General features: G+C 43.8%; 2 protein-coding genes across 2 annotated transcripts in view; both read right to left on the bottom strand.

Moving 5' to 3' along the window:
• The window catches only part of LOC130284897 (carboxypeptidase O-like), a 239,466-nt gene extending 226,059 nt beyond the window's left edge, over positions 1–13,407 (bottom strand). Inside the window, exons 1-2 of the mRNA XM_056535811.1 lie at positions 13,289–13,407; positions 6,959–7,034 (exon numbers count right to left, since the gene is read on the bottom strand). Of these exons, the coding sequence (XP_056391786.1) occupies positions 6,959–7,034; positions 13,289–13,302 (90 nt within the window). The 5' untranslated portion in view covers positions 13,303–13,407. The remainder of the gene's footprint in view (positions 1–6,958; positions 7,035–13,288) is intronic.
• Positions 13,408–96,018: 82,611 nt separating this feature from the next.
• On the bottom strand, positions 96,019–244,316 carry LOC130284163 (carboxypeptidase O-like). Its single transcript, XM_056534245.1, has 9 exons — positions 244,264–244,316; positions 236,153–236,267; positions 234,410–234,511; positions 202,440–202,544; positions 201,983–202,093; positions 199,223–199,313; positions 138,354–138,556; positions 124,650–124,734; positions 96,019–96,320 (listed from the first exon to the last, which is right to left on the bottom strand). The coding sequence occupies exons 1-9, from the start codon at positions 244,299–244,301 to the stop codon at positions 96,019–96,021; spliced, it is 1,152 nt and encodes a 383-aa protein (XP_056390220.1). The 5' UTR covers positions 244,302–244,316.
• Positions 244,317–288,358: the final 44,042 nt, after the last annotated feature.

Genomic DNA, 288,358 nt, shown 5'->3' with positions numbered 1-288,358 from the left:
ATTTCCTGCTATTAACCCTTGCAAAAATGTGAAATTTGGGGGGAAACACACATTTTAGTGGAAATATTTTTTTTTTTTTTTTACATATGCAAAAGTCGTGAAACACCTGTGGGGGTAATAAGGCTCACTTTATTCCTTGTTACATTCCTCAAGGGGTCTAGTTTCCAAAATGGTATGCCATGTGTTTTTTTTTTTGCTGTTCTGGCACCATAGGGGCTTCCTAAATGCGACATGCCCCCCGAGCAAAATTTGCTCTCAAAAAGCCAAATATGACTCCTTCTCTTCTGAGCATTGTAGTTCGCCCATAGTGCACTTCAGGTCAACTTATGGGGTACCTCCAAACTCAGAAGAGAAGGGGTTACAAATATTCGGGGGCATTTCCTGCTATTAACCCTTGGAAAAATGTGAAATTTGGGGGGAAACACACATTTTAGTGAAAAAAATATTTTTTTTTTACATATGCAAAAGTCGTGAAACACCTGTGGGGTATTAAGGCTCACTTTATTCCTTGTTATGTTCCTCAAGGGGTCTAGTTTCCAAAATGGTATGCCATGTGAGGGTTTTTTGCTGTTCTGGCACCATAGGGGCTTCCTAAATGCAACATGCCCCCCAAAAACCATTTCAGAAAAACGTACTCTCCAAAATCCCCTTGTCGCTCTTTCCCTTCTGAGCCCTCTACTGCGCCCGCCGAACAATTTACATAGACATATGAGGTATGTGCTTACTCGAGAGAAATTGGGCTACAAATATAAGTATACATTTTCTCCTTTTACCCCTTGTAAAAATTCAAAAATTGGGTCTACAAGAACATGCGAGTGTAAAAAATGAAGATTGTGAATTTTCTCCTTCACTTTGCTTCTATTCCTGTGAAACACCTAAAGGGTTAAAATGATGACTGAATGTCATTTTGAATACTTTGGGGGGGTGCAGTTTTTATAATGGGGTCATTTGTGGGGTATTTCTAATATGAAGACCCTTCAAATCCATTTCAAACCTGAACTGGTCAGTGAAAAATTGTGAGTTTGAAAATGTTGTGAAAAATTGGAAAATTGCTGCTGAACTTTGAAGCCCTCTGGTGTCTTCCAAAAGTAAAAACTCGTCACTTTTATGATGCAAACATAAAGTAGACATATTGTATATGTGAATAAAAATTTTTTTTATTTGTAATATACATTTTCCTTACAAGCAGAGAGCTTCAAAGTTAGAAAAATGCTAAATTTTCAAATTTTTCATCAAATTTTAGGATTTTTCACAAGGAAAGGATGCAAGTTACCACAAAAATTTACCACCATGTTAAAGAAGAATATGTCACGAAAAAACAATCTCGGAATCAGAATGATATCTAAAAGCATTCCAGAGTTCTTAATGTTTAAAGTGACAGTGGTCAGATGTGCAAAAAACGCTCTGGTCCTCAAGGCCAAAATGGGCTTGGTCCTGAAGGGGTTAAATAGCTTATTATTAATTTTTTCCTGATATAAAAAGTGACCAAAAATATGCTATTTTGGACTTTGGAATTTGTTTGCACGTACACCATTGACCGTGGGGTTTAATTAATTATATATTTTTATAATTCCAACATTTCCGCATGTGGCAATACCACATATGTTTATTTTTATTTACACAGGTTTTTTTTTTTTATGGCAAAAGGGGGTGATTCAAACTTTTATTAGGGGAGGGGTTAAATGATCTTTATTAACTTTTTTTTTCACTTTTATTATGCAATGTTATATCCCCATAGGGGGCTATAACACTGCACACACTGATCTTTTACATTGGTCATTGTTATCCCATAGGGTAACATTGATCAATCAATGGTCGTCACGCCGCCCTCCCACGACACACAGGGGAGGAGTCATGACGTCATGATACTCTGACCCCGTGGTCACCACCCGGCTGTTTGTGAGCTGACAACGCGGTGTGCAGCCCAAACAGGTGGGTGGCAAATGCAAGATTGCGGGGCTCTCCAGCGGCGGGACCCCCGCAGTGAGACATATTATCCCTTATCATTTGGATAGGGGATAAGATGTCTCAGGGCCCGAGTACCTCCCCCCTCCCCCTTAAGAGGTTAAAATGGAAAATTAGCAAAAAAAAATTATTAAAAATTTTTGCCTCTACTTTGCTTTTATTTCTGTGAAACGTTTAAAGGGTTAATATGCTTCTTTAATGTCATTCTGAACTGAACTGGTCCCTGAAAAATCTGATTTAAAATTTTTCTTGAAAATTTGTAAATTTGCTGCTAAACTTATAAACTTTCTAACATTCTAAAAAAGTAAAAGATTGCTTATCAAATAATGGAAACATAGAGTAAACATATTGTAGATGATAATTAATTATTAATTTGGTGTGGCATGACTATTTGTCGTACGAGCAGAAAATGTAAAATCTAGAAATATTTAACAAAATTTTGAGTTTTTCACAAAAAACACTGAATATATCAATCAAAATTTATCACTAATGTACAATATGTCACGAAAAAACGTTCTCAAAATCTCTTTCAAAAGTAAAAGCCTTCCAATTGTATTTCCAAATAAGTGGACACATGTAAAATTTAAAACATTTGCAATGACCATTAAGGTCAAAACAGCCTAAGGGGTTAAACTAATAAAACAGAAACACTGGTAAAGAGCTAAAGAATTCAATAAAATGTTAGTTAAACATTTTTGCAAATGGATGAAATCGGAGGTTAGACATTTGCATTTGTGAACCGACCATTTTTTTTTAAGTTCTGCTTGCTGGGCTTTTTGAACTTTTGAAAAGTGGTTAATTCATGGCAAACTTTTTTAGGCAAACTGGCAATAAAATGCTTAGGTTGCACTGGTATACAGCACATCTTGCCTCATATTACCTGGATAGCACCGACTCTTACTCCTGAGACCCGCTGGGACCCTTAATTACATGCCGGGGAAGCAGGCAGCATTGCGCTGAGCTCCCCAGCTGATGCAATCAAAACAACTTTTGACATGTCTGATTGAAGTGTTCAAAGTTGTGTCTTACTGGGTTGAGCATAATGCATCAGTCCAGCAAGATAAGCGTTAATTAGCGCTGCTGAACGTTAATTAACTCTTTGCAGGGAGGGGGTTGTATACAGCCTTTGCTGTATACTGTATACAGAAGAAGATCCCTTCCCAACCTTCTTTTTGGTCTTTTGGTCTTCTTCTACAGCTCTGCCATTAATAACGGTGTCAGTAGAGACGGAGCTATAGAGGAAGAGCCCCAGACCAAGAGAAGGTTAGTAAGTATGTATCTGTTCACATTGTGTGTTATTGGCATGCACTTTTGTTTTAAAAAAGGCACGTTTAAAATGTATAACGTGAACAGTGTGTTCCAAAACAGGGAGCATCCAGCTATTATTAAACTACAACCTTAATTATTTCCAGACAGCCAAAGGTTGTCTGGAAATGATGGGAGTAGTAGTTTAGCAACAGGGAGCCTCCAGTTTCTAAACTGGAGGCTTGATGTTGCTGAACTACTACTCCCATCATTCTAAGACAGCCTTTGGCTGTCTGGGAATGATGGAGGTTGTATTGTAGCAACAGGTGGAGGCTCCCTGTTTAAGAACGCACTGGTTGATGGGCTCTCTCACATTTTTGGTGTTTTTCTTTTCTTCCCATTTCAGATCTCTGTATCCTGTGGACTATGTCGGATTCGGTGGACTACGTCAATGACCAGCAAATTTTTATTTTATTTAACCCCTTATGAACCAAGGGCATACATGTTCTCCCTTGTCCAGCTCATGAACTATAAAGCTTCCTAGCTGGTTGTTCACAACTGCTATCAGCAGCCAGGACCCATGACTGATGTCAGACATCGCCGATCAGGCTGATGCTGGGCATTTATCCTTTAGACAATGCGATCAAAGTTGATTGCACCATCTAAAATGCAAAAAGAACTAATCCCAGATAGCACAGCAGGCTGATCAGAACCAACGCTGGGAAATCACGATCAGTTGAGAGGATGGCTAAAGGGCCCATACCTGAAGATTATAGTTCCCTATGGGGACTAAAAAATAATGAAAAAAAATTGAAAAAATAAACATGAATTAACCCCTTCCCTAATAAAAGTTTGAATCAACCCCCTTTTCTTAGGCAAACATAAAGATATGTGGTATCGCTGCATGTGTAAATGTCCAAACTATTAAAATCCAATTAAATATTCAATGGCGTGCACGTAAAAAAATCCAATGTTAATGTTCAATGGTGTGCACGTAAAACAATACCAGAGCCCAAAAAAGAAAAAATTAATAAAAAGCTATCAAAAAGTCCCGATAAAAACTAATGATCATGGTGCAAAAAGTGAGCCCTTATACATCACTGTATACGGAAAAATTAAAAAGTTATAGGGGTTAGACTAGGACATACTAATTTTAGTACAGAAAGTTATAATTTTTTTTAGTAGTGAAATAATGAAATAAAATCTTTATAAGTTGGGTATTGCTGTAATCATATTGACTTACAGAATAAAGATATGGGGGGGGGGGGGGGGCATTTATCAATGTTTACTTATGTATTCCTTTTTTTAGTTATTTTTTTCTTACAATTTTTTTGCTTATGTGCAACTTATTTATCAACTGCTTTCAGCCTGTTGATAAATTTCTTTCATGTAAGCAATTCTTCTTTTTTTGCTTTGGTAGTGGCTTTTTCTGTCTGAGCTGGAGTAAATTTTGTAGGTTTTTTTTTCATGTAATGCGCCTTTTTTGCGACTTTCGCACTTGATAAATCTCTGACCACTGCAAGTCAAAAATCACTTTTTGCTTTGGTAAGCAAGATTATTTTTTTTGCTTAGGACACTGCACAATCAAAAAGTCGCAGAAAAAAGAGAGTAGTCCCAAGTGTGATTTTTTGCGACAATTTTAAGAAAAAAAAACCTACTAAATGCTTTCATAAATGTCCCCCATGGTGTCATTTTTTCGGAAAAGTGCACTGCATAAAAACAAAAGCCCCAAAAGCTACAAAATGGCATTTGCTTTTTTCAATTTTGCCCCACAAATAATTATATGTTTTGTCGTATATTTTGTTATGAAATGATTGATGTCATTATAAAGTAAAATTGGTGGCACAAAAGACAAGCTGTTTTATGGGTCTGTAGGTGGCAAATTGAAAGTGTTATGACTATTTGAAGGTGAGGAGGAAAAAACAAAAGTTCAAAAATGAAAATTGGCCTCGTCCTTAAGGGTTACATAAAATGGTTAATAAGGGCCAGTTTTTTTTTTTAATTGAGTTTACAGGCATAGTAGTGGAAGCCGTCTCATAGACGGAATCCATTACTAAGCTGGGGCTTAGTGTAAGCCCCAACAAAAGCTAGCACTAATTAATATTCTGTCTCCCACCCCCACTGAAGTGCTGGGTAGAAACAGTACCAACAGGCCTGAAGCATCAAAATTGGCACTCCTGGGCCTAGGCAGTAACAGGCTGGTGTTATTTAGGCTGGGGAGGTCTTGTAACAATGGTTGCTGCTGTTTGGTTGGTATCTGGCTTAGAATGAAAATAGGGGGAACCTTATGCATTTTTTAAATGTATTTGTTTATGAAAAAACACCAGATACCAACTAAGCAACAACAGCCTGATGTTACCAGGGTGGGTGAGGACCATTGTTACTGGCCCTCCCCAGCCTAAACAACATCAACCTGTTACCGCCTAAGCCCAGGAGCACCATTTTTGACACTTTGGGCTGTTGGCTCTTCCCTGCACCCCTTGTGGCGGTGCGTATCAGGGTAATAATTGGGAGTTAGCACTAGCTGTTTTTGGGCTAACACTTAGTCCCGACTTAGTAATGGATTCCATCTATGAGACAGCTTGCCTGTAAAATCAATTTAAAATAAAAAAACATGACACATTTTAAAAACTTTTATTACAAAGAACACTCCTTCACAAGCCCTAGTTAACCATTTTATTTATAGAAAAAACTAAAACAAAATGCTGGTCATCAATGTAGTCCAACAAATCTGACATAGTCATCTGCATGCAAAGATCTGAAACAAGAAGAAAAGAAAAACACAAAAAATGGGTTAGTACATGTAGGGCGCTCTCCCCTTGGGGAGAGCACACATGAACCAGTGCGTTCTCAAACCGGGAGTCTTAAGCTGTTGCTACAGCCCCATCATTTCTAGACAGCCAAAGGGTGTCTGGGAATGATGGGAGTTGTAGTTAAGCAACAGCTATAGGCTACCTGTTTGAGAACTGGCATAAAGGGTCTGTTCACATTATACATTTGTTACATGCCTTTTTAAAACAAAAAGGCATGCTAAAACACACGTATTTACCATACTTAAGATCCATACTTACCAACCTTCTTCTTTGTACATCTGTTCTCACTCCTGAGGCTCGCTGCGATCTTTAATTACAGTCCGGGAAGCAGGCAGAGATCTGCCGGCCAGGGAGCTGAGTGCAATGCACTTCCCCAGGGCACTGTGATTAAAGATTGTAGCTGGTCTCAGGACTGAGATCTGCTGCGATAAACAACTTTTGACATGTACGATTGACATGTCAAAAGTTGTTTTTTAATACCGCAGCTCTAACTCCTATGGAGCTAAAGCATGAGCTGTGCTCGCAGCGTTCTAGCTGCTGGTAAAGCTGAAACCCAACAGTGCCTGGTTCAGCCTAGATGAACCTGGCAATGTTCGAAAGTTCTGTGAGCCAAAAAACCCTGAAGTTCAGATCGAATCCGGGTTCAGGGAGCTTGGCTCGCTCTATTAGACATTATTACTAAAGAAGTTTCTGCATTGATTTTGTGCAGTCTTTTCCTGCAACATGTGGATCATAATTCTAAAATCCCATCAACTTTATTGTAAATGCTATTGATTAACTGCAAAGAAATGCTTTGTCGAAAATATGCTACGCTTAATCCCACCATTATAGAGCTTCCTGTAATTGTGATGCTCCACAAAATATCAATTTCATTGCAAATAATAAGTATTATTATATCTTAATTGCAAGTAATAAATCTTATTATATCCTATTACCTTCCATTGTCTTGACAGCTCCTGTATGTACTGAACTTGTAGTGCTGTTTGTGGTGTGACTTTTAGTACTTGATCACTAAAATAATTAAAATTTGCTGTTATTTTTATTATACCTTCTTGCTTGAACAGTGAATTAAGCACAAACAAGTCTAATAAACTTAGCATTTTACATTATGTTTACTGTATAACTCACATTCAGACTATTTACTTTTGTGCACAAACTGGCTTAGGAAAAAAATAATACGAAAATGATGACCAAAATAAGGCTCAAAGCACTTTGAGGGAGATTTATCAAAACCTGTGTAGAGGAATAGTTAACCAGTTGTCCATATCATATGACCGATTGGCATAGACTTGTTTACCTACCTGACTGTCTAACTACCTAACTGACAACCTGCCCGCCCGCCTGGCTGCCTACCTGCCTGCCCAACCGCCCACCTGCCTGACTGTCTACCTGCCTGCCCACCACTTGCTTGGCTTTCTACCTACCTACGTGAACCTTGCTGCCTGCCCGCCTGGCTGTCTAACTACCTGCCTGCCCACCTGGCTGTATAACTACCTGCCCGGCAGGGCTGGCCCAAGTCATTGTGGTACCTGGGTCCATGAGTGAAATATTTTTCCCCCTCCCCCCAAAAATAAAATACTATGCCATTGCATATCAGGAGGACATGATAAAAAAAAAAAAAAAAAAAAAAACGATTCTAGGGTTTTCTATATATATATATATATATATATATATATATATATATATATATATATATATATTTTTTTTTTTACTTATACGCCATTTACTGTATGGGATTAATGATGTTATATTTTAATAGTTTGGACAACTAAGCACACGGCGATACATAATGTATTTATTTTTATTATGTTTACATTTTTTTTTATAAGGAAAAGAGGAAGGGGGGGGGGCTGATTTGAACTTTTAACCCCTTAAGGACTTTTTTGCAAATCTGACCACTGTCACTTTAAGCATTAAGAACTCTGGGATGCTTTTACTTTTCATTCTGATTCCGAGATTATTTTTTCGTGACATATTCTACTTTATGTTAGTGGTAAAATTTCGTCGACACTTGCATCATTTCTTGGTGAAAATTCCAAAATTTGATGAAAAATTTGAAAATTTAGCATTTTTTTATATTTAAAACTCTCTGCTTATAAGGAAAATGGATATTCCAAATAAATTATATATTGATTCACATATACAATATGTCTACTTTATAATTGCATAATAAAGTTGAGATGTTTTTGCTTTTGGAAGACATCAGAGGGCTTCAGAGTATAGCAGCAATTTTCGAATTTTTCAAAAAATTTTCAAAATCAGAATTTTCAGGGACCAGTTAAGATTTGAAGTGGATTTGAAGAGCCTTCATATTAGAAATACCCCACAAATGACCCCATTATAAAATCTGCACCCCTCAAAGTATTCAAAATGACATTCAGTAAGTGTGTTAACCCTTTATGTGTTTCACAGGAATAGCAGCAAATTGGAGGAGAAAATTCAAAATCTTCATTTTTTACACTCGCATGTTCTTGTAGACCCAGTTTTTGAATTTTTACAAGGGGTAAAAGGAGAAAAATCTTCCTAAAATTTGTAACCCAATTTCTCTCGAATAAGGAAATATCTCATATGTTTATGTGAAGTGTTCTGTGGGTGCACTAGAGGGCTCAGAAGGGTAGGAGCGACAATGGGAGTTTGGAGAGTGAGTTTTTCTGAAATAGTTTTTGGGGGGCATGTCACATTTAGGAAGCCCCTATGGTGACAGAACAGCAAGAAAACCCCTACATGACATACTATTTTGGAAACTACACCCCTCAGGGAATGTAACAATGGGTCCAGTGAGCCTTAACACCCCACAGGTGTTTGACGACTTTTCGTTAAAGTTGGAAGTGTAAATGCATTTTTTTTCAATAAATGCTGTTTTTCCCAAAATTTTACATTTTTACAAGAAGTAATAGGTGGAAATGTCCCCCAAATTTGTAACCCCATCTCTTCTGAGTATAAAAATACCCCATGTGTGGACGTCAAATGCAATTTGTAACTCCATCTCTTCTGAGTATGGAAATACCCCATGTGTGGATGTCAAATCAAACAATGCTCAGAAGAGAAGGAGTCACATTTGGCTTTTGGAAAGAAAATTTTCCTGAAATGGTTTTTGGGGGCAATGTCACATTTAGGAAGCCCCTATGGTGCCAGAACAGCAAAAAAAATAATAAAAACAAACAAACACATGGCATACTATTTTGGAAACTACACCCCTACAACTTAACAAGGGGTACAGTGAACCTTAACACCCCACAGGTGTTTGACGACTTTTCGTTAAAGTTGGAGTGTAAATTTGTTTTTATTTTTTTCTCACTAAAATGCTGCTTTCCCCCAAATTTTACATTTCTACAAGGGGTAATAGGAGAAAATGCCCCCCAAAATTTGTAAGCCCATTTCTTCTGAGTATGGAAATACCCCATGTGTGGACATCAAGTGCTCTGCTGGCGCACTACAATGCTCAGAAGAAAAGGGGTGCCATTGAGCTTATGGAGAGAGAATTTGGTTGGAATAGAAGTTGGGGGACTTGTGCATGTACAAAGCCCCCCGTGGTGCCAGAACAGCGGAATTGAAGGCCACGTTTGTTAACAAAGCCCCCATGGTGCCAGAACAATGGACCCCCATGTGACCCCATTTTGGAAACTACACCCCCCATAGAATTTAATTAGGGGTGCAGTGAGCATTTACACCCCACTGGAATTTTACAGATCTTTGGAACAGTGGGCTGTGCAAATGAAAATTTTAATTTTTCATTTTCACGGACCACTGTTCCAAAAATCTGTCAGACACCTGTGGGGCGTAAATGCTCACTGCACCCCTTATTATATTCTGTGAGGGGTGTAGTTTTCAAAATGGGGTCACATGTGGGGGGGGGGTCCATTGTTCTGGCACTATGGGGGCTTTGTAAACACACGTGGCCTTCAATTCCGGACAAATTTCCTCCTCAAAATTCCAATGGCGATCCTTCTCTTCTGAGCATTGTAGTGCACCACCAGAGCACTTTACATCCACTTATGGGGTATGTTTTTACTCAGAAGAAATTGGGTTACATATTTTGGGGGGCTTTTTTTCCTATTTTTCCTTGTGAAAATGAAAAATCTAGGGTAACACGAGCATTTTAGTAAAAAATATTTTTTTTTTTTCATTTTCCCATCCAACTTTAACAAAAATTCGTCAAACACCTATGGGATGTTCAGGCTCCCTATACCCATTGTTACCTTCCGTGAGGGGTGTAGTTTCATAAAATGGGGTCACATGTGGGTATTCATTTTTTTGCATTTATGTCAGAACCGCTGTAAAATCAGCCACCCCTGTGCAAATCACCAATTTAGGCCTCAAACGTACATAGTGAACTCTCACTCCTGAGCCTTGTCATGCATCCTCAGAGCATTTTACACCGACATATGGGGTATTTCCATAATTGCGTTACACATTTTGGGAGTCTTTTTTTCCTTTTACATCTTGTGAAAATAAAAAGTATGGGGCAACACCAGCATGTTATTGTAGACCCCAACTTTTCCTTTTCATGGAGTAAAAGGAGAAAAAGCCCCCCAAAATGTGTAACTCAAAACTGTTTCCTTGAAATATGACAGGGCTCTGAAGTGAGAGAGCACCATCTGCATTTGAGGACTAAAATAGGGTTTGCATAGGGGTGGACAAAGGGATATTCTACGCCAGTGATTCCCAAACAGGGTGCCTCCAGCTGTTGCTAAACTCCCAGCATGCCTGGACAGTCAGTGGCTGTCCAGAAATGCTGGGAGTTGTTGTTTTGCAACAGCTGGAGGGTCCGTTTTGGAAACACTGCCGTACGATATGTTTTTAATTTTTATTGGGGGGGACAGTGTAAGGGGGTGTTTATGTAGGGATTTACCCTTTATTATGTGCTAGTTTAGTGTAGTGTTTTTAAGGTACATTCGCACTGGCGGGTTCTGCCGCAACTCAACTCTGCCGCAACTCAAACTTGATGCAGGAAACTTACTGTAAACCTGCCCGTGTGAATGTACCCTGTACATTCACATGGGGGGGGGGGGGGGCCCTCCAGCTGTTGCAAAACTACTTTTGCAACAGCTGTAGGCACACTGGTTGGAAAACCTTCAGTTTGGTTCTGTTACCTGACTCAGTATTTTCCAACCAGGGTACCTCCAACTGTTGCAAAACTACAACTCCCAGCATGTACTGATCGCCGAAGGGAATGCTGGGAGATGTGGTTATGCAACAGCTGGAGGTATGCAACTACAACTCCCAGCATGCCGAGACAGCTGTTTGCTGTTTGGGCATGCTGGGATTTGCAGTTTTGCAACATCTGGAGGGCTACAGTTTAGAGACCACTGCACAGTGATCTCCAAACTGTGGCCCTCCAGATGTTGCAAAACTACAAATCCCAGCATGCGCAGACAGCAAACTGCTGTATGGGCATGCTGGGATTTGTAGTTTTGTAAGATCTGGAGGGGCACAGTTTAGAGATGACTGCACAGTGATCTCCAAACTGTAGCCCTCTAAATCTTGCAAAACTACAAATACCAGCATGCCCAAACGGCTGTCTGGACATGCTTTGAGTTGTAGTTTTGCAACATCTGGAGGGCTACAGTTTAGAGACCACTGTATAGTGGTCTCCAAACTCTAGCCCCCCCCAGATGTTGCTAGGCAACTACTCACCAGCTTCCAAAGTCTTCACGAAGGAGCCACGAGGAAGCCGCACGTCATCGCTGCCTGCCGCCACCGATCAGGTAAGGGACCTCCACCGCCTCCGCCGCTGGTCACGCTACAGTTTCCCCGTTCTGCCCGGATTACCGTCGGTGGGCAGAACGGGGGAACCGAACTTTAACCCCCCCTGCCCCTGATCTGCTATTGGTCGTCGCATCTTGACGACCAATAGCAGGGATAGGAGGGGTGGCACACCTGCCACCTAACTCCTATCCCTTCAGGGGTCTTGGACACCCCTGATCCCCTGATTTTCTGGGTCACCGGACACCGGTATGACCCGGATCCGCGGAAAATCGCTGGTGTGAATTGACCGGCGATTTCCGGCGATCGCCGACATGGGGATATGCACGGGATGCCTGCTGATAGATATCAGCAGTCATCCTGGTCCGGTACCCTACCGGCTAGCGGAGGGGATCGGAATTCCTACTGGCGTATCCATACGCCCTACGTCCTTAAGGACTCAGGATGCAGGACGCATGAGGTTAATATGGAAGGGGTTAATGTAAGCTTTTTTTAAAACTTTATTAAACTTTTTTTCTTTTACACTTTATTGGTCCCTTGTAGATTCCTCAAACAGATCAATGAAGTTCCATAGATATTTAAGTACGCTGCGGTGCTGGACTGTGCTGGACTGTGCTAATCTATAATAAGCAGTTGTATGTCACAAATATACCATAGTTATATGAACAATAATTGCACAAGAAGGACTTTATATTCTGATTAGAATCTGCTCCTTCCATTCACTGATGTGAACTCATACCTACAATATATGAGAGTACTTTCCAGGAAGATATATGTCTATGGACAAAAGGAGCTGGTGTAAATGCACGCTTATATATTACGTGCGGTAGATATATGTGTGGCTCAGCCAAATACGGATTAAAGGTGCCGTGTAATATGTATGAAACATTTACCAGATGGCGGCCTGAACTATTTTTGCACATTCTAGCATAAATCATTTTGTGTGACTTTTTGCAATTTTTTGCATTTTTTTCTTTCACATATTTAAAAATCATTTTCACTGTTTTATCTTTATCGGATTAATAAAAGTGAAGTTTTAAATTACGTTGCTACGTCATCAGTGCGCAATACCTAGGTAGCCACATATCTGGCAACCAACCTACCTGGCAACCTACATAGCTACAAACCTACCTACCTGGCTGTCTACCTACCTAGCTCGCTACCTTCCTGGCTAGCTAACTAGCTACATATCAGCCTACCATTTCAGAAAAAAAAAGAAAACTAGCAACAATACGGTGCTGCACACCTATACATTATTTAATCAGTCTCATGTGCCATAGAAAAAACATCTTTATTTCAATATACAAAAAAGAAGAGAGTTTAAAGACATTTAAAAACAATTAAAAACATACATTCTGGATGGAGGAATGTAACCCTACTACACCCACCCCGTGCTGGGTAAATGACCCACTCTTCAGGGAGAGGACAATCCTGCCACAAAAATTGCTGAATAGAGAGTAACACCAGATTCAAATATATAATGCAGTTAGTACAAAACGTTCACAAAGGTAATAACATCAAGATGAAATCAATTCCACACTATCCAAATATGAGCATACCAACTAACGTGCATCTATTCAACTATCCTAATGGCTAGCAGGTCAAATCAAGGTAAATACCAGTCCTAGTAAAGTGCATGTATCATGAGAGAGATGACCGTCTCCAAAATCAAGCCTCACTATGGTCACAGTGGGGAAAGCTAAGCCTCGCTTTCATCCCATGTTATGCCAGCCAAGCCTCATTCTGGGTATGGCTTGGAGAGCCAAGCCTCGTTCTCAACACGGCTCTAATGCATTGAGAGCCTCGCTTGCACACAATATGGTATCCGAACGCAGCTCAAACATATTGGTCTGGGGAGCCAAGCCTCATTCTCATTACGGTGCACTCTGTGCTGCGTTGAGAGCCTCAATATCAAATCGTTGGATATACAGTGGCCTGACGAAGCGCGATCTTGCGTGAACAGGGTCCGTTTGCCCAACCCCCCATGCCAATCCTCTCTCCCGCACTGTGTTTGTAACCTGCTCCAACATTGAATAAAGCCTGAAGATTTTGTAAGCTTCTACTGGGTGAGTGCTCCCATTTTTTCTTCTGTACATGCTATTGCCTATGTTTTATATCAGCCCGTGTAGCACCACCAATAACTTCACACCAGGAGTCCAGGATATTCACAGCTGCCGCAGTGGGCATTCTAACTATGGAACTCCAGCGGTGCCAAGGTTCTTTTTCTCTCCCATGTTGCAAACCTACCTACATAGTTAACAACTTACCTAGTTACCTAGCTAACAACCTACCTGGCTACCTACCTACCATCATACTTATCAACTTGGGGGGTCAATCTACCTACCTAAGGATGTATTTAACTATTGGGGAGAGACTACCTCCTTGAGGACATACCTGCTAATGGGGGGGGGGGGGGGCTGCCTAATAAGGGAACTATCTAACTACTGTGGGACATACCTACGTAATGGTGTAACTACCTACCAATTGTGGGGGATATACCTTATTAACTGTAAACCTACTATCCTAACATCGTAACATAGTAACTAGAGATGAGCGAACTTTTCAAAAATTCGATTCGGCCGATTCGCCGAATTTTCCGAAAACGTTTGTTTCGATCCGAATTTGTTTGCGGCGAATCAATATTAAAAAAGGCTATTTCTAGCCTACATACAGCCTCTATAGGGGTACAGAACACTTTGCTGTGTCCTAAAACGCATATGGAGTGTGCTGTGGTAGTGAAATAATATTGTTATTCCGAATAGAATGCAGATTACCGGCATCGCTCTTAGAATCACTGCCGCACAGCAGCACAATGACAGAGCCTGGTGGTGGCATCAGTGTCAGGAGACCATATAGTGACTGAATGACATAGCGTGGAGGTGTTGGCAGCATGAGGAGACCATATAGTGGCTGAAAGGCACAGCGTGGAGGTGTTGGCAGCATGAGGACACCATATAGAAACCAATCTAATTTGCTTTTATGAAGAGGTGAGTAGAAGCCTTGACAGAGGAATGGCTGTGGATATAGTGTTTGTAGATTTTGCTAAAGCATTTGATACTGTCCCTCATAGACGTCTGACAGGTAAGTTAAGGTCTTTGGGTTTGGAAATGTTAGTTTGTAACTGGATTGAACACTGGCTCATGGATCGTACCCAGAGAGTGGTGGTCAATGATTCGTACTCTGATTGGTCCACGGTTATTAGTGGTGTACCCCAAGGTTCTGTACTGGGCCCGCTGTTGTTTAATTTATTTATCAATGATATAGAGGATGGTATTAACAGCTCTGTTTCTATCTTTGCAGATGACACCAAGCTTTGTAGCACGGTACAGTCTATAGAGGATGTGTATAAGTTACAAGATGACTTGGATAGACTAAGTGTCTGGGCATCCACTTGGCAAATGAGGTTCAATGTGGATAAATGTAAAGTTATGCATCTGGGTACTAAGAACATGCATGCATCGTATGTCTTAGGGGTGATTAAACTGGCAGAGTCACTGGTAGAGAAGGATCTGGGTGTACTTGTAGATCACAGACTACAGAATAGGGAGACAGGGACATAATACTCCCCCTTTATAAAGCATTGGTATGGCCTCACCTGGAATACGCTGTTCAGTTTTGGTCGCCTGTACATAAAAGGGACACTGTGGAGCTGGAAAGGGTGCAGAGACGCGCAACTAAACTAATATGGGGCATGGAACATCTTAGCTATGAGGAGCGATTAAAGGAGTTACAATTGTTTAGTCTTGAGAAGAGACGTTTAAGGGGGGATATGATAAATGTATATAAGTATATTAATGGCCCATACAAAAAATATGGAGAAAAACTGTTCCAGGTTAAACCCCCCCAAAGGACGAGGGGGCACTCCCTCCGTCTGGAGAAGAAAAAGTTTAGTCTCAAGGGGTGACACGCCTTCTTTACCATGAGAACTGTAAACTTATGGAACAGTCTACCTCAGGAACTGGTCACAGCAGGAAAAATTAACAGCTTTAAAACAGGATTAGATACATTCCTGGAACAAAATAACATTAATGCTTGTGAAGAAATATAAAATCCCATCCCTTCCAAAATATCGCGCCACACCCCTACCCCTTAATTCCCTGGTTGAACTTGATGGACATATGTCTTTTTTCGACCGTACTAACTATGTAACTATGTAACTATGTAAGGACACAGCGTGGAGGTGTGTGCAGCATGAGGACACCATATAGTGGGTGAATGGTACAGTGTGGAGGTGTTGGCAGCATGAGGACACCATATAGTGGCTGAATGGCACAGCGTGGAGGTGTTGGCAGCATGAGGACACCATATAGTGGGTGAATGGCACAGCGTGGAGGTGTTGGCAGCATGAGGACACCATATAGTGGCTGAATGGCACAGCGTGGAGGTGTTGGCAGCATGAGGACACCATATAGTGGGTGAATGGCACAGCGTGGAGGTGTTGGCAGCATGAGGACACCATATAGTGGGTGAATGGCACAGCGTGGAGGTGTTGGCAGCATGAGGACACCATATAGTGGCTGAATGGCACAGCGTGGAGTTGGCTGTTGCACGAGTACACTACACACCAGTGCTTCACAATCCCCCCCAAAAAACAACACAATATGAGAAATGTTTGACAAAGATTTCTCATAGGTAGCACCCACTATCCAAAAATTTTAAATTTCCAGACCCAGGCCCCACCTCTGTGGCATCAGGAACCCATTTATTGCCTGAAGGACACAGCCTGGAGTTGGCTGATGCACCAGTACACACAGGGCTTCACAATCCGCCCCAAAATCAACAAAATTATATAATTAAAAAAAAATAATGTATACCTTTGTGTAAGAACAAGCGCATATCCAACATTTCAGAAGACTCTATAAGGCAGGACGGTGGACCACCCAAAGACTTTCTTCTCAAAAATAATGAACCACACAATTTTTGAATTAAAAAAAATTTTTTTTTTAATTCCTAGACCCAGGCCCCACCTCTGCGGCATCAGTAACCCATAGATTGCCTGAAAGACACAGCCTGGAGTTGGCTGATGCACGGGTACACACCCGGGCTTCACAATCCACCCCAAAAAACAGCAACATTTTTTGAAATTGTCTGACGAAATACCTTTGTGTAAAAACAAGCGCATATACAGCAGTTCAGAAGACTCTATAATGCAGGACGGTGGACCACCCAAAGACTTTCTTCTCAAAAATAATAAACCACACAATGTTTGAAATTTGGTTAAAAAAATTATTACATATGTGTGTAAGCGCACCTGTCTCAAAAAGATCAGATCACCAAAGGATTTTTTTCCCTAAAAATGATTAAGCAGAGTTAATCCCAGAGTTAATTGGTTAGTGAGGTCCTCGGATCGGCCCAGGCGGGGTAGGAGAAGGCCCTGGCAGAGCGCCAAGAATTTAACGATTGTTACGCCGAGCGCTCCGGGTCCCCGCTCCTCCCCGGAGCGCTCGCTTCACTCTCCCCGCGGCAGCGCTCCGGTCACGTCCTCTGACCCGGGGCGCTGCGATTCCGCTGCCAGCCGGGATGCGATTCGCGATGCGGGTAGCGCCCGCTCGCGATGCGCACCCCGGCTCCCCTACCTGACTCGCTCTCCGTCTGTTCTGTCCCGGCGCGCGCGGCCCCGCTCCCTAGGGCGCGCGCGCGCCGGGTCTCTGCGATTTAAAGGGCCACTGCGCCGCTGATTGGCGCAGTGGTTCCAATCAGTGTGTTCACCTGTGCACTTCCCTATATCACCTCACTTCCCTTGCACTCCCTTGCCGGATCTTGTTGCCTTAGTGCCTAGTGAAAGCGTTCCCTTGTCTGTTCCTAGTCCGTGTTCCTGACCTCCTGCCGTTGCCCCTGACTACGATCCCTGCCGCCTGCCCCCGACCTTCTGCTACGTCCGACTTTGCTTCTGCCTACTCCCTTGTACCTCGCCTATCTTCAGCATCTTCAGCAGCCAGAGAGGTAAGCCGTTGCTAGTGGATACGACCTGGTCACTACCGCCGCAGCAAGACCATCCCGCTTTGCGGCGGGCTCTGGTGAAAACCTGTAGTGGCTTAGAACCGGTCCACTAGCGCGGTCCTCTCCATCCCTCTCTGGCACAGAGGATCCACTACCTGCCAGCCGGCATCGTGACAGTAGATCCGGCCATGGATCCCGCTGAAGTTCCTCTGTCAGTTGTCGCTGAGCTAACCACGGTGGCCGCCCAGCAAGCCCGACAGATCGCCCTTCTAACCCGTCAGCTGTCGGAAATGTCCACCATTTCGCACCAACTTCAGTCGCAACTTCTCCAGCAATCTTCTCCTCCGCCAGCTCCTGCACCTCCTCCGCAGCGAGTGGCCACTCCTAGCCTCTGCCTGTCCTTGCCGGACAAATTTGATGGGGACTCTAAGTATTGCCGTGGCTTTCTTTCGCAATGTTCCCAGCACTTGGAGATGATGTCGGACCAGTTTCCTACTGAAAGGTCTAAGGTGGCTTTCGTGTTCTGCCTTCTGTCTGGAAAAGCCCTGTCATGGGCCGCACCGCTCTGGGACCGCAATGACCCCGTCACTGCCTCTGTACACTCCTTCTTCTCGGAAATTCGAAGTGTCTTTGAGGAACCTGCCCGAGCTTCTTCAGCCGAGATTGCCCTGCTGAACCTGGCCCAGGGTGTTTCTTCCGTTGACGAGTACGCCATTCAGTTCCGTGCTCTTGCTTACGAGTTGTCCTGGAATAGTGAGGTTCTCTGCGCGACCTTTAAAAAAGGCCTATCCAGCAACATTAAAGATGTTCTGGCCGCACGAGAGACTCCTGCTGACCTACATGAACTCATTCATCTTGCCACTCGCATTGACATGCGTTCTTCCGGATGGCGTCTGGAGCTTCGCCTGGATATGGACTTTGTTCGCACGAAGCGTTTTTTCTCCCCGGCTCCTCTCTCCTCTGGTCCTCTGCAATCTGTTCCTGTGCTTCCCGCCGCGGAGGCTATGCAAGTTGACCGGTCTTGCTTGACACCTCAAGAGGGGACACGACGCCGCATGGAGAATCTTTGCCTGTACTATGCCGATACCGAACACTTCCTGAAGGATTGTCCTATCCGTCCTCCCCGCCTGGAAAGACGTACGCTGACTCCGCACAAAGGTGACACAGTTCTTGATGTCAACTCTGCTTCTCCACGCCTTACTGTGCCTGTGCGGATATCAGCCTCTACCTTCTCCTTCTCTACTATGCTCTTCTTGGATTCCGGATCTGCAGGAAAATTTTTTTTGGCCTCTCTCATCAACAGCTTCTACGTTCCTGTGACCAGTCTCGCCAGACCCCTCTACATCTATTGTTTTTACAATAAAAGATTGGACTGTCTCGTACGTTTCCACACAGAACCCCTCCTAATGTGCATCGGACCTCATCACGAAAAAATTGAATTTTTTTTCCTCAGGTTCTTTGGCCCCAAGAAGAGGGGGAGACCCAAGGGGGGGGGTACTGTTACGCCGAGCGCTCCGGGTCCCCGCTCCTCCCCGGAGCGCTCGCTTCACTCTCCCCGCGGCAGCGCTCCGGTCACGTCCTCTGACCCGGGGCGCTGCGATTCCGCTGCCAGCCGAGATGCGATTCGCGATGCGGGTAGCGCCCGCTCGCGATGCGCACCCCGGCTCCCCTACCTGACTCGCTCTCCGTCTGTTCTGTCCCGGCGCGCGCGGCCCCGCTCCCTAGGGCGCGCGCGCGCCGGGTCTCTGCGATTTAAAGGGCCACTGCGCCGCTGATTGGCGCAGTGGTTCCAATCAGTGTGTTCACCTGTGCACTTCCCTATATCACCTCACTTCCCTTGCACTCCCTTGCCGGATCTTGTTGCCTTAGTGCCTAGTGAAAGCGTTCCCTTGTCTGTTCCTAGTCCGTGTTCCTGACCTCCTGCCGTTGCCCCTGACTACGATCCCTGCCGCCTGCCCCCGACCTTCTGCTACGTCCGACTTTGCTTCTGCCTACTCCCTTGTACCTCGCCTATCTTCAGCATCTTCAGCAGCCAGAGAGGTAAGCCGTTGCTAGTGGATACGACCTGGTCACTACCGCCGCAGCAAGACCATCCCGCTTTGCGGCGGGCTCTGGTGAAAACCTGTAGTGGCTTAGAACCGGTCCACTAGCGCGGTCCTCTCCATCCCTCTCTGGCACAGAGGATCCACTACCTGCCAGCCGGCATCGTGACAACGATCATTGTTGAAATTTGCATTAAGCATGTATTTAGCTGCTGCTAAACATCCAAAAATTTAAGGCCCAAGGCCAGAGGCACCAGGGAGGCAAGTAGTTTGTGAAAGACACAGAATGAGTCTGTAGCAGTCATTCGCAATACACAAGAGGGTTTCATAACCCCTTACATTTAAAGATCAATGTTTACATATGCATTAAGCATGTATTTAGCTACTGCTAAACTTCAAAAAATTATAGGCCCAAGGTTAGAAGCATCAGTTTTCCCCATATTAGGAGCATAGTTGTCCCCCAGATTAGGAGCATAGATGTCCCCCAGATTAGGCAGCATAGATGTCCCCCAGATTAGGAGCATAATTGTCCCCCAAATTAGGCAGCATAGATGTCCCCCAGATTAGGAGCATAGTTGTCCCCCAGATTAGGAGCATAATTGTCCCCCAGATTAGGCAGCATAGATGTCCCCCAGATTAGGAGCATAGTTGTCCCCCAGATTAGGCAGCATAGATGTCCCCAAGATTAGGCAGCATAGATGTCCCCCAGATTAGGCAGCATAGATGTCCCCCAGATTAGGCAGCATAGATGTCCCCCAGATTAGGCAGCATAGATGTCCCCAGATTAGGCAGCATATATGTCCCCCAGATTAGGAGCATCCTTGTCCCCCAGATTAGGCAGTTTAGATGTCCCCCAGATTAGGCAGCATAGATGTCCCCCAGATTAGGCAGCATATATGTCCCCCAGATTAGGAGCATAATTGTCCCCCAGATTAGGCAGCATAGATGTCCCCCAGATTAGGCAGCATAGATGTCCCCCAGATTAGGCAGCATAGATGTCTCCCAGATTAGGCAGCATAGATATCCCCCAGATTAGGCAGCATAGATGTCCCCCAGATTAGGCAGCATAGATGTCCCCCAGATTAGGATCATACTTGTCCCCCAGATTAGGCAGCAAAGATGTCCCCCAGATTAGGAGCATAGTTGTCCCCCAGATTAGGAGCATAGTTGTTCCCCAGATTAGGAGCATACTTGTACCCCAGATTAGGCAGCATAGATGTCCCCCAGATTAGGAGCATAGATGTCCCCCAGATTAGGAGCATAGTTGTCCCCCAGATTAGGAGCATAGTTGTCCCCCAGATTAGGCAGCATAGTTGTCCCCCAGTCAGCGCGGGCCGGTCAGAACCAATTAAATGGCCGTATGTGGCAAGCGGGCCGTACAATGCCCAGGTCTGCCCCAGAGGGTTTCATAACCAACCATAATAGAGAAAATGTTGTTGTAGGAGCATGGTCAATCTACTCAGACCCATCTGTCATTGGTGGCTGGAAATCCTGGCTGATCCATCCCTGATTCATCTTGACAAACGTCAGTCTCTCCACATTTTTAGTGCTCCATGTCCACCTGCTGCTGATGAGTAGCTTCACTATGCGGCTGAAGGAAGCTAATCATCAGCGACTGTAGACTCAGGCTGCTGCTGATTGAGCCGGTACTGCTCCTGCCACCCCTCCCCTCCCCAGCAGCCGTGGCAGTGGAAGGTGAGCACAGAGGGCCCCTTGAGTCAGACCTGCGAGTGTATGGACCATGTGGCCGATAGGCATCGGCCAACCGACTACGTAGAAGCTCTCTGTAGTAGGTCAGTTTGTCCTCCCTCTCTGTGGGTGTAAAAAAGGCCCCCATTCTGGGCCAGTAGCGATGGTCTAATAAGGTGGAGATCCAGAAGTCATCGCGCTGACGAATTTTGAAAATTCGGGGGTTACTACACAAGCAACTCAGCATGCATCGTGCCATTTGTGACAGTGACTCGCTGGGACTACCTGCCTCCATCTCCACTGCATACTGCCACGGTGTGTCTGGGTCCTCTGTCTCGTCTCCCTCGTAATAACCCTCCAGCTCCTCTGGCTGCTCCTGCTCCTCCTCTCCTGTCCAATGACTAGAAACACCGGCCATCTCATCCAACATAAACTGTGCTCCGCTCAGCCCCTCATCCTCCTCCTCCTCCTCCAGTTCATCCCCCACAGGACTCATGTAGCCTTCTGATGTAGCGCAACGTCTCCATTGCCGTGACCAGCCATGTTTTCAATCATTTTTTGGAGTAAATGTAGGTGTGGAATTACGTCGTTCATGGCGTAATTCAAGCGACTAACATAAAATGTGGCTTCCTCAAAGGGCCTCAGCAAACGGCAGGTGTCACGTATGAGCTGCCACTCGTTCACATTGAAGTTACACAGGGGAGTACTCCTATGTGCTTGGATCATCAAAAAATCGGTGATGGCTTTTCTTTGTTCGTATAGTCTGTCCAACATATGGAGGGTGGAATTCCAATGTGTGGCAATGTCACAAATGAGACTATGTTGTGGGATACCGTTCTGACGCTGCAGCTCAAGTAAAGTGTGCTTGGCAGTGTACGAGTGGCTGAAGTGCATGCACAGTTTCCTTGCCATTGTCAGGATGTCTTGCAAATGGGGTGAAGACTTGATGAACTTGACAACCAGATTCAACACGTGTGCCATGCAGGGCGAATGGTTCACACTTCCTTGTCGCAGCCCCGCCACGATGTTCTTCCCATTGTCGGTCACCATGGTTCCCATTTCCAGATTTCGTAGAATAAGTCATATTCGGATTTCTTCACGAATGAACTTTAGCAGTTCCTCCCCTGTGTGACTCCGTTCGCCAAGGCAAACCATGTGAAGGACAGCTTGACACCGCTGTGCCCTACACACATGGTACGATGAAGGGCCACCGAGATTTGGACGTGCAATGGAGGCCGAGGACACGGGGGAGGAGGAGGCGCACACTGTAAAAGGACCAACTGCCTGGGAGCGAGAGCGTGGAGGAGGATGCGGTGTGACCTGTCGAAGTTGCTGTTGTGGCTGTGCAGGAACAACATTTACCCAGTGGGCCGTAAAAGACATGTATTGTCCCTGATCGTAGTTACAGATCCACACGTTGGCGCTGCCGTGCACTTTTGAACACACTGACAGGTTAAAGGACTGGCCCACCTTCTCTTGTACAAACTTATGCAGGGCTGGTACTGCCTTCTTCGAAAATAAATGACGGCTTGGGACTCTCCACCTGGGCTCGGCACAAGCCATCAATTCCCTAAAAGCTGCAGAGTCCACCAGTTGGAAAGGGAGGGACTGCAACACCAGCAACTTGGACAGGAGCACATTCAACTTCTGCGCCATTGGATGAGTGGGCGCATACTGTTGTCTCTTGGACATGGCTTCGCCTATCGATTGTTGGCAGAATGGCTGACTAAAAGCGGAAGAAGCAGGAGCGCCAGAAGGAGGGTTTGACACAATGCTCCCTTCGGCTGAGGTGGTGGAGCCATGGCTGGATGACGGAGGGAGCGGATGGCCACTGGGTGATGCGGCAGGCTGGACCACTACATCGGAGCCACAGTTATCCCAGGCCGTTTTATGGTGGCGAATCATGCGTTGATGCAGGGCCGTGGTGCCGAGATTGGGACCCTGGCCACGCTTCACCTTCTGCCTACAGATTTTGCATGTGGCTACGCTAAGGTCCTCCAGATTCTTTATGAAGAACAACCACACCGCAGAGTAGCTGATTTTCCCACCCGCAGTCCGCACTATTTGACTGCTATTGGTGCCGTCTCCAGGAACCCCTTTTCCACTACCACCCAGAATGGTAGCTTGCCGCGAAGCAGGTGGTCTCCCTCTGGCACGTTTGGCTCCTGAATTTCCACTACTGCCACCACCACGCTGATTGCCAACCGTGCTACCGCCTTGCTGCCTCATAGACAAAGAACAAATCTCTTCTCCTGATGATGATGAAGCCCCGGCTTCTGTACCCGGCTCCCAATTGCGATCGGCTTCATCATCATCAAAAGATGTGTGCACGTCACTGATGTCCTCCTCAGGTTCCACAACAGTTGCAACACCGCCTCCCACGTTACTCTCCGCATCACTACTTGGCCGCCTTGCGGAGCAAGCAATGCATATCTCCTCACATTCTTGGCTGCCCATTAGCTGCTGACTGTCCTCTATTACATCGTCCTCACTAAATAGTGGAGCTGAACCCAAAGCATGAGATACTTCTTTGGGAGAGGGAACCGCATAGGACAAAGGCAATGGGATTACGGGGACTGCTCCCGGGCCATGCCAACTGAGGGTTGTGTCTGAGGAACCCACCGACTCTTGACTGGGGTTGTCAGATGTCGCTTGTGATGATGGGGATGAGTGTGCCAAGCAATTGACGAGGAGAGATGGGTCGACAACACGACCGCTGGGTGTTAACGGGAGCTCAGGCCTATTGCTGCGACTCCTGCTGCCACTTGCCCCAAGTCTGCTGCCAACTCTGCCTGACGTATGTAGGCCTCTGCCCCTTCTCTGTGCACGTCCTGGCACTTCCCTGCCTGACATACTTAGTGCGTTTGTTTATTACAATTCGCCACACTACTCTTTAGACGGTATTTGTCTAGAACAGCAGCAGGCGATTACTTACGGCTGTCCTTTCACAGTATGTAGGCCCTAGACAGAATAACAGTTACTAAATAGTACACCCCTTTGTTGTATGTATGCCCTTTGCAATGATGAGCGCACTGGTATGCGTATTTCTACGCAGAAAAAACGTTTATTTTTTTTGTATACACCAGCCGGTGTATACTAATGTGTGGAATAGCACTGAATTTAGCACAGAGACAGAAATACAGGTACTAAATAGTACACTACTTTGTTGTATGTATGCCCTTTGCAATGATGAGCGCACTGTTAAGTGTATTTATACGCAGAATTTTTTTTTTTTCATACACCAGCAGGTTTATAATGTGTGGTATAGCACTGAATTTAGCACAGAGACAGAAAAAAAGGTAGTATATAGTACACTACTTGGTTGTATGTACACCCTTTGCAATGATGAGGGCACTGTTAAGCGTATTTATATGCAGAAAAAACTTTTTTTTCTTTAATACACCAGCAGGTGTATAACGTGTGGTATAACACTGAATTTAGCACAGAGACAGAAAAAAAGGTGGTATAGGGTACGCTATTTGCTTGTATGTAGGCCCTTTGCAATGATAAGGCCACTGTTAAGCGTATTTCTACGCAGGAAAAACTTTTATTTTCTTTAATACACCGGCAGGTGTATAACGTGTGGTATAACACTGAATTTAGCACAGAGACAGATTAACAGGTGAAAAATGGTAAAAAGACACTAAAGTCCACACTAATATGACTTATTTCTGAACAGCAGCAGGACCCAACTGGGCAGCACTACAGAATTATTTTTTTTTTTTACAGGGATTAAACCCTAAATTGCACTCCGTCACACAATTGTGAGAATCAGATTTGTGGACCAACAGAAAAAACTCAATTGGGCTGAAAAAAGAGGAGATTAGATGCTCCATACAGGCAGGGGCGGATCCAGAGTCGAGTCTCGGGAGGGGCACTATTAGAGTATTTTGTGTTGGCGGACAGAAAAAAAGATTACAGAACTTACAATATTATTAAATGTATCATACAGTCCTAACCTTGTTTAAGACTTTTTGGCCATGCTCATATGTCAGAATAATAATCAAATATACCAATTGCCACAGAATGGGAAAGTGCTAAAGAAATTTTTACCATTTAAAACTACAGCTCCCAGTATGACCTAAGCAGTGGTAAGGTTATGCTGGGAGTTGTTGTTTCACCCATCATAACTGCAGAACTTACAAGTAACTCCAGCTCTGATGGGACATAGTGAGGAGAATACACAATGATATCAGTGATTACAGATGACCTCTTCTCTATAGTGAGGAGAATACACAATGATATCAGTGATTACAGATGACCTCTTCTCTATAGTGAGGAGAATACACAATGATATCAGTGACTACAGGTGACGTCTTCTCTATAGTGAGGAGAATACACAGTGATATCAGTGATTACAGGTGACGTCTTCTCTATAGTGAGGAGAATACACAATGATATCAGTGACTACAGGTGACGTCTTCTCTATAGTGAGGAGAATACACAATGATATCAGTGACTACAGGTGACGTCTTCTCTATAGTGAGGGGAATACACAATGATATCAGTGACTAGAGGTGACGTCTTCTCTATAGTGAGGAGAATACACAATGATATCAGTGATTACAGATGACCTCTTCTCTATAGTGAGGAGAATACACAATGATATCAGTGACTACAGGTGACGTCTTCTCTATAGTGAGGAGAATACACAGTGATATCAGTGACTACAGGTAACGTCTTATCATTGTGTATTCTCCTCACTATAGAGAAGACGTCACCTGTAATCACTGATATCATTATGTATTCTCACTATATAGAAGACGTCACCTGTAGTCACTGATATCATTGTGTATTCTCCTCACTATAGAGAAGACGTCACCTGTAGTCACTGATATCATTGTGTATTCTCACTATAGAGAAGACGTCACCTGTAATCACTGATATCATTGTGTATTCTCCTCACTATAGAGAAGACGTCACCTGTAATCACTGATATCATTGTGTATTCTCACTATAGAGAAGACGTCACCTGTAATCACTGATATCATTGTGTATTCTCCTCACTATAGAGATCAGTGATTACAGATGACCTCTTCTCTATAGTGAGGAGAATACACAATGATATCAGTGATTACAGATGACCTCTTCTCTATAGTGAGGAGAATACACAATGATATCAGTGATTACAGATGACCTCTTCTCTATAGTGAGGAGAATACACAATGATATCAGTGATTATAGATGACCTCTTCTCTATAGTGAGGAGAATACACAATGATATCAGTGACTACAGGTGACGTCTTCTCTATAGTGAGGAGAATACACAGTGATATCAGTGATTACAGGTGACGACTTCTCTATAGTGAGGAGAATACACAATGATATCAGTGACTACAGGTGACGTCTTCTCTATAGTGAGGAGAATACACAATGATATCAGTGACTACAGGTGACGTCTTCTCTATAGTGAGGGGAATACACAATGATATCAGTGACTAGAGGTGACGTCTTCTCTATAGTGAGGAGAATACACAATGATATCAGTGATTACAGATGACCTCTTCTCTATAGTGAGGAGAATACACAATGATATCAGTGACTACAGGTGACGTCTTCTCTATAGTGAAGAGAATACACAGTGATATCAGTGACTACAGGTAACGTCTTATCATTGTGTATTCTCCTCACTATAGAGAAGACGTCACCTGTAATCACTGATATCATTATGTATTCTCACTATAGAGAAGACGTCACCTGTAGTCACTGATATCATTGTGTATTCTCCTCACTATAGAGAAGACGTCACCTGTAGTCACTGATATCATTGTGTATTCTCACTATAGAGAAGACGTCACCTGTAATCACTGATATCATTGTGTATTCTCCTCACTATAGAGAAGACGTCACCTGTAATCACTGATATCATTGTGTATTCTCACTATAGAGAAGACGTCACCTGTAATCACTGATATCATTGTGTATTCTCCTCACTATAGAGATCAGTGATTACAGATGACCTCTTCTCTATAGTGAGGAGAATACACAATTATATCAGTGATTACAGATGACCTCTTCTCTATAGTGAGGAGAATACACAATGATATCAGTGATTACAGATGACCTCTTCTCTATAGTGAGGAGAATACACAATGATATCAGTGATTACAGATGACCTCTTCTCTATAGTGAGGAGAATACACAATGATATCAGTGACTACAGGTGACGTCTTCTCTATAGTGAGGAGAATACACAGTGATATCAGTGATTACAGGTGACGTCTTCTCTATAGTGAGGAGAATACACAATGATATCAGTGACTACAGGTGACGTCTTCTCTATAGTGAGGAGAATACACAATGATATCAGTGACTAGAGGTGACGTCTTCTCTATAGTGAGGAGAATACACAATGATATCAGTGATTACAGATGACCTCTTCTCTATAGTGAGGAGAATACACAGTGATATCAGTGACTACAGGTAACGTCTTATCATTGTGTATTCTCCTCACTATAGAGAAGACATCACCTGTAATCACTGATATCATTATGTATTCTCACTATAGAGAAGACGTCACCTGTAGTCACTGATATCATTGTGTATTCTCCTCACTATAGAGAAGACGTCACCTGTAGTCACTGATATCATTGTGTATTCTCACTATAGAGAAGACGTCACCTGTAATCACTGATATCATTGTGTATTCTCCTCACTATAGAGAAGACGTCACCTGTAATCACTGATATCATTGTGTATTCTCACTATAGAGAAGACGTCACCTGTAATCACTGATATCATTGTGTATTCTCCTCACTATAGAGATCAGTGATTACAGATGACCTCTTCTCTATAGTGAGGAGAATACACAATGATATCAGTGATTACAGATGACCTCTTCTCTATAGTGAGGAGAATACACAATGATATCAGTGACTACAGGTGACGTCTTCTCTATAGTGAGGAGAATACACAGTGATATCAGTGATTACAGGTGACGTCTTCTCTATAGTGAAGAGAATACACAATGATATCAGTGACTACAGGTGACGTCTTGTCTATAGTGAGGAGAATACACAATGATATCAGTGACTACAGGTGACGTCTTCTCTATAGTGAGGAGAATACACAGTGATATCAGTGACTACAGGTAACGTCTTATCATTGTGTATTCTCCTCACTATAGAGAAGACGTCACCTGTAATCACTGATATCATTATGTATTCTCACTATAGAGAAGACGTCACCTGTAGTCACTGATATCATTGTGTATTCTCCTCACTATAGAGAAGACGTCACCTGTAGTCACTGATATCATTGTGTATTCTCACTATAGAGAAGACGTCACCTGTAATCACTGATATCATTGTGTATTCTCCTCACTATAGAGAAGACGTCACCTGTAATCACTGATATCATTGTGTATTCTCCTCACTATAGAGAAGACGTCACCTGTAATCACTGATATCATTGTGTATTCTCCTCACTATAGAGATCAGTGATTACAGGTGATGTCTTCTCTATAGTGAGGAGAATACACAATGATATCAGTGATTACAGGTGACGTCTTCTCTATAGTCTTTCCTTATCTAATTCAGCTGGTACATACCGCCAGGATTTGTTCCAGCTAAATCTTCTCTCTGCAGAACTTGATGCCCAGACGTCTCCTCACTATGTGAGCACATTCTGATCCTCTATATGAAAACAATAATTATTATAATACTGCCAAACACTGTATTCTTTGAATATAATACTGGCACACACCCTCTGAATATAATTCTGACACACTGTACCCCCTGAATATACAATACACTGTACCCTCTGAATATAATACCGCCATACACTGTACCCTCTGAATATAATACTATCACACACTGCACCCTCTGAATATAATACTATCACACACTGTGCCCTCTAAATATACTACCACACACTGCACTCTCTGAATATAATACTACCACACACTGCACCCTCTGAATATAATACTACCACACACTGTGCCCTCTAAATTTAATACTACCAAACACTGCACCCTCTGAATATAATACAATCACACACTGCACCCTCTAAATATAATACTATCACACACTGCACCCTCTAAATATAATACTATCACACACTGCACCCTCTAAATATAATACTATCACACACTGCACCCTCTAAATATAATACTATCACACACTGCACCCTCTAAATATAATACTATCACACACTGCACCCTCTAAATATAATACTATCACACACTGCACCCTCTAAATATAAAACTATCACACACTGCACCCTCTAAATAGAATACTATCACACACTTCTGAAAGGCAAAACACTCTGTGCCTTCACATATAGTAATAATGCCCCATCTTGTACCCCTACATATAATAATTATGACCCGTCCTGTTCCCCCCACATAATAATGCCCTCTGTGCTGTGCCCCTCACATATAATGCTCCTGTCATGTGCCCCACACATTTAATGCCCCCTGTGCTGTGCCCTTCACATATAATTCCCCCATTCTTTGCCCCTCACATATAATGCCTCCATCATGTGCCCCTCATATATAAACCCCCCATCATGCGTCCCACACATATAATGCCCCCATCATGCGTCCCGCACATATAATGCCCCCTGTGCTGTGCCCCTCACATATAATGCCCCCATCATACGCCCCTCACATATAATGCCCCCTGTGCTGTGCCCCACACATATAATGCCCCCTGTGCTGTTCCCCACACATATAATTTATATGTGTGGCACAGCACAGGGGGCATTATATGTGAGGGGCACAGGACAGGTGGGCATTATATCATATAATGCCCCCCTGTGCTGTGCCCCACACATATAATGCCCCCTGTGCTGTGTGCCCCTCACATATAATTTATATGTGTGGCACAGCACAGGGGGTATTATATGTGAGGAGCGCATGATGGGGGCATTATATGTGAAGGGCACAGCACAGGGGGCATTATATATGAGGGGCGCATGATGGGGGCATTATATGTGAGGGGCAATATATGTGAGGGGCACATGACAGGAGCATTATATGTGAGGGGCACAGCACAGAGGGCATTATATGTGAGGGGCGCATGATGGGGGCATTATATATGAGGGGCGCATGATGGGGAATTATATGTGAGGGGCACAGCACAGGGGGCATTATATGTGTGGGACACAGCACAGGGGGCAATATATGTGAGGGGAACAGCACAGGGGGCATTATAAGTGTGGGGCACAAAACAGGAGGCATTATATGATATAATGCCCCCCTGTCCTGTGCCCCACACATATAATGCCCCCTGTGCTGTGCCCCACACATATAATGCCCCCTGTGCTGTGCCCCACACATATAATGCCCCCTGTGCTGTGCCCCACACATATAATTTATATGTGTGGCACAACACAAGGGGCATTATGTGAGGGACACAGCATAGGGGACATTATATGTGAAGGGCACAGGACAGGGGGGCATTATAAGTGTGGGGCACAGAACAGAGGGCATTATATGATATAATGCCCCCCTGTCCTGTGCCCCACACATATAATGCCCCCTGTGCTGTGCCCCACACATATAATATATATGTGTGGCACAGCACAGGGGGCATTATATGTGAGGGGCACAGCACAGGGGGCATTATATGTAAGGGGCACAGGACAGGGGGGCATTATATCATATAATGCCCCCCTGTGCTGTGCCCCACACATATAATGACCCCTGTGCTGTGTGCCCCACACATATAATTTATATGTGTGGCACAGCACAGGGGGCATTATGTGAGGGGCACAGCACAGGGGGCATTATATGTGAAGGGCACAGGACAGGGGGCCCCCCTGTCATGTGCTCTTCACATATAATGCCCCCTATGCTTTGCCCTGCAGACCCTCATGAAATATTCCCTTTTCTCTGACCCCCCCCCCTCCTAACAATGGCGCATATCCTGTTTCCCTAATCCCTGAGCATACCTTTACTTCCAGTATGCAGGCCGCGGGGACGGGTCCTCCAGGCGCCGGCACGATGATGTGTCATCGCGCCGGCCTTTAGTGGATCTCGTCCCCGCAGCTCACACGCTGTGTACGCACAGCGTGTGTGTAAGGTTAGTGAATGGTGGAGCCGGAGCTTACAGCTTCGGCTCCACCATGCTAGGGAGCGGGCAGCAATCTCGGGGGGGCAATTGCCCCGTTGCCCCCCCCCCTGGATCCGCCACTGCATACAGGTAAAACAGCTGTGAGATCTATGATGCATTTGACTGCTATGCAGCACCTCTATGCCTGCTATATTGAGTAACAAGAATACGAGGTTTTGCAAGAATCGTTCTCGGTCAGAACAGCAGCAGAAACACTGTGCCATGTGTCTTTCCCTGATGATGATGTCACAGCGGATGCTGTAGAACGCCGTTGTATGCGATCAGCACACAGACGTGCAGTCACTTCCTTTCCCTATCTCGTGCATAGAAGAAATGACCAGAGGGAAGATGGCCGCCGATTTTATAGGGCTGTGACATCACAGGGGTCAGTGAACACTGATAGGCTGCATCTGACATGTGATTCAGGGTTAGCCCGCCTACCTTGATTCCCGCGCCAGCTTCCTGCCCTCCCATGGTGCCTTGCCCCATGTACTGACATGTGAAGCCGCCATCTTAGGTCTAAAACAGCCTAGAATGCAGGAAAATGGAGTTTAATAAATACGAATACGAAGTTCGTATTCGATCAGAATAGAATTTTTCCTGAAATTCGTAACGAATTCGGGTTAGTCAGATTCGATTCGCTCATCTCTAATAGTAACCATCGAGGTCAACCAAAACCCTACATGAGGCTGATGCCAATTGCCCCATGACAGAGGAAAAATTTCTTTCCGATCCCAATATGGCAATCAGAATACATTTCTTAACCCCTTAAGGACACAGGGCATATCCATACGCCCCCATTTCCAAGTCCTTAAGGACACAGGGCGTATGGATACGCCCTGCGCATTTCCAGCCCCAGCCGCTAGCTGGAGCGGAGCCGGATGCCTGCTGAAATCGTTCAACAGGCATCCCGGCAGAATCGCCCAGGGGGGTCATTATGTCCCCCAATGTCGGCGATGGCTGCAGATCGCTGGACAATTCAGTCCAGCGATCTGCAACGGATTCCGGGTCAATCGGGTCTCCAGTGACCTGGTGACCCGGAATTACTGGCTGATCGGGGCCGTCACAGACGCCCCCCAACAGCCATAGCCAGCTGGGGTGAGGTGGCACTGGTGCCACCTCACGATTGCCCTGATTCGTCGGCCGGTTTCCCGGCCGACCAATCAGGGCGCCTGCTGCGGGTGTCACTCCCGCAACCCGCTCCGGCCCTCTTCCGGAGGACGTGAGCGGGTGCGGGAAGAAGACCCCGGGAGCTGGGGACCCTGATCCCCGGTGCCCCTGTTGGGATCGGGGCCCCAGGAGCGACGGCGGCGGCGAGGGACTGACCTGTGCGGCGGCGGCGTGGATCTGCAGTTGGAAGTGAGTGACAGCCTCCTGCTGTTGCTTAGCAACAGCTCCCAGCATGCAAAAAGGGCATGCTGGGAGCTGTAGTTATGCAACAGCAGGAGGCAGACCACCACAACTCCCAGCATTCCCTTATGGGCATACTGGGACTTATAGTTTTGCAACAGCTGGAGGCACATTTTTTCTTTGGAAAAGTGTACCTTCAGCTGTTGTATAACTACAACTCCCAGCTTGCTAAAGTGCATGCTGGGAGTTGTAGTGGTGCATCTGCTGGTTGCATAACTACAACTCCCAGCATGCCCGTTGGCTGTCGGTGACTGCTGAGAGTTGTAGCTTTGCAACAGCTGAAGGCACACTGTGTTAAGTAGCAAACCAGTGTGTCTCCAGCTGTTGCATAACTACAATCCCCAGCATCCCCAGCCAAAGTAGTATGCCTCCGGCTGTTGCATAACTACAAGACCCAGCATGCCCTTCCGCTGTCCGTACATGCTGGGGGTTGTAGCTTTTGCAACAGCTGAAGGCACACTGGTTGCAAAACACTGAGTTTGTTACCAAATTTTCTGCCGCAGCTCAAACTGCCAGCGAGAAACTACTGTGAACCCCCGCCCGTGTGACTGTACCCTAAAAACACTACACTACACTAACAAAAAATAAAATAAAAAGTAAAAAAACACTGCATATACACAGCCCCCCTCCCTAATAAAAATGAAAAACATCTGGTACGCCACTGTTTCCAAAACGAAGCCTCCAGCGGTTGCAAAACTACAACTCCCAGCATGCACTGATAGACCGTACATGCTGGGAGTTGTAGTTACCCCTTGTTACGTTTCCCGAGGGGTCTAGTTTCCAAAATGGTATGCCATGTGTTTTTTTTTTGCTGTTCTGGTACCATAGGGGCTTCCTAAATGTGGCATGCCCCCAGAGCAAAATTTGCTTTCAAAAAGCCAAATGTGACTCCTTCTCTTCTGAGACCTGTAGTGCGCCAGCAGAGCACTTTTCACCCCCATATGGTGAATCTGAATCGGGAGAAATTGGGCTTCAAATTTTGGGGGGTATTTTCTGCTATTACCCTTTTTTAAAAATTTAACATTTTTGGGAAACCAAGCATTTTAGGTAAAAAACGCAAAAGTCGTGAATCACCTGTGGGGTATTAAAGTTCACTTTACCCCTTGCTACATTCCCCAAGGGGTCTAGTTTCCAAAATGGTATGCCATGTGTTTTTTTTGCTGTCCTGGCACCATAGGGGCTTCCTAAAGGTGACATGCCCCCCAAAAACCATTTGTCGCTCCTTCCCTTCTGTGTCCTCTACTGCGCCCGCTGAACAATAAACATAGACATATGAGGTATGTCCTTACTCGAGAGAAATTGGGTTTCAAATACAAGTAAAAATTTTCTCCTATTTACCCTTTGCAAAAATTCAAAAATTGGGTCTACAAGAACATGCGAGTGTAAAAAATGAAGATTTTGAATTTTCTCCTTCACTTTGCTGCTATTCCTGTGAAACACCTAAAGGATTAATGCACTTACTGAATGTCATTTTGAATACTTTGGGGGGTGTAGTTTTTATAATGGGGTCTTTTATGGGGTATTTCTAATATGAAGACCCTTCAAATCCACTTCAAAACTGAACTGGTCCCTGAATAATAGTGAGTTTGAAAATTTTGTGAAAAATTTCAAAATTCTGCTGAACTTTGAAGCCCTCTGGTGTCTTCCAAAAGTAAAAACTCATAAATTTTATGATGCAAACATAAAGTAGACATATTGCATATGTGAACCCAAAAAAAATTATTTTGAATATCCATTTTCCTTACAAGCAGAGAGCTTCAAAGTTAGAAAAATGCAAAATTTTCATTTTTTTCATCAAATTTGGGGATTTTTCACCAAGAAAGAATGCAAATTACCATAAAATTTTACCACTAAGTTAAAGTAGAATATGTCACGAAAAAACAATCTCGGAATCAGAATGATAACTAAAAGCATTCCAGAGTTATTAATGTTTAAAGTGACAGTGGTCAGATTTGCAAAAAACGCTCTGGTCCTTAAGGTGTAAAATGGCCTGGTCCTTAAGGGTTTAATCAACATTCTATCCATATAAATCTAGTATCCATAACCTGTAATATCTGCTTATGGGGAGGCTGCCTAATAAGGGAACTATTTAACTACTGTTGGACATACCTACGTAATGGTGTAACTACCTACCTATTGTGGGGGCTATACCTTATTAACTGTAGACCTACTATTCTAACATAGTAACCATCGAGTCCATCGAGGTTAACCAAAACCCTACATGAGGCTGATGCCAATTGCCCCATGACAGAGGAAAAATTTCTTCCCAATCCCAATATGTCAATCAGAATAAATCCCTGAATCAACATTCTATCCACATAAATCCAGTATCCATAACCTGTAATATTATTACTCTCTAGAAAAACATCCAGGCCCCACTTGAACTTGTTTATTGAGTCAGACATCACAACATCATGGGGCAGAGAGTTCCATAATCTCACTGCTCTTACAGTAAAGAATCTCTGTAATGGTGGTGAAACCTTCTTTCCTCTTCTTTCCTCTAGACCTTGTCATGGTTCTCGGCCTAGGTATAAAACGATCACTGCTGAGATCTCTGTACTGTCCATTCATATATTTGTACATTTTAATCAGATTGCCCTTAAAATGTCTTTTCTCTAAACTAAATAACCCCAAGCTTGATAACCTTTCTTGGTACTGTAATCCTCCCATGCTATTAATTATCTTTGTCGCCCTCCTCTGCACCCTCTCCAGTTCGGCCACATCCTTCTTATATACAGGTGACCAGAATTGGACACAACACTCCATATGTGGTCTGACTAGTGATTTATACAGGGGCAAAACTATGTTCCTGTCCCGAGCCTCTATGCCTCTCCTGATACATCCCATGACTTTATTAGCCTAGGCTGCCGCTGCCTGGCACTGATTGCTAATGTCGATTTTATTGTCCACCAGTACCCCCAAGTCTTTTTTGGTAGAAGTTTGACCTAGTGTCTTATTACAGTATTTAGCACAATGTGTGAGGTGGATAACCTTACATTTATCCACATTAAACTTAATATGCCATGTCTGTACCCAAGCCTCCAGCTTCCTCAGATCCCTCTGTAATATTATGTTATCATCCTCTGTGATAATCACCCTACCCAGTTTGGCATCATCTGCAAATATAGAAATTCTTCTTTGTAATCCCTCTACAAAGTAATTAATAAGCATATTGAAAAGAAGCAGACCCAGTACTGACCCCTGTGGTACCCCACTTGTAACTCTCACCCAAGCAGAGTAAGTTCCATTGATACTCACCCTCTGCTTCCTGTCAGCCAGTTGCTAACTTATTTACATATGTCCTCCCCCAGTCCCAGCATCCTCTTTTTATGTACTAACCTTTTGTGTGGCACGGTATCAAATGTTTTAGAAAAGTCCAGATATATAACATCCACAGCTTCACCCCGATCCGATCTATAACTGACGTCCTCATAGAAGCTGATCAGATTAGTCTGACAGGACCGATCCTGCATAAACCCATGTTGGTTCTCTGTTAGAAGGTTATTTTCATTAAGATATTCCAGAATAGCCTCTCTCAGAAAACCCTCAAAAATCTTACCCACTACAGATGTTATACTTACAGGCCTATAGTTCCCAGGATCCCTTTTTGACCCCTTTTTGAATATTGGCACCACATTTGCTAAGCCCCAGTCCTGTGGAACAATCCTTGTCATTATAGAATCTTTAAATATATAAGGAATAGGGGTCTGTCTAGCACGGTATTTAATAATTGCAAAACCCTGGGATAGTTGCCATCTAGGCCAGGTGATTTGTGTGTTTTTATGTTACTAAGGTGACACTTCACCTTTTCTTGGTTTAACCCCTTAACGACGGAGGACGTAAATGTACGTCCTGGTGATGCGGTATTTAACGCACAGGACGTACATTTACGTCCTAAGCATAACCGCGGGCATCGGAGCGATGCCCGGATCATGCCGGCAGGTCCCGGCTGTTGATCGCAGCCAGCGACCCGCCGGTAATGGCGGAAACCCGCGATCCAGCGGATGTCCGCCATTAACCCCTCAGATGCCGTGATCAATACCGATCACGGCATCTGCAGCATTGCGGTCACATAATTGGATGATCGGATCGCCCCCAGCGCTGCGGCGATCCGATCATCCAGCACGGCAGCCGGAGGTCTCCTCACCTGCCTCCGCTGTCTTCCGGAAGTCTTCTGCTCTGATCTGCCTTCCCGCAGACCAGAGCAGAAGATGACCGATAACTCTGATCAGTGCTATGTCCTATACATAGCACTGAACAGGATTAGCAATCGAATGATTGCTTTAAATAGTCCCCTATGGGAACTATTAAAGTGTAAAAATAAAAGTAAAAAAATAAAGTAAAAAAATGTGAAAAAAAACCCTCCCCCAATAAAAACGTAAATTGCCCTATTTTCTCAATTTCACCCCCAAAAAGTGTTAAAAAAATATGTTATATACATATTTGGTATCGCCGTGTGTGTAAATATCTGAAATATTAAAATAAAATGTTAATGATACCGTACGGTGAACGGCGTGAACGTAAAAAAAAAAAAAAAGTCCAAAATAGCTGCTTTTTTATAACATTTTATTCCAAAAAAAATTAATAAAAAATGTATTAAAAGTTTTATATAAGCAAATATGGTATCAATAAAAAGTACAGATCACGGCACAAAAAATTAGCCCCATACCGCCGCTTATATGGAAAAATGAAAAAAGTTAGAAGTCTTCAAAATAGGGGGATCTTACACACTAATTTGGCTAAAAAGTTTGTGATTTTTTTAAGAGCAACAGTAATAGAAAAGTATGTTATCATGGGTATCATTTTAATCGTATTGACCCAGAGAATAAAAAACACATGTCACTTTTACCATAAATTGTACGGCGTGAAAACGAAACCTTTCTTTTTAATTTCCCCACAAAAATAGTATTTGCTTGGTTGCGCCATACATTTTATGGTAAAGTGAGTGATGGCATTACAACGGACACCTGGTCGTGCAAAAAACAAGCCCTCATACTAGTCTGTGGATGAAAATATAATATGATTTTTTGAAGGCGAGGAGGAAAAAATGAAAACGTAAAAATAAAATTTTCTGCGTCCTTAAGGCCCAAATGGGCTGCGTCCTTAAGGGGTTAAACAGGTGAGATTTGCTGGATAATTTACTTTGTTCCCTCCCCTGTTATCTGGCATTGGATTTTCCTTTGTAAATACAGCAGAGAAGAAGTAATTCAGTAGATAAGCCTTTTTCTCATCCTTCTCCACCATTACCCCCATTTTATTTCTTAAGGGGTCAACATATTCAGCTTTAAATTTCTTATTATTTATATAGGTGAAGAATATTTGGCGGTTCTTCTTACTTTCTATGGCAATTCTTCTATCTGCTACAATTTTTGCTATTTTTCTTTCTTTTTTTTTACAGATTTTATTTCTCTCCTTTAAATTTTTTAAAGGGGTACTCTGGTAGAAAACTTTTTTTTTTTTTAAATCAACTGGTGCCAGTTGATTTATATTAATCCTTCCAGTACCGCTGAATACTACAGAGAAAATTCATTTATTTTTGGAACACAGTGCTCTCTGCTAACATCACAAGCACAGTGCTCTCTGCTGACATCTCTGTCCATTTTAGGAACTGTCCAGAGCAGCATATGTTTGCTATGGGGATTTTATTCTACTCTGGACAGTTCTTAAAATGGACAGAGATGTCAGCAGAGAGCACTGTGCTCGTGATGTCAGCAGAGAGCACTGTGTTCCAAAAAGAAAATAATTTCCTCTGTAGTATTCAGCAGCTAATAAGTTCTGAAAGGATTAAGATGTTTTAATAGAAGTAATTTACAAATCTGTTTAACTTTCTGGCACCAGTTGATAAAAAAAAAAAAAAAAAAAAAAAGATTTCCACCAGAGTACCCATTTATTGTTTCCCCACTAACTTCCTGTTTTAGTAGTCTAAATGCTTTCCTCTTGTTTATCGCTTCCTTAACTGTTTTGGTTAGCCAAATTGTTTTTCTCCTATTTCTAGCCCTTTTATTCCCATAGGGTATATGTCGTTCAAAATATCTATTTAGGAAACTCTTAAAAGTGTCCCATTTAACTTGTGCACTTTTATTACTAAGGGCAAGGTCCCGATCTATGTTACTGAGGTCCTCTCTTAGTTGTTGAAAATTGGCCTTCCTGAAGCTTAATGTTTTTGTAGCCCCACTAGTAGACATCCTCTTGTAGGATAAACAAAAACTTATTATGTTATTGTCACTAGTCAATAGCGGCAGGGGCCATATTCCAATTCGCGATATTTCGTGAATATATTGACGATTATTCATTCTTTGTTCGCGAAATTCGCACATTCGCTATGTTCATTCACTTTTTTTCCGGGTGAAAATTTGCATGAAATATTTGCATACAAATTGATTATTCATCATTACGAATATATAGCACTATATTCTAAATATTCATGAAATCACGAAGTGCTGATATTCACGATAAAAATTTGAATTACGAATATTTGTGCTCAACATTAATGGCCACAATTACAAAGATGACCCCCTACCTCTACCTCGGATACTTTGTATGGCCTATTGGTTATGATGAGGTCCAGAAGCGCCACACCTTTTGTTGGGTCCTGCCCTAGTTGAGAAAGGTAATTGTCCTTTATTATGGCCAAAAATCAGTTTCCCCTGCTGGACCTGCAGGTTTCAGCTCCCCAGTCGATGTCAAGATAGTTAAAGTCCCCCATAATAACGACCTCCCCCTTCTTTGCTGCCCTATTTTTTTTTGTCCTATGAGTATGTTTTCTGCTGTTTCTGTTATACTTGGTGTCTTATAACAAACCCCTATGAGTAATTTCTTGTTCTTGTCCCCACCCCTTATTTCCACCCACAGAGACTCCACATGATCATTTTCCTCACCAGAATGGGACCAAGACAGGATTTTACATATAAGCAAACCCCTCCCCCCTTCTTACTTGCATGGTAATTCCTGAACAGAATGTATCTCTGTATATTAACCGCCCAGTCTTAGCTTGCATCCAGCCATGTCTCACTTATCCCTATGTCATAGTCTTCCTCCAACATTTAAAAGGGTACTCCGGTGGAAAACGTTTTTTTTCTTTCTTTTTAAATCAACTGGTGCCAGAAAGTTAAACAGATTTGTAAATTACTTTTATTAAAAAAATCTTAATCCTTCCAGTACTTATTAGCTGCTGAATACTACAGAGGAAATTCATATCTTATCGGACATCTCTGTCCATTTTAAGAACTGTCCAGAGTAGGAGAAAATCCCCATAGCAAACATGCTGCTTTGGACAGTTCCTAAAATGGACAGAGATGTCAGCAGAGAGCACTGTGGTCATGATGTCAGCAGAGAGCTCTGTGTTCCAAAAAGAAAAAAATTTCCCCTGTAGTATTCAGCAGCTTATAAGTACTGGAAGTATTAAGATTTTTTAATAGAAATAAATTACAAATCTGTTTAACTTACTGGCACCAGTTGATTTAAGTTTTTCACTGGAGTACCCCTTTAATAGTTCCAGTTCCTCCATCTTATTATTGAGGCTTCTCGTTTCATGTTATCCTTCCTATCATCTTTCCTCTGATCACTTATGACTGTTCTAACCCCTTCCCCCACTCCACCCTCAGTTTTATTACCTATCCCCAGATCTCTATCTACACTATCTTGCCCTTCTATGTTGTAGGTGCCCTTCTCCCCAGTCCCTAGTTTAAACACTCCTCCACCCTTTTAGCCATTTTCTCCTCGAGCACAGCTGCACCCTCCCCACTGACTTACAGTCCTCCCTACAGTAAAGCCGGTATCCAACAGTGAAGTCGGCCTAGTTCTCCAGGAACCCAAACCCCTCCGTCCTACACCAGCTTCTGAGCCACTTGTTTACCTCCCTGATCTCCCGCTGCCTCTCTGGTGTGGATCATGGTACAGGTAATATTTCAGAAAATACTTCCTTGGAGGTCCTTGCCTTAAGCTTGCGGCCTAAGTCCCTGAAATCCTTTTTAAGGACACTCCACCTACCTCTTACTTTGTCATTGGTGCCAATGTGTACCATAACTGCTGGATCCTCTCCAGCCCCACCCCACCCACAACCCACTTTAACTGTACAAGTAACAAAAGGGGCATTACAACATGTGGCATTATAACCGTGGAAACAAATGGGGCATTATAACAGTCCGGGACCTATAGATGGGGAGATTGCGTAGAGATTGGGAGGATACTGTAAAAAGAGTCTAACATGCTTGTCCTGCAGATGCCAAAGAGACGAGTTTTGGCTGGAAGAGGTTACCATGGTGGTCTGAGCAGGATGGAGAAGAAAAGGAAAGAGGACACCGCTAATCAGAAAAGATGTCTCTTGTGAGATCCTGTGTACAGCTGGTATCTTCAGCTATATGAGCACTGTACCAGTCTATGTACGGTGGTTTAATGGTGCATTAGTGAGTCACTGTGTGATGTATAGTTGTGTGATGTAACAGTATGATGGTAATGCGTTTAGTGATAATATTCCTCTTTGTATTGCTTAGTACACAGGATTTGGAGTCACGCAGGGGCCCTTGCTTTATTTGTTCCATGGGCCCCAAGTGTTGCTAGTCTACAACCTGTTCCAAATTATTATGCAAATTCTATTTGAGTTTCACAAAGATTAAATATTTAGTATTTCTCATGGATGGCATTGTGTCTCAGGGTTCTTTTGATCACTGAAAACAGTCTCCGACACCTGTGATAATTAGATTGCCAGGTGAGCCCAATTTAAGGAAAAACTACTAAGGGTGGGTGTTCCACATTATTAACCTGTTGGGGACCATGGACACATGGGTAGGCCCTTGCGCCCTGGAACTTAAGGACCAAGGGCATACCTGTACGCCTGTGGGAATTTCGATCCCTGCCGCCAGCCCGACGGGGATCGGACCGGGATGCTTGCTGAAATCATTCAGCAGGCATCCCGTGCAAATGCCTGGAGGGGTCCTCAGTTCAGATGGGCGATTTGCAGCGATCCGGGCTGATCAGGTCTCTGATGACCCGATAGCCCGGAAAATAGGGATGATCGAGCTGTCAGAGACATCCCCAATCTTCCTGAAGGATAGGAGTGAGGTAGCAGGGGTGCCACCTCCTCCTATCCCCTGCGATTGGCCGATCAGAACTGACCGGCGAATCGCAGGGCAGGGGCGGGGGTGAACGTTCATTTCCCCCACTCTGCCCTGGATGTCGGGGAAGAGCGGGGGGAAAGATGTCGGCGATGGTGCAGTGAGGACCGGTGGCAGTTTCCTCCGGTGTGGGGACCAGGACCGGCGACTGACAGGAGGTGGGCGGCAGGCAAGTGGCGGCGATGTCAGATGCAGCTGTGAAGATCGCTGTAAAGTGATCTTCACAGCTGTATCTAGGAGTTTCAAAACTACCACTCCCAGCATGCCCAGACAGCCGTTGGCTGTCTGGGCATGCTGAGAGTTGTAGTTTTGCAACATCTGGAGGGCCACAGTTTGGAGACCACTGTCCTTCAAGATGTTGCAAAACTACAACTCTCAGCATGCCCAGACAGTCCAGGCATGCTGGGAGTTTAAGTTCTGTAACATCTGGCCCTTCAGATGTTGCAGAACTACAACTCCCAGCATGCCTGGACAGTCTCAGCATGCTGGGAGTTGTAGTTTTGCAACATCTGGAAGGGCACATTTTGGAAACCACTATACAGTGGTGTCCAAACTGTAGCACTCCAGATGTCAATTCAAAGCATGCCGAGACTGTCCAGGCATGCTGGAAGTTGTAGTTCAGCAACATCTGACCCTTCAGATGTTGCCGAACTACAACTCCCAGCATGCCTGGGCAGTCTGGGCATGCTTGGAGTTGACGTTTTGCAACATCTGGAGGGCTACAGTTTGGAGACCACAACACAGTGGTCTCCAAACTGTTCTCCCCCAGTTGTTGCATAACTACAACTCCCAGCATTCCTTTTGGCTGTCTTGGCATGCTGGAAGTTGTAGTATTGCAACAACTGGAGGCACACTGGTTGGGAAACATTGTCTGTTTCCTAACTCAGTGTTTCCCAACCTGTGTGCCTCCTGCTGTTGCAAAACTATACCTCCCAGCATGCACTGACAGACTATGCATGCTGGGAGTTGTAATTTTGCAACAGCTGGAGGCACATAGGTTGGGAAACACTGAGTTAGGAAACAGACAGTGGTGCAGAAACACTCCAATAGTCTGTTACCTAACTCAGTGTTTCCCAATCCCAACTAGTGTGTCTCTAGCTGTTGCATAACTACAACTCCCAGCATGCATCTGTCAGTGTATGATGGGAGTTGTAGTTTTGCCCCCCCCCCCCCCCATATGAATGTACAGGGTACATTCACATGGGCAGGGGTTTACAGCAAGTTTCCCGCTTCAAGTTTGAGATGCGGCAAATTTTCCGCTGCAGCGGGAAACTCACTGTAAACCCACGCCAATGTGAATGTACTCTAAAAACACTACACTACACTAACCCTAAATAAAGAGTAAAATGATACATATACACTACACCCTTACACTGTCGCCTCCCCCCCACCCAAATTTTTTTTAAATGTCTTGTAAGTCAGTTTTTCCAAAACGGAGCCTCCAGTTGTTGCAAGATAACAGTTGTTTTGCAACAGCTAGAGGCACCCTGTTTGGGGGGAAAACTGACGTACAGTATTTTTGGTGGAGCAGGCTAGTGTAACGCTTGCATCCAGGTACACCCTATGAAAACTCCTAACTTAGGCCTCAAATGCGCATGGCGCTCTCTCACTTCAGAGCCCTGCTGTAGTTCAAGGCAACAGTTTAGGGCCACACATGGGGTATTTCCGTACTTGGGAGAAATTACGCTACAAATTTTTCGTGGCTTTTTCTCCTTTTACCCCTTATGAAAAGGTAAAGTTGGGGTCTACACCAGCATTTTAGTGTAAATTTTTTATATCTTTTACACTAACATGCTGGTGTTGCTCCATACTTTTAATTTCATAAGAGGTAAAAGGAAAAAAAAGACCCCAAAATTTGTAACACAATTTCACCCAAGTACAGAAATGTGGATGTAAAATGCTCTGCGAGCCACACAATTCGCACTATGTACATTTGAGGCCTAAACTGGTGATTTGCACAGGGCTGGCTGCTGGTTTCAGTGGTTCTGACATAAACGCAAATAAATAAATACCCACATGTTACCCCATTTTGGAAACTACACCCCTCACGGAACATAATAAGGGGTATAATGAGCCTTAACACCCCACAGGTGACTGAAAGATTTTTGGAACAGTGGTCCGTGAAAATGAAAAATGTAATGTTTTCATTTGCACAGCCCACTGTTACAAAGATCTGTCAAGTGCCAGTGGGGTGTAAATGCTCTCTACATCCCTTGTTATGTTCCTTGAAGGGTTTAGTTTCTTAAATAGTGTGGGGTGTTTTTCGCTGTTCTGGCACCATTGGGGCTTCCTAAATGAGACATGGCTCCCAAAAACCATTTCAGCAAAATTCGCTTTCCAAAAGCCCAATGTTACTCCTTCCCTTCTGAGCCCTCTAGTGCATCCGCAGATCCCTTTACATCCACATATGAAGTATTTGCTTACTCAAGTGAAATGGGGTTTCAAAGTTTGGGGAAAATTTTCACCTATTACCCCTTGTGAAAATGAAAAATTTGAGGTAACATCAGCATTTTAGTGAAAAAATTACATTTTTCATTTTCACGTCCAACTTTATTGAAAATTCGTCAAACACTTGTGGGTTGTAAAGGCTTACTGTACCACTTGTTAAGTTCCTTGAGGGGTGTAGTTTCCCAAATAATATGCCATGTGGGGTGTTCTTCGCTGCTCTGGCACCATAGGGGCTTCCTAAATGTGACATGCACCCCAAAGACCATTTCAGCAAAAATTCGCTCTCCAAAATCCCATTGTCGCTCCTTCATCTTCTGAGCCCTCTAGTGTGCCCACAAAGCACTTTACATCCACATATGAGGTATTTCCTTACTCGAGAGAAAATTGGTTTGCAAATTTTGGGGAACATTTTCTCCTTTTACCCCTTGTAAAAATAAAAAATATGGGTCTACAAGAACATGTTAGTGTAAAAAATGAAGATTTTAAATTTTTGCCTCCAGTTTGCTTCCATTCCTGTGAAACACCTAAAGGGTTAACAACATTTCTGAATGTCATTTTGAATACGTTGAGGGGTGCAGTTTTCATAATGGGGTCCATTATGGGGTATTTCTAACATAAAGACCCTCAAATTCACTTCAAAACTGAACTGGCCAGATTTTGAAATTCACTTGAAAAATTGGAAAATTACTGCTATACATTGAAGCCCTATGATGTCTTAAAAAAGTAAAAACATATCAACTTTATGATGTCAACATAAAGTAGACATATTGTATATGTGAATCAATATATATTTTATTTGGTAGGTATATTTTCCTTACAAGCAGAGAGCTTCAAATTCATAAAAATGCAACATTTTTAAATTTTTCATGACATTTTGGAATTTTTCACCAAGAAATGATGCAGGTATCGAAGGAAATTTACCACTAACATAAAGTAGAATATATCATGAAAAAACAATCTCAGAATAAAATTCGTAAGTACAAGCATCCCAGAGTTATTAATGCTTTTATGTCTAAGTGCTCTCTGATGACACGTGTCTCGGGAACTGCCCAGTTTAGAAGCAAATCCCCATAGCAAACCTCTTCTAAACTGGGGTGGTTCCTGAGACATGTGTCATCATAGAGCACTCGGGAACCGCCCAGTTTAGAAGAGATTTGCTATGGGGATTTGCTTCAAAACTGGGGCGAGACACGTGTCATCAGAGAGCACTTTTACAGAAAAGAACAACCTTAACTTCAGAAGCTCATAAGTACTGAAAGGATTAAGATTTTTTAATAGAAGTAATATACAAATCTGTTTAACTTTCTGGAGCCAGTTGATATATATAAAAAACATTTTTTCCGGGATAACCCCTTTAAAGTGACAGTGGTCAGATGTGCAAAAATGCTCTGATCCTTGAGGTCAAAATGGGCTCTGTCCCCAAGGGATTAAGCAGAGAACCATTTTCAAGCAATATGGAGAAGAAAAAGGATCTCTCTGTTCAATGCCTTGGATGAGGTATGAAAACATTAGATAATTCACAAAATTATCACAGATGGGTTTGTGCAGATAAAGGCACATTGAGGAATATTTCTGCCAGCTCCATGCATCGGATCAAGAGAGCAGCTGCTAAAATATCATTACATAGCAGCAAACAGATATTTGAAGCTGCTGGTGCCTCTGGAGTCCCACAGACATCAAGGTGTAGAGTCCTCCAGAGTCTTGCAACTGAGCATAAACCTTCTTTTCGGCCACCACTAACCAATGCTCACAAGCAGAAACATCTGCATTGGGCAGAAAAATACATGAAGACTAATTTTCAAGCAGTCATGTTCACTGATGAATGCCATGCAACCCTGGATGGTCCAGATGGATGGAGTAGTGGATGGTTGGTGGACGGCAACCCTGTTCCAACAAGGCTGCGACGTCAGCAAGGCAGTAGTGGAGTCATGTTTTGGGCCGGAATCATGGAAAGAGAGCTGGTCATCCCCTTTAGGGTCCCCGAAGGTGTAAAGATGACCTCTGCAAAGTATGTGGAGTTTCTGACTGACCACTTTCTTCCATGGTACAGAAGGAAGAACTATGCTTTGCGTAATAAAATCATCTTCATGCATGACAATGTACCATCTCATGCTGCAAAGAATACCTCTGCATCACTGGCTGCTATGGGGTTAAAAGGAGAGAAAGTCATGGTGTAGCCTCCATTCTCCCCTGACCTCAATCCTATTGAGAACCTTTGGAGCATCCTCAAGTAAAAGATCTATAAGGGTGAGAGGCAGTTTACATCCAAACAGCAGCTCAGGGAGGCTTTTCTGACATCTTGCATCTTGCAGAAATCCAAGCAGAAACTGTCCAAGAACTTACAATGCATGCAAGACTTGTGAAGCTGCTATCAATTAAGAGGTCCTATGTTAAAATGTAACATGACCTGTTAAAATGTTTAAAAGTTAAAATGTTAAAAGTTTGATTGAAATAGATTTTGATTTCTGTAAATATGCTGCAAACACAATAAACAACAATGTTCAGTTCTTTATGAAGTGTTTTGAAACTTACTGTACGTAATAATTTGGAACAGTGCATTGTAAGTTTTCTATGTTTAAAAAAAAAAAAATACTATTATCATAAGGAAGGTTTTCTGGCTACATAACTTTAGCTACCTGGCTATATACCTACCTACCTAACTGGATATCTACCTAGCTACCTACCTAGTAAACAACCGAATTAGCTAGCTACCATACTAGTTAGCTAACAACCATCCTAGCTAGTTAGCTAGCTACTTACCTGGCTACCTACCTTTGTCGCATTAGCCCTGATTTACTAATGTCAACCCGATTCTTTTTGTCGGGTTGTGCGACCAATTCTGTTCCATGTTGAGGGTAGTAGTACAGGGGCTGAGGGATTGATTGCATCAATCAGAAGTGAGACCCGATCCGATCAAAAGTTATTAAGCAGGGGAGCGGGCGGGATGGTGCGCTCCCCAGTGATGTATAATGGCCCTCATTTACTTAGAAAATCGGGTTGTTAGTCTATGTTGCTTTATTACCCCATTGCTTTTTTCCCCTGGTATTTATTATTATGTCGCATCCTATTTGTGACACGTGCGTTTTTTTGGCTTGATTTCCAACTCCTCTGAGTTGTAGGGAAAAAATCCACAACAATTCAACAAATTGGGGTTGGAAAGCTTTATAAATACGTGGGAAAGCTCAGAAATGTCGGGTTACGCCCCTTTTTCGGGTTTGGGAGAATCCACATCGGATCCATCGGGAAAAATGTTGCATTGTGTCGCAGACTGGCGCACGATGTCTGCTGCATGTTGCAGACAAAGATGCAACAAAAAACCCGACAAAACAAATTCCCCGCCAGGATCCCTGAATGGCCAGTACTGAAAAGCCATCCAGGGATCCCTGTGGGGTTCTCAAATAGAGCTGCGATGGGGAAAGATATATAGAATTGCTGGGGGAATGTATATGTCTGGCTCCCCACAGCTTCTATATATCTTGACCCCTGCTGCGCTATATGTCTTGTCCCCCGCTGCGCTGTCATATACCCACCGCAGTGCATGTATATATATTTATCCCCCCCGCTATCTTATGCCCCCGCAGCGAATGTATATATATACAGTATATATTCCCCCCCGGCGCTATCATATATATATGCCGCCCGCAGCGCGATCATAAGCTCCCGGCAGCGCAATCATTGACAAGCATTCTATTAGCAGTGCATCTGGTTCGGGAAGCTGCTGCCCAATGCACTGCTAAAAGAATCCTTGTCATTCATAGCTTCAGAGGCATGTGTGTATAGATGCACTGTGGGGACCAGATAACGCTATATGTCTGGTCCCCACTTCGCTTCTATAAACATATGCCTCTGAAGCTATTAATGATAAGGATTCTTTTAGCAGCGCACACCGGCTTCCCAGCCAGATACGCTGCTAAAAGAATCCTTGTCAATGATAGCGCTTCAGAGGCATATGTGTATAGAAGCGAAGTGGGGACCCGACATATAGCGTTATCTGGTCCCCACAGCGCATCTATACACATATGCCTCTGAAGCGCTATCATTGACAAGGATTCTTTTAGCAGCGCATCGGGCAGCAGCTTCCCGATCAGACTCACTCCTAATAGAATGTCAATGATAGCGCTGCCAGGAGCTTATGATCGCAGACAAGACATATAGCGAAGCAGGGGGCAAGATATATAGAAGCTGTGGGGAGCCAGTCATATACATTCCCCCCCAGCAATTCTATATATCTTTCCCCACCACAGCTCTTCTATTTGAAAAAAAATTAAAGTAAAAGTACACTCTATATGGCTGGGGAGGAGCATGCCGCCTGCTCCCCTGCTTAATAACTCTGTGCGATACAAAAAAAACAGATAAGGGCGACAGATAACTTCCCTGCGACAGAAAAAAAATAGAGACGGGCGACAGATTAGTAAATCAGGGAGAAAAATACTTGGAATAAAACCTGAAATCACTCCAAGATAAATACTTCATTCTTAGTAAATCAGGGCTATTGTGTATTGTACTTTGTGACGCGTAATGTAAGCACTGCGACACAATTATCCGCTTTACCAGCTGTTGGGTCATGACCATTGTAGGCCTATTAAAATTCTCAGCACAGGCCCTTGATGCTCTTAAACCAGCCCTCAGTAGAGGAATTCATACAAACAATAGTTTCTTCAAATACCTTATCATTTATTGATATGTGTAAGTGAAAAAAATATTAATTGTTAAAGGGGTACTCCGCTGCCCCAGCGTTCGGAACATGTTGTTTCGAATGCTTGGAGCAGGCGTCGGGGCCCTGATGTCATGGCCACACCCCTTGTGATGTCATACCATGCCCACTTGATGCAAGTCTATGGGATGACGGTTGCCACTCCCCCTCACATGAACTTTCATTGAGGGGAGGTGGTGTGACATCATGAGGGGCATGGCAGTGTCATCACTGCCCCGCCACCTGCACCCAGTGTTCTAAACAAAGGCTGGGTGCTGCCAGGGATCAGATATCTTATCCTCTAGGGGTGGAGTACCCCTTTAAGTATCAGCACAAAATATCTGTGTGTGTAAGAGTGTTCTAACTCGAGTATCTGTACTTCTTTTCAAAAGTTAATCTGTACCAGGGAGATCAACAGGGTGAAGAACTGTTTATGAGTTTTTATTATTGATGTTTAACTATTCAGACAATAAGTTCATCTGTAGAAGTGTTTGTTGGCAGAATTTAGTAATATGACTCCAATGTAACCAATTGGAATTTATCCGTAATAACCCCTAACTTATAATTTACATGTAAAACCAATACATTTTCAACTCAAGTTATGGCTGACTATACACATACTTCTTTATGGAGTCATAAAGTAAATAAATATTTTGTTAATATGTAAGCACAATATTTGAAGATTAAGTTTAATATGGCCATAAAGGCATTATTACATTATAGACATATATTGGTTATATTGCATTTTATGAGTCTCCATTAGCCTTAAAATGCCCCAAGGTTCACAATGACGCATTTTTTTTTATTCCCATCAATTTAAAGGTTTGACTAGGAAAGACAATATACACTATGGTTCTGATTTACTAAGAGTGAAGTGTTTATTCTGGAGTGATTTCAATATCACTCGTCTTTTTTTCAGGCTTATTCGGACATGTCGGTTATTTTTCTGCTGCACTGTTTTTTGTGTCACACTAGTCAGAGGTGACCCAGCATAGCCATTGATCTCTGAGGAAGGAAAGCGTACTTTCTGAAGATCCTTTTTGGCCCTATGCGCTTGCAGTAGTGACATCATGCCGGAGACACAGAGAGACGCGCTATATCGGGACGCGAGGTGTCTATTGTTGACACAAAAGAACGGCATGTAGGAGAGTCTATAGAACTGGGAAGCACTAAATTTATGGGGAGGTTGAAGCCCTATTGTATTGGAGGTGATGCTAATGTATCAAATGGCATGTGCTGTACCAGAGGCATTTTAAATATATCACATCATCCTATGTGAATGGTATTATCCTGAGTTCCTTGAGAAACCCCGAAGCTGGGGAGAAACGCGTCGGAACATAAACTGTAATACCGTTTTTTCTTTGAAATATATGCACCTTTTCTCACGTAGTGTGGAGATTGGTTCCATTTATTAGGAGTGGCAATATCTAATAAGCATATGGTGTTACTATTCAAGACAATGGATATCAGTCATGTCTAGATGTAAGTGGCTATAAAACTAAGCTTAGCCCTAACTAATCTAAATTATTGCTGTTATTGGGGCACATTTATGAATTTGCCACTCCAATGGTGAGCCATCTTTTGTATAATAGAGTCACTTGGATGTCACTTATATTTATGTAGTTTTGTCAGAATTGATTTTAGTGTACATCAAGAAAATGTATAAGTTTTAGAATAGGGTCATCTAATAGACTGCTGTGATAATAGGATTACAATGACCTTGAGTTAATGAATTTTGCTGCTGTGACAGTAGTGACATCACTAGCAGTTTTATTGAGTCATGGCATAACATTGCACTACCAGGGAAGCTAGCTGGTGAGACGCTTCCGGCCGGGGCAGTTCTCCCGGCGTTTGGCTCCCTGTCATCACGGAACTCCGCACACGTTACAGGACTTCACCTAGGTTCTGCCAGTTATCAGGGACCACAGCAGAGAAATAGAAGTCAAAGAACCGCAAGCTTGAAGTGAAGCTGCGCTTTACCGGTGAACTCTGCATGAACTCTAAGTAAGCGCCATACAGTTTAGGTCCTTCCATAGCGCCGATGCACAATACAATTGTTTAAATATAACCCCCTTTCTAGAGTGAAAAAACAGGATTTTACTCTGGGGTTAGCTCTGGGATCATCCTTGACACAGCCACAGGACATGTTTCTACATACCGCCCCTCTGCTCAGACTACTAGGAAGGAGCACTTGACTTCAAAAGACACTCTGCTTACTTCTTCAGCCAATTCTTTATGCACCACTTCATTGGCACACCCTTCTTTCATTCACACTTTCACCAGCCCTTGAGCACAAGATTTTTGGTCACCTTTGACAAATCCCTTGTAGAAGTCTCCATTCATGTCACGCCTTTCCAATGCCAGGTTCATCATCTTGTTCTGCACAGTGCTCTGGACACTAGGGGCGGACAAGGCAGATTCTCCAAGCCTTTGTCTTTTTATGTCAATGGTATGACCACCGCCCGAACTTTGCTGGTGGCCAACCAAGCCTGTATCACCCATTTGCAGGACTTCTAAGACATCCTCCACAATTTCAGGAATCTTCCCTTTATTGGACATGTCCATCTTTTCCTTTAGAATTAATCTTCTCCAAATTCTACTTCTGCAGACTTTCTTCTGGTGTTTTCTGGAACAAATCCAGTGCTTTTCAGGACTTCTACCATGACCCAGTCTTCTATCACAGTGTCCTCTTTTTAAGGACTGTGCTTTCTCATTAGCCTTTTCTTTAGGGACACCAACCTTCACAGGCTCATCTGCAGGCTGAGAATTCTTGGCTTGTTCAGGCTTATCTTCACCCACACCTTCAGATGTGTCTGACTTACAGCTTATGCAGTTAACTCTGATTTAGCTTCTGCCTCAGAGAACTTCTCTGCTTCAACATTTTCACCATGAAATGCCAATATCTCTGCAGTTTCAGAGGACTTCTCATAGAGCTTTACCTCAGTCTCAGCTTCAAAGGACTTTTCATATGTCTTCTTCTCATGATCTTCAGACTCTACTTGAGTTTCTTGAGTCCATTGCTCTGATTCTGCCACTTTTAAAGTAGGCATTGCCGTTTCCAGCAGATTTTGCCCCAAAAGCAGTTTTTCTTCTTCAACACAGACGGCTGTGGCTTTGGCCTTAGTTTCCAACTGAGACACTTTTTACCTCTCTTTAGCCAATTCTACTACAGCTTGGCCTCTGCTTTCTTTTAGGACCTTCATGTCCTCTGCCAGCTTTACATTTTTTTGCTGCTCACTCTTGAGCTTAGCAGATTTCACCTTTTCTCTTTCCAGCAATTCTGTCACTTTCTTCTTCTTGAGCTCTTCCATAGCTACCAACCTAGCCTGGTGATCACTTCGAAGAGCCTGATATGTCTCACACAGAACATTCACTTCTTGATCCTTGAATGAGATCTACTTGGCCAGACTTTCCAATTTGCTCTCCTTGCTGGTAACAAGATCCTGGGAGCAGGACAGTTCATCCTGCAGAGCCGCAAGCTCACTTTTGTGGAGCTTCATATCTTTCTGCAGTTGAAGATTCGCTACTTGCTCTTTCTTCAAGTCTGCAAGCGTTATTTCTTTCTTCTCTGTCAGGTGATGAACCTCTTCTTCCTTTTGCACCAATTTGGCAGAAATAGTCTGTAAGGTTTCTTCAAGGTTCTGGATATGCCCCCTTTTCTTAACAAGACCAGCTTGTTTTTTCCGAGATCTTACAGCGGTCTCCTCACTCTCAATGCTGGACCTTGAGACATTATCTTGTCCTCTAAGATTCACCTGTCCTTGGTTTGTCTCTTCCTTTAAGCTGACTCGTTCCCACTCTTCTCCTCCTTTAGGAGTTGTCATCCCCTTTGCAGGGGTAGTGGCCCCTTGGGCCTCAGGGTAGTTCCCAGACAGTTTCTCATTGTCTCTCTGCTCACTCGCAGACTTCTCTTCCACTTCAACACCGTCTCTCCACTGCCCGGCAGAGACATATAGAGCTCCGGGGTCTGCAACAATATCTGGTTCAGTGGTTCGACCTTCCTGGTCCCGATCCATCTCTGGTCCAGATGTCACATCTCTTTCACTCAGGACTCTGTCTGTGACAGTAAGCGCAGCACCCAGCTCCACATGTACGCTCTTCAGTATTTCTGCATTATTCACATCCATTACTGTAGCTTCTTTTTCAGTCAACATCCCCTCTTCCAGATGACCACGCAATTTCAGCCCCCCTTGGTTTCATCTTTAACTGGCGGATGGAACCCATGTTCTTGCACCTGCTCCCCCAGCAGTCTGGCAGACCTCTATCTGACATATATCTAGTAACTAATATATAATAAATACAACATCGGCGCACTAGATGTATAATTAAGCAGCCTTGATGCAACAGAGGAAATTCCTTACATATATATATATATATATATATATATATATATATATATATAGTAAATTTGAGTTGCCGTATTTCTCCAGTGATGCAGATGCAAATCCAAAAAATGTTGCAGTATCTTGTAATACCTTTTTTATTGGACTAAAAGAGTTTTGTAGAGACAAGCTTTCGGGATTCCTCCCTTTATCAAGTCCACAGCAAATTATTTGCTTTGGACTTGATAAAGGGAGGAATCCCAATAGCTTGTCTCTAAAAAACTCTGTTAGTCCAATAAAAAAGGTATTACAAGATACTGCAAAATTTTTTGATTTGCATCTATATATATATATATCTATATATATATATATATGTATATATATACACATATATATTTATTTGTTCTCAGGGCTTCACTGGTACTTGAGGTTGGCATAGGGGGCGTTAAATACTCCAGCCCCATACACAATCTTATGAGCCCCGCCTATAGGTGTCGGTTGGTGTGGAAACACACACCACTCGCACAAATACAGCCTTAAAGGGGTATTCCAGGAATTTTTTTTATTTGACTATGCTACAGGGGATGTGAAGTTAGTGTACAAGGTGGTCCATTTACATAGATACACCTTAATAAAATGGGAATGGTTGGTGATATTAACTTCCTGTTTGTGGCACATTAGTATTTGTGAGGGGGGAAACTTTTCAAGATGGGTGGTGACCATGGTGGCCATTTTGAAGTCGGCCATTTTGAATCCAACTTTTGTTTTTTCAATAGGAAGAGGGTCATGTGACACATCAAACTTATTGGGAATTTCACAAGAAAAACAATGATGTGCTTGGTTTTAACATAACTTTATTCTTTCATGAGTTATTTACAAGTTTCTGACCACTTATAAAATGTGTTCAATGTGCTGCCCATTGTGTTGGATTGTCAATGCAAACCTCTTCTCCCACTCTTCACACACTGATAGCAACACCGCAGGAGAAATGCTAACACAGGCTTCCAGTAGCCATAGTTTCAGGTGCTGCACATCTCGTATCTTCACAGCATAGACAATTGCCTTCAGATGACCCCAAAGATAAAAGTCTAAGGGGGTCAGATCGGGAGACCTTAGGGCCCCCAACTGGCACACGACGACCAATCCACTTTCTAGGAAACTGTTCCTCCAGGAATGCTCGGACCTGACACCCATAATGTGGTGGTGCACCATCTTGCTGGAAAAACTCAGGGAATGTGCCAGCTTCAGTGCATAAAGAGGGAAACACATCATCGTCATCATCATCATGTAGCAATTTCGCATATCCAGTGGCCTTGAGATTTCCATTGATGGAGAATGGCCCCACTATCTTTGTACCCCATATACCACACCATACCATCAATTTTTGTGCTCCACCAGTCTTGGATGGATCTATCCAATGTGGGTTAATGTCAAACCAATAGTGGTGGCTTTGTTTGTTAACTTCACCATTCACATAAAAGTTTGCCTCATCACTGAACAAAATCTTCTGCGTAAACTGAGGGTCCTGTTCCAATTTTTGTTTTGCCCATTCTGCAGCACTTGAAACTACGGATACAAAAGTTGAATTAAAAAAAACAAAAGTTGGATTCAAAATGGCCGACCTCAAAATGGCCACCATGGTCACCACCCATCTTGAAAAGTTTCCCCCTCACATATACAAATGTGCCACAAACAGGAAGTTAATATCACCAACCATTCCAATTTCATTAAGGTGTATCCATATAAATGGCCCACCCTGTAGATTATACCATTATATGTATATTTGTAATATACATTGGTTAAAAAATTTGTATATTTTTGTCCCTACAGCTATTGTTTGTGTGTCTCTGTGAGGAGCACAAATACAGGAAATGTGGGTGGACAAGCAGGGCTCTGTGCAATGAGGCTCTATAACACGCCCCTGGCTAACACAGCAGGATGATTGACAAGCCAGGAGCCTGCACAGAGCCCTGCTTTTCCTGCCCTCACTTCCTGTATTTGGACTTCTCATAGACACACACACAGGGATTTAGCTGCATGGACAGCATTTTTTCACCCAAAAATATACACATCTTTTAATCAATGTATATTACAAATATACATATTATGGCATTATCTCCATTATATCAAAAGTTTTTGTTGGCGACAGGAACACTTTAACCCCCATGCTGTAAACATGATAGGTCTTGAGTAACCATCGTGCCTGTAGATGTGACAGGTATTCGTGTGACCATCGTGTCTGTAAACGTGACAAGTCTTACTTAACCCCCTTGCCTGTAGACGTGATAGGTCTTGAGTAATCATCATGCCTGTAGATGTGACAGGTATTTGCATGACCATCGTGCCTGTAAAATGAGACACGTTTTTAATTAACCCTCGAGCCTGTAGACATGACAGGTCTTAGAATTACCATCGCCAACCAACTGTAGACATGATAGGTTTATATGTAATCATTGATATTTTTTTTTTTATTCACCTGGTTCTAGCTCAACTACATCATAGCAAATGCATGATACCATTTAATCAGAACATGAGGATGATGCAAGTGTATAGTGGTGTATGTATAGTACAAACTAAAACACACCGTAACGGTCAAGGTGTATACCAGGTTCAAACTGAGTCATGATATATGCACGATAGAAACTGATGCAGTATATGCATGATCTAGAACTCTAACGTATCGTGTGCATACTCCAACCTTATTTAGAATGTTCTTGGTAAGAATTTGAGTGACATATGGATGGTATAAATAATTATGGGAATGCATGCATGGTGTAGAACTATACTTTAGTAACACTTTATTCACAACTAAGATTGTAGGCACAGTATAATGCTGTGAAGTATATATTGCATATATGCTATGAATACACTCTATGAAAATGCATTGTGTAAAATAAGAAAGTATACATAATGTAAGTGTTACTAAAGCCTGGACCGTAGTGCTGCGATTGTTTGCACAGTATGAATGCTACAAAAGTCTGAAAGTATGAAGCTAAGAAGATATACCAAGAATAGTACTATGAAAATGATACCATATAAACCTTATGAAAAAATGCCTAATATAATGACAGTAAAAACTTAAAATGAACGCACGGTGTAAATGCCATGAACGTATGCATGGTATAAATGCTACAAGGATGTGGACAATAACAATGTACGGAATACTACTATGAGTGAATGCACGGTATAAACGTTATGAGCAAATGCACAGTATAAATGCAATGTATGCTATGAATTATGCACAGTATAGATGCTATGAGTGAAAGCACCATAGAAATGTTTGTAACGCTAGGAATTACGTATGGTATAAATGCTAAACATGGTTTAAGTCCACAGTGTAAATGCTATGAATAAGTACAAGCAATGTATAATGCTATGAATACACGGTAAGAATGTTTTGAGTGAATGCACGGTATGAACACAATGTATAATGCTATGAATACACGATAAGAAAGTTTTGAGTGAATGCATGGTATGAACACAATGTATAATGCCATGAATACACGGTAAGAATGTTTTGAGTGAATGCACGGTATGAACACAATGTATAATGCCATGAATACACCGTAAGAATGTTTTGAGTGAATGCACGGTATGAACACAATGTATAATGCTAAGAATTATGTTTAATATAATTCTATGAGTAAGTGCAGGGTATAAATACATGAGTGAATGCACAGTATAAAAACTCTAAGAATGCATGGTGCACCTGGTATGCAAAAGCACAGTATAAATTCCCGGTATAAACGTTGAATTAAAACACGGTATAATGCATAGTATAAATGCTACTGTGAGTCCATGGTATAAATACAACGTACAAATGCTATGAATTAAAGCACAGTATAAATGTTATAAATAAAGCACAATAAAACCTATGAAATGAAAGCACCATATAAGTTCTGTGAGTGAATGCGCAGTGTGAATGCTGTGAGCAAGAGTAGTATAAATATTTGGTATAAATGCACCACATAAATGCTCTAAGTAAAACCACGGTATGACCCTATGAGTGAATGCACAGTATAAATGCTCGGTATAATGCAATGAATTAATGCACTGTATGAATGCATAGTATCAATGCCCTGCATAAATGCTATGAGTGAATGTGCGGTGTGATTGCTGTGAGCGAAAGCATAGTATAAATATTTGGTAGAAATGCACCACATAAATGCTATAAGTTAAACCCCAGTATGACGCTATGAGTGAATGCACAGTATAAATGCTCGGTATAATGCAATGAATTAACCCCTTCCCGACCTATGACATACCTGTATGTCATGGGTGGCAAGGTGTTCCCGACCCATGACATACAGGTATGTCATGAACATTTTTGCCGCTACTCACGGCATCCCGCAGCGCCCGGTAAGATGGTGGCTATCACGGATAGCCAGCCATCTTACCATGCGACCACGGGGGGTTTCATCCCCCACCCCCCCCAGCGATTGCTGCTATCAGCTGGTCAAATCTGACTAGCTGATAGCAGCGTTTCGCTATGAAAATACTTAGCAGCGCGGTGTGTGAGTCCGGATCACGGGGATCGGGACACACACCGCTCTGCTAAGTGTCCCTGACCCGTCCCCCGGCGTCACTTACCCGGCCATGCGATGTCCCGAGCGGTCCCGGCGTCCTCCATGCGGTCCCGGCGGCGCTGCGTCCCGGCGGTGAGTTTCCGGCAGCAGTGCGGCATCTTCATTGGCAGCAGTGAGATCGCCGTAAAGCGATCTCACTGCTGCCTCTGGGAGTTTCAAAACTGCAACTCCCAGCATGCCCAGACAGCCTTTGGCTTTCTGGGCATGCTGGGAGTTGTAGTTTTGCAACATCTGGAGGTCCACAGTTTGGAGACCACTGTGTAATGGTCTCCAATCTGTGCTCTTCCAGATGTTGCAAAACTACAACTCCCAGCATGCTCAGTCTGTCCAGGTATGCTGGGAGTTGTAGTTCTCTAACATCTGGAAGAGCACAGATTGGAGACCATTATACAGTGGTCTCCAAACTGTGGACCTCCAGATGTTGCAAAACTACAACTCCCAGCATGCCCAGACTGCCCAAGCATGCTGGAAGTTGTAGTTCGGCAACATCTGATCCTTCAGATATTGCCGAACTACAACTTCCAGCATGCCTGGGTAGTCTGGGCATGCTGGGAGTTGTAGTTTTGCAACAACTGGAGGCACACTAGTTGGGAAACATTGTCCGTTTCCTACCTCAGTGCCTCCAGCTGTTGCAATTGTTGCAAAACTATAACTCCCAGCATGCACTGACAGACCATGCATGCTGGGAGTTGTAGTTTGCAACAGCTGGAGGCACACTGGTTTGGAAACACTAAGTTTGTTTGCAAAACACTTGAAAGTTTATTACTTAACTTAGTGTTTCCAAACCAGTGTGCCTCCAGCTGTTGCAAAACTACAACTCCCAGCATGCACGGACAGCCAAAGGGCATGCTCGGAGTTTGCAACAGCTGGATGTTTGCCCCCTCCCCCCAATGTGAATGTACAGGGTACACTCACATGGGCGGAGGTTCACAGTGAGTGCTGCAAGTTTGAGATGGCGCAAATTTTGCGCTGCAGCTCAAACTCCCAGCGGCAAACTTGCTGTGAACCTCTGCCCATGTGACTGTACCCTAAAAACACTACACTACACTAACCTAAAATAAAAAGTAAAAAAACACTACATATACACATACCCCTACAAAGCCCCCCCCTCCCCCCCAAAAAATGAAAAACGTCTGGTACGCTACTGTTTCCAAAATGGAGCCTCCAGCTGTTGCAAAATAACAACTCCCAGTATTGCCAGACAGCCATTGACTGTCCAGGCATGCTGGGAGTTTTGCAACAGCTGGAGGCACCCTGTTTGGGAATCATTGGCATAGAATACCCCTATGTCCACCCCTATGCAAATCCCTAATTCAGGCCTCAAATGCGCATGGCGCTCTCTCACTTTGGAGCCCTGTCGTATTTCAGGGCAACAGTTTTGGGACACATATGGGGTACCGCCGTACGTATTTTTCTTCTTTAACCCCTTATGAAAAGGTGAAGTTGGGGTCTACACCAGCATGTTAGTGTAAAAAAATAAATTTTTTACACTGACATGCTGGTGTTGCCCTATACTTTTCATTTTCACAAGAGGTAAAAGGGAAAAAAGACCCTCTAAATTTGTAATGCAATTTCTCCCGAGTACGGAGATACCCCATATGTGGGCGCAAAGTGCTCTGGGGGCGCACAACAAGGCCCAGAAGGGAGAGTGCACCATGTACATTTGAGGTGATTTGCACAGGGGTGGCTGATTGTTACAGCAGTTCTGACAAACGCAAAACAAGAAATATCCATATGTGACCCCATTTTGGAAACTACACCCCTCATGGAATTTAATAAGGGGTGCAGTGAGCATTTACACCCCACTGGTGTATGACAGATTTTTGGAACAGTGGTCTGTGAAAAGGAAAAATAACATTTTTCATTTGCACAGTCCACCGTTTCAAATATCTGTCAAACGCCAGTGGGGTGTAAATGCTCACTGCACCCCTTATTAAATTCCACGAGGGGTATAGTTTCCAAAATGGGGTCACATGTGGGGGGGTCCACTGTTCTGGCACCATAGGGGCTTCCTAAATGGGACATGCCCCCCAAAAACCCTTTCAGAAAAACTCACTCTCCAAAATCCCATTGTCGCTCCTTCCCTTCTGAGCCCTCTACTGCGCCCGCCGAACACTTTACATAGACATATGAGATATTTTCTTACTCGAGAGAAATTGGGTTACAAATTTTAGGGTGATTTCTCTCCTTTTACCCCTTGTAAAAATTCAAAAATTGAGTCTACAAGAAAATGCGAGTGTAAAAAATGAAGATTTAGAATTTTCTCCTTCACTTTGCTGCTATTCCTGTGAAACACCTAAAGGGTTAATACACTTACTGAATGTCATTTTGAATACTTTGGGGGGTGCAGTTTTTATAATGGGGTCATTTATGGGGTATTTCTAATATGAAGACCCTTAAAATCCACTTCCAACCTGAACTGGGCCCTGAAAAAGTACGATTTTGAAAATCTTGAGAAAAATTGGAAAATTGCTGCGGAACTTTGAAGCCCTCTGGTGTCTTCCAAAAGTAAAAACTTTTATGCAAACACAAAGTAGACATATTGTATATGTGAATCAATATGTAATTTATTTGGAATATCCATTTTCCTTTCAAGCAGAGACTTTCAAAGTTAGAAAAATGCTAAATTTTCAAAATTTTCATGAAATTTTTAGATTTTTTACCAAGAAAGGATGCAAATATCAGTGAAATCTTACCAATAACATAAAGTAGAATATGTCACGAAAAAACAATCTCGGAATCAGAATGATAAGTAAAAGCATTCCAGATTTATTAATGTTTAAAGTGACAGTGGTCAGATTTTCAAAAAATGCCCAGGTCCTGAAGGTGAAAATGGGCTGGGTCATGAAGGGGTTAATGCACTGTATGAATGCATAGTATCAATGCCCAGTATAAATGCTATGAGCGAATGTGTGGTGTGAATGCTGTGAGTGAAAGCATAGTATAAATATTTGGTATAAATGCACCATATAAATGCTATAAGTAAAACCACAGTATGACGCTATGAGTGAATACACAGTATCAATGCTCAGTATAATGCAATGAATGAATGCACTGTATGAATGCATAGTATCAATGCCCAGTATAAATGCTATGGGAGAATGCATGGTAACACTATAAGGGAAAGCATGGTACGGATGCTGTGAGCGAATGTACCATATAATACACTGTATAACACAATGAATGAATGCACTATATAAATGCTATGAATGAAAGCACAGCATGAATGCTATGAATGAACACGTGGTATAGGTGCACATTGTAAATGTTACGAATGAATGCCCGCTGTAAACATTAGAGAAAGGGAGGAAGGCGCCTCATGTGCCGGATCAGTAGATCTTGCAGGTGGGGGTAGGGGACGGTAATTCCCAAGCCGCTTACCAAAGTTGGTTGTGCGCCCACACACAACAAGGTTAAGAGCAGAAGAGATATGGAAGAAGGTCCACTGCAGCCCTCCTGGGTAAGAGTAAAATCAAAACCGAATGACCAGGGAGTCAGGAGTTTGTCTGGCGCAGAGAGGAACCATCGGGCAGCCAAGTAAAATCAATGGATTTATTAGATGCAACGCGTTTCGCTGCGCATGCGCAGCTTCATCAGGCATGCCTGATGAAGCTGCGCATGCGCAGCAAAATGCGTTGCATCTAATAAATCCATTGATTTTACTTGGCTGCCCGATGGTTCCTCTCTGCGCCAGACAAACTCCTGACTCCCTGGTCATTCGGTTTTGATTTCGCTGTAAACATTGTGAGAGAATGTACAGTCCAAATGCACATCTTCAATGCGATGAATGAATACACAGCACAGTCGCACAACACAAATGCAATGAACAACTACCCAGCATATCCGCTGTGACTGAATGCACAGTATGAGTCTTATGGATTCTATTCCTCTAATGTATACGATGCATAGGCGTATAGAAGATGTAATGTACACTATACTGAGACATGAAGGCTGATAACACTAGAGGTAACAGGACCATGTAATACGCATGCACTATAATGCTGCGCTGTGCACACAGGTCTACAGGGAATAAAAACTGAGTAGAACTACACAGGTACAATAAGGCAGATGGTGTATACAAGCTCCGAGGAGGCTGCAGCATAGATCGTTGACTTCTGCACAAGAATTGCGTGATTGTAGATGTGCAGGTGGTGGACGGCCAGCATCCCTCCATAAGGCAGCTGACGAGGCTGTGAGAGATACATGCGCAGCGAAACACGTTGCATTATTTGAAATAAACCAGATGGATTTTATTCTGGCTCCTTGATCCTCTGTTACGGTCAGCGCCACTATCCTGCTCCAAACGAAGCTTCCTTTTGAATTCATTTTTCTGAAGAAGCAATCTGGTTGCTATGGACAACTACACCACTTTTCCTCTGAACAGGTTTTGATAAATCTCTCCTCTTGTCTTTATTACATAAAAGAGCAGGTAAAAGAACAGTGCAGCAGGGAGACATAAACGGGAACGCTAGCTGATGGCAACAGTTGTTTCTTGCATCAATAAGAACTTCTTTTGGTAGCACTCCTGTTTGCTTTATGTCCCCCTGCTGTTTTTGTACCTGTGTTTTTTTTATAATAAAGAAAAGAAGATTTCTACAGAGGGGTGGGTGTTACTATCCTTAATCTACTCGATGCAGTTATAAATACAACTGAGCATAAATGGTCAATAGCAAATTATTGACAACACTCAATGCCAAGCAGCAGCTGCAAAAGCAGGAATAGAGAGAGATAAATTGAGAGAAAAGAGAGGTAAAATAAGAGGAAGCAAACTGTATTTGAAATATCATACTGTCCCTCTAGAATCCCTATGTGTGGGCTCATCTTGAATATGCGGTGCAGTTTTGGGCTTCATATTCTATATAGAAAATAGGATGCGTGTATTGTTATGGGGGCTTTATATATTGTCTATCTAGAGAAAACCATTACTATTATTCTTTACCCTTCAATAAAATGCAGCTCTGTATGTTATTACTTTTGTGTAAAACAGTTCATGTTGTATGGGGCAGAATACTTAAAAAAATAAGTACATAAAAAAGATTCTATTATTTGCTACTGCTGTTTTGCGAATTGAATGAGAACTCTATTTACATAAAGAGCCTTTTATAGTTCTCAGTTTCGAACAATAATGAAGTCTGGATTATTCACTTCAGGACAGCAGGACAGATAAATACACAACATCTATATAGTTTAAGCTATAGAAAATGTCTAAATGTGTAAGAAACTTATAAAGGGAAATTCTGATTTCGGAATGTATGGGACCTTTGGTAAGTTATACTGTAAACCTTAAATATTTAATTGTTAGTAAACTATGTAACATCATAACATAATAATGCCTTTTTTCCCATATGTTGCAAAATAACAAGACAAATTGAATATATTTCCATACTTACCCATCATATCTAACTTTAACACATGTCCCTCCATATAGTAGGAATCCCAGCAGGCAGATGATCCTGGACACATAATTCATCCTTTCTTTTCAGGACGTAGCTTACCAGGTAAGATGGATAAACTCACTAAATGTAACTATTATGTGTTAAGGTATAAATGTGTTACCTGGTTTACACATGCTATAAAGATAATTTTATCTATACTATCTCTCTGCCAATTAGTTTTACAAGAGTATTATAAAAATCTCTGCATTCCACCTCATGGGGATTATCTGTGGTATCTATATCTCTATCTTTCTGTCTATCACTTCCTGATATAGCCACACAATTAAAAGATAACATACTAGGTTTTATACATTAATGAATTAGCACTGTCTGGTTAAGACTGTAATACAGCAATAGATAAATTACAAATGACAGTAAAGAAAGTAGCCATACCTGCCTGATCATTCTCTCCCCTGACATTTTCTGCTTGGGAATAGTCGGAAGGCCCCCAAACACATCAGCTGGTTGGCTGGTCCATCTGGAATAAGTGGTCTTGGACAACACATCTTACTTGTGTGGTGGTTCTAAGGCTATATTCACATTTGAAGTACATCTGTGGTATACAATGAGATATAAACAGAAAGGTATACAAAAAATGGCAAAGCTTCTCAGCTTTAAAATGTCACATACATTTTTTCTAAAGCTCTATTTTCATGGATTTTGTTGAAAGTATAATTAGCAAGACAGACACAATCCTTGAACACATATTTCAATCATCTCTTTAACTCCTTTCAGCCATAGTGATTTACATTTTTTTGCTTACATTTTTATCCGACATATAATCGAGTCCTATAAGAGCGAATTTTTGCTGAAAAAGTTGTACTTTATAATGGCATCCTTCATTTTACCATTTAATGAATTACATAGCCAAAAGAAAAATATTCAGAGAATGAAAAGAACATTTTTTTGGGCTTTCATTTCCCCATGCAGTTAAAAGGACATATTACCTTTGTCAGTGGGTCAGTATGATCCCAACAATATTAACTTTATATAGTTTTAGTTATGTTTCACTACTTTTAAATCAATAAATGTATGGCAAAAGTAGCACTGGGTACACATCACTGCTATGGAATTCTGTTGTTCTGTTCCATCCCGCTATGAAACAAAGAAAATAATGGTAGTTGCAGATCCACTGGATTAAACACGTGTGTAGGGCTATTAAAGTGCTAGCAGCACACAAACTTAAACAGTATTTTACATGAGTAAAAATATACAATAACTCACTTTTCTCAGGAAGATTCTTCCGGCTTTATTTTCTTATTTCATATTGCACAGTCTCGAAGGACTCAGTTAGTTACATATAGAAGCAAGAAATAGCAGCAATGTTTGTACTTTCATCAGTCATGGCACAACGTTTCAGGGGAGGACCCCCTTATTCATGCGCTAAGACTGCTGGGAACAAGAGCTTCTAAGTACCGTATATACTCGAGTATAAGCCGACCCGAGTATAAGCCGAGACCCCTAATTTCAACCCAAAATCCCAGGAATAGTTATTGACTCGAGTATAAGCCTAGGGTGGGAAATACCTCATCCCCCCCTGTCATCATCCAGACCCGTCATTAACATCCTCATCATCATCCCCTTGTCATCACCCCACACATCCCCCCTTCATCATCCCCTTATCATCCCACACATCCCCCCTTCATCATCCCCTTGTCATCATCCCACACATCCCCCCTTCATCATCCCCTTATCATCCCACACATCCCCCCTTCATCATCCCCTTGTCATCATCCCACACATCCCCCCTTCATCATCCCCTTATCATCCCACACATCCCCCCTTCATCATCCCCTTGTCATCATCCCACACATCCCCCCTTCATCATCCCCTTATCATCCCACACATCCCCCCTTCATCATCCCCTTGTCATCATCCCACACATCCCCCCTTCATCATCCCCTTATCATCCCACACATCCCCCCTTCATCATCCCCTTGTCATCATCCCACACATCCCCCCTTCATCATCCCCTTATCATCCCACACATCCCCCCTTCATCATCCCCTTGTCATCATCCCACACATCCCCCCTTCATCATCCCCTTATCATCCCACACATCCCCCCTTCATCATCCCCTTGTCATCATCCCACACCCCCCCCCTTCATCATCCCCACCCCCCTTCATCATCCCCACACCCCCCCTTCATCATCCTCTTCTCATCATTCGCCCTCAGTGGTCTTCAACCTGCGGACCTCCAGAGGTTTCAAAACTACAACTCCCAGCAAGCCCGGGCAGCCATCGGCTGTCCGGGCTTGCTGGGAGTTGTAGTTTTGAAACCTCCGGAGGTCCGCAGGTTGAAGACCACTGCGGCCTTCAACATCATCCAGCCCCCTCTCACCCCCTTTAGTTCTGAGTACTCACCTCCGCTCGGCGCTGGTCCGGTCCTGCAGGGCTGTCCGGAGAGGAGGTGGTCCGGTGAGGAGGTGGTCCGGGCTGCTATCTTCACCGGGGGCGCCTCTTCTCCGCGCTTCCGGACAGGAATAGAGGCGTTGCCTTGACAATGACGCAGAAGTACGTTGGCAATGAATGCACCTCTGCGTCGTTGTCACGGCAACGTGACTATTCTGAGGCCGGGCCCGAAGCGCTTAGAAGAGGCCTCCCCGGTGAAGATAGCAGCCCGGAACCACTATCCCACCGGACCACCTCCTCTCCGGACAGTCCTGCAGGACCGGACCAGCGCCGAGCGGAGGTGAGTACTCAGAACTAAAGGGGGTGAGAGGGGGCTGGATGATGTTGAAGGCCGCAGTGGTCTTCAACCTGCGGACCTCCGGAGGTTTCAAAACTACAACTCCCAGCAAGCCCGGACAGCCGATGGCTGCCCGGGCTTGCTGGGAGATGTAGTTTTGAAACCTCTGGAGGTCCGCAGGTTGAAGACCACTGCGGGTGGGGGAGTTCACTCGAGTATAAGCCGAGGGGGGTGTTTTCAGCACGAAAAATCGTGCTGAAAAACTCGGCTTATACTCGAGTATATACGGTAAGTCAATCACAGCTGTTACCAATTGGTATAACTTCATAGAATATTGACAAGCACATTTAAGTTAAAATTATTTTAAATAAAAAAAACAGCATGATATACCTTATAAAAATGCATTAAAGCTACATTGTTCATTTATACCCTTCGGTACGAGAGTTTCGAGTTCCGTGATCCAAAATGTCTCATGCTGAAGCAAGCGTTTTCGGTTTGGGTTTTCATTAATGTGAATTGTTACCTGTTCTATCACTTGCCATCTTAAGTCTGATACTTGATGTTCATGTTCTTTAAAATGTTGTGGAACAGTTGTTTTACTGTACTTACTGGATATGTGGCCACAGAGCTGCTATTAGAAAAGCCTTGAAAAATGAACAAAATTAATCAGTCATCATATCCAGTAAGTACGATGAAATAACTGTTGCATGAAATTTTAAAGAACATGAACATCAAGTATCAGACTTAAGAGGGCAAGTGATAGAACAGGTAACAATTCACATAATTGAAAACCCAAACCGAAAACGCTTGCTTCAGCGTGAGACGTTTTGGATAACGGAACTCGAAACTCTCGTACCGAAGGGTAGGAATGAACAATGTAGCTTTAATGCATTTTTATAAGGTATAATGTGCTGTTTTTTTGGTTTAAAATAATTTTTACTTAAATATGCTTATCTATATTCTATGAAGTTATACCAATTGGTAACAGCTGTGATTGACTTACTTAGAAGCTCTTGTTCCCAGCAGTCTTAGAGCCCCTGAAACGTTGTGCCATTACTGATGATAGTACAGACATTGCTGCTATTTCTTGCTGCTATATGTAACTAACTGAGTCCTTCAAGACTGTCTTTGCGCAATATGAAATAAGAAAATAAAGCCAGAAGAATCTTCCTGAGAAAAGTGAGTTATTGCATATTTTTACTGATTTAAAATACTGTTTAAGTTGGTGTGCAGCTAGCACTTTAATAGCCCTACACACGTGTTTAATCCAGTTTGTTCAAGTGGAGTTGTTTGGAGCTCTGAATTTATGGGCTTTCTTTCCATGAACTGAATAAGAAGGAACTCAATTGAGTTTGTGTTTTGAGAGTTGCAGATCCACTGGATGCTGAACATCAGTGCTCAGTGGACACTATTGTATTTCATGGGGTTAACAGGTTTTTCCCATGTTGTCCACCATTTTACCAGACAAACCAGCTCCGCACTCTGCTCTGTTTTGTCTCGCATTTGCAACAGAATCTCCGACACAGATGTGAACCTGGCATAAATGTATGTTTACTCTAACGCAAAAAATCTTTGAAAATTACAGTTGTACTCAGAAATTTTAACACCACAGCCAGGACTTTGAAGCTGCACTGACTTTTATGGTTTCTGGAGCATAGAAAAAGTTAAAAAAAACTTGAAAGGTAGTTGCAAGAAAAAAACAATTTCTGCTCTAGTGTCCTCTTATTCAGTATACAGACTGTCATCTAGTTGGGGGTCTGTCGCTTAGGGAAGATCACCAAGTAGGCAGGGATAGAAGCTGTGGATGAGCTAAAAAAGTTGAAATCAAGAGGGAAGTGCAGTACACTTAAAAAAAACTAAATCAGAGTCAGAATAAGCAAAAGTCAAACCAGGAGGGTAGCATACAAAATCATCAGATACGAGAAAAGCCAAAAAACAGGAAAAGGTTAGGTCACATTAGGCCAGAGTATAGGGAGCAGACATAAACAAGAGCACTAGTGAACGGTAGTAACCACAATCACGGGCTTGAATATCCTGCTGGCGCCGCGACTGTTTGGCCAGGCACTCACACCCCATTATAGGCTAAGCCAGCTGTGTCCTACAGTGCCTGAGCAGGACCAGAGACAGAGCTGTGATCCTATTTTATTTATAGTGCAGGCCCACAGACAGAATCCCTATGTCATGTGCTCCCCTCAGGCCCTGCAACAGACATAAAAGCAAAACAATTTTGTCCAGAGCGCAACAGTATTTCCCTGTAGAAGTGACAGTCACAGGACCACTCTACTGCAAGCCATAGGTCTTCTCCATTAGTGCCAACCACAGGTCCTCTTCATTTTTGCCAGCAATAGATTCAGTCCAATACTGCCTTCCACAGGTTCTTTCCATAAGTGGAACTACTGATTGTCTCCATTAAAGCCAGCTGCATGACCTCTGTATTAGTGATAGTGTTTTTTTCTATTGCCTGCCACAGGTCCTCTCCATTAGTCCCAAACAAAGGTATTCTGCATTAGTGCAGCCACAGGTCTTTATCTGTGGCGGATGTATTAAATCACTGTGGGCACCTCATTCCCAGTCAGCCTAAACAGTTGTTTTTTAATGATCTTTATTATAAGTTAAACATTGGCAGGAAATGGGGTGGCAACATTTTTTTGTACTAATCCATCTGCATGCTGTCATTTCGCTCTGGTTTTCTCTGCTAAAAGAGCTCTGATGGTGTCCTTACACATTGAGCATGTGATTGTGCAGCCAAATACTGATTCCAGTGGTCTCTTCCTACATGTACTGCACATAGCCACTGAGGCTAGCGATTGGCTACAGCAACACATGCATAATGTACGAGGTTGTCATCACAGCACTTCTGGTGTGGGAGTACTAGATGTAGCAGCAGTGTCTATTCAACCCCCAAACTTTTATGGATTTTCTTGCACTGAGAGTGTTATACTACAAAGAAGGCAGGCTGACAGAACCTTCAGATGTCTTCATCCCGGCAGTCACCATAAGCAGCAAACTAGAAAAATCTTCAGATATGATATTGGGTTTTATTGTACTGGCTTTTGGAGAAAAAAAAGATCTTAGGTGAAACGCTGGTCATTTATGTGAAAGAAGATATTAATTGTGATCTTTGTTTTTCAGTTGTGGTCAGGGCTAACATGTAACTGTAAAGACTTACCTGGCTATAATCGACCAATCTTCTTCAGGAATTACCCTGCAAGGAAACAATTAACAATTGTACATACTACTATAGTAATAACGATAGAGGCTGAACTGTACCCAAAAACTATGTCCGAGGGTTAGACTTTAGAGGGCATACCCTTTGAAATGATAAATAAAAAGTGGTTTCGCCAAATACTCTATACGCACCTGTGGAGGGGGCGGCGTGCATTATATATGCAATACCCCTCCCACAAATACAGCCTGATAGGCTTAACACTACTTGTGGTCAGGGCTATCACATAAACGTAAAGACTTACCCAACTATAATCGACCAATCTTCTTCAGGAATTGCCCTGCAAGGAAACCATTAACAATTGTACATGCTACTATAGTAATAACGATAGCGGTTGAACTGTGCCCAAAAACAGTGACTGGGGATTAGCCTTTAGAGGCAAAAAACAAGACCATGCAGGTAAATATATATTTATTGAAATTGACAGAACCAAGTATCTGAACATGTCAGCCATTTCATGATATGGATTGGGTATGTAGGTAGAGTAACAGCCTGACTTCAACCTGCCTAACTTCTGGATGATGTGTAGAGGGACCTTATGCCGAGAGGCTGCGGAAGCCGCCCCAATACGAAATGAATGCCCTGAAAATTCCTGAGCATTGCCCCCAAGAGTGCTGAATTGATCAAAGTGCGTATGTGAGATGAAAAATTGTCCTGTGGTTAGTGCTGCCAACTTGAAAGGTAGATGAGGGTAATCATTGGCTTTGTCACAACTTGGATAGCACCGCAACCGGACATGAAGCATTCTGTGAGGAAAAGTATTTCACCAATTGCCCCCACCTGCAAGTTTTCGTGATTTTAACATTAAGCTCACAAAAACTATCCCGCCACCTTAACTGAGATTTGACTAGAGGCCTGGACTTAGAGCTGGTGCATGAAAGTCATCCCTGCCTGAGGAAGCCATAAAAAGCCAGGAACATGACAGCTTTTATGAATAAACTAGGAACATAGCCAAATGGACATGTGTCTAACATCTCCGACATGGATCTAAATATTTCCCTTGATATGGGTTGCTGGGAAGGAGTGTTGGGAGTACTATGTGCCTTTCTTACCTTAAGAGCTGATTTGACCACATGAATAGACAGGATTGACGGTCTGTTTGGAGAGGATAGTGAAATGAAATGTAGACCGGATAAGTATGTTTTGACTGTACAGTGGTCCCTCAACATACGATGGTAATCCGCTCCAAATGGACCATTGTTTGTTCAAACCATTGTATGTTGAGGGATCCATGCAATGTAAAGTATAGGACAGTGGTCTACAACCTGCGGACCTCCAGATGTTGCAAAACTACAACACCCAGCTGGGAGGTGCAGTTTTGCAACATTTGGAGGTCTGCAGGTTGAAGACCACTGGTATTGGAGGTTATACTCACGCGTCCCCGCCGCTCCGGACCGTCACCGCTGCCCTGGATGTCGCCTTCCATCGCTGTCGCCGCGTCCCCGGGGTGTCCCCGACACTCCGGCAAGGCCTCTGCTTCCCTGGCATCCTCGCTCTCTGTCGCCGCCATCACGGCGCTACGCACGCTGCTCCTACTGGATGACGGGACGGTGTGCACAGCGACGTAATGACGACATGGAGAGCGCCGACGATGCAGGGGATCCTGAAAAGAATACGCCGGAGCCTCGAGGACAGGTAAGTGATCGGCAGCGGACCACACGGGGCACCGTAAACGGCTATCCGGTGGCAGCTGAAGCAGTTTGCGCTGCCGGATAGCCGGTTATGCGATGGCCCCGACATACAAAAGCATCGTATGTTGATGCTGCCTTCAACATGCGATGGCCTCTGAGAGGCCATCGTATGTTGAAATGATCGTATGTCAGGGCCGTCGGGGGGTCACTGTATTGTGTGACAGATGTAGTGCTGAGTGGCAAAACCCGATGAACGACAGGATAGTAGTAGTGTCCAAGGAAAACTGAATATTGAAGTGACAAAGAAAAGCTGTGGAAGAGTTGAAAGCTGTGTCATACGCTCTCTTGGTGCTAGGGAATCTCTAATACGGGTTTTAGCTACTTTAGCATACTAATTCAGTCCATCATGAGTTGGTGAAGTGGCGGAATCAGGGTGCTGGAGGAAACTGCATGTGGAATAACCTGTGAGAAGAGGATACAGTTAGCCCTGGATAACGCATCTGCCACTACATTCAAACACCCAGGTACATGTCGGCAAACAAAATTGAAATTATATTTGAGTGACAGAAACACCAATCTCCTAACATAACCTGAGCATTCCTGGATCTACCAAATACCACCCCAAACCTACCGAGGAAGAGGCATCAGTGAATATGGTCGGTGATTGCTCAGTGACTTCTGGGACAAACATAGATATGCCATTCCAGTCAGCAATATACTTATCCCACATGACAAGGTTGGCCATGGCATCTGCATCCAGTGAAATACGACTGTCTTGGTGAGGAAGAGAATGCAATAATACCAACAACCGCAACACAAATGACCTGCCCTGAGGGATTATGCGCATCGTGAAAGCAAGCATGCCCAAGAGGCTCTGTAACTCAACCTTTGTAGTGACTTGCGTGATCATGAATCGGCGTATTATTTCTTTATATTCTTTATTTTATTAATTTCTCCAAAGATAAACTGGCCTGCATGCTACCCGTGTCCTCGATGACACCCAAAAATGTCAACTGACTGTCAGGACCTTCAGTTTTCTTGGGGGACACTGTTACACCAACTTCCGCAAATAAACTTAAAGGGGTATTCCAGGAAAAAACTTTTTTTTATATATCAACTGGCTCCAGAAAGTTAAACAGATTTGTAAATTACTTCTATTAAAAAATCTTAATCCTTTCAGTACTTATGACCTTCTGAAGTTAAGTTTGTTCTTTTCTGTCTAAGTCCTCTCTGATGACACCTGTCTCAGGAAACGCCCAGTTTAGAAGAGGTTTACTATGGGGATTTGCTTCTAAACTGGGCGTTTCCCGAGACAGGTGTCATCAGAGAGGACTTAGACAGAAAAGAACAACCTTAACTTCAGAAGGTCATAAGTACTGAAAGGATTAAGATTTTTTAATAGAAGTAAATGACAAATCTGTTTAACTTTCTGGAGCCAGTTGATATATTAAAAAAAGTTTTTTCCTGGAATACCCCTTTAACAACTGACTCAGCTTAACGGGCTCTGCTCTAGGACCAAGAAGTCGTCTAAATAAGGGATGACCTGGGTGCAACTGACAACATTAACGAGTGCCCAATGCAGAGCCTTAGCCAGCTGGTCAAAAAGCCATGGGCTGCTCTTGGAACCAAAGGTTAACTTAGTTGCAAAGTAATATAAACCATCCTATTTAATGCCATACAAAGGTCCTGAAGCATGGGTAACAGTTTGAAAGTGTCCTTGATGTCAGCCTTTGATAGCCATGTACCGGGACCTAACAGGATAATGACTTGTATGGCTTCATCGATGGAGGCATAGTGCATTGGGAATTCCTCTGGAGGGATAAGTGAATTGATGCTGGATATTACAGACGAGTACATTGCCAACAAGTCGCAAATCTTTATCATACATTTCTCACCTAAGCAGCCCTATGCCATACCTCTCTAAATTCTTCTTTTTATAATATATATATATATATATATATATATATATATATATATATATATTTTTTTTTTTTTTTTTTTTTTTTTTTTTTATCCATACCCAATCAAATAACATGAGACAATACCTTCAGATATCTTGAATGGCTATTGAGACTGTCCAATAACTATACACACAAGAAAACCCTTCTGCTGTTTCTTTTTCTTTTTTTATTGACAACACAACTGCCGTCCGAGACACTCTGTACTGCGCCCACACTGCCACTTAGTGACGGTGTTCCAGCATGACAGTGAACCAGAAACCAGATCAGCCAAATGCCGACACAACACCCATAGGATGCATCGGTTCCTGCCCCCCAGCCACCATTGAACCCGGTAAGTTCTGAATACAACAATCATTGCTATAATACAAAGACCCCACAATCTTAATCTTACTGACAGGACAGCAAGTCTACTGGTAACATAAAAACGTGTAGCTGCAGCATTAAACCCCAGACCTGACCGTTGAGAGCGCTGCAGCACAAGGACAGCTTGACACAACACACACAACTTCCGTAACCAATACTCCGCTCCACTCCTATAGAGGATGTACAAGCTCATAGCAGTGCACAGAAAACTGAAAACACCGCCAAATGCACTGTACCAACGCCCCTCCCACAATTACAGCCTGATAGGTTTAACACTTAGCAGACAACCAGCATGAGAAGCTCCAGCTAGTGGACTGTCAGCACCCCCAGAAGATGTTTCAATGCAGATAATTTTATCTTTCACTAGCTGAGTACTCAATGTTGCCCGATCTTCCTACCTAAACTTTGTGGGAGAGAAAAGGCAACAGAGTTGTTAATTTTTTATTTCTGTACTAAGCACTTAGTCTACAGCTTTACATTTCATTGGAGGCATTTCCCTCTTTACTCCTTAGCCTGTTTTGACCTTAAAGGGGTACTCCTGTGGATAACTTTTTTTTTTGTTTTTAATTCAACTGGTGCCAGAAAGTTAAACAGATTTGTAAATTACTTGTATTAAAAAATATTAATCCTTCCAGTACTTTGTAGGTGCTGTACACTACAGAGTAAATGCTTTTATTTTTGGATTTCCCTTCTGTCACGACCACAGTGCTCTCTGCTGACCTCTGCTGTCCATTTTAGGAACTGTTGTGGACATCTCTTGCCAACCTAATGTGTGGAATATCTGCTGCCGAGCTAATGTGGGGGACATCTGCTGCCTACTATGGGGAATCTGATGCACTTTACTAATGCGGGGAACATCTGCCTATGTAATGTGGGGATATCTGCTGCCTACCTAATGTTGTGGACTTCTGCTGCCTATCTAGTTTGAAGCCTAACATTTTTTTCCCCACATGTTCCCCAGATATGAGTCATAGCCAGAAGAAATAATCATGGTGTGGGGTGTGGCTGTGACTGTGGTTAATGGGCGTGGCTTGTCACTCTTTGCTCTCAGCAAAAGTTGGGAGATATGTGGGCAGTGGCCTGTCATAAGCAGTGAGTGTCTAGCAACTACAAACAAGTGCAAAGAATATTGGTGTGGGGGCAGGAAGAGATGACTGAAGGGGGGTTGGGGCTTAGGAGAGAAGACTTATTGCGGGCTAAGAAAAGAGTGAGGAGAAGAGAAGACATCATTATGGGGGCAGGGAGCATGGCACTAGACATATATTCTCTTCAATGGGTGGCAGGCAGTACACAGTTCAGGCACTGATTTAACCCGCAGAATCAGGTGCATGTATGTAGTGATGAGGGCTGACTTGCCGCATCACCATTTACATGTATCTGATGTCTTTAAACTATCACAGCGCTGCCAAGCACTGTGAAAGTTTGATGAGCTCGGCTATACTGTACAGCCCAGGGACCAATTGCAGCAGTCAGTTCTGACAGACCAATAGCAGGGATATTGCAGGGGTCTCCTCCTTCCCCCTCTGCTCCATTGCTTCACACAGTGAAGCCATCAGGGGAGAGGGGAGCCCTGTTGAAGGGGGCCACTCGCAGTACTCAGGATCGGAGCTGCGCGAGTTAACCTTGTAAATGCTGCGGTCACTGTGACAGCAGCATCTATAAGGGTTACAGAGGAAGGGAGCTCCCTCTGTTACCAATCGGCGCTCTTCAAAGTGAAAGCAGAGCACTAACGGTTGCCAGGGCAATTAAAAAATTATATGTATATATATTATGCACCCAAAAACACACCCAAAAATAGTCCCCCAAAAAACTTCAACATGTCCAGCAAAAAAAAGAGTCCTCACACAATTGTGTCGGTGAAAAGATAAGGCAGCAGTACCACAACTTTGGTAGGCAGCAGTTTCCCCTATAGTAGGTAGCACTATCCCCATTTTAGGCAACAGTTCTCCCTTAGTAGACAGCAGTAGTTCCTCCTATATTAGGCAGCAGTTTTCCCCATACTAGGCAGCAGTCCCCCCATAGCGGGCAGCAGCAGTTTCCACATAGTGGGCAGCAGCAGTTTCCCCCCTCCCTCTCCTGGATACTTACCTGCTGCGGCTCATCTCTTCTGTCTTATTCGCCTGTCAGCTTCCCTAACAGGGTGAAGAGCCAATAGCTCTTCACCCTGTCAAACCTCCCACTGAGCACCACACTCAACTGTATGTGCCTCATAAGAATACATCAACAATTAAATGCGGGACATGTGGGGGTCGTTCCAGGACAGCGGGACATCACCCGGAAAGTGGGAATGTCCTGCCGTCTATCCGGCATTTATCCCTTTAGATGCTGTGATCAATGCCAATCACAGCGTCTATCGTGAAAGTGGAAGTTGCCGATAGCTCAGGGGAGCTGAATGAAACCCTGCAATATCACCGCGGGGTTTCGTGAACTGAAATGGCAGAGGAGAGTCCCCTGCCTCCTGCTTGCCAGGCTAAATCAGTGGACCACCTATCACACTGTATAATGGCACGTTATAGGCATAGCATTATACAGTAAGTGCAATCTAATGATTGCATATAAAAGTTCCCTATGGGAAGTGATTACTGATTTTTAATCACATCCTATATCAGAAAAAAATCATTAACAAGCGATCAAAAAATCCCATCAAAACAAAAATTGTACCACTAAACACTACAAATCACAGAGCAAAAAATTTGCCCTCACACATCCCTGTAAACAGAAAAATAAAAAATATATAAGGGTGAGAAAAGGATGATTTTATGCATACCAATTTTGTTAAAAAAGTTAGAAATTTTTTAACATAGTTCATAAGGTCGAAAAAAGACCAGAGTCCATCAAGTTCAAGCTATAACCCTAATTAGTTCCTACTGAGTTGATCCAGAGGAATGCAAAAAAAAAAAAAAAAAAACTAATACTCGAGGTAAAAATTAATTCCCGACTCCAAATATGGCATCAGAATAGATTCCTTGATCAACCTTCTGTCCATATAGGTCTAGAATCCATAACCTATAATGATATTGTTCTCCAAAAAGGCATTCAGACCCCTTTTAAATTATTTTTACAGAGTTCACCATGACCACCTAATTTCACAGTCTCACTGCTCTTAAAGTAAAGAACCCCCATCTATGCTGGTGTAGAAACCTTATTTCCTCAAGACGTAGAGGATGCCCCTTTGTTATAGATACAGTCCTGGGTATAAAAAGATCATGGGAGAGATCTCTGTAAGGTCCCCTGATATATTTATACATAGTTATTAGGTCCCCCCCTAAGCCTTCTTTTTTCTAAAATAAATAACAATAATTCTGATAATCTTTCTGGGTACTGTAGTACTCCCATTCCCCGTATTACTCTGGTTGCCCATCTTTGAACCCTCTCCAACTCCACTATAGTATTCCATATGTGGTCTGACTAGTGATTTGTACAGCAGTAAAATGATTTCCTTGTCGTGGGCATCTATGCCCCTATTGATGCACCCCATGATTTTATTTGCCTTAGCAGCAGCTGCCGGACACTGGTCACTACAACTAAATTTACTATTAACTAAGACTCCCAATTCCTTTTCCACATCAGTCGTCCCGAGTGTTCTCCCATTTAATACATAATCCCAGCCCGGATTTTTCTTCCCCATGTGCATTACCTTACATTTATCAGTGTTGAACCTCATCAGCCACTTCCCAGCCCAAACCTCCAACCTATCCAGATCCATTTGTAACAGTGCAATCTCCTCTATAGTTTTTACCGCTTTATAGAGTTTAGTATCATCGTCAAAGATTGTTGCTTTACTATTCAACCCCTCTACAAGGTCAATAATAAAAATATTAAATAGAAAAGGACCCAAGACGGACCACTGTGGTACCCCACTAGTAACAGTCACCCAATCAGAATATGTACAATTTTTAACCACCCTCTGTTTCCTATCACTGAGCCAGTTACCCCCACACATTTTTCCCCAGTCCAAGCATTCTCATTTTATGCACCAACTTTTTATGTGGCACAGTATCAAATGCTTTGGAAACATTCAGATATATGACATCCAGCGATTGCCCCTGGTCCAGCCTGGAGCTCACCTCCTCATAAAAGCTGATCAGGTTAGTTTGACAGGACCGATCCCTCATAAAGCCATGCTGATATGGAGTCATACATTTATTTTTATCAATATATTCCAAAATAGCATCTCTTAGAAAACCTTCAGAAAACAGAGGTTAAACTAACAGGCCTATAATTCCCGGGGTCACCTTTTCACCCCTTTTTAAATTATTGGTACCACATTTGCCATGCACCAGTCCTGGGGAACATTCCCTGTTACTATAGAGTCCCTGAATATTAACCCCTTAAGGAGGCAGCTCATTTTCACCTTAAGGACGCAGGCCTTATTTGAAAATCTGTCCACTGTCACTTTAAGCAATAATAACTCTGGGATGCTTTTACCTTTCATTGTAATTCCGAGATAGTTTTTTCGTGATATATTCTACTTTATGTTAGTGGTAAAATTTTGTCGATACTTGCATCATTTCTTGGTGAAAAATTCCTAAATTTGATGAAAAATTTGAGAATGTTGCATTTTTTTTTACTTTGAAACTCTCTGCTTATAAGGAAAATGGACATCCCAAATAAATTATATATTTATTCACATATACAATATGTGTACTTTATGATTGCATCATAAAGTTGACATGTTTTAACTTTTGGAAGACATCAGAGGGCTTCAAATTCAGCAGCATTTTCCAATTTTTCACAAAATTTTCAAAATCAGAATTTTTCAGGGACCAGTTCAGTTTTGAAGTGGATTTGAGGGGCCTTCATATTAGAAATACCCCACAAATGACCCCATTATAAAAACTGCACTCCTCAAAGTATTAAAAATGATATTCAGTAAGTATGTTAACTCTTTTGGTGAGAAAATTCTAAATCTTCATTTTTTACACTCGCATGTTCTTGTAGACCCAGTTTTTGAATTTTTACAAGGGGTAAAAGGAGAAAAATCTTCCTAAAATTTGTAACCCAATTTCTCTCGAGTAAGGAGATTCCTCATTTGTGTTTGTGAAGTGTTTTGCGGGTGCACTAGAGGGCTCAGAAGGGAAGCAGCTACAATAGGATTTTGGAGAGTGAGTTTTTCTGAAATGGTTTTTGGGGGGCATGTCACATTTAGGAAGCCCCTATGGTGCCAGAACAGCAAGAAAACCCCCACATGGCATACTATTTTGGAAACTACATTTCTCAGGGAATGAAATAAGGGGTCCAGTGAGCCTTTACACTCCACAGGTGTTTGCCGACTTTTCGTTAAAGTTGGACGTGTAAATTAATTTTTATTTTTTTCTCACTAAAATGCTGGTTTTTCCCGAAAGTTTACATTTCTACAGGGGGTAATAGGAGAAAATGCCCCCCAAAATTTGTAACGCCATTTCTTCTGAGTATGGAAATACCCCATGTGTGGACATCAAGTGCTCTGCTGGCACACTACAATGCTCAGAAGAGAAGGAATGCCATTGAGCTTATGGAGAGAGAATTTGGTTGGAATAGAAGTCGGGGGCCATGTGCATTTACAAAGCTCCCCGTGGTGCCAGAACAGTAGACCCCCCCCCCCCACATGTGACCCCATTTTGGAAACTACACAGAATTTAATAAGGGGTGCAGTGAGCATTTAAACCTCACTGGCGTTTGACAGATCCTTGGAACAGTGGGCTGTGCAAGACACCTGTGGGGCGTAAACGCTCACTTTACCCCTAATTACATTCCTAGAGGGGTGTAGTTTCCAAAATGGGGTCACATGTGGGGGGGGGTCCATTGTTCTGGCACTGGGGGCATTGTAAACACACGTGGCCTTCAATTCCGGACACATTTTCTCTCCAAAAGCCCAATGGCGCTCTTTCTCTTCTGAGCATTGTAGTTCACTCGCAGAGCACTTTACATCCACATATGGGTTATGTTCTTTCTCAGAAGAAATGGGGTTACAAATTTTGGGGGGCATTTTTCCTATTTTCCCTTGTGAAAATGAAAAATGTAGGGTAACCAGCATTTTGGAAGGTACAGACAGCTCACACCTCCTAGGCAGATACAAGTGTGCTCGGACTGGCGGAAGCGCAACCGCCCACTGTAGCAGAAGAAGAAAATGTCCAGCAAATACAATCCGTTGCTCTTAGGATTTATTAGGCATAAAAGGATAAACAGTACATGGAATATACTCCTACGCGTTTCGGGTAGTAGTACCCTTAGTAATGGCATGACTAAAGGTACTACTACCCGAAACGCATAGGCATATATGCCTTGTACTGTTTATCCTTTTATGCCTAATAAATCCTAAGAGCAACGGATTGGATGTGCTGGACATTTTCTTCTCCTCTAACCAGCATTTTAGTGAAAATAATTTTTTTTCTTCATTTTCCCATCCAACTTTAATGAAAATTCGTCAAACAACTGTGGAGTGTTAAGGCTCACTATGCCCCTTGTTACGTTCTGTGAGGGATGTATTCCAAAATGGGGTCACATGTGGGTATTCATTTAAAATGGGGTCACATGTGGGTATTCATTTTTTTGCATTTATGTGAGAACTGCTGCAAAATCAACCACCCCTGTGCAAATCACCAATTTAGGCCTCAAATGTACATAGTGCGCTTTCACTCCTGAGCCTTGTGCGTCCGCAGAGCATTTAACGCCCACATATGGGGTATTTCCATACTCCATAATATTGCGTTACAAATTTTGGGCAGCTTTTTTTCCTTTTACCTTTTGTGAAAATAAAAAGTATGGGGCAACACCATCATATTAGTGTAAAATTTTTTTTTTTTTACACTAACCGGCTGATGTAGACCCCAACTTTTCCTTTTCATAAGGGGTAAAAGGAGAAAAAGCCCCCCAAAATTTGTAACACGATTTCTCCCGAGTAAAGAAATACCCCATATGTGGCCCTAAACTGTTTCCTTCAAATACGACAGAGCTTCGAAGTAAGAGAGCGCCATGCGCATTTGAGGACTAAGAGAGGGATTGCATAGGGGTGGATATAGGGATATTCTATGCCAGTGATTCCCAAACAGGGTGCCTCCAGCTGTTGCTAAACTCCCAGCATGCCTGGACAGTCAGTGGCTGTCCAGAAATGTTGGGAGTATTGTTTTGCGACAGCTGGAGGCTCTGTTTTAGAAACACTGCCATACGATGTGTTGTTTATTATTATTGAGGGGGGTTGGACAGTGTAAGGGGGTGTATATGTAGTGTTTTACTCTTTATTATGTGTTAGTGTAGTGTAGTGTTTTTAGGGTACATTCGCACTGATGGGTTTACAGTGAGTTTCCTGCTAGGAGTTTGCGCAGGGGCAGAAAATTTGCCGCAGCTCAAACTTGAAGCAGGAAACTTACTGTAAACCTGTCCGTGTGAATGTACCCTGTACATTCACATGGGGGGGGGGGAGGCAAACATCCAGCTGTTGAAAAATACTTTTGCAACAGCTGGAGGCACACTGGTTGGAAAACCTTCAGTTAGGTTCTGTTACCTAATTCAGTATTTTCCAACCAGGGTGCCTCCAGCTGTTTCAAAACTACAACTCCCAGCATGTACTGATCGCCGAAGGGCATGCTGGGAGATGTAGTTATGCAACAGCTGGAGGTATGCAACTACAACTCATAGCATGCCGAGACAGCTGTTTGGGCACGCTGGGATTTGCAGTTTTGCAACATCTGGAGGGCTACAGTTTAGAGACCACTACACAGTGATCTCCAAACTGTGGCCCTCCAGATGTTGCAAAACTACAAATCCCAGCATGCCCAGACAGCAATTGGCTGTCTGGGCATGCTGGGAGTTGTAGTTTTGCAACAGCTGGAGGCACACAACTACAACGCCCAGCATGCCCAGACAGCCGTTTGCAGACGGGCATGCTGGGAGTTGTAGTTTTTCAACATCTGGAGGACTACAGTTTGGAGACCACTGTGTAATGGTCTTCAAACTGTGATTCTCCAGATCTTGCAAAACTACAACTCCCAGCATGCCCAGACAGGCATTGGTTGTCTGGGCATGCTGGGAGTTGTAGTTTTGAAACATCTGGAGGATCACAGTTTGGCGACCACTACATAGTGGTTTCCAAACAGTGGTCCTCCAGATGTTGCAAAACTACAACTCCCAGCATGCCCAGACTGTCTGGACATGCTGGGATTTGTAGTTTTGCATGCTCTTGAGGGCCACCGTCGATCACTCACTGGCCAGTCAGATCCCTCCGCAGCCTGCCGGATCCCCACATGCCACCACCGGGTAAGCAAGGACTTTCCCTTCCCTCTCACCCCGCTGTGCCCCGCTCTCCCCGGACTTCCACACGTGAGTGGCGGTCCAGCAGCAGCGATGGCTGGTGCATGGCGATGGCGGGGGCACTTACCCCCGCCATGGCCACGCACCCACCATCGCCGCTGCTGGACCTCTGGATCGCCGCACACCCGTCGCACACCCCCCGCCGCCCCTGCACACCTGATCACTGATTGGGTTAATCAATTGGGATTCCAGGGTGTCGGGCGGGAGTGGTCTCCCGGCCGACACCCCGGGACATTAGCTAATTAACCCGATCAGCACCGCGGGAGCGCGCATTTAATGAACGCCGCCTTTATACGGCGTTCTGTGCAAAGGTATCGCGTTATCCGGCGTTCTGCCCGAAGGGGTTAAGCAGAACTTCTCACCTGCCCGAGACAACCGGAGGTGAAAAGAGCTCAGCCCCCGGAATGCAGCAGCAGCTGTAAATATGTGAACGACGGGTATACCCGTCGTTCTGCGCGAACGTACTTCAGCAGCCGACGGGTATACCCGTCGTTTTGCATTAAGGGGTTAAAAATAGGGGTCTGCCTATTACATTACTTAACTCTTTTAGAACACGGGGGTGAATGCCATTTGGCGATTTGTCTATTTTGATTTTTGTAGGTGGCACCGTACTTCTTCCTGGGTTAGACAGGAGACCTGTACTGCGGAGTTCCCCTTATCACGCTGTATTTCACCTGGCATTTTCATTTTCCACTGAATACAGTGGAGAAGAATTTGTTTAATATATTTGCTTTTTCCTGATCCCTGTTTATAATTTCCTCCTCATCATTTTTTAAAGGGCCAACACTTTCATTTTTAAATGGGCACTGTCATGAAAAATTATTTTTGATATGTTGTAGTACTTAAGTACTACAACATATCTCTAATATACTTTTATAAAAAAAAAATGCTTTTAAAACATTTTAAAAGCAATTTGAAATTCGGCCACTAGGGGGCGCCCTCCTAGTGGCCGAATGCAGTGCGGAGTGACGTCACTGCAAAATTCCGACTGATTCCGGCAGGGCATCAGTCGAAATTTTGCGCAGGCGCAGTAACAGCCAGGGCTGCGCATCGGCTTCCCGCACTCGCCGACGGCCCTGCTGCAAGGTGCGGGTGGCGCGGGGGGGCTGCTCCTGCAAGGTGCGGGGGGGGGGTTCTGCTGCAAGGTACGGGGGCGGGGGGCGCTGCTGCAAGGTGCGGGGGGGATGGGGGGCGCTGATGCAAGGTATGGGGTGCGGGGGGCACTGCTGCAAGGTGCGGGGGGGGGGGGGGGATGGGGGGCACTGCTGCAAGGTACGGGGGGGATGGGGGGCACTGCTGCAAGGTACCGGGGGGCGCGCGCGGGGGGGGGGGGGGGGTGTTTGGGTGTTACTTACCGAGTGGCAGGAAGAGGCTCCCCGCACCCGTCCCTCGGGCATCGGCTCCTGGCTCACTCCTTCCCCCCATGAAACTCCTGTCCTGGGTGCCTCCAGTTGTTTTACCACTACAACTCCCAGCATGCCCTGACAGCCAATAGATGTCAGGGCATGCTGGGAGTTGTAGTGGTGAAACAGCTGTAGGCACCCTGTTAGGAGAACTAAGGGCGTGGTGCCTGCTGGGGAAGTCTGTCTGGTAGTGAGCACACTACCAGGCAGACTAAATGCCATTTTAAAAATAGTAAAAATAAATAAATAAAGGCAGGGAGGGTGTTATGGTGGGAGCTACCCTTTAACCTTTTTGCTATATATATATATATATATATATATATATATATATATATATATATATATATATATATAGTTAAAAAAACATTTTGGGGTTAGTTTTACTCTCTTTAGCAATGAGTCTTTCTGTCTATATTTTTGTGGCTTTTATCAGTTTTTTTTTACATATTTTACATTTTTCTCTATAGATTTTTAATGCTTCTTCACTACCATCCTGTTTTAATATTTAAATGCTTTATTTTTGTCATTTATTGCCCCCTTAATATTTTTATTTATCCAGATTGGTTTTCTTTTATTTCTGACCCTTTTATTCCCATAAGGTATATACATCTTACAGTGAGAATTTAAGATATTTTTAAAAGTCTCCCATTTAGTGTCAGTATTCTTGTTTTTGAGGACATTATCCCAATTTATATTTTTAAGAGCTTCTCTAGGATGAATAAACTTTGCTTCCTAAAGTTCATTGTTTTTGTGGCCCCTCGAGAGATTCCCTTATTGAAGAACACGTTATTATGTATTATATGATGATCACTATTTCCTAGGTGTCCTTCTACCTGCACATTAGTTACTCTGTCAGGTCTATTGGTTACTATTAAGTCCACCATTTGGGACAGATAACTGTCTTTAGCTATAGTCAGAAACCTGTTTCCTTTATGAGATTCACAGGTCTCAGTCTCCCAGTTTATATCAGGATAGTTAAAGTCCCCCATTATTATCACATAATTATGATTTGCTGCCTTGTTTATTTGCCTCAATAATTGATCTTCTGCCGCTTCCATTATGTTTAGTGGCTTATAGCAAACCCCTATCAGAATCTTTTATTTTCATCTCCCTATATTTCTACCCATAATGACTCCACATTATCGTCCCCCTCCCATATATCCTCCCGCAGTGAAGCCTTCAGACTCGATTTCACATATTGACAAACTCCTCCCTCTTTCTGTTTTGTCCAATCCTTTCTGAATAGACTACATCCCTTTATGTTGACCGCCCAGTCACAGCTATCGTCCAACCAAGTCTCTGTTATATCCATTATGTCATAATTTTCCTCAGACATCAACCACTCCAGTTCTTCTGTTTTATTGGACAGACTTGGATTAGTCATCATGCAATTCAATGGTGTAAGTTTTTTCTTCCTATTCCTATTAACTATTCTAAGCCATCCTTCCGCTCCACCCCCAGGTATATTAATAAGTCCCCCCTCTCTATCTACACTCTCTATCTTCCCCCTCTATGTTGTAGGTTCCCTCCTCCCCCAGTCCCTAGTTTAAACCCTCCTCCATCCTTCTAGCCATCTTCTCCCCAAGCACAGCTGCACCCTCCCCATTGAGGTGCAGCCTGTCCCTACGGTAGAGCCGGTATCCAACAGTGAAGTCAGCCCAGTTCTCCATGAACCCAAACCCCTCCTTCCTACACCAGCTTCTGTGCCACTTGTTTACCTCCCTAATCTCCCGCTGCCTCTCTGATGTGGCTCGTGGTACAGGTAATATAAAACTTTTTTTAGGACACTCCACCTACCTCTTACTTTGTCATTGGTGACAATATGTACCATGACTGCTGGGTTCTCTCCAGTCCCACCCAGCAACCTCTGAACCTGATCTGCGATGTGCGGAACTTGAGCACCAGGAAGACAACACACTGTTCGGCGATTTCGTTCTTTGTGACAGATCACCCTGTCTATCCCTCTAATAATTGAGTCCCCCACTACCAGTACCTGTCTGGCCTGCCCTGCACGCCTCCCTCCTTACTGGAGCAGACACCCCCTTGGAGGTCAGAGGCAGAGTCCTGCTGCAGTACTGCTTGCTCTGAAGTGGCATCCCCCTCATCTGCCAACCGGGCAAACTTGTTGGGGTATGCCAGTTCAGGACTAGCCTCCCTGACACTTTAAATAGTACAATAATAGAAAAACTAAATAAATTGGATATCATTCTACGTGCATTGACCTACAGAATAAAGAAAATGTATCATTATCGAAGAATTATGGGTTTATAAGGAGAGAAAGAAAAAAAAGAAAACGCAGAAATGAAAATTGGCCTGGTCCTTAAGGCCAAAATTGTTGTGTCCTTAAGGGGCTTAAAAAAGTTTTAGGAGTTAGCAGAGGACAATTTTAAACATACTAATTTTTTTGCAAAAAGTTATAATTTTATTAAAATAAATAAAACAAAATAAAACCTATATAATTTGGGTTTTGTAATCATGTAGTCCTACAGAATAAATCAAATGTGTCATTTTTACAAAAAGTGCACTGGGTAGAAGTAGAAAATTGTGAGCGGAGAACGCTTTAAACCCGGTAGGTCCCAGTTGTTAGGGGCAGCCAGGACCCATGGTTAATGCTGGGCACCGCTGATGCCTGACAGTACCCCTTTAGATGCCATGATTAAAGTTGATCGCCGTGTCTAAAATGCAGGGTTAATGGTGCCGGTAGCTCAGAGGAGCTGATCGGGACATCCGCGGGTCCTGATCTGCTGAGTGGATAGCGGAAGGGTCCTTACTTACCTGATCGATCTTCTTCTGCTCTTAACCTGCATAGCAGGCTTGAGCAACGGAGCACCGATAACACTGATCAGTACATGCAATCAGAATTATTTTTTCCACTGGAGTACCCCTTTAAGGGACCTAATGATACTTTACCATAACATTGTATAGCTAAATTTTAGGAACAGCCACCCCACTTGCCTCTACTACACCTCGGACAGGACTGGATCTTGGTCCCATGTAATAGTAGTTACAAATTAAATGTCCAGCGCACTCTCGATGCAATTCAGATTTTATTTGTGCTCAGGGCTTACATTCGGGCTCGTGGTGGCAAGCGCTGAATACACAACTATGCAAAACCATACATTGACGTACCAGGCGGTTTGAGTTGTTCCGTACTTGAGATTGCACCTTACATACAAACCTATGCACCTATATAAAAGAATGACTGACAAAGCGGTTGAGTTGTGCCCATAACCGCGTATGAGGGCACGTCTATAGAGGACAAAAATTCAAGTAGAATTAAGAACAACATTCCTGACCATGATAACCAACACCACAACTAGTCATATCTATCTTCCCCTAAACTGTTCTTGCTAGACTCAAGAAACCAATTGAGTTGTGCCTGCCGGCTAGCGACCACATGAGGCAGTACCTGACACTGAGAAGATATGGTGGTGACGCCTACTGCATCCGGCCTGGGAACAGGACCTCACTACGCGCTAGCTGATTCGTTCATATTGACATACTCACTGTGGTAATTGCAGAAAGGGGAAACCGATAAAGCTTGTCGGGCATTAAATGTCCTCCTGTCCCTGCTGATAAGTGGCAAAATCTCCATTGTTAGTTAAGTGATATGAAGAGTTGACTGGACTGTGCCGTGAGTCATAACCTAACCTGCCAGCATACCGTCATGAATATGGTCTCAGGAGTAATGACCTGCAGCGAACGACGGGCCTCCTCATCCCTGCAGACTCGACAGATCTCAGTAACAATTAAGCCTAAGGACTATCATGCTTGCAGACAGGCATCAACAGGACCACTGTGTCCGCAGACATGACCGACCTCTCAGTGACTATCGTACCTGTAGATTTTGACAGGCCTTGCATGCCCTCGTGCCTGTGGATGTGGAAGGCCTCTATGTGACTATCTTACCTGTAGACTGACAGGTCTCGCATACCCTCGTGCCTGTGGATGTGACAGGTCTTTGCGTAACCGCTGTGCCTGGAATGGCAGTCTGACTCGAACCTCGTACCTGTAGGCATGACATGTCTTTGAGTAACCCTCGTGTCTGTGGAAGTGATAGCTGTTAGCATGACGCTGACATGAGTGGACAAGACAGATTAATGCGTGAAATAACCACCTATGAGTCGTGAAATTGTAACTCTATGACCTGTGTTAGGGAAACATTGACTAAGCCATGAATCTCCCTGCAGGTGTGGCAGGTGGAGATGGTATGCAACCCCTGGGTTCATCTTTTTTTTTCCGGTAATGCGGGAGTGAATGGCAGTTGAGTGCCTGACATGATGTATGCATGGTGTAGTGAGATGAGACTAAGTGTATGCTGTTGCGCATACGCAGGGGCCCCCACTGAAGACGTGTCAGACAGACGGTTGACCTGCCTATGTGTATCGAGTCATATTGCACTGAAGCAGAGTCAGGAGCAACAGACTTCACCAGGACCCCGACTGAAGCGAGTCAGACCTGAGGAACTTGGTGGGTGAGAGGACGCACAAGGCTCTGAAGACGTGTCAGTAGCAGCGTCAGTGTGTGAAGCGAGTAACTGTGGTAAGCAAACAAGAGTGGTGAAAGTAACATGGATCAGTGGGTATGTTTTGTGAAGTACATACATAAGAGTGTACATATTTTCCTTCATTTTTTTCCCCTCTTTTTCGGTAATGCAGGAGTGAATGGCAGCTGAGTGCCTGACATGATATCTGCATTCTGTAGTGAGATGAGACTAAGTGTATGCTGTTGCGCTGAGAAGAGTCAGAACAGCATACGCAGGGGCCCCCACTGAAGACATGTCAGCCAGACGGTTGACCCACTGCCTATGTGTATCGAGTCATATTGCACTGAAGCATAGTAAGGAACAACAGACTTCACCAGGACCCCGACTGAATCGAGTCAGACCTGAGGAACTTGGTGGGTGAGAGGACGCGCGAAGACGTGTCAGTAGCAGCATCGGTGTGTGAAGCGAGTAACTGTGGTAAGCAAACAAGAGTGGTGAAAGTAACATGGATCCGTGGGTATGTGTTGTGAAGTTCATACTTAAGAGTGTACGTATTTTCCTTCATATATATATATATTTTTTTCATATTTAACATCTTAAGGAGTCTATAACCACAGTTACTCAGTGTAACCCCCTGTGGGCATGCCATATGAGGGTTACGCTAACCATCTGTGTTTCGTGATGTCGTAGCTCTGAAGAAGCGTCAGTAACAGCAATTACGCAGTGCTGACCCCTGCAGACGTGGCAGGTATGATGGGGAAACAACCACCCATGTGTTGTGACGTTTATTCAGAAGACATGTCAGCAACAACAAATAAGTAGCACGTCTCCCTGCAGAAAGTGGCAGGTGAAGTGAGTGTACACCACTTGTGTCGTGGTATGGATGTGCAGAATGACGTGTCAGCGACAACAATTTAGTGCATGCTGTAGGAAAAGTTAGGTAACTGGTCAGCGTATGTCAAGATAAGGATGCTTAATCTGTGACTGAGCAGTTACTATGGTAACGTGAGTGTGGTATGTCATCTACAGGGACCAATAGCCGGTACCGACATGTGTGCAGGGTAACTATTTGTGATTGTACTGTACAACCTGAGAATATCTGTACAGTAAGAAGCTACGAGCATGTGTATGGTATGCCGAGTAAGGTTATGCGTATGAACAGTACTAGCTATGAGCAAGTGTGCAGTAACACAGTGAGGAGCTAGATACGACGACGTTCAGTGCAACCCTTTTGAGCACACGTATGGATGCAGAGGCACACGTGAGTGTGGAATGACCATGACGGGCACGATGCGGTGCTAGGTGGTATGAGCGTTCGGCACTATGACTGTACTCACAGTATGTGGCGTGATACGCGTATGTACTGTGTGCAATAATGGAACTGTACCCACTGCATGGAAACTATTATCATATGAACTGTAACAATACTATAGCTGTACTCCCTGCATATAACATTTTGAGCGTGTGTGCTGTATACGACAATGTCAATGTACTCCCTGTATGTAACAGTATGAGCGTGTGTACTGTGTGATACTATAACTGTACCCACTGTGTGCAACTGAGCGTGTGTATTGAAAGCAACAGCACACTGTACCCACTGTAAGTGACACCAAGAGCGCACGTACCGTACACGATACCACAGCTGTACCTACTGTACGTGACACTGTGAGCGTGTATTCTATACAATGACGTGACTGTACTTGCTGCATGTGACCCTGAACATGTGTGTGCTGTAAACAACATGCTGTACCCACTGCATGAAACACTGTGACATGTGTGCTCTATACAACACTGTAACTGTATGCCCTGCATGAGCCACTAAGAGTGCCTGTTATGCAGGATAAATATTTTGAATGTTTATATGCGGTGTAAATGCTTGAGCGTATGTGCAGTATAAAGCGGTGAGCGGTATAGTACTGACATAACGTAAGAGCAGTAAATGTTATGAGCGTATGTACCGTATACGTGTTGCGTGCGGTGTGAAAGCCATAAGCTTATGTATCGTGTGAAGCTACGTGTGGAAAACATTCTATGAGTGACTGCATGGTATGAGTGCTGAGAGTAGCTGCATGGTATAAACGCTAGGAGACTGCACAGTATAAATGGTATGGGTGACTGCACAGTATAGTGGTATAGGTGACTGCACGGTATGGGTGCCGAGCGACTGCCCAATATAAATTATATGAGTGACTGCGCAGTATGACGCTATGAGTGAGCGGACTGTGTGATGCTATGAGCGACTGCCCGGTATGATGCTATGAGCAGTTGCATGGTATGAATTCTATGAGTGACTGCACGGTGTAAATGCTATGAGTGACTGCACAGTATGAAACATTGATGAGTGACTGTACGGCACGAACGCTACTAGTGACTGTAAGAATGAAATGCTGTGAGTGACTGCGCAGTATGAACGCTATGAGTGACTGCACGGTATGAAAGCTATGAGTGACTGCACGGTATGGATGCTATGAGCGACTGCACGGTGTGAAAGCTATGAGTGACTGCACGGTGTGAAAGCTATGAGTGACTGCACGGTATGAAAGCTATGAGTCACTGCACGGTATGAAAGCTATGAGTGACTGTACGGTGTGAAAGCTATGAGTGACTGCACAGTATGGAAGCTATGAGTGACTGCACGGTGTGAAAGCTATGAGTGACTGCACGGAGTGATAGCTATGAGTGACGGTACGGAGTGAAAGCTATGAGTGACTGCACAGTATGGAAGCTATGAGTGACAGCACGGTGTGAGTGCTGGGTGACTGCAGTACAAAGTTATAGAGACTACATGGGCTGTCATGGATGATGTGAGGATAGGGATTCAAACTACTGTGTTTTTATAGCCTTGGATCCTGGTGACAGCGCCGTTTCCTTAGCAGGTTACTTATATTGACCTGCATGTGCCTCACCCCGCATTGGCCGCATGGGGTGACACCCGCCTCGGCGTGAGCCCCGGGGTCCCAGGGTGCCACTGCCATAGCTTGGCTGCGTGGTGGTTGCCAGGGAGCCAGCTGTGGCAGAGATTCCCCGGCAACCCAGCACGCCGAGCACACCGCCGGAGCCACGGGCAGCCGCCGCTCGAGAATTGTGACCATGCCGCATACCACGCTAGAAGCGAGCATGCTGGATGAAAGGACCTCATGGCGCGGGGGAGTGATGTCACCCGCCCAGCTCCGGGATCGCAGCTGGAGAAACACAGCCAGACCGGGAATGAGGTGACGGTGATAAAAGTGATATGTAAGGGGGGGGGTAAACCCGGGTTACCAGATCCTAATGAAAGTTCCTGTAGACATGGGACCTTGCGCTGTTGCACTCCTTCCGACCTGAAAACCACGTACGCCCCTCCTGTATGTTGCAGGGGCGTTTTATAGTGGTGCCTCCTGCATGACCCCGCCTCTAGGTGCGGGGGGGGGGGCGTGGGAATTCACGCCCCCTCGCACAAGTTCAGCCTAAAGGCTTCCTACTTATTTAGCAGTCAAGTAAACAGGAAGACCACAGTATGCGGCTTAGTCAAACTAAGGCCATATACTGTGGCCGAAACGCGTCACCTGTGCATCTTCATGTTTGATTGACTGCCGAAATAATAAAATACAAATTGCATCGAGATTGAGCTGGACATTTAGTTTGTAACTACATCTACCATAACATTGGTCCAACGGCAGGATGTTTAAAACTACCGAACAATTTCCATAGCTCAAGAGTCACATGATCAAGAAACATATTGGAACTAACTTTTAGAATTTAGCATGATTTTACTGACTGGGTTCTGCTGTTGCTCTCTTAGACAGCAAAGATTGTTGGTATTGTGACATTTCTGAATTTTACTTTCTTTTTATTTGAAGAAACATGTACCAAGTCAAAATATCTCAAGACGATGAGAAGTTATGTTGGAACATACATATATACAGACAAGGCTCTTGGGAAAGGCAGTTACGGCAATGTTAGAATTTGTCACATTTTAAAGCATCGCATTCTTCTATAATGTTCCACCTGACTTTCCTGTTTGCCTTTTATAGGTGCTGTGTGCTGAACTTAAAGGCAAAAATTTGCCTTTTACTATAATGGTCTTAAAAAAGGATGACATTGTTAAGTATGAAGGAGACCTGCACCCTGGACACTCACATTCTGTAGAATCCCCTCACAGCATGCAAAACATACAAACAACAGTTAATGCTGCTCAACGTGACATTTGAAGGGGAGTCAGACAGTCCGACAGTCCGGGACAGTGCAGCAGAAACTCTGACAGAATTACTGCCTTCCACATACGCACTAAAATCACCTTATCATGGAGAACCCCTTTAATTGTTCTTTCAGTAATTCTTTTAGCTTATAAGACATATTCAAAATTCCTAACACAAAGATGGAGAAAATGCCGGAAATTGCACCCAACGCTCTGGACTCCAAGGGTCTTGCATCAACAGAACAAACTTTATTGGTTAGAGATACATTCATTTATAAGGAAACTATGCCCTTTGTCACATCACAGGACTTAATTCACAACAATCAACATTCAACAGTTTAAATTTAAAAACCCACTGCACAAATCTATACATTATTTTATACATTCAAATATGTGAGTTCATTATACAGCCTAAAAACATGATGTCATTGAAACATAAATCAAAGCAGGAACTGATTTTTAAGGATCATCTCAGTACAAGACTAGCAATATTTGCTAATTCCTCTCAGGTTACTTTCTGTAATATGGGTACTTTGCTGCAGTTCAACAGAATTATGGTGCTGTAAGGGTTGTTTTACATCTTCAGTTTTTACGGCAGTTTTTTATTTTGTCTTTTAACCAAAGTCAAAAGTATACTCCAAAACAATAAATATAAAGGAAAGACTAAGGCTAGATTTCCACACAGTTTTTTTTCTGGCATTTAAAAAAAAAAAATATTGCAGTGGCAGTTTTCAAAAAACACCAGAAATAAACATGTGGAAACATAGCCTTATACTTCCTGCTAGATCCAATTTTGTCTTTGGCTGAAATACTGTAAAAAAACACCATGTATGCAGGGCCAGTGCTACCATAAGGCAGATTTTGCAGCTGCTTAAGGGCTCACATGTGGGTTAGGGGGGGCAGACAAATCTGAATACCCAGCAACTGACAGGGGATTCAGATTTACATACTGTTTTTGGTACATAAGGGAAAAAAAAGGGAGGTACCAAATGCCTCTAGACTAATACCATAGAATGGTACATGATGATGGAATTACAGAAAAAATTAATTGGACTGTGCTTCACTTTAAATGATGTACAAATTTAATATAAATATAAAATATTACAAATAAGACATGAAATAAATAATGCAAATCTAATACATAAATGCCTCCTACCACAGGGCCCTTGTGGGGAGGTATGATATTTGAATACAAAGCATATATTAAAAGATATTAAAATATAGCATGTGGATTATATTCTACCTCTATCCCAATATATTGCAAACCGACATAGTGTACTTTTGTGCGGTACACTCCGTTCTCATGTGATCTAGAACAGTTCACAAAGTGATATAGTTACCAACTCCTAATGGTGGTTTTGGCTGGACATCCGAGAGATGGATATGTGGGGGCTGTGTCCAGCGCTAGCGTGCGCTTACGGTGATGGGCCCGGATGCCACAGGCCAAAAAAGGTCACCGGTCACGGAGTAATTGCAGGCTCGATGGCAGATGTAGTGGAGGCTGTGTCCAGCGCTGGCATGCGCTTGCGGTGACGGGCCTGGTTGCCGCAGGCCGAGGAGAATTCACCGGTCACGGAGTAGCTCCGGAGGTGGAGATGTACTCGGAGATAGATGGATCTTGCTCCGGAAAGGAAAGCCTCGTGGAAGATCTCTCGGCGTCTGGTGGAATGGCGAATAGATTACAGCCAGGTGTGAAATCAGCAGATAATGGAGTTGTGTCGGAGGTAAGTGATGGCGGTTTGTGGGTTGCGGTGATCATGCGGTAAATATTTAGATCTTCCACGAGGCTTTCCTTTCCAGAGCAAGATCCATCTATCTCCGAGTACATCTCCACCTCCGGAGCTACTCCGTGACTGGTGACTTCTCCTCGGCCTGCGGCAACCAGGCCCGTCACCGCAAGCGCATGCCAGCGCTGGACACAGCCTCCACTACATCTGCCATCGAGCCTACAATTACTCCGTGACCGGTGACCTTTTTTGGCCTGTGGCATCCGGGCCCATCACCGTAAGCGCACGCTAGCGCTGGACACAGCCCCCACATATCCATCTCTCGGACGTCCAGTCAAAACCACCATTAGGAGTTGGTAACTATATCACTTTGTGAACTGTTCTAGATCACATGAGAACGGAGTGTACCGCACAAAAGTACACTATGTCGGTTTGCAATATATTGGGATAGCGGTAGAATATAATCCACATGCTATATTTTAATATCTTTTAATATATGCTTTGTATTCAAATATCATACCTCCCCACAAGGGCCCTGTGGTAGGAGGCATTTATGTATTAGATTTGCATTATTTATTTCATGTCTTATTTGTAATATTTTATAATTATATTAAATTTGTACATCATTTAAAGTGAAGCACAGTCCGATTTATTTTTTCTGTAATTCCATCATCATGTACCATTCTATGGTATTAGTCTAGAGGCATTTGGTACCTCCCTTTTTTCCCTTATATATTATTTTGTACTAGTATTTTATTTGGTGTAAATACTTTCCACTTAGCCTCGATTAATTTATATTGTGAGCTGCACATACCCTATTTTTTTTTATTGTTTTTGGTACATGTTTTTATTGTTTATAAAAAACCTTCATGCCTACATGGTGCAAAGGTATAGCTGAGTACTACATCCTGATGTGATTGTGACACCACAGACATCCCATGTGGTACGTGCTTTATGCTCTCGCTGCCATCCATCCATCTACTGCCTTTGCATTGCTTCTCTCCTGCCTTGAAAAAGCATGACTTTGTTTTTACTGTTGGCCAGTCCTCCTCCAGCCATGCTCCAGGCTTTATGGATTGCTTATTTATTTGGCTAAAGTGGCAGTATCAATGGGTGGATATTGGAGAAAAGCGGGCATGTTAATAGGAAACCTAGCTATGTTATGTGTATTTGTGTGTTTGTGTGTGGGGGTTCTCATCTTGCCTTATGTGGGGGAAATATTAATGCAAAGGGACACTACTGGGAAAAAACCCTATATGGGGGAACCTACCTATGTTACCATTACTGGGTGAAATATTGATACAAATGAGCACTATTGAAGGGGATCCTACCCACTTACACTGTGAGTGAAAAGTACAAAAAGGCACTATTTGGGGGGGGGGGGGTCATCTAGTGGAGGAAAATGTTGAAGAAAGGAGGCATTATTAGAGGATGAGAATACATACAGTGGAGGTGATTAGTAGTGTAGGAGGACGAAAATGGAGGTTTACCTACATACCTAATCAGATAGTGTATCTACTAAAAATCTACAACATGGATGGTCTACTTAGGTTCTGTTTGGAGACAATAGAAAACTACACCTGTGTGAGTGCACATTTTAGTAATATCACTGCATGGGGGGTACAAAGAGGGCATATCTGTGTTAGAGCACGAAAGGGGGCACTATTAGTGTAGGGCACTACTACTGTATGCACTCTTACTGTGTGGGTAGCACTATGGGGCTACCATCACTGTGTGGGCTATTTTAAACTTTTGGGCCAATATAGTTGTGAAGTTTGTAGGTGGGCCAAATGCTGGAAAATAGTGGAGCCTAAAATGTTTGTCTAAAAAATTCCACAGACATGAGTTGTGGCTGGGAGAAATCGTTATGGTGGCCTGGACCAAATGGAGAGGAAACTGGAAAAAGAATAACTGCAATTAGAGAAAATGACACCTGTCCAAACCTTTCCCAGTTAGTGCCCTTTTACACATAACATCTTTACTATGTGTACGTAAAAACATGGATGTCTTTTGAATAAACACATTCTGCAGCAATGCAAATTATAATCATTGGTCAAAACTACCCTTGCACCTTTTCAAAAGACATAAATTTTTACATGGAGTTTTCCCAATATGGTTTATAGTACATAACACTAAAGGAAATAGTGTGCTAATGTGTATTAAACATTGTGTCTTTATGGATAGTCAATATATCATACTGGGTCCATCAATGAGCTAAAATAGCCCAGGGGGTGCTGCCTTGGCCAGTGACGCGAAGAGGCAGAGATTAAACTTCTGAATTGCAGCCTTGGATTCGGACATATGGGGAATGGGAAGGAGAAGCAGTCATTTATAGTAGGGTGGGGGCACCAAAATGCAAATATCCTTGCCCCAGCCCTGCATGAGTGGAACCAATGTAACTGCAATTCTCATTAACTCTGAGGATCCAAATACCATCTGAAATTAAGGAGAAAAAATACAACATAGTACTGTTGTCTTAAAGTGGCTTATCAAACAGAAATATTTTAGAGCAAAATTTGTATACTCTATATTTTAGTTTGACATTGCCAGTCAGATAACTTAAAATCAAATATGAGCTAAGGAGAAAAAAAAAAAAAACACGGTTATTGGGAGAGAACATAGACTATGCATACAGAAAGCGAGAGAAATATATTTATCCATAGTGATTCAATGGCAACTGCACCACCACCAGGGTTTTCTTCCTCTTCTTCAAGAGGCTCCAAATATGTTTCATTTATGTATTCAAACAAGTACAACATAGAGGTCAGTGTTTCTTCACAAGTAGGTTTAATCTGGTCAGCTGGTAATTCAAATCCAAATTCACCATCATCTCTTAGTTCATAGGTATATGAAAATTTGATGTTAGCATCAGCTGCCCAGTCTCCTGAACTTCCTGAAGTTTCATCTAAAAACACAAAAATTTGAACTTGAGAAGAGAAAATGGAGGTTGAGAAGAAAGCAACCTTTGTTCTAAATGTTGGATTTTGCTACTTCTTTAACCCCTCCTCGCAAAAGTACTTATACAGTATTTTATAAGGAGTTTATACAGTGTAGTATATGTGTGATTAGAAGACAAAGGTAAGACACAGTAAAGGGACACAATGGAAGAAGAGAAATGAAAAAAAAAAAAGATTTAAAGTCAATAAAATCTGTTTTCTTAAAAAAAACTTAATATTGTGAAAAAGTTAAATAAATAAATACTTATAATTAGTATTGCTCTATTTATAATGATGTAGTTAACATATTATTTATACTGTTTGGTGAATATTATTTATATTGTATGGCAGACCAGAGAAGTAGATTGAAGATAAAACTGATCAGTGAAATGCCTATACGCTGAACAGTATAAGCAATCAAAAGATTGCTATAAATAGCCCCTACGGGGAACTAAAAATGTAAAATAGTAGAAAAAAATATTGAATATTTCAATCAAAAACTATCTGGACACTGAGCTGGAACGGTCTCCAGTATAATTAAATGTAAAGAATCCATATTACCATTGTAAACTAGAAAAAAATATCTAGAGACACTGTGTAACATGTAGCTGCCCTTGATGTTTTATCAGTATTTATTCATGCGGGATCTCACTTTCTGATCAGTGCAGCCAACATACTGAAGTCGACAACAACATGATAATAGATAAACCGCAAACTGAATTTCACAATTAACAATATCTTTAATTTGATACATGGTATTAATCTGAAAGGATTCAAATTTAGTAGGTTCATTCTCAATCATAGAACAACAAAGACAATGACTTTTTTGGCGTGGGGAACAGCCAGGACTCAGTCTATCTTTAGATTTTGAGGCCTCCTAAAAGTGTCCCTTGGTGTATTAGGAAGCAATTCTTTTAATATTGGGTCATCAACTGTCACGCCCCCTCCCATAGACTTGCATTGAGGCGGCGGGGTGCGATGTCACACGGGGGCGGAGTCGTGATGTCACGATCTTCCGCCCCCATGGTCGGGATGGACTTAGCGTGAGGACCTCCATCGGTTCTGGAAGACGCTACAGGTGGGTGCTGCAGTGGAGATCCCGGGGGTCCCCAGCAGCGGGACCCGGGTGATCTGACATCTTATCCCCTATCCTTTGGATAGGGGATAAGATGTCTAGGGGCGGAGTACCCCTTTAAAGGAGTATTCCAGGATTTATTTTTATTTGACTATGCTACAGGGGCTGTAAAGTTAGTGTAATTCATAATATAGTGTCTGTACCTGTGTGTGATGGTTTTCTCACAATTCTTCTGTGATTTTGATCCCAATATTTATTTTTACCAGCATACAAAATGACTATTGTCTCAGATTTTTCCCAGGTTGCAATGCGGCCGAGACCTGATTCACTAGTCAGCTGATGATAGGGAGCCTGTCTGCTTCAATGGGTGGAGCGATCACTTGGTGGAAGAGAGATCATTCTGCAACTAATGCAACAGCTGTAGGCACCCTGATTGAAAACCAACGGTCTTTTGAATGGATGCAACTCATTTATATTTCATTGGGTGGGGTGGCTGATGTGTGGGAGGGAGGAAAATGGAATTGTGGGATTTGTAGTAAAAAAAAGAAAAGTCAAACAGGAAATACCAGTTCACAAAAAGCTAGCCACAGTAATATGGTTATCTCACAACACAGCCATTTAGCCCCAAGATAAGTGCAGATCCTTCCTAAGCATGTCCATTACTGCCTGCCAGGTACGTACTAAAATCACCTTATGGTGGATAACCCCTTTAAAAAAAAAAACGCAAACTTTTTAACCAAATTAGTACATTTAAAATCCCTCTATTTTGACGAACTATAACTTTTAAATTTTTCCTTATAAGCGGGGGTATGAGGGCTAATTTTTTGTGCCATGATCTGTATTTTTATTGATGCCCTACTTGCATGTATAAAACTTTTAATACAATTTGTATACATTTTTTGGAATATGATTTGACCTAAAAAACAGCAATTTTGGACTTTTTTTTATGTTTACGGTACGGGATCATTAACATTATATTTTGATAGATCTGACATTTACACATGCAGCGATACCAAATATGTTTTTAAATATTTTTTTTATTACACTTTTTGGGGGTAAAATGGGAAAAAGAGACAACTAACATTTTTATTGATAAGTACTATCGGCAATCTTCTGCTCTGGTCTGCTCAATCTCAGAACAGAAGACCCCTGGAGATGGATGGAGGATGGTGAGGGGACCTCCGTCCGCCATTATGGATGATCGGATCCCTGCGGCAGCGCTGTGAGTAATCTGTGAGCAATCCATTTTTCTGACCGCACTGCTGCAGATGCCGTGATCTGAGGGGTTAATGATGGACATAAGCGCAATCGCTCATGTCCGGCATTACCGGTGGGTTCCTGGCTGCTGATAGCAACCGGGACCTTCCGTGCTTGCGCTAGCACCACACCAGTGCTCGCGGTCATGTACAGGACATAAGTACCTCCGCACCATGACGTACATTTAAGTCCTGCGTCAATAAGGGGTTAAATAGTTTTACATTTTGTTCTTTTTCAGTTTCCGAATGTGTTGGGACGATAACTGGTTTAGACTTTGTTTTTCGTCTCCCACCTCTACAGCCTCTGGATTTACTTCTCTTTTAAGGGAATTCCTTTCTAACATTAGGTTGGCCAGTGGGAAGTAGCGAGTGATAAGGTTGGGGACAACATTATGAATAGTTGGTAGCAATGGAACTTGTCCACAAAATCTGAACGGGAGCTTAAAAAAGAATAAGAGGAGGACTAAACAGACTAGAGAGAGGAATTACTAGGACTAGAGTTGTTTATTTCAAGTTGGTCAGTTAGCAAAAGGTTTATCTATTTGCCCGACATCACGGCCCAATGATTTTCAACTATTTTTGGATTTAAATCAATATGTTCGTAAATTAACGCTCAGTTGTCATTTTTCTATATTAGAAAAATGAAATTTTAATAAGACTATCCCCAACTCTAATGCGTGTACACTGATTTCTGAGATTCTGTCAGATATCAGACATGTTGCGGTTAAATCCCTTTACCCTATACATTATAGGGACACTTTTTATTCTTTAGTTGCTAAAGAATTTGGTCAGTTAAAAGCAACATGGTCCAGGTTCCCCCCCTTCCCCAGGTTTCGTGCAGCATGCTCCAGCCTTCCTACCCTTCCCCAGGTCTCATGCGGTGCAGTCCAGGCTCCCCCTTCCCCAGATCTTGTGGGGCGCAGTCCAGGATCCCCCCTTTCCCCAGGTCTCGTGCGGCGCTATCCAGGCCCTCTGTCACTCCTCCCAGCAGTGCCAAGCGCTGGGAGGAGGTGAATTAACCCTTACACGGCTGACCGTATAAGGGTTAAGTCAGCTCACTTCATACTGGCTAATCCCAGACATCACTGACCCAGGTGATGTCCGGCATTAATCCTTTAGACACTGCGATCAAAGTTGATCGCAGCATCTAAAATGTCAAAAACATCTGCGGTAGCTCAATGGAGCTGATCGGGACACCCCCGGGGTCCCGATCAGCGGAGAAAACGGGCAGAGGTTCCTTACCTTCGTCCATCCTGTGTGATCAGCAATCCAATAATGCAGGCAGCCTCAACAGCCTGTAGTAATGGAGCGCCGATAACAGTGATCAGTGCTGTGCTGTAGCCTCCTATAGCATAGCATTGATCAGTGTCCAGAAGTAAAAAAAAAACAAAAAAAACTTACATCTGTGTGCCTGCTGCTGTTACAAAACTACAACTCCCAGCATACCCAATAGCCATCTGCTGTCTGGGCATGCTGGGAGTCATAGTTTTGAAACAACTAGAGGCCCACTGTGGAAAACAATGCCCTATGGGGGCAAAAATATTGTGAAAATAAATTTGTAAAAAAAAGAAAGACAATAAATGTAAAAAAAAAAAAAAAAAAAGCCTCTCCCCTTAAATAAAAGTTTAAATCACCCAATAAAAATGAACGTTGTCCGTTTTTCCCATTTTACCGCCAAAAGCATAACATTTTTGTTTTATATAAACATATTTGGTATCGTCATGTGCACAAATGTCCAAATTATCAAAATATAATGTTAATGAGCCAGTACTGTGAACAACGTAAATGTAAAAAAAAAAAATTCCAAAAATGCTGCTTTTTTGTCCCATTTTACTTAAAAAAAATCTTAAAAATTGATCTAAAAGTTTTATATATGCAAATGTGGTTTCGATAAAAAGTACAGAAGATGGCACAAAAAATTTGCCCTCATACCGTTATAGGTGGTCAAAATAGAGTGATTTTAGTTTTTGATTTTTTTTTAAGCGGTTTAAAAATATAAACGTATCTAGCCATTGGTATCATTTGAATCATATTGACCCACAGAATTGTCATTTTCACCATAAAGTGTACAGTGTGAAAACGAAACCCTCCAAAATGTGCAAAATTGTGGTTTTCATTTAAATTTCCTCCCAAAAATTTTTTGGGGGGGGTTCGCTGTACATGTTATGGTGAAATGAGAGATTTCATTACAAAGTACAATTGGTCACACAAAAAATAAGCCCTTATATGGGTCTGTAGAGTAATGGATTTTAGAAAGCTAGGAGGAAAAAACTAAAACGCTAAAATAAAATTGGCCTGGTCCTTAAGGTTAAAATGGGCTTGGTCCTTAAGGGGTTAATTTTGTTACAGATTTTAACTGTGGGTCAAATGAAATAAAAAAAATCTTAAAACATCACTGGCCAATCATATTACATTACCCAATATTAAAAGAATTGCTTCCTAATACACCAAGGGTCACTCCTAATAGGTCTCAAAATCTAAGTAACCTTCTAGCACCTAGTAGATTAAAAGGGTATTCCGGCTTTAGACATTTTATCCCCTATCCCGTTATGCCCCCTCCCATAGAAATGAAGGGGGAATGTCACGAGGGGGGGGATGGCATTACGTTACATCTCCAGTCCCGAAAACTGACGGTTTCCGAGACTGGAGACGCAACTCCACACATAATGCGGTTTGGATAGGGGATAAAATGTCTAAAGCCAGAATGCCCCTTTAAAAAACTATAGTCAGTTCCAACGGTAAGGATAGACTGAGTCCTGGTTGTTCTCCATGCCAAAAGTCTCTTTTTTATGATTGGGAACGAACCTACTAAATTTAAATCCTTCCAGACTAATACTTATCAAATAAGAGATTGTGTTGTGAAACTCAGTTTGAGGTTTATCTATTATCATGTAGTTGCCAACTTCAATATGTTAGTCGCACTGTTCAGACAGTGAGATCCAACATGAATAAACACTGATCGAACATCAAGGGCAGCTACATGTTACACAGTGTCTCTAGACATTTTTCTCTAGCTCACAATGGTAATATGGATTATTTTTGTTTAATAATACTGGAGACCTGTAACACTCACGTTTCAGAAGACAGGAACCCTGGTGGATCCACTGGACCTGTGTGGCAGATGACTCAGACCGTTCAAGGGAGCTGAGTTTAAAGTGCAGCTGGTTTTCACCAGAGCCCGCCTCAGAGCGAGATGGACTTGCTGTGGCAGGCGGCACCCAGGTTGCTACCCCTGGCACGGCTCAACCACATAGGCGGCTGAGGAGATGCAAGGCACAGGAAGGATAAGACAGCTCGTAGTCAGGATAGTAGAAGGTCAGGGCAGGCGACACAGTAGCGTAGTGAGGAACATAGCAAATGGTCAGTAGGCAGGCAGCAAGGAGCAAGGTCAGGTCACCGAGCAAAGAATCAGATACACAGGCAATAACAGGAATGCTTTCTCTCAGGCTCAAGGCAACAAAGATCCATCAGGGAAGTGAGGAGGGTGGAGGAATTTATCAATGTGCCACAGGTAAATTTCACTAATGAGCGTACTGGCCCTTTAAATCTTAAAGCTTCAGCACACGCGCCCTAGGGGAAAGGGACAGGCGTGCCGGAGCAGGGAAGCAGAGGTGGGGGCAGGAGAAGAACCAGGTGAGTGATGGTCTGGGGCTTGCATGCAGGCGCGTCCCACGAGGAGAGTCCCAGCCCCGCCGGCAGCAGGTAACGGGAACATGCACTCACGGCCAGTGGTGGAGCGCATAACATAACGTAACCCCCCCTTTGGTCTCCCCCAACTTTTATGAGTCAGAAAACTCCTGAGAAGGTCACGGTCCAGGATATTCTCCTCACGCTCCCAAGATCCCTCCTCAGGACTGTAACCCTCCCAGTTCACCAAAAACAATTGTTTACATCTCACAGTTTAATGTAGCAAGAATCTCTTTAACCTTGAAGATATTAGAAGAGCCGGAGACAGGTGTGGGGACAAGATTCTTCTGAGAAAACTGGTTCATGACAAGATGCTTGAGGAGAGATACGTGGAAGGAATTGGGAATACGTAACGTAGCAGGTAGACGGAGTTTGTCGGAGACAGGGTTGATTTTTTGAAGAATCTGGAAGGGACCAATGTAGCACGGTCCGAGCTTGTAACAGGGGATCTTGAAGCAAATGTACTTGGATGAAAGCCACACCATGTCACCAGGAGAGAAGGACAGAGGAGGTCTTCTAATTTTATCCGCTTGCACCTTCATGCGTGAAGAACATAGTAAAATAGTAACATAGCTCATAAGGTTGAAAAAAGACCAGAGTCCATCAAGTTCAACCTATATCCTTAACCCGTAAAGGACCTAGGGCATATGGATACGCCTTCTGTACCTGGGTCTTAAGGACCCAGGGCGTACCTGTACACGCGGCGGGGACCGGGCCGGGGTGACTGCTGATATCGATCAGCAGGCACCCCGTGCAAATGCCCAGGGGGGTCATCAGACGCCCCCATGTCGGCGATCGGTGCAAATTGCAAGTGAATCCACACTTGCGATTTGCGCCGACACCGGGTCATACGGGTCTATAGTGACCCGGTGACCCGGAATATAAGGGGGATTGCAGTTGTCTAAGACACCCACTATCCCCCTCTAGCGATAGGAGTGAGGTGGCAGAGGTGCCACCCCTCCTATCTCTGCTATTGGTGGTCTAGGCGCGACCACCAATAGCAGATCAGGGGCGGGGGGGGGGTTTACTTTCGTTTTCCCCGTTCTGCCCACCCACAATAGGCGGGGCAGAACGAGGAAACGACGGGAACCGAATGCCGAAGCTCCAATTACCCGTCGGTGGAAGCTGTGGGACGGAATCGGCGGCAGTGATCGGTGCGGGCGGCGATGTCGAGCGGCAGAAGAGGACGGCTCCCTGGATCCGACGGAAGCCGGTAAGTTGCCTAGCAACATCTAGAGGGCTACAGTCTGAGACTGTAGCCCTCCAGATGTTGCAAAACTACAACTCCCAGCATGCCCAGAAAGCTGCTGGGCATGGTGGGAGATGCAGTTTTGCAACAGCTGGTGGTCTACAGTTTAGAGACCACTGCACAGTGATCTCTATACTGTAGCACTCTAGATCTTGCAAAACTACAACTCCTAGCGTGCCCACATAGCTGTTTGCGGTCTGTGCATGCTGGGATTTGTAGTTTTGCAACATCTGGAGGTCCACAGTTTGGAGATCACAGTGCAGTGGTCTCTATCTGTAGCCCTCCAGATGTTGCAAAACTGCAAATCCCAGCATGCCGAAACAGCTGTCTCGGCATGCTGGGAGTTGTAGATGCGATCCCTCCAGCTGTTGCATAACTAGATCTCCCAGCATGCCCTTCGGCGATCAGTACATGCTGGGAGTTGTAGTTTTGCAACAGCTATAAGCACACTGGTTGGAAAATACTGTGTTAGGTAACAGAACCTAACTGAAGGTTTTCCAACCAGTGTGCCTCCAGCTGTTGCAAAACTACAACTCCCAGCATGCACGGTCTGTCAGTACATGCTGGGAGTTGTAGTTTTGAAACAGCTGGAGGTTTGCCCCCCCCATGTGAACGTACAGGGTACATTCACACGGACAGGTTTAAGTATGAGCTGCTGCAAGTTTTTCGCCGCAGCGCAAATTTCTAGCGGGAAGCTCACTGTAAGCCTGCGCCCGTGAGAATGTACCCTAAAAACACTACACTACACTAACACATAATAAAGGGTAAAACACTACATAAACACCCCCTTACACTGTTCCCCCAATAAAAATGAAAAATGTATTGTACGGCAGTGTTTCCAAAATGGAGCCTCCAGCTGTTGCAAAACAACAACTCCCAGCATTTTCGGACAGCCACTGACTGTCCAGGCATGTTGGGAGTTTAGCAACAGCTGGAGACACTCTGTTTGGGAATCACTGGCGTAGAATACCCCTATGTCCACCGCTATGCAATCCCTAATGTAGTCCTCAAATGCACATGGCGTTCTCTCACTTCAGAGCCCTGTCGTATTTCAAGGAAACAGTTTAGGGCCACACATGGGGTATCTCCGTACTCGGGAGAAATTGCTTTACAAATTTTGGGGGGCTTTTCTCCTTTTACCCCTTATGAAAAGGAAAAGTTGGGGTCTACACCAGCCTGTCAGTGTAAAAAAATGTAAAATTTTACACTAACATGCTGGTGTTGTCCTTTACTTTTTATTTTCACAAGTGTTAAAAGTAAAAAAAGACCCCCAAAATTTGTAACGCAATTTCTCCTGAGTACGGAAATACCCCATGTGTGGGCGTAAAATGCTCTGCGGGTGCATAACAAGGCTCAAGAGTCAGAGCGCACTATGTACATTTGAGGCCTAAATTGGTGATTTGCACAGGGGTGGCTGATTTTACAGCGGTTCTGACATAAACACAAACAAATAAATACCCAAATGTGACCCCATTTTGGAAACTACACCCCTCACGGAAAGTAACAAGGGGTATAGTGAGCATTTATACCCCACAGGTATTTGACAAATGTTCATTAAAGTTGGATGGAAAAATGAAAAAAAAAATCACAAAAATGCTGGTGTTACCCAAAATTTTTCATTTTCACAAGGAAACATATAACCCCATTTTTTCTGAGTAAGAAAATATCCCATATGTGAATGTAAAGTGTTCGACGGGCGAACTACAATGCTCAGAAGAGAAGGAGAACCATTGGGATTTTGAAGATAAAATTTGTCCGGAATTGAAGGCTACGTGTGTTTACAAAGCCCCCATAGAGCCAGAACAATGGACCCCCTCGCCCCCCCACATTTGACCCAATTTTGGAAACTACACCCCTCACGTAATGTAATAAGGGGTACAGTGAGCATTTACGCCCCACAGGTGTCTGACAGATTTTTGGAACAGTGGTCCGTGAAAATGAAAAATGTAATTTTTTATTTGCACAGCCCACTGTTCCAAAGATCTGTCAAACGCCAGTGGGGTGTAAATACTCACTGCACCCCTTATTAAATTCTGTGGTGGGGTGTAGTTTCCAAAATGGGGTCATGTGGGGGGTCCACTGTTCTGGCATCACGGGGGGCTTTATAAACGCACATGGCCCCCGACTTCTATTCCAACCAAATTCTGTCTTCAAAAGTTCAATGGTGCTCCTCCTCTTCTGAGCATTGTAGTGCGCCAGCAGAGCACTTGACATCCACACATGGTGTATTTCCATACTCAGAAGAAATGGGGTTACAAATTTTGGGGGTCATTTTCTCCTATTACCCCTTGTAAAAATATAAAAAGTGGGGTAAAACCAGCAATTTAGTGAAAAAATTTTTTTTTCATTTACACATCCGACTTTAGCAAAAAGTCGTCAAATACCTGTGAGGTTTTAAGGCTCACTGTTTCCCTTTATGTGTTCCTTGAGGGGTGTAGTTTTTAAAATAGTATGCCATGTGTTTTTTTTTTTTTTTTTTTGCTGTTCTGGCACCATAGCGGCTTCCTAAATGTGACATGCCTTCCAAAAACCATTTCAGCAAATTTTGCTTTTCAAAAGCCAAATGTGACTCCTTCTCTTCTGAGCATTGTAGTGTGCCAGCAGAGCACTTGACGTCCACACTTGGGGTATTTCCATACTCAGAAGAGATGGGGTTACAAATTTTGGGGGGCATTTTGTCCTATTAACCCTTGTAAAAATCAAAAATTTGGGGGAAAACTAGCATTTTAGTGGAAAAAAATAAATAAATAATTTACACATCCAACTTTAACAAAAAGTCGTCAAACACCTGTGGGGTGTTAAGTCTCACTGGACCCCTTGTTACATGCCTTGAGGGGTGTAGTCTCCAAAATAGTATTCCATGTGTTTTTTTTTGCTGTTCTGGTACCATAGGGGCTTCCTAAATGCGACATGCCCCACAAAAACCATTTCAGAAAAACTCACTCTCCAAAATCCCATTGTCGCTCCTTCCCTTCTGAGCCCTCTACTGCACCCGCCGTACACTTGACATACACATATGAGGTATTTCCTTACTCGGAGCCAGTTAATATATATAAAAAAAAGGTTTTGCCCTGGAATATCCCTTTAATGAGTCCCTACTGAGTTCATCCAGAGGAAGGCAAAAAACCCTCATAATAGAGGTAAAAATTCCTTCCCAACTCCAAATATGGCAGTCAGAATAAATCTCTCGATCAACGTTCTGTCCCTATAAATCTAATATACATAACCAGCAATGTTCTTACTCTCCAAAAATGCATCCAGACCCCTTTTAAATTATTTTACAGAGTTCACCATGAGTTCAGAATTCCACAGTCTCACTGCTCTTACAGTAAAGAACACCCGTCTGTGCTGGTGTAGAAACCTTCTTCTACACAGTAGAAGGGTATAAATAGATCATGGTAAAGATCTCTGAACTGTCCCCTGATATATTTATACATAGTTATTAGGTCTCCCCTAAGCCTTCTTTTTTCTAAACTAAATAACCCTAATTCTGATAATATTTCTGGGTACTGTAGTCCTCCCATTCATGGTATTACCCTGGTTGCCAGTCTTTGAACCCTCCCCAGCTCTACTATATCTTTCTTGTACACTGGTGTACACAGTATTCTATGTGTGGTCTGACTAGTGATTTGTACAGCGGTAGAATTATTTCCTTGTCGTGGGCCTCTATGCCCCTATTGATGCACCCCATGATTTTATTAGACTTGGCAGCAGCTGCCCGACACTGGTCACTACAGCTAAATTTACTATTAACTAAGACTCCCAAGTCCTTTTCCACATCAGTCGTCCCGAGTGTTCTCCCATTTAATACATAATCCCAGCCCGGATTTTTCTTCCCCATGTGCATTACCTTACATTAATCAGTGTTGAACCTCATCTGCCACTTCCCAGCCCAAGCCTCCAACCTATCCAGATACATTTGTAACAGTCCCCTGTCCTCTATTGTGTTTACCGCTTTACAGAGTTTAGTATCATCTGCAAAGATTGCTACTTTACTATTCAAACCCTCTACAAGGTCATTAATAAATATATTAAATAGAACAGGACCCAAGACTGACCCCTGTGGTACACCACTAGTAACAGTCACCCAATCAGAATAAGTACCATTAATAAACACCCTCTGTTTCCTATCACTGAGCCAGTTACTTACCCACTTACACACATTCTCCCCCAGCCCAATCCTTCTCATTTTATGCACCAACCGTTTATGTGAAGCCTGGGATAACAACTGTCGGGTCTGTTACCAGATGGTAGAGAAGTCACGGACTAGCTCATCAACAGCAGGCACACCGGAGTAAACTGGAAGAGGAAGAGGAGGATGGAGATGGAGTCCATAGACAACAAAAAAGGGGGATGACTTCATGGACTCGGAATCCTTATGATTATATGAGAATTCAGCCCAGGTGAGAAGGCCAACCCAATCGTCTTGGCGAGCTGAAACAAAATGCCGAAGATAAGTCTCTAGGATTTGATTAACCCTCTCCACCTGACCATTGGACTGAGTGTGGTAGGCTGAGGAAAAGTCCAGATTGATGTCCAGACGGTTACAATGGGCTCACCAGAACTTACAAACAAACTGCACACCTCGATCCGAAATGATATGCTGAGGAAGACCATGTAAACGAAAGACACGCAACAAGAAATACTTTGCCAGCTGCGGGGCAGAAGGAAGACTTGGTAGAGGAATGAAATGAGCCATCTGGAAAACCGATCTACAACGACCAAGATGACAGTGTTATTATGAGATGGAGGTAAATCGGTGATGAAATCTTATACCACACGTTATACACCTGCCGGTGTAATAAAGAAAAAAAAGGTTTTCCTTTTTCAGTGGCCTTATCATTGCAAATGGCCTACATACAAGCAAATAGCGTACCATATACTACCTTTTTTTCTGTCTCTGTGCTAAATTCAGTGTTATACCACACGTTATACACCTGCTGGTGTATTAAAGAAAAAAAAGTTTTTCCTGCGTACGAATACGCTTAACAGTGTGCTCATCATTGCAAAGGGCATACATACAACCAAATAGTGTACTATTTAGTACCTGTATTTCTGTCTCAGTGCTTAATTCAGTGCTATTCCACACATTAGTATACACCTGCTGGTGTATTTAAAAAAAAAGTGTTTTTTCTGCGTAGAAATACGCATACCAGTGCGCTCATCATTGCAAAGGGCATACATACAACAACTGTAACTATTATTCTGTCTAGGGCCTATATACTTTGAAAGGACAGCCGTAAGTAATCGCCTGCTGCTGTTCTATACCCTCATAAACGCACTAAGTATGTCAGGCAGGGAAGTGCCAGGACGTGCACAGAGAAGGGGCAGAGGCCTACATACGTCAGGCAGAGTTGGCAGCAGGAGTCGCAGCAACAGGCCTGAGCTCCCGTTAACACCCAGCGGTCGTGTCATCGACCCATCTCTCCTCGTCAATTGGTTTGCACACTCATCCCCATCATCACAAGCGACATCTCACAACTCCAGTCAAGAATCGGTGGGTTCCTCAGACACAACCCTCAGTTGGCATGGCCCGGGAGCAGTCCCCGTAATCCCATTGCCTTTGTCCTATGCTGTTCCCTCTCCCAAAGAAGTATCTCATGCTTTGGGTTCAGCTCCACTATTTACTGAGGACGATCCAATAGAGGACAGTCAGCAGCTAATGGGCAGCCAAGAATGTGAGGAGACATGCGTCGCTTGCTCCGCAAGGCGGGCACGTAGTGATGTGGAGAGTGACGTGGGAGGTGGTGTTTCAATTGTTCAGGGTCCTGAGGCAGACACTGTTGTGGAACACGAGGAGGACATCAGTGACGTGCACACATCTTTTGATGATTATTAAGCCGATTGCAATTGGGAGCCAGGTGCAGAAGCCGGGGCTTCATCATCATCAGGAGAAGAGATTTGCTCTTTGTCTATGAGGCAGCAAGGCAGTAGCATGGTTGGCAATCAGCGTGGTGGTGGCAGTAGTGGAAATTCAGGAGCCAAACGTGCCAGGGGGAGACCACCTGCTTCGCGGCAAGCTACCATTCAGGGAGGTAGTGGAACAGGGGTTCCTGGAGACGGCGCCAATAGCAGTCAAATAGTGCGGACTGCGGGTGGGAAAATCAGCTACTCTGCGGTGTGGTTGTTCTTCATAAAGAATCCGGAGGACCTTAGCATAGTCACATGCAAAATCTGTCGGCAGAAAGTGAAGCGTGGCCAGGGTCCCAATCTCGGCACCACGTCCCTGCGTCAACACATGATTCGCCACCATAAAGCGGCCTGGGATGGCTCCGAGGTAGTGGTCCGGCCTGCCGCATCACCCAGTGGCCATCCGCTCCCTCCGTCATCCAGCCAAGGCTCCACCAGCTCAGCCAAAGGGAGCATTGTGTCAAACCCTCCTTCTTGCGCTCCTGCTTCTTCCGCTCGTAGTCAGCCATTCCGCCAACAATCGATCAGCGAAGCCATGTCCAAGAGACAACAGTATGCGCCCACTCATCCAACGGCACAGAAGTTGAATGTGCTCCTTTCCAAGTTGCTGGTGTTGCAGTCCCTCTCTTTCCAACTGGTGGACTCTGCAGCTTTCAGGGAATTGATGACTTGTGCTGAGCCGAGGTGGAGAGTCCCCAGCCGTCATTTATTTGCGAAGAAGGCAGTACCAGCCCTGCATAAGTTTGTACAAGAGAAGGTGGGCCAGTCCTTGAGCCTTTCGGTGTGTTCTAAAGTGCACGGCAGCACCGACGTGTGCAGCTGTAACTACGGGCAGGGACAATACATGTCTTTTACGGCCCACTGGGTAAATGTTGCTCCTGCACAGCCACAACAGGAACTTGGACAGGTCACACCGCTTCCTCCTCCACGCTCTGGCTCCCAGGCAGTTGGTCCTTTTACAGTGTGTGCCTCCTCCTCCTCCTCCCCCGTGTCCTCGGCCTCCACTGCACATCCAAATCTCGGTGGCCCTTCATCGTACCACATGTGTAGGGCACAGCGGTGTCAAGCCGTCCTTCACATGGTTTGCCTTGGCGAACGGAGTCACACAGGGGAGGAACTGCTGAAGTTCATTAGGGAAGAAATTTAAGTATGGTTTACTCCACGAAATCTGGAAATGGGAACCATGGTGACCGACAATGGGAAGAACATTGTGGCCGCGCTGCGACAAGGAAGTGTGAACCATTTGCCCTGCATGGCACACGTGTTGAATCTGGTTGTCAAGAAGTTCATCAAGTCTTCACTCCATTTGCAAGATGTCCTGACAATGGCAAAGAAACTGTGCATGCAATTCAGCCACTCGTACACCGCCAAGCACACTTTGCTTGAGCTGAAGCATCAGAACGGTATCCCACAACATAGTCTCATTTGGACGTTGCCACACATTGGAATTCCACCCTCCATATGTTGGACAGACTATACGAACAAAGAAAAGCCATCACGGATTTTTTGATGATACAAGCAGATAGGAGTACTCCCCTGTGTAACTTCAATGTGAACAAGTGGCAGCTCATACGTGACACCTGCCGTTTGCTGAGGCCCTTTGAGGAAGCCACATTTTATGTTAGTCGCTCGAATTACGCCATGAACGACGTAATTCCACTCCTACATTTATGCCAAAAAATGATTGAAAACATGGCTTGTCACGGCAATGGAGATGTTACGCCTACATCAGAAGGCTACATGAGTCCTGTGGGGGATGAACTGGAGGAGGTTGATAAGGGGCAGAGCGGAGCACAGTTTACGGTGGATGAGATGGCCGGTGTTTCTGGTCATTGGACAGGAGAGGAGGAGCAGCCAGAGGAGCTGGAGGGTTATTACGAGGGAGGCGAGACAGAGGACCCAGACACACCGTGGCAGTATGCAGGGGAGATGGAGGCAGGTAGTCCCAGCGAGTCACCGTCACAAATGGCACGATGCATGCAGAGTTGCTTGTGTAGTGACCCCCGAATTGTCAAAATTCGTCAGCGCGATCTCCACCTTATTAGACCCTCGTTACCGGCCCAGAATTGGGGCCTTTTTTACAGCCACTGAGAGGGAGGACAAACTGACCTACTTCAGGGAGCTTCTACGTATTCGGTTGGCCGATGCCTATCGGCCACATGGTCCATCCACTCGCAGGTCTGACTCGGGGGGGCCCTCTGCGCTCACCTTCCACTGCCACGGCTGCTGGGGAGGGGAGGGGTGGCAGGAGAAGTACGGGCTCAATCAGAAGCAGCCTGAGTCTACAGTCGATGATAAGTAGCTTCCTTCAGCCGCATAGTGAAGCTACTCATCAGCAGCAGGTGGACATGGAGCAGGACCTGAACCAACAGGTGGTGGCTTACTTCGACATGACCCTGCCAACAACCGTTGAAGATCCGCTGGACTTCTGGGCAGCCAAACTCGATTTATGGCCGCAACTAGCGGAGTTTGCCCTGGAAAAGCTGTCCTGCCCGGCCAGTAGTGTGCCATCAGAGCGGGTGTTTAGTGCAGCCGGGGGCATAGTCACCCCAAGGCAAACTCGTCTGTCCACTAAAAATGTGGAGAGACTGACGTTTGTCAAGATGAATCAGGGATGGATCAGCCAGGATTTCCAGCCACCAATAACGGATGGGTCTGAGTAGATTGACCATGCTCCTACAACAAAATTTTCTCTATTGTGGTTGGTTATGAAACCCTCTGGGGCAGACCTGGGCATTGTACAGCCCGCTTGCCATATACGGCCCTTTGATTGGCTCTGACCGGCCCGTGCTGGTTGGGGGACAACTATGCTGCCTAATCTGGGGGACAACTATGCTCCTAATCTGGGGGACATCTATGCTGCCTAATCTGGGGGACATCTATGCTGCCTAATCTGGGTGACATCTATTCTGCCTAATCTGGGGGACAACTATGCTCCTTATCTGGGGGACAACCATGCTCCTAATCTGGGGGACAACTATGCTCCCAATCTGGTGGACATCTATGATGCCTAATCTGGGGGACAAGTATGCTCCTAATCTGGGGGACATCTATGCTGCCTACTCTGGGGGACAAGTATGCTACTAATTTGGGGGACATCTATGCTGCCTAATCTGGGTGACATCTATGCTGCCTAATCTGGGGGACAACTATGCTCCTAATCTGGGGGACATCTATGCTGCCTAATCTGGGGGACAAGTATGCTCCTAATCTGGGGGACATCTATGCTGCCTACTCTGGGGGACAAGTATGCTCCTAATCTGGGGGACATTTGTGCTGCCTAATCTGGGGGACAAGTAGGCTCCTAATCTGGGGGACATCTATGCTGCCTACTCTGGGGGACAAGTATGCTCCTAATTAGGGGAACATCTATGCTGCCTAATCTGGGTGACATCTATGCTGCCTAATCTGGGGGACAACTATGCTCCTAATTTGGGGGACATCTATGCTGCCTAATCTGGGGGACAAGTATGCTCCTAATCTGGGGACATCTATGCTGCCTAATCTGGGTGACATCTATGCTGCCTAATCTGGGGGACAACTATGCTCCTAATCTGGGGGACATCTATGCTGCCTAATCTGGGTGACATCTTTGCTGCCTAATCTGGGGGACAACTATGCTCCTAATCTGGGGGACATCTCTGCTGCCTAATCTGGGGGACAAGTATGCTCCTAATCTGGGGGACATCTATGCTGCCTACTCTGGGGGACAAGTATGCTCCTAATCTGGGGGACATCTATGCTGCCTAATCTGGGGGACAACTATGCTCCTAATCTGGGGGACAACTAAGCTCCTAATCTGGTGGACATCTATGCTGCCTAATCTGGGGGACATCTATGCTGCCTAATCTGGGGGACAAGCATGCTCCTAATCTGGGGAACATCTATGCTGCCTAATATGGGGGACAACTATGCTCCTAATATGGAGAAAACTGATGCTTCTGGCCTAAGGCCTATATTTTTTTTTAGTTTAGCAGTAGCTAAATACATGCTTAATGCAAATGTCAACATTGATCTTTAAATGTAAGGGGTTATGAAACCCTCTTGGGTACTGCGAATGACTGCTCCAGACTCATTCTGTGTCTTTCACAAACTACTTGCCTCCCTGGTGCCTCAGGCCTCTGGCCTATAATTTTTTGAAATTTAGCAGTAGCTAAATACATGCTTAATGCAAATGTAAAAATTGATCTTTAAATGTAAGGGGTTATGAAAACCTCTTGGGTACTGGAAATGCATGCTCCAGAACTACTTGCCTCCCTGGTGCCTCTGGCCTTGGGCCTTACATTTTTGGATGTTTAGCAGTAGCTAAATACATGCTTAATGCAAATTTCAACAATGATCGTTAAATTCTCGGCGCTCTGCCAGGGCCTTCTCCTACCCCGCCTGGGCCAATCCGAGGACCTCACTAACCAACTCACTAACTAATCCAATCGCTTATAGCGACGGGCGGTGTGTACAAAGGGCAGGGACTTAATCAACGCCAGCTTATGGCCCTCACTTACTGGTAATTCCTCGTTTTAAGGTTAAATAATTGCAATCACAGATCCCTATCACGAACTGGTTTCAGCGTGCAACATGCACCTGTCCTTGAAAGATAGAGAGACGCTAATCCGTTCAGTGGAGCACTAGTGCGGCTCAGGACATCTGAGGCCATAACACACCTGTTATTGCTCGATCTCGCAATTGATTGGGCAAGGTAAGGGGTTATTAAAGCCTCTTGGGTACTGCTGAGGCCTACTCCTGACTGCTCCTGGTGCAATGTATTGGGTAATTAAACACTCTTGGGTAGTGTTATTGTTAAATTTACTGATCATTTTATCAGTAATAAAATAGAATTTTGCAGAATGCTAACCGTTACACAACAGAACGCTTGTTGCGTGTGATTTTTTTCATGAAAAAATAAATAAATAGATGGAGAGGGATTAACTCTGCTTAATCATTTTTGTTGATTAGAATCCTTTTGTCATCTGATTTTTTGGAGACAGAGGCGCTTACACACATGTAATCATTTTTTTAACCAAATTTCAAACATTGTTTGGTTTATTATTTTTGACAAAAATGTCTTTTGGTGGTCCACCATCCTGCATTATAGAGTCTTCTGAACTGCTGTATATGCGCTTGTTTTTAAAAAAAACTGGTATTTTGTCAGACAATTTCAATAAAATTTTGTGTTTTTTTTTGGGGTGGATTGTGAAGCCCGGGTGTGTACTCGTGCATCAGCCAACTCCAGGCTGTGTCTTTCAGGCAATCTATGGGTTCCTGATGCCACAGAGGAGGGGCCTGGGTCTTGGAATTAAAAATTTTTGGATTGCGGGTACTACCAAAAAAGATGGACACACCCTAATCCGTTCAGTGGAGCGCGCCTGCGGCCCCGGACATCTGAGGACATAACACACCTGTTATTGCTCATTCTCAGCAGAAGAGGAGTTCCTCATCGGGAGAAGAGAGTTGCAGGTTGCCCTTGAGTCAGCAAGGCGGTAGCACGGTTGGCAGTCAGTGTGGTGTGGCAGTAGTGGAAATTCTGGAGCCAAACATGCCCGGGGGAGACCATCTGCTTTGCGGCAGCTTACCTTTCCGGGAGTTAGCGGGTTACCAGCACCGGTCGATGAAAGATAGAGACACGCTAATCCGTTCAGTGGAGCGCGCCTGCGGCCCCGGAAATCGGAGGGCATAACACACCTGGTATTGCTCGATCTCGCAATTGATCGTGCAATGGTAATTAAAGCCTCTTGGGTACTGCTGAGGCCTATTCCTGACTGCTCCTGGTGTAATGTATGGGGTAATTAAACACTCTTGGGTAGTGTTTTTTTTTTTATTTACTGATAATTTTATCGGTAATAAAATTTAATTTTCCAGAATGCTAATCGTTACACAACTGAACGCTTGCTGCGTGTGATTTTTTAATGAAAAAAAAAAAGAAAAAAAAATGGACAGGGATTAACTCTGCTTCATCATTTTGGGCGAAAAAAGTCCTTTGGTGATCTGATCTTTAGGAGACAGATGCGCTCACACACATATTGAATTAGTTTTTGTAAAAAAATTTCAAACATTGTGTGGTTTATTATTTTTGAGAAGAATGTCTTTGGGTGGTCCACCGTCCTGTGAACTGTTGGATATGCGCTTGTTCTTACACAAAGGTATTTCTTTAAAAAATGTCTAAAATGTTGTTGTTTTTTGGAGGGGATTGTGAAGCCCGGGTGTGTACTGGTGCATCAGCCAACTCCAAGCTGTGTCCTTCAGGCAATAAATGGGTTCCTGATGCCGCAGAGGTGGGGCCTGGGTCTGGAAAATTTCTAATTTTTGGATAGCGGTTGCTACCTATGAGAAATCTTTGTCAAAAATGTAATAGATTGTGTTGATTTTTTGGGGGGGATTGTGAAGCCCTGGTGTGTAGTGTACTAGTGCATTAGCCAACTCCACACTGTGCCATTCAGCCACTAAATGGTCTCCTCTTGCTGCCAACACCTCCACGCTGTGTCATTCAGCCACTAAATGGTCTCCTCTTGCTGCCAACACCTCCACGCTGTGTCATTCAGCCACTATATGGTGTCCTCATGCTGCCAACACCTCCACGCTGTGCCATTCAGCCACTATATGGAGTCCTCATGCTGCCAACACCTCCACACTGTGCCATTCAGCCACTATATAGTGTCCTCATGCTGCCAACAGCTCCACGCTGTGCCATTCAGCCACTATATGGTGTTCTCATGCTGCCAACACCTCTACGCTGTGCCATTCAGCCACTATATGGTGTCCTCATGCTGCCAACACCTCCACGCTGTGCCATTCATCCACTATATGGTGTCCTCATGCTGCCAACACCTCCACGCTGTGCCATTCAGCCACTATATGGTGTCCTCATGCTGCCAACACCTCCACGCTGTGCCATTCAGCCACTATATGGTGTCCTCATGCTGCCAACACCTCCACACTGTGCCATTCAGCCACTATATGGTGTTCTCATGCTGCCAACACCTCCACACTGTGCCATTCAGCCACTATATGGTGTCCTCATGCTGCCAACACCTCCACACTGTGCCATTCAGCCACTATATGGTGTCCTCACGCTGCCAACACCTCCACGCTGGGCCATTCAGCCACTATGTGGTGTCCTCATGCTGCTAACACCTCCACGCTGTGCCATTCAGCCACTATATTGTGTCCTCATGCGGCCAACACCTCCACGCTGTGCCATTCATCCACTATATGGTGTCCTCATGCTGCCAACACCTCCACGCTATGTCATTCAGTCACTATATGGTCTCCGAACACTGATGCCACCACCAGGCTCTGTCATTGTGCTGCTGTGCGGCAGTGATTCTAAGAGCGATGCCGGTAATATGCATGCTATTCTGAATAACAGTATTATTTCACTACCCTAGCACACTCCATATGCGTTTTAGGACACAGCAAAGTGTTCTATACCCTTATAGAGGCTGTATGTAGTCTAGAAATAGCCTTTTTTAATATTGATTCGCCGCAAACAAATTCGGATCGAAACAAACTTTTCGGGAAAATTCGGCGAATCGGCCGAATCGAATTTTTGAAAAGTTCGCTCATCTCTAATTGTGGAGCATCTTGACTGTCCCACAAGGCTTTGAAATTATGTTCCATGCTCCTATGTAGAGATGTAATTCCTGTACTCATGCCATGACCATATCTTATTTTATGTTTGCAGAGATGGCACAGTGCCATGTTTTTGCATTTGGTAAGGTAGATAATAGTTATTGAAAGCACAAAATCGCCTTATTATCACTTTCCTAAAACTAAACTTTTAATGTGCTAGTAGCTAGTGACAAAGTATGGTAAAAACTAGCCAATGATTTTATGTATTTCACATCGGATGGACTATCCATAATTACAATGTAAACAGACATGGAATCTACAGGGTCATTTACATGGATACACCTTAAAATGAGAATGGTTGGTGATATTAACTTCCTGTTTGTGGCACATTAGTATATGTGAGGGGGGAAACTTTTCAAGATGGGTGGTGACCATGGCGGCCATTTTTAAGTCGGCCATTTTGAATCCAACTTTTGTTTTTTCAATAGGAAGAGGGTCATGTGACACATCAAACATATTGGGAATTTCATAAGAAAAACAATGTGCTTAGTTTTAACGTAACGTTATTCTTTCATGAGTTATTTACAAGTTTCTGACCACTTATAAAATGTGTTCAATGTGCTGCTCATTGTGTTGGATTGTCAATGCAACCCTCTTCTCCCACTCTTCACACACACTGATAGCAACACCGCAGGAGAAATGCTAGCACAGGCTTCCAGTATCCGTAGTTTCAGGTGCTGCAGAATGGGCAAAATAAAAATTGGAACAGGACCCTCAGTTTCACAGAAGATTTTGTTCAGTGATGAGGCAAACTTTTATGTGAATGGGGAAGTTAACAAACAAAACCACCGCTATTGGTCTGACACTAACCCCCTTTGGATAGATCCCTCCAAGACTGTTGCAACTCAAAAATTGATGATGGTATGGTGTGGTATATGGGGTACAAAGATAGTGGGGCCATTCTTCATCAATGGAAACCTCAAGGCCACTGGATATGCTTAATTGCTACATGATGATGTGTTTCCCTCTTTATGCACTGAAGCTGGCATGTTCCCTGAGTTTTTCCAGCAAGATGGCGTACCACCACATTATGGGTGTCAGGTCCAAGCATTCCTTGATGAACAGTTTCCTGGAAAGTGGATTGGTCGTTGTGGGCCAGTTGAATGGCTCCCAAGGTCTCCCGATCTGACCCCCTTAGACTTTTATCTTTGGGGTCATCTGAAGGCAATTGTCTATGCTGTGAAGATACGAGATATGCAGCACCTGAAACTCCGGATACTGGAAGCCTGTGCTAGAATTTCTCCTGCGGTGTTGCTATCAGTGTGTGAAGAGTGGGAGAAGAGGGTTGCATTGACAATCCAACACAATGGGCAGCACATTGAACACATTTTATAAGTGGTCAGAAACTTGTAAATAACTCATGAAAGAATAAAGTTACGTTAAAACCAACACATCATTGTTTTTCTTGTAAAATTCCCAATATATTTGTTGTGTCACATTAACTGTAAAAGCCGGCAGCACATGCAACTACACTGCGCTGCCCACCGTCTCCTGTATACTGTATCACATTTCATAATCCCCGCCCGGGAGATGGGAGCTCTGATTGGTGAAAAGCTATTCACCAATTAGAGCTCCTGTCTCCCGGCGGCGGGGATTATGAATTATGAGCGGTGTATACAGGAGCCGGCGGCCAGCGCAATGGAGCCGCATGTTCCGCCGTCTTTTACAGTTAATAAATGAGGATCGCAGCGGGTCTCTGGAAAATGACCTGCTGCGAGCTGCACCTCAGCCCCTGGACTATAGTCCCATCATGAACGGAGTCTGTCCATGACGGGAATAGTAGTCCTAAAAGTTTCGCAGCCAGGAGATATGCAAGTGCCATCTCTCAGTGTTGCGGTACTACAACTACTCCCATCATGGGACAGACTCGGTCCCATGATGGGAGTTGTAGTACAGATGCTGAGGGGCAGATCGCACTGGGTCATTCTCCAAAGACCCACTGCAATCCGCATTTATTAACTGTAAAAGCCAGCGGAACATGAGGCCACACTGCGCTGCTCACCGGCTCCTGTATACATCTCTCATAATTCATAATCCCCACCACCGGGAGACAGGAGCTCTGATTGGTGAATAGCTGTTCACCAATTAGAGCTCCCGTCTCCCGGGTCGGGATTATGACATGTGACAACTGTATACAGGAGCCGGCAGCAGTGCAGTGTAGCTGCATGTGCCTCCGGCTTTTACAGTTAATAAATGTGGATCGCATTGGGTCTCTGGAGAATGATCTGGTGCGATTTCCCCCTCAGCCCCTGGACTATAACTCTCATCATGGACAGAGTCTGTCCATGATGGGAGTAGTAGTCCTAAAAGTCCCACAGCCAGTGGATGTGCAAGTGCCATCCCTCAGTGCTGCAGTACTACAACTACTCCCGTCATGGGAAAGACTTTGTTTCATGATGGGAGTAGTAGTTCAAGGGCGGAGGGACAGATCGAGCTACACACTCCAAGCCTGATTCTGTTCCCATTATGCGTTTTGCATAATGGGAACAGAGCCTTTCTGGCAGTGTGTTCCCAAACATGGAGCCTCCAGCTGTTGCTTAACTACAGCCCCCATGATGGGAGTTGTAGTTTAGCAACAATTGGAGGCTCCCTGTTTATGAACACCCCAGGGGAGAGTACAAAAAATGTTTTAACCCATATTTCTTGTTTTTCTTTTCTTCTCATTTGAGATATGTGAATGCAGAGGACTACGTCAGATTTGTTGGACTGTGATGATGACCAGAGTTTTTTTTATTTCAATAAAATGGTTAACGCGGGCTGTGGGGGAGTGTTTTTTTAAATAAATTTTTTTTCAATGTGTTGTGTTTTTTATTTAATTGAATTTTCAGGCTTAGTAGTGGAAGCCGTCTTATAGACGAAATCCATTACTATGCCAGGGCTTAGCATTAGCCCCCAAATCAGCTAACACTAACCTCTAATTATTACCCCGGTACCCACCGCCACAGTGGTGCCGAGAAGAGCCGGTACAAACAGGCCCGGAGCGTCAAAATGGCATTCCTGGGCCTAGGCGGTAACAGGCTGGCGTTATTTAGGCTGGGGAGGGCCAGTAACAATGGTCCTCGCCCACACTGGTAACGTCAGGCTTTTGCTGCTTGGTTTGATTCTGGCTGATACTGAAAATAGGGGGAACCCTATGTGTTTTTTTTAAATTATTTTAAATAAATAAGAAAAACGTGTGTGGTTCCCCCATTTTCTCATTATCAGCCAGATACCAACTAAGCAGCAACAGCCTGATGTTACCAGGGTGGGCGAGGACCATTGTTACTGGCCCTCCCCAGCCTAAATAATGCCAGCCTGTTACCGCTTAGGTCGAGGAACGCCATTTTTAACCCTCCTGGCCTTTTGGTACTTGGTCTTCCCGGCACCCCTGTGGTGGTGGAAACCGGCGAGCAATAATGTTTTAACACTAGCTGATTTTCGGGCGAACACTAAGCCCTGGCTTAGTATTGGATTCTGTCTACAAGACGGCTTCCAAATCTAAGCCTGAAAATGTTATTTTAAAAAATACAAAAAAAAAACACTCCCCCACAGTCCTCGTTAACTCTTTTATTGACATTTAAAAAAACGCTGTTCATCATCGCAATCTGCCAAATCTGTCCTCCGCATTCACTTATATAAAATGAGAAGAAAACAAAAACAATAAAATTACAACCATTTCTGTGCTTTCTACCCTATCAAAAAGCTGGTGTGAAATTTTTGATGTAAACTGGACTCTCACCCCTTCGAAAATGTCATGTAAAGCAGGCAATATACGTGGACACGCCCACTTTTACAAAACTGACATGAAGCTCTTTGAGCAGAGTACAGCGGGAAAATGCCCCAGCTCTGTGAAGTGTGAGGCAGAGAAGGAGTGCACGGTAGAGCAAGGGGGGGGGGGGCATTTCTATATTTGCACAAAATTTATCAAAGGACGTGCACAACTTTAGTAAACCTTGAGCAAGAGTGTAAATTAGACAAGCAGTGTAAAGGGGTAGATCTGTGTCTTCAATAGACACCTAATGATAAATCTCCCCCAATATCTTTTTTAGTGTCAATATCATAAAACATACATAATTGGCGCTCAATAAAAGCTCCCTGAGGAAGGAGCGAAAGGGCACTGTGGGTTTTAGGAGAGCACTTCTTGCCGTAGCATGGGTGAGTTTCAGTAATTCTTATATGAGCTGGTTTATTACATGTACTTTTGCACTTTACTAATCCATGGGTGATTGATGGTCAGAGCCTATTGTGGTTGTAAAAGTCCTACTGGTCACAGTCTCCTTGCTGCTATATCTATTATATGTTTACATTGTGCTCATATATAACTATAATAACTGTGGCTCCTATTTACTGCTACAATCCCTCTGTGTGAGTCTTGTATACCCTCACACTGCTATATTAGTACTTTCTGCATATATCTTGTTACCAAGTGATTTTTGAGTGTTCTCCTAGCTATTGCCTGTCTGTATTTTTTATTGAGCACCAATTATGCATGTTTTATGATATTGACACTAATGAAGATATTGTTTTTATTTTTCTAATATTGGTTATCAACTGGTGGTTTCTCTGGGTGTACAATGGTTATTCAAGTTGATAGAGGAGGTATTTCCCAAGTATAAGTCCATTACTGGCCCCAATAGCAATATGAATGTAATAGGAAAGGGGGTTAGGCGTTTAAAAACACTTTATATTCTACATGTTTCAGCGCATAAGAACCGTCATCAGGAGGTACATGAGGCAAACATGTTAATTAATAATTAAGTATTTATGTTAAACTATAGGTCAGCCCACTGTTCTGCTCAGCTTGCTTTGTTTTGTAATGTGATTGATTTTGTGGTCTCATTCTGCAGTGACATTGCTGGAATCTGTAATGCACCAACTAGACACAGTAATGCATGGAGGTGGCAGTAGGTCACTGTGTGAGGTCAATCCACTGCTCAGCTTGCTTTCTATTGATAAAGGCTTGATCTGGGAACAATAGTTCCTGCTGCCTCTTCACTTTCTATCCAAGATGGTGGCCACAAGGCAGTGCATAGGGTTGTATCAGCCTCCTAAATCAACCCCTATGCTGTCTTCTGCTTGGCCTGTCAGCTGGATGTTACAGAATGAAAGCAATGATTGGATAGCCTGGGGTCATGTGATCTTGCTGGTCGCTATAAGGTATGCTGGGATACCCTGAGGTCATCTCAGTGTTTCTAGTACTTCCTTCATTCATTTATTAATTAATTCATTCATTCAGGCACAAGGCATCATTAGGCTTCTGCTAATAATAGCTCTGATTCCAGGCTTATATGAGCTGAGCCTGTCAAAGTTCTGCAATTAATTTACCATAAAGTTCTAAGAAAGACTGGGTTTGCCGGGCTCCGCTCACTCATCTCTAATCAATGTCGGCAAGCTAGGTTCTACCTAGGAGTGGGCAGGATCTACAGTCTCAGCTGCAACACCTGTGTGCAAGATGCTGTATGGAACCTGTGCAATTGTGGGGAATGATGCTGTATGGAGCTGGAGGAATGTTTCGGGAACCCCTGGCGGAGGTGATCCCAAAATTCAAATTGTGGGTTGCCGCAACCTGCTTCCAGCAACATTCCTGGCTGCTGCCAGCAGTACTGACGATTGGTGGCTCCTGGGCCGTGCCGCAACCCACTTGAAGCGCTACTCCAAGTTGTACCTGCCATTAGCACAACACTACAAGGTGAGCCATTTTTCTGCCTTTTTTCACACACCTCAATCATCTAAATATACTACACTAGTAGAGCGCCATTTTCTCTGTCTCCCTTTTTACCCCCCTATCCCATGATGCTGTATGGAACCTGTATGCCCAACCGTAACTCATCTTGTATTCAGGCAAGAGGTACAGGAACATAGTGCAGTTTAATTTTACAGTTTCCTCCAATAAAATGATCCTTTAGTGCTAATATTGTAATCACATATATTACTAGCTGAGCATCCGGCGTTGCCCGGTTTTTCCTTCGTAATCCTTGTTGGGGAGGAAAATAAACAAAGGAGGTAGCTTTTGACTTTATATCCCGTCCTCATATATTGTTGCCATATCCCGACCTCCTATCCCGACCTCCTATCCCGACTTCCTATCCCGACCTCCTATCCCATCCTCCTATCCCGACATCCTATCCCGTCCTCTTATCCCGTCCTCCTATCCCGACCTCCTATCCCGACCTCCTATCCCGACCTCCTATCCCAACCTCCTATCCCAACCTCCCATCCCGTCCTCCTATCCCATCCTCCTATCCTGACCTCCTATCCCGACCTCCTATCCCGACCTCCTATCCCGACCTCCTATCCGTCCTCCTATCCCATCCTCCTATCTTGACCTCCTATCCTGACCTCCTATCCCAACCTAATATCCCGACCTCCTATCCCGACCTCCTATCCTGGCCTCCTATCCTGTCCTCCTATGCTGACCTCCTATCACGTCCTCCCATCCCGACCTCCTATCCCGTCCTCCTATCCTCACCTCCTATCCCGACCTCCTATCCCGACCTCCTATCCTGACCTCCAATCCATACCTCCTATCCTGTCCTCCTATGCATACCTCCTATCCCTTCCTCATATCCCGTCCTCATATCCCCTCCTCCTATCTCGACCTCCTATCCTGACCTCCTATCCCATCCTCATATCTCGACCTCCTATCTCAACCTCCCATCTCGACCTCCTATCCCAACCATCTATCCTGTCCTCATATCTCAACCTCCTATCTCGACCTCCTATCTCGACCTCCTATCCTGACTTCCTATCCCGACCTCCTATCCCGTACTCCTATCCTGTCCTCCTATCTCGACCTCCAATCATGACCTCCTATCCCCGACCTCCTATCCCGACCTCCAATCCGTCCTCATATCTCGACCTCCTATCCCGACCTCCTATCCCATGCTACTATCCTGTTCTCCTATCTTGACCTCCTATCTCGAACTCCCATCCCGACCTCCTATCCTGACCCGTAATATGTGTACCAGATATTGAAATATGTCCAGCCGTACAGAAGTTATGTGGGAACATATATTTCCCATTGATTTGCATGGGACTTTAAACAAAAACCCTGACCCTCACAAATGGGGGTAGTTAAGGGTTAAATTAACTATCCTATATTTTAAGTGGACATATAAGTAACATGTGACCAAGTGTTATCTAAATATCTCCAGCCGTTTGGAAGTAGTTGTGCAGTAAAATATATTTCCCATAGACTTGTATGGGACTTTAAACAAAAACCCCACCCCTGGCAAATGGGAGTGAGTAAGGGTTAAATCACCTATCTTATGTTTGCTGTAGACATATAAGTAACATATGTGCCAAGTTTCATGTTAACATCTTTAGCCGTTTGGACGTGATGCTGGAACATTTATTGAGTTTTATATATATATATATATATATATATATATATATATATATATATATATATAAATATAGATTATTACGTTCACAAATATTTATTTGATGCCAACAACTATATGCTAAAATCATTCGTCTCTGTTAGTTTTCAGAGTTATGTAGTATTTGTACTTACATAATATCATAGCTGTAGACCCCACTGTGTATTCATTATCATGTTTTTCTTTCATTTTTTCTACAGACTTCATAGCAGCTGTTTCCTAATTTAAAGAAAAAAAGTGTAAATGAGGTAACCTTTTACTAAATATTTATTTATATAGATTTCTATTGACCAAACATGGACAATTGACAGGTTTATGTTAGGACACTTTTTTTTTTTTACTGAGTAGAAGAATGAAGGCTGTGGTGCTATTCAAGTCCATAAAGAGATACAGTATACTTTACAAGAATAGGAAAGGGTACGTGTATGACGCAGGTATATACATTTCTAAATTCAAATTGTTTCTTAAGCACAGAATTTGGAGGGAAATTTGACATCCAGCATTCTACGCGACTCTATGGCCTAAACTGATCAATCTGTATGAGTCAAAAATGTGTCTGATATGTCCACAGCAACCAATCACAGATCAGATTAAAAAGCTGAGCTATGGTTGGTTATTATAGGCAAACCCATGTTGACTCATTTTGTCTTAGGTAGTTTTATAAGTCTTTGTCTATATGTCTAAAACCATCAAATTTTATTTGTATCTTGTTAATGCTGCTATAACTAGGAATGTATGTGTAAGATTCGGAGCGTTAAGCTGATCCCAGGGAGGTTTTTATTTTAACCCCTTCTTCCTGGATGACTTCTGGGCCTTTTGGGCCTCTGCGAGCTACCAGGAGGCATCTAAGAGGTGATGTGATTCACAGTAAGTCAGCTGACCCAGGAAAGACGCAGAAAGCCATTAAATGTTCTAGTGGTCTAAATGTTGGTCACGTGACCCAGGTATAGTAACAAAACACATGCATGCAGCTGTGCTGGAATAAATCATATGGTGCTGTAGGATTAGTGATGGTGAGTGTACATGAAACTGTATGGGCAAAAAAAAGTAATTTTTTAAACGTTCAACTATTTTTATTTGAATGGGGAAAAGTAAAAATCCTATAATATTTTTTTTCCTGATCTAAGGGGCAGAGATTTTTGTATGATTGTAGGGGTTTATTTATATATTTTTCTGGTATTTAAAATATATGTTTAAGGTTTCATTTTTTAAAAAGTACTTTATTTTTTAAGCATTACTGTGATCTAAATTAACTTTTAACATGGCATACATCTATTTTAATAGTTAGGATCAGTGGTGGTTCAGTGTTGAGACCCCTTCCGATCTCTAGTTATGGCTGGGTGTAGGACTTGACAGCATACTTTACACGTCAGCGCTCAATGTAGGAGACATGCTCCTTAGACTATACAGTGGGGATCAAAAGTTTGGGCACCCCAGGTAAAATGCTGTATCAATGTGCATAAAGAAGCCAATGGAAAGATGGAAAAATCTCCAAAAGGCATCAAATTACAGATTAGACATTCTTATTATATGTCAACAAAAGTTAGATTTTATTTCCATCATTTACACTTTCAAAATAACAGAAAACAAAAAAATGGCTTCTGCAAAAGTTTGGGCACCCTGCCAAGTTAATATATTGTACTGCCCCCTTTGGCAATTATCACAGCTTGTAAACGCTTTTTGTAGCCAGCCAAGTGTATTTCAATTCTTGTTTGAGGTATCTTTGCCCATTCTTCCTTACAAAAGTCTTCCAGTTCTTTGAGATTTCGGGGCTGTCTGTCACGCACTGCTCTTTTAAGGTCTATCCATAGATTTTCAATTATGTTGAGGTCAGGGGTACTCCGGCGCTTAGACATCTTATGCCTGATCGTGGGAGTCGCGCCACTGGGGACCCCCGTGATCTTGCATGCTGCACCCCGTTAAATTCAGTCCCCGGAGCGTGTTCGCTCCGGGTCTTATTACTGTCGATCAAGGGGCCGGAGCGTTGTGATGTCAAGGCTCCGCCCCGTGTGACGTCACGCTCCGCCCCTTCAATGTAAGCCTATGGGAGGGGGCGTGGCAGCACAGCATAGACAATTGCTTTCAGATGACCCCAAAGATAAAAGTCTAAGGGGGTCAGATCGGGAGACCTTGGGGGCCATTCAACTGGCCCACGACGACCAATCCACTTTCCAGGAAACTGTTCATCTAGGAATGCTCGAACCTGACACCCATAATGTGGTGGTGCATCATCTTGTTGAAAAAACTCAGGGAATGTGCCAGCTTCAGTGCATAAAGAGGGAAACACATCATCATGTAGCAATTTCTCATGTCCAGTGGCCAATATGATGATGTGTTTCCCTCTTTATGCACTGAAGCTGGCACGTTGGGCACGTTGTAATAAAGTTACATTAAAGGAGTAGTCCAGTGGTGATTCAGTGGTGAGCAACTTATCCCCTATCCTAAGGATAGGGGATAAGTTGCAGATCGCAGGGGTCCGACCGCTGGGGCCCCCCGCGATCTCCTGTACGGAGCCCCGACAGCCCGCGGGAAGGGGGCGTGTCGACCTCCGCACGATGCGGCGGCCAACACGCCCCCTCAATACAACTCTATGGCAGAGCCGAAGCGCTGCCTTCGGCAATCTCAGGCTCTGCCATAGAGATGTATTGAGGGGGCGTGTCGGCCGCCGCCTCGTGCGGGGGTCGACACCCGCTATCTCGGCGGAGAGCCGGGGCCCCGTACAGAGAGATCGCAGGGGGCCCCAGCGGTCGGACCCCCCGCGATCTCAAACTTATCCCCTATCCTTAGGATAGGGGATAAGTTTTTCACCACTGGACTACCCCTTTAAAGCCAAGCACATCATTGTTTTTGTTGTGAAATTCCCAATAAGTTTGATGTCACATGACCCTCTTCCTATTGAAAAAACTAAAGTTGGATTCAAAATGGCCGACTTCAAAATGGGCGCCATGGTCACCACCCATCTTGGAAATGTTTCCCCCTAACATATAATAATGTGCCACAAACAGGAAGTTAATATCACCAACCATTCCCATTTTATTAAGGTGTATCCATATAAATGGCCCACCCTGTACAATGATGCACACCCAAAACTGGACACAATTTTAGAGCACAAAACAGTTAAAAGCATTTAACCCCTTAATGACCAAGCCCATTTATACCTCAAGGACCAGGCCAATTTTATTTTTGCGTTTTCGTTTTTTCCTCCTCGCCTTCTAAAATCCATAACTCCTTTATATTTCCATGTACAGACCTATATAAGGGCTTGTTTTTTTGTGTGACCAATTGTACTTTGTAATGAAGCCTCTCATTTTACCATAAAATGTACAGGCGAACCCAAAAAAAAAAAATTTGGGGGGGAGGAAATTTAAATGAAAACCAAAATTTTGCACATTTTGGAGGGTTTTGTTTTCACACTGTACACTTTACGGTAAAAATTATAGGTTTTCTTTATTCTGTGGGTAAATACGATTAAAATTATACCCATGGCTAGATACTTTTATATTTTTGTACCGCTTAAAAAAAATCTAAAACTTTTTGTACAAAATCAGTAATCTAAAATCGCCCTATTTTGACCACCTATAGCTTTTTCATTTTTCCGTATATAGGGCGGTATGAGGGCTAATTTTTTTGCACCGTCGTCTGTACTTTTTTTTAGATACCACATTTGCATATATAAAACTTTTAGATAATTTTTTATTAATTTTTTTTTAATAAAATGTGACCAAAAAGCAGGATTTGTGGAATTTTTTAATTTTTTATGTTTATGCCATTCACCGTACGGGATCATTAACATTATATTTTGATAGTTTGGATATTTATGCACGCAACAATACCAAATATGTTTATTAAAAATGGGAAAAACTGACAATTTTCATTTTTATTTGGGGGAGGGGATTTTTCCCTTTTTTTTTACTTTTAACCTCTTCAGGACCCATGACGTATGCATACGTCATCACACCCTGGGTCTTAAGGACCCATGACGTATGCATACGTCATGTCTTTTCCTGGTCTCCGCCGCTCACCCGGCGGAGATCGGAAGCGGATCCCTGCTGAAATCCTTCAGCAGGGATCCAGGGCAAACGCCGAGGGGGGCCATGTAGGCCCCCCATGTCGGCGATCGCCGCAAATCGCAAGGGAAATCGCCCTTGCGATCTGCGGCGATACCGGGCTGATCGGGTCTCTGGGACCCGACCGCCCGGTAATTTTGCATGATCCCGGCTGTCACAGACAGCCAGGACCATGCTGAAGACTAGGAGCGAGGTGGCAAGCCTGCCGCCTCCTCCTATACCCTGCGATCTGTCAGTTAGTTAACCGACCAATCGCAGGAGGGGGGGCGGTTACTTCCTCCCTCCCTGCCCCTTGAAGTCCGGAGAGGACGGGAGGAAGACCGGAGGATGCTGCGGGGGACGGGGGAGTGCTGGGGACCGGCCCCGGTACTTACCTCGTACCTGAAGACCCGGATCCCGGCGAGGAAGATGGCGGCGGCGGCGACAGGTGAGTAGATCTTCAGCCGCGGTCGGGCCCATTACAGCAATGCACGTCGCCGTAAAGCGACATGCACTGCTGTAATGGGACCCTGTAAACTACAACTCCCAGCATGCCCAGACAGCCCTTGGCATCTGGGCATGCTGGGAGTTGCAGTTTTGCCACATCTGGAGGTCCACAGTTTGGAGACCACTGTGCCCTTCCAGATGTTGCAAAACTACACATTCTCAGCATGCCCTTACTGTCCAGGCATGCTGGGAGTTGTAGTTCTGTAACATCTGGCCCTTCAGATGTTGAAGAACTATAACTCCCAGCATGCCTGGACAGTTTTGGCATACTGGGAGTTGTAGTTTTGCAACATCTGGAAGGGCACAGATTGGGAACCACTGTATTAGTGGTCTGCAAACTGAGTTGTAGTTTTGCAACAGCTGGAGGTCCCCCCTTGTGAATGCGATGCAGCAAATTTTGCGCGGCAGCTCAAACTTGCAGCGGGAAAATCGCTGTAACCCCCCCGCCCGTGTGACTGTACCCTAAAAACACTACACTACACTACACTAACACAAAATAAAATAAAAAGTAAAAAACACTACATATACACATACCCCTACACAGCCCCCCTCCCCTCCCCAATAAAAATGAAAAACGTCTGGTACGCCACTGTTTCCAAAACGGAGCCTCCAGCTGTTGCAAAACAACAACTCCCAGTATTGCCGGACAGCCGTTGACTGTCCAAGCATGCTGGGAGTTTTGCAACAGCTGGAGGCACCCTGTTTGGGAATCACTGGTGTAGAATACCCCTATGTCCACCCCTATGCAAATCCCTAATTCAGGCCTCAAATGCGCATGGCGCTCTCACTTTGGAGCCCTGTCGTATTTCAAGGCAACAGTTTAGGGACGCATATGGGGTATCGCCGTACTTGGGAGAAATTGCCTTACAAATTTTGTGGGGCTTTTTCTCCTTTCACCCCTTATGAAAAGGTGAAGTTGGGGTCTACACCAGCATGTTAGTGTAAAAAAATAAATTTTTTACACTAACATTCTGGTGTTGCCCTATACTTTTGATTTTGAAATGAGGTAAAAGGGAAAAAAGCCCCCCAAAATTTGTAATGCAACTTCTCCCGACTACGGAAATACCCCATATGTGGGCGCAAAGTGCTCTGGGGGCGCACAACAAGGCTCAGAAGGGAGAGTGCACCATGTACATTTGAGGTGATTTGCACAGGGGGTGACTGATTGTTACAGCGGTTTTGACAAACGCAAAAAAAAAAAACCCCACATGTTACCCCATTTAGGAAACTACACCCCTCATGGAATGTAATGAGGGGTGCAGTGGGAATTTACACCCCACTGGTGTCTGACAGATCTTTGGAACAGTGGGCTGCGCAAATTAAAACAGCCCACTGTTCCAATGATCTGACAGACACCAGTGGGGGGTAAATGCTCACTGTACCCCTTGTTATGTTCCTCAAGGGGTCTAGTTTCCAAAATGGTATGCCATGTGGGGGTTATTTTGCTGTTCTGGCACCATTGGGGCTTCCTAAATGCGACAAGCCCCCCGAGCAAAATTTGCTCTCAAAAAGCCAAATATGACTCCTTCTCTTCTGATCATTGTAGTTCGCCCGTAGTGCGCTTCAGGTCAACTTATGGGGTACCTCCATACTCGGAAGAGATGAGGTTACAAATTTTGGGGGGTATTTTCTGCTATTAACCCTTGCAAAAATGTGAAATTTGGGGGGAAAACACACATTTTAGTGAAAAGATTTTTTTTTTACGTATGCAAAAGTCGTGAAACCCCTGTGGGGTATTAAGGCTCACTTTATACCTTGTTACGTTCCTCAAGGGGTCTAGTTTCCAAAATGGTATGGAATGTGGGTATTTTTTGCTGTCCTGGCACCATAGGGGCTTCCTAAATGTGACATGCCCCCGAGCAAAATTTGCTCTCAAAAAGCCAAATATGACTCCTTCTCTTCTGAGCATTGTAGTTCGCCCATAGTGCACTTCATGTCAACTTATGGGGTACCTCCATACTCAGAAGAGATTACAGAGGTTACAAATTTGGGGGGGTATTTCCTGCTATTAACCCTTGCAAAAATGTGAAATTTGGGGGGAAACACACATTTTATTGAGATTTTTTATTTATTTTTTTACATATGCAAAAGTCGTGAAACACCTGTGGGGTATTAAGGCTCACTTTATTCCTTGTTAAGTTCCTCAAGGGGTCTAGTTTCCAAAATGGTATGCCATGTGTTTTTATTCCTGTTCTGGCACCATAGGGGCTTCCTAAATGCAACATGCCCCCCAAAAACCATTTCAGAAAAACGTACGCTCCAAAATCCCCTTGTCGCTCCTTCCCTTCTGAGCCCTCTACTGTGCCCGTCGAACACTTTACATAGACATATGAGGTATGTGCTTACTCGAGAGAAATTGGGCTACAAATATAAGTATACATTTTCTCCTTTTACCCCTTGTAAAAAATAAAAAATTGGGTCTACAAGAACATGCGAGTGTAAAAAATGAAGATTGTGAATTTTCTCCTTCACTTTGCTGCTATTGCTGTAAAACACCTAGGGTTAAAATGCTGACTGAATGTCATTTTGAATACTTTTGGGGGTGCAGTTTTTATAATGGGGTCATTTGTGGGGTATTTCTAAGATGAAGACCCTTCAAATCCACTTCAAACCTGAACTGGTCCCTGAAAAATTGTGATTTTGGAAATTTTGTGAAAAATTGGAAAATTGCTGCTATACTTTGAAGCCCTCTGATGTCTTCCAAAAGTAAAAACTCGCTCCCCCCGGCAATGACTGGACACAGCTGCAAGGAGCAGTGAGGAGGCGGCATATCCCCACTGGAGCCGGGGCTGTAAGGAGAGGTAAGAGCCATGTGCCTCCCTGCTGCAGGGAGAATATTTAGCAGGGAGGCAGCCAGTGTGAGAGTCCAGGGAGCCAATGCGCAGCCCTGGATTTCACTGTGCTCGCTCTCGCCTATTTGATTGACAGGTGGGAGCGAGCACCGCAGTGACTGGAATTTTGACTCATTTGCCAGGCTCAAATGAGACGAAATTCTGTAGTGACGTCACTGCCGAATGCATTCGGCCACTAGGAGGGTGACCCCTAGTGGCTGAATTTAAAAGTGATTTTAAACTGGTTTAAAATCACTTTTTTTAATTAAACTATATTAGAGATATGTTGTAGTACTTAAGTACTACAACATATCAATTTCATGACAGTGCCCATTTAATTTTTAAATTTTTCAACTTTTTTTTTTACACTTTTTATGTCCCCATAGGGGGACTATCTATAGCAATTGTTTGATTGATAATACTGTGCAGTGCTATGCATAGGACACAGCACTGCTCAGTATTATCGGTGATCTTCTGCTCTGGTCTGCTCAATCGCAGACCAGAGCAGAAGACCCCGGGAGACGGCCGGAGCCAGGTGAGGGGACCTCCAGCTGTTATGCTGGATGATCGGATCCCCGCGGCAGCGCTACCGGCGATCCGATCATGCAATCAAAGTGCCGCAATGCCGCAGATGCCGTGATCTGTATTGCTCATGGCATTGGAGGGGTTAATGGCGGACATCCGCGCGATCACGGATGTCGGCCATTACCGGCCGGTCCCCAGCTGCTGCTAGCAGCCGGAACCTGCTGTGTATGACGCGAGCACCCGTCCAATGCTCGCGGTCATACACAGGACGTAAATGTACGTCCTGGTGCGGGAAGTCCCGCCAAACCAGGACGTACATTTACGTCCATGGTCGTTAAGGGGTTAAAATGTACATACTAACTCCACTTAGTATGTACATTTTAAATGCCTTTAACTGTATTGTGCTCTAAAATTGTGTTAAATAAAATTCGTTTGGTTTATTATTCATTGTTTTGGGTGTGCATCATTATATGGTTAATGGCTTTTTCTTGTTGGTGTTCTTAAATGGGTACTCCGATATAATTTTTTTTTTTAATCAACTGGATCCAAAAAGTTAAACAGATTTGTTAATTACTGCTATTAAAAACATCTTAATCCTTCCAATACTTATCAGCTGTTGTATGTTCCAGAGGAAGTTGAGTTCTTTGTTGTTGTTCTTTTTAGTCTGACCACAGTGCTCTCTGCTAACACCTCTGTCCATGTCAGGAACTGTCTAGAGCAGGAGAGGCTTGCTATGGGGATTTGCTCCTACTCTGGACAGTTCCTGACAAGGACAGAGGTGTCAGCAGAGAGCACTGTGGTCAGACGGAAAACAACTCAACTTCCTCTGGAACATACAGCAGAGCTCATAAGTACTGAAAGGATTAAGACTTTTTAGTAGAAGTAATTTACAAATCTGTATAACTTACTGCCACCAGTTGATTTGAAAATAAATAAATAAATTATATATATATATATATATATATATATATATATATATATATATATATATATATACATATATAAATTTACATCTGAGTAGCCCTTTAAGGCCAAAATGGGCTGTGTTCTTAAGGGGTTGAAAGCTCTGATCATCAAGGTACATACCTTATGGGAATAAAAGGATCAGGAACAGAAGAAACTCAATGTGGATGAATAAAAATGTAAAGGGGAAATAAGTGACAAATTATCTGATAAAAAAAAAATCTGATAAAAATAGCAAAAGTGGAGACAGAAAGACTCATTGCCAAAGTGAGTAAAACTAAACCCATAATGTTCTTTACATGTATAAAAAGCAAAAAGGTAAATATGAAAGGATTGATATTAAACACATTCTTCTCTACTGTGTTCACAGAGGAAAATATAATGCCTCAAAAATCCTAGTAAAAATGTATCTTATTTTGACAAATTGAAAAATGTGTTATACTGGTCCTAAGTTCTTCTACTATCAGTAAAACAGATACATTGTGGACCATTTTCTCCATCATTTTCTAACAATGTTTTGCTACCAGATATCTGTATGCCCTGTGCCCGCACCCTTTCTATGATGCAGGCTCAGGAGCTGTCTAATACCGTGTCATGCCTGGCATTAACCCCTTAGACGCCACAATCAAAGTTGACCAATGTTATGCTTTGGGATATGGGGACCAAAAAATTGTGTAAAAAAGTAAAAAAAAAAAAAAAAAGTTAATGATGTTAATAATTAGCATTGAGGGGGCAGAGGGGGACATCACAGGGGGGCAGAGCCATGACATCACGATACTACAGCCCCGTGATCGTGATTCATAAGACCAAGAGCGATGTCACTCCGGAGGCTGATGATAGTGTGGTGCTGCATGAAAGATTGCGGAGGTCCCCAGAGGCAGGACCCCTGCGATCAGGCATAAGATGTCTAGGGACGGAGTACCACTTTAAAAGTTAGTAAAAGTCAAACTATAATTAACAAAATCAGTATGCTTAAAATTCTTCTCTTCTGACCCCTATAACTTTTTTATTTTTATGTATATTGTGCTTTTTGAAGGCAATTTTTTTGCACCATAATCTGTAGTTTTCATCAGTACCAGTATTGTCTTGATGGGACTTTTCGATCTTTTTTTAAATAATTTTTTTCTGTTATATGATGTGCGTTTAGTAGACTGTGCAGGATCATATACATTACATTTTAATAGGTTAGACAATAATTACATGTGACGATACCAAATATGTTAATTTTCTTCTTTTTCTTTTTGTAAAATGGGAAAATAAGGGTTAGTTTATTTTAGGGAAGGGGGTTTTATACAATTTTACAGACTTTTTATTTTTTATTTTACACTTAAATATGCGCAATCATTATGTTGCATATATGCATTCACTCTATAATGCTATGCTTGTGGCATCGGCAATCCACTGATACAGCCTAGCCAAGCTAGGCTGCATCAGTGAATTGGTGATTGGGGGCAGGAGACAGGTAAGGGGATCCTCCTCCACCATCTTAGCTTATCATACCCCCGCAATCACGTCCTGGGGCCGTACGTCCCAGGAGCTTACCCTTAACTGGAAGGGGTTGAACTAACCTGATCAGCTTGTGAGCTTAAGACTGGACTGGAGCGAATCGATGGATGTTGTAAATGTTGATTTTTCTAAAGCATTTAAAACTGTGACACATAAATGGTTGGTCCTGATACCAATACTAGTATTGGTATCGGGGCTGATACCCGGCATTTGCATGGTATCGGGGACTCGTTTAATGTCCCCGATACCAAGGCCAATACCTGCTGCAGTGCGGCCATCAAATGCCCCGCTCCGCTGCCCCGTTCTGCTGTCCGCGTCCCCGTTCTGCCGTCCGCATCATGGCGTCCTATAGAGGAGCACACGTCACTCCATCTCCTCCACTGGGCCTAGTGTAACACTACGGAGGAAGCAGAGTGATGTGTATTTCACATGATCCTCCATAGGACGCCATGATGCGAATGGGAGAATGGGGCAACGGAGCGGCAACTGCAGGTGAGCAACTACCGTGGGGCACTGTCTAGAAGGGGTGCACTGTCTACAGGGCCACCTGCTGTTTACAAGGGGGCACTGTCTACAAGGGGGGGCAGCTGTTTACAAGGGGGCACTGTCTTCAAGGGGGGGCTGCTGTTTACAAGGGGGCACTGTCTACAGGGCCACCTGCTGTTTACAAGGGGGCACTGTCTACAAGGGGGGGCTGCTGTTTACAAGGGGGCACTGTCTACAAGAGGGGGGGCTGCTGTTTACAAGGGGGCACTGTCTTCAAGGGGGGCTGCTGTTTACAAGGGGGCACTGTCTACAAGGGGGGGCTGTTGTTTACAAGGGGGCACTGTCTACAAGGGGGGGCCTGCTGTTTACAAGAGGGCACTGTTTACAAAGGGAGCCTGCTGTTTACAAGGGGGCACTGTCTACAAGGGGGGGGAGGCTGCTGTTTACAAGGGGGCACTGTCTACAAGGGAAGGGCCTGCTGTTTACAAGGGGGCACTGTCTACAAGGGGGGCCAGCTGTTTACAGGGGTGCTGCTACTAATGTCTGCAACTATCTGTACTACCTACAAGGCGATACTACCTACTATTAAAGGCAATCTTACAGTAGAGTCACCTGCACTAACTTCAATTTATATGTAGATAGTGCAGGTGACCCGGTTTCTACTGCTGCTCACCATGTGAACATCAGCGCAATCGCTCCAGAGACATCGGTCTCGACACCAATGCAAATTCCCTGTTCTGTCCAATGGACAAGAGAGAAATCTTGGCTGATACTAAAGCAGCTGCCTCCATTGTACACAACAAGGAACCCACACATCAGCACGGTAAGCAGTGCTAGAAACCGGGTCACCTTGGTGTCAGATTCCATTTAAAATAAATGTACTCGTAATTTGTATCGGCGAGTACTTGAATTAAAGTATCGGTACTCGTACTCAGTCTTAAAAAAAATGGTATCGGGACATCCCTAGTTGGTACATAAAATGAGAATGCTTGGTCATGGGAAAATGTGTGTATGTGGATAAGTAATTGGCTCAGTGATAGGAAACAGAGGGTGGATAATAATGGTACATACTCTGAATGGGTGACTGTTACAAGTGGGGTAACACAGGGGTCAGTTATGGGTCATATCCTTTTTTTTTATATATTTATTAATGGCCTTGTAGAGTGATTGTATAGTAAAATATCAATATTTGCAGAAGATAATTAGCTCTGCAAAACACTATTTAGGACAGTACACTGGAACAAATGGATCTGGACAAGTTGGAGATTTGGGCTGGCAAGGGGCAGATGAGGTTCAACACTAAGAAATGTAAGGTTATGCAGGCTGAATTTATAAACTAAATGGTAAAAACTAGGGACAGCTAACATGGAAATGGTCTTTGCCAGATGTAGTGGTCACATTATGGATACAATATTTATAGCGAACGTTGATCAAGGAATTTATTCTGTTTGCCCTATTGGGAGTTGGGAAGGATTTTTGCCCCTGGTATGGGGCAAAAGGCATCAGCCTCATAAGGGATTTTTGCCTTCCTATGGATCAACACAGCAGGAACACAATAATGATTTAGATTGAAATTCATGGATTTATTCCACCATATCAACCATGTAACTAGGTAGATCATAGACTGCAGAACAGCTAGCGATGTCAAGCTGCTTCTATATCAAAAGAAGCATAAACTTGCGGGATAGGGACATAATACTACCACTTTATAAAGCATTGGTACGGCCTCACCTGGAATATGCTGTTAAAGGGGTACTCTGGGGAACTAAACCCATAGCCCATCCTTCTCACCAACCTATTTATTTGTCTGAATATCATTTATTAGCTATATAGAGCAGATTCCCTCTTTCAGCTGTCACTGTAGGGAGTGAGAGAAAGACATCATATTCAGATCCTGCTTGTCTTGCAGGAGGGTGGGGGCTAGGTCTCAGTGAGGCGTATACACAAAGACAAACACCACGTAATTTCTGGCTTCACAGCCACAGCTTCCATTCCCCTCCCCTCCCTGTGTGAGGAGCTTGCTGGTGAGAGAAGCTCAGTGAAGATTCTTAGTCACAACTCAGCACATAATGCTGCTCTGTTCTTGCTGTAGATCTTATCACTGGCTGCTGGCATTAAGAGAATAGCATGATTTATTGCTGGGGGGAAGGATAGTTTGAAAGAAAAGACATGTAGTGTGTGCTGCTGACAACAACACAGCATGCACACAGATAGTAAAAAAAATTGACAGTTCTGCACTGAGTTGTAGTCTGGGCTGCAAGCAAGGAAAAAAATATATAAAAGGAGACTACAGGGGTCACAAAGCTGCAAAAACCACATGGATAACTACAGGACACAGAACAGGTATTGTGGTGGCTTTGGGGCATTTTTATTTTTCTTAACTTCCCCGGAGCACCCCTTTAATGTTTAGGCACCTGCTCATAAAAGGGATGTTCTGGAGCTGCAAAGGGTACAGTGGCGTGCAACTAAATTGGAATGCCAACTAAAGGGCCACAAAACAACTCTTGGAAAGAAGAAAAGAATTAGATTTAAGAAAAGACTGTTACAGGTAAAACCCAGTCAAATGACAAGGGGCACTCACTCTGCCTCACAAAAAAAAAAAAAAAAAGTTTAATCTCCAGGGGAGACAAGCCTTCTTTACCATAAGCTGTGAATTTATGGAGCAGTCTACTCGATGAACTGGTCACAGCAGGATCTGTTGTGGGATTAAAAGTTCCAGCAGAGCTAGGGTATCTGCTGGAAGCAGTAACAAAAACTGTTCAGACACAAAAACAATGTCTGAACAGGACCTAAAGCTGAAAAATGCAGAAGCACAGAAACAGACATTACATATGATTACATTTTTCCCATAAGCACGGCCTTCCCCTTCCTTCTTTATGGAAGTAACCTACTGTGCCTACCCATCCTGGCTATGGGTGTAAATGCTGTACTTCACAATATCCAAATACCAAATAAACTAGATGTTAATACTTACCATTTCAAAATGATTTGCAGATTGATTTGTTGTGTATCCGTAAGGAAGAAGAATAAATTGTCCATAATTGTGAATTGTAAGGTACATAAGCATATTGGACTTGACTTTTTCAAACAGTTTGATCATTGCTATGGTTTCAAGTTCTGAAGCAGCACTTGGGCCACAGAAGACATAACTTTCACAGTCATTGGATGTTCCAACACCTAATAATTAAATCACAGAAAGAACAATGGGACAGAAATAGGAATTAGACTATTTACAGCAAAATCTGTCTTCACAAATCACAGAATCATATAGCATTGTAAGTCCATTAATGTGATGGGAGTTGATATCACGTCACAGGAGGATGAAGAACATGTTAACTTTATTTAAGTAACATGTTTCAAGGGGCATATATCCTCTTTGTCAGGTTATAATGATACATGAATCAGACAAGGCATATATAGAAGAGTGTAGTTATCAGTTCAAATTAAAAAATGAAGTAAAGACAGCACCACCCTTGGGGACAAGGAGTGCATAAAACATCTCACCTACACATAATCTGTTGTGGGGTAATGACACTAAGGGTACATTCACACTACAGAATACTCGCAGAATTCCACGGGCGGATTTCCGCGAGCGGAATTCCGCGGTGTGAACTTAACATTAGTGTGAATGGGTCTCCTCGTGACCCGTTCACACTGCAGAATTTCAGCGGCGGACAATTGTCCACCGCTGAAATTGTTCCGTGCAAAGAAAGAACATGTTCATTATTTGCGCGGATTCCGCGAGCATTGCATAGCCGTCAATGGTGACGACTCAGTGCCCCCCGGCACTAGCGCCGAAGTATTGTCGGCGGCAGCCACCAGACGGAAACTCTGCATGCTGAATTCAGTATGAACGCACCCTAAGAGCGCTGATTTGTTCCTTTTTTACAGTTCCTTACATAATTGCGTTACCTCCTCACATTTTTGTCAATTTTTTTTATATCTTTTCATGTGACAACACTAAAGTAATTATACTCTGCTACAATGTAAAGTAGTGAGTGTACAGTCTGTCTTACATTGCTTAATTTTGTTGTTCCCTTAAAATAACTCAACATGCAGCCATTAATGTCTAAACTTTGGCAACAAAAGTAAGTACACCCTTAACCCCTTAAGGACCAGGCCAATTTTCACTGTAGGACCAGAGAGTTTTTTTTTCACATCTGACCAGTGTCACTTTAAGCATTAATAACTCTGGGATGCTTTTACCTATCATTCTGATTCCGAGATTATTTTTTCAAGACATATTCTACTTTATGTTAGTGGTAAGATTTTGTCGATACACTGCATAATTTCTTGGTGAAAAATTCCAAAATTTGATGAAAAAATTGAAAATTTAGCATTTTTCTAAATTTGAAGCTCTCTGCTTGTAAGGAAAATAGACATTCCAAATAAATTATATTTTTATTCACAAATACAATATGTCTACTTTATGTTTGCATCATAAAGTTGACATGTTTTTACTTTTGGAAGACATCAGAAGGCTTCAAAGTTCAGCAGCAATTTTCCAATTTTTCACAAAATTTTCAAAATCGGAATTTTTCAGGGACCAGTTCAGGTTTGAAGTGGATTTGAAGGACCTTCCTATTAAAAATACCCCACAAATGACCCCATTATAAAAACTGCACCCCTCAAGGTATTCAAAATGACATTCAGTAAGTGTGTTAACTCTTTAGGTGTTTCACAGGAATAACAGCAAAATAAAGCAGAAAATTCAAAATCTTTATTTTTTACACTGGCATGTTCTTGTAGACCCAGTTTTTGAATTTTTACAAGAGGTAAAAGGAGACAAATCCTCTCAAAATTTGTAACCCAATTTCTCTCAAGTAAGGAAATACCTCATATGTGTATGTCAAGGGTTCGGCGGGCGCTGTAGAGGGCTCAGAAGGGAAGGAGCGACAATGGGATTTTGGAGAGTGAGTTTTTCTGAAATGGTTTTTAGGGGGCATGTAACATTAAGGAAGCCCATATGGTGCCAGAACAGCAGAAAAACCCCCACATGGCATACCATTTTGGAAACTAATCCCCTCAAGGCATGTAACAAGGGGTCCAGTGAGCCTCAACACCCCACAGGTGTTTGATGACTTATCGTTAAAGTCGGATGTGTAAAGAAAAACAAAGATTGTTTCACTAAAGTGCAGTTTTTTTTCCAACATTTACCATTTTTATAACGGGTAATGGGAGAAAATGCCCCCCAAAGTTTGAAGTGCAATTTCTCCCGAATACGGAAATACTCCATATGTGGCACTAAACTGTTTCCATAAAATACGACAGGGCTCAGAAGTGAGAGAGCACCATGCACATTTGAGGACTAAATTAGGGATTGTACAGGTGTGGACATAGGGGTATTCTCCACCAGTGATATCCAAACAGGGTGCCTCCAGCAGTTGCTAAACTCCTAGCATGCCTGGACAGTCAGTGGCTGTCCAGAAATGCTGGAAGTTGTTGTTTTGCAACAGCTGGAGGCTCCATTTTGGAAACCCTGCTGTACAATACGTTTTTCCTTTTTATTGGGGGGGGGGGGGACAGTGTAAGGGGTGTATATGTAGTGTTTTACCATTTATTATGTGTTAGTGTAGTGTAGTGCAGTGTTTTTAGGGTATATTTGCACTGGAGGAGGTTTACAGTGAGCTTACTGCTAGGAGTTTGCGCTGTGGTGACAAATTTGCCGCAGCTCATACTTTAAGAAGGAAACTTACTGTGAACCTGCCTGTGTGAATCTACCCTGTACATTCAAATGGGGGGGCAAACCTCCAGCTGTTTCAAAACTACAACTCCCAGCATGCACTGACAGACCATGCATGCTGAGAGTTGTACTTTTGCAAGAGCTGGAGGCACACTGGTTGGAAAACCTTCAGTTAGGTTCTGTTACCTAACTCAGTATTTTCCAACCAGTGTGCCTCTGGCTGTTGCAAAAGTACAACTCCCAGCATGTACTGATTGCCAAAGTGCATGTTGGGAGATGTAGTTATGCAACAGCTGGAGGTACGCAACTACAACTCCCAGCATGCCGAGACAGCTGTTTGGGCATGCTGGGATTTGCAGTTTTGCAACATCTGGATGGCTACAGTTTAGAAACCACTGAACAGTGATCATCAAACTGTGGCCCTCCAGATGTTGCAAAACTACAAATCCCAGCATGCCCAGACAGCAAACTGCTATGTGGGCATGCTGGGAGTTGTAGTTTTGCAAGATCAAGAGGGCCACAGTTCACTGCGCAGTGATCTCCAAACTGTAGCTCTTCAGCTGTTGCAAAACTACAAATGCCAGTATGACAGCTGTCTGGGCATGCTGGAAGTTGTAGTTTTGCAACATCTGGAGGGCAACAGTCTAGAGACCCCTGTACAGTGGCCTCAAACTGTAGCCCTCTAGATGTTGTTAGGCAACTTACTGTCTTCCGTCGGATCCAGGGAGCCAGTGGACTTCGTTGCCGGTCCCCTTCCGTTTCCTTGTTCTGCCCCGCCTATTGTGGGTGGGCAGAACAGGGAAAACGAAAGTTAACCCCCCCCGCCCCGAACTGCTATTGGACGTCGCTTCTAGATGCCCGATAGGAGGGGTAGCACCCCTGCCACCTCACTCCTATCACTCCAGGGGGATCGTGGGTGTCTTGAACAACCGTGATCCACCTTATTTTTCAGGTCACCATAGACCTGTATGACCCGGAATAGCTGCAAATCGCAAGTGTGAATTCACTTGCGTTTTGCGCCGATCGGTGACATGGGGGTGGTCTAATATCAGCAATTACCCCGGGCCGCCCTTGGTCCTTAAGTACCAGCAGTACGACCTTGGTCCTTAACCCATTAAGGACTGAGCCCTTTTTCACCTTAAGGACTCGGCCATTTTTTGCAAATCTGACCACTGTCACTTTAAACATTAATAACTCTGGAATGCTTTTAGTTATCATTCTGAGATTGGTTTTTCGTGACATATTCTACTTTAATCCTGGTGATTAGAAGCAGCTGACCGGCACTGCTCTATCTCTCTCTGTACGGGTCGGAAGTGGTTCGCAGGGGGGACTGCGTATGGAGGTGCTCAACTACTTAGAGATACAGACTGTCCACAATGATACAGGTGAAGAAAAAAGCGTAGTGGCACTCACCAATTTGGTTATTCCATAGATAGCTTTATTCCATTAGAAGGTGCATTCACAAGGGCGGCGACAGATCCAGCCGGACCGGGACGCCAGTGCGTTCGCTTGCTGGGTTACAATTGTTTCACGCTTGCGCGCTTCAACGGACCCTCCCTCTCACCGCTTCCCTCACCTGTCTATAAGCACCTACAACAGGTGACGTCAGAGGTGGGAGGGATTACAACAAACATTAGTTTAAAAACCAGTTACAAAAAACTATATTTAAAACCAATAATCAGTTACAAGAAAGTGCCCAAGTCTATTCTATCGTTAAGACCTACGTTATCTTGTGCCCTAGTTTTTAAGATCCAGCGGGCCTCTACTTCACGTAACTCTTTAATGATGTTCACTCCTTTTCGCGGGGTTAACCGTTTAATCCCTGTAAATTTTAGTACGCTTGTGTTCCCACCATGCTCTTTTTTAACGTGCTCAATCAGGCGCGGAGACCCTTTACCTGACCCTATAGACCAGACGTGCTCTCTGAACCGAGTGTTCATGGCACGTATGGTGCTCCCAATATAGAACTTCCTGCACGTACATATGATTGCGTACACCACATAACTGGTTCTACAACATATGTACTCGGTTATCTCTTTGGTTATCCCGCCCACTGTCACATTTTTGCCTGAAGAAAACTGAGGACACCATTTACATCTCTTACATTGAAAATTGCCTTTCACTGACATTTTCTGTAACCAATTCTCAGAACTTACTTCTTTAAACTTACTGCTAACCAGTTCATCTTTTAAATTCTTCGTTCTTTTGAACGTTACTACAGGTCTTTGTAGTCTGACATCTCCTAACTGTGGGTCTCTTTCAATCAAGCTCCAATTTTTTTGGATCAAACTTCTAATTAAGTCAGATAGGGGGCTAAATTTAAATGAAAAACAAAACTTTTCACCAGTTTTTTCAGTATTACCTTTTCTGTGGTATCTCTTATTTTTGGTACCCTTGAGCAGCTCATTTCTAGTTACTTTATTCGCTCTATCCAGCGCATCACAGAGGACTTCCTTCGGGTATCCTCTTAGCGACAATCTTTGCATCAAGGCAGTAGCTTGTTCTTCAAATGCCTCTGGAGAGCTATTGATGCGTTTCAAACGCAATAGTTGTCCATAAGGGATAGCTTTTCTGGTGTGAATGGGGTGGTAGCTGTCAAAATGTAATATAGAGTTAGTTGCGGTTTCTTTTCGATAACCTTTGGTAACTAATTGACAGTTTTCTATCACCACCTTCACATCCAGAAATTCTAATTCGGAGTCACTACATTTCGAAGTGAAACGCATGTTCAAGTCATTACAATTTAGGCATGTTACAAACTCCTCGAAGGCAGACTGTGTACCCTCCCACACCATAAAGATATCATCCACGAACCTTAGATAACATCGGATGTGCTTAAGAAATTTGTTTTGTGTGGAGAATACAAATCTGTCCTCGAAATGGGCCAGGAACAAGTTAGCAAATGTGCACGCTACCGGCGTGCCCATTGCTACTCCCCGTTTTTGTGCGAACCATTGCTCGCCAAACTTGAAAACATTATTCCCTAGAACGAATGTAAGTGCTTCACAGACAAAGTTGATATAATTATCACTCTTGTCTGTGTTTTCCAAGACTTTTCGGATGCACTCGGTTCCATCCCCCTGCGGTATACGAGTGTAAAGGGACTCCACATCTATAGAAGTTAAGAGGAGTCCCTCTCGCCAGGGGATGTCACCCAGTGCTGCCAAAAAGTCATTGGTATCTTTTACCAAAGCAGGCACATCTTTTAATAACGGGCGTAGCAACCAGTCCAGATATTTGGACAAAGACTCCGTTAGAGAGCCCACCCCGGAGACAATGTAGTGACTCCGAATTAGAATTTCTGGATGTGAAGGTGGTGATAGAAAACTGTCAATTAGTTACCAAAGGTTATCGAAAAGAAACCGCAACTAACTCTATATTACATTTTGACAGCTACCACCCCATTCACACCAGAAAAGCTATCCCTTATGGACAACTATTGCGTTTGAAACGCATCAATAGCTCTCCAGAGGCATTTGAAGAACAAGCTACTGCCTTGATGCAAAGATTGTCGCTAAGAGGATACCCGAAGGAAGTCCTCTGTGATGCGCTGGATAGAGCGAATAAAGTAACTAGAAATGAGCTGCTCAAGGGTACCAAAAATAAGAGATACCACAGAAAAGGTAATACTGAAAAAACTGGTGAAAAGTTTTGTTTTTCATTTAAATTTAGCCCCCTATCTGACTTAATTAGAAGTTCGATCCAAAAAAATTGGAGCTTGATTGAAAGAGACCCACAGTTAGGAGATGTCAGACTACAAAGACCTGTAGTAACGTTCAAAAGAACGAAGAATTTAAAAGATGAACTGGTTAGCAGTAAGTTTAAAGAAGTAAGTTCTGAGAATTGGTTACAGAAAATGTCAGTGAAAGGCAATTTTCAATGTAAGAGATGTAAATGGTGTCCTCAGTTTTCTTCAGGCAAAAATGTGACAGTGGGCGGGATAACCAAAGAGATAACCGAGTACATATGTTGTAGAACCAGTTATGTGGTGTACGCAATCATATGTACGTGCGGGAAGTTCTATATTGGGAGCACCATACGTGCCATGAACACTCGGTTCAGAGAGCACGTCTGGTCTATAGGGTCAGGTAAAGGGTCTCCGCGCCTGATTGAGCACGTTAAAAAAGAGCATGGTGGGAACACAAGCGTACTAAAATTTACAGGGATTAAACGGTTAACCCCGCGAAAAGGAGTGAACATCATTAAAGAGTTACGTGAAGTAGAGGCCCGCTGGATCTTAAAAACTAGGGCACAAGATAACGTAGGTCTTAACGATAGAATAGACTTGGGCACTTTCTTGTAACTGATTATTGGTTTTAAATATAGTTTGTTGTAACTGGTTTTTAAACTAATGTTTGTTGTAATCCCTCCCACCTCTGACGTCACCTGTTGTAGGTGCTTATAGACAGGTGAGGGAAGCGGTGAGAGGGAGGGTCCGTTGAAGCGCGCAAGCGTGAAACAATTGTAACCCAGCAAGCGAACGCACTGGCGTCCCGGTCCGGCTGGATCTGTCGCCGCCCTTGTGAATGCACCTTCTAATGGAATAAAGCTATCTATGGAATAACCAAATTGGTGAGTGCCACTACGCTTTTTTCTTCACCTGTATCATTGTGGACAGTCTGTATCTCTAAGTAGTTGAGCACCTCCATACGCAGTCCCCCCTGCGAACCACTTCCGACCCGTACAGAGAGAGATAGAGCAGTGCCGGTCAGCTGCTTCTAATCACCAGGACTTGTGCATGAATCTTGTTTCTTTTGACCTGAGCACGCTCGCAACAGCATTGTCTGTTAACCCTCTGTTGAACAAATGGAAGTTGCTAATACAAGATCGCAGGAGCCGGAGCCGGCGGGGAACTCCTTAGGAGCAGGGCGGCAGGACGCCAGTGCGTTCTTTCAACAGTGCAATGAAAGAGACCCATGCCAATTCTTGAGTACAAAAACTCTTGAATTTAAGATCTCAGTTCTCTCCGAAAAGGAGACACGTTTATTTTGGACTCTCAACTCTTTAAATTCGTACCGTGAAAGTGGGCGTGTACCACGCGGTATAAGAGGCTACAAAGAAGCATCCCAATTCACAGATGATGCCGCATTTATGAATAGATGGGATGAACTCCATAAAATGTACTCAATGAATATGTTAATTCTCATCTTGGAACGTAACACAGAGGAATACGCAACTGTGACGGCCGAATTGACTCGACTAAAGGCGGAATTACAAACTCGCTTATCCACTACAGCTTATGAGGACTTTTCCAAAAAAACTGAGAAAAAGTTGATCATCTTACAGAAGACCATTAAAGAGATCAAACGGGACAAATTCCTACGTGATCGGGAGGACTATGAGTCTAACAATATCTTTATTAAAAAAGGAAAAACCCAAAAAAAGAAAAATGGGAAAAATATGATCAAAAAGAAATTAAATAAAAAATTTTCCGACTCATGGACAACTGAGTCAGATTCAAGTACAACAGACGAGTCCGACCTATCCATAGGGAATCTGAACATCAAGTCTCCAAAAAACGGGGAAGGATTTCCATATTCACAAAGGAGAAAAAAAGAACAAGAAGGGGCGGAAGAAGTAGTAAAATCCAAAACAAAACAAAAACGGAAGAGAGTGTCTTGGAAAAATTAAATAATGATAAAGATTTCACAATAGATTCACTTACGTTTTCTCCCGGTAGTAACAGTAATAAAGACGCACCAGCAGTAATCAATCTGTCAGATGTTGATTTAGATCCCTCTGTAATTTCTCTGTTGTCCAAGGGTTTAAATTACTGTGTCAGTGAACAGTTTCATTTCGAAGATTTTGAGATCGATTTATTCAAATGTGTCAGGAAACTCAATTTAAAAAAATTCTTTTTTCAACAGGTTAATGTACAACCTACTAGCCAGATTAAGAAGGAAGGGGAAATCCCTGTTGTTGTAGGACCACTAGGTTTTAGCATGCCCGGCAAACTGTCAGATACAGATAGGGAATGTGTAGATACCTTGCTAGAATTACTAGATGTAAGTTGTTCAGATTCAACAGTATTTGAATATCAGGATTTTAGAGGTGGTAATAAATCGAAGTTTTGCCCCCCCTTGATACCAGGTACAAGTTTGGATCAATTTCAGGAACGAGTCCTCGCTGATGTAAGGGCCTTGGTATATCCACAGGCATCCCCCAATTTGACATTAGAGGAGCGTAAAGCTCTTCAATGGTTAAAAACGCAAGGCAATTTAATAATAAAAAAAGCCGATAAAGGGGGCAATGTAGTGGTGATGCCAAGGTCGTACTACATACAGGAGGCAACACGACAATTAGGAGATACTGATACGTATCAGAAACTAAAAAACGATCCAACTCCTCATCTTAAGTCCAAACTACAGTCCTTTTTGCGAAAACAAGTAGAATCTGGTATACTATCTGAAAAACTAGCGGAACGGTTGTTCCCTGATGTAGTAAAGGATCCGAATTGGTATTTCCTACCCAAAATTCACAAGACCCTGGAGAGCCCACCCGGGAGACCCATTGTCTCCGGGGTGGGCTCTCTAACGGAGTCTTTGTCCAAATATCTGGACTGGTTGCTACGCCCGTTATTAAAAGATGTGCCTGCTTTGGTAAAAGATACCAATGACTTTTTGGCAGCACTGGGTGACATCCCCTGGCGAGAGGGACTCCTCTTAACTTCTATAGATGTGGAGTCCCTTTACACTCGTATACCGCAGGGGGATGGAACCGAGTGCATCCGAAAAGTCTTGGAAAACACAGACAAGAGTGATAATTATATCAACTTTGTCTGTGAAGCACTTACATTCGTTCTAGGGAATAATGTTTTCAAGTTTGGCGAGCAATGGTTCGCACAAAAACGGGGAGTAGCAATGGGCACGCCGGTAGCGTGCACATTTGCTAACTTGTTCCTGGCCCATTTCGAGGACAGATTTGTATTCTCCACACAAAACAAATTTCTTAAGCACATCCGATGTTATCTAAGGTTCGTGGATGATATCTTTATGGTGTGGGAGGGTACACAGTCTGCCTTCGAGGAGTTTGTAACATGCCTAAATTGTAATGACTTGAACATGCGTTTCACTTCGAAATGTAGTGACTCCGAATTAGAATTTCTGGATGTGAAGGTGGTGATAGAAAACTGTCAATTAGTTACCAAAGGTTATCGAAAAGAAACCGCAACTAACTCTATATTACATTTTGACAGCTACCACCCCATTCACACCAGAAAAGCTATCCCTTATGGACAACTATTGCGTTTGAAACGCATCAATAGCTCTCCAGAGGCATTTGAAGAACAAGCTACTGCCTTGATGCAAAGATTGTCGCTAAGAGGATACCCGAAGGAAGTCCTCTGTGATGCGCTGGATAGAGCGAATAAAGTAACTAGAAATGAGCTGCTCAAGGGTACCAAAAATAAGAGATACCACAGAAAAGGTAATACTGAAAAAACTGGTGAAAAGTTTTGTTTTTCATTTAAATTTAGCCCCCTATCTGACTTAATTAGAAGTTCGATCCAAAAAAATTGGAGCTTGATTGAAAGAGACCCACAGTTAGGAGATGTCAGACTACAAAGACCTGTAGTAACGTTCAAAAGAACGAAGAATTTAAAAGATGAACTGGTTAGCAGTAAGTTTAAAGAAGTAAGTTCTGAGAATTGGTTACAGAAAATGTCAGTGAAAGGCAATTTTCAATGTAAGAGATGTAAATGGTGTCCTCAGTTTTCTTCAGGCAAAAATGTGACAGTGGGCGGGATAACCAAAGAGATAACCGAGTACATATGTTGTAGAACCAGTTATGTGGTGTACGCAATCATATGTACGTGCGGGAAGTTCTATATTGGGAGCACCATACGTGCCATGAACACTCGGTTCAGAGAGCACGTCTGGTCTATAGGGTCAGGTAAAGGGTCTCCGCGCCTGATTGAGCACGTTAAAAAAGAGCATGGTGGGAACACAAGCGTACTAAAATTTACAGGGATTAAACGGTTAACCCCGCGAAAAGGAGTGAACATCATTAAAGAGTTACGTGAAGTAGAGGCCCGCTGGATCTTAAAAACTAGGGCACAAGATAACGTAGGTCTTAACGATAGAATAGACTTGGGCACTTTCTTGTAACTGATTATTGGTTTTAAATATAGTTTTTTGTAACTGGTTTTTAAACTAATGTTTGTTGTAATCCCTCCCACCTCTGACGTCACCTGTTGTAGGTGCTTATAGACAGGTGAGGGAAGCGGTGAGAGGGAGGGTCCGTTGAAGCGCGCAAGCGTGAAACAATTGTAACCCAGCAAGCGAACGCACTGGCGTCCCGGTCCGGCTGGATCTGTCGCCGCCCTTGTGAATGCACCTTCTAATGGAATAAAGCTATCTATGGAATAACCAAATTGGTGAGTGCCACTACGCTTTTTTCTTCACCTGTATCATATTCTACTTTAACTTAGTGGTAAACATTTTTGGTAACTTGCATCCTTTCTTGGTGAAAAATCCCAAAATTTGATGAAAAATTTGAAAATGTTGCATTTTTCTAACTTTGAAGCTCTCTGCTTGTAAGGAAAATGGATATTCCAAATAATTTTTTTAATTCACATATACAATATGTTTGCATCATAAAATGTATGAGTTTTTACTTTTGGAAGACACCAGAGGGCTTCAAAGTTCCGCTGCAATTTTCAAATTTTTCACAAAATTTTGAAACTCGCTTTTTTTCAGGGACCAGTTCAGGTTTGAAGTGGATTTTAAGGGTCTTCATATTATAAATACCCCATAAATGACCCCATTATAAAAACTGCATCCCCCAAAGTATTCAAAATCACATTCATTAAGCATTTTAACCCTTTAGGGGTTTCACAGGAATAGCAGCAAAGTGAAGGAGAAAATTCACAATCTTCATTTTTTACACTCGCATGTTCTTGTAGACCCAATTTTAGAATTTTTGCAAGGGGTAAAGAGGAGAAAATTTTTACTTGCATTTGAAGCCAAATTTCTCTCGAGTAAGCACATACCTCATATGTCTATGTTTATTGTTCGGCAGGCACAGTAGAGGGCTCAGAAGGGAAGGAGTGTCAAATGGTTTTTGGGGGGCATGTCACCTTTAGGAAGCCCCTATGGTGCCAGAACAGCAAAAAACCCCACATGGCATACCATTTTGGAAACTAGACCCCTCGGGGAACATAACAAGGGGTAATGTGAACATTAATACCCCACAGGTGATTCACGACTTTTGCATATGTAAAAAAAAAAAAAAAAATTTACCTAAAATGCTTGGTTTCCCTAAAGTTTAACATTTTTAAAAAGGGTAATAGCAGAAAATACCCCCCAAAATTTGAAGCCCAATTTCTCCCGATTCAGAAAACACCCCATATGGGGGTGAAAAGTGCTCTGCTTGTGCACTACAGGTCTCAGAAGAGAAGGAGTCACATTTGGCTTTTTTGAAGGAAATTTTGCTCTGGGGGCATGCCGCATTTAGGAAGCCCCTATGGTGCCAGGACAGCAAAAAAAAAAAAACACATGGCATACCATTTTGGAAACTAGACCCCTCTGGGAACGTAACAAGGGGTAAAGTGAACCTTAATACCCTACAGGTGTTTCACGACTTTTGCATATGTAAAAAAAAATAAAAAAATTTACCTTAAATGCTTGGTTTCCCAAAAAATTTACATTTATACAAAGGGTTAAAGCAGAAAATACCCCCCAAAATTTGTAACACAATTTCTCCCAAGTACGGCGATACCCCATATGTGACCCTTAACTGTTGCCTTGAAATACGACAGGGCTCCAAAGTGAGAGCGCCATGCGCATTTGAGGCCTAAATTAGGGATTGCATAGGGGTGGACATAGGGGAATTCTACGCCAGTGATTCCCAAACAGGGTGCCTCCAGCTGTTGTAAAACTCCCAGCATGCCTGGACAGTCAACGGCTGTCCGACAATACTGGGAGTTGTTGTTTTGCAACAGCTGGAGGCTCCGTTTTGGAAACCGTGGCGTACCAGACGTTTTTCATTTTTATTGGGGAGGGGAGGGGGGCTGTGTAGGGGTATGTGTATATGTAGTGTTTTTTACTTTTTATTTTATTTTTTGTTAGTGTAGTGTAGTGTTTTTAGGGTACAGTCACACGGGCGGGGGTTGACAGTAGTTTCTCGCTGGCAGTTTGAGCTGTTGCAGAAAATTTGCTGCAGCTCAAACTTGCAGCCAGATACTTACTGTAAGCCTCCGCCCATCTGCGGCGATCGCCGACATGGGGGGGCATAATGACCCCCCTGGGCGATATGCCGGGATGCCTGCTGAACGATTTCAGCAGGCCTCTGGCTCCGGTCCCCAACCGGCTAGCGGTGGGGACCGGAATTCCCACGGGCGTATGGATACGCCCTGCGTCCTTAAGGACTCGGAATGCAGGGCGTATCCATACGCCCTGTGTCCTTAAGAGGTTAAGTACCAGGGAGCAAAGGCATACCTGTAAGCCCTTGGTCCTTAAGGGGTTAAAGGGATACTCCTGTGGAAAACTTTTTTTTTTTATCAACTGGTGCCAGAAAGTTAAACAGATTTGTAAATAAAAATGTAAAAATGTAAAATAATTAATACTCATAACAAGGCATTATAATGGATAACTCCACTTGGCCCTAGTGGGTTATCAGATATATTTGTATAAAAAATAGACTGCTAAAAAACATATAGGGATATAATCCGATGATCCAGCATAAGCAAATACAGTCCGTTTGTACAGTAACTGTGTTATAAGTCCCGCTATACATCAGATGGCAAAAAATATGCTTATCGCAAATAATGCAGAGTCAATTTCAGATAGATGGTGTAGTGTAATATACAAACAATAGTTGGATTTCTCCCCGCCTGTGGCCGCCTGGTTCTCACTAATGCGGACCGATGAATGGTGGCTATGAAGTCTCCCATATGTCCTCGGATGGGAAATAGCGATCTCACACTGTGCCTCGCAACCATGGGTGCAGTGGGGTGCGACGCGATGTTCCGCGCAACAGACGGCAGCCACTCTCTAGCTGCTTGCTGGTGGTATAATGCCGACACTCTGGCAGGAGTGACGTTGCACATGGGAGCGGCGTCCCACGTGGAGACCTGGACTTCGGGAGGTAATTGAAGGTGAGATACCGCCAAGCAAGGCGGAAAAAGGGTGGATTAACTCCTCAGATGCTGGGACTTTCACAGTTAGGTACGGACACTGCTAGGAACAGGATGTGGGAACAGTGCCGAAACCTAGACGCGTTTCGGGGTGCTGGGAACAGTAGTCCTCCAACCCCTTCCTCAGTAGATAAATGTGTATACAAAATCTAAAAAATGATGCTGTTTATATGGCAGAAATACACCTGTTGGTACTTATTAAACATAAAGAAAAAACGGTGTTTGGATCACAAGATTGTGTATATCCCCAAATCTGTCAAATATGCCGAGTGGAGCAACTAAGCAGTTCACATTAGTTACAATAGCTGTAGTGATACACCGTGATGCACAATATATCTAGGAAATACAGTTTAATGTGACAAACTAGCCAATATCGAATACCTAATACTGGTCTATTCAATATATCAAATAATGTTGGATAGATGAAAAATGAAAAATAAATAATAAAACGGAAAAAAACACATTTCAATGCAGATAATCATCACAGAAACCATAAGATTAATTGATTATAAATAAATTGATGAAGAATACAAAAAGAAATCTACTGAATATAAGATACAAAATATAAATGAAAAATAAATTTGAAAAATGAACTAAAAAGTAATAAATAATAAATAAAAAAATGAATGAATAAATAAATGGATAATAAAATAAAAAATGAAAAATGAATAATAAAAAGTTATGAAATAATAAGTAAAAAGTGGATAAATATAAAAAATAAAATAAAAAATAAATAAAAAATAATAAAAATAAAAAATAGAACAAATAAATGAAAATAAATGTAAAAAAAAACCTTAAAAATGCATCCTATACAGGGTAAAATGAACAATAGTGAATACGGAATATCTGGCATATAAGAGACGATGTGAAATATGGGGTTACCATCAAACCACCGCGCGCCGACAAAGATAGACTTGGCGGCGGTCGGTGGTCAAAGTGCAACCCCATTACAAGAATCCGAACAGCTCAAAACTGGAGTTCAAACCTTTTGGTTCCATGGTTCCATATAAATTCTGCCATATAAACAGCATCATTTTTTAGGATTTTGTATATACAAAACATTAGACACAGTATTGGGAGAATGTTACACTGAGTTATTATCCCTGTCTAGTGACACCCCAATATGCAGTGCAGGCCGTAAACTATAAACTCCAAACTAATGTTACAAAAACCAGAGAGAGCACAACGGAGTCATTTCAAAAAAACATATGTGCCAAATATGCACAAATTTGATTATTTCCGTAGAAGATAAGACAGTGCATAAATAAAAACATGTATATGCGAGAAAGAGGAATACAACAATAGATGGTGGTATCACCGGCGCTGCACAGAAAGAGATCAAGGTACATATATAATGGAATATATCCCAAATTCAAATATAAAAAAGTATATGCATATAAACAGATGGCATAGGCACATCTAAGGTACATATATATAGCTATTGCACATTAAAGGATATTGCACATAACAAAAGTCGCCCATATATAGAGCTAAACAGTGTAAACATTTAGAAAAAGTGCTATCTGCATATAACAGCTGCCTGTAAATGCAGCATGAAGGGATACAGACCTAATAGCAGCGTATAAACCAAAGTGCTGTACACTGGCAGAGACCGGAATAGCACCACTGGAGTGCTGTTATGTGCAATATCCTTTAATGTGCAATAGCTATATATATGTACCTCAGATGTGCCTATGCCATCTGTTTATATGCATATACTTTTTTATATTTGAATTTGGGATATATTCCATTATATATATGTACCTTGATCTCTTTCTATGCAGAGCCGGTGATACCACCATCTATTGTTGTATTCCTCTTTCTCGCATATACATGTTTTTATTTATGCATGTCTTATCTTCTACGAAAATAATAAAATTTGTGCATATTTGGCACATACGTTTTTTGAAATGACTCCGTTGTGTTCTCTCTGGTTTTTGTTTTTTAGGATTTTGTATACACATTTATCTACTGAGGAAGGGGTTGGAGGACTACTGTTCCCAGCACCCCGAAACGCGTCTAGGTTTCGGCACTGTTCACACATCCTGTTCCTAGCAGTGTCCGTACCTAACTGTGAAAGTCCCAGCATCTGAGGAGTTAATCCACCCTTTTTCCGCCTTGCTTGGCGGTATCTCACCTTCAATTACCTCCCGCAGTCCAGGTCTCCACGTGGGACGCCGCTCCCATGCTCACCGTCACTCCTGCCAGAGTGTTGGCATTATACCACCAGCAAGCAGCTAGAGAGTGGCTGCAGTCTGTTGCACGGAACATCGCGTCGCACCCCACTGCCACCGGGGTTGTGAGTCACAGCGGGAGATCGCTATTTCCCATCCGAGGATATACGGGAGAGGACTTCATAGCCACCATTCATCGGTCCGCATTAGTGAGAACCAGGTGGCCACAGGCGGTGAGAAATCCAACTATTGTTTGTATATTACACTACACCATCTATCTGAAATTGACTCTGCATTATTTGCTATATAACATATTTTTTTGCCATCTGATTTATAGCGGGACTTATAACACAGTTACTGGACCAACGGACTGTATTTGCTTATGCCGGATCATCGGATTATATCCCTATATGTTTTTTAGCAGTCTATTTTTTATACAAATATATCTGATAACCCACTAGGGCCCAGTGGAGTTATCCTTTATAATGCCTTCTTATGTGTATTAATTATTTTACATTCATTACATTTTTATATTGATGCTGTTTGTTACATTTATTTCCACCCATATCATTATGCACCTTGAATGGTGAGGCCCCTGAGGAAAAAGCTATTATTCTGATTATTATTTTTCTTGACGTCAGTGGGGAACGGTTATAGCTTTAATTTCCTCGGTCCTTTTGTTGTGAGCTGCACCTTTTTGAGATTTGTAAATAACTTCTATTAAAAAATCTTAATCCTTCCAGTACTTTTAAGGGGCTGTATACTAAAGAGAAATCCAAAAAATAAATTAATTTCCTCTTATGTCATGACCACAGTGCTCTCTGCTGACCTATTGCAGGAACTGTCCAGAGAAGCATATGTTTGCTATGGGGATTTTCTCCGGCTCTGGACAGTTCCTAAAATGGACAGCAAAGGTCAGCAGAGATCACTGTGGTCATGACATCAGAGGGAATGCATCCTTTTTTGGATTTCTCTTTAGTATACAGCCCCTAAAAATACTGGAAGGATTGAGATATTTTAATAGAAGTGATTTACAAATCTGTTCCTGGCACCAGTTGATTTAAATTAAAAAAAAAAGGTTTCCACGGGAGTACCCCTTTAAGTAGAAATGTCCAAATTGGGCCAATTAGCCATTTCCCCTACTCCATGTCATGTGACACAATAGTGTTACAAGGTCTTAGGTGTGAATGCGAATGGTGTCTTAAATTATAACTCTTAAAGGGCTACTCCAGTGGGGGGGGGGGGAGTTTTTTTTTTTTTTAATCAACTGGTGCTAGAAAGTTAAACAGATTTGTAAATTACTTCTATTTAAAAATCTTAATCCTTCTAGTACTTATGAGCTGCTGTATGCTCCAAAGGAAGTTATTTTCTTTTTGAATTTCTTTTCTGTCTGACCACAGTGCTCTCTGCTGACACCTCTGTCCATTTTTTTTATTTACACTGTTTTTTTTTTATGGGGGTGATTCAAACTTTTATTAGGAAAGGGGTTAAATGACCTTTATTCCTTTGGATAGGGGATAAGATGTCTAGGGGTGGAGTACCCCTTTAACCCCTTAAGGACTCATGACGTTCTCATACGTCTTCATTTCAGAGTCCTTAAGGATGAGAACGTCATGAGCTTTCCCAGCCCCCCGCAGCCAGCTGGAGCGGAGCAGGTGCCCGATGCCTCCTGAAATCGTTCAGCAGGCATTGCGGCATATCGCCCAGGGGGGTCATGATGAACCCCCATGTCGGCGATGGCCGCAGATCGCTGTACAATTCAGCCCAGCGATCTGCGGCGGATTCCGGGTCAATCGGGTCTCCAGTGACCCAGAATTACTGGCTGATCGGGGCTGCCATAGCCAGCAGGGGTGAGGTGGAACTGGTGCCACCTCATGATCGCCCTGATTCGTCGGACGGTTTACCAGGGCACCTGGTGTGGGTGTCACTCCCGCAACCCGCTGCACCTCTCTTCCGGAGGACGTGAGTGGGTGCGGGAAGTGGACCCCGGCAGCTGGGAACCCCGATCCCCGGCGTCCCTGTTGTGATCGGGCACCAGGAGCGGCAGTGGCAACGAGGGACTGACGTGTGTGGGAGCAGCAGTTGGAGGTGAGTGACAGCCTCCTGCTGTTGCTTAGCAACAGCTCCCAGCATGCAAAAAGGGAATGCTGGGAGCTGTAGTTATGCAACAGCAGGAGGCAGACCACCACAACTCCCAGCATTCCCTTATGGGCATGCTGGGACTTATAGTTTTGCAACAGCTGCAGGCACATTTTTTCTATGGAAAAGTGTACCTTCAGCTGTTGTATAACTACAACTCCCAGCTTGCACAATCAGCTAAAGTGCATGCTGGGAGTTGTAGTGGTGCATCTGCTGGTTGCATAACTACAACTCCCAGCATGCCCGTTGGCTGTCGGTGACTGCTGAGAGTTGTAGTTTTGCAACAGCTGAAGGCACACTGGTTGTGAAACACAGAGTTTTTTTTACTTAACTCAGTGTTTCACGACCGGTGTGCCTCCAGCTGTTGCAAACTACAACTCCTAGCATGCACCGTACATGCTGGGAGTTGTAGTTTTGCAACAGCTGAAGGCACATTGGTTGTGAAACACTGAGTTAAGTAGCAAACCAGTGTGTCTCCAGCTGTTGCACAACTACAACCCCCAGCATCCCCAGCCAAAGTAGTATGCCTCCAGCTGTTGCAAAACTACAACTCCCAGCATGCACATACATGCTGGGAGTTGTAGTTTTGCATCAGCTGGATGTCCCCCCCCCCCCTCAATGTTAATGTACAGGGTACACTCACATGGGCGGAGGTTTACAGTAAGTATCCGGCTGCAAGTTTGAGCTGCAGCAAATTTTCTGCCACAGCTCAAACTGCCAGCGAGAAACTACTGTGAACCCCCGCCCATGTGACTGTACCCTAAAAACACTACACTACACTAACACAAAATAAAATAAAAAGTAAAAAAAACACTACATATACACATACCCCTACACAGTCAGCATCATATTCAGAGGTTGTCTTTGAAAAGTAGACCTATGAGTGCTGGCAGCTTTGTTGCAGAGGCTGAAGGGGTGGGGGGGGGGCAGTCTGTCAGTGATCAGATCATACACCACATACTGCATCAAATTGGTCAGCGTGGCTGTCATCTCTGAATGAAGCCTCTTCTAAAGATGATGCACAAGAAAGGCTGCAAACAGTTTGATAAAGACAAGCAGACTAAGGACATGAATTTCTGGAACCACGTCCTGTGGTCCGATGAGACCAAGATAAAATTATTCGGTCCAGATGGTGTCGTGTGTGTGGAAGGAACCTGATAAGGAATACAAAGACAAGTGTGTCTTGCCTATAGTCAAACATGGTGGTGGGAGTGTCATGGTCTAGGCCTACATGTGTGCTGCTGGCACTGGGGAGCTACAGTTTATTGAGGGAACCATGAATGCCAACATTTATTGAAATGTAGTAAGCATGATCCCCTCCCTTCAGAGATTGGGCAGCAGGGCACTATTTCAACCTGAAAATCACCTACAACACACCTTCAAGGCAAACACTGCCTTGCTAAAGAAGCTGGGGGTAACTGACCAATTATGTCTCCAAATCTAAACCCTATCGAGCCTCTGTGGGTCATCCTCAAACTTAAGGTGGTGAGCGCAAAGACTCTTAACATTCACCAGCTCTGTGATGTCAGTTGCAACCTATGAAGCTTTGGTAAAGTCCATGCCCAAGACGCTTGGCAGCATGAGGAGACCATGTAGTTGCTGAATGACACAGCCTGGAGCTGAATGACAAAGCCTGGCAGCAGCATTAGTAGACACTAGGGCTTCACAATCCCTAAGATTAAAGATTAAATTTGAAATTTAAATTGAAGATTTATGGTAGCTAGTGCTATCATAAAATGTTTTAGGCCTGGGCCCAGCAGCATCAGTAAACCCTATATTGGCTGAATGACACAGCCTGGAGGTGTCTAAATCATAGGGAGACCCTATAGTGGCTGAATGGCACAGCCTAGAGGTGGCTGAAGCATGAGGTGACTATATAGTGGCAGAATGGTACAGCCTGGAAGTGGCTAAAGCATGAAGAGACCATATAGTGGCTGAATGGCACAGCCTGGAGGTAGCTGAATCATGACGAGATCATTGAAAATGAAGATTTTTACATTTAACTTTAAGATTTTTTAATTGAAATTTAGTATTTTGAAATTAAAATTTTAACTCAAATTTTAGTGTCCCGAGCCCCTGCATGTGGGTACAAAGGACCAAAGGATTTAACAAGGAGTCACATGGTAGCAAAATGACAGAGCCAGGAGGTGGCATCAGTATGAGGAGACCATATAGTGGCTGAATGACTGCCTGGGGTTTGTGGCAGCATTGGGAGACATATAGTGTCTGAATTGCACAGCCTGGAGGTGGATGAAGCATGAGGAGACCATATAGTGGCTGAATTGCACAGCCTGGGGGTTGCTGAAGCATGAGGAGATAATATAGTGGCTGAATGACAGCCTGGAGTTGGCTGAAGCATCAGGATACCATATAGTGACTGAATGGCACAGCCTGGAGGTGGCTAAGGCATGAGGAGACCATGTAGTGGCTGAATGAGACAGCCTGGAGATGACAGCATCATCAGGAGCCCTGAAAGTGATCCGGTGACAGAGTGGTGCGGTGGGTGAAAAAAGGTCTGATGTGGAGGAATGCTTTTAACTGGGGTGCAGCGCCTTAAATCTGTTTGGCACTATCCATATTTGTGAAGTGTTGGTTTTGCACCATGGTCAATCATCCATGGTCAACCATTGGCCAAGTGACTACATAGGATGCCTCTGTAGTAGATCAGTTTGTCCATCCTCTCAGTGGGTTTAAGAAGGGCCCTTATTTTGTGGCGGTAGCAAGGATCCAATAAGGTGGAGATCCAGAAGTCATCCCGCTGTTGAATGGTGACTGTTACGCCGAGCGCTCCGGGTCCCCGCTCCTCCCCGGAGCGCTCGCTTCACTCTCCCCGCGGCAGCGCTCCGGTCACGTCCTCTGACCCGGGGCGCTGCGATTCCGCTGCCAGCCGGGATGCGATTCGCGATGCGGGTAGCGCCCGCTCGCGATGCGCACCCCGGCTCCCCTACCTGACTCGCTCTCCGTCTGTTCTGTCCCGGCGCGCGCGGCCCCGCTCCCTAGGGCGCGCGCGCGCCGGGTCTCTGCGATTTAAAGGGCCACTGCGCCGCTGATTGGCGCAGTGGTTCCAATTAGTGTTTACACCTGTGCACTTCCCTATATCACCTCACTTCCCCTTCACTCCCTCGCCGGATCTTGTTGCCTTAGTGCCAGTGAAAGCGTTCCTTGTGTGTTCCTTGCCTGTGTTTCCAGACCTTCTGCCGTTGCCCCTGACTACGATCCTTGCTGCCTGCCCCGACCTTCTGCTACGTCCGACCTTGCTTTTGCCTACTCCCTTGTACCGCGCCTATCTTCAGCAGCCAGTGAGGTGAGCCGTTGCTAGTGGATACGACCTGGTCACTACCGCCGCAGCAAGACCATCCCGCTTTGCGGCGGGCTCTGGTGAAAACCAGTAGTGGCTTAGAACCGGTCCACTAGCACGGTCCACGCCAATCCCTCTCTGGCACAGAGGATCCACTACCTGCCAGCCGGCATCGTGACAGTAGATCCGGCCATGGATCCCGCTGAAGTTCCTCTGCCAGTTGTCGCTGACCTCACCACGGTGGTCGCCCAGCAGTCACAACAGATAGCGCAACAAGGCCAACAGCTGTCTCAACTGACCGTTATGCTACAACAGTTACTACCACAGCTTCAGCAGTCATCTCCTCCGCCAGCTCCTGCACCTCCTCCGCAGCGAGTGGCCGCTCCTGGGATACGCTTATCCTTGCCGGATAAATTTGATGGGGACTCTAAGTTTTGCCGTGGCTTTCTTTCCCAATGTTCCCTGCATCTGGAGATGATGTCGGACCTGTTTCCCACTGAAAGGTCTAAGGTGGCTTTCGTAGTCAGCCTTCTGTCCGGAAAAGCCCTGTCATGGGCCACACCGCTCTGGGACCGCAATGACCCCGTCACTGCCTCTGTACACTCCTTCTTCTCGGAAATCCGAAGTGTCTTTGAGGAACCTGCCCGAGCCTCTTCTGCTGAGACTGCCCTGTTGAACCTGGTCCAGGGTAATTCTTCCGTTGGCGAGTATGCCGTACAATTCCGTACTCTTGCTTCAGAATTGTCCTGGAATAATGAGGCCCTCTGCGCGACCTTCAAAAAAGGCCTATCCAGCAACATTAAAGATGTTCTGGCCGCACGAGAAATTCCTGCTAATCTACATGAACTTATTCACCTAGCCACTCGCATTGACATGCGTTTTTCCGAAAGGCGTCAGGAACTCCGCCAAGATATGGACTCTGTTCGCTCAAGGCGTTTCTTCTCCTCGGCTCCTCTCTCCTCTGGTCCCCTGCAATCTGTTCCTGTGCCTCCCGCCGTGGAGGCTATGCAGGTCGACCGGTCTCGCCTGACACCTCAAGAGAGGACACGACGCCGTATGGAGAACCTCTGCCTGTACTGTGCTAGTACCGAACACTTCCTGAGAGATTGTCCTATCCGTCCTCCCCGCCTGGAAAGACGTACGCTGACTCCGCACAAAGGTGAGACAGTCCTTGATGTCTACTCAGCTTCTCCACGTCTTACTGTGCCTGTGCGGATGTCTGCCTCTGCCTTCTCCTTCTCTACAGTGGCCTTCTTGGACTCTGGATCTGCAGGAAATTTTATTTTGGCCTCTCTCGTCAACAGGTTCAACATCCCGGTGACCAGTCTCGCCAGACCCCTCTACATCAATTGTGTAAATAATGAAAGATTGGACTGTACCATACGTTTCCGCACGGAGCCCCTTCTTATGAGCATCGGATCTCATCATGAGAGGATTGAACTTTTGGTCCTCCCCAATTGCACCTCGGAAATTCTCCTTGGACTTCCCTGGCTTCAACTTCATTCCCCTACCCTGGATTGGTCCACTGGGGAGATCAAGAGTTGGGGGTCCTCTTGTTCCAAGAACTGTCTAAAACCGGTTCCCAGTAACCCTTGCCGTAACTCTGTGGTTCCTCCAGTAACCGGTCTCCCTAAGGCCTATATGGACTTCGCGGATGTTTTCTGCAAAAAACAAGCTGAGACTCTACCTCCTCACAGGCCTTATGATTGCCCTATCGACCTCCTCCCGGGCACTACTCCACCCCGGGGCAGAATTTATCCTCTCTCTGCCCCAGAGACTCTTGCCATGTCCGAATACGTCCAGGAGAATCTAAAAAAGGGCTTTATCCGTAAATCCTCCTCTCCTGCCGGAGCCGGATTTTTCTTTGTGTCCAAAAAGGATGGCTCCCTACGTCCTTGCATTGACTACCGCGGTCTTAATAAAATCACGGTTAAGAACCGCTACCCCTTACCCCTCATCTCTGAACTCTTTGATCGCCTCCAAGGTGCCCACATCTTCACTAAATTGGACTTAAGAGGCGCCTATAACCTCATCCGCATCAGAGAGGGGGACGAGTGGAAAACGGCATTTAACACCAGAGATGGACACTTTGAGTATCTGGTCATGCCCTTTGGACTGTGCAACGCCCCTGCCGTCTTCCAAGACTTTGTCAATGAAATTTTTCGTGATCTGTTATACTCCTGTGTTGTTGTATATCTGGACGATATCCTAATTTTTTCTGCCAATCTAGAAGAACACCGCCAGCATGTCCGTATGGTTCTTCAGAGACTTCGTGACAACCAACTCTATGCCAAAATTGAGAAATGTCTGTTTGAATGCCAATCTCTTCCTTTTCTAGGATATTTGGTCTCTGGCCAGGGACTACAGATGGATCCAGACAAACTCTCTGCCGTCTTAGATTGGCCACGCCCCTCCGGACTCCGTGCTATCCAACGCTTTTTGGGGTTCGCCAATTATTACAGGCAATTTATTCCACATTTTTCTACCATTGTGGCTCCTATCGTGGCTTTAACCAAAAAAAATGCTGATCCCAAGTCCTGGCCTCCTCAAGCAGAAGACGCCTTTAAACGACTCAAGTCTGCCTTTTCTTCGGCTCCCGTCCTCTCCAGACCTGACCCTTCCAAACCCTTCCTATTGGAGGTTGATGCCTCCTCAGTGGGAGCTGGAGCTGTTCTTCTACAAAAAAATTCTTCCGGGCATGCTGTCACTTGTGGTTTTTTCTCTAGGACCTTCTCTCCAGCGGAGAGGAACTACTCCATCGGGGATCGAGAGCTTCTAGCCATTAAATTAGCACTTGAGGAATGGAGGCATCTGCTGGAGGGATCAAGTTCTCCTGTTATTATCTACACCGACCACAAGAACCTCTCCTACCTCCAGTCTGCCCAACGGCTGAATCCTCGCCAGGCCCGGTGGTCTCTGTTCTTTGCCCGATTTAATTTTGAGATTCACTTTCGTCCTGCCGATAAGAACATTAGGGCCGATGCTCTCTCTCGTTCCTCGGATGCCTCAGAAGTTGAACTCTCTCCGCAACACATCATTCCACCTGACTGCCTGATCTCCACTTCTCCTGCCTCCATCAGGCAGACTCCTCCAGGAAAGACCTTTGTTTCTCCTCGCCAACGCCTCGGAATCCTCAAATGGGGTCACTCCTCCCATCTCGCAGGTCATGCGGGTATCAAGAAATCTGTGCAACTCATCTCCCGCTTCTATTGGTGGCCGACTCTGGAGACGGATGTTGTGGACTTTGTGCGAGCCTGCACTATCTGTGCCCGGGATAAGACTCCTCGCCAGAAGCCCGCTGGTTTTCTTCATCCTCTGCCTGTCCCCGAACAGCCTTGGTCTCTGATTGGTATGGATTTTATTACTGATTTACCCCCTTCCCGTGGCAACACTGTTATTTGGGTGGTCGTTGATCGATTCTCCAAAATGGCACATTTCATCCCTCTTCCTGGTCTTCCTTCTGCGCCTCAGTTGGCTAAACAATTTTTTGTACACATTTTTCGTCTTCACGGATTGCCTACGCAGATTGTCTCGGATAGAGGCGTCCAATTCGTGTCTAAATTCTGGAGGGCTCTCTGTAAACAACTCAAGATTAAATTAAATTTTTCTTCTGCATATCATCCCCAGTCCAATGGACAAGTAGAAAGGATTAACCAGATCTTGGGTGATTATTTGCGACATTTTGTTTCCTCCCGCCAGGATGACTGGGCAGATCTCCTCCCATGGGCCGAATTCTCGTATAACTTCAGGGCCTCTGAGTCTTCCTCCAAATCCCCATTTTTCGTGGTGTACGGCCGTCACCCTCTTCCCCCCCTCCCTACTCCCTTGCCCTCTGGTCTGCCCGCTGTGGATGAAATTTCTCGTGACCTTTCCATCATATGGAGAGAGACCCAAAATTCTCTCTTACAGGCTTCATCACGCATGAAGAAGTTCGCGGATAAGAAAAGAAGAGCTCCCCCCGTTTTTTCCCCTGGAGACAAGGTATGGCTCTCCGCTAAATATGTCCGCTTCCGTGTCCCTAGCTACAAGTTGGGACCACGCTATCTTGGTCCTTTCAAAATTTTGTGTCAAATTAATCCTGTCTCTTATAAACTTCTTCTTCCTCCCTCTCTTCGTATCCCTAATGCCTTTCACGTCTCTCTTCTCAAACCACTCATCCTCAACCGTTTTTCTCCCAAGTCTGTTCCTCCCACTCCTGTTTCCGGCTCCTCGGACATCTTCTCGGTCAAAGAAATTTTAGCTGCCAAAAAGGTCAGAGGGAGAAATTTTTTTTTAGTGGACTGGGAGGGTTGTGGTCCTGAAGAGAGATCCTGGGAACCTGAGGACAACATCCTAGACAAAAGTCTGCTCCTCAGGTTCTCAGGCTCTAAGAAGAGGGGGAGACCCAAGGGGGGGGGTACTGTTACCCCGAGCGCTCCGGGTCCCCGCTCCTCCCCGGAGCGCTCGCTTCACTCTCCCCGCGGCAGCGCTCCGGTCACGTCCTCTGACCCGGGGCGCTGCGATTCCGCTGCCAGCCGGGATGCGATTCGCGATGCGGGTAGCGCCCGCTCGCGATGCGCACCCCGGCTCCCCTACCTGACTCGCTCTCCGTCTGTTCTGTCCCGGCGCGCGCGGCCCCGCTCCCTAGGGCGCGCGCGCGCCGGGTCTCTGCGATTTAAAGGGCCACTGCGCCGCTGATTGGCGCAGTGGTTCCAATTAGTGTTTACACCTGTGCACTTCCCTATATCACCTCACTTCCCCTTCACTCCCTCGCCGGATCTTGTTGCCTTAGTGCCAGTGAAAGCGTTCCTTGTGTGTTCCTTGCCTGTGTTTCCAGACCTTCTGCCGTTGCCCCTGACTACGATCCTTGCTGCCTGCCCCGACCTTCTGCTACGTCCGACCTTGCTTTTGCCTACTCCCTTGTACCGCGCCTATCTTCAGCAGCCAGTGAGGTGAGCCGTTGCTAGTGGATACGACCTGGTCACTACCGCCGCAGCAAGACCATCCCGCTTTGCGGCGGGCTCTGGTGAAAACCAGTAGTGGCTTAGAACCGGTCCACTAGCACGGTCCACGCCAATCCCTCTCTGGCACAGAGGATCCACTACCTGCCAGCCGGCATCGTGACAGTGACAATTCGTCTGTCACTACGCAAACAAGTGAGCATGCATCGTGCCATTTGTGCAAATGACTCAGAGGGATTCCCTGCCTCCATCTCCACTGCATACTGCTACGGTGTGCCTGGGTCTCGCCTTCATCATAACCCTCTAGCTCCTCTGGCTGCTCCTACACCTCCTCTCCTGTCAGATTACTAGAAAAAATGGCCATTTGGCAAAACCTAAACCGTGCTCCACTGTGCCCCTCCTCTTCCTCCAGTTCAGCCCCCACAGAGCTCATTTGGCCGTGAGATGTAGTGCCCTGACCAGCCATCGTTTCCAACATGTGTTTTAAGAAATGAAGCAGTGGAATGACATTGTTCATCCCGTAATCCTGTCGACATACTAATAATGTGGCTTCCTCAAAGGGCCTGAGCAAATGGCAGGTGTCACGTATGAGCTGCCACCGGTTCACATTGAAGTTATACAAGGGAGTACCCCTATCCATTCGGGTCATCAAGAAATCGGTGTTGGCTTTCCTCTGTTTGTATAGTCGGTTCCAACATATGAAGGGTGGAATTCCAATGTGTGGCAACAGATCAGACTATGTTGGGGGATACCGTTCTGACGTTGCAGCTCAAGGAGGGTGTGCTTTGTGGTGTACGAGTGGCTGAAGTACATGCAAAGTTTCCTTCCCATTGTTAGGATGTCTTGCAAATGGGGGGAACACTTCCGGAACCACTTCACAACCACATTGAACATGTGTGCCTTGCAGGGCGCAGGGCTCAGCCTTCCCAGTCGCAGCACATGCAAGATGTTCTTCCCGTTGTCAGTCACCACGGTTCCCATTTCCAGTTTTCGTGGCATAAGCCATGCTCCGAGTTCTTGGCAAATTACTTTTAGCAGTTCCTCCCCTGTGTGACTCCGTTTGTCAAGGCAAACCATGAGAAGAACAACGTGGCACACACATGGTATGCTGAAGGGCCACTGAGACTTGTCTGGGCAGTGGAGGCTGAGGACACAGAAGAGGATAAGGAGGCAGATTCTCATGCTGTCTCAGGACCAACGGCTTGAGAGCGTGGAATAGGAAGCGGCGTGACCTGTCCAAGTTGGTGTTGTGACGGCTTGGCACTCTTCACCTCAACTTAGCACAAGCCATCAGTTCTCTGAAAGGTGCAGAGTCCACCACTTGAAAAGGGATGGACTGTAGCACCAGTAACTTAGACAGGAGCACATTCAGCTTCTGCGCCATTGGATGAATGGGCACATACTGTTGACTCTTGGACATGGCTTCGCAGATGGATTGTTGGCAGAATGGCTGACTAAAAAGTAGGAGGAGCAGAAACATCTGGAACGACAGAAGGAGGGTATGACACACAGCTCCCTTTGGCTGAGGTGGTGGAGCCTTGCCTGGCTGAAACAGGGAGTGGCATGCCACTGGGTGATGCAGCAGGCTGGACCACTACATCGGTGCCATAGTTCTCCCAGGCCGCTTTATGGTGGCGCAGCATATGTTGACGCAGGGCCCTGGTGCAACATTGGAACCCTGGTCACTCTTCACCTTTTGCCGACATATCTTGCATGTGGCTATGTGAACCTCCTCCGGATGCTTGATGAAAAACTGCCACACCGCCGAGTAGCTGATTTTCCCACCAATAGTCCGCACTAATTGACTGCTATTGCCTCCGTCTCCAGGAACAACTGTTCCACTACCTCCCGGGAAGGTAGACTGCCACGAAGCAGTCTCCCCCAGGCACATTTGGCTCCAGAATATAAACTTCTGCCACCATGCTGACTGCCAACCATGCTACCACCTTGCTGGCTCAGCTGCTGCCTCACGGCCAACCTGCAACTCTCTTCTCCTGATGATGATGAAGCCCCTTTTGCACCCGGCTCCCAATTGCGATCGGCTTCATCATCATCAACAAGTGTCTGCACGTCACGGATATCCTCCTCAGGTTCCTTAACAGTGTCTGCTTCAGGACCCTGAATGCTGGCAACACCGCCTCCCACGTCTCCTCTGATTCTTGGCTGGGCAGTAGCTGCTGACTGTCCTCTATTAGATAATCCTCACTAAATGGTGGACCTGAACCCACAGCATAAGATACTTCTTTAGGGGAGGGAACCGCACAGGACAGAGGAAATGGGAGGACAGGGACTGCACCCGGGCCATGCCAACTGAGGGTTGTGTCTGAGGAACCAACTGACTGTTGACTGGGGGTATCCAATGTCACTTGTGATTAAGTGGATGACAGTGTTAACCAATCGATGACGGCAGATGGGTTGCTGGTCGAGACACGACTGCTAGCTGTTATCGGGAGCTCAGGCCTCTCACTGTGACTCCTGCTGCGATACGTCCCTAGTCTGCTGTGACCTCTGCCTGCGCCTGATGAATTTAGGCCTTTGGTACTCCTCTGTGCACGTCCTGGCACTTCTCTGCCTGACACACTTAGTGCATATATGAGGGGAGTACAATATGCTTCATTACGCTTAAAACAGTATTTTTCTAGAACAGCAGCGGGTGTGTACTTTTGGCTGTCCTTTCATAGTATCTAGGCCTTTGACATATTAACAGGTACAAAATAGTACACTACTTAGATGTAGGTATGTGGTATGCACTTATGAGGGCAGAAAAATGTGCTACAGTATCCTTAAAAAACTTATTGGAGTAAAACACCAGCCGGTGATTACTTTTGCCTGGCCTTTCACAGTATCTAGGCCCTTGACAGGTTAACAGGTACAACATAGTACACTATTTAGATGTACGCATGTGGTATGCACTTATCAGGGCAGAAAAATGTGCTACAGTACGCTTAAAAAAAGAATTGGAGGAAAACGCCAGCCAGTGATTACTTTTGCACAACACCAGCAGTACAAAAGAGTGCTGCAGCACACAGTAGCTGTGTACTAAACCCAAAATTACACTCTCTCACAGACTATTAGGAATGGACCGCATGGGTATGGATTATACCGTCTAAAGACTAGTCTAACCAGCAGACCATTTGTTGTGGAACAAAGAGGGCAGGAAAATGCGCTACAGTACGCTTAAAGGGGTACTCCAGCGCTTAGACAACATATACCCTATCCAAAGGATAGGGGATAAGATGCCTGATCTCGGGGGTCCCGCCGCTGGGGACCCCCGTGATCTTGCACGCCGCCCCCGTTAAAATCAGTCCCCAGAGCGTGTTCGCTCCGGGTCTGATTACTGTCGATCATGGGGCCGGAGCATTGTGATCTCACGGCTCCGCCCCGTGTGACACCACGCTCCACCCCCTAAATGTAGCCTATGGGAGGGGGCGTGACAGCTGTCACACCCCCTCCCATAGACTTGCATTGAGGGGCGGGGTGTGACGTCTCACGGGGGTGGAGCCCTGATATCACAATCTCACATCACCGTGGTCGGGAGCCGAAGCCTCCAGCCTTTCCGGAAGCCGCAACAGGGGGGTCCTGCAGTCAAGATCCCGAGGTCCCCAGCGGCGGGACCCCCGCGATCTGACATCTTATCCCCTATCCTTTGGATAGGGGATAAGATGTCTAGGGGTGGAGTACCCCTTTAACCCCTTAAGGACTCATGACGTTCTCATACGTCTTCATTTCAGAGTCCTTAACGATGAGAAAGTAATGAGCTTTCCCAGCCACCCGCAGCCAGCTGGAGCGGAGCCGGTGCCCGATGCCTCCTGAAATCGTTCAGCAGGCATTGCGGCATATCGCCCAGGGGGGTCATGATGACAGATCGCTGTACAATTCCCGCAGATGACCCGCAGATCGCTGTACAATTCAGCCCAGCGATCTGCGGCGGATTCCGGGTCAATCGGGTCTCCAGTGACCCGAAATTACTGGCTGATCGGGGCCGCCATAGCCAGCAGGGGTGAGGTGGCACTGGTGCCACCTCATGATCGCCCTGATTCGTCGGACGGTTTACCGGCCGACCAATCAGGGCACCTGGTGTGGGTGTCACTCCCGCAACCCGCTCCACCCCTCTTCCGGAGGAAGTGAGTGGGTGGGGGAAGTGGACCCCGATCCCCGGCGTTAATGTAGGGATCGGGGCCCCAGGAGCAGTGGTGGCGGCGGGACTGACCTCATGCGTCTGGATCGTTGGAGGTGAGTGACAGCCTCTTGCTGTTGCTTAGCAACAGCTCCCAGCATGCAAAAAGGGCATGCTGGGAGCTGTAGTTATGCAACAGCAGGAGGCAGACCACCACAACTCCCAGCATTCCCTTATGGGCATGCTGGGACTTATGGTTTTGCAACAGCTGGAGGCACATTTTTTCTATGGAAAAGTTTACCTTCAGCTGTTGTATAACTACAACTCCCAGCTTGCACAAACAGCTAAAGTGCATGCTGGGAGTTGTAGTGGTGCATCTGCTGGTTGCATAACTACAACTCCCAGCATGCCCGTTGGCTGTCGGTGACTGCTGAGAGTTGTAGTTTTGCAACAGCTGAAGGCACACTGGTTGTGAAACACAGAGTTTTTTTTACTTAACTCAGTGTTTCACGACCGGTGTGCCTCCAGCTGTTGCAAACTACCACTCTCAGCATGCACCGTACATGCTGGGAGTTGTAGTTTTGCAACAGCTGGAGGCACACTGGTTGTGAAACACTGAGTTAAGTAGCAAACCAGTGTGTCTCCAGCTGTTGCATAACTACAATCCCCAGCATCCCCAGCCAAAGTAGTATGCCTCCAGCTGGATGTCCCCCCCCCCCCCCAATGTGAATGTACAAGGTACACTCACATGGGCGGAGGTTTACAGTAAGTATCCAGCTGCAAGTTTGAGCTGCGGCAAATTTTCTGCCACAGCTCAAACTGCCAGCGAGAAACTACTGTGAACCCCCACCCATGTGACTGTACCCTAAAAACACTACACTACACTAACACAAAATAAAATAAAAAGTAAAAAACACTACATATACACATGCCCCTACACAGTCCCCCTCCCTTCCCCAATAAAAATTAAAAACGCCTGGTACGCCACTGTTTCCAAAACAGAGCCTCCAGCTGTTGCGAAACAACTACTCCCAGTATTGCCAGACAGCCACTGACTGTCCAGGCATGCTGGGAGTGTTACAACAGCTGGAGGCACCCTGTTTGGGAATCACTGGCATAGAATACCCCTATGTCCACCCCTATGCAATCCCTAATTTAGGCCTCAAATGCGCATGGCACTCTTTTGCTTTGGAGCCCTTTCGTATTTCAAGGCAACAGTTTAGGGTCACATATGGGGTATCGCCGTACTCGGGAGAAATTGTGTTACAAATTTTGGGGGGTATTTTCTGCTATCACCCTTTTTAAAAATGTTACATTTTTGGGAAACCAAGCATTTTAGGTAAAAATTTTTTTTTTTTTACATATGCAAGTCGTGAAACACCTATGGGGTATTAAGGTTCACATTACCCCATGTTACATTCCCGAGGGGTCTAGTTTCCAAAATGGTATGCCATGTGGGTTTTATTTTTTTTGCTGTTCTGGTACCATAGGGGCTTCCTAAATGCGGCATGCCCTCAGAGCAAAATCTGCTTTCAAAAAGCCAAATGTGATTCCTTCTCTTCTGAGACCTGTAGTGCGCCAGCAGAGCACTTTTCACCCCCATATGGGGTGTTTTCTGAATCGGGAGAAATTGGGCTTCAAATGTTGGGGGGTATTTTCTGCTATTACCCTTTTTAAAAATGTAAAATTTTTGGTAAAACAAGCATTTTAGGAAAAAAAAATTTTTTTTTACATATGCAAAAGTCGTGAAACACCTGTGGGGTATTAAGGTTCACTTTACCCCTTGTTACGTTCCCGAGGAGTCTAGTTTCCAAAACAGTATGCCATGTGGGTTTTTTCTTGCTGTTCTGGCACCATAGGGGCTTCCTAAATGCGGCATTCCCCCAGAGCAAAATTTGCTTCCAAAAAGCCAATTGTGACTCCTTCTCTTTCGTGCGCCAGCAGAGCACTTTTCACCCCCATATGGGGTGTTTTCTGAATCGGGATAAATTGGGCTTCAAATTTTGGGAGTTACATTCTGCTATTACCCTTTTTAAAAATGTAAAATTTTTGGGAAATCAAGCATTTTAGGTTTTTACATATGCAAAAGTCGTGAATCACCTGTGGGGTATTAAGGTTCACTTTACCCCTTGTTATGTTCCCCAAGGGGTCTAGTTTCCAAAATGGTATGCCATGTGTTTTTTTTTTTTTTTTTTTTTTGCTGTTCTGGCACCATAGGGACTTCCTAAAGGTGACATGCCCCCCAAAAACCATTTGTCGCTCCTTCCCTTCTGAGCCCTCTACTGCTCCCGCTGAACAATTAACATAGACATATGAGGTATGTCCTTACTCAAGAGAAATTGGGTTTCAAATACAAGTAAAAATTTTCTCCTTTTTACCCCTTGCAAAAATTAAAAAATTGGGTCTACAAGAACATGCGAGTGTAAAAAATGAAGATTTTTAATTTTCTCCTTCACTTTGCTGTTATTCCTGTGAAACACCTAAAGGGTTAAAACACTTACTGAATGTCATTTTGAATACTTTGGGGGATGCAGTTTTTATAATGGGGTCATTTGGGGGGTATTTCTAATATGAAGACCCTTCAAATCCACTCCAAGCCTGAACTGGTCACTGAAAAAAATCGAGTTTGAAAATTTTGTGAAAAATGTGAAAATTGTTGCTGAACTTTGAAGCCCTCTGGTGTCGTCCAAAAGTAAAACTCATACATTTTATGATGCAAACATAATGTAGACATATTGTATATGTGAACCCCCAAAAAATTATTTTGAATGTCCAGAGAGCTTCAAAGTTAGAAAAATGCAAAATTTTTATTTTTTTCATCAAATTTGGGGATTTTTCACCAAGAAAGGATGAAAGTTACCACAAAAATTTACCATTATGTTAAAGTAGAATATGTCACGAAAAACAATCTCGGAATCAGAATGATAAGTAAAAGCATCCCAGAGTTATTAATGTTTAAAGTGACAGTGGTCAGAATTGCAAAAACGAGTCCTTAAGGTGAAAAAGGGCTAAGTCCATAAGGGGTTAAAAAACGTATTGGAGTAAAACACCAGCCGGTGATTACTTTTGCCTGGACTTTCACAGTATTTAGGCCCTTGACATATTAACTGGTACAAAATAGTACACTACTTAGATGTAGGTATGTGGTATGAACTTATGAGGGCAGAAAAATGCGCTACAGTACACTTAAAATTTTTTTTTTTTTTTTTTTGCACAACACCAACTGCAGCACACAGTCACTGTGTACTAAACCCAAAATTGCACTCTCTCAAAGACTATTAGGAATGGACTGCTGGGTATTATACTGTCTACAGACTAGTATAACCAGCAGACCATTTGTTGTGGAACAAAGACACAGAATTGCACTGAAAAATTATTCCTCCATCCTCTGCTAAGGTTTATCAAGCTGACACAGCTTGTTCAAATGTATGAGGCAACACAAAGCTCTCTGGCCCTCTCTGTAATTCAATGCTGTAGAAAGTGACTAGAAGGTTAAAGGCTGCAGTAAAAATTATTAAAAAAACGCACTGCTTTCTGTCCACCAGAACACTGATGTGACTAGGAGGGGAAATGCTGCTGGAAAAAGCTTTTCTGTGTAACACACACACACACAGGATGTCCGTCCTAACTCTCTGCAGTGTAATGAATGAAGTGACTAGCCGGAATATGGCTGCCAATTATATAGGCTGTGACATCACAGGGGTGACTGGCTGCTGATACGCTGCATCCTGCATGTGATTCAGGGTCATCCCACCTACATTTGTTTCTCTCTTCCCAGAGTTCCTTGTGTCCTCACATGTGGATCCATCATTTTAGATGCCCTAGAGCCTGGACCGCACTAAATGGAGTTTAATGAAGTGATTCACTCGATAGAATCGCGTCAATATTCGCATTCGTTACGAATCTAATTTTTCATGAAATTTGTAACAAATTCTGATTAGTCAGATTTGATTCGCTCATCTCTACTAGGAACACTGAGATGACGTCAGGGTAGTCCAGCATACCTTGCAGCTAGCAGCAAGATTACATAACTCCAAGCTAGCCAATCATTGCTTGCATTATCTACATCCAGCTCTAAGGCTTAGGGGTGGGTTTAAAAGGCTGATGTAACTCTATGCACTCCATTTTGGAGAGAATACTGAGATAAAGCAATGTACAGGAACTTCTGTTCCCAAAAATACAATATAAAGCAAGCTGAGCAATGTATTGAGCAGTGTGGGCTGACCTTAGACAGTGACCTGTCATCTGCATTTCTGTGTCCAGTTTGTGCCCTACATATTCCCTACAGAATCAGCTTATAGAATCTATTGCATTATAATACCTGGCAAGTTGACCAAACCAGTGGGCTTCCCTGTGTTTTAACATAAATATGCAATAAAAGCATTGAGAGTGAAAGCAGAATACACATCTATGTTGATAATGTGGCCATTGTGGACTGTTTGTCTCATTCTCTGTCATCTCGGAAGGAGGACGAGGCTGACTATATGAAAAAAGAGTGGATCCGAGGTAGGGCCAGAACAACTGTCAAACATACCAGACGTGGGCCTGCAGGTCTGATCAGCTCAAAAGCAGCTGCTTTATATGTAGGATTAATAGGAATATGGGCAACTGGTTAACTTTTCCTCTGCACAAGTTTTGATGAATCTCCCTCTATGTCTCTACATTGGCACATAATTTGTACAGTCATGTGGTAGAGAGGGTGGGCAACTCTATGCAGTTGTTGTTGTGCAACACAGTGCATACCAGGGTTGATGTCCGAAATATTAGCTATGGCTACTACTCCAGTTAGGCAGAAGTAGCAGCAGCATCTTCATGTTGGAGTACATGATGTTTTCACATCCAGTATTCAACTCTGATATAAATCGACACAAACGGGATCTACACCATTACCTGAACAACCAGGTTGATGCATATCTAAGCTGTGCCCTTTCTCTGACAAACACCATGAGCCCAGACCCCATGGACTTCTGGGACCAGATAAGACCAGTCCAGTTTTCCTTGGGTATTCTTTCTTATCAACCCTCCAGTGTATCATCAGAGTGTAATGAAGCTGGATGTCCTCTAACCTGTGTGGCTGATGACTCGGACCGTATCGGGGAGTGGAGTCTAAGGTGCCGCTGGTATTCACCAGAGCCCGATGCAAGGCAGGATGGGCTTGCTGCGGCAGGTGACACCCAGGTTGCTACCCCTGACACGGCTCGACCACACAGGTAGCTGGGCAAGGTGAGGTACTGAAGGATAAGGCAGTAGCATAGTCAAACATAGCAGAAGGTCAAGGCAGGTGGCAAAGGTGCGAAGTCTAATAACGCAGCAGAAGGTCTGGATACACGGGGAAGGCTAACAGGCTATATGGGTCGCTTAATCTTAGGCTAGGAGCACTGAAGATCCGGCAGGCAAGTGGGGGAGGAACTGGCTAAAATAATGTAGAGGAAGGACCAGGCACCGATTAGTGGTGCACTGGCCCTTTAAATCTAGAGAAGGTGCTGCGTGCGTTCCCTAGGAGACGGGGCGTGCCAGGGGAAGCAAAGATGCTAATCGTAGTCCCGCCGGGAGAAAAAGGCAGCAGGCGCATACGGACAGAGCCCGGGACCGGAGCAATCACCGTGACAGGTTATGGTCTAGAATGTTGTTTTGCGGCTCCCAAGACCTTTCCTCCGGGTCAAATCCTTCCCAATCCACAAGAACAAAATGTTTCCAAACTTGGAATCCAGAATTTCTTTGACAATATAAACATCGGAGGTATCAGAGATGGGAGTAGGAGTACTGACTTTTTTAGAGAAGCGGTTATGGACAACAGGTTTTAAGAGGGATACATGAAAATAATTCAGAAGGCAGATGGAGAGAATAAGCTACAGGGTTTATATGGTTTTTGAACTTGTAAGGACCCAAATAGTGAGAACCCAGCTTATAACACGGTACCTTAAAGCAGATGAACTTGGAAGACAACCACACTTTGTCCCGTTTTTTCTTGTCCGCTTGCGAATTCATACGAGTGGCGGCATGCAGAAGAGGGTCACGAGTCTTTCGCCAGATGGAGACGAAATTCCGCACTTGTTCATCAGCCATGGGAACTCCGGAGGAAGTGGATAAGGGTAGAGGAGGACGAGCATGAAGTCCATAGACCACAAAGAAGGGTGAAGATCCAGAGGATTCAGAATCCTTATGGTTGTACGAAAATTCGGCCCATGGTAGCAGATTGGCCCAGTCGTCTTGGCGAGCAGAAACAAAATGGCGGAGATAGTCTCCCAAGACCTGGTTCACGCTTTCAACCTGTTCATTGGATTAAGGGTCCAGGGCTGCTCTGGAACTGGCAAAGGATGTAGTAGACCAACAGGCTTGGAAAGGGGGGGGGGGTCTTGTCCCGGGCACAAACTGAACAATATCGGACAAAATGAATGACATCCTGTTTTAGAGTGGACCACCAATACTGTCGGGCGATGAGCTGTATGGACTTACAAATTCCAACATGACCAGCCAGTAGAGAGGAATGACCCAATTTCAGGACTCAGGGTCTTAACCTCTTCAGGACATAGGGCGTATGGCTACGCCCTGCATCCCGAGTCCTTAAGGACCGAGGGCGTATCCATACGCCCGTGGGAATTCCGGCTCCCATCCGCTAGACGGTTGGGGACAGGAGCCGGATGCCTGCTGAAATCGTTCAGCAGGCATCCGGGCATATCGCCCAGGGGGGTCATTATGCCCCCCCATGTCGGCGATCGCCGCAGATCGCTGGACAATTCAGTCCAGCGATCTGCGGCGATTCCGGATTCCGGGTCAGAGCCTGCAGGGGTAAGGTGGCACGATCGCCCTGATTCGTCGGCCGGATTACCTGCTGCGGGTGTCACTCCCGCACCCGCTCCGCCCCTCTTCCGGAGGACGTGAGCGGGTGCGGGACGTGCACCCCGGGTGCTGGGGACCCCGATCCCCGGCGTTAATGTAGGGATCGGGGCCCCAGGAGCAGTGGCGGCGGCGGGACTGACCTCATGCGTCTGGTTCGTTGGAGGTGAGTGACAGCCTCCTGCTGTTGCTTAGCAACAGCTCCCAGCATGCAAAAAGGGCATGCTGGGAGCTGTAGTTATGCAACAGCAGGAGGCAGACCACCACAACTCCCAGCATTCCCTTATGGGCATGCTGGGACTTATGGTTTTGCAACAGCTGGAGGCACATTTTTTCTATGGAAAAGTGTACCTTCAGCTGTAGTATAACTACAACTCCCAGCTTGCACAAACAGCTAAAGTGCATGCTGGGAGTTGTAGTGGTGCATCTGCTGGTTGCATAACTACAACTCCCAGCATGCCCGTTGGCTGTCGGTGACTGCTGAGAGTTGTAGTTTTGCAACAGCTGAAGGCACACTGGTTGTGAAACTCAGAGGTTTTTTTTACCTAACTCAGTGTTTCACGACCGCTGTGCCTCCAGCTGTTGCAAACTACAACTCTCAGCAGTCACCGTACAGCGTGCACCGTACATGCTGGGAGTTGTAGTTTTGCAACAGCTGGAGGCACACTGGTTGTGAAACACTGAGTTAGGTCACAAACTGAGTGATACATAACCAGTGTGCCTACAGTTGTTGCAAAACTACAACTCTCAGCAGTCACCGACAGCCAACGGGCATGCTGGGAGTTGTAGTTATGCAACAGCTGGATGTCCCCCCCAATGTGAACGTACAGGGTACACTCACATGGGCGGAGGATTACAGTAAGTATCTGGCTGCAAGTTTGAGCTGCCGCAAACTTTCTGCTGCAGCTCAAACTGCCAGCGAGAAGCTACTGTGAACCCCCGCCCGTGCGACTGTACCCTAAAAACACTACACTACACTAACACAAAAAATAAAATAAAAAGTAAAAAACACTACGTATACACATACCCCTATACAGCCCCCCTCCCCAATAAAAATGAAAAACGTCTGGTACGCCACTGTTTCCAGAACGGAGCCTCCCGCTGTTGCAAAACAACTCCCAGTATTGTCGGACAGCCGTTGACTGTCCAGGCATGCTGGGAGTTTTGCAACAGCTGGAGGCACCCTGTTTGGGAATCACTGGCATAGAATACCAGTATGTCCACCCCTATGCAAGTCCCTAATTTAGGCCTCAAATGCTCATGGCGCTCTCACTTTGGAGCCCTGTCGTATTTCAAGACAACAGTTTAGGGCCACATATGGGGTATCGCCGTACTCGGGAGAAATTGTGTTACAAATTTTGGGGAGTATTTTCTGCTTTTACCCTTTTTACAAATGTAAAATTTTTGGGAAAACAAGCATTTTAGGTAAAAAAAAAAATTTTTTTTACATATGCAAAAAGTCGTGAAACACCTGTGGGGTATAAAGGTTCACTTAACCCCTTGTTATGTTCCCCGAGGGGTCTAGTTTCCAAAATGATATGCCATGTGGGTTTTTTTTTGCTGTCCTGGCACCATAGGGGCTTCCTAAATGCGGCATGCCCCCAGAGCAAAATTTGCTTTCAAAAAGCCAAATGTGACTCCTTCTCTTCCGAGACCTGTAGTGCGCCAGCAGAGCACTTTCACCCCCATATGGGGTGTTTTCTGAATCGGGAGAAATTGGGCTTCAAATTTTTAGGGATATTTTCTCCTATTACCCTTTTTAAAAATTAAAACATTTTGGGAAAACAAGCATTTTAGGTAAAAAAAAAATTTTTTTTTACATTTGCAAAAGTCGTGAAACACCTGTGGGGTATTAAGGTTCACTTTATCCCATGTTACATTCCCCGAGGGGTCTAGTTTCCAAAATGGTATGCCATGTTTTTTTTTTTTTGCTGTTCTGGCACCATAAGGGCTTCCTAAAGGTAACATGCCCCCCAAAAACCATTTCAGAAAAACGTACTCTCCAAAATCCCCTTGTCGCTCCTTCCCTTCTGAGCCCTCTACTGCGCCCGCCGAACACTTTAAATAGACATATGAGGTATGTGCTTGCTCGAGAGAAATTGGGCTATAAACACAAGTAAAAATTTTGTCCTTTTACCCCTTGTAAAAATTCAAAAATTGGGTCTACAAGAACATGTAAGTGTAAAAAATGAAGACTGTGAATTTTCTCTTTCACTTTGCTGCTATTCGTGTGAAACACCTAAAGGGTTAAAACGCTGACTGAATGTCATTTTGAATTCTTTGGGGGGGGTGTAGTTTTCATAATGGGGTCATTTATGGGGTATTTCTAATATGAAGACCCTTCAAATCCACTTCAAACCTGAACTGGTCCCTGAAAAATTGCTGCTGACCGTTGAAGCCCTCTGGTGTCTTTCAAAAGTAAAAACTCATCAATTTTATGATGCAAACATAAAGTAGACATATTGTATATGTGAACCAAAAAAAAAATGTATTCGTAATATCCATTTTCCTTACAAGCAGAGAGCTTCAAAGTTAGAAAAATGCAAAATTTTAAAATTTTTCATAAAATTTACGGATTTTTCACCAAGAAAGGATGCAAGTATCGACAAAAATTTACCACTATGTTAAAGTAGAATATGTCACGAAAAAACAAGCTCGGAATCAGAATGATAACTAAAAGCATCCCAGAGTTATTAATGTTTAAAGTGACAGTGGTCAGATTTGCAAAAAACGCTCCGGTCCTTAAGGCCAAAATGGGCTCTGTCCTGAAGGGGTTAAAGGGGTACTCCCGTGGAAAACGTTTTTTTTTTTTTTTTTAAATCAACTGGTGCCAGAAAGTTAAACAGATTTGTAAATCACTTCTATTACAAAATCTTAATCCTTCCAGTACTTTTTTTAGGGGCTAAATATATAAAGAGAAATGCAAAAAATAAATGCATTTTCCCTGATGTCATGACCACAGTGCTCTCTGCTGACCTCTGTTGTCCATTTTAGGAACTGTCCAGAGCAGGAGAAAATTCCCATAGCAAACATATGCTGCTCTGGACAGTTCCTAAAATGGACAGCAGAGGTCAGCAGAGAGCACTGTGGTAATGATATCAGAGGAAATGCATTTCTTTTTTGGATTTCTCCAGTATACCAATGCAAGAGATGCTGCTCTATCCCCGTAACCCGGCTTCCGTGCTGCAGACCGGCAAGGTGGCGTTCCCTTCCACGTGCAATTAGTAGAAAACGGAAGATGTCCAGCACCAGGAAGGCAGGTAAAACTTATTTATTGAGGTACAAAAGTGACAAACAGCATATCAAGGAGCGTAGAGCCTACGCGTTTCAGGCTAAAGAGCCCTTAGTCATGGCATAAAAACTTTACAGCACTGTGTTCTTTTATAGTAAAATGCATTAGGATCACATGATCTGAGCAGCAAAGTAGTGGATCATCTAAAAAATGCGGCATGGAGTTGATCACAAAACACTAAGACTGTTATACATATATAGACATGGCGTACAATACACGGGTATATAAGACAACCACAAGATTCACTAGTACTTATATTATCGTAAGCAATGTTGTAATCTGGCCAAATAGATGGACTATATTTACTAATTACTTCTGTTATTAAAACGTTAGTATAAGGTCTTGTCTCAAATTTAACCCTTGTGGTTCTCTCGTACCTAGCATGAATATCCAGAATGATTCCCTGTTGAGAACCATTCTTCTTAAGTCTCCACCCCGTCTCGGTTTCCTAACTTTTTCTATGCCCATGATTTGTAATGTACTCATGTTGCCTCCATGAACATCCCTGAAATGCCTGGACAACGCAGAAATATTACTATTAAAAGACAAAGTATTTTTTGCATCAGATATGTGCCTGCGTATCCTAGTCTTCAGGGAGTTCATGGTACAACCAACATACTGGCATTGGCATGATGTGCAGGACGCTAGATAAACTACATTTTTTGTATTGCAATTTACATAATCCTTCAAAACAAAAGTTTTAGTATTTGAGTATGATTTAAATTCCTTATTGACCTGCATGTAACTGCAAGTGATGCAGACATTATGCCCACACTTCCAGTTACCCGCATGAAGCAACCAATTCGTGCCAGTATGTTTGTTATCAGTACTACTAAACATACTGGGTGATAGGATAGATCCCAGAGAGGGACCTCTTTTGGACACTATCTTGAAGTTGTCCTGTAAAAGATTATATAAAACAGTGTCTTGATGCAATATAGGTAAATTCTTTTCAATGATATTCCTAATTTTATGAAATTGTTTGCTGTACTGTGTGATGAAGAAAGGGGGATGAGCCCTATCCTGTCTCGTTGTAAAATCCTTATCTTTGGTACCATGTGCAATAAGATCCTGTCTATCTAGTTTGGCCGCTCTATTTCTAGCCTTATTGAGTGTCTCCGGGTGATATCCTCTTTCCCGTAATCTGTTAAAGAGCAGGTCCGATTCATGTATAAATGTTTCTTGTTTGCTACAATTGCGTCTTAATCTGCACCATTCCCCATAGGGGATGTTGCGGAGAACATGTTGGGGATGGCATGATGTGGCTTGTAGTATAGAATTCCCTGTATTCTCCTTTCTATAAGGGGCCGCCACAATCCTATTATTATCCACAGAAAAACATACATCCAAGAAGGGTATGCTTTCCTGTGAAAAATTGTAGGTGAAGGAAAGGTTCAGTTTGTTATCATTAATGTATTGTACAAACTCTTTAAACTCCAATTCCGAGCCTTCCCACACAAAAATGAGATCATCTATATATCTCCCCATCCATTTGATCTGTTTTTGGTATGGATTACTGTTTGAGAAGATCACCTCCTCTTCCCACTGACTCATAAAAATATTGGCAAAGGATGGGGAGTATTTCGCACCCATCGATGCTCCCCTGGTTTGAAGAAAGAATCGGCCATCAAACATAAAGTAATTATTTTTCAACAAAAATTCCGTGGCCATTAAAATAAATTCCTTCAAACCAGGGGAGTATCGACTGTATGTGTCCATATGTTTGGCCAAAGCTCTGATGCCCTCTGGCCAGGGAATGGATGGATAAAGGGAGACCACATCACATGTGGCCCATGCACATGCGGAATTCCACCTAATACCCTCCATTACCTGTAAGACATGTTTGGTATCCCTGATATAGCTGGGTGTGACCTTAGTGAGGGGTTGCAAATAGCTGTCAACCCAGTCCCCCAGTCTCCTTCTTCAAACCAGGGGAGCATCGATGGGTGCGAAATACTCCCCATCCTTTGCCAATATTTTTATGAGTCAGTGGGAAGAGGAGGTGATCTTCTCAAACAGTAATCCATACCAAAAACAGATCAAATGGATGGGGAGATATATAGATGATCTCATTTTTGTGTGGGAAGGCTCGGAATTGGAGTTTAAAGAGTTTGTACAATACATTAATGATAACAAACTGAACCTTTCCTTCACCTACAATTTTTCACAGGAAAGCATACCCTTCTTGGATGTATGTTTTTCTGTGGATAATAATAGGATTGTGGCGGCCCCTTATAGAAAGGAGAATACAGGGAATTCTATACTACAAGCCACATCATGCCATCCCCAACATGTTCTCCGCAACATCCCCTATGGGGAATGGTGCAGATTAAGACGCAATTGTAGCAAACAAGAAACATTTATACATGAATCGGACCTGCTCTTTAACAGATTACGGGAAAGAGGATATCACCCGGAGACACTCAATAAGGCTAGAAATAGAGCGGCCAAACTAGATAGACAGGATCTTATTGCACATGGTACCAAAGATAAGGATTTTACAACGAGACAGGATAGGGCTCATCCCCCTTTCTTCATCACACAGTACAGCAAACAATTTCATAAAATTAGGAATATCATTGAAAAGAATTTACCTATATTGCATCAAGACACTGTTTTATATAATCTTTTACAGGACAACTTCAAGATAGTGTCCAAAAGAGGTCCCTCTCTGGGATCTATCCTATCACCCAGTATGTTTAGTAGTACTGATAACAAACATACTGGCACGAATTGGTTGCTTCATGCGGGTAACTGGAAGTGTGGGCATAATGTCTGCATCACTTGCAGTTACATGCAGGTCAATAAGGAATTTAAATCATACTCAAATACTAAAACTTTTGTTTTGAAGGATTATGTAAATTGCAATACAAAAAATGTAGTTTATCTAGCGTCCTGCACATCATGCCAATGCCAGTATGTTGGTTGTACCATGAACTCCCTGAAGACTAGGATACGCAGGCACATATATGATGCAAAAAATACTTTGTCTTTTAATAGTAATATTTCTGCGTTGTCCAGGCATTTCAGGGATGTTCATGGAGGCAACATGAGTACATTACAAATCATGGGCATAGAAAAAGTTAGGAAACCGAGACGGGGTGGAGACTTAAGAAGAATGGTTCTCAACAGGGAATCATTCTGGATATTCATGCTAGGTACGAGAGAACCACAAGGGTTAAATTTGAGACAAGACCTTATACTAACGTTTTAATAACAGAAGTAATTAGTAAATATAGTCCATCTATTTGGCCAGATTACAACATTGCTTACGATAATATAAGTACTAGTGAATCTTGTGGTTGTCTTATATACCCGTGTATTGTACGCCATGTCTATATATGTATAACAGTCTTAGTGTTTTGTGATCAACTCCATGCCGCATTTTTTAGATGATCCACTACTTTGCTGCTCAGATCATGTGATCCTAATGCATTTTACTATAAAAGAACACAGTGCTGTAAAGTTTTTATGCCATGACTAAGGGCTCTTTAGCCTGAAACGCGTAGGCTCTACGCTCCTTGATATGCTGTTTGTCACTTTTGTACCTCAATAAATAAGTTTTACCTGCCTTCCTGGTGCTGGACATCTTCCGTTTTCTTCTCCAGTATACAGCCCCTAAAAAGTACTGGTAGGATTAAGATTTCTCAATAGAAGTGATTTACAAATACGTTTAACTTTCTGGCACCAGTTGATTTAAAAAAAAAAAAAAACGGGAGTACCCCTTTAACCCCTTCATGACCCAGCCCATTTTCACCTTCAGGACCTGGGCATTTTTTGAAAATCTGACCACTGTCACTTTAAACATTAATAACTCTGGAATGCTTTTATTTATCATTCTGATTCCGAGATTGTTTTTTCGTGACATATTCTACTTTATGTTATTGGTAAAATTTCACTGATATTTGCATCCTTTCTTGGTAAAAAATCAAAAAATGTCATGAAAATTTTGAAAATGTAGCATTTTTCTAACTTTGAAAGTCTCTGCTTGAAAGGAAAATGGATATTCCAAATAAATTACATATTGATTCACATATACAATATGTCTACTTTGTGTTTGCATTAAAAAATTGACAAGTTTTTACTTTTGGAAGACACCAGAGGGCTTCAAAGTTCCGCAGCAATTTTTCAATTTTTCTCAAGATTTTCAAAATCGTAATTTTTCAGGGCCCAGTTCAGGTTGGAAGTGGATTTTAAGGGTCTTCATATTATAAATACCCCATAAATGACCCCATTATAAAAACTGCACCCCCCAAAGTATTCAAAATGACATTCAGTAAGTGTTTTAACCCTTTAGGTGTTTCACAGGAATAGCAGCAAAGTGAAGGAGAAAATTCTAAATCTTCATTTTTTACACTCGCATTTTCTTGTAGACCCAATTTTTGAATTTTTACCAGGGGTAAAAGGAGAGAAATCACCCTAAAATTTGTAACCCAATTTCTCTCGAGTAAGGAAATACCTCATATGCCTATGTAAAGTGTTTGGCGGGCGCAGTAGAGGGCTCAGAAGGAGTGACAATGGGATTTTGGAGAGTGAGTTTTTCTGAAAGGGTTTTTGGGGGGCATGTCCCATTTAGGAAGCCCCTATGGTGCCAGAACAGTGGACCCCCCCCACATGTGACCCCATTTTGGAAACTATACCCCTCATGGAATTTAATAAGGGGTGCAGTGAGCATTTACACCTCACTGGCGTTTGACAGATATTTGAAACAGTGGACTGTGCAAATCAAAAATGTTATATTTCATTTTCACAGACCACTGTTCCAAAATCTGTCATACACCAGTGGGGTGTAAATGCTCACTGCACCCCTTATTACATTCCGTGAGGGGTGTAGTTTCCAAAATGGGGTCACATATGGATATTTATTGTTTTGCATTTGTCAGAACTGCTGTAACAATCAGTCACCCCTGTGCAAATCGCCTCAAATGTACATGGTGCACTCTTCCTTCTGGGCCTTGTTGTGCGCCCCCAGAGGACTTAACGCCCACATATGGGGTATCTCCGTACTCGGGAGAAATTGCATTACAAATTTATAGGGTCATTTTTCCCTTTTACCTCTTGTGAAAATGAAAAGTATAGGGCAACACCAGCATGTCAGTGTAAAAAATTTATTTTTTTACACTAACATGCTGGTGTAGACCCCAACTTCACCTTTTCATAAGGGGTTAAAGAAGAAAAAGCCCCCCAAAATTTGTAAGGCAATTTCTTCCGAGTACGGCGATACTCCATATGTGTCCCAAAACTGTTGCCCTGAAATACGACAGGGCTCCAAAGTGAGAGAGCGCCATGCGCATTTGAGGCCTGAATTAGGGATTTGCATAGGGGTGGACATAGGGGTATTCTATGCCAATGATTCCCAAACAGGGTGCCTTCAGCTGTTGCAAAACTCCCAGCATGCCTGGACAGTCAATGGCTGTCCGGCAATATTGGGAGTTATTATTTTGCAACAGCTGGAGGCTCTGTTTTGGAAACAGTAGCGTACCAGACGTTTTCATTTTTTTGGGGAGGGGGGGGCTGTGTAGGGATATGTGTATGTGTAGTGTTTTTTACTTTTTATTTTAGGTTAGTGTCAGTGTAGTGTAGTGTTTTTAGGGTACAGTCACATGGGCAGAGGTTCACAGCAAGTTTGCCGCTGAAAGTTTGAGCTGCAGAGCAAAATTTGCGCCATCTCAAACTTGCAGCACTCACTGTAAACCTTCGCCCATGTGAGTGTACCCTGTACATTCACATTGAGGGGAGGGGGCAAACATCCAGCTGTTGCAAACTCCGAGCATGCCCTTTGGCTGTCCGTGCATGCTGGGAGTTGTAGTTTTGCAACAGCTGGAGGAACACTGGTTTGGAAACACTAAGTTAAGTAATAAACTTTCAAGTGTTTTGCAACAAAACTTAGTGTTTCCCAACCAGTGTGCCTCCAGCTGTTGCAAAACTACCACTCCCAGCATGCATGGTCTGTCAGTGCATGCTGGGAGTTATAGTTTTGCAACAATTGCAACAGCTGGAGGCACTGAGGTAGGAAACAGACAATGTTTCCCAACTAGTGTGCCTCCAGTTGTTGCAAAACTACAACTCCCAGCATGCCCAGACTGCCCAGGCATGCTGGAAGTTGTAGTTCGGAAATATCTGAAGGATCAGATGTTGCCGAACTACAACTTCCAGCATTCTTGGGCAGTCTGGGCATGCTGGGAGTTGTAGTTTTGCAACATCTGGAGGTCCACAGTTTGGAGACCACTGTAGAATGGTCTCCAATCTGTGCTCTTCCAGATGTTAGAGAACTACAACTCCCAGCATGCCTGAACAGACTGAGCATGCTGAGATTTGTAGTTTTGCAACATCTGGAAGAGCACAGATTGGAGACCATTATACAGTGGTCTCCAAACTGAGGACCTCCAGATGTTGCAAAACTACAACTCCCAGCATGCCCAGAAAGCCAAAGGCTGTCTGGGCATGCTGGGAGTTGCAGTTTTGAAACTCCCAGAGGCAGCAGTGAGATCGCTTTACGGCGATCTCACTGCTGCCAATGAAGATGCCGCAGTGCTGCCGTAAACTCACCTCCGGGACGCAGCGCCGCCGGGACCGCCTGGAGGACGTCGCTCGCGCCGGGACCGCTCGGGACACCGCTCGGACGGGTAAGTGACGCCGGGGGACGGGTCAGGGACACTTAGCAGAGCGGTGTGTGTCCCGATCCCCGTGATCGGGACTCACACACCGCGCTGCTAAGTATTCTGATAGCGAAACGCTGCTATCAGCTAGTCAGATTTGACTAGCTGATAGCAGCGATCGCTGGGGGGGTTGGGGGATGAAACCCCCCGTGGTCGCATGGTAAGATGGCTGGCTATCAGTGATAGCCACCATCTTTCCGGGCGCTGCGGGATGTCGCGAGTAGCGGCAAAAATGTTCATGACGTACCTGTATGTCATGGGTCGGGAACACCTTGCCACCCATGACGTACAGGTATGTCATAGGTCGGGAAGGGGTTAACCCCCTAAGGACTGAGTCCTTTTTCACCTTAAGGACGCAGCTTTTTTTTGCAAATCTGACCACTGTCACTTTAAGCATTAAAGGGGTAATCCAGCGCTTAGACATCTTGATGTCACAACACTCCGGCCCGTGATCGACAGTAATCAGACCCGGAGCGAACACGCTCCAGGGACTGATTTTAACGGGGTGTGGCGTGCAAGATCCCCAGTGGCGGGACCCCCGCGATCAGGCATCTTATCCCCTATCCTTTGGATAGGGGATAAGATGTCTAAGTGCCGGAGTACCCCTTTAATAACTCTGGGATGCATTTACCTATCATTCTGATTGTGAGATTGTTTTTTCGTGACATATTCTACTTTATGATAGTGGTAACATTTTAGCGATACTTGCATCATTTCTTGGTGAAAAATTCCCAAATTTCATAATTTCATAAAAATGAAAATTTAGCATTTTTCTAAGTTTGAAACTCTCTGCTTGTAAGGAAAATGAATATTCAAATAACTTATTTATTGATTCACATATACAATATGTCTACTTTATGTTGACATCATAAAATTGACATATTTTCACTTTTTGAAGACATTAGAGGGCTTCAAAGTATAGAAGCAATTTTCAAAATTTTCCCAAAAATTTTAAATCAGAATTTTGTTAGGGACCAGTTAAGTTTGTAGTGGATTTGAGGGGCCTTTCTGTGAGAAATACCCCATAAATTACCCCATTATAGAAACTGCACCCCTCAAAGTATTCAAAATGACATTCAGAAAGTTTATTAATCCTTTAGGTGTTTCACAAGAATAGCAGCAAAGTGGAGGAGAAAAATCTAAATCTGCATTTTTTACACTAACATGTTCTTGTAGTCCAATTTTTCCATTTTTAAAAGTGGTATTAGGTGAAAAAGCCCCCCAACATTTGTAGTCCAATTTCTCTCAAGTATGGAAATACCTCATATGTTGACATAAAATGCTCTGCAAGCTCACAACATCGCTCATTAGGGAAAGAGCAACTATGGGATTTTTGAAAACGAATTTTGCTGTCATGGTTATTGGAGGCTATGTTGCATTTAGGAATGCCAGAACAGCCAAAAAACAAAACAAAAAAAACTGACATGGAATACTTTTTTGGAAACTACACCCCTCAAGGAAAGTAACAAGGGGTATAGAGAACCTTAACACCTCACAGGTGTTTGACGGCTTTGCTTTGAAGTTGGACATGAAAATGGAAAATTTGATTTTTAACACTAAAATGATGGTGTTACCCCAAATTTTTCATTTTCACAATTGTTAATAGTTGAAAATGGACCCCAAAATTTGAAGGCCATTTTCTACTGATTAAGAAAACACCCCATATGTAGACTTTAAGTGCACTGCTGGCCCACTACAATGCTCAGAAGAGAAGGAGCAACATTTGTCTTTTTGAAAGCAGATTTTGCTGAATTGGTTTTTGGAGGGCATGTTGCATTTAGAAAGTCCCCAGGGTGCCAGAACAGCAAAAAAAAAAAAAAAAACACATGGCATACTATTTTGAAAACTACACCCCCCAAGGAACGTAACAAGGTGTGCAGCAAGCATTTACACTGCAGTGGAGTTTGATAGATTTGTGGAACAGTGGGCTGTGCATATGAAAAATCAAATTTTTCATTTTCACAGACCACTGTTCCACAAATCCATCAGACCCCTGTGGGGTGTAAAAGCTCCCTGCACCCCTTATTACATTCCTTGAGGGGTGTAGTTTCCAAAATAGGCTGACATGTGTGTGGTTTTTTGGGCGGGTTTATGTCAGAAACGCTACAACTATTAGCCACCCCTGTGCAAATCACCAATTTAGGCCTAAAATGTACATGGTGCGCTCTCACTCCTGAGCCTTGTTGTGCGCCTGCAGAGCACTTTACATACACATATGGGGTATTTCTGTACTCAGGAGAAAATGTGTTACAAATTTGGGGGGTCTTTTTCTTCTTTTACCTCTTGTGAAAGTTAAAAGTATGGGTCTACACCAGCATGCTTGTGTAGAAAAAAAATTTTTTACACTAACATGCTGGTATAGCCCCAACTTTTCTTTTTCACAAAAGGTAAAATTAGAAAATGCCCCCTAAAATTGTGAAGCAATTTCTCCTGATGACAGAAATACCCCATATGTGGCCCTAAACTGTTGCCAGGAAAATGCAACAGGACTCAGGAGTGAGAGAGCTCCATGCACATTTGAAGCCTAAATGAGTGATTTGCAAAGGGGCGGCTGCAGAGATTTACTTACATGCGGTGTACCAAAACACTGCAGTTAGTAAATCTCCACCTATTACAGTGTTTCCCAACCTGGGTGCCTCCAGCTGTTGCAAAACTGTGACTCCCAGCATGTTGGGAGTTGTAGTTTTGCAATAGCTGGGGGCAACCTGGCTGGGAAACACTGCCCTACTGTGTTGATCTAGAGGAAGGCAAAAAAACCCTTATGAGGCTGATGCCAATTTGTCCCATGCCAGGGGGAAAAATTCCTTCCCGACTCCAAATATGGCAATCAGAATAAATCCCTGGATCAACGTTCTTGGGACTTTTGGGCATTATTACAACCAGGGACTGGAATGTCCCTGTGTTGCCAATGCATTGGAAAAGCGCTGTACATAGCCATGGTCCCAAGCTCATGTACAACGTCACCAACACATTGGAAAAGAACAAAAGCGCTGTACAACGCCGCATCCAGGCTCGTGTACAATGTGCAGTAAATTTGGGGAAGGATAAAAATGGGGTAAATCATAAATGTAATACTCCATAGACTTATGATATGCCTTGAAGCATTCTGTCATGCAGAGGCCTGGTTTTTCATGACAGGCGTCACACTGGAAAATGGTGTCCTTTCTTATCCCTTTTTTAGAACAGACTCAGCATTTTCTTTGGGACCACCCCTTTTTTCCAGTGTGGGGGACCTCTCCTGGAAAATGTTGCCCTGGTACAATACGGGGGCCTTCAGTTCCAGAGGTACTTGGGCCTGCTCCTTCCTGTTCGCCAAAGATCAGGGCCTTGATCACTACCTCCTGGAAATTAAGGAATATCCCTGTGTTGTCAGCACTCCGGAATAGTACAAAAGCGTTGTACAATGCTGTCTGGACCATTTACACAGCTACTTTTTTGCACCATCTTCTGGTTTTGCGCATGGCGCTATATGGTCTAAGGATTTGATGTGAGAGATCAACTCCTGCCATATACTGATTGTAATCCAAGATACAATCAGGTTTTAGGACCGGTGTTGCGGTACCTTGTACAGTGACAAGGGTGCTGCCATTACCGTGAATGGTGGTCAGCATAAGGACATACCTCTCGCCTTATACCTGACCAGCAACATATTGTCACTAGTAAGGGCCCTACTTTCACCCCTAGGGATTGGCGTTTTTATAGGATGTTTTGGAAGGCCTCTCTGATTTTTCCGCACAGTGCCACAAGCTGCAGTGAGTCTGGCAAAAAGGGACTTGAAGAGAGGGATGCTTGTATAAAAATTATCCACATACACTTGGTAACCTTTATCCAGCAGTGGGTACATCAGTTCCCACACAATTTCTTCGCTAACTCCCAGGATGGCGGGGCATTCTGGGGGTTCTATGTGAGAGTCCTTCCCTTTGTACACACTAACTCTGTAAGTGTACCCTGAGGTACTCTCACAGAGTTTGCATACTTTTATGCCATACCTTGCCCTTTTACTGGGAATGTATTGGCGGGAATGAAGCCTTTCTTTCAAATTAATAAGGGACTCGTCAATGGCAATATATTTTTGGGGGGCATAGGCCTCTGCAAATTTAGTGGTAAAATGATCTATGACTGGCTGTATTTTGAAAAGGCAGTCATAAGTGGGATCATCTCTAGGCAGACATGTTGCATTATCTGCATAATGCAAACATTTACGGGTAGATTCAAAGCGATCCCTTTTCATGGCCATTCAGTAAAGTGGGGTGTTATACAGAACATTCCCACTCCAATATTGCCTAATGGTAGTTTTTTTGACCAGGCCCATATGCAGAACAAGGCCCCAAAATGTCTGCATCTCAGCTGCATTGATGGGGTCCATCTGTCGGGCCTAGACAAAAAACAGTCAGGGTTCTGGGTCAAAAATTGTTGGGCGTAAATATTTGTTTGTGCCACCATCAAATTGACAAAGCCCTCACTGAAAAAAAACGTAAAAAAGTCTATTTCAGTGAGGCCTGTTGTGTCAATTTGGATTCCTGGGTGTCCCACAAACCCAGGAATCTGTGGCTCATAATTGTCCGGAACTGGGGTCTAGACGGGGTCATCTGTAAGGGGGACAGGGTCACTAGTATGGGGGACAGGGAAACTGGTACTGGGAAGAGGAACGCTAGTCTGGGGGGCCTCTACTGGTGCCCTGTGGCGCTGTCTTCTGGGGGGCTCATCATCACTTGATGATGAGGGGGAAGAGGTAGAAAGAAGGAAAGAGGGGTCTTCCTCTTCTCCTTCACTGTCGGATTCGGAGTTGGAGGCAACAAAAGAGTATGCCTCCTCCGCCGAATATACCCTCTGAGACATTGTAATGGGAACGGGTTAATGGAAAGGGATTAATGTAGGTGTGTTTTGCACTTTATTTCAAAGAGTGTAGTGTAGTGTAGTTTTTTTTTTTACGTTAACAGTAATAAAAAAAAAAACGCTGAAAAACGGGAAAAAAAAATACCGCAAGTAAAAAACAAAAAAACACCCCCCCCCCCCAAAAAGCTGATCAGTAAAAAAGATTACTGGTCAGCAATCAGGGTCTGGCCACGCAACACCAAACAGTTGTTGGTAGCACAGACCCCAGTCGCCACAAAAAAACTGGAAAAAAATGGGAAAAACTATTGAAAAAAAATTAAATAAAGCTACACACACACACCCCCAAGAAAAATGGGGTGCAGCAGTAGCACCCTAAAGTACTGTCTGTGTCAGTCAGGTGGCCGCCTAGACAGTACAGGGGGGGAAGCTGCAAACTTTTTTTTCCCTCTGCCTAACCTCTCCCTGCCTCCTGTAACCTGTCCCTCACCACTCACCAACAAACTTTCCACACTACAAGTCCCAGCGTGTCCGCAGCAGGTTGTGGTCCCGCAGCTCCGCTCTGCTCACTGACCCGAACTGCAATGAGTGGGCAGAGCGAGGAACGGGAATTCATATTCCCCGCCGCTACAGTGATTGGACAGACGATCGGCGCTGTCCTATCACATCGATCTGGAGGTGGCGCCCATGCCACCTCCCTCCTGGAGCTCAAGGGTGATCGGCATCAGTCACCCTTATCTCCAGAGACCCGATTGGCCTGGAAGATCAGGGAATCGCCGGTCAGAATTGATAAGCAATTCACAGCGATCGCCGATATGGGGGGGTCTCAGGACCCCCCTTGGGGAAATGCTGGGATGGCTGCTGTTAGATAACAGCAGCCATCCCGGCCCGATCGCTGTGTCCGGTGATACGACGATCTCGGAACCCCTCGCCCGGTGATGCGGCGATCTCGGAACCCCGCGCTGTAAATGTATGGCACTGTGTGCTAAGATGTTCTCAGCAGGGCCGTACATTTACGGTGCTCGTCCTTAAAGGGGTATTCCAGGCAAAACCTTTTTTCATATATATCAACTGGCTCCGGAAAGATAAACAGATTTGTAAATTACTTCTATTAAAAAATCTTAATCCTTCCAATAGTTATTAGCTTCTGAAGTATTCTGTCTAACTGCTTAATGATGATGTCATGTCCCGGGAGCTGTGCATGATGGGAGAATATCCCCATAGGAACTGCACAGCTCCCGGGATGTGAGTCATCAGAGAGCAGTTAGACAGAAAACAACAACTCAACTTCAGAAGCTAATAACTATTGGAAGGATTAAGATTTTTTAATAGAAGTAATTTACAAATCTCAAAGCATATAGATGCAGTAAATGAATGTCCGGCACAGCACTGGCGAGCAAAGGGTATGCAGTTGTATGATTGGATCCGTCCGTAAGGAGTGCAGAGAAATTACTGGTGATGCAAAACGGGGTGCTGGTAAGGAAAGGCACAAATCGCTGTGTGATCAAAGCAGTAGAAGAAAACCGCACTCACCCGTTAGTAGTGCACCGATGATTTATTGCAAGAGAACCGTGGACATGAACACAAGATGGCAGGATACCGGCAGGGACGCCAGGACACACACACGTGTAGTTACAGCTGTTTCACGGGACTCCGCTCACTTCGTCAGACTCCTGACGAGTCTTACGAAGCAGGCTGAGTCCCGTGAAACAGCTGTATTTACACGTGTGTGTCCTGGCGTCCCTGCCGGTATCCTGATGTCTTGTGTTCATGTCCACGGTTCTCTTGCAATAAAGCATCGGTGCACTACTAACGGGTGAGTGCGGTTTTCTTCTACTGCTTTAATTCACCAATCTGTTTAACTTTCCGGAGCCAGTTGATATATAAAAAAAAGTTTTGGCCTGGAATACCCCTTTAAGGGGCTAAATAAGTCTTCCCTGGTGGCAAGTGCTGAAGACACACTGGCACTGCTGAGATGAGACGATCAGGGGAAATAATATGTTGAGAATGGGATTCCAGACCTTGAACATCGAAGGATCTGGAAAGAGCATCAGCGTGAAGAATCTTCTCTGCAGGACGGAAGTGGATTAAGAAGCTAAATCTGGAGAAGAACAGAGACCAACAAGCCTGTCGGGGGTTGACACGATGGGCAGACTGGAGATAGAGCAAGTTCTTTAAAGAGCCTTCCAAGAGGTGATGCCATTCTTCTAAAGCCAACTTAATGGCCAAGAGCTTGCGATCTCCGAAGGTGTAATTTCTCTCTGCAGAGGAGAAGGCTTTAGAGAAAAATCTGCAGGTTAAAGGGGTACTCCGGTGAAAACCTTTTTTCTTTCAAATCAACTGGTGGCAGAAAGTTAAACATATTTGTAAATTAATGTAAAAGAAAGAAGTGGAGTGGCTCTTGTTCTTACTACAACCAAAATAGACCTGGGCTGCACAAACTGTACACCTCTACCCACAGTGTACCAATAATAGATTATTAAGCAGAAAGATTATTGGGGCTCAAGGTCAAGGATTTGAGGACACAGGTGTATATATAATAATTAATTGATTTATTCTAATATAATAAAAAGCTATACAGTCATACCAATAATACACAGGGCCCTTGTGTAATTATGGTGATAACTGTAAATGGTTAAGCAAACAATATGTATATAAAAATTTATAATAATAATAAGACCACCTACAATGTAAGTAAAAATAAATAAGAAATAGTCTATTGCAGCAAATGGCAAAAAAAAAATCCAATATTCAGTTAATCCTGCAATGAAAACATCCAAAAAGATTGTCCAACAGTCATTAATGTAATCACTGGCGAATGTGCTGCTGTCACCTATAGCAACAGTGCGAGATACCACTCACAGCGTTCTGTGTGGTCTCATGTAAGTTTTAAATGACAGTCATCAGCCACTTTGTTTCAATATGGGTGACAAAAAATGAATGAATGGCACAAGAAGCAGCCGGCATGCATAGATAGTGAATCTTCAAACAGTTAATAGTTGCTACTAATTGTAGCCAGTTCCTGCAGCAAGTGATACTTGTATAACATGAGATACTTTTATGCTCACCGCTCCACTGGTTAAGACAGGGACAGGTTCACTGCTCTGACATCGATCTGTGTGAAGCAGGTATCAAGTTCTTTATGAGATGCTGCGATCTCCCCTGCAGTCTTTTTACTTTCACTTTGTTCGGATCGTCGGTGCCTCTCTCAGCAAGAGAGAACGCCGCCTGGAGACTCGGACAACTCCTAGGTTGGCGGCGTTTAGGTGGCGGTGGGTGCCAAATGTGGATGCTCCAGCGCTTCCACTGAAGGTGCCGGTCTGGTCCTCGTGGCGATTGAGCGCACGCACCGGACAGCGTGTCAACAGAACATAAGGTGACAAAGTCTATACTTGGCAGGATGTATAAAATGATGGTCTGGGTGGTAAAATAATTCTAGCTGGACGCGTTTCAATACTTTCTCAGTATTTTCCTCAGCAGCAAATAAGGAAAATACTGAGAAAGTATTGAAACGCGTCCAGCTAGAATTATTTGACCACACAGACCATCATTTTTTACATCCTGCCAAGTATAGACTTTGTCACCTCATCTCCTGTTGACACACTGTCCCGTGCGCGCACTCAATCGCCACGAGGACCGGACCGGCACCTTCAGTGGAAGCACTGGAGCATCCACATTTGGGACCCACCGCCACCTAAACGCCGCCAACCTAGGAGTCGGCCGAGTCTCCAGGCGACGTTCTCTCTTGCTGAGAGAGGCACCGACGATCCGAACAAAGTGAAAGTAAAAAAACTGCAGGGGAGATCGCAGCATCTCATAAAGAACCTGATACCTGCTTCACACAGATCGATGTCAGAGCAGTGAACCTGTCCCTGTCTTAACCAGCAGAGCGGTGAGCATAAAAGTATCTCATGTTATACAAGTATCACTTGCTGCAGGAACTGGCTACAATTAGTAGCAACTATTAACTGTTTGAAGATTCACTATGTATGCATGCCGGCTGCTTCTTGTGCCATTCATTCATTTTTTGTCACCCATATTGAAAAAAAGTGGCTGATGACTGTCATTTAAAACTTATATGAGACCACACAGAACGCTGTGAGTGGTATCTCTCACTGTTGCTATAGGTGACAGCAGCACATTCGCCAGTGATTACATTAATGACTGTTGGACAATCTTTTTGGATATTTTCATTGCAGGATTAACTGAATATTGGATTTTTTGCCATTTGCTGCTATAGACTATTTCTTATTTATTTTTACTTACATTGTAGGTGGTCTTATTATTATTATAAATTTTTATATACATATTGTTTGCTTAACCATTTACAGTTATCACCATAATTACACAAGGGCCCTGTGTATCATTGGTATCACTGTATAGTTTTTTATTATATTAGAATAAATCAATTAATTATTATATATTTGTAATTTATTTCTATTAAAAAACCTTAATCCTTCCTGTACTTATTAGCTGCTGAATACTACAGAGGAAATTCTTTTCTTTTTGGAATGCTCTCTGATGACATCACGACCACAGTTCTCTCTGCTGACGTCATTACAATAATAACACTTTATTTATTGTTGTCCTTAGTGGGATTTGAACCCAAGTCCCCAGCACTGCAAGGCAGCAGTGCTAACCACTGAGCCACCATGCTGCCCTTAGCATACATCTGCCATGCACGGTTGCTAAAATGGACAGAGGTGTCAGCGGAGAGCACTGTGTTCGTGATGTCATCAGTGTTCCAAAAAGAAAGGAATTTCCTTTGTAGCATTCAGCAGCTAATAAGTACTGGAAGGATTAAGATTTTTTAATAGAAGTAATTTACAAATATGTTTAACTTTCTGCCACCAGTTGATTTAAGAGAAAAAAGCTTTTCCCCGGAGTACCCCTTTAAAGTTCTCCCCTTAGAAGACTTTTGCGTTAACACTGCACCTGCTCCAACTGACGAAGCATCAACTTCCAAGATGAATGGCTTGCTAGGGTTAGGTCTAGATAGAACAGGAGGCGAAGCAAAGGTGGACTTTAACTGTTTGAAAACGTCTTCAGCCTCAGGAGTCCAAACTCTTGGATTAGCAGTCTTCTTGGTAAGCGAGACGATGGGGGCTACCAGAGTGGAGTAGTGAGGAATAAATTGCCGATAGTAATTGACAAAGCCAAGGAAGCACTGAATTGCTTTCAAGCCCGAAGGTTGAGGCCAGTCCAGTACTGTAGAAAGCTTTTTGGGATCCATTTGTTGACCTTGACTGGTAATATACCCCAAAAATGGAAGGTTGGTTTTTTCAAAAGTACATTTCCCTAGTTTAGCATAGAGGTGTTTTTCATGGAGAAGCTGTAACACTTGGCGGAGGTGAGAGTGATGAGACTGGATATTGGGCGAGTAGATGAGTATGTCATCCAAATAGACAACGACACCGGAGTATAGGAGGTCATGAAAAATATAATTAACAAACTCCTGGGAGACTGCTGGAGCATTGCAGAGTCCGAATGGCATCACTAGTTACTCGAAATGTCCATCATGAGTATCAAATGCGGTCTTCCATTCGTCCCCTTCTCGTACGAATCAAATTATAGGCCCCACGAAGATCCAATTTAGAGAAGATTTTTGCACCTTGCAGACAATCAAATAACTCAGAGATTAAAGGAAGTGGGCAGTGGTTCTTTACTGTAATTTTATTCAAGCCTCGGAAGTCAATGCAAGGTTGGCAAAGACCAGTCTTTTTTTTCCACAAAGAAGAAGCTGGCTCCGGCAGGGGAAGAAGACTTCCTGATAAATCCCTTCTGAAGGTTCTCCTTGACATTATTAGACATTGCCAGAGTTTCAGGAACAGACAAAGGGTAGATTCTGCCCCTGGGAGGTGTGGTGCTGGGTAGCAAGTCAATGGGACAATCATAGGGACGATGTGATGGTAACACTTTGGCTTGCTTTTCCCTGAAGACATCAGCATAGTCCTGAAGGAACGAAGGCAAACCAGCCAGAGGACAAGATGATGGTTCCAATTTTGACATACGTATGTGAATACAGTGGTTGTTGCACTGCGGACCCGCAGCAAAGAACTTCTCCAGTTTTCCAATCCAGCTGCAGAGCATGTAGTTGCAACCAAGGTAGACCAAGCAAGAGAGGAGAAGTACAATGAGGGAGAGCATAGAAGGAAAAGTTCTCATTATGCAGAACCCCGACTTGCACAGACAACGGTTCTGTGCGGTGTAGCACAGTACAGTACAGTCTTTCACCGTTGACCGTAGAGATGTACAAAGGATTTAACAGGCTGGACACTGGCAGATGATGCCTATGTTCTAGGGAAGCATCAATAAAATTTCCCGCAAAGCCAGAGTCCAGAAAGCCTGAGAGGGTAGAAAAAGCTGGACTATCAAATTTAATCATGGAGAGGTGGTATTCACACCTAGGGAGGCCTCTCCCACAAACCCAAGGTGCGAGCGTTTCTCTGTGACTGAGGACGCAGAGGACAATCTTAAAGGAAGTGATCTGCACTGGCGCAGTATAGGTATAGATTCTCAGGTTCTTTGCTGCAGGGTCAGGCGAGACCGATCCACCTGCATAGCCTCCACTGCGGGAGGCAAGGGAGAAGGTCACGGTGGTTGCTGTAAGACAAGTGCCAGACGAGGAAAGCGCCTAGGTTGTGCAGACTCCCTTTCTTGGAGTAGTTCCTCACATCGCTCTGAGAAACGGATATCAATCCACTCTTGAAGGTGGTGCAAAGAGCTTCATCATTCCATGATAACTCCGATGCCAGGGTACGAAATTGAATGGCATATTCGCCCACTGAGGAGTTGCCCTGAGAAAGATTCAGCAATGCCGTCTCAGTGGAGGAAGCTCGAGCAGGTTCTTCGAAGACACTCAGAAATACCTTCATAAACGCCTGGAGATTGGTTGTGAGAGCATCACTGCGATCCCAAAGTCGAGTTGCCCAGGCTAAAGCCCTTCCAGTTAAAAGACTGAGTATTCAGTCCCTTTCCATAGGGAACTGATCCACCATGAGTTCAATGTGCATGGAGCACTGAGTCACGAAACCACAACAGGACTTGGGATCCCCCTCATATTTCTCGGGAAGAGACAGGCGGAGTTTTGATCTGGAGATGACTGCAGGAGCGGGAGGTGACACCGGAGCAGGAGGAGGCTGTGGCAGTTGTTGTGGTGCCATGAGTAATAACTGCATCATGGCGGACAACTGGCTCAACTGCTGTGCCTGGAGCGCCACGATGGGAGCAAGATTCGGACTATCTGCAACCCCAGCTGGATCCATGTAACAAAGCTGTATGTGGATCCTCTAACCTGTGTAGTTGATGACTCAGACTGTATGGGGGGAGCGGAGTCTAAGGTGCCGCTGGTCTTCACCAGAGCCCGCTGCAAGGCAGGATGGATTTGTTGCGGCAGGCAACACCCAGATCGCTACCCCCGACAGAACTCAATCACAGGTAGCTGGGCAAGCGAGATACCAAAGGATAAGGCAGCAGCGTAGTCAAACATAGCAGAAGTTCAGGGCAGGCGGCAAAGGTGCGAAGTCAAATAATGTAGCGGAAGGTCTGGATACACGGGGAAGGCTAACAGGCTATATGAGTCACTTAATCTCAGTCTGGGGGCACTGAAGATCCAGCAGGGAAGTGGGGGAGGAGCTAGCTTCAATAATGTAGAGGAAGGACCAGGCACCAATTAGTGGTGCACTGACCCTTTAAATCTAGAAAAGGCTGCAGTGTGCGCGCCCAAGGAGGCGGAGGCGTGCTCGCAGGGAAGCAGAGAGCCGGGCATTAGCAGGTAATGAATGGGCCGCGATTCCCATGTTGGCGTGTCCTGCGATGCGAATCGCGGTCCCGCCGGGAGAAGGAGGTGACGGGCGCACACGGTCAGAGCGAGGGACTGGAGCGCTCGTCGTGACACAGAGATGGTGATCAGAGTGGCAGGCATCTTTGTCACCTCTAAGCAAACAAGGGGCAATGTCAGCAATGTGGAAAAACTTACGTATGTTAAATTTAATATAGGCAAGGATCAGTGAGGTATTTAATACTCCTTTGCTAGATGCGACTCATTAGATTGTACAACCAGCACACCTGCTGTCCTGTCTGCTGGCTACAGTTCTTACCAGTCTGCCACTGCCTGCTGTCTGATGGCTACAACAAGACCCATCAGTCCACTGTTGCCTACTGTCCGCTGGCTACTATAACTACAACCAGTCCACCACAGCCTGTTGTCTGCTAGCTAAAACTACCACACGTCCGTCACCCTTGCTGCTTCTACTATCATTCAGGCATACACAACCCATGATGCCCAAAAAAGGGATAGTGTTTTTGGCTTAGCATACAAAAGCTATTTCAAGTATTTTGGCACACCAATCCTATTCCAACTCTCAAAAGGGAGAATTTTTGGATCATTTGGAAAAATGTATTGTGTCTTCACTTTTCAGACTCAAAACCTGCTCCTACCCCTGAAAAGGAATTTTTAGAAGGCATCTGCCAACAAAAAGGGATACTTTAGGCACCTTTATTTTAGTGTGAAAATGCATACAAAATCCACTAGTGCATTGTTGTTAATACACGCTTTGAGGCTTTTTGCATATCCATATCCGTGGAGAACTGTTTGCCGTACACAAAACTATTTGGAAAAGTTTGGCAAGCCCACTAAGCCAAACTTTAAAAAATGTGGCTCAGCTCTAGTCTAGAGATCTAGAACCATCTCAAAACTATAGAAACAAATCAGTAAATATCTGTAAGTAGAACTTACTACACCACTTTGTATCATAATTGCGGTTAAGGTCCACACCAAAGCAGGTACCATTGTTTTGAGGTGAACGATTTTTTCTCCACAGGCGGTCCTAGTTTGGGGGAAAATAATAATAAAATAAATAAATAGAATGTCATGAAATCATTATTTTTCTCAAATTTTTATCAAAATAATACCATCTTGAATTCTTTCTAAAAGAGGTCCCTTTTATAATGCCTTTCAATGTAACATTGTATTTAGTACAACACTATTATGGCTATTTACATCCACTAAGCCTAAGTTACTCGGTTAGGTAAAAAGTCATACGTCATAAGGTTAAAGGGGTACTCCGGTGAAAAACTTTTTTTTTTTTTAAATCAACTGGTGCCAGAAAGTTAAACAGATTTGTAAATTACTTCTATTAAAAAATCTTAATCCTTCCTGTACTTGCTGAATACTACAGTGAAATTATTTTCCGCTTGAAACACAGAGCTGTCTGCTGACATCATAAGCACAGTGCTCTCTGCTGATATCTCTGTCCATTTTAGGAACTGTCCAGAGTAAAAGGAAATCCCCATTGCAAACATATGCTGTTCTGGACAGTTCCTAAAATTGACAGAGATGTCAGCAGAGAGCACTGTGCTCATGATGTCAGCAGACAGCTCTTTGTTTCAAAAAGAAAAGAATTTCAGCTGTAGTATTCAGCAGGTAATAAGTACAGGAAGGATTAAGATTTTTAAATAGAAGTAATTTACAAATCTGTTTAACTTTCTGGCACCAGTTGATTAAAAAAAAAAAAAAAAAAAGAGGTTTTTCAACGGAGTACCCCTTTAAAGTGTTTCTATCATTTATAAAAACTTTTGACATTTTGCCCAGACATATCAAAAGTATTAGACCAGTCTTACTCCTTAGACCAGCTGAGATTGATATAAGCCGAGAAAGTTTGTGGCAGCTCCTATCTACCACTATATGGTCAATATATGGGGATATTTTTGGTGTATTCTCTTCAGTAATAGTATGATGGTAATATATATGGGGCTAATATTTCTCCTTGTATACTAGTATTATTGGTAACATTGGTCTAAGTATACAGGATTTGATCAGTAGCAGTCTGATGGTGATATATATATATATATATATATATATATATATATAGTGATAATATTTCTCTTTGTAGTATACTAGTATTATTGGAAATATTGATCTCAGTATACTGGATTTGGTCAGTAACAGTATGATGGCAATATGTGAGGTGACGGTCTTAGAGTTGAGCGAGCCAAGTCTGCCGAACCCAGATTTGTGGCTTGCTGAACTTTCAAATACTGTCAGGTTTGTCTCTCACAAACCTGTCAATGTCGGAGCTAAACTGTGCCCGCAGCAGTCAGCAGTGGGTACAGCTCATACTTTAACCTCTGGCTTATAATTCACTGTAGAGATCGCTGGTTTACTGTCAATCTTTCACTATGTCACCTACTTCTCTGGATTATAACTCACAGTATAGATCACTGGTTTACTGTCAAATCTTGCCTTTGCTGTCTACTGTATACGGAAGATCACTTACCAGCCTCCTTCCAGTTCTCTTCTTCTGTAGCCCCGCCTCTAATGATACCAAAGGCTGTCTGGGAATGATGGGGGTTGTAATAAAGCAACACATGGAGGCTCTCTGTTTAGGAACACACTTCCAGAAAGGGTCTATTCACATTATACAAAATTACCACCCTAGCTCTGGCTGTAGATTGGCCTCCAATCATGTCATCAAGATAGGCGAAGCTACACCAGACAACGTTGGAGCAGAAGCCAGGATAGTAAGTGGATGTCTGGCTACTCACTGTTTACAGTATATACAACCAACAGCAGTGCAGCTTAACTCTTTCCTGGCTAGGCCTACACATAGTACTCAGCCCAACAAGATGTTGCAGTAAAGCAGAGATCTAAACAGGTTAACTGTGACAGGGGTGGTCCAGCAAAAAACAAAAGCAACTGTTGGCTCATCTTTCATCTTGATGTACCGAATTTGGTCTGTAACAGTCTAATGGTAATATGTAAGGTGATAACATTTCTCCTTTATACTGGTGTTATTGGTACTATTGTTCTCACTATACAAGATTTGGCCAATAATACTAAGATGTCAATATTTAAGATGCTAACACATCTCCTTTTATACTGGTATTATGGGTACTATTGGATTCAGTATGGTGGTAATATGAAAGGTGATAATAATATCAGTGGGACCATTATTCAGAGGCATACTAATATCCTCTTAAGGACGCAGGGCGTACCTGTATGCCCTGCGCCCCATCCCGGTATTTAAAACGGGGTCATACCGTGACCCCGTATCATACTGGGCTGGTCCCGGCAGCTAATGATAGCCAGGACCCCAAAATTTACAAAATGAAATTTTTTCTTCAATTTTGTCGCACAATGTATTTTTTTCCGTTCCGCCGTGGTGAAATTACTAATGTCACTGCAAAGCAGAATTGGTGGTGCAAAAAATAAGCCATCATATGGAATTTTTTGAGCAAAATGGAAAGCGTTATGATTTTTAGAAGGTGATGAGGAAAAAATGAAAATGCTAAAACACTGAGTCCTTAAGGGGATATATATATATATATATATATATATATATATATATATATATATATATATATATAGTTTGGGGGAGGCAGTTGTCTTATCTGCATGTTGGCATAGAAAAATATATTGATCAATTTGTCACTATTTTTACTAGATCTCATCACTCTTCAGTACATCCAGCAGAAGTGCAAAATGTCAGGAGCTTACCGTTGTCCAGGTGTAAATATATCCATCAATATTTAATACAGGTATAACATAAAAATCGACTTGTTTGAGGAGCTTCCTTATTAAAGAATCACTCTTTTGTCTTGTCAAAATCTAGAGTAGAAAAAAATGGTTTGTCTTAAGATGAAAAAGACCAATGGAATTGCAATTGTCTGAAAAAAAATCTATTATTAGAACTTGTAATATGTACATTACTTTATGAAATTGACCTATTAAAAGTAGAGTGAAGTAACTAATATCAAAATCCTGCTAAGAATCAATCAAATTAAATACATTTCTTTGAATCTTATCTGAAGATTTTTTTCCATAAATCTGGAGGAATCAACTTGCAATTTTATTTTTAGTCTATAGTTTTGACATTTGTTTCTGCAAACCTTTGATAAATATATTTACTTCTTGACAAAATTCACGTTTTTAAATGTTTATTCAAACAATGTACCTCTTTTACAAACCACTGGCAGTACGCTACAGCAATCCATTCTCGAGCATGAATTCCACAATCCATAAATATAACTTTCTTTGTCTCCTGTGATGGCCTCCCAATCTGTAAAATATAACATAAAGGTGTGCACATATATCAATAGAAACATTTTTAGAAAATACAACATTTTGGTTTTGGGCTGTTGGACCAATTGAAAAGATGATCAGCCAAAGCTATGCATAGGTCTGGTAATTAAAATGTCTTCATATTTTTGCAGTTAATACATTTTCATTTAGTTTGTTTGTTTTCATTATTTAAATTTTTTTAAGAGTGAGTCCTAAACTGAATCTAAAACCCTGCCTACTTGCCCATCCACCCTAAACGGTTGATCGACAACTGAGTGCCGTTCCCTCCCTGAGCTAAAGTGCAAGGGCCTAAAAACACATACTAATAAACAGTCGGTCACAAACCATAAACATAACAGGAACATAGAACTCTATAACAGATTAAAGGGGTAGTCCAGTGGTGAAAAACTTATCCCCTATCCTAAGGATAGGGGATAAGTTTGAGATCGCGGGGGGTCTGACCGCTGGGGCTCCCTGCGATCTCTCTGTACGGGGCCCCGGCTCTCCGCCGAGATAGCGGGTGTCGACCCCCGCACGAGGCGGCGGCCGACACGCCCCCTCAATACATCTCAATGGCAGAGCCGGAGATTGCCGAAGGCAGCGCTTCGGCTCTGCCATAAAGTTGTATTGAGGGGGCGTGTCGGCCGCCGCCTCGTGCGGAGATCAACACGCCCCCTTCCGGCAGGCTGTCGGGGCTCCGTACAGGAGACGCGGGGGGCCCCAGAGGTCGGACCCCCCTCGATCTGCAACTTATCCCCTATCCTTAGGATAGGGGATAAGTTGCTCACCACTGAGTCACCACTGGACTACTCCTTTAAGTTCAGATGACACTATAGACCAAAGGTAAAGCACAGAGGAAAACACTAGCTAAGTGATCATGTACAGTGCATGTACAAAAACTCCAAAGATCTGAATAAAGAACTAATAAACATATAGAGTTCAAAACACCAAACAAGGAAATGGAGTCTCCAGGAACAGACAGGAATATAACATAATCCCCCAGAACCTCCAGTAGACACAAAGTCCCCATGGACGGGTAACAGGGATCTATTGCTAAACAGGAATAATTGCAATCCCTTAGAACACCTCCAGTAGACAAGGAGTCCCCATGGACAGGTAACAGGGATGGCAAGTTACAACTCAGATAAACGTATACAACAGGATATAATTATAAAACACTGTTCACACTGAACACAAGATAGGAATCACAATCCCTCAGAAAACCTCTAGTAGACACGGAGTCCCCATGAACAAGTAATAGGGATATCTAGATCAGAGCTTCTAGTAGACACAGGAATCTCCCTATGGAGCGATAACACAGAAAACGGATACAAGAGAAAACAGTGTGAATAGACAAATGGCAGAAAGGATTTACAAATCCTAAAACCGACTATACAAACACAGATTAAAATCTACTATCAGCATGCCACATAACCATGACTAAAACCAGAACATACACGGTGCATGCTAAGACAGAGATAGTAGATTAAAGACTCAAACAAGGAATGTTTCACCAATAGCTCCTAGCAGTATGTCCAGCATCTTAGCAGCAAGAAATCAGGAAGTCCATCTGAAATCTGAAATCACCAGCACAGAGTCTGGACTCAGCTCACCTTAAGTATACACACCCTTAGAGCTATTGGATAGCAAGCCAAAGGCTTTAACTATTACCTGACGAGGGAACATAAAACTGTTCACACACAAGCAAATTTAATAGCTGTGTGTGAACACAGACAAAGACAGACATGACAATTCCATGATGTAGTGAATAGCCAATGTTTGGGGATTGGAAACCCTATTTAGTCATGCACTCCACCTCATCCCACATGATGGTTTTATTCAATAGCTGGATCGTGCATACACCCAGATTGGAGGCTTTAAGCCCAGAAGAGGTGAATGAACAGAATGATAGGGTCCCATCTAAAATGAGGCCACCTCCACGGGGTGGAGTATTTTATTACAGACTCAATGGAACTCCCCTACTATTTCTGTCACACAAAATCTAGTGCGCACATTATGGAGCATGGCATGGTCTCTAAGTAAGGTTACCATTGGTCAAGAAAGGAAGGAATGTTAAAAGTTACATAGCTGCATAGTTTAGAAAGTTGAAAAATCAATCAAGATGAACTTATAACCCTACTATGTTGATCAAGAGGAAGGAAAAATCCCCTATGAGACTTGTGCCAAGTTTGGGTTTGTAAAGATCACTAAAAACATCTCTTTACAGTCCATTCATACATTTGCATTTTATGATCAAATTGCCCCTATGACGTCTTATTTTCAACTAAATAACCCCAAGCTTGGTAAGGTGTCTTGGTACTGTAATCCTACCATACCATTATTTATCTTTGTCACCCTCCTCTGCAACCTCTCCAGTTCAGCCATGTCCTACTTTTATTCAGGTGCCTAAAATTGGACACAATACTCCATATGTGGTCTGACTAATGATTTATACAGAGGCAAAACTATGTTCCTGTCATGAGCCTCTATGCCTCTCTTGATACATCCCATGACTTGGCAGCAGCTGCCTGGCATTGGTCACGAATTGAGCCTACTGTCCACCAATATCCCCAAGTCCTTTTTGGTAGCAGTTGTAATTAATGTCCAATTATTGAGCACATAATTGCACATTTTGTTTTTATGGCCCAAGTGCATAACCTTAAAGCGTACTCGTCAGATCATTCAAAAAAACAAAACTGTTATATGTTGCTCAGTATCTCATCCTGATCATGTTACATGCACTTTGTATGTGTCTATGACCTACATTTCTCTCAGAATTAGCTTTATTTCTGAAATACCTTAATTTATCCACCAGAAGCCCCGGGGCGGGTACTCACCGTGATAACCACTCCCCCTCCTCCACCTCCCTCTCCTCAGTCCAGTGCTTCCCAACCAGGGTGCCTCCAGCTGTTGCAAAACTACAGCTCCCAGCATGCCCACACATCATTTGGCTGTGCAGGCATGCTGGGAGTTTTAGTTTTGAAACAGCTGGAGGATATGATTGTAGTCCCCCTTTATTACACACACACACACACACAGGCTTCATATATTCTTACATATACACATTAGATAGACACACTGATATACACACATACATATATATATATATATATCCACACACACACACATGCATGGACACTTACTTTTTCATCTGCAATGCATGTTTCTGCCTCTCTCATTGATGTCTGCTGTGTGAGAGCCGGCAGCAGTCTTCCTGCCCCTCCCCCCTCCCCTTCTCTTCACATTAGTCTGCAGTGTGTACAGACCCCCCCCCCCCCCCCCTCCAAAACGTCCTGGAGTCCAGGACGAAGCAGTGTGCACAGAAGCACTGAATGCATTCCAGGAGGCAGGGGGGAGGGGCAGTTCTTTGACTGGCTTTTTCACTATGAAATACTGAAAATTTTCTAATGAAAGCAATTGCAAAACCTATTGGTTTTGCATGCTTTACAACATATCAAAAGTTTTTTTTATATCTGACAATGCCTATTTAAATTTATCCACATTCATTTGCCATGTCTGTACCTAAGCTAGCTAGCTTTCCCAGATCCCTCTGTAATATTATGTTATCCTTCTCTGTGGTGATCACCTTACCCAGTTTAATGTCATCTGCAAATATTGAAATGCTACTTGTTAAAATACCTTATCAGAAAGTCATTAATAAGCGTATTGAAGTGGACTGACCCCTGTGGTACCCCATTTGTAACTGTGACCCAACCAGAGTACGTTTCATTGATACCCATCCTCTGCTTCCTATCACTAAGGCTGGGTTCACACTATGTTTTTAGCATAAGGTCACCGGATTTGGCTGGGGGGAGTGAAAATTAGGTGCTTCCATACCACTGCTGGATTCATTTGAATGAGCCAACAGGAGTCAGATAGTGACTCCGGTCGTCTAATTTTTGCCCCGTTTCTGGTTTTCTGACTGGACCTAAAGCCGTGGTATACCGTGGTTTTAGGTACAGTCACAAAATGAATGAGATGCGGGCTGGGATACGGGAGCACCCGATTTTCATTCCTCACAGCCGAATCCGGTGACCGTATGCTCAAAACGTAGTGTGAACCCAGCCTAAGCCAGTTGCTAACCCATTTAACCCTAGGCCAAGCATCCTCATTGTATGTACTAACCTTTTTTGTGGCACAGTATCAAATGCATTAGAAAAGTCGAGATATACAACATCCACAGCTTCACTCTGGTCCAGTCTATAACTGACAGGATTAATCCCACATAAATCCATGTTGTTACTATGTTAGAAGGTTATTTTAATTAAAGAGGTATTCCAGTGATTTGCTTTATTTAACTGTGCTCTGGGGGCTGTAAAGTTAGTGTATTTCATAATATAGTGTTTGTACCTGTGTTTGTTGGTGGTCTCACCATTCTTCTGTGATTTTGGCTTCCATGTTTATTTTTAACAGCATATAAAATTAGTGTCCTCTCAGGTTTTCAAAGGTTGCATTACGGCCCGAGACATTACATCACTAGTCAGGTGATGAAAGGAAGCCTGTCTGCTTCAATGGGTGGAGCAACTGCTGGGTGGTGGTGGGGGGGATAGATCATTCTGCAGGGAGTTGTAGTTTTGCAACAGCTGGAAGCACCCTGGTTAGAAAATGTATATGGATACATCTTAATAAAATAGGAATGGTTGTGATATTAACTTCCTGTTTTGGCACATTAGTATATGTGAGGGGGGAAACTTTTCAAGATGGGTGGTGACCATGGCGGCCATTTTGAAGTCAGCCATTTTGAATCCAACTTTAGTTTTTTCTATAGGAAGAGGGTCATGTGACACATCAAACTTATTGGGAATTTCGCAAGAAAAAAAATGATGTGCTTGGTTTGAACGTAACTTTATTCTTTCATGAGTTATTTACAAGTTTCTGACCACTCATAAAATGTGTTCAATGTGCTGCCCATTGTGTTGGATTGTCAATGCAACCCTCTTCTCCCACTCTTCACACACTGATAGCAACAGCGCAGGAGAAATGCTAGCACAGGCTTCCAGTATCTGCAGTCTCAGGTGCTGCAGAATGGGCAAAACAAAAATTGGAACAGGACCCTCAGTTTACGCAGAAGATTTTGATCAGTGATGAGGCAAACTTTTATGTGAATGGTGAAGTTAACAAACAAAACCACCGCTATTGGTCTGACACTAACCTACATTGGATAGATCCCTCCAAGACTATTGGAATACAAGTATTGATGGTATGGTGTGGTATATGGGGTACAAAGATAGTGGGGCCATTCTTCATCAAAGGAAACCTCAAGGCCACTGGATATGCGAAATTACTACATGATGATGTGTTTCCCTCTTTATGCACTGAAGCTGGCACGTTCCCTGAGTTTTTCCAGCAAGATGGTGCACCACCACATTATGGGTGTCAGGTCCGAGAATTCCTAGATGAACAGTTTCCTGGAAAGTGAATTGGTCGTCCTGGGCCCCAAGGTCTACCGATCTGACCACCTTAGACTTTTATATTTGGGGTCATCTGAAGGCAATTGTCTATGCTGTGAAGATACAAGATGTGCAGCACCTTAAACTACGGATACTGGAAGCCTGTGCTAGCATTTCTCCTGCGGTGTTGCTATCAGTGTGTGAATAGTAGGAGAAGAGGATTGCATTGACAATCGAACACAATGGGCAGCACATCGAACACATTTTATAAGTGATCAGAAACTTGTAAATAACTCATGAAAGAGTAAATTTATGTTCAAACCAAGCATATCATTGTTTTTCTTGTGAAATTCCCAATAAGTTTGATGTCTCACATGACCCTCTTCCTGTTGAAAGAACAAAAGTTGGATTCAAAATGGCCAACTTCAAAATGGCCGCCATGGTCACCACCCATCTTGAAAAGTTCCCCCCCTCACATATACTAATGTGCCACAAACAGGATGTTAATATCACCAACCATTCCCATTTTATTAAGGTGTATCCAAATAAATGGCCGACCTTTTACAGTATGTTAGAGAGCACAGGTGTGCTTCAATAGGTGGGGTGGCGAAGAGTGACCTCACACTTACAAACAACCAATCCTGGGACTTGGAGTTGGAGGGAGAGAACAGGAAATAGCCATTTCACAAAAGGATAGCAGCAATGTTCTGGTTGATAAACAGCCATTTATCTTCAAGAAAAACATGGGTTCTTTCTAAGCATGTCCTTTACTGTCTGGCAGGTAAGTACTAAAATCACCTTATGGTGGATAACTCATTTTGAGATACCCCATTATAGCATTTTGGGGGAAAAAAAACTGAAAAATCTTACTTGCAACAGTTGCTAAACTTACAGTCCTATGGTTTCCAGGATCCTTTTTAACAACTTTTTGAATATTGGCACCTCATTTGCTAAGTCAGTCACGTGGAACAATTCCTGTCATTATAAAATCTTGAACTATAAGGAATAGGGGTCTGTCTAGCATGGTACTACATTCTTGCAAAACTCTGGGATGGATGCCATCTGTAAATATGGTACAGAGGAAGGTATTTAGTAGATTGGACTTTTCCTCATCCTCCTCCATCACTACACCCAGATTATTGCTTAAGTGGCCGACATTTTCAGTTTTAAGTTTCCTATTACTTATGTTGATGAAGAATGCTTTTTACCTTTTGTGGCAATCTTTATCTTTGTTGCAATTTTGCTAATTTTACTCGGTATCTACTGAATTTATTCTTCTCCTTATAATGTTATTCTTCTCCTTATAATATTATATGCCCCCTCACTCCATCTTTGCTTCAGTGTCTGTTTTCTCCTATTTCTAACACATTTGCTCTCTTCTGTCTGATAGAACTCCTTTGTACTCTCTCCTGTCTTATCGGACAGGAGTGAGCACAGAGGAGTGCTAGCCCACCCTAACTTATTGTACTATGCCTGTGTTCAGTTAGGATAAAGCTATGATTTTATGAGCCATGATTTCTATAAAAATGAAATAACATTTTCTTAGAAAGTATATTAGAAATGTTAATGTTTTGCCAAAATGTACAACATCTAAAAGGTTTTTGAATCTGACAGTGTCCTTTTAAGTCCTCTCTTACTGGAATAGTTGGTGGAAATGGACCTTCCTGAAGTTTCGTGTTGTTGTAGCCCCACTAGTAAGCATCTTTTATAGGATAAATAAAAATGTATTATGTTGTGGTCACTATTGTTGAAATTGATTATAATGATTCTGATGGTTGATCAATATATTAATACTTATATGACATTGCTAATGCTGCAGAAAGATATTTGTTACCTTTAACCTATATATCAGCTTGCTCTTTGCTTGTAACTAAAAGAAGCAAGATAAAGAAGGAGTTGGAAGCTAAAGACAAAACATTTGAAGAAATATAGACTGTGCAGAAGGACGAATACATCTGGAATTTTCTCGTAAAATAGGGAAATGGCAACATAAGTGACCTATTGCTAAGTAATAAATTAATGCTTAATATGCTAATATTTATAGACGCAATACTCAAATAACCAATCAAAATATAACATGATGATTTTGACGTGATAACTAACCTCCCTTTTTTGTAAAAAAAAAGTACTTCCGTATAATAAACAGAACTCCGTGGGGCAGCTCCTTAGCCAGTATGCTGAGAAGAAGTTTTATACCAACATTTGGTCTGGTGTTAATTTCTTGTGTTGAGACTCAGCAGTATACAGCAGCAGTCACTCACATTTTTAAGGCCTAACCAGAAGGTAACCGCAACACTATTACCAGATGTCCCCTTACCTCTACTTCGGATACTATGTCTGATCTATGGGTTGTTATATGGTCCAGAGGTGCCCCCTTCTCTTGTTGAGTCCTGCACTAGTTTGGAAAGTAAGTTGTCCTTTATTATTGTCAAAAACCTGTTGCTGTACCTACAGTTTTCAGCTTTCCAATCAGTGTAGTTAAAGTACCCTAAATTAATGACTTCACCCTCTTTTGCTGCACCGTCTATTTGTCCTGTTAGTAGATTTCCATTATGCTTGGTGTCTTATAACAAACCCCTACCAGTAATTTATTATTTTCATCCCCTCCCCTTATTTCCACATTGGAACTCCACATTTTCATTTTACTCACAAATTTCTTCATGCAGAAAGGGCCTAAGACGGAATTTTAGGTAGAAGCAAACATTTCTGAACAGACTGTAATCCTGCAAAGTAACCGTCCAGTAATACCTCACAACCAGCCATGTCACATTTATCTCCATTAATTAATAGTCTTCCAACATTAATAGTTCCAGTTCCTCAATCTTATTATTGAGGCTTCTAGCATTAATATACAAACATATATTCATATTTTCTTTTCTCTTTTCAGTTATAATGTTGTAACCCCTCCCACTGCTCCACCCCCAGTTTTATTAGGAATCCCAAGCTCTCCAGCTAAACTGTCTTCCCCTTCTATATTTTAGTTCCCCCACTCCCTAGTTTAAACACTTCCTGTCCCTACTGTAGAGCCTGTAGCTGACAGAGAAGTTTGCCCAGTTCTCCATGAACCCAAACTCCTCCTTCCTACACCAGTTTCTAGTGAACATTTGTAAACATTGGTAGGTTGTTTAGCATAGACACCTAACGTTCCCTCTCCCTTCTTTGGATGCTCCTGTCACCTTATTACTGAGTTTTATTTATTGCAGAAACAAGCTAGAATGTGAACCTTTACACTACTTCCCTGAATTGATTCTAGTAGCATTAGCTGCAGGGAAGCAATACAAGGGTTAAACCTCCTGGCTTCTTTCTGCAGTAAATAGAACAGTGTTAACTGAGATGGGGGAACATCCAGAGAGAAAAAGCAGCATGCACCCTTCTCCCTGACCAATACTACTGGGTCCTTTTTCTGGGTTGTAAAGTATGGTTCAGTATAAAGTCTACTTTAAATGTTTGCCATGATATTTACATGCTCTTACTGAAGCTGGCTCAATGAAGTCAGACTCAACCTCCTGCCCCTTCTTGCCAGTAGATCTGAGACCACTCTGGCACCATTTTCTCCGCCTTTCCCACGTTCCTCCTCAACTGAATATGTAGTCCAGTTCAGGGACCACTGGGTGCTTACGTTTAAAACGTACCTGTCAGATCTCAAAAATAAAAAAAAACTGTTATATGTTGCTCAGTACCTAATCCTGATCATGTGCATGTGCTTTATTTTTACCTATCACCTATATTTCACACAAAAAAATAGCATATTACAGCTGCTTAGTGTCTTTTTCATCTATCCAAAGGGAGGGGGTGTGTCCCTGCACTGTGATGACTCTTCCCCCTCTATCACTCTGTTGACTCACTGGGGAGCTTGGCAGCCCTGCTCTGTAACCCTTTCCTCTCTTGTTTTATGCTGTACACAATGATTATTGGAGATTGGCTATACTCTCCCACCAAAGACAATATGGTGAGTGTATAACTTACATCTTCCTAAATTAGTCCAAAGGTTATGTCATTCATGTGTATCATCCTTTGGAAGTCCTGTAATGCTGGGACTTGTAGTTAATGAACAGTTGGAGGTACAGTGTTTGAATACATCTTTTTTGCAGCAGTGTTGCCTCCAGCTGTGTGCTTTCAGCTTTTGCAAAACTACAACTCCCAGAATGCCCAGACATCCTTTGACTGTCCAGGCATGCTTGAAGTTGTAGTTTTGAAACAGCTGGAGGCACATATTTGGTAAAACTCTGTGTTGCAGCAGTGTTGCTGCAAGCTGTCTTCATCCTGCTGCCTTGTCCATCAGCCATCTGTGATGAGTCCATCATGCTGTGGGACTCATCAGTGTCCCAGGAGGTATGGGGACCCCTAGTGGTGGGATTTTCCAACATAGTTGTCACGATGCCGGCTGGCAGGTAGTGGATCCTCTGTGCCAGAGAGGGATTGGCGTGGACCGTGCTAGAGGATCGGTTCTAAGTCACTACTGGTTTTCACCAGAGCCCGCCGCAAAGCGGGATGGTCTTGCTGCGGCGGTAGTGACCAGGTCGTATCCCCTAGCAACGGCTCAACCTCTCTGGCTGCTGAAGATAGGCGCGGTACAAGGGAGTAGACAGAAGCAAGGTCGGACGTAGCAGAAGGTCGGGGCAGGCAGCAAGGATCGTAGTCAGGGGCAACGGCAGAAGGTCTGGAATCACAGGCAAGGAACACACAAGGAACGCTTTCACTGGCACTAGGGCAACAAGATCCGGCGAGGGAGTGAAGGGGAAGTGAGGTGATATAGGGAAGTGCACAGGTGTAAACACTAATTGGAACCACTGCACCAATCAGCGGTGCAGTGGCCCTTTAAATCGCAAAGACCCGGCGCGCGCGCGCCCTAGGGAGCGGGGCCGCGCGCGCCGGGACAGAACTGACGGGGAGCGAGTAAGGTACGGGAGCCGGGGTGCGCATCGCGAGCGGGCGCTACCCGCATCGCGAATCGCATCCCGGCCGGAGGTGGTAACGCAGCGCCCCGGGTCCGTGGAACCGACCGGGGCGCTGCAGTGAGGGAAGTGTAGCGAGCGCTCCGGGGAGGAGCGGGGACCCGGAGCGCTCGGCGTAACAGTACCCCCCCCCTTGGGTCTCCCCCTCTTCTTGGGGCCTGAGAACCTGAGGATCAGACTTTTGTCCAGGATATTGTCCTCAGGTTCCCAGGACCTCTCTTCTGGACCACAACCCTCCCAATCCACTAAAAAAAAAGTTCTTCCCCTGACCTTTTTAGAGGCCAAAATCTCTTTGACAGAGAAGATGTCCGAGGAGCCGGAAACAGGAGTGGGAGGAACAGATTTAGGAGAAAAACGGTTGAGGATGAGAGGTTTAAGAAGAGAGACGTGAAAGGCATTAGGGATACGAAGAGAAGGAGGAAGAAGAAGTTTGTAAGAGACAGGATTAATTTGACACAAAACTTTAAAAGGACCAAGATAGCGTGGTCCCAACTTATAGCTCGGGACACGGAAACGGACATATTTAGCGGAGAGCCATACCTTGTCTCCAGGGGAAAAAATGGGAGGAGCTCTTCTTTTCTTATCTGCGAATCTCTTCATGCGAGAAGAAGCCTGTAAGAGAGAATTTTGGGTCTCTTTCCATATGGTGGAAAGATCACGAGAAATTTCATCCACAGCGGGCAGACCAGAGGGCAAGGGGGTAGGGAGGGGGGGAAGAGGGTGACGGCCGTACACCACGAAAAACGGAGATTTGGAGGAAGATTCAGAGATTCTGAAATTATACGAGAATTCGGCCCAAGGTAGAAGATCTGCCCAGTCATCCTGGCGGGAGGAAACAAAATGTCGTAAATAGTCACCCAAGATCTGGTTAATTCTCTCTACTTGTCCATTGGATTGAGGATGGTATGCAGAAGAAAAATTTAATTTAATCTTGAGTTGTTTACAGAGAGCCCTCCAGAATTTAGACACAAATTGGACGCCTCTATCCGAGACGATCTGTGTAGGCAACCCGTGAAGACGAAAAATGTGTACAAAAAATTGTTTAGCCAACTGAGGCGCTGAAGGAAGACCAGGAAGAGGGATGAAATGTGCCATTTTGGAGAATCGATCAACGACCACCCAAATAACAGTGTTGCCATGGGATGGGGGTAAGTCAGTAATAAAATCCATACCAATCAGAGACCAAGGTTGTTCGGGGACAGGTAGAGGATGAAGAAAACCAGCGGGCTTCTGGCGAGGAGTCTTATCCCGGGCACAGATAGTGCAGGCTCGCACAAAGTCCACCACATCAGTCTCTAGAGTCGGCCACCAATAGAAGCGAGAGATGAGTTGCACAGATTTCTTGATGCCCGCATGACCTGCGAGATGGGAGGAGTGACCCCATTTGAGGATCCCAAGGCGTTGGCGTGGAGAAACAAAGGTCTTTCCTGGAGGAGTTTGCCTGATGGAGGCTGGAGAAGTGGAAATCAGGCAGTCAGGAGGAATGATGTGTTGAGGAGAGAGTTCAATTTCAGAGGCATCTGAGGAACGAGAGAGAGCATCGGCCCTAATGTTTTTATCAGCAGGCCGAAAGTGAATTTCAAAATTAAATCGGGCAAAGAACAGAGACCACCTGGCCTGACGAGGATTCAGCCGTTGGGCAGACTGGAGGTAGGAGAGGTTCTTGTGATCGGTGTAAATAATAACTGGAAATCTTGATCCCTCCAGCAGATGCCTCCATTCCTCAAGTGCTAATTTAATGGCTAGAAGCTCTCGATCCCCGATGGAGTAGTTCCTCTCCGCCGGAGAGAAGGTCCTGGAAAAAAAACCACAAGTAACAGCATGCCCGGAAGAGTTTTTTTGTAGAAGGACAGCTCCAGCTCCCACTGAGGAGGCATCAACCTCCAATAGGAAGGGTTTAGATGGGTCAGGTCTGGAGAGCACGGGAGCCGAAGAAAAGGCAGACTTGAGTCGTTTAAAGGCGTCTTCCGCTTGAGGAGGCCAAGACTTGGGATCGGCATTTTTTTTTGTTAAAGCCACAATAGGAGCCACAATGGTAGAAAAATGTGGAATAAATTGCCTGTAATAATTGGCGAACCCCAAAAAACGTTGGATGGCACGGAGTCCGGAGGGGCGTGGCCAATCTAAGACGGCAGAGAGTTTATCTGGGTCCATTTGTAGTCCCTGGCCAGAGACCAAGTATCCTAGAAAAGGAAGAGATTGGCATTCAAACAGACATTTCTCTATTTTGGCATAGAGTTGATTATCACGAAGTCTCTGAAGAACCATACGGACATGCTGGCGGTGTTCTTCTAGATTGGCAGAAAAAATCAGGATATCGTCCAGATATACAACAACACAGGAGTATAGTAGATCACGAAAAATTTCATTAACAAAGTCTTGGAAGACGGCAGGGGCGTTGCATAGACCAAAGGGCATGACCAGATACTCAAAGTGTCCATCTCTGGTGTTAAATGCCGTTTTCCATTCATCCCCCTCTCTGATGCGGATGAGATTATAAGCACCTCTTAAGTCCAGTTTGGTAAAAATATGGGCACCTTGGAGACGATCAAAGAGTTCAGAGATGAGGGGTAGGGGGTAGCGGTTCTTAACCGTGATTTTATTAAGACCGCGGTAGTCAATGCAAGGACGTAGAGAGCCATCTTTTTTGGACACAAAGAAAAATCCGGCTCCGGCAGGAGAGGAGGATTTACGGATAAAGCCCTTTTTTAAATTTTCTTGGACGTATTCAGACATGGCAAGAGTCTCTGGGACGGACAGAGGATAGATTCTGCCCCGGGGTGGAGTAGTGCCCGGGAGGAGGTCAATGGGACAATCATAAGGCCTGTGAGGAGGTAGAGTCTCAGCTTGTTTTTTGCAAAAAACGTCCGCAAAGTCCATATAGGCCTTAGGGAGACCGGTTACATGAGGAAGCACAGGGACACGGCAAGGTTTACTGGGAACCGGTTTTAAGCAGTCCTTGGAACAAGAGGGCCCCCAACTCTTGATCTCCCCAGTGGACCAATCCAGGATTGGGGAATGGAGTTGAAGCCAGGGAAGTCCAAGAAGGATTTCAGAAGTGCAATTGGGGAGGACCAACAGTTCAATCCTCTCGTGATGAGATCCGATGCACATTAGAAGGGGCTCCGTGCGGAAACGTATAGTACAGTCCAATCTTTCATTGTTTACACAATTGATGTAGAGGGGTCTGGCGAGACTGGTCACCGGGATGTTGAACTTGTTGACGAGAGAGGCTAAGATGAAATTTCCTGCAGATCCAGAGTCCAAGAAGGCCACAGCAGAGAAGGAGAAGGCAGAGGCAGACATCCGCACAGGCACAGTAAGACGTGGAGAAGCAGAGTAGACATCAAGGACTGTCTCACCTTTGTGCGGAGTCAGCGGACGTCTTTCCAGGCGGGGAGGACGGATAGGACAATCCTTCAGGAAGTGTTCGGTACTAGCACAGTACAGGCAGAGATTCTCCATGCGGCGTCGTGTCCTCTCTTGGGGTGTCAGGCGAGACCGGTCGACCTGCATAGCCTCCACGGCGGGAGGCACAGGAACAGATTGCAGGGGACCAGAGGAGAGAGGAGCCGGGGAGAAGAAACGCCTCGTGCGAACAGAGTCCATATCCTGGCGGAGCTCCTGACGCCGTTCGGAAAAACGCATGTCAATGCGAGTGGCAAGATGGATGAGTTCATGTAGGTTAGCAGGGATTTCTCGTGCGGCCAGAACATCTTTAATGTTGCTGGATAGGCCTTTTTTAAAGGTCGCGCAGAGTGCCTCATTATTCCAGGATAATTCTGAAGCAAGGGTACGGAACTGTACGGCATACTCGCCAACGGAAGAATTACCCTGGACCAGGTTCAACAGGGCAGTCTCAGCAGAAGAGGCTCGGGCAGGTTCCTCAAAGACACTTCGAATTTCCGAGAAGAAGGAGTGTACAGAGGCAGTGACGGGGTCATTGCGGTCCCAGAGCGGTGTGGCCCAAGCCAGGGCTTTTCCAGACAGCAGGCTGACTACGAAAGCCACCTTAGACCTTTCAGTGGGGAACTGGTCCGACATCATCTCCAAGTGTAATGAACATTGGGAAAGAAAGCCACGGCAAAACTTAGAGTCCCCATCAAATTTATCCGGCAAGGATAGTCGTATTCCAGAAGCGGCCACTCGCTGCGGAGGAGGTACAGGAGCTGGCGGAGGAGATGATTGCTGGAGCTGTGGTAGTAACTGTTGTAGCATAACAGTCAGTTGAGACAGCTGTTGGCCTTGTTGCGCAATCTGTTGTGACTGCTGGGCGACCACCGTGGTGAGGTCAGCGACAACTGGCAGAGGAACTTCAGCGGGATCCATGGCCGGATCTACTGTCACGATGCCGGCTGGCAGGTAGTGGATCCTCTGTGCCAGAGAGGGATTGGCGTGGACCGTGCTAGAGGATCGGTTCTAAGTCACTACTGGTTTTCACCAGAGCCCGCCGCAAAGCGGGATGGTCTTGCTGCGGCGGTAGTGACCAGGTCGTATCCCCTAGCAACGGCTCAACCTCTCTGGCTGCTGAAGATAGGCGCGGTACAAGGGAGTAGACAGAAGCAAGGTCGGACGTAGCAGAAGGTCGGGGCAGGCAGCAAGGATCGTAGTCAGGGGCAACGGCAGAAGGTCTGGAATCACAGGCAAGGAACACACAAGGAACGCTTTCACTGGCACTAGGGCAACAAGATCCGGCGAGGGAGTGAAGGGGAAGTGAGGTGATATAGGGAAGTGCACAGGTGTAAACACTAATTGGAACCACTGCACCAATCAGCGGTGCAGTGGCCCTTTAAATCGCAAAGACCCGGCGCGCGCGCGCCCTAGGGAGCGGGGCCGCGCGCGCCGGGACAGAACTGACGGGGAGCGAGTAAGGTACGGGAGCCGGGGTGCGCATCGCGAGCGGGCGCTACCCGCATCGCGAATCGCATCCCGGCCGGAGGTGGTAACGCAGCGCCCCGGGTCCGTGGAACCGACCGGGGCGCTGCAGTGAGGGAAGTGTAGCGAGCGCTCCGGGGAGGAGCGGGGACCCGGAGCGCTCGGCGTAACAATAGTTTTCTTTAATAAAATGTGATTTTTATTAAAGAAGGATATTAGAAAACCATTGTTTTGCAAAGATGTTCAACATTTAAAAAGATTTTATATCTGACAGAGGCCCATTTAACCCCTTCATGACCCAGCCCATTTTCACCTTCATGACCTGGGCATTTTTTGAAAATCTGACCACTGTCACTTTAAACATTAATAACTTTGGAATGCTTTTACTTATCATTCTGATTCCGAGATTGTTTTTTCGTGACATATTCTACTTTATTTTATCGGTAAAATTTCACTGATATTTGTATCCTTTCTTGGTAAAAAATCTAAAAATTTCATGAAAATTTTGAAAATTTAGCATTTTTCTAACTTTGAAAGTCTCTGCTTGAAAGGAAAATGGATATTCCAAATAAATTACATATTGATTCACATATACAATATGTCTACTTTGTGTTTGCATTAAAAAATTGACAAGTTTTTACTTTTGGAAGACATCAGAGGGCTTCAAAGTTCCGCAGCAATTTTCCAATTTTTCTCAAGATTTTCAAAATCTTAATTTTTCAGGACCCAGTTCAGGTTGGAAGTGGATTTTAAGGATCTTCATATTAGAAATACCCCATAAATGACCCCATTATAAAAACTGCACCCCCCAAAGTATTCAAAATGACATTCAGTAAGTGTTTTAACCCTTTAGGTGTTTCACAGGAATAGCAGCAAAGTGAAGGAGAAAATTCTAAATCTTCATTTTTTACACTCGCATTTTCTTGTAGACCCAATTTTTTAATTTTTACCAGGGGTAAAAGGAGAGAAATCACCCTAAAATTTGTAACCCAATTTCTCTCGAGTAAGGAAATACCTCATATGCGTATGTAAAATGTTCGGTGGGCGCAGTAGAGGGCTCAGAAGGGAAGGAGCGACAATGGGATTTTGGAGAGTGAGTTTTTCTGAAAGGGTTTTTGGGGGGCATGTCCCATTTAGGAAGCCCCTATGGTGCCAGAACAGTGGACCCCCCCACATGTGACCCCATTTTGGAAACTATACCCCTCATGGAATGTAATAAGGGGTGCAGTGAGCATTTACACCCCACTAGCGTTTGACAGATATTTGAAACGGTGGACTGTGCAAATCAAAAATGTTATTTTTCATTTTCCCAGACCACTGTTCCAAAAATCTGTCATACACCAGTGGGGTGTAAATGCTCACTGCACCCCTTATTACATTCCGTGAGGGGTGTAGTTTCCAAAATGGGGTCATATATGGATATTTATTGTTTTGCGTTTGTCAGAACTGCTGTAACAATCAGCCACCCCTGTGCAAATCACCTCAAATGTACATGGTGCACTCTCCCTTCTGGGCCTTGTTGTGCGCCCTCAGAGCACTTTGCACCCACATATGGGGTATCTCCGTACTCAGGAGAAATTGCGTTACAAATTTAGAGGGTCTTTTTTCCCTTTTACCTCTTGTGAAAATGAAAAGTATAGGGCAACACCAGCATGTCAGTGTAAAAAATTTATTTTTTTACACTAACATGCTGGTGTAGACCCCAACTTCACCTTTTCATAAGGGGTTAAAGAAGAAAAAGCCCCCCAAAATTTGTAAGGCAATTTCCCCCGAGTACGGCGATACCCCATATGTGTCCCAAAACTGTTGCCCTGAAATACGACAGGGCTCCAAAGTGAGAGAGCGCCATGCGCATTTGAGGCCTGAATTAGGGATTTGCATAGGGGTGGACATAGGGGTATTCTACGCCAGTGATTCCCAAACAGGGTGCCTCCAGCTGTTGCAAAACTCCCAGCATGCCTGGACAGTCAATGGCTGTCCGGCAATACTGGGAGTTATTATTTTGCAACAGCTGGAGGCTCCGTTTTGGAAACAGTAGCGTACCAGATGTTTTCATTTTTGGGGGGGAGGGGGGCTGTGTAGGGGTATGTGTATATGTAGTGTTTTTAACTTTTTATTTTAGGTTAGTGTCAGTGTAGTGTAGTGTTTTTAGGGTACAGTCACATGGGCAGAGGTTCACAGCAAGTTTGCCGCTGGAAGTTTGAGCTGCAGCGCAAAATTTGCGCCATCTCAAACTTGCAGCACTCACTGTAAACCTCCGCCCATGTGAGTGTACCCTGTACATTCACATTGGGGGGAGGGGGCAAACATCCAGCTGTTGCAAACTCCGAGCATGCCCTTTGGCTGTCCGTGCATGCTGGGAGCTGTAGTTTTGCAACAGCTGGAGGAACACTGGTTTGGAAACACTAAGTTAAGTAATAAACTTTCAAGTGTTTTGCAACCAAACTTAGTGTTTCCAAACCAGTGTGCCTCCAGCTGTTGCAAAACTACAACTCCCAGCATGCATGGTCTGTCAGTGCATGCTGGGAGTTATAGTTTTGCAACAATTGCAACAGCTGGAGGCACTGAAGTAGGAATGTATAATGGTCTCCAATCTGTGCTCTTCCAGATGTTAGAGAACTACAACTCCCAGCATGCCTGGACAGACTGAGCATGCTGAGATTTGTAGTTTTGCAACATCTGGAAGAGCACAGATTGGAGACCATTATACAGTGGTCTCCAAACTGTGGACCTCCAGATGTTGCAAAACTACAACTCCCAGCATGCCCAGAAAGCCAAAGGCTGTCTGGACATGCTGGGAGTTGCAGTTTTGAAACTCTCAGAGGCAGCAGTGAGATCGCTTTACGGCGATCTCACTGCTGCCAATGAAGATGCCGCACTGCTGCCGGAAACTCACCTCCGGGACGCAGCGCAGCCGGGACCGCACGGAGGACGTCGGGACCGCACGGAGGACGCCGGGACCGATCGGGACACCGCTCCGACGGGTAAGTGACGCCGGGGGACGGGACAGGGACACTTAGCAGAGCGGTGTGTGTCCCGATCCCCGTGATCGGGACTCACACACCGCGCTGCTAAGTATTCTGATAGCGAAACGCTGCTATCAGCTAGTCAGATTTGACCAGCTGATAGCAGCGATCGCTGGGGGGGGTGGGGGACGAAACCCCCCGTGGTCGCATGGTAAGATGGCTGGCTATCAGTCATAGCCACCATCTTTCCGGGCGCTGCGGGATGCCGCGAGTAGCGGCAGTAATGTCCATGACGTACCTGTATGTCATGGGTCGGGAACACCTTGCCACCCATGACGTACAGGTATGTCATAGGTCGGGAAGGGGTTAAACTTAACCATTGCTCCTCTTTTTACTTATAAGACCTTTTTAGGCCTACTATTAGCCTATTTAGTATTCTTCTAAGGGAGAGCAGCCTAGGAAGAGGGAGAGAGATGGGATATATATATATATATATATATATATATATATGTATGTATTTTTTTTTTAACCTAATCTTCCTTTCGCATTCTCATCTATCCCCCTCAAGCCACCTGCCGTTACTTTAGCGAAGACCATCAACCATTACAATATAATACTTCTCAATAGCACCCCTAGCCTCCCACCCCAAACCCAACTTGGAGAGCAGAAGGGGAAAAAAACATATCTGATTAAATATTACCCTGAATCATTCACTAAACAACTTTTTTCTTCAGGTGTCATTTTATCCACCCATATTTTATGAAACTTACGCACACTTTCAATCTTAACAAAATAACAACTGAAAGTTTAACATATTGTGCATCAGTCTATGAAATTCTTGGACATCCATTTTCTTGCTATTAGGAGCCTAATCCCAAACAGAAGTTTTTACAGTAAAATATTCTACTTGATTGTACCACCTTTTTTTATTCTACCCAACAGCAACATGATTGGGTAGTCCATTTCCGTTACATTGAACCGTTCCTCAATACACACAATCATTTTATACTATAATTTTTATAAATTTTTTTTAAAAATATGGTAGAATCCCCTCTCTTCCTCTCCTCACCTCATCTATATAATTTCCCTTTATTCATCCTAGACATTGACCATGACGTGTAATAAAATATATACCATATTTATCGGCATATAACACGCACTTTTTAGGCTAAATTTTTTAGCCTAAAGTCTATGTGCGTGTTATACGCCGATACACCCCCAGGAAAGGCAGGGGGAGAGAGGCCGTCGCTGCCCACTTCTCTCCCCCTGCCTTTCCTAGGGTATAGAGCCCTGCTGCCGGCCCTTCTCTCCCCCTGGCTATCGGCGCCGCTGCCCGTTCTGTCCCCCTGACTATCGGTGCCGGCGCCCCATTGCCGGCGCCAATAGCCAGGGGGAGAGAAGCGGCGCCGACAGCCCGGGGGAGAGAAGGGGCAGCGGCACCCATTGCCAGCGCCGCTGCCCCGTTGCCTCCCCCCATCCCCGGTGGCATAATTACCTGTTGCCGGGGTCGGGCCCGCTCTGCTGCAGGCCTCCGGCCGGCGTCCCCTGCATCGTTGCTATGCACGGCGCGGCGCACTGACATCATGTGCCGCGCCATGCAGCGCATAGCAACGACGCAGGGGACGCACGCCGGAGGCCTGCAGCAGCACGGACCCGACCACGGCAACAGGTAATTATGCCACCGGGGATGGGGGGAGGCAACGGGGCAGCGGCGCCGGCAATGGGTGCCGCTGCCCCTTCTCTCCCCCTGGCTGTCGGCGCCGCTTCTCTCCCTCTGGCTATCGGCGCCGGCAATGGGGCACCGGCACCGATAGTCAGGGGGACAGAATGGGCAGCGGCGCCGATAGCCAGGGGGAGAGAAGGGCCGGCAGCAGGGGTCTAGACCCCAGAAAAGGCAGGGGGAGAGAAGCGGGCAGCGACGGCCTCTCTCCCCCTGCCTTTCCTGGGGGTGTATCGGGGTATACACGCGCACACACGCACCCTCATTTTACCATGGATATTTGGGTAAAAAACTTTTTTACCCAAATATCCTTGGTAAAATGAGGGTGCGTGTTATAGGCCGGTGCATGGTATACCCCGAAAAAATTGTGTAAACTTTTATAGATGTACTTTTCCCCATTTCCATATCTTTAACACTTTTCTTTATTGAGTATTTTACCCAAATGTTTTTCCCATTCTTTACTACTATGTCAACTGTGTCAACGTTTCACTTTTAATTTCCACCATAATTTTATATACCGTAATCTAGAAATTGTTTTCTTGTTGTGTGCACCTTCTTTTAGAACCCTAACCATCAGTGATTTCTCAATACGGAATTTTTGTTCACTGTCTTTTTCAATGCATACCTTAACTGTGTATACCTAAAAAAAAGTGTTAATAGTAGAGATGAGCGAACTTACAGTAAATTCGATTCGTCACGAACTTCTCGGCTCGGCAGTTGCTGACTTTTCCTGCATAAATTAGTTCAGCTTTCCGGTGCTCCGGTGGGCTGGAAAAGGTGGATACAGTCCTAGGAAAGAGTCTCCTAGGATTGTATCCACCTTTTCCAGCCCACAGGAGCACCTGAAAGCTGAACTAATTTATGCAGGAAAAGACATCAACTGCCGAGCCGAGAAGTTTGTGACGAATCGAATTTACTGTAAGTTCACTCATCTCTAGTTAATAGATTTGGGGATTGCAAATTGCGCACACAAATACTCAAGTGACTTTAACAGATGACAGAGGGTGCTGCAGGAGAGATCGCGGGGGTTCCCAGTGGTGGGACCCCTGTGATCCTTTGGATATGGGATGTGATGTCTAGGAGCGGAGTACCCCTTTAAACAATGGTGTGAATTTAACCCCTTAAGGACAATTTTATTTTCACATTTTCATTTTTTCCTCCTTGCCTTCTAAAAATCATAACTCTTTTATATTTTCATCCACAGACTAGTATGAGGGCTTGTTTTTTGCATGACCAGTTGTCCTTTGTAATGACATCACTCATTTTACCATAAAATGTATTTGTGTGGGGAAATTGACAAGAAATTTTGCTAATTTTGGAAGGTTTCATTTTCATACTGTACAATTTACTTTTTTGTTTTCTTTATTCTGTGGGTCAATATGATTTAAATGATACCCATGATTACATACTTTTCTATTATTATACCGCTTTAAAAAAATCGCAAACTTTCTAACCAAATTAGTGCATTTAAAATCCCTTTATTTTGCTGACCTATAACTTTTAGATTTTTCCATATAAGCGGTGGTATGAAGGCTAATTTTTTGCCCCCTGATCTGCAAATTTTTTTATACAACATTTGCATATAGAAAACTTTTAATACTTTTTTAATCAATTTTATTTGGAATAAAATGTTATAAAAAAAAGCAGCAATTTTGGAATAAAATTTTTTTTAACGTTCACGCCGTTCACCGTACGGGATTATTAACATTAGATTTTAATACTTTGGATATTTACGCTTGCGGCGATACCAAATATGTTTGGTATCGCCGCATGCGTAAATATCCGAAGTATTAAAATCTAATGTTAATAATCCCGTACGGTGAACGGCGTGAACATTAAAAAAAATTAAATTCCAAAATTGCTGCTTTTTTATTGGGGGAGGGGATTTTTCTAATTTTTTTTTTTACTTTTATATTTTTTTACTTTTTTTACTTTTATTTTTACATTTTAATAGTCCCCATAGGGGACAATTTATAGCAATGATTTGATTGCTAATACTGTTCAGTGATATGCATAGGACATAGCACTGATCAGTAATATCCGTCATCTTCTGCTCTAGTCTGCTCGATCTCAGACCAGAGCAGAAGACCTGTGGAAGGCAGCGGAGGCAGGTGAGGGGACCTTCTGGATGTTCGGATCTCCGCGGCAGCGCTGTGGGCGATCCGATCATCCATTTTAGTGACCACAGCGCTGCAGATGCCACGATCTGTATTGATCACGGCATCTGAGGGATTAATGGCGGACATCAGCGTGATTGCGGTTGTCGGCCATTACCGACAGGTCCCTGGCTGCTATCAGCAGCCGGGACCTGCCGTGCATTACTCGAGCATTGCCCCGATGCTCGCAGTCATGTATAGGACGTAACTGTACATCCTGGTGTGTTAAGTACCACTGCACCAGGACTTACATTTACGTCCTGCATCGTTAAGGGGTTAAGTATGCTTTATCTGTATGATCTTTTTCATTATTCCCCAAACCTTGGTCCCCGCTACCATCAAATGCCCTCCTTTTTTGCTTTGAGTAACTGCTTGATCTAATTCTAAAATTTACCAAACATCTTTACCCTAATACTTATTTTGCTACCATTAGATCTAAAATTCCTACCTCCTTCAATTTTTTCTATTTGCAATTGTGACACAACAGAATTAATCCTAAAATCTGGTAATTAAAACCCACCCTTTCTTACTTCTTTACACGTGGTCTATTTTGTTTCTTGTTTTTCCTTTCCAAACCACGCCCCTTAATAGCACTTCAATTTCCTTGAACACACTCTCTTCTAACTAAATAGGCAGAAACTGGCAGAAAAACCAGTTTTAGCTCCTATTTTGACCATGATCTGAAGCAGCAGGCTTGAGATTGGGAAAACTTAGTCTCCTGGGTTTATCAGGGTAAAGAAGGTGTCAGAGCAATTTCCTTACATAGGCTCACACGCTCCTTTCCATATCATCGCAGAAGGAACTTATACTAAATTATTAGGGAGATTTGTTTTAAGGTCAACATAACTATAGTGCTACTGTATAGTTGTGTTACAAGGAAATGAAGAAGAAAAGTGGCAACTCACCGGTTGTAGCAGTTTTTTTAAATCTTCATCTCACTTCATGCATAAAAACACACCTGCAGCAAGGACCTGCAAGAGCCGCGTGGGGGAGTTTAATGAGCGACAGCTGTTTCATACATCACTATGTGCTTCGTCAGGCTCAAAATGCAGAGCATAAGGAAAGGTATTTAACCTCTCATTACGCTATGCATTTTGAGCCTGACGAAGCACGTAGTGATGTGTGAAACAGCTGTCACTGATTAAACTCCCCCCCAAGTCTCTAGAAACTCCCTGCTTCAGGTCTGTTTTTATCTTTTAACTTTTCCTCTTCAACTCCTCGTATTGCAATTAGGGATGAGGGAATCTGACGAATCCAAATTTGTTACGAGTTTCAGGAGGAATTCGATTCGCAACGAATGCGAATATCGCCGCTTTATTAAACTCCATTTAGTGCGGTCCAGGCTCCAGGGCATCTAAAATGGTGGATCCACATGTGAGGACATAGGGCAAGGAATCCTAAGAAGGTGGGAAGGCGGGTATGTGTGTACATCTAAGTGGTATACCATTTTGTTCCTGTTAAAGTCTTAAGGGCCTAGATACTGTGAAAGGCCAGGCAAAAGTACACACCTGCTGGTGTGTTAGGCAAATACTGTTTTAAGCGTACTGGAGTGCATTGTTCTCCCCTCATAAGTGCATACAACATACGTAGATCTAAGTGGTGTACCATTTTGTTCCTGTTAAAGTCTTAAGGACCTAGATACTGTGGAAGGGCAGGCAAAAGTACACACCTGTGGTATTGTAGACAAGTACTGTTATAAACGTACTGGAGTGCATTGTCCCCCTCTCATAAGTGCATACCATATACGTACATCTAAAAGGTGTACTTTTTTGTTCCTGTTAAAGTCTTTTGGGCCTAGATACTGTGAAAGGCCAGTCAAAAGTACACACCTGCTGGTATTGTAGACAAATACTGTTTTAACCCCTTAAGGACCAGGGGTTTTTCCGTTTTCCTTGCCTTTAAAAAATCATAACTCTTTCTATTTTGCACCTAAAAATCCATATGATGGCTTATTTTTGTTGCCACCAATTCTACTTTGTAATGACGTCAGCCATTTTGCCCAAAAATCTATGGCAAAACGGAAGAAAAATCAATGTGAGACAAAATTGAAAAAAAAACAACCTGCCATTTTGTAAATTTTGGGGGCTTCCGTTTCTACCTAGTACTTTTTTCGGTAAAAATGACAACTTATCTTTATTCTGTAGGTCCATACGATTAAAATGATACCCTACTTATATAGGTTTTGTTTTGTTGTACCTCTGGAAAAAATCATAACTACATGCAGGAAAATTAATATGTTTAAAATTGTCATTTTCTGACCCCTATAACTTTTTTATTTTTCCGCCTATGGGGCGGTATGAGGGCTCATTTTTTGCACTGTGATCTGAAGTTTTTAGCTGTACTATTATAGGACTTATTGATCGCTTTTTATTCATTTTTTCATTATATAAAAAGTGACCAAAAATGCACTATTTTGGACTTTGGAATTTTTTTGCGTGTACGCCATTGACCGCGCGGTTTAATTAACAATATATTTTTATAATTCGGACATTTCCGCACACGGCGATACCATATATGTTTATTATTATTTACACTGTTTTTTTTTTTATGGGAAAAGGGGGGTGATTCAAACTTTTAATAGGGGAGGGGTTAAATGATCTTTATGCACTTTTTTTTCACTTTTTTTTGCAGTGTTATAGCTCCCATAGGGACCTATAACACTGCACACACCTTCCACTCCACGAAAACTAGAAATGAGGACCATGGTGACCGACAACGAGAAGAACATCTTGTCTGCACTGTGACAAAGAAGCCTGAGATATGCGCCCTGCATGGCACCCGTGATCAATCTGGTTGTCAAGCGGTTCCTGAAATGTTCCCCCCATCTGCAAGACATTCTAACAATGGGAAAGAAACTTTGCATGCACTTCAGCCACTCGTACACCGCAAAGCACACACCCCTTGAGCTGCAGCATCAGAACGGCATCCCCCAACAGTCTGATTTGCGACGTTTCCACATGTTGGAATTCCACCCTCCATATGTTGGAACAACTATACGAACAGAGAAAAGCCATCACCGATTTCTTGATGATCCAAGCGGATAGGGGAATCCCCTGTGTAACTTAAATGTCAACCAGTGGCAGCTCATACGTGACACCTGCCGTTTGCTCAAGCCCTTAGAGGAAGCCACATTATTAGTCAGTCGCCAGGATTACGGGATGAACAACGACATTCCACTGCTTCATCTACTACAACACGTGTTGGAAAGGATGGCTGGTCAGGGCACTGGAGACATGGTGCCTACATCTCATGGCCACATGAGCCCTGTGGGGGCTGAACTGGAGGAGGATGAGGGGCACAGTGCAGCACAGTTTAGGTTTCGTGAGATGGGCAGTTTTTCTAGTAATCTGACAGGAGAGGAGGAGCAGGAGCAGCCAGAGGAGCTAGATGGTTATGAGGAAGGCGAGACAGAGGACCCAGACACACCGTGGCAGTATGCAGTGGAGATGAAGGCAGGGAGTCCCTCCGAGTCCAGAGACATCCTACGTAGTTAGCTGGCCGATGCTTACCGGCGACATCGTCCATCCTCTTGCAGGTCTGACTTGGGGGGGCCCTCTGCACTCACCTTCCACTGCCATGGCTGCTGGGAGGGGTGAGGTGGCAGGAGCAGTACCAGCTCCATCAGCAGCAGCCTGAATCTACAGACGCTGATGAGTACCTTTCTTCACCTGCATAGTGAAGCAACTCATCAGCAGCAGGTAGACCTGGAGCAGGACCTGAACCAGCAGGTGGTGGCATACTTTGACATGCCCATGCCAACACACCCTGAAGATCCGCTGGACTTCTGAGCAGCTAAACTTGCGGCAGGGGCCATAGTAACCTCAAGAAGAACTCGTCTGTAAACGAAAAATGTGGAGAGACTTACCTTTGTCAAGATGAATCAGGTATGGATCAGCCAGGATTTCCACCCACCAATGCCTGAGGCAGTGTAGATTTACCATGGTGCCACAACAACACTTCACAAATATGGATAGTGCTAAACATATTTAAGGCAATGCTCCCCAGTTACAGACATTCCTCCACAACAGACCACAAGTAAGTACTGAAGATATGCATTACATAAAACATAACTTTTAACAATATTCTTAGAATAAAATAAATATGTACCCCAATTTTTTTTAAATCAAACAAATGGAAAGGTGTGCAAAAAATACCATGTGCCACCTGCGCCACCAAGTATTGATGTGATGCAAAGAGCTTTAAAAGGTGGAGGGGGACAACATATTTTCCATTGTAACTGGTGAGGGTAAAATCTTCCCCTGTAGGGTCCTACTCTCGCATTTTTTATTCACTTCTTGGCAAGTGTTACTTGCCAAAAAAGGGCAGCCCCACACAGGAACCTCTTCCTATTTCCCCCTACAAACACTGCCATTTCCCAGGGTTTTTAGGTGGAAATAGAGAGAGTTTCCTGTGTGGGGCTGCCTTTTTTAGGGCGAGTAACACTTGCCAAGAAGGGAATTAATAGGGCGAGAGTAGGGCCTTACTGGGGAAGTTTTTACTCCCATCTGCTACAATGGACAATACGTTGTTTCCTTCCATCTTTTCGAGGAATGTGTTACCGTATATAATCGAGTATAAGCCGAGTTTTTCAGCACGATTTTTCGTGCTGAAAACACCCCCCTCGGCTTATACTCGAGTGAACTCCCCCACCCGCAGTGGTCTTCAACCTGCGGACTTCCAGAGGTTTCAAAACTACAACTCCCAGCAAGCCAGGGCAGCCATCGGCTGTCCGGGCTTGCTGAGAGTTGTAGTTTTGAAACCTCCGGAGGTCCGCAGGTTGAAGACCACTGCGGCCTTCAACATCATCCAGCCCCCTCTCACCCCCTTTAGTTCTGAGTACTCACCTCCGCTCGGCGCTGGTCCGGTCCTGCAGGGCTGTCCGGTAAGGAGGTGGTCCGGTGAGGAGGTGGTCCGGGCTGCTATCTTCACCGGGGAGGCCTCTTCTAAGCGCTTCGGGCCCGGCCTCAGAATAGTCACGTTGCCTTGACAACGACGCAGATGCGTCTTTGTCAAGGCAACGGCTCTATTCCGGGCCGGAAGCGCGGAGAAGAGGCGCCCCCGGTGAAGATAGCAGCCCGGACCACCTCCTCACCGGACCACCTCCTCACCGGACAGCCCTGCAGGACCGGACCAGCGCCGAGCGGAGGTGAGTACTCAGAACTAAAGGGGGTGAGAGGGGGCTGGATGATGTTGAAGGCCGCAGTGGTCTTCAACCTGCGGACCTCCGGAGGTTTCAAAACTACAACTCCCAGCAAGCCCGGACAGCCGATGGCTGCCCGGGCTTGCTGGGAGTTGTAGTTTTGAAACCTCTGGAGGTCCGCATGTTGAAGGCCGCAGTGGTCTTCAACCTGCAGACCTCCGGAGGTTTCAAAACTACAACTCCCAGCAAGCCCGGACAGCCGATGGCTGCCCGGGCTTGCTGGGAGTTGTAGTTTTGAAACCTCTGGAGGTCCGCATGTTGAAGGCCGCAGTGGTCTTCAACCTGCGGACCTCCGGAGGTTTCAAAACTACAACTCCCAGCAAGCCCGGACAGCCGATGGCTGCCCGGGCTTGCTGGGAGTTGTAGTTTTGAAACCTCTGGAGGTCCGCATGTTGAAGGCCGCAGTGGTCTTCAACCTGCGGACCTCCGGAGGTTTCAAAACTACAACTCCCAGCAAGCCCGGACAGCCGATGGCTGCCCGGGCTTGCTGGGAGTTGTAGTTTTGAAACCTCTGGAGGTCCGCAGGTTGAAGACCACTGAGGGCGAATGATGAGAAGAGGATGATGAAGGGGGGGGGGGGGGGGTGTGGGGATGATGAAGGGGGGTGGGGATGATGAAGGGGGGGGGGTGTGGGATGATTACAAGGGGATGATGAAGGGGGGATTTGTGGGATGATAAGGGGATGTGTGGGATGATGACAAGGGGATGATGAAGGGGGGATGTGTGGGATGATAAGGGGATGTGTGGGATGATGACAAGGGGATGATGAAGGGGGGATGTGTGGGATGATGACAAGGGGATGATGAAGGGGGGATGTGTGGGATAAGGGGATGTGTGGGATGATGACAAGGGGATGATGAAGGGGGTATGTGTGGGATAAGGGGATGTGTGGGATGATGACAAGGGGATGATGAAGGGGGGATGTGTGGGATGATGACAAGGGGATGATGAAGGGGGGATGTGTGGGATGATAAGGGGATGTGTGGGATGATGACAAGGGGATGATGAAGGGGGGATGTGTGGGATGATAAGGGGATGTGTGGGATGATGACAAGGGGATGATGAAGGGGGGATGTGTGGGATGATGACAAGGGGATGATGAGGATGTTAATGACGGGTCTGGATGATGACAGGGGGGGATGAGGTATTTCCCACCCTAGGCTTATACTCGAGTCAATAACTTTTCCTGGGATTTTGGGTTGAAATTAGGGGTCTCGGCTTATACTCGGGTCGGCTTATACTCGAGTATATACGGTACTTGTCTTAAAAAGGGCGACCCCACACCGGAACCAATCCCTATTTCCACCTTAAAACCCTGGGAAATGGCAATGTTTGTAGGTAGATACAGGGAGAGGTTCTTGTGTGGGGTTGCCCTTTTTAGGGCGAGTAACACTTGCCAAGAAGGGAATTAATAATGCGAGAGTAAAGTCTTACAGTGGAAGTTTTTATCCTCACTGGTTACAATGGACCATACATTGTTCCCTTCCACCTTTTAGAGGTCTTTGCATCACATCAAGACTTGGTGGTGTAGTTGACACATGGTGTTTTTTGTACACATTTCCTTTTGTTTGATGTAAAAAAAAAAATTGGGTCCATGTATTTTATCCTAAGCATATTATTAAAAGTTAAGTTTTACGTAATGCATATCCTCAACACTTACTTGTGTACACTAACACTTTTACAAAAGAGACCGTTTTCTTCTGCCTACCTGCCTCAGCTACTATTTTGATCCTGCCACTCGTCTGATGCCACACATCTGATGCCAAGTTCTCCTTTTTTCACCCACCTTCGTCACTGGGTACTGGTATTGCCAACCACCGCACCACTCTGTCACCACAAACTCCAGGCTGTGTGATTCAGCCACTCTATGCTGCCGCAAACTCGAGGCTGTGTCAGTCAGCCACTATGTGGTCTCCTCATGCTGCCGCCACCTCCATTCTGTGTCATTCAGCCACTATATGATCTCCTCATGCTGCTGCCACCTCCACTCTGTGTGATTCAGCCACTGTATGGTCTCCTCATACTGATGCCACCTCAAGGCTCTGTCATTGTGCTGCCAAGTGTCAATGTGCCTCTCTGCGACAGTAATTTTAATAGCGACGCCTCTGATCTGCATGTCATACTGAATAACAGTATTATTTCACTAACCCAGAACACACCCTATGCGTGTTAGGACAAGGCAAAGTATTCTACACCCCTATTGAGGCTCTCTGTAGGCGAGAAATAGCCATTTTTAATGGAGATTCTTTCAGTGACCGACCAGGGTACAGGAAGAGTGAGCCCTAAACTGACCTTAAAACCACTCTCCCTGCCTACTTGCCCATCCACCCTAAATGGTGGATCGACAACTGGGCTCCGGTCCCTCCCTGAACTAAAGTGCAGGGGCCTAATAAAAACAAATACTAACAAATAGTCGGTCACAAACCAGAAGCATAACGGGAACATAGAACTCTATAGTATAAAGTTCAGAGGACACAGATCAGAGAGTTAGTAGAGAGGACACTATATCAGTGGACATGAACAGAGGACTCAGTGGTCGTGAATAGAGGACACTATAGATATGTGATCATGAACCGAACTCCAAAGATCTGAATAAAGAACTAATAAAATATAGAGTTCAAAACACCAGACAGGAAAACTGATGAGTCTAAACATACTCCAGAACAAAACAGGAATAAACGTAATCCCCTAGAAAAACCTCCAGTAGACACAGGAATAACAAAAATACCCTCTGAGTCCCCACAGACAGGTAAACGGATCTATCGCTAAACAGGAATTATCACAATCCCTCTGAACACCTCCAGTAGACACATAGTTCCCATGGACAGGTAAGAGGGATGCAGAGTTACAACTCAGAAAACAGATACAACAGGATATAATTATAGAACACTGTTAACACTGAACACAAGACAGGATAAATTGCAATCCCTTCAGATCACCTCCAGTGGACACAGGAATAACAATGCCCTCTGAGTCCCCATGGACAGGTATAAGGGATGCCTAAATATACAGGATATAATATAGAACACTGTTCACACTGAACACAAGATAGGAATAGCAATCCCTCGGAACACCTCCAGTAGACAAGGAGTCCCAATGGAGCAGTAACAGGGATCTTACATAGGACACTGTTCACACTGAACACACAAACTGGACACTCCACTCCACTAATGAAATTGACTACTGGCCAGCGGCACACTCCACAGTGTGATCAGAAGCTGACCCAGTAGGAAAACAGAAATATAAAACACATAACTTCATACAAACGGATACAAGAGAAAACACAGTGTGAACAAACACATAGCAGAAAGGATATACAAATCCTAAAACCGACTAAACAAACACAGCTTTAAATTTACTAAGAGCATGCCACATAACATAGGTTAAAACCAGAAAATATAAAGTGCATGCTAAGACAGAGATAGTAGATTAAAAGCTCAAACAAAGAGTGGTTCACCAAGAGCTCCATGTAGCATGTCCAGCATCTTAGCAAGTCAGGATATAATGATGTCAATCACCAGCCCAGAGGCTAGACTGGGAGGACTTTAAATAGACATCATAGGAGCTATTGGTTAGCAAGCAAAAGGCTATTAACTATTCCCTGACCAGGAAACATAAAACTGTTAACACACCGCCAAACCAATAGCTGTGTGTGAACACAGGCAGATACATGACAGATTTGCAGCAAATAAATTCAGACTGAAACTAATTTTGGGGGAAAATTTGGCAAATCAGCCAAATCAAATTTTTCTAAAATTCGTTCATCTCTAATTGCAATATTTATGTGGACTCCCAGAAATCCCTTAGGGCTGTATATTACTGTATATTACCTTACTAAAGTAGTGCCAGACAGATCTATCTACTTTTTTCATATAGTTGTGTTAAATGAGATATAATACTAATGTCAAAGCAAATACAATGTTTATTTTGTGTGGAAATATATTGGCTGTAAATATTTTACTGCATTTTTCATTTGTATGTGAGAATTAAGAATGTTACTATGTGCATTCTTCAGTAATTTTTATGTTCTCATGTTGAAATTAGGATAAAATCCGGGTTGATTAGACTGTTCTCTAAGAAAATTGCTGAAAAGCATCTGTAGCCAGTAATGTGTTAAAACATGTTTGATTAATACTTAGGTAGGAGTATGTTGCCATTAAAATGTGCCCATGTAATCCTTTTGTTATCATGAGTAAGGTAAATTATGTCTGAAACAAGTTGGATGTAACTTCAGAAATGTCTGTGCTCTTTCTTTGTCTCATTCTGATCTTAACTGAAAGTAATCCCAGCCTAAATGTGTTATAGATATATAAGTAAAACCTATACCTAAAGTTGTTTTATCGTGTAAAATCATTGGTATAATTCCCAGTGTATTCACTCCCATTCCTAATCAGTTCAGGAGGCTTGGCTTGGGACAGGGGAGCAGACAGTGTTAAGTTGGAAACAAAACAATTATCATCTCTCTATACAGTACATAGGAAAACTTCATACGTGTACAGTATATAACATACTAGCACCATTGTTATGCTTATACTTTATAAATATGATTTTTATGATATTTATGATATACATAATATAACCAAATCTGTGTCTTCACTTACTTTGAAATAGTAAATTGAATTTTGTTCATGTGTATGTCCCAGAAGGTCTTTGGTTACTACATCACTATATTGATCTTTAATCTGTTCCATCCAGTCATAAATCTAATAAAAAAAATGACAACTTAGTAGTCATCGCCCATTTTGTAAACATACACAAAAAAAACCCTAGATGATGTACCACATAAAAATAACATTAAAATATATCTGTATTATGACTGTGATATTTGAAAGCTTTTCTTTCTCTTTTACACATGAATGTGCAGAGAAACAGTAGAAACAATATTAGACCTCTCCAATAAATGCTAAGGGCAGTCCTTATAGGATTGATACTAAGCTCATAGTCCTGATAACAAGTTTAGGTTTAAAGCTGCTACTTCTGCCATTTTTTTTTTGTACCCACCACCACAGAGGTACTGGGAAAAGCCTGTACCAACAGGCCAGGGGCATCAAAATAACTCTCTGGGCCTAGGCGATAACAGGCTGGCATTATTTAGGCTGGGGAGGGCCAGTAACAATGCTCCACGCCTACCCTGGTAACGTCAAGTTGTTGCTGCTTGGTTGGTATCTGGCTGAGAATAAAAGTATGGGTAACCATATGTGTTTTTATTTATTTATTTATTCATTTATTTATGGGTTCCCTATATTTCATTCTCAGCCAGATACCAACTTAGCTGGAACAGCCTGGCATTGTGTTCACACCTGCTTCTGTCAGTCTTGTATCTTGACCCCTGTTCAGATCTGTTTGTGCTTAGTGCATTTTCGTGTCCCTCAATGAATTGGAGTTTGGGTTTGAAGTTATCTGGTTCATCCTGAGCTTTGCTTTGTCCCTAACAGTTTGCTTTTTATCTAGTTTTGAATTAGTTCTGTGTTTTCTGCTCTTTGAGCGTTTGTGTCTGTTCTTGTCATTCTAGTATTTACATAGTCTTAAGTTATATATTGTCTGTCTTTAGTCTATCCTTGCTCATCCCCTACATCCCTGGATATATCTCACTGTATATCATTCCTAGTTTACCTGTCTTGTTCAAATTATCCTATTTGCCGTTTAACTTTGCTTTATATCTTCAAAATAAAATAAAATTTATTTTTTAACATAGGGAATTCGTTCCCTAACAACACATGCTTTAGGTGCCACTTCTGTATCTTTTTTTTGTGGTACCCAACAAAATTACCAAAAGATAAAAATCAGTAAAGATAAAAGATCAAAACTTATGAGCAGGAGTTAATTTAAAAGAGAACTATCAGCCAGCAAAACTAGCCTGAGGCTATCTCCAACTCTGCCCTAGAGATACATGGAGGGGGCTGTTTCATGCGGGGGATGACATGCTTCGTTTCTGGGGAGAGCTGGAGTCCTGTGCAGGATATTGTGGGGGATCTCAGTGGTTGGATCCACCGCAATCTAAAACTTGTCCTGTTTCCTATAAGGCATAATTTACTGACTGACATACATTATACTTACTTTGAAGACTGTGATAGGTCAATTGTACCCCCTTCAATAAAGCCCTCCGCTAGTGATAGAGCAGTGTTAAAAAAAGGGAAAGTATACATTTTTGTACAAAAGGAGTTTAGCACAAAAATCTGTTACTCCTGTATGCGAGTTGACATACCAATTTACTGAATACAACATACATCTTGGCTTATCTCTACACATCCTCTAACAGCTCTCTAAATCATTAAAATTGCATTGTCATGGCAATTGTTTTTCCCCACCAGTTATCTCTATGTATATTTGAACCTCCTACTTACCTCAGTCATTGGGTGATAGATTTCATAATTATAGGTTTCCAGTGATAATCGCCCGATGCTTTTCCTACTCATACTTGAATTATCTATTAGCTTCTGCACATCAGAAATCATGATCCTGGTAAAAAAATAAGTATTTCAAAATCATTAAAAAGGTATTTTCTACTTACCAAAAAGATTACATTTCTAGGTTCGCCTCTGAAGAGAACCTTTTGGAGATATCTTTGAGATCATCTTAGTTGAAAATTTCTTTCTGACATACATGCTTGCTCTAATAAAGTGGTTGTCCAAGAAATACCATTAAATGGGCACTATCAGATCCCAGAACTTTTTATATGTTGTTAATAATGACAATTAAAGAACTATTTAATAAAATAAACGCCTCCTGAAAAGCCCACCTCTAGGGATCACCATATGTACTGGGACACTAACCAGTCTTGTAGCAGCATCAAACTTGGCCAAGAGTTACTAGAGATTACTCATGTACAAGGCTGCATGAGCAGGCACATGTCCCCTACCCTTGAGAAGATTTCTAACACTGTGAGCTAATTAAAAGAGATATTATTGTAATAAATATAGGTGTTAGAGGCATAAAAATAAGATGTACCTGTCAGAATTAGGTACAGAATAATTTTTTTTTGTGGGATCTGACAGGTACGCTTTAAAGCGAACCAGACACATTGAACATGTGTTATAGAGCTGGAGGATTGGAGCAGATTGATATATCATTTTATTGACATATATATCACTTCATTGACACTTAAGCAGAATGAGCAGAGGTTTAAAGGGAACCAATCATCAGATTTTACCCTATATAACGCTTGGCAAAGCGTTATATAGGGTTAAATCTTTATTTTCACCATTCCCGGGGGATGCTCCTGCCCCCAGGGATGGTGAAGATATGAAGTTATACTAGTCACCGCCGCCGCCGTAAGTAGTCACCTGGGCGGGGAGCTCTTCTCACCAACTCCCGTTCTTCGGCCAGGAGCGACGCCCCCTCCGCTTGATTGATGGGCAGCGTCATCAGTCTGCTCCGTCTGTTCAGTGAGCGGAACGATGACGTGGCCCATCAATCAAGCGGAGGGGGCGTCGCTGCCGGCCAAAGAACGGGAGTAGATGATTGACATCTTATCCTCATTATATCCTGACATGCTGCTAGCTTGCTGCGTCCATGTGGCTAATGGAGGCTGGGTGAAACTCTTCTTGTTTGTGCCTTTTTATCTACTATATCGGTTTTAGCATGCATTTTGTAGTTTCAGGTTTTAGCCATATTTTGGCATGCTCTTAGTAGATTTTAAGCTATGTTTGTTTAGTTAGTTTTAGGATTTATTATCCTTTCTGTTACTTATCTGTTCACACTATATGTGAGTATGCTCTGTATGTTATCCCTGTTTGGTGTCCTGGTTCTGTGTTCCAGTGTGTACAGCGTCCCATATTTATATTCTGTTTGGTTGATCTGATCTTGGTCCTTTGTACTTGTACCTGTTCAGTGTGAACAGTATCCAATCTGGCATCCCTGTTTCTGGTCCATGGGGACTTGGAGTCTACTGGACATTCCTGAGGGATTGTGGTTTCCTGTCTTGTGCTCAGTGTGAACAGTGTTCTATATTTATATCCTGTGTATCTAGATATCCCTGTTACCTGTCCATGGGGAATCCGGGGAATAGAGAATTAGTACAAGATATCTCTGTGCTACAAGGTGTACTCTGGGAGATTGCGTTCTAGTATCACATTATCACATAAGACATTCCTGTTTCTACAGGAGGTTATCTGGGGGATTGCGATAATTCTTGTTTAGCTATAGATCCCTGTTTCTGGTCCATGGACTTGGAGTCTATTGGACATTCTGGGGGATTATGCTATATTCCTGTCTGTTCCTATAGTCTGTTGACTTATACGTTTTCCTGTCTGGTGTTTTGAACTCTATTTGTGATTAGTTCTCTTGAGTTTTGTACATGTCTACTTATTTATAGTGACCTCTGTTCATGACCACAGATCTATAGAGTCCTCTGTTCATGACTAATGATCTTTAGTGTCCTCTGTTCATGTCCTCTGATGGTGTCCTCTGAACTTATATGCTTTAGTGTTGTATGTTCCTGTTAGTTTTCTGGTTGGTGACCGACTATTTATTAGTGTGTGTTTTTATTAGGCCCCAGCACTTTAGTTCAGGGAGGGACCGGCGCCATGCTGTTGATTCACCGTTTGGGGTGAGCAAGTACACAGGGAGAGATGGTTTTAGGGTCAGTTTGCGGCTCACTTTCCCTGTCCCCCGGTCGGCCCCTAACAGCAGCACTTATAATGGCTGATCTGATCGCCCGCAGCATACAAATATTCGTTGACGGCTTTTTCTTGTTGGAGCAGGCGGTCGAACATTAGGAGTGTTGAATTCCAACTTGTCAGGCTGTCGCAAATCAAGCGCCTCACTGGCATGTTGTTTCGCCGCTGGATATCTGACAAGTGCGCCATGGCCGTGTAGGAACACCTGAAATGGCCACACACCTTCCTGGACTGCTTCAGGACATCCTGTAAGCCTGGGTACTTGAGCACAAAGCATTGTACAATCAGATTACACACATGTGCCATGCACGGCACATGTGTCAACTTGCCCAACCTCAATGCCGCCAAAAAATGTGTTCTGTTGTCACAAACCACCTTGCCGATCTCCAGTTGGTGCAGAGTCAGCCACTGGTCCATCTGTGCGTTCGGGGCCAACAGGAGCGCTGGTGTGGTGTGACTCTCCGCTTTGAGGCAAGTCAACCCGAAGATGGCGTGACACTGCTGCATCCGGGATGTGGAATAGCACCTGGAGAGCTGGGGGGGGGGGGGTGCCGGTGATGTGGAGCAAGACGCAGCAGTGAAAGAGGACTCGGCCGAGGATGTTATGGAAGAGGATGGAGTAGGAGCAGTAGAGGAGGTGGCAGCAGGCCTGCATGCAAGTCATGGCGGTGTCACCAACTCCTCTGCAGAGCCACGCATTTCATGCTTGGCAGCCATCACCAGGTTTACCCAATGCGCAGTGTAGGTGATATACCTGCCCTGACCATGCTTTGCAGACCAGGTATCAGTGGTCAGATGGACCCTTGCCCCTACACTGTGTGCCAGACATGCCATAATTTCCTTTTGCACAATGGAGTAAAGGTTGGGGATTGCCTTTTGTGCAAAAAAATTTCGGCCGGGTACCTTCTACTGCGGTGTCCCAATGGCTACAAATTTTTTAAAGGCCTCATACTCCACCAGCTTGTATGGTAAAAGCTGGCGGGCTAGCAGTTCCGACAAGCCAGCTGTCAGACGCCAGGCTAGGGGGTGACTTTGAGACATTGTCTTCTTGCGCTCAAACATCTCCTTGACAGACACCTGACTGTGGGCAGATGAGCAGGAAATGCTCAATGTGAGAGACTGAGAGGCGGATGGTTGAGAGCGGGCAAGGAGGGCAGCAGTGGTTGACCTGGCTGAAGATGTTGGACCAGGAGGAGGATGGCGGCTTTGACTTTGTGTGCTGCTTGTACTGACGTGTTGATCCCATAGGCGTTTGTGATGTGACATCATGTGCCTTCGCAAAGCAGTTGTGCCTAGGTTGGTGTTGGACTTCCCACGACTCAGTTTCTTCTGGCACAGGTTGCGAATGGCCTCACTGTTGTCAGAGGCAGACACGCAAAAAAAATGCCACACTGCTCAACTCTGCGATGACGGCATTCTGGTGGTGGCAACAGCATGCGTTGATTGGCGTCCCGTCTGGCTGACCCCGGGTGCCGATGCATGCTGTCTGACTGTGCCACTAGCTCCTTGCGACGACCTCCCCCTGCTTCCAACTCGTCTCCTCCTCCTCTCTGTCTCCCCATCTGAACTTTCCCCCTCTTCTTCTCTTCTAGCGGGCACCCACGTGGCATCCACGGACACATCGTCATCATCAACACCTTTACCGCTATTTGACACCTCAAGAAAGGAAGCAGCAGCGGGTACAACATCATCATCACACCGTACGTCCATGTGTGTAATGTTGCCTGACTGAGACATATCCCTGTTAACTACATCCTCTGGCAATAATTGTTGCGCATCACTCAAACTGATGTGTAAATAACTCCTCTGACGGATCAAGTAAAGCTGCTGTGGTGCTAGTATTGGTGGTGGCGGCAGGTGGGCAAGTGGTAGGATGAGAGGTGCCCGAAGCTAAGCTAGAGGAGGAGAAGGACGGTGTGTCAAGGTTCCGAGTGGAAGCTGTAGTAGATTGAGTGTCTTGTGATAGCCAGTCAACTAAGTCCTCAGAACTTTGGAGGTTCAGGGTACGTGACCTCTGAACACTGGCCATTCTAGGGCCAAAGGGAATCCCAGCACCCCGACGGCCCCTGTGGGGTGGCCTTTCTCTCCCTGTCATTTTGTTGGTTAAATTTGCACAAGTGCCACACCAAAAGTGATTTGCACTAGGGTGGCACAATTTGCCCTGCAGGCAAAAAAACTGGCAACTGTGACGTGAACTGACAGTGACGACTGATTTTATTTAACAGCCAAAAAAGGTATTTTTAAAACATTTGCACAACTGTCACACCTAATGTGATTTGCACTAGGGTGACACAATTTGCCCTGCAGGCAAAAAAAATGGCAACTGTGACGTGAACTGACAGTGACGAATGATTTTATTCAACAGCCAAAAAAGTTTTTTTTTTTTTTTATTCGCACAACTGTCACACCTAATGTGATTTGCACTAGGGTGACACAATTTGCCCTGCAGGCAAAAAAAATGGCAACTGTGACGTGAACTGACAGTGACGACTGATTTTATTCAACAGCCATAAAAGGTATTTTTTTTTAATTTCCACAACTGTCACACCTAATGTGATTTGCACTAGGGTGACACAATTTGCCCTGCAGGCAAAATAACTGGCAACTGTGACGTGAACTGACAGTGACGACTGATTTTATTTAACAGACAAAAAAGGTATTTTTTTTAAATTTGCACAGCTGTCACACCAAATGTGATTTGCACTAGTGTGACAATGAGCAAAAAACTTGCCAATGGAGTTCCCCTATTAAGCAGTGGTCCCCAACCAGGGTGCCTCCAGCTGTTGCAAAACACACGGACTGATATATTTCAGCCCTTTGAATACTGTAGTAGTTACTTGCTTGAAGGAACTTAAGTTTGATTCTGGAGTACCCCTTTTAACCAGCGGTTCCCTCCCAACCAGGGTGCCTCCAGCTGTTGCAAGACACACTGACTGATATCTTTCAGCTCCTTGAATACTGTAGTAGTTAGTTGCTTGAAGGAACTTAAGTTTGATTCTGGAGTACCCCTTTTAACCAGCGGTTCCCTCCCAACCAGGGTGCCTCCAGCTTTTGCAAGACTCACGGACTGATATCTTTCAGCCCTTTGAATACTGTAGTAGTTAGTTGCTTGAAGGAACTTAAGTTTGATTCTGGAGTACCCCTTTTAACCAGTGGTTCCCTCTCAACCAGGGTGCCTCCAGCTGTTGCAAGACACACAAACTGATATCTTTTAGCCCTAAAAAGGTCTTTTCTGGGTGCTGTCCTTAAAGCAGATGTTACACTAGTGCTTTAGAAGTAAAGTGGACCCTGAATACAGCACCTAGCAGCAACCTAGCTATCGCTTTCCCTATACAGCAGGAGCAGCTTCTCTGACCCTCCACTTCCTAAGCCTGCAGCATGCTGAATGAGGGTAAAATGGCATCCGTGCAAGAGGTAGGAGGGTCTGGAAGGGATGGACTGCTGCTGATTGGCTGTAATGTGTCTGCTGACTCTGACTCACAGGGTCAAAGTTTACTGCAATGTTAAAGTATAGGGGGCGGATCGAACTTCACATATTTTTGCCCGGCAATGCGAACGCGAACATGCTAAATTCGCCGGGAACTGTTCGCCGGCAAACAATTCGCGACATCTCTATCAGCCACCATACGGTCTCCTCATGCTACAAGAACATGAAAACAAGCACTACTGTGTGGGGTATGAGCAAATCAATGAGTATTAGGAATGTATGGTGTTGCCCAAAGTTGGGTATTCATGTAAAAGAGAATAAATATATATATCCACCTCAACCCCTAGCCACGTAGGCAAAACAGCCTCTTTGTTGGACTCCAAATAATAATGAACCCAAAGAAAAAAGGAGCTACTCAAAAATTATAAGTGAAATATAAAATATAAACTTTATTTAATGATATTATTAAAAACATAGTGCAATATGTTAAAAAGGAGGAATACGGCACAGACAGGCGGCAAACCTGGGACAATGGCAATAAATGTGCAAATACTGCTAAATCTCATTAAATTTATGTATACAATTACTGAGGCAAGGGGGTACAGTAGATACATATGCTGGCACTTTAACTGGAATTGCACTTGCAATGTTTTTAATAATATCATCAAATAAAGTTTATATTTTACATTTCACTTGTAATTTTTGAGTAGCTCCTTTTTTCTTTGGGTTCATTATTATTTGGAGTCCAACAAAGAGGCTGTTTTGCCTACGTGGCTAGGGGTTGAGGTGGATATATATATTTATTCTCTTTTACATGAATACCCAACTTTGGGCAACACCATTCAGCCACTATATGGTATCTTCATGGTTCAGCCACATCCAAGCTGTGTTATTCAGCCACTATATGGTCTCTGCATGCGGCCAACACTTCCACGCTGTGTTATTTGCCACTGTATGGTCTCCTCATGCTGCCAACACCTCTATGGTGTGTCATTCAGCCACTAAATGGCTGATGGAGGTGATGCCATCTCCAGGCTCTATCATTGTGCTGGTCTGCAGCAGTGATTCTAAAAACGATGCCTGTAATCTGCATGTCATTCTGAATAGCAGTATTATTTCACTACCCCAGCACACTCCATATGTGTGTTCGAACAAAGCAAAGTGTTCTACACCCACATTGAGAAGAGAGAAAGAGACAAAGCGCTCCACTGTGAAGAACAGTATTAAACCGGACGGGCCCCAAAGGCAAAGAGACTCACCGGATCCAGTTGTGCTGATTTGAGGCACAACGCTCGTAGGAGTATGTGTGGAAAGTCCTTTCGGATGGTTGTGTGGGTTATCACTTTGGACTGCAGCTATACCCGCCCTTGCAGCAGCGTGGGGATATGGGAACTGGTTTGTTGCACCAACCAGTACAAAGGAAGGGAATTTGCAGCACTGTCCACAACCAAGATGGATGAATATTTTGCTTTATTAATACATGTAACGCGTTTCAAGGACGCTCTGTCATCTTCTTCAGACAGATGTCTGAAGAAGAGGACAGAGCGTCCTTGAAACGCGCTACATGTATTAATAAAGCAAAAGATTCATCCCTCTTGGTTGTGGACAGTGCTGCAAATTACCTACCTTTGTACCGGTTGGTGCAACACACCCACATTGAGGCTCTTTATAGTCGAGAAATAGCTGTTTTTAATATAGATTCACCACAAATAAATTCGGATTGGACCACATTTTAAATCAAATTTTTCAAAAGTTCGCTCAAGTAGCTTTTTTAAAAAAGATCTTATCTGGACATTCTACGATTATCCATTGTGCACCAAGATTTTCACTAAATAATTTTATGACAGAAATAGCTTGCAAAGAAGCTATTTACAAGGAGGACAAGTGCTTGCTGTCTGCTCCAACTAATGGAAGGTAGCATTCCTATACTACAGATGGATAACTTTCCCTTCTGGAAGAGTTCCTGTCTCTCTATTATTCCCAAGTCATGTTGCAAGGATCTTTAAATGGGTATTCCAGCTGTACACATGAATCTCTGGTGCTCACATAGACAATGAATGTGTGCAAGTTCACACACTGCTCCATTTAGCATAGAGAGTCAGGCCATTCTTGAATTTGTGGTGGGTAACAGAGTTTGGATCACCAATGATCAGGTGTTTATCCCCTATCCTGTGCATAGAGGATACATTTTTTGTGGCTGGAATAGAATTGTAGTGAGGAAAAATTCAACTCAAATGTAAAATGGAAGTCCAAATGTTGGAGTACGATCTAAAAAGTAAAATTCTACAAATAAAAGCATTTTTTATACCATAAAAGGTAAAGGTAACTGTCATGTTAAACTACCATCTAATTAAAAAGGAATATTACTTTTAGTTGAAATTTGCAGTATACAGTTGTTTAGTAAACATACCTAAATGGTATATTTTGTTGCAGAAGGTTCTCTTTCATCTGCTGCACATTGGAAGATTGGACACGAACATGTATTTCTCCTCCAGGATATATTTCTTGTATGAGATCAGGCTTCCACAGGTCAAGCTAGATAAATATAACAAACAAACAAAATTATTTTGTTAGAGAGAAACTGGCTCTCAAGGACAAAAAGTGGATGTAAATGTGATGTGATAGTATAAGTGTGAATGGGAGATAGTAAGTAGCCTAAAAACTTCCAAAAGTATATATGTAGTAAAGAACTATGGGTTAAAAAATGTGAATTAAAATGTGACACATCACTGAGGAAGAACCCAGGAGGCCCGAAACGCATCTGATGTCGAAGTGAACCCACGCCACACTTCCAATCAACCACCCTGCCAGAGCCTCACAGCCTACCATTCATCCTGAGCATCATCAGAGTGCGCACTTCTCCAAGAGGACCCGTACAGCAAGGTATCCCGCACGCCAAGATAATGATCACCAGCGGGGCTTGTCTGTCTCACAGCAGACTTCACCGCTTGAAGGAAGAACACCGGTGCTACTTGCGGGGAACCGAAGATGGTTGACGTCCTTCCTCCGGATCCAAAGGGTAGGTGAGTGAACCGAATTACCTTCTTTGCCGACCGCCGTGTCGTGCTGCAGGGTCTCACCCACCACTATTACCATCACTGTGGAGGCTGTCTGGGAATATCTACAATAACCACAGCTCGTACCACAACAACCAAGTGGGCGCAGCAAGTATCTAAATTCACAGGGTGCTGCTACAGTAAGTATATCAATATACAACATTATATCACATAAGAGAAAAGGGGATGTACCAAAAAAGCGCACATCCACTATAGAAGTACAATTGAAAACATAATTTTATTTTATTAATTTAACACACATGATTAACCCCTTAAGGACCGAGCCATTTTATACCTTAAGGACCGGAGCGTTTTTTGCAATTCTGACCACTGTCACTTTAAACATTAATAACTCTGGGATGCTTTTAGTTATCATTCTGATTCCGAGATTGTTTTTTCGTGACATATTCTACTTTAACTTAGTGGTAAAATTTTATGGTAACTTGCATCCTTTCTTGGTGAAAAATCCAAAAATTTGATGAAAAAAATGAAAATTTTGCATTTTTCTAACTTTGAAGCTCTCTGCTTGTAAGGAAAATGGATATTCAAAATATATTTTTGTTGGGTTCACATATATAATATGTCTACTTTATGTTTGCATCATAAAATTTATGAGTTTTTACTTTTGGAAGACACCATAGGGCTTCAAAGTTCAGCAGCAATTTTGAAATTTTTCACAAAATTTTCAAACTCACTATTTTTCAGGGACCAGTTCAGTTTTGAAGTGGATTTGAAGGGTCTTCATATTAGAAATACCCCATAAAAGACCCCATTATAAAAACTACACCCCCTAAAGTATTCAAAAAAAACATTCAGTAAGTGTATTAACCCTTTAGGTGTTTCACAGGAATAGTAGCAAAGTGAAGGAGAAAATTCAAAATCTTCATTTTTTACACTCGCATGTTCTTGTAGACCCAATTTTTGAATTTTTGCAAGGGATAAAAAGGAGAAAATTTTTACTTGTATTTGAAACCCAATTTCTCTCGAGTAAGCACATACCTCATATGTCTATGTTAATTGTTCGGCGGGCGCAGTAGAGGGCTCAGAAGGGAAGGAGCGACAAATGGTTTTTGGGGGGCATGCCGCATTTAGGAAGCCCCTATGGTGCCAGGACAGCAAAAAAAAATCACATGGCATACCATTTTGGAAACTAGACCCCTCAGGGAACGTAACAAGGGGTAAAGTGAACCTTAATACCCTACAGGTGATTCACGACTTTTGCATATGTAAAAAAATATATTTTTTTTTTTTACCTAAAATGCTTGGTTTCCCAAAAATTTTACATTTTTAAAAAGGGTAATAGCAGAAAATACCCCCCAAAATTTGAAGCCCAATTTCTCCCGATACAGAAAACACCTTGCATGGGGGTGAAAAGTTCTCTGCTGGCGCACTACAGGTCTCAGAAGAGAAGGAGTCACATTTGGCTTTTTGAAAGCAAATTTTGCTCTGGGGGCATGCCGCATTTAGGAAGCCCCTATGGTGCCAGAACAGCAAAAAAAAAAAACACATGGCATACCATTTTGGAAACTAGACCCCTCGGGGAACGTAACAAGGGGTAATGTTAACCTTAATACCGTACAGGTGTTTCAAGACTTTTGCATATGTAAAAAAATATATATTTTTTTTACCTAAAATGCTTGGTTTCCCAAAATTTTTACAATTTTAAAAAGGGTAATAGCAGAAAATACCCCCCAAAATTTGAAGCCCAATTTCTCCCGATTCAGAAAACACCCCATATGGGTGTGAAAAGTGCTCTGCTGGCGCACTACTGGTCTCAGAAGAGAAGGAGTCACATTTGGCTTTTTGAAAGCGAATTTTGCTCTGGGGGCATGCCGCATTTAGGAAGCCCCTATGGTGCCAGGACAGCAAAAAAAAAACACATGGCATACCATTTTGGAAACTAGACCCCTCGGGGAACGTAACAAGGGGTAATTTGAACCTTAATACCCTACAGGTGTTTCACGACTTTTGCATATGTAAAAAAAATATATTTTTTTTACCTAAAATGCTTGTTTTCCCAAAAATTTTACATTTTTTAAAAGGGTAATAGCAGAAAATACCCCCCAAAATTTGAAGCCCAATTTCTCCCGAGTACGGCGATACCCCATATGTGACCCTAAACTGTTGCCTTGAAATACGACAGGGCTCCAAAGTGAGAGCGCCATGCGCATTTGAGGCCTAAATTAGGGACTTGCATAGGGGTGGACATAGGGGTATTCTACGCCAGTGATTCCCAAACAGGATGCCTCCAGCTGTTGTAAAACTCCCAGCATGCCTGGACAGTCAACGGCTATCTGGCAATACTGGGAGTAGTTGTTTTGCAACAGCTGGAGGCTCCATTTTGGAAACAGTGGCGTACCAGACGTTTTTCATTTTTATTGGGGAGGGGGGTTGTATAGGGGTATGTGTATATGTAGTGTTTTTTACTTTTTATTTTATTTTGTGTTAGTGTAGTGTAGTGTTTTTAGGGTACAGTCGCACGGGCGGGGGTTCACAGTAGTTTCTCGCTGGCAGTTTGAGCTACGGCAGAAAATTTGACGCAGCTCAAACTTGCAGCCGGATACTTACTGTAATCCTCCGCCCATGTGAGTGTACCCTGTACGTTCACATTGTGGGGGGGGAACATCCAGCTGTTGCAAAACTACAACTCCCAGCATGTACGGTCTATCAGTGCATGCTGGGAGTTGTAGTTTTGCAACTGCTGGAGGCTCCATTTTGGAAACAGTGGCGTACCAGACGTTTTTCATTTTTATTGGGGAGGGGGGCTGTGTAGGGGTATGTGTATATGTAGTGTTTTTTACTTTTTATTTTATTGTGTGTTAGTGTAGTGTAGTGTTTTTAGGGTACAGTCACACGGGCGGGGGGTTCACAGTAGTTTCTCGCTGGCAGTTTGAGCTGCGGCAGAAATTTTGCCGCACCTCAAACTTGCAGCCGGATACTTACTGTAATCCTCCGCCCATGTGAGTGTACCCTGTACATTCACATTGGGGGGGGGGAACATCCAGCTGTTGCAAAACTACAACTCCCAGCATGTACGGTCTATCAGTGCATGCTGGGAGTTGTAGTTTTGCAACAGCTGGAGGCACACTGGTTGTGAAACACCGAGTTTGGTAACAAACTCAGTGTTTTGCAACCAGTGTGCCTTCAGCTGTTGCAAAAGCTACAACCCCCAGCATGTACGGACAGCGGAAGGGCATGCTGGGTGTTGTAGTTATGCAACAGCTGGAGGCATACTACTTTGGCTGGGGATGCTGGGGATTGTAGTTATGCAACAGCTGGAGACACACTGGTTTGCTACTTAACTCAGTGTGCCTTCAGCTGTTGCAAAACTACAACTCTCAGCAGTCACCGACAGCCAACGGGCATGCTGGGAGTTGTAGTTATGCAACCACCAGATGCACCACTACAACTCCCAGCATGCACTTTAGCTGATTGTGCAAGCTGGGAGTTGTAGTTACACAACAGCTGAAGGTACACTTTTACATAGAAAGAATGTGCCTCCAGCTGTTGCAAAACTACAAGTCCCAGCATGCCCATAAGGGCATGCTGGGAGTTGTGGTGGTCTGCCTCCTGCTGTTGCATAACTACAGCTCCCAGCATGCCCTTTTTGCATGCTGGGAGCTGTTGCTAAGCAACAGCAGGAGGCTGTCACTCACCTCCAACGATCCAGCAGCACAGGTCAGTCCCTCGTCGTCTCCGCCGCCGCCGCTGCTCCTGGGGCCCCGATCCCAACAGGGGCGCCGGGGATCGGGGTCCCCAGCACCCGGGGTGCACGTCCCGCACCCGCTCACGTCCTCCGGAAGAGGGGCGGAGCGGGTTGCGGGAGTGACACCCGCAGCAGGCGCCCTGATTGGTCGGCCGGTAATCCGGCCGACGAATCAGGGCGATCGTGAGGTGGCACCAGTGCCACCTCACCCCTGCAGGCTCTGGCTGTTCGGGGCCGTCTCTGACGGCCCCGATCAGCCAATAATTCCGGGTCACCGGGTCACTGGAGACCCGATTGACCCGGAATCCGCCGCAGATCGCTGGACTGAATTGTCCAGCGATCTGCGGCCATCGCCGACATGGGGGGTCATAATGACCCCCCTGGGCGATATGCCCCGATGCCTGTTGAACGATTTCAGCAGGCATCGGGGACCGGCTCCGCTCCAGATGGTTGCGGGGGGCCGGTAAAACACATGACGTTCTCATACGTCATGTGTCCTTAAGGACTCGGAAATGGAGACGTATGAGAACGTCATGTGTCCTTAAGGGGTTAAAGCAAAAAAAGGACATAAAAACTATACAGGTTTATATGACTAGAAGCATATGTAACAGGGGGAGAGTGTATATATTATTGTGCACTTTATTCTGGGACCTTGTTTAGGGCTATGTGACTCCATCAACTATTATATATTGTGCGGGTTTCCCAGGAGTGGTATCCCCCCCTTGTTAGGGGGTCCCCCCTCTTTACAGTGGTCTTTGTGCCTTTTTAATGGTTTTTATGTCCTTTGTTTGCTTTAATCATGTGTGTTAAATTAATAAAATAAATGCATGTTTTCAATTATACATCTATAGTGGATGTGCGCTTTTTTGGAATATCACCTTATGTGATTTCAATTTCCACAGCTACCCCCTCCAAACTCAAGTGCGAATATTGGCATGAAGACCACTTCTATAGGGCACACATCAGTTAGCACTGCGGGAGTGGGAACTTCTTGCGGTTCCAGTGCTTCACTGACTTTATCTGAACTTACTTTTCCTTCTGTTGCTATGGATTACCATTAGAGATGAGTGAGTCGAAGCAGACGAACCTGAATTCGTTACGAAATTCATGATTTATTCGAATGCGAATATCGCCGCAATTCTATCAGCATTCATTGACCCCTGTGATGTCACAGCCTTATATAATCCGCAGCCATTTTGCGGCTGCTCATTTCATGCTATATACACTGCAGAGATAGGACGGACTGCGTGTCTATGTGTGTTACACAGAGACGCTGAATTGATTATACCACAGCGTTCCACTGCCAACTGCTAGTCACATCAGCGTTGTGGACAGAGAGAAGTGCAGTGCTTGTTGTCACTGAGAAGGATTTTGACGCCAGCCATTAAGCTCCCAGTCACTTCAATCAGCATTTTATCAGAGGGGCAGATAGCTTTTCGTTGCCTTATGCATATCAACAAGCTACCTGAACTTCATGAACCTTATCACAGGAGGCAGGAAAGATTTTTCTGCGCAATTCTGTGTATTTTTTCCACAAGAAATCATCTACTGCATAGATGATTAGTGTTGAGCGGCATAGGCCATATTCGAATTCACGAATATATGGACGAATGTTCGTCATATATTCGCGAATATTCGCATATTCGTTATATTCCCGTTTTATTTTCGCATATGCGAACATGTGAAAATTAGCATATACAAAATTAACATACACGAAAATTCGCATATGCGAAAATTAGCATATGCAAAGTTTCGCATATGCGAATTTTCACACACCAGTCTCACACAGTAGTATTAGTGCAGCAGGAGTCGCAGCAAGAGGCCTGAGCTCCTGGGATCAGCTACCAGTCGTCGCTCTGCCGAAAATCCATCTGTTGTCGTCGATTGGTTGACGCGGTCATCCACTTCATCACAAGTAACATCTGATACCACCAGTCAACAGTCGGTGGGATCCTCAGACACAACCCCCAGTTGTCATGGCTCGGGAGCAGTCCCTGTCCTTCCATTGCCTCTGTCCTATGCTGTACCCACCCCTAAAGAATTATCTTACGCAGTGGGTTTAGCTCCACTATTCAGTGAGGAAGATGTATTAGACGACAGTCAGCAGCTACTGCCCAGCCAAGAAGTGGAGGAGACATCTGCCGCTTCCTACGCTAGGCGGGCAATTATTGATGAGGAGGGTGACGTAGGAGGTGGTGTTTCCAGCATTCAGGGTCCTGAATCATACACTGTTGAGGAACCTGAGGAGGATATCAGTGACATGCAGACAGAACTCGATGATGATGAAGCCGATCACACTTGGGAACCGGGTGCAGAGGGGGCTTCATCATCATCATCAGAAGAGGGTTGCAGGTTGCCCGTGAGGCAGCAGATGAGCCAGCAAGGTGGTAGCATGGTTGGCAGTCAGCATAGTGGAAGAAGTAGAAATTCAGGAGCCAAATGTGCCCAGGGTAGGCCACCTTCTTTGCGTCAGCTTACCTTCCTGGGAGGTAGTGGAACAGGGGTTCCTGAAGACGGTGGCAGTAGCAATCATTTATTGCGCACTGTTGGTGGTAAAATCAGATACTCGGCGGTCTGGCAGTTTTTCATCAAGCATCCGGAGCAAGTTAACACAGCCACATGCAATATATGTCGGCAGAAGGTGAAGCTTGGACAGGGTAGCAATGTTAGCACCACGGCCCTGTGTCAACTTATGATGCGCCACCATAAAGCGGCCTGGGACAACCATGGCTAAGATGTGGTAGTCCAGCCTGCCGCATCACCCAGTGGCACGCCACTCCCTCTTTCAGCCAGCCAAGGGTCCACCACCTCAGGCAAAGGGAGCTGTGTGTCAGACCCTCCTTCTGTCGCTGCAGATGCTTCTCCTCCTCCTCCTACTTGTAGTCATCCATTCCGCCAACAATCCATAGGCGAAGAGACAACAGTATGCGCAGAAGCTGAATGTCCTCCTTTCCAAGTTGCTGGTGCTGCAGTCCCTCCCATTTTAAGTGGTGGACTCTGCACCTTTCAGAGAATTGATGGCTTCTGCCGAGCCGAGGAGGAGAGTCCCAAGCCATCATTTCTTTGCAAAGAAGGCAGTACCAGCCCTGCATAATTTTGTACAAGAGAAGGTGTGCCAGTCCTTGAGCCTGTCGGAGTGTTCAAAAGTGCACGGCAGCACCGACGTGTGGAGCTGTGACTACGGGCATGGACAATAAATGTCTTTTACGGCCCACTGGGTAAATGTGGCTCCTGCACAGCCACAACAGCAACTTGGACAGGGCACACCGCTTCCTCCTCTACGCTCTCTCTCTCAGGCTATTGATCATGTGACAGTGTGCGACTCCGCCTCCTCATCCTCCACCATGTTCTCGGCCTCCACTGCACGTACAAATCTTAGTGGCCCTTCATCATACCATGTGTGCAGGGCACGGCGGTGTCACGCTCTTCTTCACATGGTTTGCCTTGGCAAACAAAATCACACAGGGGAGGAACTGCTAAAATTCATTCGTCAAGAAATCGGAATATGGTTTACTCCACAAAAACTGGAAATGGGATCCATGGTGACCGACAACGGGAAGAACATCGTGTCCGCACTGCAACAAGGAAGTGTGAAACATGCGCCCTGCATGGCACACATGTTTAATCTGGTTTTCAAGCACTTCCTGAAGTCTTCACCCCATTTGCAAGACATCCTAACAATGGCAAGGAAACTGTGCATGCACTTCAGCCACTCCTACAATGCAAAGCACACCCTCCTTGAGCTGCAGCGTCAGAACGGTATCCCACAACATAGTCTTATTTGTGACGTTGCCACACATTGGAATTCCACCATCGATATTTTGGACAGACTATATGAACAAAGAAAAGCCATCACGATTTCTTGCTGATCCAAGCAGATAGGGGTACTCCCCTGTGTAACTTCAATGTGAACCAGTGGCAGCTCATATGTGACACCTGCCATTTGCTGAGGCCCTTTGAGGAAGCCACATAATTTGTAAGTCTCCTGGATTAAGAGATGAACAACGTAATTCCACTCCTACATTGCCTACAACAAATGATTGAAAGGATGGCTAATCACGGCAAGTTGCGCCTACATCTCACGGCTACATGAGCCCTGTGGGGGCTGAATTGGAGAAGGAGGATGAGGGGCAGAGTGGAGCATAGTTTAGGTTTGATGAGATGGGCGGCGTTTCTAGTCATCAGACAGGAGAGGAGGAGCCTGATCAGCTAAAGGAGCTAGAGGGTTATTTTGAGGACGGCGAGACAGAGGACCCAGACACACCGTGGCAGTATGCAGTGGAGATAGAGGCAGGGAGTCCCTTCGAGTCACTGGCGCAAATGGCACGATGAATGCTCAGTTGCTTGCGTAGTGACCCCCGAATTGTCATAATTCGTCAGCGGGATGACTTCTTGCTCTCCACCTTATTGGACCCTCGCTACCGTGCCAGAATGGGGGTAGTCAGTTGGCCGATGGCTACTGGTCCATCCACTCGCATGTCTGATCTTTCAATGTAACGGGTTACGAAACCCTCTTAGGTACTTCTGATGCCTGCTCCTGACTGCTCCTGCATCTTTCAGGAACTACTTGGCTTACCGATGCTTCAGGGCTTGGGCCTTAAATTTATGGATGTTTTGCAGTAGCCTACATACATGCTTAATTGAGATTTCAACACTGATCTTTCAATCTTAGGGGTTATTAAATCCTCTTGTGTTCTGCTGATGCCTTTTCCTGACTGTGACTTTCAGGAACTACTTGGCTTACTGATGTCTGGGCTTGGGCCTTATAGCACTATATATAGCGAATATAGCACTATATATTCGTAATTATGAATATTCGTTTTTTTTTCACAGTACACATTACAGTGATCACCTCTCTCTGCTTCCAGCTTGTGTGGTGTAAAGAAGGCTTTAATACTACTGTGTGAGACTGGTGTGCGAATTTTTGCATATGCGAAAATTTGCATAAGCTAATTTATGCATATGCGAATTTTCGCTTATGCTACTTTTTGTACATGCTAATTTTCACATATGCTAATTTTCCCCTACGCGAATAAAACGCGAATATTACGAATATGCGAATTTAGCGAATATATGATGAATATTCGTCCATATATTTGCGAAATATCGCGAATTTGAATATGGCCTACGCCGCTCAACACTAATCTTCAATAGAGATTTCAACATTCACCTTTTACTTTTAGGGGTTGTGAACCCCTCTTGTGTACTCATTCTGCTTCCTGCTCAAATCTGTCTGCCCGTTGGTCCTGTGACAGTGTTTGACTCCGCCTCCTCATCCTTCACCATGTCCTCAGCCTCCACTGCCCGGACAAGTCTCAGTGGCCCTTTAGCATGCCATGTGTACAGGGCATGGCGGTGTCACGCTGTTCTTCACATGGTTTGCCTTGGCGAAAAGTGTTGGAAACAATTGCGCCTTCATCTCACGGCCACATGAGCCCTGTGGGGGCTTGTTAGATTTGGCCCTTTGTACCCACACACCGGGGTCTGGGACAGTAAAACTTGGGAGTTAAAGTTCAATTTCAAAATCTTGAATTTAAATTTCAAAATCTTAAATTTTAATAAAAAAAAATCATACATTTCAATGGTCTCCTCATGCTTCAGCCAACTCAAGGCTGTGTCAGGCAATATATGGTTTACTGATACTGCTGCTGGGCCTGGGTCTGGGACTGAAAATTTTGTTATGGTAGCACTAGCTTTCTATAACCTTCATTTAAAATTTCAAAAATTCTTGCTTTTTTTCTTGGGGATTGTGAAGCCCTGGGGTCTCCTCATGCTTCAGCCAACTCCAGGCTGTGTCATTCAGGCAATAAATGGTTTACTTATACTAGTTCTTTACTACATATATACTTTTGGATGTTTTTAGGCTACTTACTATCTCCCATTCACACGTATACTATCACATCACATTTAAATCCACTTTTTGTCCTTGAGAGCGAGTACACTTTCTCTCTAATATTCCTTTTTTGCACGCAGAATTTATTTTTGCCTGTTTAAATCCTATTGTAGCCATTAGGGGGTCTACACTGTACTAGACTCTCAGAAAACCTACCAGATTGAGCATACCCACCATTGTTTTTCCAAAATGATTTTGTTAACATATACAGTGCATCTCATTTATCACAGACATTTCGGACAGTTTACTGTACATGAGCTGTTGCATGATGCAAGCTGTGTTAGGAAGGGATTTTACTGTTCATAACCTGTTCCGCATGTTTAAAATAAAGCTTTTTAAAATTTGCCTGCAAATAAAATTTGACTTTTGTCTAGCTCCCATACGAAACCTCTGAGAAAGTACTGTCACTTCTTATTTTCTTTAGCGGAATAGTGTACAGCATAGTACACCTCAGTGGACTGTACAAAAGCCTAGACTCTCTGTTTTGAGAACATTCAATAAACCAGTGATCTCTATCGATTTTGTTTACTGCCCATCCTCTTACTCTGCGCAGTAAGGAGAGAATTATGGAGCGATGTTGTGCACTGTAACTCTTTTGTGGATATACAGTATGCAGTGATGTATATACATAGCTTGTCGCTGTGTGTTTCTCCCCCACCCATCCCCTTGCTGGCTGAGCACTCTATGTTGGCCCAACAGTGAAGCAGTGAGTGAACTAGCTATGCAGAGCATCACTAGTTAACTCCTTAGGGTGTATACAGTATACGGCCATCTACATAGATAGCTGTATACTGAATACAGTTCATGCAGACGTAAAGTTACACTCCCCCTTGTTCCTGTCTGGCCTTTTTCATAACATCACTGTTACTAGAGGAAGGATTACACATGAAGATGACAGAACAGAAACAATGGTGTGTTTTTAACATGCACCATAATAAAAACATTTTTGGTTAAATTATGCAAGTTAAAAAGGTAATATATGAACAGACCCTTGGTTAAATTGTTAACAAGGGCTGTGTAGAAGTGTTTTTTGTATTTTTTATTTTTTATTTGTGTTTTTTTATTTATTTTTTACTTCCATTTATTACTAAGCTGGGGCTCAGCGTTAGCCTCAAAAACAGCTTTCACTAACCACCCATTATTACCTCAGTACCCACTGCCACAGGGGAACTGGGAAGAGCGAAGTCCAAGTACTGTCAGGTCAAGAGTATCATAAATGGTGCTCCTGGGAATATGCGGTAGCAGGCTCGCCTCATTTGGGCTGAGGAGGCCAAAAAAAAATAACTTTCCCACCCTGGTAATATCAGGCTGCTACAGTTTGTTTTGTATCTGGCTGATCATGACAATAGGGGTGCCCATATACAGTACAAAACGTGGTGTGAAACCACCCTAAGTCAGCCTGCTACCTTTGTTGGGCAGGAGGTATACATTGTATAGCTGCTGGCAAACATAACAGCTGTATAGCTGCTGACAAAGCTAAGCCGTCAGTATAGTGAAGCAAGTCTGGGCTTGGGTAAAGTGTACAGCAGTATACCAACATTTCTTTGAAAAAAACTCCATGCTGTGATTTTGGAATACTGCCACTAAGCCCAAAATGAATGAGAGCAGAGAAAAAGTGCCAAAGCAAAAATGCAAAGTGGGTTTGGCATTTCATAATTTCCTACTGACTCCCTGCTAACATCTGGCCCCTACATTTTTGAAGCAGTTGTGGCACACACACACACAAAATACATGTGGAGGCTTGGCTTATCAAAGGAGTCTTGCTAGCAGAAAAAATGTACATTTTGAGTATTTTACCCTGATTATTTATACTAATAATGTAAATTCAAAGGATTAGTTGAACTTCTGACAGATGGTGTACATTTTTATTAAAGGGAAATTGGCATCAGTTTCACTCGCATTAACCTGTTGGTACAGGTGTATAGTTCAGGTGACACTGATAATAACAGTGCTTACCTGTAGTACTTACTTACCCCGATCTGTAGTCTTGTTGGCCCATTATCTTCCTCATTCGGGCTGCAGTCTTATTTTGTGGGTGGGGCTTCAGGAGCATGCTGACGTTGCTGCTGCTGCTTTCCCAAGCCTGCATGAAGCCAAACCCAGGGAAGAAGCAACAACAGTTGCATCAGCATGCTCCTGAAGCTACGCCTGAGCACCATGCCTGCTGCCCAAACAAGGAAGGTATTGTTATCATCAGTGTCACACACACACTATACACCTGTACCAATAGGTTAGTGCGGGGGAAACTGATGACAGTTTTCCTCCAAACTAATGGAACATAAACACTGGTAAATATCTAGAAAATTTTATAAAACTTAAAGTGGTTATTCAGGAAAAAAAACTTTATATACATATATATATATATATATATATATATATATATATATATATATATATATATCAACTGGCTCCAGAAAGTTAAACAGATTTGTAAATTACTTCTATTAAAAAATCTTAATCCTTTCAGTACTTATGAGATTCAAAAGTTGAGTTGTGTTTTTCTGTCTAAGTGCTTTCTGATGACACCTGTCTCCGGAACCGCCCAGTTTGGAAGCAAATCCCCATAGCAAACCTTTTCTACTCTGTGCAGTTTCCGAGACAAGCAGAGATGTCAGCAGAGAGCACTGTTGGCAGACAGAAAACAACAACTCAACTTCAGCAGCTGATAATTATTGGAAGGATAACATTTTTTTTAATAGAATTTACAAATCTGTTTAACTTTCTGGAGCCAGCTGATATTAAAAAAAAAAGTTTTTCCCTGGAATACCCCTTTAAGTTAAACATTTTTGCAAATGGATGAAATCGATGGATGGATGGATGACATTTTTGCTTATTACTAGAGCAGTTTGTGTAGTTTTTAGTGAAACATCAACTTTGTTGCTATTGTATATGCTGATTATCTGCAAAAAAAATTCTTTGTGGCAAATATGCTATGTTTTATCCTACCATTATGGAATTTCCTGCAATTTTGCTATATAATGTATACAGCACAATTATATAATTTGTATAATAAAAGGAGTATTATATCTTCTTACCTTCCATTGTCTTGACACCTCCTGTATGTACTGAACTTGTTGTGCTGTTTGTGGTGTGACTTTTAGTACTTGGTCACTAAAATAATTCAAATTAGCAAAAATTATTTGTCTTATACTTACTGTTACTTTTATTATACCTTCTGGCTTGAACAGGAAATCAAGCACAAACAATTCTAATAAACTTTGTGTCCTAGACTATGTCAGGCTATATGCACTTGCAGTATTTTGGACCTAATTTGGTCAGTATTTTTACCACAATTAGTAGTGGAACTGACGCAGAGAAAAAATATGAGGGAAAGATGTGAACCTTTGTGGACAAATGCCTGCCTTTGGAAAATAAAATGTGATAAAATTAGGACCAAAATAGGGCTCAAAACACAACATTTTTATTTTAACTAATTAAGAAGATATTTTGTACAATTACTATATCTTAACAATATTGAAGTCATACAATCATTGTCATTTAAGTGAAGTTTACATACCCATGGGCCACATCATAAAAAAATGCTCCTTAACTTTTCAAACACTAATAGGTTAGGGTTTAAAAAATTGTTTGTCTTAAGGATCTTTTACATGGTATCAGGCGAACAAATGTTCCTATAAACATTTATTCTTGATCATTTCCCATGTCAAAATTCCAGCGATTAACCAACAAATGTGGAAGCTTGATCACATCTTTTATGTTGACTTAAAAACATTGTCAGCAGCACATCTCCATGTAAAATGAGGAAGCATGCCACCAAGACAACAATGTTTGTCTGTAAGTGGATGAATTCAAGAAAACAACATCAATAGTTTCTTGTGTAGATGATGACAAGATGATGGGCAAAATATCTGTGTGTGTAAGAGCGCCCCAACTCAAATATTTGTCCTTCTTTTCAAAAGTTAAAGGGATACTCCGGTGGAAAACATTTTTTTTTTTTTAATCAACTGGTGCCAGAAAGTCAAACAGATTTGTAAATTATTTCTATTAAAAAAATCTTTATCCTTCCAGCACTTTGTAGTAGCTGTATGCTACGGAGGAAATTCTTTGCTTTTTGAATTTCTTTTTGTCTTGTCCACAGTGCTCTCTACTGACACCTGATGCCCGGATCAGTTACTATCTAGAGCAGGAGAAAATGCTCATAGCAAACCTATGCTACTCTGGATAGTTCCTGACCTGACAGAGGTGTCGTCAGAGAGCACTGTGGACAAGACAAAAAAGAAATTCAAAAAGCGAAGAATTTCTTCAGTAGAATACAGCTTCTAATAAGTACTGGAAGGATAACGATTTTTTAATAGAAGTAATTTACAAATCTGTTTAACTTTCTGGCACCAGTTTATTTTTAAAAAAAAATTCCATCGGAGTACCCCTTTAATCTGTGCCAGGGAGATCAACAGGGTGAAGAACTGTTTCTGAGTTTTTATTATTGATGTTTAACTATTCAGACAATAAGTTCAGCTGTAGAAGTGTTTGTTGGCAGAATTTTGTTATATGACTGCAATGTAACCAATTGAAATTTCTCCGTAATAACCCCTGATTTATAATTTACATGTAAAACCAATACATTTGTAACTAATTTATGGCTGACTATACACATACTTCTTTATGGAGTCATAAAGTAAATAAATATTTGGGTAATATGTAAGCACAATATTTGAAGATTGAGTTTAATGTGGCCATAAAGGCATTATTACATTATAGAAGTTTATTGGTAAAAAACTTATTACGCTTTTCTGACATAGCTCTGTCAGCACAAATCTGCATTTTATGAGTCTTTATTAGCCTTAACATGCCACAAGGTTCACAATGACGTATTTTTTATTTCCATCAATTTAAAGGTTGGACTTGGAAAGACAATATACACTGTTTGTCAGCGGGACATATGTCACAAGGGTTTAAAACTTTTATATATGGTACAATATGTTTGCAAATATTTAATTCCTAGAAGTGTTTACACAATGAATATCCATATCCAAGTTTTGATATAAAGTATATGACAGAAAGGCACTTGTTCATTAAGTTCAACCTTGGAGGTGAAGGAAAAGGTTTTTATTTTTACCATTTATTCCATTTACACAGTTCACCGCATGGGATTTTAATAGGTCAGACAATTCCACAAACGGCGAAACCAAATAAGTTTATGTTGTATTTTATTTTATTTTTTAAAGAAAAACTTTTTTTAATATCTTTTTTTGACAAGTCCTTTTGGGTGACTTTTATAAGAAACCATTAGATTGCCTATACTGATCAATGCCATGCTATTGCATAGCATGAATCAGCTAGATCAGCACTGTACTAGTAATGCCTGCCTGAGACAGACTCTATTAGCCTCCAGCTGATATGAAAACTGAGCATCCCCCTGCAAACATGTTGTAGGGATGCCAACTGGGCACATGTCATTTAATCTCTTAAAGCAAATCTAACATCTTATTCACCCACACTTAACCCAATTAACCCCTTAAGGACTCAGCCCATTTGGACCTTAAGGACGTTTTCGTTTTTTCCTCCTCCCCTTCAAAAAATCATAACTCTTTTATATTTTCAACCACAGACTAGTATGAGGGCTTGTTTTTTGTGCGACCAGTTGTCCGCTGTAATGCCATCACTCACTTTATCATAAAATGTATGGCGCAACCAAAAAAATACAATTTGTGTGGGGAAATTAAAAAGAAAACCGCAATTTAGCAAATTTTGTAAGGTTTTGTTTTCACGCCGTACAATTTATGGTAAACATGACATGTGTTTTTTATTCTCTGGGTCATTACGATTAAAATTATACCCATGATTATACACTTTTCTATTACTGTTGCGCTTAAAAAAAAATCGCAAACTTTTTAACCAAATTAGTACGTTTAAAATCCCCCTATTTTGAAGACCTATAACTTTTTCATTTTTCCGTATAAACGGTGGTATGAGGGCAAATTTTTTGCGCCGTGATCTGTACTTGTTATTAATACCATATTTGCTTATACAAAATTTTTATTAAATTTTTATAAAAATTTTTTGGAATAAAATGTTATAAAAAAGCAGCTATTTTGGACTTTTTTTTTTTACGTTCATGCCGTTCACCATACGGGATCATTTACATTTTATTTTAATAGTTCGGATATTTACGCACGCGGCGATACCAAATATGTATATAAAATAATTTTGTTTACACTTTTTGGGGATAAAATAGGGAAAATGGGACAATTTACGTTTTTATTGGGGGAGGGGGTTTTTCACATTTTTTTAACTTTATTTTTAACTTTTATTTTTATACTTTAATAGTCCCCATAGGGGAATATTAAAGCAATCACTCGATTGCTAATCCTGTTCAGTGCTATGTATAGGACATAGCACTGATCAGGGTTATCGGTGATCTTCTGCTCTGGTCTGCGGGAAGGCAGATCAGAGCAGAAGACTCCCGGAAGACAGCGGAGCCAGGTGAGGGGACCTCCGTCTGCCATGCAGGATGATCGGATCGCCGCGGCAGCGCTGCGGGCGATCCGATCATCCTGTTAAGTGACCGCAATGCTGCAGATGCCGTGATCGGTATTGATCACGGCATCTGAGGGGTTAATGGCGGACATTCACAGGATAGCGGGTGTCCACCATTACCAGCGGGTCCCTGGCTGTGATCCACAGCCGGGACCTGCCGTGCATGATGCCGGCATCGCTCCGATGCCCGTGGTTATGCTCAGGACGTAAATGTACGTCCTGGTGCGTTAAGTAAACTTAACAGGGTTATAGGGCACATGGTTTTGGAGATCCAGGCTATATACAGGCTATATATCACCATTTCTAATTCCCCCCCCCGTGCAATGGAGGTGTGAGCCTGATTCCGTCCCATCTGCCTCCGTCCTCTCTGCTCCCATATCCCTGCCCATCTTACACTCTCAAGATCTAATGGTCTATTAATATTTATGAGGTGGGCATATGAGAGCAGAAGGAGATGGAGGTAGGAAAACTCTGTATACTCTGTTCCCGTCTCCATTGCTTAGGGGGGATTAGCAATGGTCGCTATAAACAGCCCGGATCCATAAATTTTATATATTTTGGTTAACAATCATTGTAACCCAGTTTATTGGGTTTTGTGTGGGTGAACAAGGTGTCAGATTAGCTTTCAATGATGTGACGGCCATTGTTCATGCCACTTAAAAGGTTAATTGACTGACTTTAGCTTGATCACTAATGTCTGTCGTTGACTGTGAGTGTGGGCTACTGGTCACTCACCAAAAATAAAACATGCTCAGCAAAAAAAAATAAAAAATGTTTCTGAAAAATTGTACATTAGCATCTAAGAAGAATGGACATTGCCACTGTACTTTTCATGTAAGGTTTGGTTAAAAAAAAAGTTTAGGAGTGAAAACCAATTATTAGCTGGAAATACCATTTCTCATGATTTTAGCCACAGACCTGTGATAAATGTCAAAACTACCAACTCCACCAATGTCAATGTGTTCTTTATATGGGTGAAGGCAGATTACTAAATGGCTGGACATGAGTATTAGAAGATCAGAATGAGTATTAGAAGATGAAGGTTATAAATACTAAGAATAAATGGCCAACAGCAAATTATTGACAACACTCAATGCCAAGCAGCAGCTGCAAAAGCAGCAACAGAGAAATCAAATGAGGAAGCAAACTGGATTTGAAATATAAAACTGTCCCTCTATAAATCCCTCGTGTGGGCTCATCTTGAATTTTGGGTACAGTTTTGAGCTTCATATTCTAAATAGAAAATAGGATCCTTATATTGTTGTATGGGGTATAACTTTAAATATGTATTGTCTACCAATACAAAAAAGAATACTATTAGTTTTTATCCATGGATCACTTGGATTTTTAATAAATGGAAATAAATGAAATACAGTTTACTGTATTTTAGCACTTTTGTGCAAACTATTCGTTTTGTAAGGGACAAAATACTGAAAAAAAATATTCTATTATTTTCTATTGCTGTTTTGCTAGTTGAAGGAGAGCTACATTTACATGATGAGACTATTTATAATTCTCTTTCTGGCTCATTTACTTATCAAAGAAAGCAGGACAGATAAAAAAAACACAGCATCAATATGGTTGAAGCTAAAGAAAATACTGTATCTAAATGTGTAACTGACTTATAAAATGTAATTCTCATATAGCAATATATGGGACATCTTTGGTAAGATATATTGTAATCCTTAAATATTCCATTGTTAGTAATCTATTTAACATCGTAAGATAATGTGTTTTTTCACACATGCTGCAAAATAACATACAAATTCAATTTATTTCCATACTTACCCATCATATCTAACTTTAATACATGTCCCTCCATATAGTAGGAATCCCAGCAGGCAGATGATCCTGGACAAATAATTCATCCTTTCTTTTCAGGATGTAGCTTACCAGGTAAGATGGATAAGCTTACTAAATGTAACTATTATGTGTCCAGGTATAAATGTCTTACCTGGTTTACACATGCTATAAAGATAATTTTATCTATACTATCTCTCTGCTGATTAGTTTTACAAGAGTATTATAAAAATCCCTGCATTCCGCCTCATGAGGTTTATCTGTGGTATCTCTATCTCTATCTTTCTGTCTATCACATCACTATCTACTGTATGTATATATATATATATATATATATATATATATATATATATATAAAAATTATATATATGTGTGTGTGTGTATATATATATATATATGTACACATATATATTCAAAATGTTATTGTTCCCAAAAATGTGATTTTAAACTTTTGTAGAAAATTTGAAAAAATGCTCATAATAATATAAGCCTTCTCATTTCGTAAAAAAGTTAAAGAATGTTTAAGAAATGATGCCAACATAAAATAGACATGTCGTGGATGTGAATTAATAACTAAATTAATTTGGCATGACTATTTCACTTACAAGTAGAGAGTTTCAAACATAGAGAAATGAAAATGTTTCAAAACTGTATCAGCAAACATTTACAATATGTCTAAAAAAAAAAAACTATCTCTGAATCCCTTTGCCAGGTAAAAGCAGTTCAAAGTTATTACCACTTAAAGAGACACATGTCAGATTTGAAAAAAAATGAACTGGGTCATGGAGGCCATAACTAGCTGGGTCAAAAAGGGGTTAAAAATGTGTCTGTCAATATCATCTTTGGTTTATCTTGGCTAAAATGCCAAATCCAGTCATTGGTCTAGTGGAGAACTGGTCCGCTGGGGTCCCAATTGTATTCATCAATGCATTTCTATTAATATAACTTTTCTCGTGTGGATGAGGACATTTCTGATTTTTTTTTTGCTATGTTTGTAATCTTTTTTTTATTACGAGGAGACATACTCAGCTTTACTGTGTCATAGACTTAGTTCCTGATGCCAAGTTTCCCAAGGGCACATATTTCATTTGGGTCATGGAGGCTGGCCATGAAAGGTTGACCCATTTATTGTTAACCCATTGTGTCCTGAATTGTCTCCTGACTTTTGCACTTTGTTTGCATTGTATTGTTTTGACATCACAACACCTTGCACTCATTCAGTATAGGGACCGTTACCCAGTTGAGGGTCTGTCCCTTAAGGAAGATCATCAAGTAGGCAGGGATAGTGGATGTGGGTTGTGTCAGGGCTGCACATATCCCTGTCCAATGTGACCACATGCTAGAAAGTTCAAAACAAGAGGGAAGCTCAGTACACAAACAAAAACCTGGATCAGAGTCAGAACAAGCAAAGGTAAAACCAGGAGGGTAGCATAGTGCAAAATCAGCTGGCAAAAGAATAGTTAAAATACAGGAAAAGGTCGTGTCACATTAGGTCAGAATATAGGGAACAAGCACAATGAACCTAAGTGAAGGGTATTAAACACAATTATGGGCATCTGAGCAGAGGAGAATTTCTCACCGACACTGCAACGGATTGGCCAGGGACTCACACCTCCTTGAGAGGCTGACCCCGCTGTGTCATACAGTGAGGAACGGCCCAGTGATGCACCAGACTTTTATCAGGACGATGAAATATGCTGTTGGCAGGGCCTGAGGAGGACCAGAGACAGAGCAGAAACTGGGCCAGGTAAGTTCATAACAGTCATATTGAACTTAAAGGAGTTAAAACTAATACACTGTATTATTCATAGTGCAGGTCCTGAAAAGCCAGGGAATGGTTGAAAACCAAAGACAGAAAGTGCAAAAGCCTAAAAGTCCAAAGGGCAACAGCGTTCCCCTGTAGAAGTGACAGCCATAGGTCCTCTCCATTAGTACCAACCACAGTGCCACAGAGCCATCAGCCCTAGTGCTCCACATGTTGAACCTTCAATCACCAAGCTATTGCTTGAGTTACATACATACATGTATGTGTATATATATATATATATATATATATATATATATATATATATATATATATACAGATAAGGTTCCTGGGAAAGGCAGTTATGGCAAATATGAATTTGTGACATTTTGAAGCATCTTTTTTTTCTGCAGTGTTCCCCCTGACTTTCCTGTTTGCCCTTTGTAGGTCCTTAATAACTCAAAGCCAACAATAAGCCCTTTGCTATAAAGGTACAGGTAGCTTTATTAAGGAGCAGTCTACCACGTGGGAAAAACAGATTATTGCTTTGGCCTAGGAAAATCTCTTTCTAACACATCTCTACTGCAGCTTTGAGACCATGGTAGTGACTAGAGACCAGGATTAGAAATAACGGCCTGCATGTACATATACTTATTTACTAAGAGTGGAGTGTAGTTTTCTTTGTGGGTTTTGATTCCCGAAAGGAATTTTTCCATGGTATTTCCCTACGTTCTGCACTTTTTCCTTCGTTTTGCATTTTTTTATTTTTTCTATTTTTTTAAACTGCTCTGAGCTGTCAGGTTTTTCAGAACCTAAACCCACCGCATTTATCCGTGCAATAGTTTTCTATCTGGCATATATTGCAATTAGACTGTGGGCATTCGTGCAATAGTAATTTATCCAGCATAGTGTTTAATAATTAGTGTTGCTCACGAATATTCGCAATTCGAATATTATTCGCGAATATCGCATATTCGCGAATTCGCGAATTTCGCGAATATAGCGCTATATATTCGTAATTACGAATATTCGTTTTTTTTTTTTTTTTTTTTCACAGTACACATCACAGTGATCACCCCTCTCTGCTTCCAGCTTGTGTGGTGTAAAGAAGGCTCTAATACTACTGTGTGAGACTGGCGTGCGAAAATTCGCATATACGAAAATTAACGTATACGAATTTTCGCATATGTTAATATTCGCATATGCGAATATTCATAGATATTAATTTTCTCATACGCGAAATTTTGCATATGCGAAAATAAAACAAGAATATAACGAATATGCGAATATTCGCGAATATATGACGAATATTCGTCCATATATTCGCGAATATTCGCGAATTCGAATATGGCCTATGCCGCTCAACACTATTAATAATCATAATCATCCATTTGATACTGGAATACTATATGATTAGGTTACAAGTGCTGGAAGGTGATAACTAAACAACTTTCATCATATTAACAATTATACTTTCATACTTACCAGTTTTTGTTGTCCTCTATATATTTTTCATAAGAGGCAATTAGTAGATCATTTTATTGTTCAATGTAAAGTTGTTTTTTTTTACTATTTTTAAATTGTTGTTATTATTATCAGCCACAAGTGAGTCACAAGGGCCCTGTGACAACACTAAAAAGAATATTCAATAATCTTGAACTAATAAATATATTAATACATCAATATTTGGTATCCATATACAGTGGGGAAAAAAGTATTTATTCAGCAACCAATTGTGCAAGTTCTCCCACTTAAAAAGATGAGAGCTCCTGTAATTTTCATCATAGGTATACCTCAACTAAGAGAGACATAATAAAATAATCTGTCTTATTATAAAATAATTGTCTGATTTTTAAAGAATTGATTTGCAAATTATGGTGAAAAATAAGTATTTGGTCAATAACTAAAGTTAATCTCAATACTTTGTTATATACCCTTTGTTGGCAATGACAGAGGTTTTCTGTAAGTCTTCACAAGGTTTTCACACACTGTTGCTGGTATTTTGGCCCATTCCTCCATGCAGATTTCCTCTAGAGCAGTGATGTTTTGAGTCTGTCGCTGGGCAACACAGACTTTCAACTCCCTCCAAAGGTTTTCTATGGGGTTGAGATCTGGAGACTGGCTAGGCCACTCCAGGACCTTGAAATGCTTCTTACAAAGACACTCCTTCATTGCCCGGGCAGTATGTTTGGGATAATTGTCATGAAAGACCCATCCACGTTTCATCTTCAATGTCCTTGCTGATGGAAGGAGGTTTTCATTCAAAATCTCACGGTACATGGTCTAATTCATTCTTTCCTTTACACGGATCAGTTGTCCAGGTCCCTTTGCTGAAAAACAGCACCAAAGCATGCTTCACAGTAGGTATGGTGTTCTTTGGATGCAATTCAGCATTCTTTCTCCTCCAAACACGACGAGTTGAGTTTTTACCAAAAAGTTCTACTTTGGTTTCATCTGACCATATGACATTCTCCCAATCCTCTTCTGGATCATCCAAATGCTCTCTAGCAAACTTCAGTCGGTCCCGGATATGTACTGGATTAAGCAGGAGGACACATCTGGCACTACATGATTTGATTCCCTGTAAGCGTAGTGTGTTACTGATGGTAGCCCTTGTCATTCACTAGGTACAAAACACAGTCAATAGAGGAGGAAGTCATCACCATTCCACAGTGTATTCAATGTGAACTGGCTATTCTTATGATAGCCGCTAGAGATGAGCGAACGTTTCAAAAATTCGATTCGGCCAATTTGCCGAATTTTCCCGAAAAGTTTGTTTTGATACAAATTTTTTCACGGTGAATCTATATTAAAAAAGGCTATTTTTAGCCTACAGACAGCCTCAATAGGGGTATGGAACACTTTGCTGTGTTCTTAAATGCATAGGGAGTGTGCTGGGGTAGTGAAATAATACTGTTATTCAGAATAACATGCAGATTACCGGCATCGCTTTTATAATCACTGCCGCACAGCAGCACAATGACAGAGCCTGGTGGTGGCATCAGTGTGATGAGACCATATAGTGGCTGAATGACACAGTGTGGAGGTGTTGGCAGCATTAGGAGACCATACAGTGGCTGAATGGCAAGTGTGGAGGTGTTGGCAGCATGAGGACACCATATAGTGGCTGAATGACACAACTTTAATGAGGCTGAAGCATGAGGACACTATATAGTGGCTGAATGACAAAGCGTGGAGGTGTTGGCAGCATGAGGAGACCATATAGTGGCTGACTGACACAGCGTGGAGGTGTTGGCAGCATGAGAAGACTATATAGTGGTTGGATGACACAGCGTGGAGGTGTTGGCAGCATGAGTAGGCACTAGGCCTTCACAATCCCTAATATAAAAAAATGAAATTTGAAATTTAAACTGAAGATTTTGGATAGCGGGTGCCACCTTTGATAAAATTTGAATTCCCAGACCCAGGTCCAGCAGCAGCATCAGTAAACCATATAATGCCTGAATGACACAGCCTGGAGTTGGCTGATGCACGAGTACACACCAGGGCTTCACAATCCCCCAAAAAACACAACAATGTTTGAAATTTTTGAAGAAGCTTTTGGATAGCCGGTGCTACCTATGATAAAATTTTTATTCCCAGACCCAGGCTGAGCAGCGACATCAGTAAACCATATATTGCCTGAATGACACAGCCTGGAGTTGGCTGATGCATGAATACACACTAGGGCTTCACAATTAGAGATGAGAGAATCGAAGTTGACGAACCCGAATTTGTTACGAATTTCATGAACAATTCGATTCGCAATGAATATGAATATCGCCGTGATTCTATCGCACGAATCGCTTCATTAAACTCAATTTCACAGCGTTCCAGGCTATTGGAGACCTAAGATGGCGGATCCACATGTGAGTACATGGGGCAGGGGATTATGGGAGGGCGGGAAACAGCAGCGAGAATGAAGGTAGGCGGGCTGACCCTGAACCACATGTGAGATGCAGCCTATCAGTGTTAATTGACCCCTGTGATGTCACAGCCCCAATATAATCGGCGGCCATCTTGCCTCTCTTCATTTCATCTATGCACTCAGATGGAGAGGACGGGACTGTGTGTGTGTGTGAATAGCTCATACCACAGCGTTACACTGCAACTGCTAGTCACATCAGCATTAGGGAAAGACAGGAGTGCAGAGTACTTTGCTGTAACACTGAGAAGGATAATATAGCTAAACCTCCTATTCACGTTATTGAGCATTGCAGCAGAGAGGGGCAGATAGCTGTCAGCTGCCTCATACAGATCTCCAAGCTGCCTGAACTTTCTGAAGCATCTTATCTCCTCATTTTTCAGCCCAATTTAGTTTTTTTTTTTTTGCTCCACAAATCTTCTGCTGCTCAGAATTGTGTGACAGAGTGCAATTTAGGGTTTAATCCCTGAATTTTTTTTTTTGTGGTGCTGCACTGTTGGGTCCTGCTGCTGTTCAGAAATAAGTCATATTAGTGTGGACTTTAGTGCCCTTTTACCATTTTTCACCTGTTACTCTGTCTCTGTGCTAAATTCAGTGTTATACCACACGTTATACACCTGCCGGTGTATTAAAGAAAAAAAAGTTTTTCCTGCGTACAAATACGCTTTTTCAGTGGCCTTATCATTGCAAAGGGCCTACATACAAGCAAACAGCGTACCATATACAACCTCTTTTTCTGTCTCTGTGCTAAATTCAGTGTTATACCACACGTTATACACCTGCCGGTGTTTTAAAGAAACATTTTTTTTTCCTGCGTACAAATACGCTTAACAGTGGCCTTATCATTGCAAAAGGCCTACATACAAGCAAATAGCATACCATATACCACCTTTTTTTCTGTCTCTGTGCTAAATTAAGTGTTATACCACACGTTATACACCTGCCGGTGTATTAAAGAAAAAAAGGTTTTCCTGCGTACAAATACGCTTAACAGTGGCCTTATCATTGCAAAGGGCCTAAATACAAGCAAATAGCGTACCATATACCACCTTTTTTTCTGTCTCTGTGCTAAATTAAGTGTTATACCACACATTATACCCCTGCCGGTGTATTAAAGAAAAAAAAGGTTTTCCTGTGTACAAATACGCTTAACAGTGCGCTCATCATTGCAAAGGGCATACATACAACCAAGTAGTGTACTATTTAGTACCTGTATTTCTGTCTCGGTGCTAAATTCAGTGCTATTCCACACATTAGTATACACCTGCTGGTGTATTTAAAAAAAGTGTTTTTTCTGTGTAGAAATACGCATACCAGTGCGCTCATCATTGCAAAGGGCATACATACAACAAAGGAGTGTACTATTTAGTAACTGTTATTCTGTCTAGGGCCTATATACTTTGAAAGGACAGCCGTAAGTAATCGCCTGCTGCTGTTCTATACCCTCATAAACGCACTAAGTATGTCAGGCAGGGAAGTGCCAGGACGTGCACAGAGAAGGCGCAGAGGCCTACATACGTCAGGCAGAGTTGGCAGCAGACTTGGGGCGAGTGGCAGCAGGAGTCGCAGCAATAGGCCTGAGCTCCCTTTAACACCCAGTGGTGGTGTCGTCGACCCATCTCTCCTCGTCAATTGGTTTGCACACTCATCCCCATCATCACAAGCGACATCTGACAACCCCAGTCAAGAGTCGGTGGGTTCCTCAGACACAACCCTCAGTTGGCATGGCCCGGGAGCAGTCCCCATAATCCCATTGCCTTTGTCCTATGCGGTTCCCTCTCCCAAAGAAGTATCTCATGCTTTGGGTTCAGCTCCACTATTTAGTGAGGACGATGTAATAGAGGACAGTCAGCATCTAATGGGCAGCCAAGAATGTGAGGAGACATGTGTCCCTTGCTCCGGCAATGGAGATGTTGCGCCTACATCAGAAGGCTACATGAGTCCTGTGGGGGATGAACTGGAGGAGGATGATGAGGGGCAGAGCGGAGCACAGTTTACGGTGGATGAGATGGCCGGTGTTTCTGGTCATTGGACAGGAGAGGAGGAGCAGGAGCAGCCAGAGGAGCTGGAGGGTTATTACAAAGAAGGCAAGACAGAGGACCCAGACACACCGTGGCAGTATGCAGTGGAGATGGAGGCAGGTAGTCCCAGCGCGTCAATGTCACAAATGGCACGATGCATGCTAAGTTGCTTGCGTAGTGACCCCCGAATTCGTCAGCGCGATGACTTCTGGATCTCCACTTTAATAGACCCTCGTTACCGGCTCAGAATGGGGGCCTTTTTTACACCCACTGAGAGGGAGGACAAACTGACCGACTTCAGGGAGCTTCTACGTAGTCGGTTGGCCAATGCCTATCGGCCACATGGTCCATCCACTCGCAAGTCTGACTCGGGGGACCCTCTGCGCTCACCTTATACTGCCACGGCTGCTGGGGAGGGGAGGGGTGGCAGGAGCAGTGCCGGCTCAATCAGCAGCAGCCTGAGTCTATAGTCACTGATGAGTAGCTTCCTTCAGCTGCATAGTGAAGCTACTCATCAGCAGCAGGTGGACATGGAGCAGGACCTGAACCAGCAGGTGATGGCTTACCTCGACATGACCCTGCCAACAACCGTTGAAGATCCGCTGGACTTCTTGGCAGTCAAACTCGATTTATGGCCGCATCTAGCGGAGTTTGCCTGGAAAAGCTGTCCTGCCTGGCCAGTAGTGTGCCATAAGAGCGGGTGTTTAGTGTGGCCGGGGCCATAGTCACCCCAAGGCGAACTCGTCTGTCCACTAAAAATGTGGAGAGACTGATGTTTGTCAAGAGGAATCAGGGATGGATCAGCCAGGATTTCCAGCCACCAATGACAGATGGGTCTGAGTAGATTGACCATGCTCCTACAACAAAATTTTCTCTATTGTGGTTGGTTATGAAACCCTCTGGGGCAGACCTGGGCATTGTACGGCCCGCTTGTCACATACGGCCCTTTGATTGGCTCTTACCGGCCAGCACAGATTGGGGGACAACTATGCTGCCTAATCTGGGGGACAACTATGCTCCTAATCTGGGGGACACCTATGCTGCCTAATCTGGGGGACATCTATGCTGCCTAATCTGGGTGACATCTATGCTGCCTAATCTGGGGGACAACTATACTCCTTATCTGGGGGACAACTATGCTCCTAATCTGGGGGACAACTATGCTCCTAATCTGGTGGACATCTATGATGCCTAATCTGGGGGACAAGTATGCTCCTAATCTGGGGGACATCTATGCTGCCTAGTCTGGGGGACAACAATGCTCCTAATCTGGGGGACATATATGCTGCCTAATCTAGGTGACATCTATGCTGCCTAATCTGCGGGACAACTATGCTCCTAATCTGGGGGACATCTATGCTGCCTAATCTGGGGGACAAGTATGCTCCTAATCTGGGGGACATCTATGCTGCCTACTCTGGGGGACAAGCATGCTTCTAATCTGGGGGACATCTATGCTGCCTAATCTGGGTGACATCTATTCTACCTAATCTGGGGGACAACTATGCTCCTAATCTGGGGGACATCTATGCTGCCTAATCTGGGATGCAACTATGCTCCTAATCTGGGGGACATCTATGCTGCCTAATCTGGGGGACAAGTATGCTCCTAATCTGGGGGACATCTATGCTGCCTACTCTGGGGGACAAGTATGCTCCTAATCTGGGGGACATCTATGCTGCCTAATCTGGGTGACATCTATGCTGCCTAATCTGGGGGACAATTATGCTCCTAATCTGGGGGACATCTATGCTGCCTAATCTGAGTGACATCTATGCTGCCTAATCTGGGGAACAACTAGGCTCCTAATCTGGTGGACATCTATGCTGCCTAATCTGGGGGACATCTATGCTGCCTAATCTGGGGGACATCTATGCTGCCTAATCTGGGGGACATCTATGCTGCCTAATCTTGGGGACAAGTATTCTCCTAAACTGGGGGACAAGTATGCTCCTAATCTGGGGGACATTTATGCTGCCTAATCTGGGGGACAAGTATGCTCCTAATCTGGGGAACATCTATGCTGCCTACTCTGGGGGACAAGTATGCTCCTAATCTGGGGGACATCTATGCTGCCTAATCTGGGGGACAACTATGCTCCTAATCTGGGGGACAACTAAGCTCCTAATCTGGGGGACATCTATGCTGCCTAATCTGGGGGACATCTATGCTGCCTAATCTGGGGGACAATTATTCTCCTAATCTGGGGGACAAGTATGCTCCTAATCTGGGGGACATCTATGCTGCCTAATCTGGGATACAACTATGCTCCTAATATGGGGAAAACTGATGCTTCTGGCCTTGCGCCTATCATTTTTTGAAGTTTAGCAGTAGCTAAATACATGCTTAATGCAAATGTCAACATTGATCTTTAACCTCTTCAGGACATAGGGCGTATGGATACGCCCTGAATCCCGAGTCCTTAAGGACCGAGGGCGTATCCATACGCCCGTGGGAATTCCGGCCCCCACCGCTAGCCGGTTGGGGACCGGAGCTGGATGCCTGCTGAAATCGTTCAGCAGGCATCCCGGCATATCGCCCAGGGGGGTCATTATGCCCCCCCATGTCGGCGATCGCCGCAGATCGCTGGACAATTCAGTCCAGCGATCTGCGGCGATTCCGGGTCAATCGGGTCTCCGGTGACCCGGTGACCCGGAATTACTGGCTGTTCGGGGCCGTCTCTGACGGCCCCGAACAGCCAGAGCCTGCAGGGGTGAGGTGGCACTGGTGCCACCTCACGATCGCCCTGATTCGTCGGCCGGATTACCGGCCGACCAATCAGGGCGCCTGCTGCGGGTGTCACTCCCGCACCCGCTCCGCCCCTCTTCCGGAGGGCGTGAGCGGGTGCGGGAAGATGACCCCCGGTGCTGGGGACCCCGATCCCCGGCGCCCCTGTTGGGATCGGGGCCCCAGGAGCAGCTGCGGCGGCGAGGGACAGTCCAGCGATGAAGCAACAGCAGGAGGTGAGTTACAGCCTCCTGCTGTTGCTTAGCAACAGCTCCCAGCATGCAAAAAGGGCATGCTGGGAGCTGTAGTTATGCAACAGCAGGAGGCAGACCACCACAACTCCCAGCATTCCCTTATGGGCATGCTGGGACTTATGGTTTTGCAACAGCTGGAGGCACATTCTTTCTATGGAAAAGTGTACCTTCAGCTGTTGTCTAACTACAACTCCCAGCTTGCACAAACAGCTAAAGTGCATGCTGGGAGTTGTAGTGGTGCATCTGCTGGTTGCATAACTACAACTCCCAGCATGCCCGTTGGCTGTCGGTGACTGCTGAGAGTTGTAGTTTTGCAACAGCTGAAGGCACACTGGTTGTGAAACTCAGAGTTTTTTTTTACCTAACTCAGTGTTTCACGACCGGTGTGCCTCCAGCTGTTGCAAACTACAACTCTCAGCAGTCACCGTACACCATGCACCGTACATGCTGGGAGTTGTAGTTTTGCAACAGCTGGAGGCACACTGGTTGTGAAACACTGAGTTAGGTCACAAACTCAGTGATACATAACCAGTGTGCCATCAGTTGTTGCAAAACTGCAACTCTCAGCAGTCACCGACAGCCAACGGGCATGCTGGGAGTTGTAGTTATGCAACAGCTGGATGTCCCCCCCCCCCAATGTGAACGTACAGGGTACACTCACATGGGCGGAGGATTACAGTAAGTATCTGGCTGCAAATTTGAGCTGCCGCAAACTTTCTGCTGCAGCTCAAATTGCCAGCGAGAAACTACTGTGAACCCCCCGCCCGTGTGACTGTACCCTAAAAACACTACACTACACTAACAAAAAATAAAATAAAAAGTAAAAAACACTACATATACACATATCCCTACACAGCCCCCCTCCCCTCCCCAATAAAAATGAAAAACGTCTGGTACGCCACTGTTTCCAGAACGGAGCCTCCAGCTGTTGCAAAACAACTCCCAGTATTGTCGGACAGCCGTTGACTGTCCAGGCATGCTGGGAGTTTTGCAACAGCTGGAGGCACCCTGTTTGGGAATCACTGGCGTAGAATACCCCTATGTCCACCCTATGCAATCCCTAATTTAGGCCTCAAATGCGCATGGCGCTCTCACTTTGGAGCCCTGTCGTATTTCAAGGCAACAGTTTAGGGTCACATATGGGGTATCGCCGTACTCGGGAGAAATTGTGTTACAAATTTTGGGGGGTATTTTCTGCTTTTACCCTTTTTAAAAATGTAAAATTTTGGGGAAAACAAGCATTTTAGGTAAAAAAATAAAATTTTTTTACATATGCAAAAGTCGTGAAACACCTGTGGGGTATAAAGGTTCACTTAACCCCTTGTTACGTTCCCCGAGGGGTCTAGTTTCCAAAATGGTATGCCATGTGTTTTTTTTTTGCTATCCTGGCACCATAGGGGCTTCCTAAATGCGGCATGCCCCCAGAGCAAAATTCGCTTTCAAAAAGCCAAATGTGACTCCTTCTCTTCTGAGACCTGTAGTGCGCCAGCAGAGCACTTTTCACCCCCATATGGGGTGTTTTCTGAATCGGGAGAAATTGGGCTTCAAATTTTTAGGGGTATTTTCTGCTATTACCCTTTTTAAAAATAAAAATTTTTTGGGAAAACAAGCATTTTAGGTAAATTTTTTTTTTTTTTTTTACATTTGCAAAAGTCGTGAAACACCTGTGGGGTATTAAGGTTCACTTTATCCCATGTTACATTCCCCGAGGGGTCTAGTTTCCAAAATGGTATGCCATGTGGTTTTTTTTTGCTGTTCTGGTACCATAAGGGCTTCCTAAAGGTAACATGCCCCCCAAAAACCATTTCAGAAAAACGTACTCTCCAAAATCCCCTTGTCGCTCCTTCCCTTCTGAGCCCTCTACTGCGCCCGCCGAACATTTTACATAGACATATGAGGTATGTGCTTACTCGAGAGAAATTGGGCTACAAATACAAGTAAAAATTTTGTCCTTTTACCCCTTGTAAAAATTCAAAAATTGGGTCTACAAGAACATGTGAGTGTAAAAAATGAAGATTGTGAATTTTCTCCTTCACTTTGCTGCTATTCGTGTGAAACACCTAAAGGGTTAAAACACTTACTGAATGTCATTTTGAATACTTTGGGGGTGTAGTTTTTATAATGGGGTCATTTATGGGGTATTTCTAATATGAAGACCCTTCAAATCCACTTCAAACCTGAACTGGTCCCTGAAAAATACTGAGTTTGAAAATTTTGTGAAAAATCGGAAAATTGCTGCTGACCGTTGAAGCCCTCTGGTGCCTTCCAAAAGTAAAAACACGTCAATTTTATGATGCAAACATAAAGTAGACATATTGTATATGTGAACCAAAAAAAAATGTATTCGTAATATCCATTTTCCTTACAAGCAGAAAGCTTCAAAGTTAGAAAAATGCTAAATTTTCAAATTTTTCATCAAATTTACGGATTTTTCACCAAGAAAGGATGCAAGTATCGACAAAAATTTACCACTATGTTAAAGTAGAATATGTCACGAAAAAACAATCTCGGAATCAGAATGATAACTAAAAGCATTCCAGAGTTATTAATGATTAAAGTGACAGTGGTCAGATGTGCAAAAAACGCTCCGGTCCTTAAGGCCAAAATGGGCTCCGTCCTGAAGGGGTTAAATGTAAGGGGTTATGAAACCCTTTTGGGTACTGCGAATGACTGCTCCAGACTCATTCTCTGTCTTTCACAAACTACTTGCCTCCCTGGTGCCTCAGGCCTTGGGCCTATAATTTTTTGAAGTTTAGCAGTAGCTAAATACATGCTTAATGCAAATGTAAACATTGATCTTTAAATGTAAGGGGTTATGAAAACCTCTTGGGTACTGCAAATGCATGCTCCAGACTCATTCTGTGTCTTTCAGAAACTAATTGCCTCCCTGGTGCCTCTGGCCTTGGGCCTTAAATTTTTGTATGTTTAGCAGTAGCTAAATACATGCTTAATGAAAATTTCAACAATGATCGTTAAATTCTTGGCGCTCTGCCAGGTCCTTCTCCTACCCCGCCTGGGCCGATCCGAGGACCTCACTAACCAACTCACTAACTAATCCAATCGCTTATAGCGACGGGCGGTGTGTACAAAGGGCAGGGACTTAATCAACGCCAGCTTATGACCCTCACTTACTGGTAATTCCTCGTTTTAAGGTTAAATAATTGCAATCCCAGATCCCTATCACGAACTGGTTTCAGCGTGCAACACGCATCTGTCCTTGAAAGATAGAGACACGCTAATCCGTTCAGTGGCCTAGTGCGGCCCAGGACATCTGAGGCCATAACACACCTGTTATTGCTCGATCTCGCAATTGATCGGGCAAGGTAAGGGGTTATTAAAGCCTCTTGGGTACTGCTGAGGCCTATTCCTGACTGCACCTGGTGCAATGTATGGGGTAATTAAACACTCTTGGGCAGTGTTATTGTTAAATTTACTGATCATTTTATCAGTAATAAAATTGAATTTTCCAGAATGCTAACCATTACACAAAGGAACGCTTGTTGCGTGTTTTAATGAAAAAAAATAAAAAATAGATGGTGAGGGATTAACTCTGCTTAATCTTTGGCGATTAGAAACCTTTTGTCATCTGATTTTTTGGAGACAGATGCGCTTACATACATGTAATAATTTTTTTAACCAAATTTCAAACATTGTGTGGTTTATTATATTTGAGAATAATGTCTTTTGGTGGTCCACCATCCTGCATTATAGAGTCTTCTGAACTGCTGTATATGAGCTTGTTTTTAAAAAACAGGTATTTTGTCAGACAATTTCAATAAAATTTTGTGTTTTTTTGGTGTAAATTGTGAAGCCCGGGTGTGTACTCGTGCATCAGCCAACTCCAGGCTGTGTCTTTCAGGCAATCTATGGGTTCCTGATGCCGCAGAGGAGGGGCCTGGGTCTGGGAATAAAAAAAATTTTGGATTGCAGGTGCTACCAAAAAAGATGGACACACCCTAATCCGTTCAGTGGAGCGCACCTGCGGCCCCGGACATCTGAGGGCATAACACACCTGTTATTGCTCGATCTCAGGAGAAGGGGGGTTCATCATCGGGAGAAGAGAGTTGCAGGTTGCCCTTGAGTCAGCAAGGCGGTAGCACGGTTGGCAGTCAGCGTGGTGTGGCAGTAGTGGAAATACTGGAGCCAAACGTGCCCGGGGGAGACCACCTGCTTCGAGGCAGCTTGCCTTTCCGGGAGTTAGCGGGTTACCAGCCCCGGTCGATGAAAGATAGAGACACGCTAATCCGTTCAGTGGAGCACGCCTGCGTCCCCGGAAATCTGAGGCATAACACACCTGGTATTGCTCGATCTCGCAATTGATCGTGCAAAGGTAGGGGGTTATAAAAGCCTCTTGGGTACTGCTGAGGCCTACTCCTGACTGCTCCTGGTGTAATGTATGGGGTAATTAAACACTCTTGGGCAGTGTTTTTTTTTTTTATTTACTGATAATTTTATCGGTAATAAAATGGAATTTTCCAGAATGCTAATCATTACACAACGAAACGCTTATTGCATGTGATTTAAAAAAAAAAAAAAAAAACGAAACGGACAGGGATTAACTCTGCTTCATCATTTTGGGCGAAAAAAGTCCTTTGGTGATCTGATCTTTTGGAGACAGATGCGCTTACACACATATTGAATTTGTTTTTGTAAAAAAATTTCAAACATTGTGTGGTTTATTATTTTTGAGAAGAATGTCTTTGGGTGGTCCACCATCCTGCATTATAGAGTCTTGTGAACTGTTGGATATGTGCTTGTTCTTACACAAAGGTATTTCTTTAAAAATTTCTAAAATGTTGTTGTTTTTTGGAGGGGATTGTGAAGCCCAGGTGTGTACTGGTGCATAAGCCAACTCCAGGCTGTGTCCTTCAGGCAATATAGGGGTTACTGATGCCGCAGAGGTGGGGCCTGGGTCTGTTAATTTCAAATTTTTGGATAGCGGGTGCTACCAATGAGAAATCTTTGTCAAAAATTTCATATATTGTGTTGTTTTTTTGGGGGGGATTGTGAAGCCCTCGTGTGTAGTGTACTAGTGCATCAGCCAACTCCCCGCTGTGCCATTCAGCCACTAAATGGTCTCCTCTTGCTGTCATTCAGTCACCATATGGTCTCCTGACACTGATGCCACCACCAGGCTCTGTCATTGTGCTGCTGAGCGGCAGTGATTCTAAGAGCGATGCCGGTAATCTGCATGTTATTCTGAATAACAGTATTATTTCACTACCCCAGCACACTCCATATGCATTTTAGGACACAGCAAAGTGTTCTATACCCCTATAGAGGCTGTATGTAGGCTAGAAATAGCCTTTTTTAATATCGATTCGCCGCGAACAAATTTGGATCGAAACAAACTTTTCGGGAAAATTCGGCGAATCGCCCGAATCAAATTTTTGAAAAGTTCGCTCATTTCTATTCACAATCCCCCCAAAAAATACAACAATTTTTTTTACATTTTTGAACAAGATTTTGGATAGTGGGTGCTACCTGTGATAAAATTTGAATTTCCCAGACCCAGGCCCAGCAGCGCCATCTGTAAACCATATATTGCCTGAATGACACAGCCTGGAGTTGGCTGATGCATGAGTACACACCAGGGCTTCACAATCCCCCCCCAAAAAAACACAACAATTTTTGAAGAAGATTTTGGATAGCGGGTGCTACCTATGATAACATTTTAATACCCAGACCCAGTCCCAGCAGCGGCATAAGTAAACTGTATATTGCCTGAATGACACAGCCTGGAGTCGGCTGATGCATGAGGAGACCATTAAAATGTCTGATTTTTTTATTTGAAATTTAAATCAAAGTTTGAGTGTCCCAGACCCCAGAGTGTGGGTACAAAGGACCAAATCCAACAAGCCCCCACAGGGCTCATGTGGCCATGAGATGTAGGCGCAATGTCTCCATTGCCCTGACTGGCCATTGTTTCCAAGACTTTTCACCAAAGCAAACCATGTGAAGAACAGCGTGACACTGCCGTGCCCTGCACACATGGTATGCTGAAGGGCCACTGAGACTTGTCCATGCAGTGGAGGCTTAGGACACAGTGGAGGATGTGGAGGCAGAGTCGCACACTGTCACTCGAGCAACGGGCTGACAGAGTGGAGCAGGAAGCAGCATGAGTACACAAGAGGGTTTCACAACCCCTAAAATTCAAAGCTGAACTTTGAAATTTCTATTGAAGATGCATGTTAGATGCTACCATCTAAAAATGTAAGGCCTAAACCCAGAAGCATCAGTAAGCCAAGTAATTCCTGAAAGACACAGGAGCAGGCATCAGCAGTACACCCGAGGGTTTCATAACCCCTTTACATTGCAATATCAATGTTGAAATTTCAATTAAGCTAGTGCTAAATATCACAAAATTTGAGGGCCAATGCCAGAAGCAGCATTAAGTAAATTAGTTCAGGATAAAAACAGTCAGGAAAAGGCATCTGCAGTACACCGGGGGATTTAATAAGCAATCAGATTGAACTATCAATTAATTCGAGGATTTTAATTATTTAACTCAAGATCACCTGATGGCAGATTCTAGACTATACGGTGTCTGAATGCCACATCCTTGAGGTGGTTGAAGCAATGGGAAGCCATTGGGGCTCACACACATAGGAAATAGGTACATCCAAAGAAGCAACAAGTAATTAATTAGAGGATTTTAATTATTTCATTTGAGATCACCTGATAGCAGATTCTAGACTATACAGTGTCTGAATGCCACATCCTTGAGGTGGCTCAAGCAATGGGAAGCCATTATGGCTCACACACATAGGAAAAAAGTACATCCAAAGAAGCAACTGTTACGCCGAGCGCTCCGGGTCCCCGCTCCTCCCCGGAGCACTCGCAGCGTTCTCTTATTCACAGTGCACAGTTCTCTTATTCAGACATGCTGACCGGGTGCGCTGCCATATTGCTCCCAGCCGGGATGCGATTCGCGATGCGGGACGCGCCCGCTCGCGATGCGCATCTCGGCTCCCGTACCTGACCCGTTCCCCGTCTGTGTTGTCCCGGCGCGCGCGGCCCCGCTCCTTAGGGCGCACGCGCGCCGGGTCTCTGCGATTTAAAGGGCCACTGCGCCACTGATTGGCGCAGCAGGCCTAATCAGTATCTTCACCTGTGCACTACCTACTTATACCTCACTTCCCCTGCACTCCCTCGCCGGATCTTGTTGCCATTGTGCCAGTGAAAGCGTTTCCTTGTGTGTTCCTAGCCTGTGTTCCAGACCTCCTGCCGTTGCCCCTGACTACAATCCTTGCTGCCTGCCCTGACCTTCTGCTACGTCCGACCTTGCTCTTGTCTACTCCCTTGTACCACGCTTATCTCAGCAGTCAGAGAGGTTGAGCCGTTGCCGGTGGTTACAACCTGGTTGCTACCGCCTCTGCAAGACCATCCCGCTTTGCGGCGGGCTCTGGTGAATACCAGTAGCAACTTAGAACCGGTCCACCGACACGGTCCACGCCAATCCCTCTCTGGGACCGAGGATCCACCTCCAGCCAGCCGAATCGTGACAGCAACAAGTAATTAATTTGAGGATTTTAATCATGTAACTCAAGATCAACTGATAGGAGATTCTAGACTATACGGTGTCTGAATGCCACATCATTTAGGTGGCTGAAGCAATGGGAAACCACTATGGCTCACAAACATAGGAAATAGGTCCATCCAAAGAAGCAAAAAGTAAATCCTTCAAGGATTTAAGTTATTTATCTTGAGATCACAAGATAGCAGATTCTATCTCAGAAATTAAGACAGACACTCCAATTTAAATAGAATGTAAAAATGACAACCTTTAGACACTCTCATTAAAAGTGGATAACAGTGTTGAGTCACATGACAAAGCAGTCAGCTGTAGCCCAGTTCCATCAAATAAAGGCTTGCACAAAGTTGAGATTCCCACAATAAAGAATAGACTGAATAAAAAAAGGCTAACTTCAGTGTTTATTAAAAGGTGTACTAGAAGAATTCAATGGTTCTCTCAGTCAGAAGAAAATATTAAAGTTGTTTTAGTATGTTGTCTGACGAAATACCTATGTGTTAGAACAAGTGCATATCCAAGAGTCCAGAAGACTCTATTAGACATGTGCAATTCGGTTCGGCACGAATGTCTAATTTACCGAATTTTGCCGTTTTCGGGCATTCAGACCGATCCGAATGCACGAAAACATATTTTGAACATTTCCGAATAGCCAGCATAATACGAATAGCAAAGTAACGAATGCATTCGTTATTTCCCGAACATATGCTGTAAATAACGAATGCATTCGTTATCCGTAAACGAACGTAAAGAATTCATTCTGATAACAAAGATAATAAAAAGGATACAGATACAGTTTGATTTTTCGGATACATTCGGTATTCGGGTACATTCGGTAGATCTTTTTATTGTTTTTTGGACTTTAGCGATCCTAAAAAATTATGGAGATACCTTTTTTATAAAAATTTCGTAGGGTACCATAAAAAAATCATAATAAAAAATATACAGTAGTGATGGAAAAAATTGTATCTAACGAAATGTATCTTTTTTATTATGAAATGTTTATTAATTTTTAAACAGGGATCAATTTATGTGAGCGGGTAAAGCACTAAAAATGTAGCCGACAATAATAAAAATGTAGTGTGTGCGTGTTTTTCACTTTTTTTTAAAAACATTTTTTAGGTAGTACTACTATTCCCAGCATGGAACACACTCTTCCATGATGGGAGTAGTAGTTACCTGTACTAATTGACAGATCGCAGGGGTCCCTTGCGATCCTCTTGTATAATATATAGATGCGGCCGCCGCTCTTCTATGGTCCCCTGCACTCACGTATATATACACATATTCATATTTCCCGCAGAGCTGTGATTGGCCAGATGGTTCCAGCCAATCACAGCTCTCTGTGAGAAATAGGAATATGTGTGTATAAACGGCCGTGCAGGGGACCATAGGAGAGCGGCCGCCGCATCTATACATTATACAGGAGCATCACAGCGGGTGTCAGGAGTGATACCCGCAGTGATCTTTCCGTTACTACAAGTACTACTACTCCCAACATGAAGTACACTCTGCTCCATGCTGGGAGCTGTAGTACCTGCATTAATAGACAGATTGCATCGGGTGTCAGAAGTTACACTCACTGCGATATGTCTATTAATGCCAGTACTACAGCTCCCAGCATGGAGCAGAGTGTGCTCCATGTTGGGAGTATTGGTACCTGCAGTAAGGGACAGATCCCAGGAATGTCACTTCTCCTGACATCCACTGCGATCCTCCTGATGTGAATGTCGGGATCAGCTGTTCTCAGGGCCACAGAGCCGGGAGAACAGCTGACGCTGAGCCGTAGGTATACATCGTATATCTGCTGCCCAGCAAGTACTTACAGTGAGCCTGCAATGTGTATACAGTATAAACATTGCTGGCTCACTTAACCCCTTGCTGAGCTGTGCGCTATGTGCAAGCCCAGCCAGGAAAGGGTTGACTTACACTGCTGGACAGTGTAGGTTAACCCTTTGGGTGGTATACACTATATACAGCTATCTATAGATAGCTGTATACAGTGTATACAGAAGACAAAGTCCAGCTTACTTTCCTCGAGTCCCGGGCAGGTCCGTGTAGCTCCGCCCCCTAGTGATGACATCATTAGGGGCAGAGCTACAGAAGGGAACAAGGCTAGTTAATCTGAAGCTCTGTTCACATTGTCCGTTTTGTATAATGTGAACAGACCCTTCTGGCAGTGTCTACCCAGACAGGGAGACTCCAGCTGTTGCTAAACTACAACCCCCAGCATGCCCAGACAGCCAAAGGCTGTCTGGGCATGCTGGGAGTTGTAGTTTTGCACCAATTGGTGGGTAGACATTGCATCATGGGTGCTCTCCCCAGCGGACAGCGCCAAAAATGTCATAACCATTTTTTTTGTGTTTTTTTCTTCTCGTTTCAGATCCGTGTATGCAGAGGATTACTGCGGATTAGATGGATTACGGCGGATTATTATTATTTTTTTCTTTTAATAAAATGGTTAACGAGGGCTGTGGGGGAGTGTTTTTTTAAATAAGATAATTTTTCCAATGTGTTGTGTTTTTTTTTTATTGAATTTTCAGGGTTAGTAGTGGAAGCCGATCTTATTGACTGAATTCATTACTAAGCCAGGGCTTAGCGCTAGCCCCCAAAACAGCTAGCACTAACCCCCAATTATTACCCCGATACCCACCGCCACAGGGGTGCTGGGAAGAGCCGGTACCAACAGGCCCGGAGCGTCAAAAATGGCGCTCCTGGATCTAGGCGGTAACAGGCTGGCGTTATTTAGGCTGGGGAGGGCCAGTAACAATGGTCCTCGCCCACCCTGGTAACGTCAGTCTGTTGCTGTTTGGTTGGTATCTGGCTGAGAATGAAAACCAGAGAAGAGCGGCAGCTGCATCTATACATTATACAAGAGGATCGCAAGGGACCCCGACGATCTGTCAATTAGTACAGGTAACTACTACTCCCATCATGGAAGAGTGTGTTCCATGCTGGGAGTAGTAGTATTACCTAAAAAATGTTTTTTTAAAAAGTGAAAAACACGCACACACTACATTTTTATTATTGTCGGCTACATTTTTAGTGCTTTACCCGCTCACATAAATTGATCCCTGTTTAAAAATGAATAAACATTTCATAATAAAAAAGATACATTTCGATAGATACAATTTTTTCCATCAGTACTGTATATTTTTTATTATGATTTTTTTTATGGTACCCTACAAAATTTTAATAAAAAAGGTATCTCCATAATTTTTTAGGATCGCTAAAGTCCCAAAAAAAAAAAATTACCGAATGTACCCGAATACCGAATGTATCCGAAAAAAATCAACCCGAACACCCGAATACCGAATGTATCCGAAAAATCGAAACCGAAAATATTGCCGAACCAAAATTTTTTTCCAAAACGAAAAGACGAAACGAAATGAAAGGAAAATTTTTCTAGTGCACAAGTCTAGACTCTATAATGCATGACGGTGGACCCCAAAAAGACATTCTTCTCTAAAGTAATGTGTTCTAACATAAAGAAGCAGAGTTCATCCCTCACCATGTTATTTTGGGAAATTTTTAATTAAAAAATCCCATTCAACAAGCATTCCATGGTGTCATGGTTAGTACTCTGGAAAATTCAAGTTTACTCTTGAGAAAATTATCAGAAAATTTGAAAAAAACTGAACCGAAGAGGGTTTAATAACTCCATACATTGCACCATAAATTTAGAAATTTTAATTAAGCGTGTATGTATCTAGTCCAAATATCAAAAAATGTAAGGCCCAAGCCCAGAAGCATCAGTAATCCAAGTAGTTCCTGAAAGACACAGTCAGGAAAAGGCATCAGCAGTGCACAAGAAGATTTCATAACACCTAAGATTGAAAGATCAATGTTGAAATCTCAATTAAGCATGTATGTAAGATAGTGCAAAACATCCAAGTTTAAGGCCCAAGCCCAGAAGCATCAATAAGCCAATCAGTTCCTGAAACACACAGTCAGGAGCAGGCATCAGCAGTACACAAGAGGGTTTCATAACCCCTTACATTTAAGATCAATGTTGAAATTCGCATTAAGCATGTATTTAGCTACTGCTAAACATCCAAAAATTAAAGGCCCAAGGCCCGAAGCATCTGTGAGGCAAGTAGTTCCTGAAAGACACAGGATGAGTAAGGATTAGGCATTCACAGTACCCAAGAGGGTTTCATAACCCTAATTGATAACCCAAGAGGGTTTCATAACCATAATTGGAAAGTGTTGGTGTAGCAGCATGGTCAATCTACTCTGAGGCATCTGGCATTGGTGGCTGGAAATCCTGGCTGATCCATCCCTGATTCATCTTGACAAATTTTTCACATTTTTTTTTTTACACATTTTTCGTGGACAGAGGAGTTCACCTTGGGGTGACCATGGCCAAGGCCGCACTAAACACACGTTCTGCTGGCACACAACTGGCCGGGCAGGACAGCTTTTCCAGGGCAAACTGCTAGTTGCGGCCATAAATCAAGTTTGGCTGCCCAGAAGTCCAGCGGATCTTCAATGTTTGTTGGCATGGCCAGGTCACAGTATGCCACCACCTGCTTGTTCAGGTCCTGCTCCATGTCTACCTGCTGCTGATGAGTTGCTTCACTATACGGGTGAAGAAAGCTACTCATCAGCAACTGTAGACTCAGGCTGCTGCTGATGGAGCTGGTACTGCTCATGCCACCCCTCCTCTCCCCAGCAGCCATGGCAGTGAAAGGTGAGCACAGAGGGCCCCCCGAGTCAGATCTGCGTGTGGATGGACCATGTTGCCGATAGGCATTGGCCAACTGACTACGTTGCATTTCTCTGTAGTAGGTCAGTTTGTCCTCCCTCTCAGTGGGTGTAAAAAAGGCCCCCATTCTGGGACAGTAGCGAGAGTCCAATAAGGTGGAGAGCCAGAAGTCATCCCGCTGACGAATTTTGACAATTCGGGGGTCACTACGCAAGCAACTGAGTATGCATCGTGCCATTTGCGCCAGTGACTCGGAGGGAGTACCTGCCTCCATCTCCACTGCATACTGCCACGGTGTGTCTGAGTCCTCTGTCTTGCCTTCCTCATAACCCTCTAGCTCCTCTGTCTGCTCCTGCTCCTCCTCTCCGCCCATCTTTTCTTTGTTCTTATAGTCTGTCCAAAATATGGAGGGTGGAATTCCAACGTGTTGCAACATCACAAATAAGACTATGTTGTGGGATACCGTTCTGACGCCGCAGCTCAAGGAAGGTGTGCTTTGCGGTGTACAAGTGGTTGAAGTGCATGCACAGTTTCCTTGCCATTGTCAGGATGTTTTGCAAATGGGGTGAAGACTTCAGGAGGTGCTTGACAACCAGATTCAACACGTGTGCCATGCAGGGCACATGTTTCACACTTCCTTGTTGCAACGCGGACACAATGTTCTTCCCGTTGTCGGTCACCATGGTTTACATTTCCAGATTTCGTGGAGTGGGCCATACTCAGATTTGTTGATGAATGATTTTTAGCAGTTCCACCCCTGTGTGACTCCGTTCGCCAAGGCACACCATGTGAAGAACAGCTTGACACCGCCATGCCCTACACACGTGGTACGATGAAGGGCCACCGAGATTTGTACGTGCAGTGTAGGCCGAGGACACAGTGGAGGATGAGGAGGCGGAGTCGCACACTGTCACAGTACCAACTGCCTGAGAGCGAGAGCGTGGAGGAGGAAGCGGTGTGACCTGTCCAAGTTGCTGTTGTGGCTGTGCAGGAACCACATTTACCCAGTGGGCCGTAAAAGACAAGTATTGTCCCTGCCCGTAGTTACAGCTCGACACGTCGGCGCTGCCATGCACTTTTGAACACACCGACAGGCTCAAGGACTGGCCTACCTTCTCTTGTACAAACTTATGCAGGGCTGGTACTGCCTTCTTCGCAAAGAAATGACGGCTTGGGACTCTCCACCTCGGCTTGGCACAAGCCATCAATTCTCTGAAAGGTGCAGAGTCCACCACTTGAAAAGGGAGGGACTGCAGCACCAGCAACTTGGACAGGAGCACATTCAACTTCTGCGCCATTGGATGAGTGGGCGCATACTGTTGTCTCTTGGACATGGCTTCGCCGATGGATTCTTGGTGGAATGGCTGACTAAAAGTGGGAGAAGCAGGAGCATCTGGAGTGACAGAAGGAGAGTTTGACACACAGCTCCCTTCGGCTGAGGTGGTGGAGCCTTGGCTGGATGAAGGAGGTAGCGGATGGCCACTGGGTAATGCATCAGGCTGGACCACTGCATCGGAGCCACAGTTCTCATAGGCCGCTTTATGGTGGCGAAGCATGTGTTGACGTTGGGCCATGGAGCCGACATTGGGACCCTGGCCACGCTTCACCTTCTGCCGACATATCTTTCATGTGGCTACGTGAACCGCCTCCGGATGCCTGATGAAAAACTGCCACACCACCGAGTAGCTGATTTTCGCACCTACAGTCCGCACTAATTGACTGCTACTGACGCAGTCTCCAGGAACCCCTGTTCCACTACCTCCTGGAAAGGTAGGCTACCGCGAAGCAGGTGGTCTCCCCCGGGCACGTTTGGCTCCAGAATTTCCACTCCTGCCACCATGCTGACTGCCAACCGTGCTACCACTTTGCTGACTCAGCTGCTGCCTCAAGGGCAACCTGCATCTCTCTTCTCCTGATGATGATGAACCCCTTTTGCACCCGGTTCCCAATTGCGATCGACTTCATCATCATCAACAGGTGTCTGCATGTTGTGATGGTAGTGGATGAGATCTCAAGGACTGGGGAATAAAGGGTGTGAAGTGGCTGGAATAAAAGATGATGCAGGGAGGTGAATGGATACAAAGTGATGGATGCGAATATAGATAGTGCGGCTTAGAGAATGACTCAGAGGATGTGTGATGCTTATTAGATTCAAGGCTGGTGATTAAGTATGGAAAGATAGAGAGGTATATGTATAGTGTATATGTAAAGTGTATATGCAAATGAATGGTGACTTTTGTGTGTATGTCTAGTATGTTGCAAAATGTATCAGGTGTTGCTGAACTAACTACTGCAATAAAATTGATGTACTAAATGTCCAGGGTACAACACATTTATTAATCAAATAAAAACCAAATAATTGTTAAGTCAATTTAAACAGTTATGTAGAAATGTGGAGTAAGAGTGCAGGGCCCTTGCACTCTTTCCCACCTGTTATAATTAAAAGTTACAGATGAATATATAAAAAGATGTGAAATAAAACACACAGTATATGTGATTAGATGACAACACACTCTCAGTTTGAAAGTTCAGTGGTGGTTAGAGGCAGATCCACTTATGTGTACTTGCAACCTCTGGAGACCCCCAGTCTGGGGCCCACCGTTGCAGGAAAAACAGAGGTACGGCTCGGCCGTTTTCAAATA

The sequence above is a fragment of the Hyla sarda genome, chromosome 8 (assembly GCF_029499605.1).
Source record: "Hyla sarda isolate aHylSar1 chromosome 8, aHylSar1.hap1, whole genome shotgun sequence".
NCBI classification, from domain to species: domain Eukaryota; kingdom Metazoa; phylum Chordata; class Amphibia; order Anura; family Hylidae; genus Hyla; species Hyla sarda.
The sequence above is the reverse complement of the archived record's forward strand: the minus strand, read 5'-3'. Positions and strand labels throughout refer to the sequence as shown.

Bases quoted from the DNA above. Each gene is read 5' to 3' on its own strand.
- LOC130284163 (XM_056534245.1), bottom strand. From the start codon at position 244,301: ATGAAAGAGAACCTTCTGCAACAAAATATACCATTTAG. The intron at 202,545-234,409 runs GTAAGTGAAGAC...TATATTTTACAG, and splicing joins ATTCAATTTACTATTTCAAA to ATTGGGAGGCCATCACAGGA. The intron at 138,557-199,222 runs GTAAGTTCTACT...TTTAATTATTAG, and splicing joins TTATGATACAAAGTGGTGTA to GTGTTGGAACATCCAATGAC.